The 247,178-nt window shown below is 46.3% G+C and overlaps 24 protein-coding genes and 2 long non-coding RNA genes across 41 annotated transcripts in view; 12 read left to right on the top strand and 14 right to left on the bottom strand.

Annotated features, from left to right (window-relative positions):
* Positions 1–4,589: 4,589 nt before the first annotated feature.
* On the bottom strand, positions 4,590–10,170 carry LOC148420702 (equilibrative nucleoside transporter 1-like). The gene is made up of 12 exons (XM_088419669.1): positions 10,103–10,170; positions 9,950–10,031; positions 9,729–9,886; positions 8,129–8,268; positions 7,931–8,065; positions 7,240–7,337; positions 7,083–7,170; positions 6,263–6,324; positions 6,080–6,191; positions 5,633–5,718; positions 5,353–5,552; positions 4,590–5,275 (listed from the first exon to the last, which is right to left on the bottom strand). Exons 1-12 carry the CDS (start codon positions 10,126–10,128, stop codon positions 5,164–5,166), a joined length of 1,299 nt encoding a protein of 432 aa, XP_088275795.1. The 5' UTR covers positions 10,129–10,170; the 3' UTR covers positions 4,590–5,163.
* Positions 10,171–13,114: 2,944 nt separating this feature from the next.
* On the top strand, positions 13,115–16,390 carry LOC148420701 (uncharacterized). The gene is made up of 3 exons (XR_015866109.1): positions 13,115–13,233; positions 14,821–14,968; positions 15,447–16,390. It is a non-coding gene; the product is annotated as an uncharacterized LOC148420701 (long non-coding RNA).
* A 6-nt stretch (positions 16,391–16,396) lies between these two features.
* Positions 16,397–26,197, bottom strand: pex6 (peroxisomal biogenesis factor 6). 2 transcript variants are annotated; one of them, XM_088419154.1, is made up of 18 exons: positions 24,561–26,193; positions 23,117–23,647; positions 22,873–23,018; positions 22,718–22,795; positions 22,535–22,649; positions 22,347–22,468; positions 22,169–22,274; positions 21,894–22,096; positions 21,642–21,828; positions 20,782–20,858; positions 20,588–20,705; positions 20,106–20,311; positions 19,444–19,505; positions 18,732–18,840; positions 18,555–18,671; positions 18,206–18,283; positions 17,997–18,136; positions 16,397–16,718 (listed from the first exon to the last, which is right to left on the bottom strand). In XM_088419154.1, exons 1-18 carry the CDS (start codon positions 25,089–25,091, stop codon positions 16,591–16,593), a joined length of 3,054 nt encoding a protein of 1,017 aa, XP_088275280.1. In that variant the 5' UTR covers positions 25,092–26,193; the 3' UTR covers positions 16,397–16,590. The 2 variants fall into 2 exon arrangements, with proteins under 2 accessions (XP_088275280.1, XP_088275281.1); XM_088419155.1 differs by lacking the exons at positions 16,397–16,718; positions 17,997–18,136; positions 18,206–18,283 and having other exon boundaries at positions 18,555–18,690; positions 24,561–26,197.
* A 2,574-nt stretch (positions 26,198–28,771) lies between these two features.
* On the top strand, positions 28,772–44,163 carry ttbk1a (tau tubulin kinase 1a). The gene is made up of 16 exons (XM_088419153.1): positions 28,772–28,792; positions 31,566–31,724; positions 33,274–33,421; positions 33,497–33,570; positions 33,634–33,774; positions 33,893–33,997; positions 35,599–35,664; positions 35,731–35,823; positions 36,152–36,277; positions 36,637–36,791; positions 36,867–37,050; positions 37,114–37,277; positions 37,752–38,095; positions 38,167–38,357; positions 42,183–43,516; positions 43,650–44,163. The coding sequence occupies exons 1-16, from the start codon at positions 28,790–28,792 to the stop codon at positions 44,005–44,007; spliced, it is 3,645 nt and encodes a 1,214-aa protein (XP_088275279.1). The 5' UTR covers positions 28,772–28,789; the 3' UTR covers positions 44,008–44,163.
* A 792-nt stretch (positions 44,164–44,955) lies between these two features.
* On the bottom strand, positions 44,956–53,859 carry tpcn3 (two pore segment channel 3). Its single transcript, XM_088419156.1, has 19 exons — positions 53,208–53,859; positions 52,733–52,815; positions 52,563–52,677; positions 52,330–52,458; positions 50,741–50,857; positions 50,559–50,677; positions 50,340–50,441; positions 50,142–50,268; positions 48,407–48,614; positions 48,186–48,330; positions 47,922–48,107; positions 47,015–47,079; positions 46,468–46,555; positions 46,023–46,092; positions 45,742–45,958; positions 45,575–45,665; positions 45,391–45,504; positions 45,197–45,315; positions 44,956–45,125 (listed from the first exon to the last, which is right to left on the bottom strand). The coding sequence occupies exons 1-19, from the start codon at positions 53,274–53,276 to the stop codon at positions 44,989–44,991; spliced, it is 2,301 nt and encodes a 766-aa protein (XP_088275282.1). The 5' UTR covers positions 53,277–53,859; the 3' UTR covers positions 44,956–44,988.
* Positions 53,860–54,201: 342 nt separating this feature from the next.
* On the top strand, positions 54,202–57,331 carry pgap4 (post-GPI attachment to proteins GalNAc transferase 4). Of its 2 annotated transcripts, none has more exons than XM_088419159.1 (3): positions 54,202–54,680; positions 55,267–55,713; positions 56,302–57,331. In XM_088419159.1, exons 2-3 carry the CDS (start codon positions 55,318–55,320, stop codon positions 57,055–57,057), a joined length of 1,152 nt encoding a protein of 383 aa, XP_088275285.1. In that variant the 5' UTR covers positions 54,202–54,680; positions 55,267–55,317; the 3' UTR covers positions 57,058–57,331. The 2 variants fall into 2 exon arrangements, with proteins under 2 accessions (XP_088275285.1, XP_088275284.1); XM_088419158.1 differs by having other exon boundaries at positions 54,204–54,680; positions 55,298–55,713.
* A 109-nt stretch (positions 57,332–57,440) lies between these two features.
* Positions 57,441–67,675, bottom strand: rbm34 (RNA binding motif protein 34). The gene is made up of 12 exons (XM_088419152.1): positions 67,614–67,675; positions 66,330–67,089; positions 66,055–66,181; positions 62,681–62,799; positions 62,378–62,567; positions 62,234–62,293; positions 62,107–62,150; positions 58,775–58,858; positions 58,611–58,680; positions 57,967–58,009; positions 57,778–57,896; positions 57,441–57,717 (listed from the first exon to the last, which is right to left on the bottom strand). The coding sequence occupies exons 2-12, from the start codon at positions 66,350–66,352 to the stop codon at positions 57,487–57,489; spliced, it is 1,110 nt and encodes a 369-aa protein (XP_088275278.1). The 5' UTR covers positions 66,353–67,089; positions 67,614–67,675; the 3' UTR covers positions 57,441–57,486.
* tbce (tubulin folding cofactor E) lies at positions 66,713–78,202 on the top strand. The gene is made up of 16 exons (XM_088419151.1): positions 66,713–66,971; positions 69,983–70,067; positions 70,132–70,299; positions 70,383–70,468; positions 70,555–70,654; positions 70,714–70,816; positions 70,875–70,951; positions 71,025–71,117; positions 76,496–76,560; positions 76,631–76,695; positions 76,781–76,933; positions 77,005–77,143; positions 77,500–77,568; positions 77,655–77,714; positions 77,787–77,878; positions 77,954–78,202. Exons 1-16 carry the CDS (start codon positions 66,857–66,859, stop codon positions 78,062–78,064), a joined length of 1,581 nt encoding a protein of 526 aa, XP_088275277.1. The 5' UTR covers positions 66,713–66,856; the 3' UTR covers positions 78,065–78,202.
* Positions 78,203–80,713: 2,511 nt separating this feature from the next.
* Positions 80,714–94,184, bottom strand: nid1b (nidogen 1b). The gene is made up of 20 exons (XM_088419111.1): positions 94,118–94,184; positions 91,608–91,901; positions 90,997–91,223; positions 90,052–90,911; positions 89,649–90,020; positions 89,357–89,497; positions 89,005–89,247; positions 88,570–88,770; positions 88,248–88,481; positions 87,764–87,840; positions 87,215–87,443; positions 86,981–87,109; positions 86,182–86,412; positions 85,758–85,933; positions 83,382–83,508; positions 83,124–83,295; positions 82,824–82,981; positions 82,565–82,688; positions 82,391–82,503; positions 80,714–81,177 (listed from the first exon to the last, which is right to left on the bottom strand). The coding sequence occupies exons 2-20, from the start codon at positions 91,836–91,838 to the stop codon at positions 81,020–81,022; spliced, it is 4,203 nt and encodes a 1,400-aa protein (XP_088275237.1). The 5' UTR covers positions 91,839–91,901; positions 94,118–94,184; the 3' UTR covers positions 80,714–81,019.
* A 2,302-nt stretch (positions 94,185–96,486) lies between these two features.
* ero1b (endoplasmic reticulum oxidoreductase 1 beta) lies at positions 96,487–108,712 on the bottom strand. Its single transcript, XM_088420344.1, has 16 exons — positions 107,519–108,712; positions 106,450–106,569; positions 106,306–106,389; positions 106,180–106,221; positions 104,410–104,483; positions 103,898–103,971; positions 103,545–103,665; positions 101,580–101,626; positions 100,819–100,827; positions 100,719–100,745; positions 100,285–100,377; positions 99,964–100,210; positions 99,820–99,889; positions 99,538–99,624; positions 99,333–99,466; positions 96,487–96,927 (listed from the first exon to the last, which is right to left on the bottom strand). Exons 1-16 carry the CDS (start codon positions 107,663–107,665, stop codon positions 96,861–96,863), a joined length of 1,443 nt encoding a protein of 480 aa, XP_088276470.1. The 5' UTR covers positions 107,666–108,712; the 3' UTR covers positions 96,487–96,860.
* Positions 107,408–115,014, top strand: LOC148420692 (GTP-binding protein 2-like). Of its 2 annotated transcripts, none has more exons than XR_015866236.1 (12): positions 107,408–108,535; positions 109,623–109,649; positions 109,717–109,901; positions 109,972–110,071; positions 111,250–111,447; positions 112,294–112,468; positions 112,720–112,939; positions 113,363–113,498; positions 113,572–113,630; positions 113,743–113,914; positions 114,018–114,407; positions 114,493–115,014. XR_015866236.1 is itself a non-coding variant. In XM_088420327.1 (12 exons), exons 1-12 carry the CDS (start codon positions 108,362–108,364, stop codon positions 114,392–114,394), a joined length of 1,767 nt encoding a protein of 588 aa, XP_088276453.1. In that variant the 5' UTR covers positions 107,414–108,361; the 3' UTR covers positions 114,395–115,014. The 2 variants fall into 2 exon arrangements, 1 of the variants encoding a protein (XP_088276453.1); XM_088420327.1 differs by having other exon boundaries at positions 107,414–108,535; positions 114,018–114,182; positions 114,239–115,014.
* On the bottom strand, positions 114,946–125,523 carry LOC148420691 (apoptosis-stimulating of p53 protein 2-like). Of its 2 annotated transcripts, XM_088420322.1 has the most exons (18): positions 125,357–125,523; positions 122,628–122,775; positions 122,367–122,468; positions 121,652–121,707; positions 121,483–121,584; positions 121,251–121,416; positions 120,559–120,743; positions 120,299–120,463; positions 120,045–120,234; positions 119,876–119,971; positions 119,408–119,526; positions 119,035–119,338; positions 118,260–118,867; positions 116,605–116,742; positions 116,402–116,535; positions 115,836–116,002; positions 115,532–115,731; positions 114,946–115,105 (listed from the first exon to the last, which is right to left on the bottom strand). In XM_088420322.1, exons 1-18 carry the CDS (start codon positions 125,363–125,365, stop codon positions 115,064–115,066), a joined length of 2,931 nt encoding a protein of 976 aa, XP_088276448.1. In that variant the 5' UTR covers positions 125,366–125,523; the 3' UTR covers positions 114,946–115,063. The 2 variants fall into 2 exon arrangements, with proteins under 2 accessions (XP_088276448.1, XP_088276447.1); XM_088420321.1 differs by having other exon boundaries at positions 114,946–115,731.
* Positions 125,524–125,677: 154 nt separating this feature from the next.
* rrp36 (ribosomal RNA processing 36) lies at positions 125,678–130,689 on the top strand. 4 transcript variants are annotated; one of them, XM_088420332.1, is made up of 8 exons: positions 125,678–125,803; positions 126,953–127,220; positions 128,098–128,230; positions 128,295–128,361; positions 128,912–129,016; positions 129,861–129,935; positions 130,000–130,117; positions 130,438–130,689. In XM_088420332.1, exons 1-8 carry the CDS (start codon positions 125,795–125,797, stop codon positions 130,593–130,595), a joined length of 933 nt encoding a protein of 310 aa, XP_088276458.1. In that variant the 5' UTR covers positions 125,678–125,794; the 3' UTR covers positions 130,596–130,689. The 4 variants fall into 4 exon arrangements, with proteins under 4 accessions (XP_088276458.1, XP_088276462.1, XP_088276459.1 ...); XM_088420336.1 differs by having other exon boundaries at positions 125,712–125,803; positions 126,948–127,220; XM_088420333.1 differs by having other exon boundaries at positions 125,736–125,898.
* Positions 130,690–131,945: 1,256 nt separating this feature from the next.
* On the bottom strand, positions 131,946–132,397 carry LOC148420689 (uncharacterized). The gene has a single exon (XM_088420343.1). It carries the CDS (start codon positions 132,253–132,255, stop codon positions 132,106–132,108), a length of 150 nt encoding a protein of 49 aa, XP_088276469.1. The 5' UTR covers positions 132,256–132,397; the 3' UTR covers positions 131,946–132,105.
* Positions 132,398–133,033: 636 nt separating this feature from the next.
* Positions 133,034–143,477, top strand: LOC148420686 (uncharacterized). Its single transcript, XR_015866237.1, has 4 exons — positions 133,034–133,252; positions 134,590–135,503; positions 140,475–140,589; positions 141,006–143,477. It is a non-coding gene; the product is annotated as an uncharacterized LOC148420686 (long non-coding RNA).
* LOC148420688 (myelin and lymphocyte protein-like) lies at positions 133,889–136,520 on the bottom strand. The gene is made up of 4 exons (XM_088420340.1): positions 136,096–136,520; positions 135,328–135,495; positions 134,612–134,737; positions 133,889–134,376 (listed from the first exon to the last, which is right to left on the bottom strand). Exons 1-4 carry the CDS (start codon positions 136,225–136,227, stop codon positions 134,302–134,304), a joined length of 501 nt encoding a protein of 166 aa, XP_088276466.1. The 5' UTR covers positions 136,228–136,520; the 3' UTR covers positions 133,889–134,301.
* snrpb2 (small nuclear ribonucleoprotein polypeptide B2) lies at positions 138,511–141,030 on the bottom strand. The gene is made up of 7 exons (XM_088420338.1): positions 140,833–141,030; positions 139,744–139,816; positions 139,353–139,525; positions 139,142–139,279; positions 139,023–139,058; positions 138,869–138,957; positions 138,511–138,795 (listed from the first exon to the last, which is right to left on the bottom strand). The coding sequence occupies exons 2-7, from the start codon at positions 139,805–139,807 to the stop codon at positions 138,636–138,638; spliced, it is 660 nt and encodes a 219-aa protein (XP_088276464.1). The 5' UTR covers positions 139,808–139,816; positions 140,833–141,030; the 3' UTR covers positions 138,511–138,635.
* Positions 143,478–145,198: 1,721 nt separating the features above from the next.
* Positions 145,199–164,732, top strand: kif16ba (kinesin family member 16Ba). Of its 4 annotated transcripts, XM_088420319.1 has the most exons (27): positions 145,199–145,460; positions 148,963–149,032; positions 149,096–149,209; positions 149,295–149,411; positions 150,874–150,971; positions 151,038–151,147; positions 155,444–155,586; positions 156,727–156,895; positions 156,961–157,083; positions 157,155–157,330; positions 157,390–157,437; positions 157,856–157,915; positions 157,986–158,105; positions 158,161–158,212; positions 158,306–158,443; positions 158,513–158,595; positions 158,673–158,746; positions 159,229–159,282; positions 159,353–159,603; positions 160,181–160,514; positions 160,644–160,745; positions 160,811–160,916; positions 161,240–161,287; positions 163,959–164,045; positions 164,106–164,195; positions 164,257–164,340; positions 164,406–164,732. In XM_088420319.1, exons 1-27 carry the CDS (start codon positions 145,414–145,416, stop codon positions 164,565–164,567), a joined length of 3,060 nt encoding a protein of 1,019 aa, XP_088276445.1. In that variant the 5' UTR covers positions 145,199–145,413; the 3' UTR covers positions 164,568–164,732. The 4 variants fall into 4 exon arrangements, 3 of the variants coding, with proteins under 3 accessions (XP_088276445.1, XP_088276444.1, XP_088276446.1); XM_088420318.1 differs by having other exon boundaries at positions 164,106–164,340; XR_015866235.1 differs by lacking the exons at positions 164,257–164,340; positions 164,406–164,732 and having other exon boundaries at positions 161,864–164,045; positions 164,106–164,176.
* Positions 163,835–170,845, bottom strand: LOC148420684 (dynein regulatory complex subunit 4-like). 2 transcript variants are annotated; one of them, XM_088420329.1, is made up of 13 exons: positions 170,671–170,839; positions 170,483–170,587; positions 169,017–169,214; positions 168,467–168,673; positions 166,875–166,929; positions 166,544–166,749; positions 165,744–165,911; positions 165,592–165,678; positions 165,353–165,526; positions 165,221–165,286; positions 164,412–164,920; positions 164,190–164,334; positions 163,835–164,096 (listed from the first exon to the last, which is right to left on the bottom strand). In XM_088420329.1, exons 1-11 carry the CDS (start codon positions 170,671–170,673, stop codon positions 164,816–164,818), a joined length of 1,374 nt encoding a protein of 457 aa, XP_088276455.1. In that variant the 5' UTR covers positions 170,674–170,839; the 3' UTR covers positions 163,835–164,096; positions 164,190–164,334; positions 164,412–164,815. The 2 variants fall into 2 exon arrangements, with proteins under 2 accessions (XP_088276455.1, XP_088276454.1); XM_088420328.1 differs by having other exon boundaries at positions 165,221–165,526; positions 170,671–170,845.
* A 48-nt stretch (positions 170,846–170,893) lies between these two features.
* Positions 170,894–178,681, bottom strand: ndufaf5 (NADH:ubiquinone oxidoreductase complex assembly factor 5). Its single transcript, XM_088420331.1, has 11 exons — positions 178,429–178,681; positions 177,669–177,709; positions 177,541–177,604; positions 174,990–175,037; positions 174,817–174,920; positions 174,701–174,740; positions 173,410–173,607; positions 172,711–172,771; positions 172,553–172,636; positions 171,304–171,386; positions 170,894–171,219 (listed from the first exon to the last, which is right to left on the bottom strand). The coding sequence occupies exons 1-11, from the start codon at positions 178,633–178,635 to the stop codon at positions 171,142–171,144; spliced, it is 1,008 nt and encodes a 335-aa protein (XP_088276457.1). The 5' UTR covers positions 178,636–178,681; the 3' UTR covers positions 170,894–171,141.
* Positions 178,682–183,052: 4,371 nt separating this feature from the next.
* LOC148420682 (galectin-related protein-like) lies at positions 183,053–187,284 on the top strand. Its single transcript, XM_088420339.1, has 5 exons — positions 183,053–183,106; positions 184,205–184,285; positions 184,871–184,959; positions 185,184–185,370; positions 186,404–187,284. The coding sequence occupies exons 1-5, from the start codon at positions 183,068–183,070 to the stop codon at positions 186,545–186,547; spliced, it is 540 nt and encodes a 179-aa protein (XP_088276465.1). The 5' UTR covers positions 183,053–183,067; the 3' UTR covers positions 186,548–187,284.
* A 678-nt stretch (positions 187,285–187,962) lies between these two features.
* aftpha (aftiphilin a) lies at positions 187,963–197,435 on the top strand. Of its 3 annotated transcripts, XM_088420325.1 has the most exons (11): positions 187,963–188,118; positions 190,038–190,632; positions 190,753–191,348; positions 191,615–191,745; positions 191,818–191,947; positions 193,447–193,503; positions 193,583–193,705; positions 193,776–193,836; positions 194,874–194,957; positions 195,086–195,209; positions 196,700–197,435. In XM_088420325.1, the coding sequence occupies exons 2-11, from the start codon at positions 190,062–190,064 to the stop codon at positions 196,839–196,841; spliced, it is 2,019 nt and encodes a 672-aa protein (XP_088276451.1). In that variant the 5' UTR covers positions 187,963–188,118; positions 190,038–190,061; the 3' UTR covers positions 196,842–197,435. The 3 variants fall into 3 exon arrangements, with proteins under 3 accessions (XP_088276451.1, XP_088276449.1, XP_088276450.1); XM_088420323.1 differs by having other exon boundaries at positions 190,038–191,348; XM_088420324.1 differs by lacking the exon at positions 194,874–194,957 and having other exon boundaries at positions 190,038–191,348.
* Positions 197,436–204,627: 7,192 nt separating this feature from the next.
* Positions 204,628–206,968, top strand: LOC148420680 (interferon regulatory factor 2-binding protein 2-B-like). The gene is made up of 2 exons (XM_088420337.1): positions 204,628–205,265; positions 205,702–206,968. Exons 1-2 carry the CDS (start codon positions 204,848–204,850, stop codon positions 206,196–206,198), a joined length of 915 nt encoding a protein of 304 aa, XP_088276463.1. The 5' UTR covers positions 204,628–204,847; the 3' UTR covers positions 206,199–206,968.
* A 1,021-nt stretch (positions 206,969–207,989) lies between these two features.
* tomm20b (translocase of outer mitochondrial membrane 20b) lies at positions 207,990–210,596 on the top strand. Its single transcript, XM_088420341.1, has 5 exons — positions 207,990–208,242; positions 209,161–209,207; positions 209,288–209,369; positions 209,431–209,573; positions 210,406–210,596. Exons 1-5 carry the CDS (start codon positions 208,119–208,121, stop codon positions 210,448–210,450), a joined length of 441 nt encoding a protein of 146 aa, XP_088276467.1. The 5' UTR covers positions 207,990–208,118; the 3' UTR covers positions 210,451–210,596.
* Positions 210,597–213,118: 2,522 nt separating this feature from the next.
* On the bottom strand, positions 213,119–217,209 carry LOC148420678 (uncharacterized). Its single transcript, XM_088420330.1, has 5 exons — positions 217,194–217,209; positions 216,948–217,097; positions 216,624–216,811; positions 216,500–216,546; positions 213,119–216,437 (listed from the first exon to the last, which is right to left on the bottom strand). The coding sequence occupies exon 5, from the start codon at positions 215,766–215,768 to the stop codon at positions 214,461–214,463; it is 1,308 nt and encodes a 435-aa protein (XP_088276456.1). The 5' UTR covers positions 215,769–216,437; positions 216,500–216,546; positions 216,624–216,811; positions 216,948–217,097; positions 217,194–217,209; the 3' UTR covers positions 213,119–214,460.
* A 26,045-nt stretch (positions 217,210–243,254) lies between these two features.
* Positions 243,255–247,178, bottom strand: part of aplf (aprataxin and PNKP like factor) — a 7,216-nt gene continuing 3,292 nt past the window's right edge. For 2 of the 3 annotated variants that reach the window (XM_088420603.1, XM_088420605.1), the window contains 4 exons: positions 245,628–245,710; positions 244,619–244,950; positions 244,495–244,541; positions 243,255–244,416 (listed from right to left, as the gene is read on the bottom strand). In XM_088420603.1, the coding sequence (XP_088276729.1) occupies positions 244,295–244,416; positions 244,495–244,541; positions 244,619–244,950; positions 245,628–245,710 (584 nt within the window). In that variant the 3' untranslated portion in view covers positions 243,255–244,294. The remainder of the gene's footprint in view (positions 244,417–244,494; positions 244,542–244,618; positions 244,951–245,627; positions 245,711–247,178) is intronic. The other variant, XM_088420604.1, reaches the window with a different exon arrangement.

Raw genomic sequence — 247,178 nt, 5'->3', positions numbered from 1 at the left:
TTTGATCTTGGTATGGCTATGAGTCACCGTGATTGGCCCCCAGAGACCAAGCTGTCAATCAATGTGTTTACTAGCATGTTTTTAACGTGTGTGTGTGCTGAGCTGAGCTGAGCGCACACAGGCGATTACAGGAGAGACACAGGATAGACGAAAGCAAGCTTTTGGATCCTCTTGCTTTTGTAATAAATAGGAATTTAAAGTGTAAACTCTACGTTTTAATCATTTCAGCAAGCTTCTTGTTACTCGCTCTAGTCGGACGTCCGAGGAAGTGCTCAACCTATAGGCACGTGACTAGACATGGAAGACATGGAAAAGAAAGGGCATACCAGTATATTTACTGGATAAGGTTTAGTCATTTAAGATTAAAGTGATTATGTATACTGCAGTAGTACTTCGACTTCCAAGGAGTGCTAGCGACAAGTGCATTTATAGATAACTTGCCTATCTGGCACGTCTCTCCGCAGTATAATTTTATTTCTCCCCCCAAAAATCTGCGATGCACTGAGGGTGCGATAGGAGAGACGTGAAGTAGCGAGGGATCACTGTATTGCCCTGAGAAACCCCATGCAGGCGCTAGGCGGGCTCAAATGTCCGCTGGGATGGGCAGCCTCTCATTTAATGGCGTTCATTTGAAACGTTTTTCGCTTTTGAGAGTGTATCGGTTCGTTTACTTTCCACGTCGATTGATTGCGTTCTCTGTGTCCTCGTAGCTCCTCAGTTTTGTCTTGAAGTCAGCAAATGCTATTCTGAATTGCAACGGGCTTAAACGATTCGGGGATCCCCTTCAAGACCATTGCTGCTAACAGCCCATCACTTGGTCTCTCCTGCGTTTCTTAACGCTGAGATGGCAGTCTCTGCGTGAATCACATGGTCAGTCACACTTTCACTACTTGATTTCTCCAGCAAGGTGAGCTCTGTATACAGGCTGTATCAATGGCTTCCTCTTCTGGCGGTAGTGAGTCATTGCATCTTTTTATCGTAAGAGTGGAGGCATGGTTTCGCGAACTCACGAGGGTTTTGCTGGTGTTGCTTAATGTAGTCAACGAATTCTAAAAAAAAAAGAAAAGATAATGTCTTAACGTAATTCAATGATATACCATTGACAAACAACCCTTACTGAAGTGAGTATAACATCCTATTTAATACTTTCAACACTCGATTATTTATTTATCCTCTACAGCACATGGAAAAACATCACCAACAGAGGACACCATCACACGTAAGTACAACTTCATACTTCATCATAGATTCTTTATTTTTAACCTTTCACAGGTCAACCAACACATGGCGAAAATGAACACCCACATCTTTGATGACTACCGACCCTAACCCAGGTAATTCATATTTAAAGGCATAAATCATGATAGGAGGGGGGTACACATTCCTTTTTGACACTAACCGAATTTTTTTATTCTTCTAGCATCTATAGAGGATGGATGGATGTATGGATTCTAGACCAGGCGTGGGCAACCTATGGCCAGGGGCCAGATGCAGCCTATTAATCTTTTTAATCAGGCCTGCCAAATTTAAGGTCATTGGAATCATCCATTTTCCATCCATTTTCTAGAGTCGTTTCTCCTCACACTGGTTACAGGCTTGCTGGTACCTATCCTAGCTGGCTTCAGGCAGTGGGCGAGGGCACACAGAAACAAACAAGCATTCACGTATCCAATCACACCTAAGGACAATTTAGTATGTCCAATATACCTGTCATGCATGTTTTTGGAGTGTGGGAGGAGAGAACCCACATGGGCTCGGGGAGAACATGCAAACCCCACAAAGGAAGGCTGGAGCATAGTTCATGTGCTATTCACTGGACCACCGAGTCACCCGTGGAACTATCAGTGCTTTAAAATTCTAACTGGCAGAACCCCTGCCCCCAAAAAAGTATTTTGTTCATTTAATTTTCAGTTGTTGTAAGAGTCCTTTCAAAGAATAGTTAAATACATGCACAGATTGTTTGTAAATAAGCATATGTTCAAAAGTAATGATCGTATTTTATTTTGATATTTGCGGCATTAATCGTAACTTCTGAGCTTTTTTTTTCTTTGCACTTCCGGTCTGGCGATGTGTAAATAAGGTACAGTGGACCCCCGGTTTACAACTTCCCTAGCTTGCGTTTTTTTTTCACCTTACGATGTCTACCGCACCATTTTTTTTTGCTTTACGACAAAAACTCCTCCCCAAACATGGCGGTCAGTGTGCGCGCATGACTCTTGGAGGCGCTCCGGGCTCATATGTGCTTACGTCACTAGAATAATGGTCTGCTATTGGCCAGTGTCACGGAAGCACTAAGATCCTGGTCTGCTATTGGTCGGTGTCACTGTTTCTAAAATGGCGGACCGTTAAAGCTTTGTTTGCCTGTGAGTGCTTACAAAAATGTATTTATGGTGCATTTTAGTGCTTAATTCAAACTTGAATTGGTCAGACATGGGTAGGACTGCTAGTGATGTTAAAGAGAGAAGTAAGAAGATGATTTATATTCAAACGAAGCTGGAGATAATCAAGAAATACAAAGAAGGCTAAGGTAGGCTAGGCTACAGTCATTATGGAATGTGGCCATGACAAGCTCTCATGGCACTCAAAAGTAAATAAATCCTTTCTATATTTTTTTATTTCTGATATTTAATTGTATAAATGTATATTATATATAAGTACCACTCACTATACTATTTTGATATCAATTTTTAATATGTATATACAATGTTTTTGTTTTTTACCTAGGGTTTTACACGCATTTGCTATTTAACATAGGTTTGGATTGCCTGCCAAACGGCAAATCTCGTAAACCGAGGGCCCACTCTAGCTTGATGAAGGATTTGGCACGGAGCTTTTGAGTTTGCGTATGGGTACAAGCAAGTCCCTCCCAAGAGGCAAAGGATGTGTTTGCTTTTTTACTGGATATTTCATTTCATGTAACTGTTGTTTTAAATCGTAATGATATTTTATTAAGTTAATATTTGGACACGTTTAAACATCACGTTTCAGCTCTTATGATGATCAAGGTGATGGCACTGATGTATGGACAAAGTTGCTTATTAATGAAAAGAATCATCAGTAAAAGCATCAACCATGGTGGCGGTAGTGGGGCAGCTGCACTGTTGCAATGCTTTTATTCATTTTTTATTGGAATAGCCCACATTTTTTTCCTATTATGAGGAAGATTATCAAAATACGACTTTTCGTCAAACTTTAGAACCTGTTTGTGGCCCTTGAGTCAAACAATTTGTCACAATGTTCTTTGGACGTATGAGGATTTAATGAACTACATATTGATTCTTTTTTTTTTTTTTTTTTTTGTCTCCAGGAGTGCTGCAGTTTAGTTGGTCTTGAGACCAAAATAAGTCAGTGTTGGGCTTGTGACCACCTTTTCAGGTTCTCCGAGGCACTTTTACTGGATTTCGGACAGAATTTTTGCTCAGTCAAGATTGGACTTCACCTCTACGTCTTGCTCTTTCGACTGGAGTAGCGATGGGGGAACAGAAGCCTCATAAAGCACTTTTCTTTTTATCTTTTGCTAATCTAGATCAGTGGTTCTCAAATGGGGGCATCCCTGTGATACTTGAAGGAACTGCAGGCTGAGATGTTAAATAAAACAAACAAACATGCAAAAATCTTTTAAAAATAATTATTGAATTAACTAACAGTTTCAGATAAATATAAGTTCATAAAACAAATTTTATCTTCAGTAGGTTATTCAATTTCATTATTGTAAAAAGCCAGATTCTTCCACATACTAGAATGGTTCGACCCAACTTGTTACCTGTCAAGTTAATGATTTATTGTTGTGAACACAACTCTACTATGATCCCAAACGAGAACCATTTAAGGTGAATATTTTTTCTTTGGAGAACAGGTCTGACACTTTATGTTGATTACTGTATTTGTGTGTGTGTGCGTGTGTGTGTGTGTGTGTGCGTGTGTTTGCGTGTGTATGTGACACAAACACAAACCAGCACAAACACAAACCAGCACGCTTTATGTTTAATAATTAAATGTTTGTTTCTAATTATTACTTTTTGAGAACAGGTCTGACACTTGTTATTTTTTATGGACAAATATCAATATTTAAGTGAATGATTTTTTTGTGAACATATCTCTACTGTAACCCCAAAACAGGATGCTTTGTTCATTATTTTTCTGTGGGCAAATATTTATTTATAATATTTTTTGGAGAACAGGTCTGACAATTTATATTGATTATTTTTTTGCATGAAAATAATTATTCATAATTATTTCTTTTGGATAACAGATTTCTTCCATGATCCAAAAGAGGTCACTTTATTTTTTGTAGAACAATACAAGTGAAGTTTGAAAGGGTCTAAAGTTTAATAAATCATTCACTGATGGCATGTTAAGTTTTTTTTGTTTTTACCCCCAAATTCTGGTTATCGGGTACTTGGCTGAAAAAATATTTCACAGAGGCTGCACCACTTAAAAAAGGTTAGAACCACTGTTTCTAGATGGTGCTCTTGGTTTACAGATGAATGCTGGAGCAGTGCAAATCTTGCTTCTTTCAACAGAGCGCCACCTCGAAGATGTCCAGTACCTGAGAAGTATGTTGATACCACGCACAATTTTGAGCTGTATTCACAGGTTTAAAAAAGAAAAAATATCATACTCGCAAATTTTAGACGCAAGAAAAACGTTGCTAGACCAGAAATGACAAGCTGTAACCACAGATATGAGCAGATGAAACACACACGTCTTGCTGACAGCCATTTTACACCGAAAGACACCGGTCAATATGGCGCTGGTTGAACGGACATGCCACATTGTGGCATGGTTAAAAGCTCTAAAATGTTGCACTCCCCCATTTTCCAAACAGGCTCTTGAAATTTTCTCACTGCTGCCTTGCTTTGTATTGTCCATGGGCTTCAAGATTATCATTTGTTGCCACACAATTCTTTAAGGCATGCATGCTTTAGGCCCAACTTTTTGATAGCAGTAAAAAAAAACTCTTCAAAAGCAAACATTTGAAATATCATTCTTGAAGAAAATCGAGAAAAAAACATGAGGTATTTGCAGGCAGCAAATAGGAATCATGGCGTGGTTCAACTGAGGTAGTATGATATCAAACAGCGCCCCCTCCAGTTGGGGAGGACAAGTCTTTCTCAGGTCCAGCGGCAGCGGCGGACGAAGCCGGCGAACTTTCGCACCAGCTCAAACGAGAGCTCGGAAGGCAAAGGACAGGGCTGCGCCTGAAGCCAGGCCCAGAGACAGGAAGAAGGCCATGATGGACCCTGCCGTCTCCGCCTCATGGGGAAGAACCTTCCTGGATCACAAAAGGAAAGAATGGCGCGGCGGGCGGGCGTGGACGTGGGGGGGAAGAAACACAACCCGGATACCCACTTGGGCCCCAAGCACATGGCGAGGCTGGCCAGGTAGCCGTTTGTGAAGGCCAACACTGCCATGAAGGCGGCGAAGAAGGCATCGTGCCAGAAGAGCACAGGCAGGTGGCGGCGCGGCTGCACGTTGCACAGCATCAAGGCGGGAACCAGCGCCGCGCGGGCCGCTACCAACGCAGGGAACAGGTGGCTGTCCTTTCCTGGCTGCTCGTGCAACAAAGGCCTTGCTGTTATCAAGGGGGGCTGGGGGGGCTCACATGGCCAACCCGGCAGAACTCACTCACCCAGGTGCAGAAGGCGGTCAGGCTCCGCCCAGCCCAGTCGCTCACATTAAAGAGCAAGAAGCAGGCCACCGGCACAAAGTACACGTCTGGCACCACAGGATAAAATCAGCAGTCATGGAATGGGGCGGAGCCAGCGCTGAAGCAGCAAAGCCGGATGGCGGGAAAGCGAAGGACGACAGCACCGAAACGGGCGGAGGGAAGCAAACGAGGAGGACACAAGGGCCAATCAAGAGGAAACGTGCGATGGGGAAGGCAGGAACTAGCGATATAAGGAAGAGGAAATGAAGCAAGTCTGGAGAAGCGCAAATGAGGATGTACGGAAGGAAAAAGACTAGTGAGCGATGAAGGAAGAAGGCAAGCAACGAAGGAAGAAGGCAGGCGAGCAAACGAAGGAATGAAGAAGGCAAGCGATGAAGGAAGAAAGGAAGGAGGCATGAAGGCACTGACCCCAGGCAGATCCTCCTTGCGCAAAGGTGGACTTGGTGTCGGCCGCCACGGCAGGGAAGGTTCCGATAGTGACAGCGAAGGTAGCACACACACAGGCAGCCAACACCCAAATCTCCATGGTAACGGCGAACAACAAGTGTCAGACATGAGCACTGCGCCGTGCCGCATTGCCCTCATACCCACTTTCTTGAAGACAGTCACCACGGAGATGCTGGCACGTCCCACCGAGTCTTCCTCCGCGCTCACTGCATCCCAGGTCCAAAAGCGGCGAGATGACATGGAAAACAAAAGGCAGGATGAGTGGGAAGAGAAAATTCCCAAGGCGACGAAGGAATGCGCAGGGAGGGCAGGAGGCAAGATCAAAAGGAAGACGTAGAAGATGGAAGGGCAAGATGATGAGAAAGGCAGTAACCGTACATGAGAAGGACAGAAGTAAAGACGACCAGGAAGGGCGGTAGGCTTCTGATGGCTGTGGGGAGGATCGACAGCAAGACAACGACAAAGTGGAAGGCAAAACAATCGTGAAGTTCGTGGAACTGGGTAGGGCAGCTAAGACGGAAGGTACAAAGACCAAAAGAATATATGATGGCTTTCCTTCCTTGTTGCCTTGGTCCTCTTTCTCGATTTGTTCTGTTATCCTTCCTTCCTCTCTACATCCTTCCTTGGACCTTTTTCATCTTCTTCTGACTCAGGCCTTCTCTGTCTCTGCTCCTTTTTCCTTCTCTGCCTCCTGATGAACTTGCAGTTCTCTCCTGTTCCACTCCTTTGTCGCGTTCTTCGTCATCTTCTCTTGCTGCTCGCTCCACTGTCTTTCCCTTCTTGTTTGCTGGTCCACCACCTAAGTGAAATGCTTTTCTTCCTTCTTTCTCTCTCCCTCGCTTCGCTAAACCCTCTTTCTTAAGCCTCTAATAACTCTGTCCTTCCTTGACCTCCCTCCCCAAGTGACAGGATAAGGAAGGTTACCAAGGAGGCGGACCACAAACCTTTTGGCCATGAGGACAACCCAGAGGACGGAGCTCACCCGGGTGTGCCAGCTTGACGTTCACATCATCGCACCCCTCCTTCCTCTGACGATAAAACTGAAAAAACTCCTACAGGTACATGCATGACGTCATGCTGCGAGCAGACGCGAGCGAACAAGTGCACATGCATGCACATACCAGTTTGGGCAGCGCGGCGTATGCCAGGATGGAGACGAGAATGACAACGCAAGCGCTGATGAAGTAACCAAACGACGATTCTTCAACACTGGAACCGCCTGCGAGTGAGCAAAGGTGGTGGAAACGCATTAACGAGGTAGAGAAGGAAAAAAGGAAGGAGAGAGAGAAATGAGAGGACATAAAATAAGAAAGCAAGGATGTAGCGAATGGAGGAAGAAGGTCCAAAAGGGAATATGAGGAATGAGGGAAGGAAAAATGTAGAGAAGGATGAACGGAAGGAAAGAAAGAAAGATGTAGAGAGGGAAAGAAGAAAGGCAGTGGAAGAGGCAGACGATAGGAAGTAAGTAAGCAGGTTGAGAAGGAAAAAAGAGGCAGCACAAAGAAGTAGAGAAAAAAAATGAAGGAAGGAGAGAGAGAAGAATTCGTGAAGGGAAATAAGGAAAAAGGATGGAGAGAGAGAGACAAATTCAGTAGGTACACAAGGAAAAGGGAAGGATGCAAAATAGAAGAGAGCAAGGATGAAGCGAACAAAGGAAGAACGCTGAAAAGGGAATATAAGGAAGGAGGAAAGGGGTAAAGATGTAGAGAAGGATGTAATTAAGGAAGGAGTGGAGGTAGTGTGGGAAGGAGGTTGAGAAGGAAAAAGGAGGCAGTATGAAGAAGTGGACTTGGACGGGCGAGAACGTCATACTGGCCATGGCGCAGATCATAGCCAAGGCGGCAAAGGTCCCGGCGAGTCCCTGGCCGCTCATAATTGGCGCTGTGTAAGCGGCGGGGAAGGCACCCGCAATGCCGAAGAGACTCCCCTGCAGCACGGCGCCAAACGCTGCGTGGCCAGAAAGGGGTCAGTCTTTGCTGATGGATGGACGGACGGGCTTCCGCCACTCACAGTTGACAAGCACCACACTGAGCGCCGTGACGGCAAAGAAGGCAGTGGGCTCCAGGGCGACTTTGACCAGGACGGCCGTCAGCAGGAACACGGCCAGGATGAGCGTCAGGCTGCCGGCCACGCGCATGCCTTCGCCGACCCTGGACGAGAGTGAATGAAAACCTGGGCTCACCTAGGATATTTGCATTTCCTTTTCCCTCATATTCTCTGTGCGTACTGTATACAGTTGGCCCTCATGTATGACATTAATCCGTTCCGCTTTGGGTGGCATAAGACTAATTCGCTGTATGACGGGCAATCCAAACCTATGTTAAATAGCCAATGCGTTTAGAACCCCAGGTAAAAACATAAAAATTGTACATACGTATTAATATTGGTACCAAAAGAATATAGTGCTACGTATATGTAATATACATGTGTACAATCTGAAAACATCAGAAATAAAAAAATATAGTGCGACTTTTTATGTCCATATTCCCTAATAGGGGTTATCTCCAGCGTTGTTTCCATATAAATCATCCTCTTACTTCGCTCTTTAAAATCACTAGCAATCTTGGGACCCATGGCTAACCCTTTAAACTTGGAATTAATCAGTAAAATGCACTATAAATACGGTTTTGTAACCACTCACAATCGAACAAAGCTTTACCGTTCCGCCATTTTGAAACAAGTGAGGCTGACCAATAGCAGACCACCATCTACGTGAGGAGATGCCGACAAATAGGAGACCAGAATCGTAGTGACGCATTGCAGGGATGGCAACTGAAACTAAGTCTATTTACCTAAAAATGCCTGCAGATGGAGACGAAACACAAATGCAGCCAAGCCCCTAGAGTCCTGACGGTTGTTTCGCTCTCATAATTGGGAAAATGTCATCAAGAGGGGATGAAAAAACTCTTCCATTCTTCCATTTTATTCCACGTCGCAACATGAAAATGTCGTAAATCAGGGAAGTTGTAACACAGGGCTCCACTGGACTTATTGCTCCTTGTGAAAACAAAGGTCAATGTCGCCCTCAAGTGGACACCGATTGGCCCTTTATGGACGACAGACGCAAGACGTGAAGACTATGCCCGAGGTTCCGGTGTCATCAGATGAATTTGAGGAAAAAAACACACCCTGACGATGATTTGCAAAAAAGAAGTGTGCTTAGCGTGGCAATGTAAAGCGCCCACAGCTCATCAAGCATAGCAACAAAGACGCTACTGTCTTTAAGATGAATGGTGACAAAAGCAAGCAGCACTCCTTCTTAGCAGAGATGGCAAAATCAGGTCCAGAATTTTTTGGGACTGCGCCCCATGTTAATAACCGAGGTTCAAGAGACAAGTTGCCTTTTCGCAGGGGAGAGACGTGAGACAAACGATGACCATTTTAGGGTGCCACCTGCTAATCCCAATTAACTTGACCGCATTGATTTCTCTGCGGCGTTTTGGGGCTATTTTCCATCCCTGCGGCCAAAGTGCCCTAGGCTTGGAGTGCCACAGGTGCATTTCATCAGTACTAAGTACTCTAAGGCGTGTGCAACCGCTACTCAAGGAGCGGCATCGCAATGTGTGGTCACCGACACAAAGGGCAAGCAACCCGTTGCTTGCCAGCTTACCGCGTGTAGAGGAAGGAGTTGAGGCAGGTGAAGAGCAGGAGCGGCAACATGGCGCACAAGGTCATCACGTTGTTGAATTTGGCCTCCAGGATGCTGCGCCGGGGCTCCTCCCCCTCCGCCGTTCCATTGGCAGACTCCTTCAGGCGGCCGGTGAAGTACTGAGCCCCAACAACATTTCTTAGTCTCTCGCCAAATTTGCTGGGCGCCAAGCCACGTCATACCGCGGTGGCCGTCATGAAGAAGTTCCATGGCAGCAAGGTGCCCAAACCCAGAATGAAGAAGATCAACCAGACCGCGTGGAACCTGCCACAGGCACGTGTTCAGTGCCAAATTCGCCCCCCCCCCCCCCCCCCCCGCCTGCTCGCACTACTCACTTGTCTCTTGGTGCGTCGGCAGCCATTTTGCGCAACTATCAGATGGGCTTACAGTCTGAGCGCGGGATTAATGGTCCGAGAAGGAAATTCCTGTACGTCAATCAAGCCACCGCAATGCAGGAAGAGGAATAAGCCCCGTGACATCAAACGCGAAGTGCAATCCCACCTTGGCTTAAGAGGCGCAGCGACGTTCCAAAGAGATTACAAAGAATGTCTTACTGACAATGTGGCCGATGCACGTCAGCGTCCTTGTTCCGTGTCAGTCTCAGCAAGTTGTGACCTCTGACCTTATACTGCCGACAGTGGGAGACTTTGAGCTTTTGGTGATAAGACCGCCAACGCGTGTGCATTTATTACATGTCGTGTGACCACTTATTACTTTGTAATTGCAACAGCCGCCTGTTAGTGCGTGGGCCCGAAGTAGCATGCCATTATGTTAGCCAGGGAGCGTGCGACGGCAACTCCGCCAGCGAGCAGGAATCTGGTGAAAAAGGAAGAAAGGAAACAAGCAGGTGAAGGAAACAGGGGAACAAAGCCAGGAAGGAAGGAAGAAAGAAGAGAAGGGAGACAAGGAAAACTGAAATGAAAAAAATGAAAGGAGAAGTAACAGAGGAGGAGCGAACGAAGGAGGTAACGAGGTAAGTGGGATGGACACAAGCAGAAAGCCGTGAAGGTCATGAAACATGGTGGCGAAGGAGGGAAGTAAGAAGTGAAGAGTGAATGACAAAAGACGGGACGGAGGTAGATGAGGAAATTAAAAACAATGAAAAGGTGGGAGACATATGATAGGTAAGGTGCAGGGAGTGAAGCACGCACAGAGGGAGGGAAGGGAGAGAGGAAGGAAGGAAGGAGAGAAAAGGAGTGAAAAAGGAGGGACGTGAAGAAGAAGAGGGTGAGGAAGGGAGAAAGGAAGAAAAGGAGAGTAATGAGGGAAGGAAGGGATGTGAAGGAGAGAAAATGAGAGAAAGTAGAAAAGGAGAAAAAGAAGGAAGGAGAGAAAATGAGGGGATCGAAGGAAAGAAGGAAGGAAGGAGAGAAAAAAAAGCAAGTGAGGGATGTGAAGGAAGGAGAGAAAATGAGAGGAAGCAAGGAGGCAGTGAAGGAAGGAGACAAAAGGAGTGAAAAAGGAGGAAGGGATGTGAAGGAAAAAAATGAGAAGGAAGTGTCAGGTTCATTTGTCAGACATTTGTAACAAACTGTACACAAAAAAGGAGACAAGGCAATCTTCCCAACTCATGCATGAGGGTAGCGAAGAGGAACTGGCCAAGGACAATTCTGCTGCGCTCTGCCAGTCTCTCCGACCCCTCTCACTTTTATTTGATACAGAGATCCCTAACTACATGAAGGTCCCGGCGCTCAAGGGGCAGGAAAAGATGCAAGTCTATGGACGGAACCTTGTGTACTTGTCCTTTTATGTGTGAGCATGTGGGTGAGAAACTAATGCATGTATGATAAAATATTATACGTAGCAAGTCATTCTGATAAAATATTTCGCGTAGTGAGACATTCTGATGAAATTTGAGTCGCGAGACATCGATAAGAGTCACAGCTGCGGGACCGCTCCAACTGGCAGGCTTGAGCGACCTTTCTTCTGCTTGAGACAAAACAATACCAAGGCAGTTTTTTTCTCCCACAAGCAGTGCACTCATTCTCACAGCATACCACCAACATACCACAGCAGTTTATATTTTATAGTGAATTCATAATCACTATAATAATTATAATCCTAACAACAATCATTCACACAGCAAAGCAATTCTTCCTTGCAAGCATTAATATTTTGTAGCTAATGTATAATCACTATATCTACAATGATTCTAACAGAAGGAGAAAAAGAAGGAATGGAGGGAGGGAGGAAGGAGAGAAGGAGAGGAAAAAGGATGGAAAGGATGTGAAGGAAAGCCAGAAAATGAGAGGGAGGAAGGAAGCAGTGAAGGAAGGAAGGAAGAGAAAAGAAGTGAAAAAGAAGAAGTGATATGGAGAGGGAGGGAGAAAGGAAGAAGAAAAGGAGAGAAATTACCAAAGGAAGGGATGTGAAGGAAAGAGAGAATATGAGGGGAAGGAAGGGGATGAAAAAGGAAGGGATGTGAAGGAAGGAGTAAAAATGAGAGGCAGAAAGGAGGCAGTGAAGGGACGTGAAGGAAGGAGAGAAAATGGTAGGAAGAAAGGAGGCAGTGAAGGAAGGAAGGAGAGAAAAGGATTGAAAAGGAAGGAAGGGATGTGAGGAAGAAAAATGAGAGCAAGGGAGGAAGGAAGGAGAAAAGGAGAGAAAAAAGAGAAGGAAGGGATCTTAAGGAGAGAAAATGAGGGGAAGGAAGAGAGGAAGGAAGCAATTAAGCAGTGAAAGAAGGAAGGAAGGAATGTGAAGGAAGGAGAGAAAATGAGAGGAAGAAAGGAAGGAGAGACAAAAGGAAGGAAGGAGAGAAAAGGAGTGAAAAAGAATGAAGGGATATGAAGCAGAAAAATAAGAGGAATGGAGAAAGGAAGGAAGGAGAAAAGGAGAGAAAAAGGAGAAGGAAGAGATCTGAAGGAAGGACAAAAATGAGTGGCAGGAAGGAAGGAAAGAAGGAAGGAAGGAAGGAAGAAAGGGATGTGAAGGAAGGAGAGAAGATGGGAGGAAGGAAGCAAGGAATCAGTGAAGGAAGGAAGGGATGTGAAGGAAGGAGACAAAATGAGAGGAAGAAAGGAAGGAAGGAGAGAAAAAAGGAAGGTAGGGATGTGAAGGAAGGAGAGAAAATGAGAGGAAGAAAGGAAGCAGTGAAGTAAGGAAGGAAGGAGAGAAAAAGGGAAGGAAGGGACGTGAAGAAAGGAAGAAGAGAAAAGGAAGGAAGGAAGAAGAGGGTCCGGTATGTGTGCTGTCAAGCAGGAAGAAGGCAGGAAGGAAGCCCCGTCGCCTCCCTCAGGGTGGCCCGTTGCCACGACGACGGGCACGTGCGCGGTTCAGCGATTGGCCGAGCCTTCCGTGTTTGCTGCGAGAAGTGCTGAGTGGGCCGCCCCCCCCTCCCGGCCCCACTCGCCCCCTATTATGATTGGCGGCCGGTGTTTGTGCGCTGAAGCTTCTAGCGTCCAGCGGGCCATTCCAGTGCAGCGCCGCGCCGGCCCACCACCTAACCCATGTGCGGGGTCAACTGGTAAGAAGGCCGAGCAAACTAACCCGCATCCATAGGCAAATCCTTTCTGGGCTGCCCTGCGAACTTGAGTTGTCGGTTTTTTGGACGGTTTGAGATGCTGCTGCGTGTCGCAATGCCGAGCCCGAATCTGCAAGCGGCGACGGCGCCGCTTCTCACGTTGGAAATTTGAAGGGCCGTGACAACCTCCAGGTTTTTCCGGCAGTCCGGGCAAAGGCGTTTTGATTAGCAAGGCGAGCGCGTGAGTGAGTGCCTTTGCAGAAGACCACCTTTGCCGTTTGCGTATCGCCTTTGTTTATTGGCCCTTCCGCACTGTTCGATGACGCAGCCTGGCGATATGGAATGCTGCAAGTTACAGCCCCGATTTTTTGGCTCTACCTTTGGCCAAATTTGATATAATTCAGAGCAATCTCAAATGTGGAAAAAGTGGAGTGCCGCCCCTAGCGTCAGATGGAATGGAGAATTGCACACGGGAGAAGCGTGCGACCGCCGCATGTAACGTTTTTGACTCTGTTGCAGAATTTTCAGCTTTTCCTCAAATAGGTTGTGCGGAAAAACACGGGGCCTGTTAGCTTTCTGTTGGGCACTGGGTACAGAACCAAATCTAGCAGGGCAGTCTAGTGCCCTGGAAGAGAGTGCGCGGAAACAACGTCAAGGGCAGATTCGGAAGCAGACCGCTTTCAGGAAGGGCGCAAAACTCAAACAAAGAGCGATGAACCCACTTTTCTGTCGCGGCAGTCCCGTTCTCGTTTTGTAAACGATCCTTAAATAAGGTCCTTTGTTCAAAAATGGCAAGAATATATATATATATATATATATATATATATATATATATATATATATATATATATATATATATATATATATATATATATATATATATATATATATATATATATATATATATATATCAAGCCGACGCTTGCGGAACGCGTTTTTTTTTTTCCCCTCGAAGGATCGGAAAGGGTTCAAACGGCGACCCCGGCCAAAGGCGCCGAGTGCTCACGCTTCCCCTAAAGCAGAGGTGTCAAACTCACTTTTAGTGTGGGCCATTCAGTAGTTATCGTTTCTGTCAGAGGCAGAATAAATTGAAAGTGTGTTTTTCACACACACTTTGCTAAAATTTTCAAGAAGGAACAAAACAATTGCTGCTTTTTTGAAGACAACTTGCAAGTTCTCTGTTTTAGCCAGAAGCCTGGAAGTCAATTCAGCATTTTGCGGGCCATAAAAAAATGATCTGGTCTTGAGTTTGACACCTGTGTTGTAGAATCTAAAGCAAGGGTGTCAAACTCATTTTTATCGTGGGCCGGAATAAATCTGAAGTGTGTTTAGGTTATCTTGGCTTATTTTGAAACTTTTTACGGATTTTAAAAACTGTTCAAAAGACAGATTGGGAAGTAAAAAAATCGTTTTATTTTTTTTGTTTTGACTAATTGCAATTTCGGTATTTTAGAAGTCAAATCAACACTTCTCGCGCCATCTAAAACGATGCAGCGGGCCAGGTCTGGCCCCCGGGCCTTGAGTTTGACACCCGCGCCCTAAAGCGACGCTTTAACATAGCACTTTGAGTTAGTTTGTGACCCCGCCCAGGTTTCCAAAAGGAACGCTGCTGAGGAGCTGGCTGACCAAATCCAGGCCCCGCCTCCTGCTGCTGATCGCCGGCCTCAAGCGACCTCAGGTGACCCTGATGAGGAGGAAGAGGATGAAGAGAACCAAAGTAGCCAAGGCCACGTAAGCGGTAAATATGGCGGCTGGCGGGAGAGGAGCCCGGGAAACGCGACCGAGGGGTATCCGGACGTAAGGCGGAGCCGCCCCCGCCGCGTAGCGCCGCTCGCAAACCAAATAACGTTCACCCTTCCGACGTTGTTGCTAGTACGGTATGTTCAAATGTACTTGCGGGCTAAATGCATGTCCTTGTTGGAGCAAGAATGGAGCAGACCTCACTCCTATCCTATCCTAAAAAAAAAAAAAACAAACAATAATTTCAACAGTGTAGAGTAATAACAGCAACTAATCCGCTAAACTCTTACTTTGCATCAGATAGTGCCCCCCCCCCCCCCCCCCCCCCTCAAACGCAGCCATCTCGACGTCGACAAAGTTTCGAGAACTAGAACGGAAACTAGTGACTTTTCCGTGTTCATCTCGCCATCTTCAAAAGTTACCTTTATCCTTTCCGTTTGGACTTGGTGGCCAATTTTTTTTTTTTTTTTTTGTAGAACGTGCAGCAGAATGCCGCACTTCACCTGAGGCCCACGCCAGGCGAAGGACGCGCCGGAGCTGGTCGAGCGTGCACAAAGACCCGTCCTGTTCCGTGTCGTCCCGCTAACCCTTCACACGTCTTGTTGTTGTTGCTGTACCCGACCCGAGACAAAGTCCAAATGTCGACTTTGAAAAGGGACACTTTTGTGAGCTAGCGCACAAACAAGCCAACCGGCGTTCTGCCGAAAAATGCTGGCTGTGTTTGGAATCATTCCCGACTCCACTACTCTCTTACCACTCTTTTGGAATTTTTCAAAGGTTAACTAAAAGCTGTAACGGTGAATGGAACACCAGTTTCTGTCAGAAGGCCGGTATGACTTTGAAGTCAAATTCAGTTTAAGTGTGTTTGCCACAATCGATTCAGAAGAGCGATCGGGCGCGAAAAATGCTTATTCCCCCCCTATTTTTTTTTAAGTTAAAGACAACTTGCAAATTTGGTATTTTAGCCAGAAACCTGAAGTAAAATCAGCACTTCACGGGCCACATAAAATGATGAGGCGGGCCGGATCTGGCCCCCGGGCCTAGAGTTTGACACCTGCGGACTAACGGCTCGGTGTCAAATTTGGTCCTGGCAACTAGCAGCTCTGCTCGCTACAAAAAGGCCGACTGAATTCTTGGGAGTGATTACAAGCACGACCTTTTCCCTTCATTTGCGCAATAAAGTCGCCGATAAGTCTGCGGCTAAGCTAAAAGCGGTGACATGCAGCAGTGCGCGTCAACATAAGGTGTCCACATGCTAGCTGATGCTAAGGAGGTTAGCCCCTTCCCCCCCAACCCAGCTTGGAGTGTAAAGTGTGACAATCCAAACATTTACGTGCCGGTAAACGATGGCATCGCCATAGCAACAACTCTTCGCTTGAAGCGTTTAGGCATCAAATGAATAAAACTCCCCAAATTGTCAGCAATGTCTCATTTTGTTCATGTAGTGTGTACACACCCATTATTTTTTATTTTCATTTTTACATGAATTTTACTTCAAGTCACACAGGATCAAAGATGTTCACACAATTTGAATCCGAAAACCCTGCTCGAAAATTGTTGGCCAAAGAAAGAAAAGGCGGCGCTTAGTCGTTGCGTGAGGGGACCGCTTACACGACTACGTCAGGTGGCACTTTGAAGCCGTTGGTATTGCATCGCTTCCTCCAGCGACAGCGAGGGCATGAATTCACGCAGCGCCGCGTCAAAGTCCTCCGTGGTGAGGCAGAGCTCTGAGTCCTCAGAGTCCAAACCTTGACAGAATTGAAAAGGGGCTCAGAAGAGTGGGACTCGCAGCTAGGCCAAGAATAACATGTCAGCAGTGCCATTCACAATAAACATGCCATAATTTGCGCAAGAACAGCTGAAGATGGACCGCATCCGTAGCTATAGTCGTCTTTCGCCGGCTAACACTTCATTCTTTCCATCTTGCAGATTTGGGTAATTTACATTTTTTTTCTGCTCCGACATTCGTCAAAGCCCCGCCCCCTGTCCGCCATCGTCGGTCTGTCATTTTTTCAAGCCAGGCCAAATCCTAATTGTCCGTCAGTCAATGGATTTTTGCCCACCTCTCCTTGACACGAAAACAAAGCCATGTTTGTTATCCCACAGCTGAGCGAATGCGGAGGACGAGAGTGCAATTATGTGCAATCATGTCCACTGGATGGCAGTACCATACTATTCGTGATGTTCAAAAATCGAATTCTCATCAACTCCCTGCCCTACAACTATAGAAGACACTTTTATTTACATTTGTCTAAATTTCATGTCACATACGCAACTAGTAAAAATGAATTATTTAGGAAATTTAACAAATTTCTATCCTGGCCAAGAGACAATCAGACAAAAATGCAAACTGAGGGCAGGTCATTGGTTGCTTGAAAGAGTTAGCGCCTGCAGTGTAAATGGATCCCAGAATGCTCTATTAGCAAGACATTTCTTCATGTAAAACATATTTAAAAGCAAAATCACACAATAAACTTTTAACACTTAATTCTAAATATTACTTACTACTAACTACTAATTTTTTGGTCGGCGAGATTGTGTACAGTATGAGTTTTAGTTTTTGAAACCAGAAGTAGAAAAAAAAAAAAGGGAGCAGCTACAAATACATCTCTGGTAAAATCAGCTGTGAATGACAAGCAGTGAATTGAAGCAACCCTGTGAATTCACTCCACTCAACATGTTTCTCTACTGCTTGGTGGTGCTGTAAAGTCACTATTGTCACATTGACTGCAGGCTGATTGCAATTTGTACTACTATACTGTATTACTGTAAAGATCCAGCAACATAGCAGATAATCATGCAAGCAAGTTGAATAATATTTAAATTAGCAAAAAGGCACGTGGCGGGCTGATGGACTGATGATCACGACGACGGATGAAAAATGCACTTCTGACATTTCTAATTTTCCCTCGACAAAATGGGCGTCCGTCGGTCACGGACTGATGGACACTTGTGCCCACCTCTGGACAGTGGAAGGGTACCCGGGTTTTGGCCCCGAGTCGCGATAGCGCCTCCCACCCACCTACCGTTTTCTACGGCAGTGATCTTCCTCTTGACGGCGGCTGTCATGGCGTCCGAGCAGAGCGCATAAAGGTCGGCGCCGCTCGTGTGGGCGGGGCACCGCTCCAGCACCCGCCGCAGGTCCACCGAGGAGTCCAGGTGGAAGCTGAGGGCGAACAGCGGCAAAGCGGTCAAACAAGCGCACAGCGTTGACGCGATGGAGCAGCACTCTTACTTCCGCAGGACGGCCCGGAGGACTTGCAGCCGGGAGCTCGGCTCCGTGTTGATCCCGACGTAGACCAGCTTGTCAAATCTGCACACATGTGCCGTTCACATAAAAGTCGTCTCATCTCCTTAGTAGGGCGCTGATGCAAGTCATTCTTCAAAAAATGTTGGGGAATATCATTTGTGTGGCTTGTCCTCATGTGCTGCCGCACCGTTTATGTCAAAGAAGCCATTGATGCAAGCGTTCCGAAAGTGCAGGTACTCTACAAATGCGAAGCTTTAGCATGTCAACGGGGCTTTCGGTTCAAAAGTTGTTTTATGTACACCAACGGCTTTAGCGGGCAAGCGTGAATTCTGACCTTCCGGGCCTGAGCAGAGATTGGTCAAGCAAGTCGGGTCGGTTGGTGGCGCCAATGACAAACACTCTGGCCGAGGCGTCGAGCGCATCCAACTCGGCTAGCAGCTGAGACACCACCCTGAGGGTTTCCAGGTTAACTTTAGGCGCGGCATTACAACAGCATTTAACACGCTCTCACCTGTCCATCACTCCGCCCGAGTCGCCGCTGCGCCCCCTGCTGGGTGCCAGAGAATCCAGTTCATCAAAGAAGACCACGCACGGCGCTGCCGAGCGCGCTCTCTGAAACACTGGAACGCAAAGTGATGTCGTCAGTGAGAAGTCAACCGCTAAAAAGCGACATCGTTGTAAACATAAACGTTGAACAACATTTTAACTCAAGGTCCATAGGCTCTTTGTCCTCACTAAAACGTCTAGTGCTTGATAAGTAGCGCAGATGCTTAAACAGAACAACAATAAGCATTAAGTCACCGAGCTGCAACCTTTTAAGAAGGGCATATCTGAACACAAAGGGGAAGGCGGCACATGCAGACGGACGACGGCAAAAATCCAGCGTTCATCTTCTGCGAGCCACAATCAACGTTGTGTTGCAAAACAATTCTTCTTGAATAATGACGCAACAGCCTAGTGGCCAAGATAGTAAGGAAACGGCTTACTTCGTTCACATTCCACTGCTGGTATTAATCTGTCTTTTACAAATGAAGTACAGCATTATAGTGCTCTTTGAGCCTCGTGGAGCACAAAACAGTTTGAAAAACTGTACTTTATTAATGCATTTGCACGGGGAGAAGCCCCTTTCTTGAGGACGATGAGCTTCATTTTGGCGGCGGCTATCGAGTTAATGTGCAAGCACGGGGCAAAAAGTCAGGCAAAAAAGAAAAGGCGGCGCTCACCCTCTCGGACGTTCTCCTCGCTCTGACCCACGTACATGTTGAGCAGCTCTGGACCTTTGACGCTGAAAACACACATGCATACTTACAGGATCACCCCGGTAACACGCAAGTCCTTTCCGTTAGCTTGTCCTCACTTGTGGTTAACATAGCTGGCCTTTTTTAGGTTTGTTTTGTTTTTCGGATATGGTCGCTGTCATGGGTATGCAAAGCCTCTGTGAGGAAACCCGAGATGCAATTTAATGTGAAGCTCTTTGGAACAAATATGGCTGCTCGGAAGGGCTCTTTCCAAACAATGTGTACATGATGCGTAATACGCAGAGGTGGGCAACTTAACATTTTTTTGCCGGTCCGACATTTGTCAGAGTCCTGCCCCCTTTGCGCCATTGTCGTCATTGCAAAAAAAAAAAAAAAATCCCAAAAAAGTGACAGATCTTAAATTGTTTTGCTTGGTTTGGGCATCACCAGAGCAGCAAGTGGGAGCCCGGCTGCCGCCGGCCACGATGTAGCTCCGCCCCTGCTGTTCCAGTAACCCCCCCCCCCCCAACAATTATACAATATTTGCCAAAGTCTCGCTGTTCTAATGCAGCTCGTAGAACGTTTGTATCTCAAATTTGAACTTGCAGTTAGAAAGCAAAGTAAAAGTATGCCTGCCTCCCGCTGACCTGAGGAAGGTCATGGAACATTCGGTGGCCACGCCCTTGGCCAGCAGCGTTTTGCCCGTGCCGGGCGGCCCGTAGAGCAGAATCCCGGTGCGGTTCAGGTTGAGGGCCAAGAGCTGCGGGCGCTGGAGAGGAAGCTGCACCGTGTCCAGGACGTCTTTCTTCACTCGCTCCATGCCGCCTACATCCTCCCAGCGCACGGCGGGAATCTGAAACATGCGGCCTTCGTTCAGCCCTTCCGAGCGCTTTGTGCCAGGAGCATATGTCCGCCTCTCGCTGTCAAGAGTCGAGCGCTTGTGCTGCTATGGGTCTGATGAAAACACTATAGGACATCCTGATAAAATGCATGACACACATCTGCAAAGGAAAACCCCAAAGGGATGAAGGACAAGAGAAATTCTAATTTTGGATGGGACAAAAAGTCAATCCTTTTGGACCAGTGAAAGCCAAAGGCAGATATGAGCAACACGCGTCACTCCGCTCACCTCGGGGGCGCCAGCGGCCTCCGACCGGACATTCTGGAAGGTCTGCAGAGCTGAGCGGAAGTCGCGCTGCTGGACGGTCACGCCGCTGGAGCACGCATCCCGCCCGCGCCCCCCTGGACTGGAAAGGGACACGGACGCCCGGCATGGAAACGCTGCTGCCGATGTTGGCTCGCGAGTTACCCGGCCGCTCTCACCAAGCCAGGAGCAGCCGTCTGCAGGCCGCGCGGCCGGCCTCCACCAGCAGGGCGCGCAAGTCTCCCAACACCATACCCTGATCCGGCACCGGGAACCAGAAGGGGAGAAAAATAAGTAACAAGCCCCAAAAAGTCTTATCGCCCTTCCATCATCTTTGTTATATGACATGATCTGGTAAAGGCACCATGAAAAGGGCTTCCGTGTGGTGGAAAGGACAGCGCTCTTTCAAACGAACGCCGCTTTTCCAAAGTAACATCAAGTCTGTCTTGCGGGCTTTAACAAAAAAATTATTGGTTTGATAAAACAGACCGGAGAAGGAAGAAGAGACATAAAAGTCTTTTCAAGAAACAAAATCTGCATCCAAAGGTGTTTTTTCATTAGCTGTGAATATTCAAATTTATTTGTGAGTGTAATATGGGTAATACGTAACATGGCATGGTTGACAGTCAGTCTTTCCGTCCATTGTTTCCCATTCAACAAGCTGGGTTTCATTTCTCATAGTATGGCGAATCAGAGTCGGCATAAGAATTTTCCAGAGTTAATTTGATGAATTTGACCATTCACTCTTGAAAAACGTGAGACTGACTACGATCCGCCAGAAGATGACCCAGAAAACGCAGCAGTGAGAAGGGAGACAATGGAAGCCAAGTCTGGGTCCTGACGTTTTCCCCTGCTGGCAAGTATGGCTACGCGCCTGCTGGGTAACCCATAGTTTGAAAAAAGGCCAGCTAACTTTGGCAATGCCCATCCATAATTAAAATAATCTTTAGTTGCAGCCGGGGTGCGCCTGGTCTAGACCGGTTCAGTAGACGTGCGAACATGTGAAGGACGACACGCAGCGTGACGCAAAGCGACCTACCGCCGTGTCTTTGGCGAGTCTCTCTAGGTCCACGTCGCGTCCCAGAGCAACGTCCTGACTCAGCTGCGTCAGGACCTCTCGTCGCTCAACCTCAGTGGGGACCTCTAGCGCCACTCGGTGGACAAATGCCGCGACAACGCTGGCGGGTAGCCGGCAAGCTTCGCGTACGGTGGCCACCACCAGCACCCTGGACAAAAAAACACAAAGTGAGTTCACCCAAATGATAGCTCGGGAGCGCAAAGCGCGCATCACCTGCCAGGGGCGCGCCGCAGCACGTGGCAGAGCGCCGCCTGGACACGGGCGTCGTCGTCGACATCCCCGCGAGGCCGCAGGAGAAGCTGCAGGTTCCTGAGCAGAAGGATGCAAGGCTGCAAGGCCGCAGCTCGTTCCATCAAGGAGGACAGGCGCACCTCGGCGGCAGCAGGCGTGTCGCCGCCCGCGCCCACGCAATCCACCTGTGTGCCGTGAAACAAGCCGCAGGCGGCATCAGTGGGCGACCAGCCGCGAGGCTAAGTGAGCGCCCGCACCTTGATCAGCTGGAGGTTCAGCCTGTAGCTGGATGCCTCCACCGCAGTGGCTTTGCCGCTTCCCGCCGGCCCGTGGACCAGCAACCGGCATGCCGGGAGGGAACCGCTGAAAACAAAGGATCGAGCCAGGTCACGAGACCTTGTCGCCCTGCACGTTCCGTTCATCGTTTCTCTGTACCTGCTTCGGTGCGGGCCGAGGATGCGCTCGATGGCGTCCACCGCGCACCCTAGACCTGGAGGTGACGGGCCGCTCCACGGCGCCGTGGCGCCGCCGGGCACCAAGCTGTTGACAGGCGGACCCTGAAGCCATCCCACAGGTCAGAGGTTGCAGTTGACGGGCTCATGGCTCAAAAGCTTAAAGATCACCATAAAGAGGGACATGTGGGTTCTGTCAGCCAGGTAAACGCCGGCCTCTTCAATTTCTTCTTTTGTGTGGTTCGGAGGATGCACCTTCTGCACTGCAAACAACAGTGCCCTGCATCTGAGTGGGGTTTAAGATCAAAGGGGTCAGGGTCCCTTCCGACCCGCCTGCTATGCACCGTGCCTCACCTCCAGCCAGAGTCGTCCTCCATCAGGTCCGGGTGATTGCGGACAGGAAGCAGCAAGATGTCCCCCGGCGTCACCAGCCTGTGGCCGGCGAGCAGACACATCACAAGTCAAGCGGCCATTTTCATTGGGCCGACTCGGGAAAGGGGCGGGCCTGCCTGGGGACGGAGAAGTGCGCTGCCAACAGGTTGTTGTAGGTGCCGGATTGCCCGTTGGCTGGCCGCACCAGCGGTCGCAGGTGGAGTTCGCCGGCCAGTGCTGGCAAGGCCGAGCCGCGGCCAGTGCTGTCATGAGGCTTCCACCTCTGAAGGGGATCAAGCGCACACAATCGGACGCGCGTGTGAATGCGTTGGATCGCTTGCATGTTTCTGTGCACGTTTCTGCTACTGTTTGTGCACGTACCTTGACCCTGAGCCGGCAGACGCCAGGCGCCGCCTGCCGCCCTCCTGTCAAGTTGAACCACATGGTCTCTGACATGACGCCGCCGTCCTGCGTCAGTTCCGAGGAGACGGCGGCCAGGGCGGCCGCCCGCCACCTGTCCCCTTGCCCTGCCAGCTGCAGTTTGACCCACTCGCCGTCAAACAGCCCAAGCCTCAGCAGAGTGCGTCCGCCGACGTAGACACGGGCGTCCGTGTCCTGGTGGTCGCGGCGGGGATCTGCCTCCAGCCACCGCCGCACATTCGTCACGCGCGCATCCAGAAGCCACGTCACTTCCTCGGGAAGAGGGCGGGATCCCTGAGGTCGGTCCAGGAGCGAGAGCCCACCTACAAGACGGGCGGCCTGGTGGGCGAAGTCCGAAGCGCACAAACGGAGCTCGCATGGGGGCGGGGCCGTCCGGGTCGTGTCTGGCCAGTCAGCCAGAAGCACGGCAGTGTTGGGTGTGATGCAGCCCTGCGTGACCGGGCTGCACGACAGCACCAGCACGTCAGGCACCTGCAACACAACAAAAAATGCAATGGTTCATCGCAGCAAAATTAACTTGACATATTTACTTGACATAAAAGATTTTTTGGCCTACATTCTACCAATAAAATTGGAAGTTAAGCAAGTTATGTAAGTATGTTAATAATGTTCCCTTGTTTTTGAGGTAAATGGCTGAGCGTGTTATTCATTTCTGATCGTGTCCTCTGATGTAGTCGGCAGACACGAGCCCCTCTCGCACGTTGACCAAAAGCCTGTAACCATCGTGAAGACGATCCAGCTGTTACCGCCATTGATTCACCAAAACGTCCCTTTATATGTAATGGCAATCAATGTAGAATGACAAGCAGCGGTTTAGTTTGAAGCAACAGTGCCTTTATTTGCAGCTGAACAAGACCAAATATTAACAGGCTGGTCGACTGCTTTGTTGAGCTTGGGAGTGTTATTGGAGTACGCTGCTGTAAAGCAGTGACGTAAAGTATTGTAAACGCTGCATCTTCGATATGATAGTAAGAGCTAGCTCATTTTGTGGCAGCGGCTTGCTTGTGGCATCATGTGACAACAACGGTGTGGCAACTGCCACAAGCATGCTGCTGCCAAAAAATGAGCCAGCTCTCCAGTATTATCAACACATGACGATCGATGCACACAATGTTGGAAAAACTGGGAAGCACTCAAGCCGCAAGGAATGGTTTCATTATTTTCTGCAGTTCATGATTTTCCCCATGGCTTCGCTTGCCAAAGTCACATGACTAAACTCCGAAAACAGCCGAGCCATCCCGACCTTTGACACCTTCCATTTAAGTCTTTTTTTATTTATTCGCGTCGACCGCGTTCCATCTACAGTTAAAGCTGTCATGATTTCACCAATTAATGAAGGTCTCGGACTCTACGTGAGCAAGGAAAGACACGCAGGTTGACTCACCTGTCCCGGTCGCTCCCCGACCAGCGGCTCCCCTTGACGGGCAAGCAGACAACGTCCACCCCGACAGAGCTCTAGCAACTTCGCGGTGAACTCGCTGGCGTTTCCGCGAACTCCCAGCACCACCTCATCCAGGCTGACAGGCAGCACCGGCCGCACCGTTCCGCGGCTCCCCACCGACGAGAGGCCGCAGAGCCGCAGCAGCAAGTCGCTGGCGTAGATTTTCACCGGGCCCTCCCGCAACTGCTGCGGCGCCGGCTGCTGGGTTCCCTCGGCCGCCGTCTCCTCTGGGTCGCTGAGCGTCCGGAGGCGAAGGAGGACGGCGGGCGCGCGGTGGCTCAGAGCTGGCCGCCTCGGGGTGAAGAAGACTGTCGGGGGCCCCGAGTGGTCGCAGAAAAGGCGACGCAGCTGCCATTTGCACACCAACGCGTCCAGGGGACTCGCGTGCGGCGGGAAGGGCTCCAGCCTTAACAACTCCACTTGCGTTGCCATTTTGCCGTCGTGTTGTCTCCGAGTTCCGCCAAGTGACGCCATCGCAACCCCGTCCAATGGAAGGCGAGCTCTTTGGTTGCGTCATATTGGGCGGGTCGTGGGCTTCCACATTCCGGCCCGCCACCCAATCGTTGATTGGAAAGAAATCATAACGTGGGTTTGACATTCTTCTATGTTCATACGGGAACGAAGCGCGCTTAAGCAAAAAAAAAAAAGTCATAACTCCGTTCACTGAGCACCAACTGTTTTAGACCCACCTTCAGCAGAAAAAAAAACACTCGAAAAAAATAAGTACCTGGGATTGAATAGTTCGAGCAGAGGTCTCCAAACTAGGGGGGGCATTTGTGGCCCATCATGTACTAAAATTACATTTTGACACGGCCTGCCAAGATGTCTATAAAAGTAATAACGCAAACATATTTTAAATAGTTGAAGAGCAGCCGCATCATGCGATATTTGCATTTTAGCGAGAAGCGCCCAAGAAGCTCGTTGGAACGATACTGATGCAAAAGCACTTTTCCCCACAACGGAACCAGGTGCTTTTGTTTTCATTTACAGCTGATGAGGCTTTTCTAATTAGGATTTTTAGTGCGAATCCGGATTTAAAAAAAAAAAAGTTCCGTCTTCTTGCTTTCATTAAATGGGGGTTGCAATCATCCTGCACCCAGAGATCCAAGTCGCCAGGGGGCGCCGTTCCTGGCACTGCGGCGGCGGCATTGGAGACGGCGACTCCTCGACTGACGAAGGCGCGGCCGGTGATCCGGATGGGCCGGATGATGCGCTTGCGCGGTGCTGATGCTGGAAGATGAAGATGGACCGCAGGAGGAGACGATGACGACGAAGACGAAGACAACGATGATGCTGTTCGCCGCTTCGGAAAAGTCCGGACGGGAATCCAAAAAGAGGTCAGACGAGAAACGAGTAGAGCGCGAAGCGCGCGCCCACGCTCGTGACCAGATGCGGGTTGATATTCTTGACTTATTAAAACTGAACTAGCCTGCACGCGCTTGCTGACGTCACTCAAGGAGAATAACCATTGTTCGGTGGTCGTTTGGAAACGGACTGAGCAGGCAGCATGAGACGTTCACGTGCCGTTCGCTTGGGTGGGACAGGTGAACTCCCCGATCGCGCCTGACTCACGCACGTACTCCACCTCTAGCAGGAAACACAAGCTTCCCCCAAAATAGCAGACGGATACAATGTCATGTCCTACTAAAATAAAAGCGTGACGCCTCGGCGTGCTTTTCTCGACAGCGTGTTGAGTTATCAAACTTTACGTGGAATGTCGTAAATCCAAATGGGCACGTCTTGAGCTAAATCGTTGACTGACAAAAATGCCGATTATTATCATAGTTTTGTGTGTGTGGGGGGGGGGGGGGTGGGGGGTGCAGTTCCTGTCCACCATTCAAAGGTGGACAGGAGCCGAACAGAGCCAAGATTCGTCTTCACCACACACCCAAACAAATGTTTGCTGCATCGAAACCCCCAAACATTGTATTCACAACCCTAAAACACAAAACATGAGAAAAACAGCAAACGAAAAAAAAATGGACGCAAATAAAGAAACCGACTTTTATTGCGAAAGGGCATAGAGGAAGCTCTTGCGGTGCCCACCAGGTGACTTGACGCTGATGTTTGCTGCGCTGCAGTGCGGACAAAACGCTGGTGCGGTTCTGCGGTTCTGGACTGGTGCACAGCCCGCGCGTCTCTCTAGCAGAACCACGGCCCCGCTCGCACATTGTGCTTCCGGTCCACTCGGACCTGGACCAGAACCAGGAGCGGAATTGCGCGCGCCGCCCTCTCACCGACGAGCCGGGTCCGCTGCGCTGTGCGAGCGGAACCGAGCCGGGGGAGGGTGGGGGGGTGGGGAGCGGGGGTGTGTTCTTTCTCGTGATTTCCCGATGAGGATTCCCAAGAGACGGAAGCGGAGGAACGCCAGGTAGGCTGAAGCGCAGTAGCAGCCGCGCCGCCGGCGGTGGGCTGTTGGTGGGACCGGGACGCACTGGACCGGGACGGGCGGTGCCGGTTAACGGCATGTTTCATTCATGACCCGGGTCACACCGGGTCACATTTATCGAGCGGCGGATGCGAAGGTGCGCGTGCGCAGTGAAGCCGCATGACTGGGCACTGTGCACTCGCGCTGAGTGGCGTGCACCTTGCAGTACGGAGTGGTCAAAAAAATATCAAGAGGACGAATGGAAATCTGCGGACAAAAATGCCACAGTGGGCTAAACTGCGCTCGTTCGTTTACAAAAAGAGTCCTACAAATAACTATACTATAACTAACTTAAATATGTAGTCCAACACGTCTGGAGCTGAAGCACCCGTCACTAATGTACACGCCAGCCTTCATGTTGGGATAATCACACAGAGTTCATCCAGAATGCTACCTGTGCCTTCTATAACTTCTTTTACCGCGTGCATTTATCTAACGGCTAATTGAGCCAACGAGGCTAATACTACAGAACTAACAGCGAATTGAACGAAAAGGTCTCGATGGTTGCACGTGAGCTCCCTCCAGTCAAGTCCGGAGCTCGGGTCAAACCGAATAACAAGGAAGACAAAGTACAAATATTTTTAAATGAATCCTTTTCCAAATATACGCAATGGAATGCGCAGGTAAAACAAGAGCGTTCCAACTTTGAAACTTTAACTTTCTTTGCAAATATTCCCTCCTTTTCATCTGGTTGCCTTCTAAAAAAAAAACAAACAAAAAAAACAAAAACAAAACCGTGCCACCGTGTTTACCACGGCGCTACCTCACTTTTGCATTTAACAACATTCAATGGGTTGTTGGAACGCGAGGACGATAATAATGATGGCATTTTTCACAAATTGTGCAGTCACAATTTAGTTTGAGTCAGATTGAGAAAAAAAGATCAAAGTTAGCCACGCCGTGGTCTACATCGCACATGCCTGCTGTTTTAACTTTGCACTTTGAAGGATGTGGATGTGGACCGAGGTTAGGCCACGGCACACTTCTTCACGTCTGTTGGACGAGCTCGGGCCCAAAGAGGTTGTCGTACGGCTCGGGCTTTGCGGGCTACATTTGTGACATATACAGACAAAATGACGGATTATTTGCAAAAGAAAAAAAAAAAAAACATGAATTCAGATCCTCTTTGTAGTATGTTCAATAGAATATACGGTAGCTTGAACTTGATTTCCAAATCGTCATTTGCATTCCGTTTTGATTTGACATTTTATGCAGTCCCAATATCATTTGTAAAATGTTGACTTTGCTAACTTATGTGATACTACTCACAGCTTCTTAACCCCTGGGAGATTTTTCACTAACCTGGCCCTATTTTCACCCAATTTGGGATGATTTTGAAAGGGTCATAACATTGTCAAATATAAATATATTTTGACTTCCAACTCCTCAAAATGTTCAATGGCATGAGACCTATCCATACATATTTATATAGGGGGGAACTATGCCCCCTTTATGTACAGAAATGGTAAAAATGTGATAATAGCAACAGATCCGCGGAGTCAATGATCAGGTTTCTTCATGATACCAGGGCTCTGAGGAGAGCTGCCGAAAGATAATGGCAGCCTCCTTGCCATGCTCTTTTCCGCATCCTCCCCCACGGTAGAAGGCTATGGCTGCCCCCATAACCACCCGTAACTGCCCCCCCCCCCCCCATTTGTTTTGGCATGCGGCGGGCCCCGGTTAACTGCCGTCTTTCTGGCTCATAGGCCGTCCCAGGAATTGTTGTGAGGCGGAGCTCCGAACGATGGTGAGCTCGGAATGCGAGCGGGAATGATGCCAAATGGCGAGCTGGCTTTCTGGCGCACCCGCCCCCCTACAAGCACCTGCCCCCATGCCCTAGTTGGTCAAAGGGGCAAATGTTAGGACCACAGAGTTTCTTGGCAGGATGGCGCGATTACAAACTGTTGGAGCGCGCTTTGCGTGCCGTTTCACGGGCAACTGGCTTTTTCCCCCATTTACTAATTATTGCGCTGCAGCACGGACGTTTGTGCAGATAGTCCTCTTATTACATTGGTTGGCGGCCATTTTCAGAAAAGAAGCCATGCTAGCGCTTTGACCACATTTTGATATCTACTTTTGAAGACCGACAAATGCCATTAGCTATGCACCGAACATGCCAAATGAAAAAACAGACTCTGTTTCATTAGCTGAAAGGTTTGCGTTGAGATTTTCCATCCACACGCAGTCGGCAGTAGAGCACGGCAACACGAACCGTAACCAAGACACGAAGACAACATGAAATTCAGACGTTACTACAAGAGAGTGACACGCAAAATCAGGCAGCATCCCAAATATCAAACCGTCTACCACGCGAAAGCTAAGCCAACTTGTTTTTAGCGTTGCCATCGACGTAAGATGAGTTTTTGCTTTTCCTTTTGAGGAAGGGAACTCTGTGGTCCATCCCCGTGCCGTGATTGGACATCCGGTTTGCACATATGCAGGGGAATCCCCACCCCTCCTCCCTCGTCGCTCTCTGATTTGATGCTCGGCCTGCATGTGACAGCGCCTGCACGGCCGCATGCTTGGCAGGGGTTAACCGCGTTGACGGACTTTCAATTCTTCCCGCGTGGAATTGAAAGCGAGGACGTTTAGATCCCCTGTCAGAGCCGCACGCACCACTCTTTCCTGTCAGACGGGATGGGATGGACATTGCTAGTTTGGGAGGCTCTTAATATACCTACAGTCAACCCGCGTTTGGTGCGACTGACGAGTCCAAGTAAGCGAGGGCAACTAAGCTCTCGGCACCCTTTGGCCCGATTAGCATATTGGCAAATGGAATGTTCATGGGCGTTTTTTCGGGCAAGTCGACGGGACTCGAGCCGAGACAAATCTCGGTGCCCTGGTAGAACGCGACAGGTACACCTGATAGGTTCAAGCAAACTAGAACATTCAATAAACATCAAAAAGGATGGAAGACAACTTTCTTCTTTTTCTCGCAAGGAGAGTGCACAGGAACCTGACATTCTCAGATCTTCTTCCAGTCTGGTTACAGATCCTTTCCGCTCCTCATCTTTTCATTTGGGTTAGCTCTGGGTACAAAATCAAATGCTACCCTGATGGTTTGGGGGAGACATGTGGCAACAATGTCAACAATCAGTTTAGGATGGGGAATGCAGTCCATGCTGCGATCTTCTTCCTCAGGAACATCAAGAGCGACCTCGTTCTGCTTTTGCCCTTTGGTTGGAGTCACGGCGCCTGTCTCTTTTTTACAGCTGCTTGAGACGTGTCAATTCCTCTTCTCCACAACCAGCAGTAACAGGACACATTCATCCACACTAATCTACCACTATACATATTGCAGAAAACAACTATACTAATCTACCAATATACATATTGCATGAAGCAAATATGGGATAACCTATATACAAATATTCTTACAACAACTGAGGTTGAGTCGTGAAGTCAGGTAAGCGATAAGAAAGAAAGTGTGAGCGCACCAGCAACGACGACCCACGCTCACAGACGTGACTCGGCGGGTAGTGCCGCATCCAAAGTCCCATAATGGGCGACGCCCGCTGGGGTTGACTGTACACTCTCAATTTGCTGCCCGTGCCCGAACGGCAGGCCCACGGCCCCTAGCTGTCACAACTGTGAGTGGGACAAACAAGACCCCGGTACACACTGAAGACAGCCCTGACGTGACAAAAAGGTTTTATTCGAACAAAAGGTGCACGTAACGTGTCAAGTAGCAACTCCAATACGTCAAAGTGCAACACGGGATCAAAAACAGACATGACATGACAAAAGTGCACGTAACTGACTGTGATTGAGGGCGGAACCAGCAGGAGGACCTTGACAAAAAAACCCACCAACTTAAATCACTATCGCAAAAGGCCTGCAAAGAGAAAGAAAAGTAACAACAAAAATACACTCGGAATGGGCATCGGAGCTGAACGCAAGCTGAAAACAATAATCCGCTACCGTCCTCCTGCTTCGGCCACACGTACTGTACATAGTCCCGTGATGAGGATAAGATGCAGGTCTGCCGCCAGTGGCTCCGCCCCTTAATCTGCGGACAAGACAGTAGGGTACAGGTGTCAAACTCAAGGCCCGGGGGTCAGATCCGGCCCACCACATGGTTTTATGTGGCCCGCGAAATACTTTGACTTCAACTTTGACTTCAGGTTTCTGGCTAAAATACCAAACTCACAAGTTGTCTTTAACTTTTTTTGGGGAAAAAAAAAAAAGAACAAAGCCATTTTGGTTCCCAATCTCTCTTTTTGAACAGTTTTTATCAGCCTCCGATTTCAAAACTAGCAAAAGTGTGCGCCCAGTTTGAAAATTGATTTGACTTTACAGTTTTTATCAGCCTCCGATTTCAAAACTAGCAAAAGTGTGCGCCCAGTTTGAAAATTGATTTGACTTTACAGTCATTCCGGCCCTCTGACAGAAACTAGAACTACAATGTGGCCCACCATAAAAAGGGAGTTTGACACCCCTGCATGAGGGACACGGGATGTGACACTAGGAAAGGGCGCGTGGGTGTTAGTGACTAACGCTGTTCCCCGCCGCCCCCGCAGATCAATGGCTCGTTCAAGCTGGGAGCTGCCCGCGTTCTCCATGGATGGCAGATGCAGTGCCTAGGCCCCGCCCACCAGGACAACGGCAATATGAACGGGACCGCCGAGCAGGCCGACATCCTGCCGCCCAACTGCATGGTCAAGGACCGATGGAAAGTGGTCAGTCTGAAGGCTTCTCAACTTTTTGTCTGTACCATACCTCCTATCCCTAACCCTAACCCGAAGCAGCAGCACACAATTTGGCTATGATCACGTCCCGTTCGTTGCTCCTGCCGATTTTACTGGGCAAACCCTGTAACACCCTCCTTGGTTTTTTTCTGCATTCTCTGCTCCGAGAATCTTCTGAAAAAAAGGACTTTTCCTGATGGGGCGTTCCATCGGGTGGCTACGGGCAGCTGGTGGCCGTCTTGCCAAGCTTTTTGTCTTCAATCAATCAATCAATCAATTTATTTCTAGTGCAAAATGACCATGGTGCATGGTCTCAATACACTTTATAGCATTAACGATTTAAAGAGTAAAGAAAAGAATCAAATGCAGCGAAAGAAAACACATGTAAGTGGCAATAAAACATACAAAAGATGATGATGAAACGGTTACTTGGCTTTTCTTGGTTGAAATACTGACTAAAAACATATGATTTAAGACAAGATTTAAAAATTGCAATGGCGGAAGCTTACCTAATATTCATTGGAAGCATGTATACATATATACTGGTTTGCGTGTGTGTGTGTGTGTGTGTGTGTGTGTGTTGAATGTTTTTTTTTTTTGTGATATAGGACTTAGATTATTGTGACCCTGCTAGTTTATGCTCTAGCTGCAGCTCTGTGCGTGCACGCTTGCCGTCGGCTTTCCTTGTTGCGTAAGCAAGTGCACACGTCCCCCTTTGCGCTCCACCGCTCAATTTGTTACCGGCTGCAATCAAATCGCGCTTGCGCCATTCTTCTTTGCTGTAGTGTCCTCGTCATTAATACTCGCAAGCATTTGAATTGCACTATTGTTCGGCAAATATTGTGTTGTTGACCGAAGATATGAGGGCTACCTCTGCTTTCCTCTTTTCCTGTTGCAGGGAACAGCAATAAAGTCCCTGAGTGACTTTGACCCGAAGCATTGTTGACTTGTTCAAACGTGTGAGAAATTGCGTGAAATCCATTAATGAATACTTTGTGTTTCATGCATACAGTAATGTTTCTGGGTCATCTGGGTCATCAATATGACCCTAAGCTGTGTTCAATTTTAAATGAGAAGTTGTTTTTTTGTATGTGTATTAGTGTGTTTGCCCATACTAACTAACAAATCTTGCGATTCCTTTTTCCCTCAGGACTAGCAATAATATTTTCGTTTAGCTTAGCTATTCGCGAAAACATCATCATAAAATGTGTACGCATGCCAATTCATCGAGTGTCAAGATTGTATATGTTATTAGCTGAAAACCCCCCGCCAAAACTCCCCCCAAAATAAGCAACAACCCGCCTCATTCAATCAGCGAGGATGCTCGCTGATCCCATTGGAGGTGCCAGGCCCTCCTCCCCCATTTTTGCTGCCTTTTCTTCTCCCGAGATGGAGTCATTGAGGCGGCGTAAAGTCCTTATTGCTCTACGGGGCCAACCGGGGCACACACACAAAAGTGCACATGCACAGCTCACACGCAAAGCGCGGCGTCCTCTGTTGTCGGGTTTGGGCATTTGAAGTGCGCCCCCCGGTGTCGCAGCTGAAGAAGATCGGCGGCGGCGGTTTCGGCGAAATCTACGAGGCGCTGGATCTGCTGACCCGGGAGAACGTGGCCCTCAAGGTGGAGTCGGCCCAGCAGCCCAAACAGGTCTTGAAGATGGAGGTGGCCGTGCTCAAGAAGCTGCAGGGTGAGCCCAAAAGAAAGCAAGAAATAGGGCGACTAGAAATCATGACGGAGCATCTGAGTATTGTGTCGCTTGCAGGTAAAAACCACGTGTGCAAGTTCATCGGCTGTGGCAGAAATGACAAATTCAACTACGTGGTGATGCAGCTTCAGGTGAGAGACTTTTATCGGACTTTTCTTCCCCAGCCTGTGACGCTTGTGACCCGGCGCCGGCAGGGTCGCAACCTGGCCGACCTGCGGCGCAGCCAGCCTCGAGGGACCTTCACCATGAGCACCACGCTCAGGCTGGGCAAGCAGATCCTGGAGTCCATCGAGGCCATCCACTCGGTCGGCTTCCTCCACCGGGACATCAAACCCGTAAAGCGCACGCACCCGCATCCCATGCCCTTTGGGTCTTTTGTGTACGTCATTGTGTGTGTGTGTGTGTGTGTGTGTGTGTGTGTGTGTGTGTGTGTGTGTGCTGCCATTGGCGCAGTCCAACTTTGCCATGGGTCGCCTGCCGTCCACGTACAGGAAGTGCTACATGCTGGACTTCGGCCTGGCCCGCCAATACACCAACACCACCGGCGAGGTCCGACCGGTAAGGCGCATCTCCGCCCCTTGCCGCATGAGTGTGCGTCGTGCCCACCGCTTCACCTGAGTTTTAATGCAGCCGCGGTCTGCTTGCCATCCCAATTCCGCTGCGGTTTGAGTCGGCCCCTTTTGGACGTTTCACTCATTGCTAGTCTGCACTCCACTTTTGACAACAAAATAGCATTGGGAGGCCAGCGCTGCAGTTTGCCGGGCCGGACAACGTCCTCTTCTTGCAAAGTCCAGACATGTCGGACAAGAGACCCCAACGGATTATGAACCGCACCTACAAAAATCAAACAGAAAATCTATTTTTCTAATGGATTGGCTACCAGACTCTCATACACAGGTTGTAACGGCAGATATTTTTGCAGAAAGATGCTACATGGGAAGTTAAAAACCTTTTTTCTTTTCCAAGCTCCCTGGTTAGAGCATCATCTTGCCTTCAACACAGATGGAACATGGGTGCACGGTTAGAAATAAGGGCAGCACCAACATATTTTGAGTAAGACTGACACACTGGAATTGTTAGAATACTGCACCAACGCAAAGGTAACACACCTGTTGTGTTTACGAGTGGAGGGTGCCCCCTGATGGCGAGGAATATAGCAATTCAAACTTAAAACCAATACCTGGATAGCCATCTTCTTCTGTCTCCCTTTTTTCCGGGAGATTGCCCTGAGGTGGCTAATTAAAAAATAAAAAAAAGAGATAGAAAACTGCACATACACCGCACTGGACTATAAGCCACAGGGTTCAAAACGGGAGAAAAAAGTAGCGGCTTACTGTCCAAAAATGACAGTCTTTATTTGGGCATGTTTACATGTTAGCATCGTAAATGTTTTGGTGTTGAAGAGCACGGTTTGGCAAAGAAAACCTGAATGCTTCTCTTTGTTATTCGTCTTATCATTATTTTCGTGATTATTATTTGTGTCTTTTTGTTGCATTTTTGTTGTGCGTGTTTTTGTTTTTCTTCCAGTTGCTTCCTTTGGACTTATGATTTTGACGTGCATGCCTTCATCATCACCGCGGTTACCAGGGATGGGAGTGGTTTCCATAGGCACTGAGGGAGGGGCCGCCACTGCATTACAGGTTAACATTTGGTCGCTGCGGAAACAGCATCTCTTTGCTTCCCTTTGGTCCCATGAAACTGCACCTTGCCTATCTGAGACATGATCGATTGATGCTTGTACAGCCAAAAAAAGACAACAAAAAAAACATGCGGGTATTCCAGAAAGGAGAAAAAAATTAAAGCGACACAGGCCGAAAATAGGTGAATTTGTGCATGACAAACAATTGACACTCATTATATTTGCCCCAAAATTACCCAGGTGTTGGGGCCAAAAAAAGGGCCATCGGTAAGCTATGGGGAGTGGAGCATACTGCGGATGACATAAGCAAGATAAACAAGACGGCAAGTGGTAGTTTGATTGAAAAGACCAGCCATCGGCGTGGCCCGATTCCAAAATCCAGTAATTGCTCAAGTGCAAATATTCACCAACTGTCATGGCAAACAAATAAAAATCATCTTGGCTGGGGTCTGGAGCACCCCCCGCTGGCCAGCACTGGTTTAGCGCAAGGAGCCCAATTGATGTTCCGTTTGTCTTCCAGCCCAGGACAGTGGCAGGTTTTCGCGGGACGGTCCGCTACGCTTCGGTCAATGCTCACAAAAACAAGGTGAGGCCCCGCGCCGGCGCCGGCTCCAGCTCCAGCTCCTGACAGTGAGCATGCCCGTGCCCGTAGGAGATGGGTCGCCACGATGACCTGTGGTCGCTCTTCTACATGCTGGTGGAGTTTGCCGTGGGCCAGCTGCCTTGGAGGAAGATCAAAGACAAGGTGAACTTGCGGTCTTGTTCCTCCCCTCTGGTTACCCGTTCCTCACCTCTTCCCCTCTGGCACTTCATTTTTGCTTTGGAACTGCTGTAGTGGTAGAGCGGTTGACCAAATCCACCTCTAGTCCGTTTGGGTTTACTTGGGCTTCACTTCCAGTCTGCCTCTAGTTAACCGCTATTCCCTTTTGACTTTGTTTCCGGTCCGCCGGTCCTCCATTGTCATTCCATCGGGTGAACTCGTGATCTCACGTGACTTTTGAGTTTGGTTTCGGTTTAGCCGGCTCTACCCACCTCATGCGCTTTTACTTTTGACGCTGGTCTCTGTTGCATAGGAGCAAGTGGGTCAGATCAAAGAGCGCTACGATCACCGCATGTTGCTCAAGCACATGCCGTCTGACTTCAACATCTTCCTAGACCACGTCCTGGCCCTGGACTACTATACCAAGCCCGACTACCAGGTACGCGCTCGCCGGCTTCAATTCCATCTGTTCATCTTTCGAGAAACAGACCGGGTGAAAATGAGCGGTTTGGCGTTGGTGGCCAAGCGCTTGCTTGTGGCGCTCGAGTCCAGTCCGTTCTTTGCAAGCTAAATAAACGACTAGTACATGCGTTGATAAGCGTTCGCAATCATTCAATGATTTTGAACTTGGAATCCTCTCACCAGTAAATAATTTCGGAGTCTTCTGTGGCCGTGTTTGGCCCAGCGCCCTCAGGTCGAAATCTGGCCTTTGGCCTCCAGCTCGACTGTTGTTTTCGGCAGCTTTTGCTGGGGAAGGGTAATGTTCCATTGGTGACCGTGCGGATTTGTTTTGGGCAGTTGCTGATGTCGGTCTTCGAGAATAGCATGAAGGAGCGAATCGTGACGGAGAACGAGCCTTTCGACTGGGAGAAGGCAGGAAGCGATGTCACCATGTCCGCCGGTGCCTCCGCCCAACCGCAGCACAACACTCGGCCCACCGCCGCCATGGTCGGGTAAGCGGAGCCGCCGCCCCTTTCGCCCAGGTGCGGCTGCCCCTCGTTTTTGACCCGGGTAGTGGCAACACGCAGGGCCATCGTGACCCCAGGGCCCGGAGACCCTCAGCGCGAGAACACAGATGACGTACTCCAGGACGAGCACTTGAGTGACCAGGAGAACGCGCCGCCCCCGCCGCCGCCGCCGGGCCGCGAGCCCGGCGAGGCCTGGGAGGACACCGACTTCAACCGCAACAGACTCAGGATCAGCTTGAACAAGGTCCGTGCAGACTGGATGCTAAGCCAGTCTGTCGTCAAGCGCTAATCGCCATTGTGTCGGCAGGAGGAGGAAGCGGGCCACGCCGCCTGCCCAGTGTCACCGGGTCGTGGCGGGGCTCCGGAATCCCCTCCGGGTCAGGGTCGGTCCTTGCGATACCGCCGGGTCAACAGTCCCGAGTCGGAACGCCTGTCTGCCGCCGAGGGACGCGCCGATGCCTACGGACAAAGGTGACGGGAAACCTTCGTCTTTTAGCTATATGATACGCTGCTCATGCCCACCGCCGGAAGGTAAGTTTCCTGGCAATGGCATCTGAAACAAGCACGCCGGAGTTAGCCTCAGGGAGATGACTTGGGTTGGCCACCAGCTTCCTTTGCTGCCAAAGCTAACTTGATCAGTGGTAGGCACTATCTTCCATAGCGGCACAAGCGAACTTCCATCGTGGCCGTGGCAAAAGTTTTTTTTCAGCTGAAGCTACCTTTCCTAGCGGCCTTGGCTAAGCAGCAAAACCCCAAATTTTGAAAGTGAGTTTCGCCGTTCAGCACGTTAACTTCATTATCAGCTGATGTGGTCTTCCTTCGCGACCAACGCTCACTCCCCAAGTGTTCAGAGCAGAAAAAAGCTAAATACACCATGGTTATGGGAAGGTAGCTTGCCCACTAAGTGGCAGTCAAGCTAATGTCCCACGGCGGTGTGTGTTTCAGGTCTCGTATGGACATGCTGGGCTCTCCTTCGCGCCACGTATACTCGTCGCAGCCAGCGCAGATGCTGTCGGTGGACCCGGGTTGCCGTGGCGACAGGCAGGCCAGCGGCAGACAGGAAGTGTCTGTGGCTTCGGCGGACCAGGAGGCACATAGCAATGCCTTCATCCGCTCCGTGCCGCTGGCTGAGGAAGAGGACTTTGACAGCAAGGAGTGGGTGATGATCGACAAGGAGGCGGAGCTTCGAGACTTTCACCCCACCACGTCAGGCACCACAGACGAAGAGCCCGAGGAGCTGCGCCCCCTGGAGGAGCAGGACGAGCGCAGGAAGATCAGGGCGGCGGCAGGTGAGCGGTGGCGAGCGGCGCTGTTTTCTGCTTTTCGCCGTGGCGTCACGTGTGTTGCGTGTTGCGCACAGGCACGGATCCGGTGGTCCGCCCCAAGACGCATGGCCGCGACCTCGGGCGTGCAATGCTGACGCTCACCGAGGAGGAGGCGTCGCGGAGGAGTTTCGGTGCCTGCGGAAGCCCCGCCCACTCGCCCTGTCACTCACTGCCGTCGGCGCGTCCTCGCCGCAGGGAGTCTGAACCGGATGGACCGCAGCGGCCGGTAAGAAGGCGTGCTTGCTTTGCCGGCGGGAGGCATGCGGTCCGTTTTGTCCAACGTGCCCGCTGCTCGCACAAATTTAGTCCGGTACCACTTGACCTGCAGTACAAATGTAGCCTGTTGAGCCTTCACCTCTGCTTTCCTTGGAGCCCGCTTCCAGTACAAATAGGGTCCAATCCCGCTTGGCTACAACTTGCCACTTCCTTGTCGCTCGCTCGCTTGCCAGGGTCATCAAAGATCTCCCCACCTTCTCAGCCGGTCTCGCCAGCAAACTCGACAGCCCCCCTTTCAAAATAAAAGTGTATCCTCTTCCCACCGCCTCATTAGAATGCCACTCAAAGACCTTTGCTTGAGGATCTTCATTACTCGCTCATCTCACACGGAATCGTTCGTAAGCGCGTGCAGACGACGTGGAAAGTAGCAAATAGCCGAGGGTCGCTCGTCGTTTGGCAGGCGTAAGGAGACACGGTCCTCCTCCTCATCCTTGTCGTCAACGTCGTCTCGGCAAACGGTAGAGACGGGCTCCACCCCCCTCGCAACCCTCAACCAATCAGCCGAAAGGCTCCCAATCAGCCGCGTCCCGCCTGATTGGCTCAGGGAGGGGAAGGGGAGGAGCCGAGGACGGAAAGCCGCGCCGGGGCGCCCATTGGATACGGACCAAAAGAAAAAGGCTTCCGTCGGCTAACCTCCTCCCCCTCTCTGTGATTGGTCTGTTTGCAGCCGGACGAGGACCGCTCCCAGCCCCGGCCCAATCAGCTCAGGCGCTTGGCCTCCTACGTCTTCTCCTCGTCCACCCTGGAGACAGAGCACTACCCCCATGGGGGGGGCGCCGCCTTCATCCACAGAAGCCGCTCGGCAGAGAGCAGCCCCGCCCACGCAACTGGCTGGAGGCGGCGGCATGCTGGCGCGCCAGCGCCCGCCCGCCCCGCTAGGCACTCGGTGCTCAACGTGTCGCGCTCGCAACTGCAGCACATGCTGGCCAAACTCATCAGCAAGAACAGCGGCTGAAAAGCGTGCCCTTTGGCCCTCCCTTCTTACGGGGAGGTGTTCCAGACGGAACCGCACCGACGCCGCTAGTCAAACCCCCCCAAAACCCTTCTAAAATTAGAAAGGCTTAACGATTCCAATCAGGCGTTTCCCTTCCAACATGGTGAAATCAACAGCTATTCTCTGTTCTTCCCACGTCCAACCTGTATCGGTTGCCAAGACAGCCCGCTACCAGTAGCGGCGGTCATACCATGGAAACGAGATAGCGATACTTGCTAGCGTCAGTCGCCCATCCCTACACAGGCTATAACATACAATCAAATGCGCACACTATCACACGCACGTCGACATAAATCCATGCAAACACTTAGCCATAGACGCATACGCCAAGCGCGCCAGCCGATGCTGACCATGCAATAAAGGACTTTGGTGTTGCACAAACTCTACGCTGGGACAGGAAATGGACTTTGTGGAGTCTTCCTGTGAGTGACTGTTTCTTCCATTTCACTGAGCACGGCAAAAGACGCCACTTGTGTACGGATGCAAACATCAAGAAAGACGGGAAGGACAAACGCACACTTTGCATTTGTGCACCTTTACTGTTTGTAGCAAAAACACTCAACGTTTTCATCCTTTGTTTTTTTTTTCAATCTTCCTGTCTGAGTCAGGAGCCACGTGTTCGTGTGCTTGCTAGCAAGTGTGCGCGAGTGTGTGCTTTGTCTCTTTGTCACTGCAGCACTTTATCGCCGTCGTCATCCGCACGGATGCAATAATGCTACACCGTTAGCTTAGCATGTCATGCGACTGTTTGAGCTCCTCACCAATCAGTGACTGGTTGGTGGAAAAGGGGACGGGCTTTTAGTATGTCACAAACTTTTTTTTCCCCACATCTTTAAGGGCTAAACTTGGTGAATATGCACCGCTTCCTGCTTGCGTTCACGCTGCTTCACCTCGCTTATGTAGAATGAATGTATAAGCTTAGCTAGGATAGCTGCTAACTTTATGTTGCGCGCGCGGGACCACGCTCAACATGGCGGAGGAGGCGGAGTCACGTGATGTCAGTATGCCGCTAGCTCGCTACTAGCAATGGGGCGTGCGGCACGCCATTCCGCTTTTTTATCCGTGCCCGTTTAGCAGTTGACTGTTAGCGTGGCGAAAGTTTGGCACATCGCGCATTTTAGACATAAATTGTTCTTGTCGAAAAACGGATAAAACTTAGCTCATGTAGAGTGACGAGTTAGCTGATCCTGGCGTCATTGCTGCCTGCGACATTGTTACCTCATAAATTCGATCATTTCCCTCGAGCTGATGATTAATAAAAATTATATTGCTTTGGGTTCATAATCTGGATTATTTTGGAATAACAGGGTGCTGAGGTACGAGTAATGTGCCAGAAGGAAGTTCACACAAACTAGCCCATTTCTTTGTGAATGAGAGAGGCTAACATTCTTTAGCTTTCATCCGCCAAGCACCGTTACCATCCGGATGTTATTGAGTCGACGCGGCGTTAGAAGCGTCGGCACATATGTAACTTTTTATACAGTCCTGATGTTGGTTTCGTTTAGAAATAACAAAATATTTGTCACTTTGAATTAGCTTATGCAGAAAGAAGTCTTGCCTCCTCTTTTTTCAAACTATGCTAGGCTAAAATAGGTGAATGTCAGTCATTTATTTTGCAATAAAATTGAAAACTACACAGAGGAATTCATTTTTTATGACCAAAGTGAAGCATGAACTTTTGTACACACGTATTTACGAGCATTGTCGAAGACAGTTAACCTCCTAGCATGCAAACTAGTGTATTGTGTACATAAGTGTGTATATAAACCCGTATGTACGGAAGATGTGTGGAAGGCAAACGTTGATGAAGAAGACTGCGATGCATTTTCGTGCCTTTTTTATTGCTGTGTGAAGTCATCAGACAATCCTGACCAGCCTGTGTACCAACAGAATCACATTAAAAAAAAAAAAAAAAAATGATTTGGGGAGCAAGCAGCAAAATGAAATGTCTTGTGTCTTACTTGAACAACCTTCATTCCGTCTATAGTTTAAAATCCGTTGTTGTTTTCTTCTTTATCAGACAGTAGTAAGACTTAAAAACGTTAAAATTCGAACCTAAAAAAACTTTAAAATCTTAACATTTCTAAGAGGATGTTTCGGCATTTTTTCTTTCACCTTCTTCAGTGTCACCCGAAATCTGTCAAAAATCTGACAGGTGAGTCACACCTCCATGAAAACATCAGCTGACAAAAAGACAAGACATGGGACCGTCAGGTGACACTCTGAAGATGGCGAAAGAAAAAACGCCCAAACATGTCAGGTTAAATTTTAAGATTTTAAAGTTTTTTACGTTTGAATTTTAAAGTTTTTAAGTCTTACTACTGTCTTGTGTCTTATTTTGGTTGGAAAGTTCGGCGTAGCGCCAACTTGACCTACAAGAGCCGTCGTTGTTTGGGACAATGACAAAGAGCCAAAAGAAGAAGGGAGTGTACGTTATACCTTGGCCCCACCCGCTTTACTGCCATCCATGCAGCTTTCAGTTTCGACTTTCTTTATATTGTCTTGTATTGTCCTTTCGTAAACTCTACACCCCGATAAGCTATATACGATATTTCAGAAATAGGGTTTTAGGGCTCGGTACCAGACCAAATTCCATTTTGTAAAGCAAGATACAGATGACTCACAAAAAGCCGTTCAAAACCCGAATACCGCTCGGTGTCATGGGGAGTCATAGTCGATTTTACTGTAGCCGACATGGGTCCGACTGCATTGGCACTATCCGCAACTAGGACGTCTGCAGTCTTGCACATGGTGGCTAACAGCTTTGCCTTTGCCTTTCAGGTGCCATCGAACCCCATGGCCACAAGCCCCCCAACGGGCGCCCCCTCGCCGCCCTCGCCCGACTACCGCACAAAAGCCGACGGCGACGAGAGAGAACGCTTCCACATCCTGCCCAAGCTGCAGGCCAAGCGCGGTGACTTCCTAACAGTGATGCTGATGGGAACTCTACCACAGCGCCGCACCTTCGCCGCAGACGCTCCGCCAGAACCCGGCGGCCCCAAAGACGACGACGTGACCAAGAGTGAGTCGGGGAGCGAGGCCAGTCCTAAGAGCTCGGAGCGCAGTCAGGATGCCGCCCCCTCTACACTCATGGCCGAAGATCAGAGGGGCGCCAGGGAGCACCCCTCTGAGGCTGACCCTGACCTGGAGGACGCCTCCAAAACCTTGGTCCTCTTCTCCCCTGGTGACACTCGCAAGTCGCCCACTGGAGACCAAGCGCCAGAGGGGGAGTTGTCCACACCTTCTGGAGCTCATCAAGAACGCGGGCCACCGGGCGAAACCATCTACGTGGAACCCTTGGAGACGGGTCGTCTCTCCCCCGCTCTCAGACTGGATGTGCGGCCGTCCACTCCCGTTGCGCCTGCATCACCCCCCTTTACTAAAGTGGAACGTACATTTGTCCACATAGCAGAGACATCTCACCTGAACGTCATGTCTTCGAACGGACACTCAACTCGGGAGACTGATCGGTACGTCCCGCTGAGCCCGGGAACTGAGGTGCTAGCGGAAGACGCTTTGGGCAAGAAGCATCCAGTTGAAAACAGCCCTTTGGAGCCGGTCGCCGAATCCGTTTTGCCGGAACTTAGGGAGTCACCGGAATGTAAAGATCCTGCGGCGCGGAAATCACGCGAGGAGGAACCATCTCAGATCTACAAGAAATCGGAAGCTTCGGGGGCAATCATAACCAGAAGCAGGAGCAGAATTCCTGTTCTGATCTCAGAAGAAGACTCTGAGCCGTCGTCCTCGCTGTCGGCTCGGGCTCGCCTTCAGAGGCGCACCGGGCAGCTGGAATCGGACCTGGCTCGGCTGCTGGTGCAGAGGCAACAGTGTCGCTGGATGCGGAGGCGGGTCTGGTCCGGGACATCATCTTCATTGTCTTCAGGGGACGGAGAGTGTCACAGAATTTCAGAAACCTTATCCGGCGCTGCATCAGAGGAGGACACGCACACCTCGGATGAGTTGAAAAAGAAATCTGCGATCGTGCGAGCAGACCAGCAGGACCGGGCCGGGTCCAAAAGTCGGATCCCCAGGCCTGTCACGCCCGTTAGAAAACCTCCTGGGAAAATGGCCGCCGTTCCGTCTCCTCACACGTCTTCAGCATCTTCCGCTTCCAGGTCAGTTCTTGCTTCTTCTTGCTCGTTAACATATAGCGGAGGTTCCCAAACATTTTTGAAACGCGTAATTAGCACATAGCGCCCCAAATGTTCATGGGTCCTTTGAAAAATTGGCCTGCTTTTGTGTCCACAGGAAGGTAAAGAGTCAACGAAGGTCGGTGGCTGTCCCGTCCAGGTCGTCATCTTCATGCCCCTGTCCGTCCGCTGTCCAGTCCGGTTGTCCTCGTGCACCCCAGCAATTCCCCTTGGGGACCCGCCGCAGCCTTAGCTCCGCCCAGCGCCGGACCGTCAGCCCGTCCCCCCAGAGGGCTCCCAATCCCAGGCCAACCCGAGCCCCGACCGCCCCTGTGCTGCTGCCCAGGAATCCGGTGGCCATGCGGCGCAGCGCTTCGCAAGAGGCCGCCTCCGCGTCGCCTCCCGGTCCCACGGCCCCCACCGGGTGGTCCCGCTCCAAGGCAAGTTCCAGGGAGAAGGCCGCCCCTGCTAGATAATACAAAGAGCTGCGTCTTCTTCTGTGTGGGCACTTCCTGCGTGGACTGCGGTGGTTGATCCCACCGCTGACTTTGCATGCTTCCGTCCTCATGAATGCTGTAAATAATCATTGTCATGCTCATCCCACCATGAATCAATAGATTTACCCTCTGCGACCTCGAGTCGAAGGCCATTTTTCCTCCCCGGCTCCTTGCGCATGCTTGAGACGTGCACAGGCAAAGAAAGTGTCAAGGCAAGCGCGCATATCCACAAAACGTGGCGTGCCCGCCCAGGGTGGCTCTCCATGTGGCCTGACAACAAATGGGAACCAGTTTCTTATTCTACTGTACAAGAGCAGGAATAACCCCGTTTGAAAGGCCACCCCAGAGAAAAATAATAATAAGGCATTTGGTGCATATAACGCTTTCTCTTCTGTTTTGACACACAATAAGCACTCCAATTTGAAACCTGACGGAAATCCTAACCTTAAACTGAAACCTTATTTCGGAGCCCTAATCCTAAATTCAAAGCCTGTTTAGAATACTCGACCCAGTATTGTATAACTCCAATTTGATACGCTAACTTTAATGGCTCAAACCTTGAAACCCTTAACCTTTGAAACCCCCACCTTGATCTGAAACCCTAATGCTATTTTGAATCCCAAGTTTGAAACCCCAACACTAATTTGAAGATCTGATCCTAATTTGAAATCCTAAACTATGCCTGATTTGAGACCCTAACCCTGATTGAGAACTCGCTAGTCCTTAATTGAAACGCTAACCCTAATTAGATACTTTAAATCTGTTTAAAGCCTAGCCCTAAAACCAAAACTAAAAACCTAACCCTAATTTGAAACGCAAAACCAATGAAGGTTTCAACCTTCATTGGAAACCCTAACCCTATTTCATAGCGACCAGTCCATTCTTTGCACACATCGCCGTTTGGCGCATTTGGGCAAGAGGCATCCATTTTTGCTGGCAAAAATCCAACTTTATTGCATCTCAAGCCGCGTGGAAGGACGGGTTGGCAAAGTTTCCATCGGCGTGGTGAGCGGTGTCGTCGTCGTCCTGGTGGTCGTCCTCTTGCTCCAGGTCAGCCTCGAACAGGCGCTGCAGCAAGGCGTCCACCGTCCGATACCCTGACGAGCGCAAGGCACTTTGTCACTTCCCTGTGGCACACATGGTGGCGGCGACGGCGGTGGCGGCCTACTTTTGGAAGCGATTTTGAACAGCAGCTTGGGCCCGCCGCTCACTGACACCTCGGCAGGCCCCTCAGCAGGCCGCTCGGCCGTCTCCATGGCATTCAGCAGGTTGTCATCCGCCTCCTCCCTGCCGTCAACAAGAGGCAGGAAGCCGCATGGTCAAGAGGCCGGGGCAGGCGGGCGTAAGCGGCGGTTCACTCACTGAGCCACACCCAGCTCCAGCTCCTCGATCTTCTTCTCCAGCTCTGTGTGCAGGTCGCTCTTGTCCAGCGAGTACTCCAGGAAGAAGGCCTCCAGCACGAACGCCACGAAGATGCTGGGTGTAAGGGTAAGCACCTTGCCAGAATAGGCCCGCCTTTAGGCAGGCGGGTGGGCGGGCGTCTTACTTGACGATGATGATGACCACGCTAATGTGGAAGAGAACAAAGTAGATCCTGGCCGACTTGTGCGTGACGACGGCGAAGCCGCTGCTCAGGAGTGAGCAGCCGTTAAGGAGGACAACGGCGGGCCGCGAGCTAGCCAGGCCGCGCGCGCGAGCACTGGTCCAGGATATCATGCCACTGGTTGACCACGCTGAGCTGGACTAGTAGCACGAAGGCATTGAGCACGTTGTTGAAGTTGTTCTTGCAATAGCCCAGCCTGGCAAAGGCGCTCCCACGCAGCAGCGGGTTCCCGCAGTCGGCTGCCCCCGGGTCACCCACATCTTCGTAGAAGCGCACCTTGCCCTGGAACAGCTCCATGCCCGCTACGGCGAAGATGTAGTACACCACCTGGACGGTGGGTAGGGAGGGGCCCTTGTCAGCGAGAGGGATCCGTCGGCCGACGTCTCCTTACCAGGATGAGCTGCCCGAAGGTGAGGATGGCCGGTCCGATGCGGATCAGGGTGTTCATGATGGTGCGGAACCTGACCGCAAAAGTCACATCTTGAGTCGCCGACTGCTCGTGGCGAGCCCATTTGCCATAACCCGCTGGTACTCAGCTAGCCAGATGCTAATCGTTAAAGTGGCTATGGCATTAGCTCTTATTTGTTAGCATTAAACTAGCACGGCCGACACTACAACTGGCAATGCTAATCACTAGCAAGAGCTCAGAGTTTGATAATCATCAGCCAGTCATTTCCCGATTTTAGAATGAAGCTAGCAGGGCCGATCCTGCAGCTGGCGCCAGCATCTCCCATAATGCTACAGCATTCCGAAAGCTGGGGCAAGACTAGTGCTGCCGCTTGTTTAGAGAGCGTGCTGTTTCCCACATGCAAGAAGGGCAACGGTGGAGGTCACACCTCTTGATGCTGTCCACCACACGGATGAGCCGCAACACTCGCAGGATGAAAACGATGTCCAGGATCTGGCGGCTCGTGTACCCGCCCGCTGACAACAAATGCAACAATTGTTAAGACTTTTGTCTTCCTAAGAACCTCCACATGACAACCTTCAGAACCACCTAAAGCAAGTCGTGTGCTTTTAGGACCTTCTAAGTACTCTTTTAGGGTTACGGTTAGCTTTTGTCATGACGCGCAACGGACATCTCGACCATAAAACTTTCTGCAAACTTACAGGACCTTCTTGGAACTTTGAGAAGGTTTCAAAAAGACTCTCGGACAGATGTGAAAAATGTTTAGAATCTTCTTTTAGAACCTTCCAAAAAGTTTGCAAGAATCACCAGGACTTACTGACATGCGCCAGGCACCTAAACATCTTGTAAGAACTTTGGGGACTTTCTCAGGACTCCGAAAACTTTCGTAACATAAGACCTCTCAGGTCCCATGTCCTGGTCAGACTTTTTTCAACAAACCTGTTTCGGCAGCAGAAATGAAGAGGTGAGCTCACTTGATTTGAGGGCAGCATTGGTGATGGTGGCAACAAGTGCACAGACCACAATGATGGTGTCAAACCTGCAGATAGGAAGTGAGGTGTGAATTTCTGGGACTTCCCAAGAATTATTTTTTCTTTGACATTTTAAGAGGCGAAATCATGGTCCGGACCGTCTCCCCCTACTTTCATGGTCTTTTTCAAATCAGCTTCCCGTTTTTAAGAACATATTCAAAATTCCAGGGCAGTCTGAAACCTTCCAAAAACTGTCAGAACCACCAAAAACCTTCCACGAACTTCTCAGACCGTCTAAAACTTTCAGGACTTCAATGGAACTTTCTATGAACTTCAAAGGAACGACAACAAACCTTTCAATGTGAGAGCTTTCAAGAGCTAACAAATATCTTTGAAATCCCCACCTGAGAATGTTTCACTTGAGAACTTCAGGCGCCTCCCAAAAACATTCAAAATGTTGTAAAAACTTCTAGTAAAGTCTTTTAGGAGGTTTCAGGATACGTATTCAAAAAATGTTGCAACAAATTTCAGTACCTTCTTCAAATTTTCAAACTGTTTTTAAAACTCTGGAGCATTGTGAGGGTTTTGTGAGGGTTTTCAAAGAAATTATGGGGCCTTCTAAAAACTTGTATGAAGGCCATATTATCTCTCAAGAACTTACTGTACTCAAGAACTTGCAGAAACAAACTTAACAGGGCCATCTGCAAACTTTCCAGAGCGTTTCAAAACTTTTAAAGACAACCCAAGGCCTCCGAACATTTGAAGAGCTTATTTGGACTTCTGGAGCCCCCTTCTCAAAAGGAGGAGCTGTAAGAACTTCCCATGAACTCCCCTCCCAATCTGAACCTGCAAAAGCTCGCAGCAGCGTGACAAGACATTTAGGCTTCCAAATTTGCGTGCGCGGACCTACCAGTTCCAGAAGCGGTGACCTGCAAAGAAGCTCCTGGGCTCCACCACGTACAACTTAAGGAGAATCTCCAGCAGGTAGAGGGCCAGGAATGCCCACTCAGAGTTGCCCACGCTGGGCTTGTCTTCGTCCAGCCCGATGAAGACGGCGTTGATAACAATGATCACGTCGTAGACCACAGCGAAGGCCCTGCGGGCCCCGCGCAAAGGTCAGTCCCGCCCCGCACCCTCGGGAGTGCGGTGGGTGGGAGCCCCGCCTCCCCCTCACCTGTGTTGGACCAGTCGGCGGAGGAGACGGCTGGGCGCTGAGCCATAAAGGGAGGGACACAGGCTGCCCAGGGGGTGCGGCCTGGACTTGAGCGTCATCACTTGGATGTTGAGCAGGTCGGCCAGCTGCACGAAGGCCTTCTTGTCTGACCCGCAACGGACGTCACGCCCCGTTACCCAGGCAGCTATGTGTGTGCGTGTGTGCGCGTGCATGTCACGCACCAACGGCGCCGCGGCTGCGGTCGTCCGAGACACTCCACAGCAGCTCAGTGTGGGCGTTGCTGATGTCAGGCTGGACCGAGCGGACCAGGCGGCTCCAAGTGTCGCGACTGACCAACGGCTCGTCGCCGTCCTCAGGGCGCTCCTGGAGCACAGCAAAGGCCCGCGCCATCTTGTGCCGCTTGGCTCGCACCAGCTGCCGGACCTCCTCCTGCGGACGAGCGGATGATGAGTCGCCGCCCTCAACCAACTTCCAAAAGATTTCGGTGCTTTGTAGGACTTTGCAAAAACTACAGGTACAGTGGATCCCCAGTTTACGACGTCCCTGCCTTATGTTTTTTTAACCTTACAAGATGGACGGCACCGTTTTTTTGTCCCTTCTTTACGCCATTTTTTCGCCTCACGACATCAAAAACAACAACTTCTCTTCTCAAACATGGCGGTCAGTGTGCATGCGCTCATACGTCACTACAATGCTGATTTGCTATTGGTCGGTGTCACGACTCCCTAAGATAAAGGTCTGCTATTGGTCAGCGTCAAGGTTTCAAAATGGTGGCATGTTAATGATTTGTTTTTGTGTGTTTACAATATCGTATTTATTGTGCATTTTAGTGCTTAATTCAAACTTGAATAGGTTAGCCATGGGTCCCAAGATAGCCATTGATGGAAAAGAGAGAAGTAAGAACATGATTCGTATGGAAACAAAGCCGGAGATAATCAAGAAATCCGAAAAAGGCAAGACTAGGCTACGCTAGCCTACCTTCACGAGGGAATATGGCCATAACAAGCTCGTCATGTCACTCAGAGGAAAATAAATCCTTTATATTTTTTTAATGATTATGTTATTTAATTGTATACATGTATATTGTATATGAGTAGCACTTACTATACTATTTTGCTACCAATTTTTAATATACCAACCAGACTACAAAGACATCAGCAAATCCATGCAGCACCAGAAGTCGCATTAATGGTGAGTATTATAACAACAATATTGAAAAGAATAACTTTTAAAATATATGGAAAAATGTTGTCTGATATTACCTGATATAATTTGGTCCTTCTGAAAGTATAATTTTTTCAAACTGTCTCTGAGATCTTCAAACATGTGTCTATGAATTTTCGAAACCTTCCAAAAAAATCTAGAGATTTCCTAGACTTTATCGGACCTTCAAAAAGGAAGGGGCAAAAAACAAAAAAAAAAAAGAGAGCAGAAATTCTTCGAACAGTTGAAGAACTTCCCCGGCCTTCCAAATCCTTCAGAACCCTCAGAAAACAATCTAGGAACCTTTAGGCCCTTCTAAAATGTTTCAAGCATTTTTCAGGACTTTGTAGTTATATTTCAAGACCTAAAAACATTCAAGGAAATCTTTAGGGCCCTCTAATAATTTCTTAGCCTCTCTAAGTAGAGTCTATGATTTTTTACAACTCTCGAATATTACAGGTCCTTCTAAACAGTTTTGACTTTTCAGGACCTTTCCAAAACTCTCATGAATAAAAAAAAAAAATCTCATGAATTTTCAGGACCTTCCTAAAAAGAAGAAAGACACTTTTCAGAAGTGTCAAGCAAAACAATTTCAAAACAGTTAAAGATCCTTCCGTCTTCTTTTTAAACGTTTGAGACTTTCTTGAAATTTCCAAGACCCCCGCAGCCACTAATGTTCCTATGAATATTGGGGATTCATTGAGGACTTTGTAAAAAGTTGAGGAATGAACGAATGTTAGCCAAGCGACTTACCTTCAAGTACTTCTTGTAGTTGTTGAAGACCACAGCGAGGAAGACGGACATGAAGATGAAGGTGTTGACCACGATGTAGACGATGAAGAAGAGGGCGAAGGCCGAGCTGGCGTTGTACGCCGGCATCCTGCGCTCAGGGGCCCGAGAGTAAGCGCGGACCTCGGGCCGGGCCTCGGGCCGGGTTTGGGTTCTGCTCACATGACGTCGGGGCTGTTGGCCGTGGTCACCAGCACGTACATGTCGAACACCACATCCACGTAGTTGGAGAAGTACGCCGCGCCGTCCACCGTCTTCAGGCCGCTGCACCCCATTCATCACACACCCACATATTCGTTGCCAAAACGTCCGGTGTCAATACTCGCCGTTTCCTCACCCCTAACCGGGCAAACGGGTAAAAGAAGTGTGACGTTGACCCACCGCTTGCTGAAGAGCTTGAGCGCCATTAGCGAAAAGATGAGGATGCTGAAGATGAAGAGTAGGAAGACGGACAAGATCTGCGGGAGGGCGTTGCGGATGCTTCGGAAGGCCCGCCGCAGCTTCACGCACGCATGCAAAGTTAGCGGGATGCCTCGGGAGCGCAAAGGAAGTGGATCGCCCACCTGCCTCCCCTCCGTCACGTTGACCAACAGGAGCGGTCGCAGCACTCGTGACCAGCGGAGGGCGTAACAGCCGGCGGCGTGCAGAGCGCCGTAGATGATCATGTCCGCCAGCGTCAGCTGACACACACACACGCACCTTTCAAATGATGGCACTATACAACACGGTAAGCAAATTTTTTCCCCCCTTCTGATTGCACACCATCTCACTTTTCTAATGCAATGCGATCAAAGCATTCAGCGACACAGGAAAAAAAAAATCTCAAACTTAGACTAAGAGGAAAAAAACGTCGAGCGGTCCAAGTACTGAACACGCAAGTCAGCCCCAGATTGGTTGCGGTTCATTCAGCGTTTAACCCAGAGGGAATATTTGTCTCTTGCGGTGTACGGGAACACAATCCTTTTTTTAAATTGGTTTTGAAAATTAGATTCAGAGAGATCTAGGCCATCAAAAGCCCAGGAAGATGAATCCTGCCTTCCGTTCAACCCCCATGGCAGCCATTGCGGATGGGGCAAAGGCCCGGTTGCTACACGTTCCCCAGCGAGCGTGTCGGCGTTTGAAAGCGTGAGCGGTTCCTCCCCACCGACTTCAGTGGCCTTTGGAGGCCGTGGCCGCTTTTTGCGAGCGGCGCGAGTCCTCGCCCTGCTGCTGAGTCAGCAGGAAGGTGGACAACGCCGCCTCAGCACTTTTACGCTCATACAGGAAGTCAACGCAAAGGAGCAGTGGCCGCACCTTCCCGCAACTTGTCCAGACTCACTAAAAGCGTTCAGCCCCTCCATGTCCAGACTCACTAAAAGCGTTCAGCCCCTCCAAAAGTCTTTCAGTAAAGCGCCTTGGCTTTCGTGAAAGGCGCTATATAAAAAGGCGTAATATAAATGTAAGCATTCTTTTTGTTGTTATTCAGAAGCTTCTCAGAATTTTAAAACTACCAAACCCTCTGAGAACTTCTGAGACCTTTCTCCATCCCCTAAAACATAGGTGTCGGACTCTAATCCTGGAGGGAGGGCCAGTATCTTGCATGGTTTCTGTGCCCAACACACCTGATTCAAATGATTAGCTTAGTGGCAGTTACTTACAAATGATCTTAGTCATTTGAATCAGGTGTGTTTCAAAGCGAAAGCGAAATCCTGCAGGATTGGAGTTCCACTACTTGTGCTCTAAAACTTTTCGAAGAACGTTTACGACCCTCGCAAACTTGTGAGGGATTTCAGTGCACCCTTGATGATTCCAAAACATGGTCTCTCAGAGACTTCTTTTAATTGTTTTGAAGAACTTTATGCAAATTCTAAAATGTTACAACCTACCCTTCAGGAATGTGAGGAATTTTAAGCCCCTACTTCTAACTTTCTAGCAACTGCCAGGACCTTCTGAAAATTGATGTCAGAACTCTTGACAGCAGCTTCTACAACTTTCCGAGAGCCTTTCATACCGATTCCCGGACGTAAGATTTTGACCTTCTGGGACTGTTGGGTGGACTTGCAGTACATCCATTGGAATTTCAAGAACCCTCTTGGGGCAACTCTAGGGACATTGGACAGGCTCGCCACGCCCCCCCCCCCCCGACCCCACGAGGTCCCCGTGTGCCTCCTACCGCCAAGATGGCAATCATGCATATGTTCTTGGGGTCCTTCCAAAACTTGTCTCGCGGGATGACCTTGGCGTAGTGCGCCAGGCGCAAGGCGAAGACATGCAGGCACAGCAGCTCTGTCAACATGGTGGCCTGCCGAGACGCGCTGCCCGTTAGTGGGCCCGTTGACGTCTCGGGCCCGGACGCCGGTGATGAAAGCCAGGACAATGAAAGCAGGGTGCGAACGGCAGGCTTACCCAAGGCGGCAGTGGCAGGACGGCAGGTTCCTCGCACACGGCCAAGCTCAGGTCCAGCAGGATGAAGAAGTAGAGCAGCGCCCTAGCTGGCCGACGGTTGTACAGCAGGTACAAACTACCGACGAAATTGTGTCAGCGCGGGTGGAGGACGGCGGGAGCGGGCGCCTCACCGGACAGCCTGCGGCGACGTGTCGAAGAAGATGTTCCTGTTGTACTGGGCGTCCGACACGTACGCTGACGCCAACTCCAAGTCCTCCCATGTGCACATACAAAGGGTATGCCTTCAAAATACAAGGCGAAAAAGAGAAGGCCAAAGGAGACGGCGGCCCCAAAGTCCAAAGACTTGCAAACTTTGAGGAATTGCCGCTACTTCTTTATTTGAAATCTTTCTTCCAAGTATCTTGCAGAGATGAAAAAATATGCGGAGTGTTCGGGATCTTTGGAGAAGTGGCCCCAAACTTTCAAGAACTTGTGACAAGCCACTTAGAAGAAAAGTCTTGTTTTGAACAAACTTTGGGAACGTTTTTAGTTAAAGAAACAATCGTTTTTCTGGGGAGTGCGTGATCGATCCGCGGCGTGCACGTGCAAACCCGCAGTCACGTGACGCGCGCGGTTTTACGGCCGTCATGTGAGAGGCGAGCTCACCTCTTTGCTTTTGGTGTCGTGTCGCGCACGCGCAGGCGCGAGCGGCTCAGGGTCGCTCGTGCTCGTCATGTCCAAAAGTTTTTCGTCGGCGCTTTGCTTCTCCTTAACTTCTTCTTTACTCCCGTTGCTCTTCTTCCTTCTTCTGCTTGGACCGGGTCAATCGGCGCGGCGCATGCACGTAACGTGTGGCGCGCACACGGGAGACTTGTTGTGCATCTCTTGTCTCGTCGTCTTTTCTTCTCGCGCAGGACCCGTCGCCGACGCTGCGTGGCGTTCGCGTCCCGCAGGAAACGCGAGCTTCCGAGTCGGCTTCCCCTGACGTCATCAGAATGGCCTCGAAGTCTCCACCCATTCCCACTCCAGAAGTGGGCCACAAGAAAGGAAAAACAATCCTGACTACTCGGAAAATGAAGAAAAACTTGATGACAAAAACAAACAAAAAAAATCAACTAAATCAACAGAACTCCATCCATTTTGTTTTGTCTTTACAAAGTACAAAAGGCCAATAAAGCTAAAAGAAAAAAAAAAATAAAATTAAAAACAATACTGAATATGTAGGCCTGGAGGCGTCAAGTCTAGTATAAGTGAAGTCGCATCCTGCATGTTTTCCAAGGGTTTCTTTGCAACGCACCTGATACAAATGATGACCTTCCTAACAATCCCGATCGTTTGAATCGGGCGTGGCGCAGATAGTAACTTGGAAAATATGCAGAAAGCAGTCCGTCGAGGATTGCACTTTGATACAAGGTGGAAAAAAAAGCAGTTAAGGAGACTTTGGATTTGATGAGAGTATTTGTGTTTTCGGCATTCCTGCGGCGTCCGTGAACGCAACGGTAAGGGCGGTCATGTTCTCGTTCAGGGAGTGTGGGATCTTTTTTTAATGTTTTTACAGCAATTAAAACGAGTATGTCATGTAGCGCTATCGCGTGGTCAGCCACGGGCATGACATCTAGCTGCGCGCGCATCCAGGAGTTCGGGACTTCCGGCTTCTCCAGCCCTCCAGAAGTTTATCACTGACTCTGGTGGCTCAAGCTAGAGGGCAGCCATGTTGCGTTGCCATATCGTTTCTCACGACTTCGCTCATTTGCCTGCTGGAACAAAAGTTATGACTGTTATGTTTTTCCAAAGTGTCATAACAATGAGTTGCGTATTTCACGCTGGGATCCCCGTCCGGAGTCAGGAGAGCCTCTCAAAGAACCGACGCCTGGCTTTGCATCGACCAATCCGAGCGCGTCACCGCATTCATAGCGACATATATAGACAACGACGCGCGTTCAATTTAGGCGGGTAGAGAGACCGCCCGAAAACAAGTTGGACCTGCGTATTCGTGAGCCAGACTGACCGGAGGGATGACGTCACGATGGCGGAAGTTAGCGACCACCAACAAGTCGGTGACAATCAAGAGCAGAAGCGCGCGAGGCGACGGGAGAAGGGGCGACCGAGTGCGGTGACGTCAGTGGGACGCTCGTGGGGGTGAGTGCAAGCGGGCCGTTCGGCCTCGCGCCTTGATTAGCACTATGCAGATTGCTTCGTTTGGTGACGGTAAAGCAATCGCAGCAAGTTCCCCCTTTCGCTGAGGATAAAAGTCACAAGTTCTCAGGCCATGAGTTGATCATCATTTTAATTGTTGGACTGTTCACCCGAACGGCTTTCAGAAATTGTCGATTTGATGACGACAGTGGCTGCTCTCAATGAAGCCGCAAAGTCCTTCCTCACTGTAAAATGTTATATCAATAGTGGCCAGAGGTGGCGCCAAAAAAAATATCTCGGGCCAAACAAAGCACAGCTCTATTAACGTGTGAAACCACAACCTAAGCCAGTTCCAAACCATCCTTATTTCGGGTGCGACCCGGTAACAGTTGATCCACGGACCGGTATCGGGCCGCGGACTGGCGGTTGGGGACCCTCATTCGTATATGAAAGTGATCAGAAACTATTGTAGACCTACAGCGTGCGTTCAGTTGCGAGAGAAGAAAATAAGGATTATGTAATTAATTTTTATAGGCCGATTTATGAAGTGACAAGTAAGCCAGCGCTTCTGAGAATTTAACTTGAGTAGTCTTGCTGCACCCCACCTTTTCCCCTTGCAGGTCAGCGCTCCCGTGAAAGCATGCCAGGGGCGGCCTCGTCTCCGGCCCGCCGCCGGACCAGTGCCGGCGGCGCCGCCAGGGTGCTGGCGGTGTTTGCGCTGACCTTCTGCGTGGCGCTTCCGGTCATTGGCCACCGCCTGCAGCACTCTTACTACTTCCTGCGCCGGGCCTACGGGGACGCCAGGAGCCGTGACGCCTTGCAGCAGAGTCTGCGGCGCGGTCAGGACGCTCTGCGCTTCTGGCAGGGCACCGCTGCCCCCCGGCCCACCCTCGCCCAGCCCCCCCGCCATCCCAAGCTGCTGGTAGCCGTGGTGACCACACGCCGGCGCCGGGCACTCCGCTACCACTACCTCCTGCAGGTCACCCACCGGCTGAGCGCTCTTCTGGATACCTGCGGGGAGGGGTCCTGCGCTCAGGTGCGTTGCCGTCTTTCCGCTCAAGTCTCGCTTGACTGCCGCTCCGCTCGGGGGTGATAAAGTGGACGCGTGGCCGAAGCCAAACCAGCGCATGTGGAGTTCGACATTCTCATATTCATTTTTCAGTTTTCTACAGTTTATTCCGGGCAGTTGTTTGTCCTCGGAAAATTGACAAAAAAAAATTATTTTTAACACCAAGATCGATCAACTAAGTGTATATTTTTTTAATATAGTAGCTATAGTAGCTTTTTTTGTTTTAACCTGCAAGCTGAACAACTTTTTACAAGGCTAACAATTATTTTTTTGCATTTTTACAAACGTCCCACCATATATGCAACATGGCATTTAAGACTAGGCAGCGGGCCATAGGTGGGACACCCTCGTTCTAAATTTTGCTTTTACCATCCGACCATCGCACCCACTTGCCGTAGGGGAAAAGTACACGGCTTGGAAATCCCTGCCGGTCGCCCGTCTCAGAGCGTCATCCGAGTGTACGGCTTCTCGCTCCGGTGGTTTAGCCTCGATTTGGAGACCCCGTGGACCTGGAGCCCCATGACTAAGCCGAAGGCCGGTGGCACCCCATGGCAGGTGGTGCTGTGCGACATGGAGAGCGGGCCCGAGGGGAACGAAGACGCCAAACTGCTGGAGCGGCACTTCCGCGTGCTGCGCCGACCGGCCGGGAAGCACCAGCCCATCAACGACTTTGAGCGGGAGAAGCGGGATTACGTGTTCTGCCTGCGGGAGGCTTACCGGCTGGCGGAGCCCCGCAACCTGCTGGTCCTGGAGGACGACGCCCTACCCCACGCCGACCTGTTCCGGGTGGCCCGCGAGCTACTGGGCCGGCGCTTTGCGGCGCGCTCGCTCTACGTCAAGCTCTACCACCCGGAGCACCTGCAGGGCTATTGGAACCCAGAGCCCTACCGCGTCCTGGAGTGGCTGGGCCTGGGCCTGCTGGGCGCTACCTTGCTGCTGCGGCTGCTGGCCGCCTGGAACCCCTGCGCGCTGCCCTTGCGCATGTGCGCCGGGCACCTGGCGCTGCTGGCCGCCTACGTGATGGTGGCGGCCGAGCTGCTGGGCCGCCACTACCTGCTGGAGGTGCGCCGCCTCTCGCCGCAGCTCTACGCTGTGGCACCCGCCACAGAGTGCTGCACGCCCGCCATGCTGTACCCGGGCAACAGCTCGTTGAGGGTGGCCGACTACCTGGAGCCTGTCTTCTGCTTCCGGGGCTACGCCAAGGACACGGCGCTCTACCGCCTGCTGCATGGCCTGCCGGCCGAGCGGGCGCACAGCGTGGAGCCCAACCTGGTCACGCACATTGGGGCCTTCTCCACACTCAGGCCCTGACTGCCCTGCTGAGTGTGTGTGTGTGTGTGTGTGAGAGAGAAAAATTGTTTGTTCATGGGTTGAATTGAGGTCAGTGAACTCCGACTAAATCTAAATTTGCTAAAGAAATACGCAAGTGGAGTTGCTCAGCTTCTCAACGTGTGAAATGGTGGCTTTGCTCTGTGCGCCAAGTGTAGAGCATTTTTTGGGGGGAAAAAAAACAAACAAACAAAAAAACAAAACAATTAAACAGGGTGCCATGTCTGATTTAATAAACTTTGGAAGTACATTTCTAGTAGCGTCTCCAGTTGTATTTTATCGAGTGACCCCAGAAGGATAAGTGTCCACAAGATGGACGAAAAGCCTCACCTAGATTAATAGCGACTCCCCCCCCCCCCCCCCCCCCCCGAAAAAAATAAAGTTGCTCTATTAGGCGAAGACCGAAGTGGCTCATATGTGGACCTGTTTTGTGGCCTTTTTGAGCTTCTTGCCTTTCTTTTTGCCTTTTTGTTTGGGCCGGGCCATCTCTCCTATGAAGTTTCTCCCGGGCTGCTGACATTTGGCCTTGGTGGCGGCGGGCCCGCTCCCGGCTTCCTTCTTGGTGGACCTTTTCACCCTGATTGGACGGCCGTCCAGCCGGCTGCCTTCCAGCTTCAACGCCAGCTGCACCGAGTCACAGCTCTGCCGGCAGAGGTCGAAAGTCAAGCCCCGCGGGCGAGCGCACGCGCATCCGACCTGTACCTTAAAGAGGACGTAGCCGAATCCTTTTCCCAGGCCTGTTTTGTGGTCGCGCACCAGCCGGACAGCCTCCACCGCGCCGCATGTCTCAAAGTGGCGTCGCAGCGCAGAGTCCTTGAGCTCTAGCGTCCGCAAGTGCACGGTTAGCTGACGTGCGTTAGCCGGCGTGCTTTAGCCAGTGCGGCGACTCACCAAAGTTGAGGTTCCCCACGAACACCGAACGCTTGTGGTCGTGCTGTGAAAGCAAATGTGCGGGTGCTATGTCAACACACCCAAGCAAAAAACAAGCCATGGGAAACCAAAGCCACTTGTGATATTTTTGGCTCCTCTAGAAGGCACTCTTGCTTTAAAGAAGCAGGGGAAACAGAAGACAAAAAAATACATATATAGTATATATTTCAAGCGCTTGATGAGGCTTGGTCTTACCATTACTAGGAAAAAATGCAGAGCCATCATTGGCGCCAAAAATTTCATTTTGACGGTCTCATAATCATGCGGTGGCCAATCATGAACAAATTTAGAGAAGGATTGATTTGCTTTTTCTGTTGATTTGAAGCTGGCAAGACTTTGTTGGAAACCTTGGGAGCTCCCTAAATTAAAAAAAAAAAAAAAAAGCTTTACAGTAAAGATAAATGTATGCTAAAAAGAGAGTCAACAATATGCAGATGTGAAAAGGTGCCAAATTGTGGAAGCCTTGTTTTTTTGTTACTTTTAACACTAATGATTTTCCTTGCTGGCTTGTTCAGCAAAAAAAAAAGAAGAAAGAATGTATGGCTTGCGCAAACATGCACAAATGCGTACATGACACGAGGCCATGCTCAAGCAGCCACACTCACGCTCTGCGTCTTCTTCGAGTTCACCCGGTCCACGCGAATGACGAAATCTTTCTGGATCTCCACGCCGTTCCTGCGGGTGACAAAGGGGACCAAGGAGGGGAGTCAGCGTGGGTGCAAGCCCCCCCCCCCCCCCCCCCCCCCGGCGGCGAGCGGGTGGCGGTCACCTCTGCAGCACTTTGGCAACGCTTTGCGGCTCCTTGAAGACCACGTATGCGTTGATGCTCTGTCTGGACGGGTGAGCTTGCCGCCTGACAACGAGACACAGATCATCCATTGACATTTGCCTTTCCATTTTCCTGACCCCAACATATTGCCTCATGCTAACCGATATATATACAGTGGGCCCCCAGTTTACAAGGTTAATCCGTTCCGCGGTTGGGATCGTAACGGCGGGCAATCCAAACCTATGTTAAATAAATACGTGAAAAACCCCAGTTAAAAACACAAACAATGTATATACATATTAAAAAATGGGATCAAAATAGTATAGTGAGTGTTACTTTTATATAATATACATGTATACAATTAAATAATATCAGAAATAAAAAAAATATAGAAAGGATTTAATTACCTTTGAGTGCCATGAGAGCTTGTTATGGCCACATTCCATAATGACTGTAGCCTAGCCTACCTTAGCCTTCTTCGTATTTCTTGATTATCTCCAGCTTTGTTTCCATATAAATCATCTTCTTACTTCTCTTTTTAACATCACTAGCAGTCCTACCCATGGCTAACCAATTCAAGTTTGAATTAAGCGGTAAAATGCACAATAAATATGCTTTTGTAAGCACATGCTTCCGTGACGCCGACCAATAGCAGACCAGTATTTTAGAAAGTCATGAGCCAACCAATAGCAGACCAGCATTCTAGTGACTTTACCAGTGATGCGTCTATAGACGTATGAGCGCGGAGCGACCCGCAGAGTCGCGCACGCACACTAACCGCCATGTTTGAGGAGGAGTTTTTGTTGTAAAAATGGAGGACAGAGGGGACAAAAAAACCGCAAGCCAGGGACGTCGTAAACCGGGGGACCAGTGTATGTATGTATCCGGAACGAATTAATCTCGTAACACGGGGGCCCACTGTGTGTGTGTGCGTGTGTAAGTATATATATATATATATATATATATATATATATATATATATATACACACACACACACACACACACACGCAGTGGGCCCCTGTGTTACAAGATTAATCCGTTCACACACACACACCATCAGAAAACATCATAAATAAACAAAAAAAGATTTATTTACCTTTAAGTGGCACATGTTATGCCCATAATCCCTAGTAAGGGTAGGGTAGTCTAGGCTAGCTTTATATTAGTTGATTATCTCCAGCTTCGTTTCCATATAAATCATCTTCTTACTTCTCTCTTTAACATCACTAGCAATCTTGGAACCCATGGCTAACCCTTTCAACTTTGAATTAAGCAGTAAAATGCACTATAAATACGGTTCTGTAACCACTCACAATAGAACAAAGCTTTACCGTTCCGCTATTATGAAACAAGTGAGGCCGACCAATTGCAGACCACCATCTCTGTGAGGAAACGCCGACAAATAGCCGACTAGCATTGAAGTCATGCGTCGCATGGAAGCAGTTAGACAGCAATAGTAAATAAGTGCAATTACCTAAAAATGGCTGCAGATGGAGGCAAAACAACACAAATACAGCCAAGCCCCTAGACTAGAGTCATGACAGTTGTTTTGTTCCCATAACATGGAAAATGTCATAAAGAGAGGATGAAATAACTCAGTATTCCACATCGCAACATGAAAAAACAAAACGTAAGCCAGGCACGCTGTAATACGCTGTATAGCCCTCCAAAAACACAAACAGCGTGCTCTTAATTTTTGTAATATGGTGGGGACCAACATCTGGGTTTTACTTCTTTGTGGGGACCTTGTGTACTTTTGGGGACCATTTTGGTGGATCCCACAAAGTCCAGGGCTCTTTTGGAGGGCCAAGACTTGCTGTTAGAGCAGGGGTGGCCCTCGAGGGTCCGTGACCTGCATGTTTTCCAATTTTCTCCCCCCGACACACTCAGTTCAAACAATAAACCCATCAGCAAGCTCTGCAGCAATTTGAAAATGATTCTAATCATTTGAAGCAGGTGTGTTGGAGAGAGAAAACTAGAAAACATGCAGGACAACGGCCCTTCAATTGCCCTACCCTGTTTTCGAGTAGTGTTAGAATAATTGTACATAGGTTACCCCATATTTGTTTTTGCAATATGTATATTTGTAGACAGGGATATTTTCAGTTGGAGTTGTTTGTGAAGAAAGTGTGAGGAGACGACACGTCTTTTGCAGCTCTGAGAACAAAGCAGGCACCACGACACGACCAAAAAGTGAAACGGCACGAGGTCGGTTGTTTTGTTTCCGGGAAAGAGGATAGCAGTGAGTGAGGGCTGCATGATTATGGCCAAAATAGTCACGATCATTTTGGTCAATATTGAAATCTCGATTATCACAATTATTCATCATGTCATTTATCAACATGTCTATTTATTGCCCTTTTTAATACAAGCAGTATATAAACAGGGCTTCAAGTCAATAATAAACTCAAATAAATAAATAATAATTAAAACAAATTCACAAGACATGGCAATAACTTGGCACACAGAGAAACACATCTAACTTAGTTGCCGAGTGCAAATCAATGAAAAAAATAGTCTAGAACCAAGCACATTATTTACTTTTCAACAAATTTAAATCAATTAGCAGTCAAAGTGTCATTTTCAGTAATTTCAAACCAAATTTATTCCAGTCCAATCCGATTTTTCAAAATGGGTCTCAATTGACAGCTAGCACTGTATATATAGGGAATCAAAAGATAAACAACGCTATTTCACACTGGTAAATAATATATTAGGGTGAGAAAATTAGATGCTTTTGTCATGCAAACATGTGGAAAAGAATGCCCCCCTGGTGGTAGGATGGCAAAGTGCTTGATTTTACCTGTCATCAAAAAAGTGCTTGACTTTTTAAATGTTAACGTTGCCGAGAATCAGCATAATTAATTGTGGCAGCCAATATCGTGATTGCGATTCAAATTCGATTAATTGTGCAGCCTGACAGTGATTGCATGGACCTACTGTGTAAGGACTCATACCTTCATCCCCCACTATCACAAGCTGATTGTTACATTACTGCAATGTCTCCGTTAACCCTTCAGGGTTTGTAACTAGGGCCAACACAAATGTATAGTTGAGGAGCAGACAGGGTGTGTATTTAGAACGGCAGGAGATCTGAGAAGGTCCAGATCTCTGGCCGCTCTTCTCGCAAGGAAAAAAAAAAAAAAAAATCCAAGCTCCTTGTCTTCCTTCTTGAGTGTTGTTTAATAAATGTTGTAGGTTGCCCGAACCTGGGAAGTATAAGTTTGAATTGGATTTTATTTGAGGTTAAGGGAAGGGTTGGTGTTAGGAGCTAGGCAGTGCATCATGTAGTGGGACGTCCTCACTACGTGTGTGCGGTGGCATCACTCACTTGATGGTGGCGAATTTGCGCGACATGGTCGGGTCCTCCCGCACCTGCGGCGAGCCAAACAGGTGGGCATCACGTGACGTCAAGCTAACCCCTACCACTTTTGCGTGTTGGGTGCATTTTGCCTTACCAGGGAGCGGAAGCGGATGGACTGGATGGCGCCGTCACCCTTGAACAAGCTAAGCAGCGTCTGCAGGGCCAACGCAGGCGCAAGCAGACAGATGGGCTTTAGCGGCAGAGGTCAAAAGTGAGGCGACGGGGGTGGAGCGCCTACCTTTTTGGTGCAGCCCACGGGTAGGTTGCCCACGAAGGCCGTCCTCTGCTTTTTGATTTGCTCGTCACGCAGCCGCTGGCGCTTCAGCACCCAGTGCTCCGGTCCCTTCTCCAGCCCCGCCTCCTCCGCGCCGCGCTTACTCCTGCCGATCCGCGCCTCGGTCTCGTCGGCGTTCTGCAGGCCTGACTCCCTGAAACAAAGAAAGAAAACAAAAAAACATTTGCACATCAAAGACTTGATTGATGGATGGACACCCCACGTACAAAAGTATGCTAGCACTTAGCATCGGCCCGCGCACTTTACCTGTTCTCCATCTTGCGCTCGGCTTCAGTCTTGACCTTGGGGGCATTCTTGCCCTTAGCCTTCCCGGCTTCTTCAGCTTTGAACTCTGGAGCTTGAGGCCGATCGCTGAGCTGTGGGAGCTGGCGCCACGAGCACGGAAGGTTCACCGGGAAAATGTTGAAAAAGAATGTCAGCGTTGCAAGAGAAACACAAGAGAACATTATCTTTGGACCAACTGCATTTGAGCCAGTGCAAAGTCCACTTTGCTCCTTATAATGTTATACTGCAGGCCCCCGTGTAACGACATTCATCCGTTCTTTGGTTGGGGTCATAAGGCGAATTTGTATTATAACGGCAATCCAAACCTATGTTAAATAGCGAATGCGTTTAGAAGCCCAGGTAAAAAATATCAAAATTGTACATACATATTAAAAATTGGTACCAAAATGGTATAGTAAGTGCTACGTATATATAATATACATGTGTACAATCAGAAAACATCATAAATAAAAAAAAATGGAAAGAATTTATTTACCTTTGAGTGCCACTTGTTATGCCCATCGTTTCCATATAAATCATCTTCTTACTTCTCTCTTTAACATCACTAGCAATCTTGGAACCCATGGCTAACCCTTTCAATTTTGAATTAAGCAGTAAAATGCACTATAAATACGGTTTTGCAACCACTCACAATAGAACAAAGCTTTACCGTTCCGCTATTATGAAACAAGTGAGGCCGACCAATAGCAGACCACCATCTCTGTGAGGAGACGCCGACAAATAGCCGACCAGCATTGAAGTCACGCGTCGCATGGAAGCAGTTAGACGGCAATACTAAATGAGTGCAATTACCTAAAAATGCCTGCAGATGGAGGCAAAACAACACAAATACAGCCAAGCCCCTAAAGTCATGACAGTTGTTTTGTTCCCTTAACATGGAAAATGTCATAAAGAGAGAATGAAATAACTCAGTATTCCATGTCCCAAAATGAAAATTTCAGGGAAATCAGGGAAGTTGTAACACAGGGGTCCACTGTACGTGAATTCCCCAAATATGACACACTTTTCCCCAAAAAACGAAGGCCGAAAGTATGTGTGTGTCTTATAATCCAGAGGTCCCTAAACACTGGTCCTCAGCCCGGTACCGGTCCATGGGTCAAAAGGTACTGGGCCGCACCCAAAGTTATGAGGTTCTGGAGCCGATTGTGTTTATTCTTTAACAGTTCATTAATTTGTGCTTTGTTTGGCTTGATCTTTAGTTTTAGCGCCACCTCTGGCTGCTGTTAACATAACATTTTGTAGTAACGAAGGGCGGTGTGGCTTCAGTGTCCATCGGTCCAAAATAATAATCTCAAGTGTTGGCTGGTCCATGGTGAGAAAGTTGGGAACACCGACTATAAACATTTACTTTTTTTTTTTTTCTACACTATTCGAGGAAGATTGATCCGACAGCCACAGAAGCGGAGTTTGGCGCATAGATTTTATTTTGGACGTATTTTTACAATTATTAGAGTAGTAGGCAGACGTCAATTGGCTGTTAGCAGCTTATGAGCTTATGACTGCATTATGTTTAAGAAGCCAGCAAACTGAACCACCGTTCAGTCCATACTTGTTTACACGCAGGAATATTACTAAAACGGAGAAGATCGTGTCAAAGTTAGGATGTCTCCAGTTGATTCAATTAAGATTGCACCGGTTAGAGTCCACAGAAAGGAATTCCATTTGACTCGTGTATTAAAAGTCTTTCAGTAACATGAATGAGGATTCTCATCTTTTACAATAGTAATAAAAACAAATAAATGATACAATTTGCGTCAATTTTTTTTTTTTTTTATGGAGAGCAGCGGACACCCTTGACTAGTGCTTATGTAATATTAAGGCAATTGAGCACTGTAGTGATAACTGTGACCATTGGAGAGCAGTGTTGTCATACATACTACACATACATTACACACGTAATTCTAAAGAATGGAAATCAATCTTTCATAAGATAGCACTTATGTTTAAATAGACATGGCACACATTTTGTCAACCTTGAAAGATGAGTGAAAATGCTAAATATACTTGCACTCGAGTCGCCTTTTCCGATAATGCTTGGCACTGAAAGAGTTAATTACATGTTTTGGCATAGAAACACAATCGTGGACTTGGTGAAATGCAGCTGCTGTGCAACTTCAGGTATTTATGGCAAAATTAACTTGAGGCATGTTGCGAGGAAAGGGATAAACAACTCCTTTAAGTGCATTCAACATTACACTGGGGACATGTTCACTGACAACACACAATGTGGGAGATGTGAAACACACTTAACTTTATATGCTCAACAAATTAATAACTTACATATATGAACACAAAAAAAAAAGAAGCATTTAGGAAGATGAGATTGATTCTGACTTGCTATTGTTAAGACATTGTTGCCAATGTGTTGGTGCATGACAGAAAATAGCAGATTTTTATGCCAAAATTAAGGTCGTGTCCCATACAGAAGCGTCTTTCATATTTGGGGGATTATGGCAGTTATTGCTTTCTCAAATCTTTGGACTCAAATCACTAAACAAAAAAAAAAATCTACTTTGCAATGTTTTTCTTCCGTTGTCTATGATGTTTGTTAGATTTTACATTAGGGCTGATCAGCAGGTTTGAAAATATACTAAAATAGCCCAAAAATAAGCAAGGGGTACTATGTCTATTTAAATACCCTAAATAATTGCACTTGTACCATTTCTAGAAAATCAAGACCGTACTGGTGTAATATTTCTCAAATAGATTTGTTTAAGCACGCCCAAGTGACAGCAATGTACGGGTCCAAACAATGACTTCACGATGGCATTGAAGAAAGTGAACATAAACAACTCTTTGCTTAAATAACTACGTTGTAATTCAATGGCAAAGGATGAAGATGCATTCAAAGAACTCCAAACAGTGACATGAGTGCAGGGGTGTCAATGGGTGTTATGACGAGACACATTTTAGTTCTAGTTTCTGTCAGAGGGCCAGTATGACTGTGAAGTCAGATCAATTTTAAATGTGTTCGTAACACATGTAGCTAGTTCTGAAATCAGAGGCAAGAAAAAAACTGTTCAAGAGAGGGGATGGGTATAATAAAGCCATTGCTTTTTTCCTTCAAAATTTAAAAGGTTGAAGAAAACTTGCAAATTTGGTATTTTAGCCCGAATCTCTAAGTCAAATCAGCATTTTTGTGGGCCACATAAAGTAATGTGGTGGGTCAAATCTGGCACCCATGCCTTGAGTTTGACACGTGCCCGAGTGCAAAAATGTTGCAGCTCAAAAAGCTCAGTCAACATATCCTTTGCGTAGCTTTTCAATGACGTCAAATTACAGCCCATCACCGCCAGAAGGCCAAATGGGTCACGCCGACCCGCAAGCTGTCTGACCTGCGGCGCGGCCTTGAACAGAACGCCCGTCGACGTTGAGGCGCTGCCGAACAGAGCCGAAAGAGGGCCGGAAGGCATGCACTTTTCCTGGAACAAACTTCCCGACACCTCGCCCACTTGGTACTCCCTGAACACAACAAGATCAAAGGACAAATCAAGGATGATGTAAAAGTCGCGACCAACAATGCGAGAGTCGCCTATCCTACTCGCAATTGTTGTTCGGATTCATTTGAACGCTTGTGACGACAGAGATGTGCTTACTGGCGTCAACAAACCTGCGAGCCGCTTTCTTCTTCATGGTGTTACTCGGGGAAGCGTCACTCCCGCCGCTTTCACAAAACGTCGGAGCTCAGCTTGGACTTGGAATTCACGAACAAACGGCGAGGCTGGCGACCATTCTATAGGGTCGAATTGCAAAAAGAAAGACGAGTTTGGGGCTATTGTTGCGCATGTGCATGCGATTGGCTGGTGGGCTGCGGTCCGGTTGCTAAAGGAATCCCCTGGGAAACAAAGGTTCCCCCTTCCAAGAGTTTGGTTTTCTTTTAGTGGCACATACGACCGGCATTTTCACCAATAAACGAGTCAAAGAATAACACCTTCATTAAAGAAACATTATCGCTTGTATTTGGAGCTCATATTCACAGTATAAACTGCAGAGGCGTGTGTGGAGTGTCTTCCGCGCTTGCCGGAAGTAAGCGCGGTGTTGCCGTTGTAGAGTCCGCGGCGTTCAAAACGTTCCCATCTTCACAGGGAGCGACTTTTGCCCACTTTTACTTGCACCCCGCCCGCTGAGCTGGCGCCGATGGCAACCGACCAGACAGAAGACGATGCTCCACAGGACCCCGTGGGCCGGCGGGTTTCTTGTGGCGAGCACCGGGCCACGGTCCGCTTCGCAGGCGAAGTGCCACCCACAGCAGGTATTCGCCGTCATATCCCGGGACCGCTCTTGCCGCGGGCCACGTAGAACCGAAGGCGCATCGTTTACCAGTCGGTACCGTGGTACCGGGACACGGATTGGGCTGGTCGAAGGGATTTCTATAAAAAAAAAAAGTCATACATCTTAAGCGAAATGCATGGCCACTTCAAAGTAGGCATCACCCAGATATTGGGATTGTTAGGGACATAAAGGTGCAGGTTACGATGCTTAATTGTGATTTTATTTTATTTTTTTTAGAGAGGAGGAACAATGCATATGAATGAACATTTTAAACAAAAGTAACTATGCCAGATTATAGCCATGGGGTTATTTCCATCTGCAAACCTGGTAGGTAGAAGTACATAAAAGACAAAGAAGCACAAGAAACATACAACATTCAGTACCGAGACACAGAGTACAGGAGACACAGAGAACAACAAATACTGGACCAGGAAAATAAGGAACATACAGTAAACATCAATTTCATGTCTTGCAAACTTACATCACAGTTTAAAGAAAACATAGGCCACGCCCCACTTACTCAACTATTATTGCACTTATCCATATTGCACCTATTCCCATAGCACTAATTTAAATTGCATCAGCCCTATTGCACCATCCATAATTAAACATTTACAAATACCATGTCTTGGAGCCCTGCACTGACAGAACATTGTGAGAGAACGATGTTCTCTTAAGTTGGAGTTCACAGTCGCCTCTGATTACAGCTCGTGTCACGCGGGTGGAGCCACTGAGGATTTAAATATAAAATTTGAGCGATTTAATAATTTATATTTATCAAGGATTAGACAGTGATGATAGGACCAAGGTTTCTTGTGAAGAATTTTAATGCCCTTGTGTAACATGATTCAGCAGTTTTAATGACAGAGGCCGCAGTAAATTACTAAATAATTATGCAGTACTCTATATGTGCGAGAACCATAGAATGTAAGAATGTAAATGCTGCTTTGTCTGTTTGCGAAGAGCTGTTTAAAATTGCATATGCTGTATTACAGTTTATGTTATTAACACTTTTCTTAATATGCTTTTGCAATGAACTCATCCACTTTTTGTATGGCCACATCTCCTAAATAAACATTCGCTGGGATTAAAGTGGTCATTGTTTTGTAATGAACATTGATACTGTTTTTTTTTGTTGTTGATGTTTTTTTTACATTGAGGCAGAGGCATGAATCTATGAGCCAAGTCTGTACGTCTTCTAAGACTGTAGGTAATTGATGAGCTGCGTCTTGTGCACTTTTTCCAGCTCTAAAAATAACAGTATCATCCGCCTACATTAAAGTTTCAACATTTTTTGCATATTTTTGGAAAATCATTTACATAAAGAGAAAAAAGTAAAGGGCCTAGGATCAAGCCCAGAGGGACACCTACTGTATAACTGGAGTATGGTGACTTACAGTCATATATTTGAACAGTCTGCTTTCTGTCAGAGAGGTAAGAGCAAACACATTTAATAGTGTGATCACTGAATTTAATATCAGTCAGTCTGGATACAAGTTTTGAATGATTGATTGTATCAAATGCACTTTTAAATTGATAAAAAAGCAAGACAGCCGTTTGTATCCAAGTATGACTTGACCTTCATAACAAAGACACTGATGGTTGTTTCAGTTAAATGTTGGGGCCTAAACCCATATTGCATAGGTTGGAGTCCAGGGCCAGTATTAAGGAGGTCAGTAACTGACAACGCCACCCATTTTTCACCAACCTTGGAGATAGCAGGTAGAATACTGATTGGACGATAATTAGCAGGGTCTGGTCTGTTTTCTCCCCAGACTTGTAAACAGGTGCAACCTTGGCCACCTTCCATTTAAGTGGAACAACCGCCTGTGTCAACCGTAGATGGAGTTTTTTTATTTTGGAAATTACATGTCCTACATCATTTCTTTGGCATTGTCGATTGCAGTCTTAAAGAAATCAGTTTTGCTCTTCTTAAAGTTTGCATGACCTTGTTTCTTAGTGAAACAAACTTTAGTCTATCAGTAGTTAAACCAGAGACCAAGATTTATTCAAGGACTTGATATCTTTGAATCATAAATTGTTTACAATCCCCATTAATCCAAAGCAGAGAATGTTTTCGCTTTTTGTGAGTTCCCATTTTTTCAAATGGTTTTTAGACCTCATTTATTGAGGAAGGCAAAAGGTCACAACATGTATCAACATCTGTGTAAATAATTCCTGACCAGTAAAAATGGTTTAGGTCTGGAGGCAAAAATCTCTCTCGGATTATTTGGAACAAATATTTGTTTGGGAGTATTGCTTATATAATTGAATCGCTTCTTGGTAAGTTTTCTTGAAAAACAATACGGCATTGTGGTCCGAGAGACCAAAAAATGGTGTGACTTAATAATCCTTAATAATACTTTCGGGTTTTTTCGAGAATACTAGATCTATTTGTGTTGGAGAGCTAGTGGTTATCCCAGTTCGGCCAATAACCACTTGGGTTGAATTGAAATAATCTGACATTTCATTGAGCTTTTGCCTGTTACCTTTATTTTCCCAGTTTACATTAAAGTCTCTCTTTGTTAAAGTTGCATTTGATAAGTAGTGATTTAAATGCTCATAAAAATCTACTTTTGCCGCAGGTGGTCGATATCGGCATATCAATGTGCTAGACATTTCTTCTGACAGAATAACATGAATTCCAACACATTAAGTGTAAAATCTTCAGGGCCTCTTTAAGGGCCTCTTTTACCTCTTTACGAGAGCACCATCACTCTTCCCACGCAGCCTGTCTTTTCAAAATACATTATAGTTGCATTGTTACAATTGCTTCTGGAGATGATGGGTTTAACCACGTTTCTAACAACAGCAGGCTTGGTTCCAAATCTTGCTGGATAGAAGCGCAGGAGCGGCGTATGGAATGGAGCGCTCCAGATTTGGAATTTCGCCCAGCGTTTATCAACTACCGATATAGTCAAGTGTGCTGAGGAAAATGATCCAATTTCACTTACTTCTTTTGGTAATTTTGTGTGTGCGTGTGGCGCTCAGGAGTGTGGCTGGGCGTGGAGTGGGACCAGCCCGCGCGAGGTAAACACGACGGGTCCCACCAAGGAGTGCGTTACTTCACGTGCAGGTATGGTCCTTGGGCGCCCGCCCCCTCGCGCACGTGACCTCTCGTGAATTTCGGTGCCTGCCAGGCACCCCACGGGAGGCTCCTTTGTTCGTCCGTCCAAGGCCAGCTTCGGCGTGGACTTCCTGACGGCGGTGCGGCGCATGTACAAGGCGGACGCGGCGGCAGAGGAGACTGGCGAGGCGATCAGCATCTCGGGCAAAAAGCTGGAGTGGGCTGAGGTTCGCCGGTGCAGGTGAGCCCCGGTGCAGGTGAGCTCCGGCTTGTCGGGCCGATGGCCGAGCGGCCCCGCGCGACATTTTTGTGACTGCGTTGCAGTCTGGAGAGCCTCTCCTGCGTCCTGCTCCCGAGGTGTCAGGTCAACGGGCCGGGAGAAGACGGGCAGATCCTGAGAACCACACCCAGTATCTTTTGATGGCAGCGGAATGGCCTCAGCGGCCATGCGCTCTTTGGCGTGCGGCCAAAATGTAATTCTTTGACATGCGCGCAGATGTGCGCTGGCTGGACCTGATCGGTTCGCTGCTGTGCTCCTGGGAGGACGTGGCCGCCATCGCTCAGCAGTTGCGGCATTTGGAGGGCCTGCAGCTGAGGTCGGGCGCTCGTCCGCTTCCTGTCTCTCTTGCACGTGAACTCTGCGCTCTCGCCGCAGCTTCAACAGACTCCGCTTGCCCTCGGAGCCAGCGGCCCTCCGCTGGGCCTTCGCCAACCTTAAAGTTGTGACCCTCATGGGCTGCGAGCTGACGTGGACACAGGTAGAAGTTTCCCTTGCACAGGGACCCGGCCGCAAACCTCTAAATCACTTGCTTTCAGATCCTGCACTGCGCCCCCATGTGGCCCAAGCTAGAAGAGCTCATCGTGGTGGACAACCACATCACGCAATTACAAAGGTGGCTTCGTGCACACGAAACGGCCGCCATGGGGAGGAAGGCACGACCTAACACGTGCATGCGTGTTTTGCAGGCCTGAGGGCGTCCTTCAGGAGCTCAAGTGTCTCAACCTGTCCAAAAACCCTCTGGATCAGGACAGCCTGCTCAACCTGGCCGCTCTGCCCAGGTCCTCCCGCCCGTGCTTCTTTTCTGCTACAACTCCAAACATTCTGTTCCATCCACCGCATCTAGAATGGTCAACAAAAGCAAAGGCGTCGTTTGGCCCAGTGGTCGGCATACTCACGCTCTTCTTGTAGCATTCCTGGACATCTCCAGCCTTCTGGTTAATGTTTAGAACTTTCACTTGTTTTCTAGAACATACTGGTCACCTTTTAGAATCCTTGAATCCACTTTGCAATCGGTTGGAGCAAATCCTAGAGCAAGGGTTTTTCTTTTCGATCCTGCAAGGGCGGTGTCCGGGACATTTTATATACAACACCCAATTCAAACGCTCAGGGCTCATTAGCCAGTTTCTGCAGATCTTGCCGATTGTCGGATCATTTGAATTGCAGCTGGGAGACATGGGAAGCATCCCGGGGGCATTGATAGAAGACCCTTGTTCTAGAGCATCCTGTTGCGCATGTAGATCCTTGACTCGAGTTTTGGAACTCTTCAGGGTCTGCGCAATTCGTAGGGAGCCTTTCGCTTGGCTTCTAGAACATTCAATGCCGAATTCTTGAACCTTTCACTTCACTACAGAAGTTGGACTAGGCTTTTGTTGACTTTTAGAACCATCTGTTCATCTTTTATAACTGTACTTGACTCATGACGGATATCTACTGGGCATATAAATCGCAACCGCCAGTTGTCTACTAAACTTCCTACTTGCTGTCCTGACCCTAATCTACTTCACCTTTAATTGTAGAACCTTCTGATCATCTTTTGGACCCTTGTCTGTCACGGGGGTGCACGGCGGGTGTGAACGCCGGCGTGGTTGCGGAGGACCCAAAAGCAGGGGAGCGTCGGGACAGGGGGTTGATGAAATCCATGTTTATTAATACAACGAACGGGAACAAAAAGCAGGAAAAACAGGACGGCAAAAACAAGGGCGCAGGCAAGCTGGAAAAACGGAAAACAAACACTACGGGCAGGCTGGCAGGAATACACGAAACTGATGGGCGAGACGAGACGGGACTACAAGACGACAATGACCTGACACGACAGAGACAATGATCCGACACGGGCTGTAACAGACACTAGGCTTAAATACATTCACAAACTAATCAAACTAACACATGGCAGCTGGGCAGGGACAACAGGCAAAGGGAGCAGATTGGAGGACACGAGGCGCAGGTAACAGACAGGTGGACTAAATCAAAACCAACGCAGGGAGACGCGACAGGGGCAGAAACCGGAACTATAAACGTAAACAGAAACAGAACCCCTCAAAATAAACCCACAACCCAACAAACCATGACAGAACCCCCCTCTCAAGGGACGGATCCCAGACGTCCCAAAACAAACCGACAAGCAACCAAAACCGAGGCAGGGCGGGCGGAAGGGGGACCGGAGGAGGGCACAGAAAAAAAAAAAAACAAACAAAAACAGTCCAAAAGCACCCCATGTGCCATACGGGGTACACCTGAGGCTGAAAGTCCGGAGGGCGACCCAGTCGCCAGTGCAGATGAGGCCAGCAGGGCGAGTCAGGCGGACGACCCGGTCTCCAGAGCAGATGAGCCCGGCAGGGCGAGTCAGGCGGACGGGCCGGTCGCCAAACAAGAGGTGCCCTGCGGGGCGAGTCAGGGGGGCGACCCGGTCGCCAGACGAGAGGTGCCCGGCGAGGCGAATCAGGCGGGCGGCCAGGACGCCAGAGCAGATGTGCCCGGCGGGCCGAGTCAGGCGGGCGACCTGGGCGCCCGATGGCGAACAGCAAGCCACCCCAGGTAGGCTTGTATCCCGGTTGCCCCTGGAGATCGGCAGGCGGGAGCGTCGGCAGGGCAGCGTCAGGCGAGAGCGGGGGCGTCGGCTGGACACCGTCAGGCGGGAGCAGAGGCGTCGGCCGGACGCCGTCAGGCGGGAGCGCAAGCGTCGGCCGGACGCCGTCAAGCGGGAGCGGGAGCGTCGGGTGGACGCTGTCAGGCCGGTGCGGAGGCGTCGACTGAACACCGTCAGGCAGGTGCGGAGGCGTCGTCGGGGTGCCATCAGGGAACAGCCACTGGGTGCAGGCCACAGACACGAGTGAGAGCACAAGACTGACCTGGGACAGGGGCGACCACAGGGAACAGTCTGGCATCTCTGTCGTCTGCGGCAATGGTGGCATGGCTGACAGCTCAGGCGACTGCGGCTGCCGCGCCGAGGCTGGCGGCTCAGGAGGCTGTGGCAGCGGCGCAGAGGCTGGCGGCTCAGGAGGCTGAGGCGCCGTGGCTGGTGGCTCAACAGGCTGAGGCTGCGGCGCCGTGGCTGGTGGCTCAGGAGGCTGAGGCAGCGGCGCAGAGGCTGGCGGCTCAGGAGGCTGAGGCGCCGTGGCTGGTGGCTCAACAGGCTGAGGCTGCGGCACCGTGGCTGGCAGCACTGGGAACGGCAGGCTGGACAGAGACAGCCACTGGGGGCCAATCAGAAACGGCGGGGATGCCAGGAGACTGACTTGGGATGACTGAGGCAGACGGGCGACTGGCTTTGGAGTCAGACGGGCGACTGGCTTGGGAGTCAGACGGGCGACTGGCTTGGGAGTCAGACGGGCGACTGGCTTGGGAGTCAGACGGGCGACTGGCTTGGGAGTCAGACGGGCGACTGGCTTGGGAGTCAGACGGGCGACTGGCTTGGGAGTCAGACGGGCGACTGGCTTGGGAGGCAGACGGGCGACTGGCTTGGGAGGCAGACGGGCGACTGGCTTGGGAGGCAGACGGGCAGGGTTCACAGAGCCTGGGGTCCGGCTCGCAGGGTGCACAGAGGCCGGGGTCCGGCTCGCAGGGTGCACAGAGGCCGGGGTCCGGCTCGCAGGGTGCACAGAGGCCGGGGTCCGGCTCGCAGGGTGCACAGAGGCCGGGGTCCGGCTCGCAGGGTGCACAGAGGCCGGGGTCCGGCTCGCAGGGTGCACAGAGGCCGGGGTCCGGCTCGCAGGGGTCACAGAGGCCGGGGTCCGGCTCGCAGGGGTCACAGAGGCCGGGGTCCGGCTCGCAGGGGTCACAGAGGCCGGGGTCCGGCTCGCAGGGGTCACAGAGGCCGGGGTCCGGCTCGCAGGGGTCACAGAGGCCGGGGTCCGGCTCGCAGGGGTCACAGAGGCCGGGGTCCGGCTCGCAGGGGTCACAGAGGCCGGGGACCGGCTCGCAGGGGTCACAGAGGCCGGGGACCGGCTCGCAGGGTTCACAGAGGCCGGGGGCCGGCTCGCAGGGGTCACAGAGGCCGGGCGCCGGCTCGCAGGGGTCACAGAGGCCGGGCGCCGGCTCGCAGGGGTCACAGAGGCCGGGCGCCGGCTCGCAGGGTTCACAGAGGCCGGGGACCGGCTCGCAGGGTTCGCAGAGACCGGGGACCGGCTCGCAGGGTTCGCAGAGACCGGGGACCGGCTCGCAGGGTTCGCAGAGACCGGGGACCGGCTCGCTGGGACAGGGGCGGTCTGCCGCCTTGGCGCTGGGACAGGGGCGGTCTGCCGCCTTGGCGCAGGGACAGGGGCGGGTAGCCGCCTTGGCGCAGGGACAGGTAGCCGCCTTGGCGCAGGGACAGGTAGCCGCCTTGGCGCAGGGACAGGTAGCCGCCTTGGCGCAGGGACAGGTAGCCGCCTTGGCGCAGGGACAGGTACGGGTAGCCGCCTTGGCGCTGGGACAGGGGCGGGTAGCCGCCTTGGCGCTGGGACAGGAGCGGGTGCCGCTTCAGCCCGCCGGCAGGAAGTTTGGGGAACAGAGACCGGTGGTACAGACGCGACAGGAGCTTGGGACAGGGTGCAAGAAGAGGGTGGTACAGGACAGGAGGAAGTAGGCAGGGCGCGGCAAGAGGGGGACATAGAGACAGGAGGGAACGGATCGGAAGGCTGAACAGATGGGTTCTGGTGGTCACTGGGGCGGTGGCCTTTTCGCGGGCCCCTCCACCGGCGGCCACGAAATGCCAACCGGGAGCCCACGAAAAGGTCACGGTCAAATAGGGGCTCTGAATCGGAGTCTTCGGACGAACTGTAAAAGGACTGGCCGGACTGATAGTCAAAATCTGAATCAAAATCATAATCAGAGGTGCACGGGCTCGAATACGGAATATGATAAAAAGTGTTGACGGAAGAGGGACGCGGGTAAACAAAATCAGGACCGGTACTGGAACGAAACGTGACGAAGGGAGGGCAATCCTCGATGTCGGAAAAATTAGACTCTAACGTGTAGTGAGGAGCGCGAGCAGGAGAGGAAGAGTGATCAGGTGGACGGACGGAAGGTGAACTATGCAAATCAGCGAAATCGGAACTACAAAAAACGTGCGGGGACAGAATCGTGTCGTAAGGGAGGTCGGAGGAACACGAGGGAAACGCGGAAGTGACGGACGCGGGGGACAGATCAGAAGCGGGGACAGGCGCGGACTCCGAGGGGAAAAACACGGAAGAAAAAACAAGAGGTCTTACACTGGGGGAACGGGGCTGGCCGGCGGGCTGAGAGCGGATGCGGACGGGGCGGCGGCGTCGTGTCCGCCGCCGCGGGCTTCCCGCTGGGTCCTGCGTTGGTCGGATCATTCTGTCACGGGGGTGCACGGCGGGTGTGAACGCCGGCGTGGTTGCGGAGGACCCAAAAGCAGGGGAGCGTCGGGACAGGGGGTTGATGAAATCCATGTTTATTAATACAACGAACGGGAACAAAAAGCAGGAAAAACAGGACGGCAAAAACAAGGGCGCAGGCAAGCTGGAAAAACGGAAAACAAACACTACGGGCAGGCTGGCAGGAATACACGAAACTGATGGGCGAGACGAGACGGGACTACAAGACGACAATGACCTGACACGACAGAGACAATGATCCGACACGGGCTGTAACAGACACTAGGCTTAAATACATTCACAAACTAATCAAACTAACACATGGCAGCTGGGCAGGGACAACAGGCAAAGGGAGCAGATTGGAGGACACGAGGCGCAGGTAACAGACAGGTGGACTAAATCAAAACCAACGCAGGGAGACGCGACAGGGGCAGAAACCGGAACTATAAACGTAAACAGAAACAGAACCCCTCAAAATAAACCCACAACCCAACAAACCATGACACTTGTCCATAAATCCTGGGATCTTATCCGTCCACTAACTTGTCTAGAACCGTTAGTTGACTTCATCCCCCGTTCTACTTGCTTTCCGTAATATACTATAGTCCGCCTTCAGATTTTTCCATGACTTTTCGAACTTTCTGACAATCTACTCAACTTCTAGACTCCCATGGTGGACTTCCTTTACTGGTCTTGTCGAAACTTTAGGTATCTGCACAACTGCTAGGACTTTCTGGAGCCTTTTTCACGACTTTTTTTTTTTTGTCGAAGCATTTGGTTGTCTAGATTGCAAGAATGGCAATATGCTGCGCAGTAAGTCGGCGCCGTTGCCGTTGCAGACTGGAGCAGTTGATCATGACGGACACCGGGTTCTCCAGCATTCACTTCCCTGACGCGGCGCCTGGTACGCTCACCCACCACAGGTCACGCGTGGCCGCCACGTGCGCCCTTGCTCACGTGCACTTTTGCGTCAGGGGCTGAGACGTCCATGTTTGCGACGCTAGAGAAGCTCAACCTGAACCGGAACAACATCTCAGAGGTGGGACACCGTGGCCGGGCGTGTCTCCCTCCCGCTCCCGGTGTGCCTTAACCGGCGGCCCCGCCCTCTTTTCTGACTCCTTCAGTGGGGCACCATCGACGAGCTGTCCAAGTTGGCATCCTTGCGTCACCTTTGGTGCCGGTGGAACCCGTTGGCCAGCAGTGATGGCAATCCCAGAACGGCCAATCAGATGCTCATCGCCAAGCTTCCACACCTCCTCGTCCTCAACGGCACCGAAGTACGCGGCCGCCCGCCAGCGTGTGTGCGTGCACGCGTGTGAGCGATGCCGAGCTATTGCCATGGTTACAGGTGCACGCCCAGGAGAGAAGGGGGGCTGAGTGCGACTACTTAAACATGTTTGGAAAGGAATGGCTGCAGACTAGGGGGCGGAGCCAGCCCAGCCAGGAGTTCGCCATTCGCCATCCTCGTTACCGCAGCCTCGTTGACAGTAAGTCCGGCCCACTCTGACAACCCATTGGCGGCTGCCCAGTCCTGATTAATGCTCACCATAAAGCAAAGCCGCAACCCTCTAGACCAGCGGTCCCCAACCACCGGTACCGGTCCGTGGATCAACTGGTACCGGGTCGCGCCGGCTGCACCCGAAACAATGTTTTGGAATTGATTTTGTTTACCAGCTCATACGTTTGTGCTTGATCTTATTTATTCCCCACACACACACACACACACACATTCGGTCCCGGACTGCTAAAGTGAAAAACCTCACGCTGGAATTTGATTCTCCTCTGCTCCACATTCCCAGCAAGACGTATGACAGCGTTTTGAAATTGGACTTGTTTGTTTCAGAGTACGGTGCCCCCGAAGAAGGCGAGCTGACCAAGGACCAACCGTTTGCGCTTAAGAATCAGCTGCTAAGTAAGCCCTGCACGCTTGCCGGCCCATTGCCGGGTGGAAATCTGAGGTTGTGTCGATTTATTTATTTATTTCCCTTCTGACTGCAGAGATCACATTTGTGTTTGTGGACGACGTGGCGAGGACGCCGGTAGAGAAGAAACTTCCAGGTTTGCTCCCGTATTGCTAGCGACTCCACGCCGCCAGCCCAAATCACTGCGCGTCCATATGTTTGCATGTAGACTCCATGGAGGTCCAGAAGGTCAAAGGCCTCCTGGCGCGACTTTTGAAGGTCCCTGCGGCCAACCTCAAGCTCAGCTACACCAGTGCCAAGGTAACACGCTGGTGTGGCGCCACGCGCAAATGTTTCTTTTGCTCATGTGCACGTTGCTGTTTCTGGTGTGCGCAGGCGCAGGGTCTGGAGTTCGACATGGATAGCGACCTGAAGACTTTGTCCTTTTATTCCGTAGAGGACGGAAACACGGTCCTCGTGCGACGTTCGGAAACGCGCTTGCACTAAAATACGACAAGCACACCACACAAACACGTGCTTGTCACGGGAGTGCGCACACAAGTACAACCCAAAAGCTATGAAACACACATCCTGAGTAATGAGATCATTGGCATGTCTACAATAAAGTCTACATGTGATCCGAAACGCTTTGTTTTGATTTATCTTTGGAAAAATGGAAAAACATTTGAGTGTAAAGAAGTTTGCTTGTGATCATCATTGGCAACATTGTGATTCCTGATACAGACTTGATCCGAGTTCTTGCTAGAAAAACACAAGAAAAGCGTTTTTTAACCCCTTAGGGAAATTTTGACCCAACTCCCGCTTTTAGATGTTTTTGATGTGTGATCTCAAAGAAAAAGCATACAAAAAACAAAACACAAGAAGGCTAAAATCTTGCGTAGATTGTCAAAACGTTACTTTCAATTTCCAGTCCCTTCTGATTTTTTTCAAACGGGAGGTAGAGAGGTACACCCTGCAGATGTCGAATTCCACCCATTTCAACGCATTTACAACCATTAAAAACTGGAAATATCGTCAACTTTGGACATACAAACGTTTACATTTGCACACTTATTACAAATTCAACAAAAATCTCGTCTTGTCTTGTGGACTCGATCGCATGAGACATCTGGGATCAAATGGGATTTATATCCCGATTTATACCTCCCAATACAGTATTTTATTAACTATTTTTTTCCACGCAACCCGCGAACAGGGTGCAACAGAATTTTTTTGTGATGACACCCCCAAACCACCGGGAGGTGGTAGCAGACAATTTATGACATTTTCAAGCCTTTCAGTTGAGCTCCAAGCCTGACTCCCATAATGCAAAGTTCTTGCGATGCATTGTGGGACTTAGTTGACAAAAGGCTTCGATCCAAGATTTAAATTTCGCAGAAAAGCTTTAATTTTTTAACATCTAACCTTATATATGCATATTACGAAATCTGCAGCATTGAATAGCTGTTAACGTTTTATTTTGTCACAAAATGAAAATTCCTCAAAACTAAACAGCCATGGAATATAGATTTGTGAAAATACACAAATGTGTAGATAGGGCTGATGCCATTGAACATTTTGAGGGGTTGTCAGTAAAAAAATATTTATATTTGACAATGTTTTGAGCCTTTCAAAGTCAGCCCAAGTTGGATGATAATAAAGCCAGAGTAGTGAAAATCTCCGGACACTCAGGGGTTAAACGATACAAGTGCACGAGACTTGAAACATTTTCCATCCTAGACATCATAAGGAAAATGCCACTCAGGTGATTTAATTTCGTAAACATGTACCAAATTAGATGGTTCAAACATCAGTTGACATCCTGCTTTGAGCTGGCCTATCAGATGCCCTACCATTTTTTATTAAACATCATGTTAGTGTATTGTACATTGCATAGACTTCAAATACATTGAACACATATATCAAAACAATACTGGACTTTTTTTTTGTCCGGAGAGAGACGTTGAACAAACTTTTTTCATGTTGTATCAACATAATTCATATTCAGCACCTTGAAATTCATTCTTACACGACATTTTATGTAGGTTCAACATGAATTCACAGTCCTGTGAATGTGGAGGACCAAAAGTGCCAAAATTTAATTAACAAATAAGTGTCAATAATTAATTAAATGCTTCATTAATGAATTAAAAGAGTCATTAATTACCGTATTTTTCGATCTATAAGCCTCTTTTTCCTTGTGATTTGAGCCCTGCGGCTCATAGTCCAGTGCTGTTTATCTGTTATTTTATTATTTTTTTTTTTACTCATCACCAGGAGACAATCCAACAGTCAACCAAATGTGTATATCTGTTCAAGGTGTCATTTATGGAAAAACCATGAAATTGAACCATGAAGTCGAAAAGAGCTTTAAAAATAAATCATTAAAAATATTAAAAAATATGTAAATTTGAAAAAGATTGTGTGTAAAAGTCTGTGATGTGTAAATTTGATAAGGTAGATAAGAATGTATTAAAATATTTATGATTGTATGAATGAATTATCTGCAATGTGTTTATATGGTCACTAAATTAAATCTAGCAGTTAAATATTGGGAGGCAGAAGACGATGCTATCGAAGAATTGATTCTGAGTTTGAACTGCTATTTAACTTTGCAGTATTCTGTTGGTGTTAATGTTGAAAATAATCCATCCCTTTTTGCATAAATATGTTGGTGCTTAATATGCAGGCATGTTGAGTATGTTAAAGAGAGGATGTTGCTGTTTGCAGGCATTTTTGTTTTTTTTCAATAATAAAAAAATTAAAAAACTTCCATATAACATCTTTTTGTGTAAGTATCTGATGTTATGACCTGCAACTTATAGTAAAGTGAGTATTGAGTAAAGTGAAGAACGTGAACTCCTGATTGGCTACCTTGCTCGTCAAGCTTTTAATGAATTAATGATTTAATTCATGACACTTTTTAAGTACAGTATTTTGTTTAATTACCAACACTTTGGTGTAATTGTTTAATGGTGCATTTATTTACTTAATTTTGGCACATTCGCTCCTCCACATTTGTTTCATGTACAGTAGTTTGAGTTTGGTTAAGGCCATCACCTTGTAAAGGCGCATGCCTTTGGTGTAAAGCTGAGATCGCACGCAAGAGCCTAACATTGTAAAAGTAAAGATGAAAGCGTGGCTAACTTTGGCGAAAGCTTCCAATCGCTGCGCAGAGCTTGTCGTTAGCGCCGTCAGCGGCGCGGGCGTCGTCGGGGCCGCGGCAGGTGAAGCCGCCGGCGCGCGGCAGGCACAGGTGCGAGCAGCCGCCGTTCTCGGCACAGGAGTTGTACGCTGGCGGCGGGTGGGGAGAAGTGCACGGGTTAAGGCTTCGCTAAAGAGCTCAACTTTAGCCCACTGCCAGCCTGTGCACGTGCCTTAGCAGTTAGATCACCAAAACATCCACAAATGGGAGAATGCATATTTCTACCACTCCAGAGGCTTTACAAGTCAAGTCAAAGTTCAAACAGGGTTAGTGGGGTGTTGTAGAGAGCTGGTAGAAAGATTGAAGAAGTCCTTCTGAAATACAAAAGGGATGTCCCGGAGGTCGAGTACAAAGGTCTTGAAGTCTACCGCAAGTTTCGAGAAGGCGTGTAGAAGATTCCAAAAGTCGGCCAGTCCTAGACTTGCAAGCAAAGAGTGCAGCAAAGACAACCAGAATTTCTCAAAGAGAAGCAAAACTATGGCAAATTGAGCGCAACGGTCGACAGATTGTACATACTCAAAAACTTTCAAGGAGAACCCTGAGTGTAAGCTCAACAAGTCTATCAAAGAGTCTAAAACATAGGTGTCGAACTCCAGTCCTGGGGGGACCAGCATCCTGGATCTTTTCCGGTTTTCTCTCCCCACCACACCTGATTCAAATCATTAGGTTATTGGCTCTGCAGAAGCTTGAAAACAATCTTAATCATTAGAATCAGGTGTGTCTGAAAGAGAAACATAAAAAACATGCAGGATACCGGCCCTCCAGGACTAAAGTTCCACACCTGTGCATCTATATAGGTGTCGAACTCAAGTCCTGGAGAGCCTGTTTTTTGGTTTTCTCTCCCTAACACACCTGGTTCAAATGTTTAGGGTATTAGCAAGCTCTGCATGAGCTTGAAAATTATCCTAATCATTTGAATCAGGTGTGTCTGCGAGAGAGGCATCGAAAACATGCAGGATAACCAGCCTTCCAGGACTGGAGTTCAACACTTATGTCAAACTCCAGTTCTGAAGGGCCGGTGTCCTTCATGGTTTCTCGTGTTCTCTCTCCTACACACCTGATTCAAATGATTAGCTTATTGGCAAGCTCTGCAGGCGCTTGAAAATGATCCTAATGTGAGTCAGGTGTGTTTGAGAGAAAGTGATCAAAAACATGCAGGATACTGGCTCTCGAGAACTGGAGTCCCACAGCTGGGGTCTCGAAGATACAACATGTCAAGTAAAGCTCTTGGAAGACAAGCAAAAGGATTCCCATGATTCTAGAAGACGAAGACATTATAAGGGAGAGGTAGCAGCTGAGGTAACACCAAAGATGAGTATGAATTCCAACGAGTCATGCATCAAAGTTCGAAAAGTACTTTACAGAAGTCAAGACACAGGGTTCCAACGAGTTGAGTAATGGTTCTAAAAGACAAATGGAAAGGGCCAGAAGCCAAGCAAAAGCCTCTATAAGTCAAGTGTAAATTTTCTCTGAATTGTGCAGACACAAAACTGAAGTTCCAGAAGGCAGGCAAAAGTTCTGCGTGCAAGCATCTACCGTACAGGTCCACTAGCAGGTTCGATAAGTGCATTAATGGTTCTACAAGACAACTAGAAGGTTAAGAGAATAGTGCATGCTACGCTGCATACCTGGACGGCATGGCGCTATGGTGGCGGTGACGCCGTAGAGTCGGGAGCGCTTGTGCGGCAGGAAGTGATCCGTCTCTTTCCCTGTTTGGAGTTCCACAGCCACCACGGCCTCCCTAAGTTCAGAACGCAACATCAACATCAAGTCCGCTTGCCGGCTTGTAAAGTTGCATTCACCTTCTCCAGTCCGTGTAGTACAAGTTGCTGCCCAGCGCAACGGCGGCGAAGGGGTAAACGACTGCAGCGGTGATCACGCGACGCTGGCGACTAGCCACCGCCAAACACTCCAACAAGCGACTCCCTGTCAGGACATAATATGCTCACCACAACACTTCCTGGCCTTTCCTCATCATCAAGCGCTTTCTAGTTTACAGGAACGTGGCACTTCCTGTGTGTGCGTGCATGGGGTGTAACGCTGCCCGTCGCGCGGTCTGACCTGCGTCGGCCCAGCAAAGCTGCTGTGCATGCGGCTCAAAGGTCAGGGCGTTGGGGAGTCGCAGGCAATCCCGCACCAGTACGCAACGCTCGGAACCGTCCATGTTGGACATCTCGATCTTTGGATCCTCTCGGTCCCAATCTGCCCAGAACAGCTGCCTGCGTTTGCGCAAACCACAGGAGGACGTCGCAAACCACTTTCATATGAAGTCAGAGATTCATTTTTACTGTAACCACTCCCACCTTCCTGCTAAAATCATGACCGCGATCACGCCGTGTGACCCTGCGCCCGGCCACTCACCCGTGGATGGGGTTGGTGACGATGGGGCGGGGATTGACCAGGCCGCTGTCAAAGAGAACGCGACGGTGGCGGCCATCCAGCGAGGCAACCTCCACTGTGTCCCGCACTGAGTCAGTCCAGAAAAGGAGGCGAGATGCCGGATCCACGGCCAGACCTTCAGGACTCTGCACGCCTGTCCGGAGAGAGAACAGCAGCGAGGTGTTCAACATCATCCCAGACATTTCTCTACAATCGACTGCGAGAAACACGTGACCTTACCTTTGGTGACCAAGGTGTGGATGCGCTCCCCGCTCAAGCTGACTCTCCGGATTGCAGGTTCTGTGATGTCACTGAAGTAGAGGTTCTGCTCCACGCAGTCAAAGGCCAAGGCCACCACCACACGATCCTGAGCACGAGACACGATACATTGGGATAACTCCGCAAGGACCAAAGAAAAGCTACGATTGGCGGATCGAAGGAGCATATGACAGGAAATGGACACCGGGACTGATCTGGCTTAGGGACATGATTTGGTCTCAGAGCTTGATTTGGTCACACATAGACTTCACTATTAGTTGACGGGACAGCTCTTGCAGGCATTGCACAAAGGCTTCCCATAGAGGGCTGAGCCAGACGCAGAGTGGGGCCGAGCCAGAAGCAGAGTGTGAGCGACTTTCACTGCGACAACTCAAACTCACGCCAAATTTCAGTGTCATATGTGTCATATGCCAGAATTTCAGCATTTATTTACAAGAAATTTCACTTGAATAGCTTTTTGTTTCATGCCGGCCGCTGTGTGGGATTTTATATTGATACACAACAGCATATGTTCTAACGCTGAATTTAAGTGGAAACAGGACGGCATCGTCAAGTTTTAGTGCGTACAAACAGGCAGGCATAGATAAAGCTAAATGTTTGTAGTTACTTTCTTCCTCCATACTCTATTGAACCATAGAGTACTTTGCTTTTCAAATCCTTTTATGGTGTACCTTTACCTTACTGAGAGAGGCTTCTTGCATAGCTATTTGACACTGTCCTGTCCAACTGACCCGACTTGACTTTGCATGCTTCATACTTAATAAAATACGCTATAGAAGCCGGATAACCCGATTCTCGAGCCTGAAGGCACTAGCCTCCTCCATCAATTAGCAAAGCGTCGGGTTCATCGTGACGGTTGCCAACCTGTACACGGTTGCTGGGCTAAGGCTCCTGGCCAACAGGCAAGGAGGATCACAGGGACACAGTTGATGTCCTAGAGATGTTCCAGAGGATGATCTCAGTGATGAACGTGTGCGGGCAGGGGCAGGACGTTCGATGGAATGACAATTACTGCTGCGTTGATTGCAAGGCATCGAGCCTGTGTGATGTTCGACACTCTGGTCGAGTTGGAAACGTGCCGGGCGGTCCTAAAGTGGCCATCTCTCCCCATGGCCCACATGGCATCCTTCCAGATGTCATTGTGAGACTCACTGATGTACAGGGAGGACAAGAAGGCATGCAGGGTGAGATTCTTCTCCCTTGCCATGTGCCAGAGGGATGGCAGGCACCAGCTGGAGTCCCTGGAGGCCTCAGACTCGACCTTGCAGGGGTACAGGTGCCAGGAGGGTCACAAACTGGCCACCACCATCGTGCCGCACATCAGCAGGTTCCTTTTCAACTGTTTTGGTGCTAACTTCTACAAGGACGTGACTTCAGAAGGGAGGAAGAACAAGGCCTTGGAGCAGCCAACCAGCAGGAAGAGAAGCAGGGTCAAGGGGGAAGGCAGGAGACAGCGGGGGACAGGAACTTGTACAAGTCCAGCTGACCGGGGCCCACAAGTCACAGGCCAACAGGTTCAAAAGTGATTGTTGATGGACAAGGGCCAGATTGCCGGCAAGACGTGCTATGGCAATAGCGACCTCAGAATTAAACCTAAATAAATTCGGATTTTGTATAGAAAGTTTGCTTTTGTTAGAAATTTAAGATGTTTATGAATGCTTTCCTTGGGTATAAAATTTCAGGTGTGAAAATTGAGTGATTTATTTGGTGTGAAAAACTTAGGTCAAAATTGCACAAAAAAAAAAAAAAGTAAATATTTTGGGCAAAAACTTATCAAATATGTAAATATTGCTATTGTTCCTGAAAATATAGATGATTATCTCTGCATTTGGTGATTTTTGTGCATCTACCGTAAAATCTGAGGATTATAGCCGTAACAAGTTTTGTTATTCTTATATAAAAAATAATTAATTGGGATTTTTTTTAAGGTACGACTGACTTTTTCTGATGCCGCTGCTCATGGTAAATACCTGAGCCTATACCCAATGCATGTTTTGGTTTTAGGTCGCTAGCTGATTTGGTTTTGAAAATATTTAAATTTAAGATTTTTGAAAATAGGCCCCTACGGATCAGCCCTGGGCCCCGTTTCGCACCGACTAATAGTGAAGTCTATGGGTCACGTGGTTTGGTGTCTGAATGGGAATTGTCCCAGGACAGGATCTCAAAGCATGATGTAGTGGTAAGACATGATTGCATCAAAGGATGGAATCCAGTTTCCTGACATGAATTGGTCTCTGGTGATTTGAAGATGTGATCTTGTCCCAGGACGTGATCTGGTCTCAGGACATGATCAGGTCTTAAGCCAGCCAGTCTCTGGACACAATCTAGTGTTCTCACGGGAATGTGCAGCAGAGTGCTGGCATCCTCCTTCTTCATGCGGTTTTGGTCCAGAGGAAGGACCTCCATTTTCCCATTTTGAGCAAATAGCAGTTTTGTTCCAGGGTGGTGGACCAGCTGGAAATCTGGTCTTGGCACGGGTGTGCCAGATGGCGGACTGACATTGGGATCTGGACCTGGAAAACAAAAGGAGACAACCTTGCTGGTGCAGGTCCGAACAGGTGGAACCTGCATTCCAAATACATGGTAATGGTGCACATCCTATGTGAAATCGACAGCAAGCCAACCGGATGATGCAGATAAAACGTTATCTGCATCTTCCAACTTGACACTCAAAACACAATAGGAATTACTACTTGATACCAGCAGCTATTAGCATGCTAACTCAGCATGCTTCGAAGAGAAAGTTGGACCGGATACTCACACAAGAGGGAGTCTGCTGCACTGCGCGTGTTGGGGATCTCCTGTCCTCCGGCGTCCACACACCAACACTGCACACCGCTGCTAAGGCACTGAACAGCCCGGAACCGGCCGTCCGGGTCACACTGTGGCATGTGCCTGTCGGCGACCGCGCTGCGACGTAGGAAAGCAAAGAAGCCAGACGAGGCTGCCGTGGCGGCATCACGCTCGCGTTCGCACGCGCTCTTCTCACGCTCTGACCACCAAAAGCACATGTGAAGAAATCGCATCAGCAATCCACTTCCGTAGCCGCGCCAAAACTTCATTAAAAAAAAAGGCTTAATCCAAGGGACGTCACAATGACAAAGCGGAGCCAGCCAAAATCAGATGAGCAAAAGGCTACACTGATCATTACTTCTTCTTAACAACATGCTAACAATCACTCCAATTCAGGACAAAAGGATTAAGAGCATGCCAATGTGCCAGTAACCTGCTAACATGCTAACTATATAGCATGTTACACATGTTGCTGACATGCTAACCTTTGTGATCCCAGCAACCATCTTATGATGTGATATGCGCCAACTACATGATGTTAACCACATACAGACCACAGTATCTTGTTAGCACACAATGTTAACAACATGTAACTGGTTTGCTCATGGTGTGACGTTAACGACATGACGAGAGAGGGCGAACAAGGTTCTCAAAAATGACAAAACACTAAAAGGATGAGGACAGCTGCTCAAAACACAACGGGAGATTCCAATTATCTGGAGGGAGACCAACAAAACATCGGTCAAATATGGCGGCTCGGAACCCACCTGAGGGGGCGGGGCGGCATCCGATGCCATCGCTGCGATAACCTTGCCGACAGCGACATATGAAAGATCCCGGTGTGTTGGAGCACACTGCGTCCCGATGGCACGGCAGAGCGGCACACTCATCCACATCTGAACACACATACACACACAAACATGCAGCCATGCGAGCAGCTCAGGGACCGGCCCCGCACAAAGTCCACAGTGGCCGTTTTGCCACTTGCCGTACCCACGCACGCTTTTGAATTGACACCGCTGGCAAATCCCACAGGGCACTCGCATTGAAAACTTCCTGGACGGTTGACGCAGACACCGTTGGGACCGCAGATACTCGTGGGCTCAGTGCACTCGTCCACATCTGCCGATGGAATCGGCCGTCCTCCATCAATGGGTCCATCGACGGTGCTGCCGTAGCGATGGCCTCACCTTGACACTGATGGCCGTCTCCGCGAAAACCCGCTGCACACTAACAGCTGAAGACCAGACGGGGACCGGCACGGCACGCCGCGTTCACGTCACAGCCATGTTGGCCTGTCAGACACGGGTTCTGCTCAACGACCATACCTGAAACGTGCACACACACACACACGCACGCACACACACACACACACACACACACACACACACACACACAGGTAGAGTGAGTCAGAAGTGAGTTTTTGGCATGATGTGTTCCGAGATGTTTGTCCATCTGACTTGTGTTTGCGTTTCCTGAATCCCAGTGACCCCAGCCTCCTGCAGAACTCGACTTTTCCTGAGACCGTCGTCTCCATCCCCACCCCTAACCCGCTCTCTGTTTGACTTCATGACACAACCTTGGAACCCCGCCAGTGCACAGCTGAGGAAACACTGGCAATGTTTATCTGCGACACAAAACGTGGTGGCTGTGGACCACAAAACATCATGGCTAGCGAGCCGATCAACTCGAGTCTGTGCCATCTGCTGACAACTGTTCAGACTTCCATGAGATGAGTTTAAAACGGATGGACCGACTGAATATCGACTACAGGCAATAAGACACATTCCAAATGTTCCTCTTCATGGCAAAGTCGTGTTAATGCTAAAGCCTAGCTCAAATAAGGTAGTCAGCAGAAGCAATGACGGAACGCCAGCTACGCAAACCTGTTTCAAGAGTGCGGTCTAGGTACACTAGTACATAGTACTTGGACCATACGATGGCTATTAAGGATATGGAATAAACTCTCAAATGACTTTCCGTGTAAGCTAGAGACTCCAGAAGGCAAAGCGAGCCGAGACCAAGTCAACTGACCATGCGGGGAGCTGACGCTGTTGCTGGTGGCGTAGCGTGTCAGATTGTGCCTGGCGTCAAACATCACGAAGACACTGTCCACGCTCAGCTGCCAGGTCGCTGGCGGGGTGTCGGTGGCCCACTTGCGGGCGCACCCATGGAAGGTGATGGTCTGATGCCAATGGTAGCTTCGGCTCTGTGCCAGTCCATCTGGAGGAGTCACGGTGTAGTCCAGCTTCGAAGACGAAGTAATGGCTGCAGGGACGGACGGCACCAACTTGTGTCATGCACGTTGTGGACACAAGTCAGTTATCGAGCGGCATGCGGGACAACGCTGACTCACAGCTGCCGCCGTGGCGGTAGATCTCCTTGTAGGCAGCGATTCGGACGGTGGAGCCCGGCGGGACGAACGGAATGCGGCCTTCCAGCCGGCTGCTGACCAGCAGGTGCCCGTGCAGGTCCACACCATTGAACTCCTGCCTGATGCTCAGGTGCTCATTCCCAGGATGGAACGTGAGTTGAGCCTGACGGGAGAACACGCCACCTGGTGGAAAGGATATTGATAGAAAAAACAGGAACAAAGAAAGGCTCTTCTGCTTGTGTGTCTGGTGAAATAGTCAGCTCATAAGGCGTTTAAGGTGAACAAGGTCCACCAGATCGAGTACCCGGAAGGATATATGTAGTGGAGGACATTTGAGTGAAGCTTGTAGACAACAAACTTGGTTCGAGACAATACCAGGAGAGACACATCGGTGTTTTCTGTCAGCAATGCTCTCACCAATGAGGCGGAATCCATTTTGGTACCCAGGCTGTTCAAGGGCAAAGGCCCACCCGAAAACTGCGCCCAGTGACAAGAGCGGCAGAAGGGATGGGCCCAGACCGTGCGGAATGTTGCTAACCGCCACGTAGGCCCGCCCGTCGTTGGCTACCACATACGCGTGCAGATTGCTGTTCAGTTCCACCTCCGAGCTCTCGACGGACACCCGTCCCAAAACCTTCCCATTCACCCGCTGAGGTTTGCCTGCCAGGCACAAGATATTGCCGAGAACTAAGTGCATGCGCACGTGTGTGTGCATGCGCGCGTGTGCGTTTGCATGTGTTTGTGTTGGAAAAATCACAACTTGACCCACCTTCCGCCACACAGTCCCACCCGCTGCCATAGAATCCGGGCCTGCAGTGGCAGCAGTACCCATCGTTATAGTCCCAACAGTAGGCAAAAACTGAACACTTGTGCCTGTTGTGTGCGCACAAGTCCAACTTGTACGCAAACACTGAAGAGAAGCAAAGATATGATTCCGTCAGAAAAACCAAACAAAACAAAAGGAGTCAAGAAGGAGAACAAAGATAGGGGACAAAGGTGATTCATCCATTTTGGTCTTCAGCTGAATCAGACTGCATTGTATTCCTCATTAAGTGGCTCACCGTTCACATCCAAATCTTCGTCGTCAACCTCCACAATGTGTGGCTGTTCCGGCCGGATTGACTCGGGTTTTGAGATCTGAATTTGGCCAGGATCACGGACCGAAGAATGGCCAGACTCAGACTCCAGTCCAATGTACTGCTGCCTCTTCTCAGGGGAAAGTGTATGACTGTGGTTACTTGGCTCAGGATCTTCTGGTTGCTGTGGATATTTGGACCCGGGATCCAATTGTTCTGACTCAGGTTGACCTTGATGTTCAGGGTATCGTGTCTGTGGTCGTTCCAGTTGTTCAAGGTAACTTGATTCAGGAGCCATTTGAGCTGGTCTTTGCTGATCGGGGTGTCGCGGTTCAGGCTGCTGGTGGAGTTCTGGGTCTCGTGGTTTAGGTTGGCCCGAATCCTCTTGGTATCTTTGTCTCAGATTGGTTCAAATGATCTGAATGTGTTGTCTCAAGCTGAACTGGAAATCCAAGGTATCTTGGGTCAGGTTTATCGGGATATTCTTGGTAAATTGGTTGGGGTCGGTCTGAGGTTTTGGGGTTTTTTGGTCGTGGTTGGTCCGCATGTTTTACACATTGAATTTCACTTTCATTTGGATGATCGTGATATTCCAAGTTAGGATCCATTTGTTTTGACTGTTGCTGATGTGGGTGTCCCGGGTCTCGCGGCTCAAGACGGAGATGTGGATGTTCGGTGTATCTTGCTTCAGCTTCTTCTCGCAGTTTGAAATTTTTGGACTCTGCTTGGTTTGCCTGTTCAGGGGCTCTTGACTTGGTAACCAGTTCATCTGTGGAGCCTGGTTTTAGTGGGTCAATTGTATCAGGGTACTTTGGCTCTGCTTGATCCGTTTTTGGGGGGTATGTTGCACCATGGTTGCTGTGTGTCGGTGTTACTACCTCTGTCACGGTTAATTCAGTTCCAACCTGTGGCAGTTCATATTCATGCTCAGTTATCTGCAGGTTGGCACTCGTGGGTGTAGTTTGCAATTCAGGGCGACTGGTATTGTTGCCCTTGGGACTGAAATTTGATAACACCTCCCATTCCTGCATCACTGTTCCAGTTAGTGTAGTTTTTGTGTTTGTGCGAGTTTCAATGGTTGACACGTCCACCTCCTTTCCTTCATCTGGTCGCAGCAGGGTAACGAGCGTACCACCAGGCGACATCTTTTCTGGAATACTCGTGGCGTTTCCTGAGATGATGTCAACAAAAGTGGGCGTGGAGCCAATCTTGTACACCCAAACTCCGGGCTGAGCTGCATTGGTCCTCCTGCCGGGAAGATAACAGGTTGAGCTTGTGCACAGCCCGGTGCCAAGAGGAGAGCAAGAACCTAAACGTGATGCCCCACACGTACTCTGCCAGCTCCAATACGGAGGTCTCGTTCAAAGTGGTGGTGCGGTAGTACACCCCCTGCTCATTCCAGAACCAGCCGTGCACTGAACCCTCGTTAAAGCCAGCCTCCAGGGCGTGGCTCCTGCCCTCTATTAGCGTGGACAGGAACTGAAGCCCATCGCTGGGATACAGGAAGATGGCGAAGCAGGAAGACGGCAGGAAAGCCAGCACCAGCTGGAAGGTGTTTCTCTGAAGAAGGAACACAGCAGACTGCTCTTCACTTTGTGGTCCATCTGAAAAAAACTCTCAAGAACTTTGCTTTGTTCGTGTTCCTCAAGACAGGAGGAAGAAGAAAGCATGCCAACAAGGGATGGGAAAGCCAGGTCTGGAAAGTAGAAATCCTGTCACAGTTTGCCTTTAGCCGCAGTTATGTCTCCTGAACCGGTGGGTATGAGTTTGAAGTCAAACTGTGGTGGGCGGGTTTGTTTACTTTACGGACCTGACTTTCTCTCCTCTGAAGGCAACAAACAAAGAAAATCCATCCAAGGAGGGCTCAGACAACGGTCCTACCTGAGGTGCCACCTCGGCGACGCCAGGTGGGACCGCACCCGGCGCCTCCAACTGGCATCTCACCTTGGCGTCCAGTTGGTCCCCTCTGCCGGCATCGGTCACATTCTCCCAGGTGACCACCAGGGTGCTGGTGGGCCGCACGTCGGGCTCATCAGGGAAGGCTGTCCCGACATGGTCGGCGGCTCGCTGCAGCACGGCGCTGTCGGCGTCCTCCCGAAAATGGACCCAGCCCCGGCCCTCGCTGGCTTCCAGGTCCCCGAGGAGCGCCGCGACCATCTTGAAGGACGCGGGCATCTTGCCCAGGTAGGACGTTTCCGGCGGAGGCAGCACCGTAGACACCAAACCGTTGGTGTTGATCTGAAAGTAAAACGTGCCGTCCTAGCGTTCGTACTTGTGGCCTCATGCTCTCAAAATGAATAAGGATGCAAAACTGGATATTCCCTCCAAAAGTGATGCAAATTCCCATCTGTGTCGACCTGTGCTGATCGCATATTAGCCGAGCGCAATTTTGATGCTAATACCAGGACACAAATTGGTTGAGCAGGTCCCGAAAGTACACTCATTCAATTTGCATCAATTTCCTTGAATCAATGAACTGATTATTTCACAAAACGTATGCAAAAGTGTTAAGTGTGTATTTTATTGAGGCACAGTATCATTACAGTAATAATTGAGAAAAATAGTTCATTTTCTTAATGTTTGCTTCTCGTGTTTTTTTAATGCATTAATAATGATAACATGGATAAAAATAGTGGCCAGTTGTAGTATGCAAAAACCTTGATGTAAAATTAAGGTTCTCAAAACATGAAATGTTGATGTTAAAACTACTTTAACAATCCTGTCGTTTTTGTTTCACTCTCTTAAATTGACCAATTGTTAATCAAATAAATTACTTTGAAATGGACTCTGTGATCACATAAATGACCCATGTGATGAATCCAAATCCCCTAACACACACTCGTTTGTACGACTGCACTTGTAAGGACATCAATAGACCTAACCCATAGGTGTTGAACTCCAGTCCTTGAGGGCTGGTATCATGCATGTTTTCGAACCCTCTCTCTCAAGGATCTTAGGACCATTTTCAAGCTCCTGCAGAGCTTGTTAATGAGGTAGGAAAACATGTAGGATGCGGTCTCTGGTGGAATGGATTTTGACACCTATGACCTCTGACCTAACCCTTAGCCCGGCCTAACCCAATTCAAAGCTAAACTACAGAAGTCAGTGAGGTTAAGTCAAGTTTATTTGTATAGCCCTGAATCACCGTAGTCTCAAAGGCTTCACCTGTGAAAAAGAAGTCCTACTGATCATCATAAATAGGCAAAAGCATCCCCTTAACCAAGGTCCCAGAAGGAGAAGGAAAAACTCAAAAGCCCCATCTCGGGAAAAAAAAGAAACCTTCAGACGGGAAGCAAGTCTTGACCCTCAAAAAATGGCCCTCACAAGCCTTCATGTCCTCACTGTGTCGGTAATAAACTCACAGCGGTCCTCACAAGCGTAGCCGTGCAGGAAGACAGACGCACACGCACACACCAAGGGAAGAGCTGGAGGGGGTCTTGCTGTTGCTTTTGGGGGAGGCAGGTCACGTGACCTCGGGAACGTGACTTTTTAGCATCTGTCGAAACACAGACCCGCGCACGAAAAAGGGGAAGCTGTACAGGTGCGTGCGATCTAATTGTGTAGAGAACAAAAAGTCGACATCAATCCCCTTGACCTGTGACTTTTTAGCATCTCTCGAAACACAGACCCACGCACGAAAAGGGGAAGCTGTACAGGTGCGTGCGATCTAATTGTGTATAGAAAAAGTCGACATTAAGCCCCTTGCAATCACGTGACAAAAAATATTTGATTCATCGTAATGAACGGCAAACAAGCAAATGCTGACAAACGCTGTGGTGCGGCTGCGTACGCGCTCACGTGAACTTCGCTCAAGCTGTCCCGGAAAAGTCGGAGGCGTCCGTGGAGCAGATGCACTTGTGCGCTCGAGTCGGTGCCGGAGTCCAGCTGGCGGTCCCCTCGCCGGCTTCCGAAGGGGAAGAGCTGGTCCAGGCTCAGGCACGCGCACGCGCGCCCCAAGCACAAGCACGAACACAGGCGCAACAGCAAGAGCCGCATCTTGGTCGTCAGCGTCGTCCTCGCGGACTGAGCCGCGACTTGCGGTTCGCTAGGGCAGGTCTGCGTCCTTCTCTACCGCCTGTGACGTCACCTCCACCATTTGACAAATGACGAATCGATACGTGTCATACGCCGACATTTGCGATAATGTTGGGGAAAAAGTCAGATCCACAAAGCAATTTTTTTTCCCATCTTCATCATTTCAATTGTTCCTTAACGCATTTGGTTTGTACATTGCATCTCTTAAACTGGAGAACAAATAAAAGATTTCCTGATATTTAAAATGTTCCCTCGCATATTGTAATTTCACTAGATGCTGAAAAAAGCCTTTGATAGGGTAAAGTGGGAGTACCTATTTGCAGTTTTGAAGACATTTTGTTTCGGTGATAAATTTATTTCTTGGATTCGCCTTCTTTACTTATTCCCTAAAGTTTAGTGTCCATACTAATGATACTTACTCTGATTATTTTGCCCTGGGTAGCGGATGTCGCCAAGGCTGTCCTTTGTCACCTTTGTTCTTTTCCGTCGCCATTGAGCCTTTATCTATTACAATAAGGCCATCCCCTTTATTTAGAGGAATTGTCCGAAATGGGATGGAGTACAAATTGACGTTATATGCTGATGATTTGTTATTGTTGTTCTTTTCCGTCGCCATTGAGCCTTTATCTATTACATTAAGGTCATCCCCTTTATTTAGAGGAATTGTCCGAAATGGGATGGAGTACAAATTGACGTTATATGCTGATGATTTGTTATTGCATGTAACTGATCCTGCAATTTCTCTCCCTGCCGCTTTAAATATTCTGGAGAACTTCAGTTCGTTTTCAGGTTACAGATTGAATTTGTAGAAAAGTGAATGTTTTCCCATTAACACTGCAGCATGTGGCCTCCAACAGACACTTAACTTTTCATTTCAGTTTGTCGGGGTTTAAGTACCTAGGTATAAATGTTACTCGTTCAATATCTAAATATATATCTCATTTTATCTCGAAGATTACATTGGATATTCAAAGGTGGGGTAACTTCCCCCTTTCATTAATTGGCCGGATTAATGTTGTCGAAATGAATATTTTACCTTTTTTTTTTTTTTTAAATTTTAGTCAATTCCTCTTTTTCTACCGAAACACTTTTTTGATTCTATGGATAAGATAATTTCTTCTTTTATTTGGGCTGCAAGCCACCTGGATTTTGTAAATCTCTATTTGGAGAGATGTAGACTTCGTGGTGGACTTGCATTACCCAGTTTTCGTTCTTATTATTGGGCTGCTCATGTTCATAAACTTTGCTTCTGGTTACTATCTCCTGGACCCTGCTGGTGTAAATTAGAATTATCGTCTTGTAGGGAATCTTCTATAGCTGCTTTACTTTATTCTTCTTTGACGACAAAACTCTTTTTATACAGTGATAACCAAGTGATTCTTAATACACTAAAGGTCTGGTATCAATTTAGACGACATTTTAAATTCGAAGCCGTATCCTCTTTGGGTCCTTTAAACAACAATCATTTCCTTCATCGCTGCAGAGCAACCCTGGGAAAGTTTGCTTTCAAGTTCTCCTCATCGGAGAGGGATGATTTCAAATATATATAACTTCATTTAGGCGTTAATCAGTCAGTCAAATGACAAAATTAAGAATGCATGGGAAAGGGAACCAGGAACTCAATTAACTGAAGAGGTCTGGGAACGTGCTGTAGGTCGGATACAATCTACCACTTCTTGTGCTCGTCTTGGACTCATTCAATTTAAACTTCTACACAGGGTCCATTTTTCTAAGGCAAGACTCTCTGAAATATATCCAGAAGTGGAAAACGCATTTGAATAAGTGCCATGGCTCTCCCTGTCACCTTAGCCATATGTTTTTTCTTTGCCCTGAGTTGAAGGGCTTTTGGACTGGCTATTTTGCTATTACAGTATGTCCACTGTTCTTGGGAGTAAATCTGCAGGCTCGCCGCCTGCTTGCCCTTTTTGGGATTCCTGATGCGTCACTTGCACTAAGTTCTATACAAAAGGATATTATTGCATATACATCCTTATAAGCAATACGGTCCTTATTGTTGCATTGGAAATCCTTCCATTTCCCGGTGGCTTAGAGACACCATGTATTTCTTAAAACGGGAGAAAATTAAGTATACATTGTGAGGATATTTTTTTTCACAAATGGCAACCCTTCATTTCTTATTTTACGAACTTAAGAGGTACTACCCTGTCTGTTGTTGCACTGTCTGTTGGGGCCACATGTTGACCTGCCCCAACCCTCTTGCACTCTAAAAAAATGTTCTCTCGCTACTTCATCTTTCGCACCCTGATTTGCATTATTATATTATGTAATTTTACCCGCGAAAAACGAGGGAACACTAAAAGTATCTTGTGTTACCGCTCTGCTTCGAGCCGCATCTTCCTCACCCATGTTGACTTACATCAAACTGATAATACATTTTCTTACGTTAATAAATTTCAATTCTCCTGTGAAAACACAGTATTTCAATCGGGTTGAGTCTTGTCAATTACACACCGGTATACAATTTGTTATGTGGATGATGTACTAATCAGTTATTCACACAAAAACCTGTCCGCGTGATTCTACTGGGTAGCGTCGAGATCGCATTCCTTATAAGCGGGGTTAAAAAAAATGACTAAATCGAAAATTAAATAGCACATAGCAAAAAAAACTTTAAAAAAAAAAAGTTCACCATGGGGGAAAAGGCATAGGTTTTTGGAAATGGCGCCGCATACTACTTTTTAGCACATTCAGTTGCAGGTGAGACACAGCGCCCCCGGTGGCAACGTAAGGACATGGACCACAGCAACGATTGAGCACGCACAAACGCTTTCATCTCCACCTTTCGTTTAATTAAAATTCAATATGATACAGTGCTATTTTCTGAACAAAGCCCTACATAAACAAACAAACAAAAAATGCACGAGACGCCCCTGCGTCCCAGCAATTTGTGGAAAAAATGTTTTCGAGCAGACAAACGAGTTCGGAAGGATTAAGCAAACAAAGGGCTATGGTGCGTGGGGCTCAAAATTTTCAGGTCCACGGTTTTCCCGTCGTTCCCCAACACGCACGCACAAAAGGTTCAAGTCCAAACGCAAGAGAAGCTAATTATCTTTTTCGATCCAGTGGGATGAAGGGAAGGTAACGCATGGCCGGCGCCGTAAGTTCCGGTCACGGCCGAGGGGGTGGGACCACAGAACTCCGTCACCTGCCGCCTTCCTTCTGCAGCAGCAGGCGGAAATGATGCAGATGGTGGATGCTGGACGACAGCCTGCGGCGACACGGCGCACCTTTTGATTTTTCTTTGCACGGCACACCTTAAAGGCGGCATGGCTCGGTGGTAGAGTGGTCATCTCTCAGCCAGAAGACCGTGGGTTCGACCCCCCGACCATCAAGACCGTGTCTAAGTGTCCTTGAGCAAGACACTGAACCCCCAGTTGCTTCTGATGCTGTGTCATCAGTAGGTAAATGACTAGTTAGTGTAAAGCGCTTTGAGTACCTAAGGTAGAAAAGCGCTATATAAGTGAAAGTACATTTACCATTTAAAGGTCAAGAGATGCAAATCATTTCCCACCAGTCCATTGCAGAATGATGACGCCATTGCTCACTATAAGCCTTGGGGAGTAATGCATTGCAAAAATAATGCAATGACTAATGCATTACTTTTTGCTGTGATGTGGGAGTGAAAGGTATTACACAGGCAAAAAATGTATTACTTTACTCAGTACAAATGAAAGTAATGTGCATTATAATGTATAGCCCCCAAAACACTCCTAAACCCTTTACAGCGCATTACAATGCAATATCATGTACAGCCCCAAAAAACGCTCCTAAACCCTTTACATATAATGTAATGACTGTAATGCATCACTTTTTGCTGTAACACGGTAGTGTAAGGTATTACACACAAAAAAAATGCATTATTTTACCCAGTACAGATGAAAGTAAAGCACATTACAATGCTTTGTAATATATAGCCCAAAAAGCACCCCTAAACCCTTTACTGTCATAATATTATTTGTAGCAGTTGATAATAAGAATGAAATTTGGTTGACTTGATATGGAGGTGGTGTATTGTTATGCAGAGAACTTTAAGGTCGTTTTATTCATTTTCATTTTTATTTCCAGTGATCTAGGCATCTTTTACCACTCCACAGGGGCAATAATATTTATTTTGGGATAACTTTGAGCATGAAAGTTATTTTACTTTGGTTTAAGGTCATCCGAAGTATCCTCTGTGTTATGCTAACGTGCTAACGACGCTAACGTCAGACGCGACAGCACCCTTGTCAACGAGAGATTCAAGAGGAAGTGTTCAGCGGTTTGTTTACAGCAACCCAAAGCTTGCAAACACATATATCACCCGGGAATCCCTTTTAGGCCTCATAGCGGCGAATTCAGAAACTAAACCCACCTGTAATGGCTTCTCTAGGTTCCGAAACGCTCACGATGCTACATTATCACCTCGTCTTAGATTAAAATCTCTATCACAAGTTCCTTGTTAATGTTTATTAACAATGAACTTGTGTGTATGTTTTTTTTTCTTTTTTGTAACAGGCTTGAAAAGTGTTGCACCCTGACTTTTAACAACCTTTGTCAAATGGGGGGGCTATGAGTAGTAACGCTGGACGGAGAGCGAGACACGAGGTGCCAGGTGGGCCCACAAAGCCTGCCACAGATTGTCTCCAGCCACAAGGTGCTTGTCATCACGCAAGTGGCAGGTCTAGCAGGCCAAAGCCCAGTTGAGCAGAAGCACCCGCGACTCGAGCAAAAGTGTGCCAGCCTTTGCTCTTTGTAGACATCTGTTGCCCATCTACGGCGCCGAGTCCAAAAGTTCTATATCCTATGCCACAGTGACATTTAGAAAAATTGGATTGTACTCTACACCCTTCTTTGATGGCATGGAACAATTTGTGTGCTAAACACACATATGACTGCACACAAAAAAAATCATTTATCTCTTCTTAAAATGGGTAACATTTTGCAGTGTGATGAGTAGAAACGGGGAAACTTTTCCAGACCCCAAATTAAGGCTAGAACAGAAAGCGTTCCAGTTACCAGTGCGTGAGGAGGGTTACGCTCACTGTGCTGGAGATAGTGAGCTGCACCAATGCCCATGGATTGACTGAAGGCCAAGTTGCACCTTCACCTCGCAGCACTAGTTAGCTTTTCATCACATCAGGCAAAGTAGATTTGCCTGTTCCATTAAAAAAAAATAAATAAAAGTGGACTACTTGTTTTATAATGGGATCTCCACGTTTGGGCCATGTGCTGTTGCGATTCCCTGATAGGCGAGTCAAGTTGGCTTCACAGGTCCACCGCACTTCCTGGAACACCTCCAAAATACCGGGTTGGCCAAGTGTGCTCCATTATGTAGCATGCTATCTAACCATTCATCCCACCAGGCAAAGTAAAAGTTTTTGCGCCATAAAAAAGGAAACTGGACTATTTTTGTTATGGGGTCTCCACGATTGGGCCATGTGTTTTTGTGATTACCCAATTGGTGGCGAGCCAAGTGAGCTCCAAAGACCATCTCCACAAACACGGGCTGGCCAAGCGCTGCACAAACCCCATGAGGACCATCTCCAAGGAGGTTGAGCGAACCCAAAGGTGCCAACCAGGTGGTGTCGGGTCTAGACTACAGCCCCCCTAAACGTGACCTGGCGGTCGGCCTACCTGGCAAAGCCGTTGATCAAGGCCACTACTTCTTGACGAGTGAGCTGGAAGCCTTTGGAGGCGGAGCGTTCCTGAAGGTTCTTGATCTGCTTCTCCGAGAAGAGGATCTTCAGGGCTGCGCCCAGGCCCTGGGTCTGATGATCAAGCCGCACGTCGCCACAAAGACAAGGGAGATGGTCCGAGTCGAGCGCGCCGGCGCTCCCACCTGCAGTTTGCCCCACAGTCGACATTTGCTGCAGCCCACGCAGTCCATGATCCTGGAAATGTTCTTGAAGTGAAGACGAAAGTCCTCCTAGGCAGGAGAAAATAAGATACTGGCGATTAGAAATTCATCAATTAATTTAGAAAACGTTTTTTTTTTTTTTTTTTACTTTAGCTCCGTTAAAAAAATATATGTATGTAAAGTGAGCTAGGCAGCAAAGGGGAAGCATATCCTTTCACTTTTTGCAATAAACAGTCCAAACATTGGACTTCTTGTTTTTCCTACCTTGAGGCTTTTGGCTTCCTTTTCGTGCCCGGCAAACATAGACTTCTCGTCAAAGTGCATGGGGAACATCCTAGTGGGCGCATACAGGAGGTGAGGCGGGGGGGTGCTGTCGGGTTGGGGGTGGAAGTGGGGGGCGTGGCCTACTTGATCTCATTGAAGACCTGCAGCAGCAGCTCCTTGGTGTCGGCGTCCTCGTGCCCGTTGCCTGTGTATAGGTCCACCACGGCGCGCTCAAAGTAAGCCGCCACCTTGGAGAGTGCCCGCAGTTCCATCAGGTAGAGGAAGTAGAGGTTCTTCAGGCGCCGCGTTCCCTCACCCTTAGTCTGGGCCCGATCAAAACGCCGACGGAACTCCTGGACGTTGGGGCCCCATGTTGGCCTGCCCCAAGCCTCTTGATGCCCAGGAAAAAAAAGTGTTAGCCGGATGCCACGCGGCCGGCATTATGGTGCGCTGCCTTAGAGTTACCGTCCAGCAGGTACTGCGCGCACAGGTGGATGTTAATGCTGCTGTGGAGGCCCGAGATCAGTCGATAGAAAACACGTTTCTCCAAACACAAACCTGCGCAGGAGCACAAATTGAGAAAAAGCACAAAATACCAGAGCAGGGTGAAACGACTGCAAACAGAAAGAAGTCACAAAAAGAGATCACTACGTATGGCGGCAAAAATAGAAGAAAGGACAAGAAAAGTCAAAGAAAAAAAAAAGAAACAAAGATGAAAAAGTAGGAAAACAGCAAAACAAGATGAAAAAATAAAAAATCTTTTCAATTTCTCCTTTTCATTTTGAAAAATGAAAAGGAAAGAAACAAAGTGTGGTAAAAAACAAAAAAGATAATAATGGAGAAAGAGAAAAACTAGAGAAAAATGAATGAAAGGACGAGAAAGCGGATGCTGCCGTCACCTTCCAACCAGTCGTAGAAGCTCTGGCCTGCAACGCACATCGTGGTAGACATCAGGGATGGGACTGGACTGGACGAGCCAGCGACGGCGGCTGTACTCACCATCGTCTCCTGGCAGGAAAAAACAAACAAACAATGGCACGTCAGCCCACAGCGACCCACAACCGCGGCCGCCGTTTCAATGGCCCGCCTTTCCACAGCTGACCATTGGACAGCGGAAGGTCATTTGCTTTTCTTCAGCCTTTAATGTGAAGTAATGTTCATCTTATGTAATATGAGGGAAATTAAGAACGGTTCCTTTGCGGAATTTGAATCAAGCAGCAAAATTCAGCTCCCGAATCTTAGGGGGCAGCTGTTTTGCTATATGTCGTGCACAGAAAGTACAAAAGTGACAATGCCGTGTGTGGGCGCATAGAACAAGAAAAGTGCTCCCCACTACAATGCACAGCTACACTTATTTAATGACTTTTTGAAACGGCAATAGCAGCTATGCCTGGTACGGATGAGTGGTGGCGGGAGGCTTGTCGCTAATGGCAACCTTGCGCATGTTTTCATGGGAGGTCAGCTGGAACAGTAGTTATCAAGACTTTCTAATTTCACTTTTTTAAGTGTCATAAATGCTGTTAAATGCACCTAGGCAACATTCAGTTCATGCATGCAGCTCTATTATTGCAAATATTTGGAGGGCGCTCCGGTATGTAACACGGACTCATTCTAAACTTTTTGAGTTTGTTTTGGATGAGGCTGTAATGGATGAGTTCTATTTCCAAAGGTTTCAAAGGTTAAAATGTCAAGTATGGGCCAGTTGCCAATGCTGCGCCGACAGCAGCCGCAAAATTGCGCCCAGGCGCAAGTTGACTCACCTCTGCTGGGGGCCAAAGGGTTCAGGGGGCGGTACACCGACCTGGGCCTGCACACGCAACACAACACACATGCGTCATTAATGCGGCGCAACATGCCAAAGTCGGACTAGTCTAACAATTGATGCCAATGCTTTGGTCCATCATGTACATGTGGTGCAAACCTTCCGCGGTACGGTCATGACGTCGACACCATTTTTTGTTTCTTTGAAATCTCAGTCCAGTACATGTTTAGCACACCTCAGTTGGATTTGATTGGTTAAGCACAAGAATGTTGTTTTTTTACCCAAACATTTAGTCGGATACGATTTGAATTGGAATCGTGGTTTGTTTGGGTTTTTTCCCCATATTAAAACACAATGCAAATGTTCAAAGTGTGCATAATGTTAATGCCGCTTCCACTTGGGGGGTATGTGGGATTTTCCGGGCATAAGCAAATCTCATTTCATGCTCTTTAATGCAACTTGAAACAAATTTCATGCTGATGTCCTACTTACTCCATTTAGTGCATGTGAGATGGTGGTGATGTATTTTTTTTTCAAATTAGATGGAACATCAAGCAGCACATTAAGTTTATTCTAAATTACAGCTCATCACCAGTCGCCATAAATATATTTGCTGCATTATTATTGCAAAATTGTATTCTAGTGCTATGCACAAAGTTGTAAAACAGTGGTACCTCTTCTTATGGAACGCCTCTAGTTACAAGAATTTCAGGTTACGAAACGCCTCAGCAGAAGAATTACCGGATCACAGGAAATGTCAAATAAAAACGTACAAATTAAACAGCCTAAAAGGTCTCTCTTGGTTTGGACTCATCACCAACACACTAGCACCATCTGAAGGCAAACAAGTAAACTGCATTCATATTGCTGCTGCAAATAATACCGGTATGATTAATTTTTTTTTTTTTTTTAATTATTCTTTACATGATATTTTGATTATTATGCACTAATCTAATTTTAATACTGTATGTATTTGTTACTGTTTTTGCATTTTTACAATTGATTAATAGTATTCATTTAAAGGGTTTAGGAGAGAATAGGCTATTTACACATTAATATCATATTTATATTCATCATATTTATCATATTTACATCATACTTATATTTACCGGTAAGTTTTATACGGCTGCACAATAGTGACAACATTTGTCTGCAGATGCACCAGAAATCAAACAGAGGGTGTTACATGATCTATTTCCTGCAGTTGCAGAATAAGAGATTGCACTAGAAATGTCTTTCCCAAGTTAAATTTAGTGCGGGCACGACACTCTATTTGTACAACACTGAAAAATTGCCCTGTGCTGCTCTAAAAGTGTGTTTTTTTTGGTCATACTGGCGGTACAGTGTCAGAGAAATCTCAGAAAAGAAGACTAGGACAAGCCTAGCTGCTTAAACAGCAAAAAGAGTAACTCAGACCAGCCAAGATTGACTTTTCTACGCCGGCGCAGGGAAAAAAGCTTGAGCAAATGTAACTCGTGGGTCTTCCAACGCCAGTTTTCCACTTGCCCAGCCGTTCCCCCCGGCTTTTATTGAATAGAAGCATAGCAGATTACAAGACACAACAAAAGAGCCAGCCGGGCGCCACCGGCAGCTGGGCCAAGGTCCCGGCTCACACTTTCGTGCGTCAACAGTTCTATCTAAGGACAGGGTCAAGATGAACTAGGATTGCATAAATGGGTAACAATGAACTAAGAACATAATGATAACAACCTAATATATGATTCCCTTCACATACAGGGAGCGCCAAAGTAAGTGTTGTGCATGGTCCAACGCCGAGGCGAGGGAGCACACCACAGCCTCACAAAGGCGGGGAGCCCCAGAATTGGATTTGACATTTTTTTAATATTTCTAATTATTGGATAAAGTTTTAAAACATGAGGGAGCGTCTGTTGTCCCAACAATGGAACCTATGCTAGCTTCATGCTAAAATGATTGGAAAAGGTTAAGGTTAGCGTCTACTGACTTGAAGCAGTTCTCCTCGTAAATGCTGTTCCAGACCCTCCAGGCCGACGGGCCTTTGTATCCCGTGTAGCGTTCCGGGTTGAGCAGCAAGTCCACATACTCGGCGTCCGGGGACGACTCATCTGAAACACGCGCGCACGCAAAGGTCAGCAATGCACGGTAGCGCTAGAGCTGGGGTGTCAAACCCGTAACTACCATTACTATTAATCATAAAACATTTCAAGTTATTCATTTATTGAAAAAAATTCAGCTAATTTTTATACTTTACAAAATCATGTTGCGAGCCGGCTTCAACGCATTTGCGGGCCATATGGTTTGACACCCCGTGTGCTAGACGAAGTTAAGTGCGCTCACCGTCCAGCTCACAAAAATGGTCCTGGGCGTCGTCGTGTCGGGCCCAGTCAGCAAACGCCTCTTTACTCTGATTGCTGCGTGTTGCACATACAACCAAAAATAAAGTCATAATACACAAAATCAGACACATCTATGGAATTAAACAAGTGCGCATAACATAAACAGACCCACTAATATTGCTTAACACTCACTCACTAACTCACTCAATGTAACATTGAGGACAGAGGTTCTCAAACCAGGCGATGTGAAATATGAACAATTTTTGTCAGCAATCAGCAAATATCTTTTAATGCTTTATAACCTGCATGATATTTTCTTTTCAAATAAAGAGCAAATGAACTGGAATATGACGTGGAGGCATTTCTGGGGGCTAAAAAACAAATTGACCTGAGATACCTGGCTGAAAAAAGTTTAAGAACCACTAAAACATTGTGCAAAAGAAGTAGTGTTGCTTGTCCACAGTGTGTGTGTGTGTGTGTGTGTGTGTGTGTGTGTGTGTGTGTGTGTGAGACCTGAGTGTGCTGTTGATGGCCCCCAGCTCCTGCGCCTGCTGACACTCGCTGACGCCGGCGGCAGCCTGCGAATACTGAACATGAACACGAACATGACAGAGAAGCAAAAGACCTCAAGAACACCTTATGCCGATGCGACCTGTAATGCAACACGCCAACGCGGCGGCCATTTTGGGAGGAGCCACATTCCCATAAACATCATTGAATATAATAAGTGTTGCTCATTTCCCAACCCAATTTCAGGAGATGGACTTTTATTTTTGCGTAGGCAAACAATGACTCTGTGTCAAATCAAAATTGAACATTTGCTTTCACTGTGAAAAACAATGGTCAACATTTTTGCATTATCTAACAAGTTATGGGGCAAGCCAGAAACTAAATGATTAAAAAAAAAATTCTGCAGTGTGAATAAAAAGAATACGTCCTGTTTCTTAAAGTGGATGGAAATGAAAACACAAATGCATGTTTTTGGAGAGTGGGAGGAAGCCAGAGTCCCCAGAGAGAACCCACGCAGGCTGGGGGGGAACATGCAAACTCCATACAGGAAGGCCGGAGCCAGCTGGAGCCAAACTCGGGTCCCTGAACTACAGTATGAGGCGGACAGGCTAACCACTGCTACACTGAGCCGTCCTAAAACATTGTACAGTGGCCCCCTGTTTACGACGTCCGTGCCTATGTTTTATCACCTTACAACGTGGACCGAGACATTTTTTTGCTCCCCCTGTATGCCATTTTTTTCGCCTTACGACATAAAAAAAACAAAAACAAAAAAACAACCACTTCTCACACATGGCGGTCAGTGTGTGAGACTGAGACGCATGCCAGGCATATGCCACTACATCACTGCAATGCTGGTCTGCTATTGATCGGCGTCACGGTTTAAAATGGCGGCTTTTTAAATCTTTGTTCTCGTGTGAGTGCTTGAAAATTGTATTTATTGTGCATTTCAGTGCTTAATTTCAAACTTTAATTGGTTAGCCATGGGTCCCAAGAAGTAAGAAGATGATTAGTATGGAAACGAAGCTAGCGATAATCAAGAAATACAAAGAACGCTATGCTAGGCTAGGATAGCCAGCGCTCAATGGGGAATATGGCCAAAACAAGCTCGTCACGTCACTCAAATGGTAAATAAATCCTTTATATAATTGTTATTTATGATGTTAGTTAATCATATACATGTATATTATATATAATATAACTTACCATATTATTTTGTTACCAATTTTTAATATGTATATGCAATGTGTTTCCACACACATTAGCTAATTTACATGTTTGGGTTGCCTGCCATACAACGAATTCGCGTTACGATCCCAATCATGGAACGAATAATCTCGTAAACCGGGGGCCCACTGTATTTGGCTTGGAAAAACAATCGATGTCTAGAAACTTCAAACTTGGTGCTTGAAACCCACCAAGATGCCCCAACGCTTGAATCCATAATTCAAATCATTGTTAGCTGCGGGCCTAGTGTTAACGCACAGTCGGGTGTGTGCATTTATTAGTGTGTATGCACATTGATGGAGTCCCCACCGCGCAGCAAAACCATAGGCATCAATGTGCATACACACCACGGCTTCCCATTTTGATGGAGCCCATAAGATCAGACCCTTTTCAGTTTTAGAGGTGTTTGGATCTTACGTTGAGGCAATCTCTTGTGATGATTAGGGGATTGGAAATGCATTATGTCAGTGGGATGTCCCCACAAGAGCTGAAAAAGCTCCTTGTGTGTGTGAATGTGTGTATGCGTGCGCGCACAGCTAAGCTCACCTTGTTGTAATTCCCAGACTTGATGCCCGCAGGAATCTGACTCTGGAAGGGCCAAAGACAAAAAAAAAGTTGAACGCAAGCTGCTGAACTGAACATGCGGGATGGCTGCCTACAACGACCTCTGACCTCCGGACAGGGCTCCACATGGCAGTCTTTGATGGCGCAGTGGCCGTCGTCAGGCCAGAACGGGCACGCACGCTTCAGGTTGACCTGCCCAAGGCACACCACCAATCAGCTTGCCTCCAAAGGCCAGCAGGAAGGCGGCCTTACCTTATAGTAGCGAAAGTAGTCACGCTCCATCAACTTCTTGATGCGAGGGTAAAGTTTGAAGTTGTTGAAGACGTCGATGCTCTCCACATCGCAGAAGCAGTCGTCCAGAACGCCCGTCAGCTGTGGCACACGTATGACGTCATGCGCCACGTCTCGTGACATCGCAACACTCCATACAACGCTTCCTTCACTTAAGTCCCCCCTCAGCCACAAATACGCTAACTAAGCACAAGTACACATCCCGCAAACCCTTTAGCGCACACACCAGCCTATGGACGAGCTGTGTTTTCAAAAGAAGTTAACAGCTGTCAAGACGTCCACATCAATCTGAATTTCGCAAATGTAAAATACATTGATTAGACAAGTCTGACCTGCGGGTCCATGAGAGCGGTGAGCGTGACAAAAAGCAGGAAGACAAGAACACATCGCAACATCCTCAACTTTTCCTCTGGGCATTCAGCGTGTGAGCTTGTCACCGAAACGCCACTTTTTCAAGCCCCGCCTCCTTGTCAGAATTAGCTCCGCCCTCACCCCGGCGCCCAGCCAGTGCTGGTGAGAAGAGAACGCTGGGGAGGCGGGGCTTTTTCAGCCGCGGCCAATTACGTTACACCACGCTGGTCTACGCGAGTCCAAAACTTGACCTCACGTATGAAAACAAATACTGTAGGTTTCTACGAGTTGACTTGCTTGATGACGTGACCATAACATTCGCGCCACACACAAACAGGGAATACACAAACTTTTATATGGGGGGGGGGGATACACAAACTTGGAGGCCAACGGAAACGACACATGATGTCAATCGGCTTGAACGGCTCGAATTTCACAATACGTCATTTTCAATTTCATGTTACGCGAGTATCGAATACTAAACCCGGTTTGCAAAACACAGGTCGGCTCGCTGCTAATTAGCATCACAAGAACGGTGACGTCAAAACGGAGGAGGCGAACATTCGAGAAGGTCGAGTCTTGGCGCCGTGTGTGCCCTTAAATGTGCACCAACGAGACAAAGGATGATTTGTTTTCTTCTTTTCTCGCAATCAAATAAAGCCTGGAGTGAGTAACTTACATGGCAAAAGCAGCTCTGCTCCTGCTGGTCGGCGCTGACCTCCGTCCGAGTCTGGGGCTTGCTGAGCTGAAACCAAGCTAAAGCGAGATTGCCCAACAGGAAGGCCAGCAGAAGAACAGCGAACGCCTCCGCAGTCGCTCTCCACATGCCGAAAGAGCCTCGCAAAAGTGCCGGCGACGTCTTGCGCTCTCGGCTGGCCTGCCGCCCGGCGCGATGTTAGCTTCCGCAGGCTAGCAGGCTAACGCAAACGCGCGCGAGACGTTCCGTCTAGGCGAGAAGTCAACGCACCCCTCACGCGGATACTTGTGCCGACGAGACCCTCGTGGGATGAGGACTTGTCGCGAAGACAACGTCAGAACTTCGGAGGGGTTCTGACAGCGGCTTCCAAGTCAGAGCAGAGTTAAAAAAAAAAAACTTCCGACTTGGAAGTTTCACAATAAAACGAATGGCTTGTTCTTTGTGCGCGGAGTTTGGCCCTTTCCCAAGCGGGATTGGTTTGAAAGCACAGACGAAGCCTAAAAACGACAAAATTATGTGGTGTGTCTTGCTTTCCGCGTCTCACACCAACAAGCGTTGAAGCTCCCGCGGTGGCCAAGTGCTACTTTTGCTTGAAAGGAAATGGCGGAAGTAGTCGGGGTTGGCCAACGTTAGCTTGCAGTGCATCGCTGGTGCTGAGGAGAGGGAACAAGCGGAAAGAGGAGCGGGAGGACAGCGAGCATCTCCGGCCGACGCTCGCCTCCTCCCGGCCAGCCCCACCGCCGCCGGGCCAGACGTCCGATGTCTTGTTAGCCTCCCCTGGCCGGATCTCGCCCGTTCCCCGGTGACGGTCTCTACCTCGTCGAGATGGTGGACTTGAGGCCCGGCGGCGGTGGCGACGACGGGGAGAAGACGTCGAAAAAGTCTCGAACGAGGCGAAGCAAACGTGGCCGCCGACGTCGCAATAAAAAGAACAACAACAACCACAAATGCAACAGCATCAATCAGAATCAAACACCGCCACCATTTCTCCCACCAGAGGTAGCAACTTCGCTACTAGCCGCTCGCTTGCTAGCATAGCCGACAAGCTAGCAGCATCGACTTCTTTCTTTTTTTGCTCACAAATTATTTACGTAATGCAAAAACAGGCAATTACATACTGTACGGTCTTGTTTCGTAACGTCACCGCTTTCCCCGAAGTATACGTTGGATGTGTTTTGACGCATGACGTCATTTCCATTTCCTGAATCTAAAAATATGAACAGGTTAACATTGATAGTGTTGATTGTGGCATTATACGTTATTACACTCTCTGAAAGTTCGGGGAAATTGACCACGACAGTAAATAATGCCCGTAACGTTTTACATTGTAACGTCGGGTGTTTTAAAAACGTGTTTTGTTCAATTCGCGATGGATAAAAATGGAATCTTGTATTGTATATGAACCTTCACTTTATGTTGCTATAAGTTACATTAGCAATTAGTTATTGCCTCGTATTTAAGAGCACTAGACGTTACATTTGCAATCAGTTATTGTCGTGTATTCTAAAACACTATTATACATTTAGCAATAACGTTTTGGACAAATTTTAATATTCGAAAAATAACTTTAAAAGTTACTTAAGTAATTTAAATTTCCTAAGTTTTCATCTTGAGGCAATCACTTGCATGCATTATATTATATGTGACTAGTGTTTTCAGATTGTATACTAATTCACTTTCAGGATTCTAATGTAGACATTTGTGATTAGCTGTTTCATACAAAGGCATTTTTATGGACCACAAAAGAAGATTTCTGATGGTGATATTTATGAAAATTGTCTTTACAAGAGATTTATATCAGTACATCGAATAGTACATATTTTTGACCTCATAAAAAGAAGGAACACTGAAGTGATTTAAAAAAAAAAAAAACAAGGTACTTTTAAATCACAAGAAATCAAAGTCAAAGTGTTACTTGAACAAGTTTGACAAGAAGGACAACTGCGATGAAAAATCAGTTCGGCCCAAATTCATATCTGAACAAGGAAAAAAAAAGTGTGATCCTGAAGATGATATGCGACTTGCTAAAAGGGCTTTCAAGCAGAACCTGGGTGATCTTAGTAAAGGCAACACCATGTGCTTGCAGGCCGAAGAAGGTAACATCGAATATAAGGTAAGACGTCTTTGGTCCTTCTCCGGAGCCCGGCGATGACGTGACGTGAGGTGACATGCACACCCAGCTGAAGCTGGTCAACCCCAGCCGGAACCGCTTCGAGCACCTGGCCACGCAACTCAAGTGGCGCCTGCAGGAGGGCCGCGGCGAGGCCGTCTACCAGATCGGTGTGGAGGACAACGGGCTGCTGGTGGGCCTGAGCCAAGCTGACATGGCCGCCTCCATCAGTACCTTGCGCAAGATGGCCGACAAGTAGGTCCGCGTCTGCCTGCCCGCGCAGTGCCGTGGTCGGCTAATGGCGGCTCCCCTCTTCCTCACTCAGGGTGGGCGCCGACATCACGCTGCTCCGGGAGCGGCAGGTGGACTCGGGCGCGCGTAGGATCGCCGAGGTCCTGGTGCGGAAGGTTCCAGATGACCAGCAAGTGAGTGTGGCCGCCGCTCACCTTCTGGCCTTCTTGTCCAGCTTTTTGGCCTTCCTTCCCACTGTGTTTTTTCCCCAGGCATACCCAAATAATTACTCAGCACTCGAATAGTCACCGGTACTAAATACCATTACCACTAGAAGTTTTGATACACAGGATTTTCCCCCCAAACAGTAACAGATCATTTTAAAGAAAGACCTATGTGTCCCAAAGCAGTACATCGTTTATTGCTGGAGTTACACTATATTTTTTGGTCATTTTTCAATTGTTTTTTTGTTCATGTCTTTTAATTAGTTAATTCTTTTTTTTTGTCTAATATGCTGAACGTCTTTTTTAATCCATCATGATTTTTTGTTTACTTCCTCACATTCTTTTTTAATTTATCTAGTGATGATTGATACATTTTTTAGACCGATACCAGTAAAATTACTCGATTCCTGAGTAGCCACAGATACTGATACCAAGTACTAATATATATAATAATAGTAGTAATATATATATATATATATATATATATATATATATATATATATGTATATATATATATATATATATATATATATATATATATATATATATATATATATATATATATATATATATATACTAGTAATACTAGTAGTTTTGATACACAATGTGACACAAACTGTGACTGATCATTTAAAAAAAAGAATCCTAGTTTGATTGTTTTTTTTTATGTTCTGTTGTTTGTTGTTGTTCATTTGTTTTTCTTGATTTTTTCATTCATTCTTTGATTTCTCCCACTTTTTTTCTGTTTAAACTTGTGATGTTTGATACTTCTCTTGTGCCAATACCATTACGAGTACTCGACTCTTGAATTGCCACAGATACCAAGTACCAACACCACTAGTACTTTTGCTCCATACATTTCCAAAAAACAAATGACAGCTCTTTTTGAAGAAGTTTTTTTTTTTCCCACTGTAGCTTAGTAGTTTAGCTCCCCACCATAGAATGGCTACAACGCCAGTATCGGTCGCTGGTATTGGCTGCCACCGTGAGTACTGCTACCTTGAAGTCAGGCCACAATTGGCGCCCATTCCGTGTAGTTGCCCATTCCGTGTTCAAAATTTCATCAAAGGAAGGCAAAACAAAGAGCTGAAAACAAAACCCAATGCCGATATCCTGGCAATTTCACAAGCGTCTTGTACGATGCGCAGTTCTTGGACCTGCGCGTAGCGGTGCTGGGCAACGTGGACTCGGGGAAGTCCACCCTGCTGGGCGTGCTAACGCAGGGTGAGCTGGACAATGGGCGGGGCCGAGCGCGCCTCAATCTCTTCAGGCATCTCCACGAGATCCAGACAGGACGCACATCCAGCATCAGCTTTGAGATCTTGGGCTTCGACAGCAGAGGACAAGTGAGTGGTGTCTTTCAAATGTCCTCCTCACCTTTGCGCCATCTCATCCCATTTTCGCTGTCAAGTTTGAAACCTCTGTAAGGCCGAGTATTTGAGTCTCTATTCAAGCCCAAGAAAATAGTCTCGTTTTAGTCCACAAAAAGTGACGACCTTTTTGTCTAGTTTTGGTCAGGACAATGATTGTCTCCTTTCATGTCATATTGGACATCTCTTGAATTGGGCGTGGCCTCTGCTAGTATCTCCTTGAAGCAGTGCTTCTCAAATGGGGGGCAGGCAATGAAGCCCGTGTGAAGTGTAATTGCACATCCACTGCACCAGGTGAAGTAGTGGTGCTTGCGAGAGTTAGAATCTTTTTCAGTCATTATCGGCAACATTTTTTCTCATGATTAAGGTGATTAAAAGGAAAAAAAAAACTCGGCACAATGTTTATACTTTTTTCTTATGGTTACCATTCATTATTGATTTCATATTTTCTGGGCCTTAAACGGTTCCGTTGGTCAAAAATGTTTCTAGTTCAAATAAGGATTGACGTTTTTTACAGGCACTTTGATGCACTTGAAGTTTTTTTTGTAGTTTTTTTTGTGTTTTTTTTAGTTTCAGAGATATTTGAAACCTGTATAAATCTGGCGAAACGCTACGTTGACATTTGTTGAAAGTTGCGTTTTTCTTTTGTTGATGATAAAGAATACAATTTTCGGTACATGCTTACCGTTTTTGTCGCTCATGATCTTACAGTTACTGCGACAAGTGGTGGGGGGCTTAGCAAAAACTCATGGAGAAGCACTGCTTTAAATTGTTGGAGGAGCTTTGAGGTTTGCGATGGTGCCTGCTGGTTTTCACTGACAGGTGGTCAACTACAGCGACTCGCGCAGTGCCGAGGAGATCTGTGAGAGCTCTTCCAAGATGATCACCTTCATGGACCTGGCGGGACATCACAAGTACCTGAAGACCACCGTCTTTGGACTCACCAGCTACTGCCCGGACTTTGCCATGCTGGTGGTCAGCGCCAACACCGGCATCGGTCAGAGCACCTCCCAAAATACACCGGCCTTAGTAGGGCCCAAAGAGATGATGTCAACGTGCCCTCGGGCTCGTGAGGCTGCTCTTACCTTTGCGACGGGAGCCCGTGGACACTGTGACAGCAGAAATTGGCGATTGTTTTTCACGCTGCCAAAAAAAATAAAACATCCATTTTCCAACAGAAGATTTTTCCTTCGAGCGTTCTGAATGTGCCTTTTCTGTTGTTGTTGTGCCCTTCCCCCTGGCACGCAGTGGGTACCACCAGAGAGCACCTGGGCCTGGCCATGGCACTGAAAGTTCCAATTTTCATCGGCGTCAGCAAAGTGGACGTGTGCTCACGGGGCGGCGTGGAGCGAACACTCAGGCAGTTGGAGCGCCTCCTCAAGCAGCCTGGGTGCAATAAGGTCCCCATGGTGGTCCACACGGCCGACGACGCTGTTGCCGCCGCCCAGCAGTTTGCCCCCACCGCCTGGTACCTAGCGCACGACCCCGCACTCATCCAAATTCATTCGAGAGTTCCGCTCGTGTCAGAATATTTCTTCCCTTAGCTTTTGGATTTAAAAAAAAACAAAACAAAAACACTTTGGGACGCTAGCTGTACAGTAGTGGCATCTCTCGTATTTGGTTTAGCTGCTCCAGAAGATAGATTTCAGGCTCCAAAATGACATCACTGTCAACAATCTGTACAAAATGTCATAAAATACACCATTTTGCAAAGCACTAAGTTGTTTCATGTTCCAATTGATTTGCTCTTCATTTGAAAAGAATTGTACTCAATTCCTAGCCACAGGATAGAAACCAAATAGAATCCAATACCAAGCGTCAGCTTCAGATGTGCCGGCACGGCACCAGATGCGCTGCTTACGTGGGCCCTTGTATGTTTGTGTGTGTATAGTGTGACGCCCATCTTCACCCTGTCCAGCGTGTCAGGAAAAGGTCTGGAGCTGCTCAAGGTCTTCTTGAACATTCTTCCTCCGCTCAGCAACAGCAAACAACAAGAAGAACTCATGCAGCAGCTCACTGAGTTCCAAGTACACACAGACATTCACACTTGCGCACACACACACCCGCACAAAATGCTCACGTCTGTGCACATGCACGCAGGTGGACGAGATCTACTCTGTTCCTGATGTGGGGACGGTGGTTGGCGGGACTTTGTACAGGTGACTTTTGCCTTCCGGCCCACGCTCGAATGAATGCGGCCCCATTGCATTTTTGTGCGCCGGCCGAGGTTTTGCCCGTTTTGCTGAGGTGCGAATGTGTCGTGTGCGCCAGCGGCGTGTGCCGCGAGGGCGAGCGTCTGGCGGTGGGCCCAACTGAGCAGGGCGGCTTCTTGCGTGTCAAGGTCCTGTCTATCCAGCGGAACCGCTCCACCTGCAGGCTCCTGAGGGCGGGCCAGGCGGCCACGCTGGCGCTGGGCAGCCTGGACAGGACGTTGCTGCGCAAGGTGCGTATGGGACCGGGCGCATCCGTCGAGTGGCTCACCCATCCCTAGAAATAAAAATGCCCAAAGAAAGTCCGGTTGGGTTTGACCGGGATGCGGCGCGCAGGGCATGGTGATGGTGAGTCCTAAGATGAAGCCCACCGTGTGCCGCCACTTTGAGGCGGCCATCGTTCTCCTCTTCCATGCCGGCACCTTCCGGCGCGGCTCGCAAGTGACGGCGCACGTGGGCAACGTTCGGCAGACGGCCGTAGTGCAAAGGGTGCACGGCAAGGTACGCGCCGCGCCCGGCACCCCCTCCCGTGCGCCTGAGCTGGCATCTCCTGGCAGGATGAGCTGAGGACAGGCGAGCGCGCCGTGGTGGCCTTCGGCTTCCTCAAGCATCCAGAGTATCTCCGCGCTGGCGCCAAGCTGCTCTTCAGGGAGGGAGTCACCAAAGGCATAGGACACGTCACGCGTCTGCTGAGCGCAGAACACGACTGCTAGAATGACGCTGCAGGTATTTCAAGCGCTAGGTCAGCAGAATGTCCAAAACCGCTAAACGGCACATTTCTAACCATCACCCCTACGGCCAACAAAACTAGTGCAACCACAACCGCGACCGGAATCACAGGACGAATCCCTGAAGCATCGCAAGCACTCCTTCCAATCGGCAAAAGCGCCTCTGAAAGGGCAACGCGATCCGCATGAGTCCTTCATCCGGATTATTGGATTAATGCCCGCCCAATAAGATTCTCGCTCAAATTGGCGGGCCATGCCGTCGTCAGTTGGCAGCCGCCTCGGCTGACTGCACGCCGTCCAAAAAAAAGTGGCGAGACCTTGTGCAATTTAAAAGGACAACTTTGAATGTGTTCCATGTGAAATTTGAAGTGTGTGGGTTTTTTTTTTTTTTAAATCAACGCTTATTTCACAGCTCAGCTGCCTACCCTAGCATGTGACTAGCTTTCTAGAAAAGCTAACTTGTAGCTCTTCAAATGAGTCCGTTCGATCCAGAAAGGAAGATGCCGGCATGAAAAGGAAAAGAAAAGGTGCAAGGACAGTGTGAAAGTATGACTTTTATTATGTGGGATACATCCAAAAAAAGAATTAAAAAGAGTGGACAGCCAGTTGTCAGTCATTCAGGAGCTTCTCAGGGTCGCGCAGGAGTTCACAGGGCTACGCCAGGCTTCTATGCTGGGGTCGGACCCTGGGATAGAGCTGACAAAGAGAGGTGGGGCACGCCGCTTTGTCATTTACCGCTCAACAAGCTGGCTCGTTCGCGCTGCGCTCATTTTTCTGAATTCCTTTCAGGCTTTTCAAAATACCCGAAAAGTCAAGTGTGTAGAATACCAGTCCCCACGGCCCATGCGCACTATTGAAGCAAGTAGAACACACAGTGGTCACTGTGGTAAACGTGCCCCAAGAGAGCAAGGATATCTTGAGATCAGGCCAGCCATGGGCACCGTTCCAATACTAGTATCGCTATTCGCCGATCCCCGAATTCACCTTATTTCTTTCACCACATTTCATTGACAGAGAAGCCCTACCACCAATTGTTTTTGGAGCACAACAATAATGTGAAAACAGCAAAAATACGTAGGTGGGCAAAGAACCTGCGCTTGCGCAGCATCGAGACATACTGACCCCCAGCAGGTTTCTGGGTACAAATCCCCGGCGATCGCCGCAGCATGCCAGCCACCAGTCGCCGTCGGCCTCCTCGTCCCGCCTTAACACCGTCAGGCAGTCCCCCGTCCGGAATGACAGCTCATCTCGGCTTTGCGCCTCGTAGTCCCAAAGGCTGTAGACCGCGCCTCGGTTCATCACCCCCATCTTCTCCTGAACGCCTGCACATTTATTCATTTGCGTCTTCACATCAGATAACTGGCGGGAACGTCCTCCAATCCTCTCCTCGCTCGTTCGTCATTCATTGGGCGTCGCCGTTGCTGACCGTAAAGGAAGTGGGAGCACTGAGCGTATCCGTCGTCCGTCTCCTCGCATTTGTCGGCGGCCGTCTGCCCGTCGCTGAGTGTGGCGGCCAACACGGCAGCGCCACTCTCCACCAGGAACTTGCACAGCTCCACGTTGTTGCAAGAGGCGGCGCAGTGCAGCGGTGTCCTGGCCAATTGCCAAACAGGCACCAGGACAGGCAAAATTAAACACACACACATGAAGTAGGCACAATCTCAAAAAAAAAACAATAATAGGCGTCATTCGTCATTCCTGATATCCGAATCACTCCAAAAGGATTCCAAGAAATGTCACGGTCAGAGGTGTCCAAACCTCTTCTGCAGTAGTTTTTTTTTTTTTTTTTTACAAAAATTAAAATGTGTCTACCCTCAAATAACTTTATTAAAAAACATTGGGCCACGTCAAATGTATTACTATGTGCCACAGGCTGCAAAAATGTAGATGGCGGGCCACAAATGGCCTTCATAGTTTGGACACCTCTGATACAACGTGTTGTAAGTAAGTGGATGATGAGTCTCGTCAAGCAAAAGCTCAGAGTCCGCTAACCATCCGTCGCTGTCGGCAGCGTTGACGTCGACGCCGAAGTGCACCAGGAAGCGCACAATGTCGCTGTGCCCGGCGCAGACGGCATTGTGCAGGGCCGTGATGCCTTCGTCATTGGACCCGCTGGGATCATCCACCTGGAGACAAACAAATATGGAGGACATTGACGCTTCTCGTCACGACGCCAAAGACATCGGAGGGCTCACTTGGTAGATGACCCTCTGGACCAGCTCGTACTCGCCCTCCAATGACGCGTCCAGCAGGATGGCTGCTGGGTTGAACTTGACCCGAACGGCCCTGTCCACCGGAACAGACGCCGACGTTCGGAGAATGGACTTCTTTCCCTAGAGTGAGAAGATCAGATAAGAAAGAGAAAGGTGGCACCCGACACATTGGCGAGCAGCAGCTCAAAGCCATTCCTTCGTTCATCCGTCCCTCCTTCCGTCATTTTCGAGTCCCTTCATTCATCAAACCACTTCATCTATTCTCTTCCCCATGGATCCGGAGGCATTTCTAGACCCGCTGAGAGTCGTAGCCTCTCTTGCATGGCGTGGGTTGTCCCCGGGACTTTTTCTCCACTGGGACAAGCTCCCCCTGACGGAGCGACAGAGTCCTTATGGGTGCAGACGCTGGGCCAGTCGGCCACCCTTCTCCCGCTCGATTCATCCCTCAGCCATGAACGAGACCCTGATTTCTCACACTTTGGGGCCAGCAGAAGCAGAGTTGCACGATTATGGCTGAAATAGTCACGATTATTTTGGTCAATATTGAAATCACGATTATCCGTCATGTTTGGTCAAGCATGTCTATTTAGTGCCGTTTTTTTTTTTTAATATATTTTCTAAACGAGCAGTATATAAACAAGGCTTCAAGGCTTGATACTTATAAATAATAATAATAATAATAAACTAAAATAAATATATAAAGTAAATAATAAACAATTTAATAAAACAATTTCACCCCCCCAAGACATGGCAAAAACTTGGCACACGGGGCAACACAGCTAAATTACTTGCTGAGTGCAAACCAATGAGCCTACTTAGAACCAAGCACATTATTTACTTTTAAGCACATTTCAGTTAGCAGTCAAAATGTAATTTTCGGTCATTTCAAACCAAATTTATTCAAATTTTTTGAAATGGGTCTCAACACTAGCACTTTATACATTAGGAGTCAGGCGAAAAACTGTATGCCATTTCACACAGGTAAATAATTAATTAGGGTGTGAGAAAAGCTTTTGTCGTGCAAACGTGGGAAACATTGCCCCCTGGTGGTAAGGTGACAACATACAGTACTTCATTTGACTTGAAATTAAAGAAAAGTGCTTTGACTTTTTAAATGTTAATATCTCAGAGGATCAGCTTAAGTAATCGTGGCAACCAATATTGTCATTGCGATTAAAATTTGATGAATTGTGCAGCCCTACACAGAAGCCATCTTTACCCTTTTCCAAGTGAGGACCACGCTCTCAGTTTTGGAGATGCTGATTCTCATCCCGCTCGCTTCACACTGGGTATCAGTGAGAATGGAAAATGGCGACTGGACCCACAGGGTCCAAACTATACTCTCAAATCTCGAACCCCACAAAATACAATAACTTCTTTGAGTCCACAAAACACATGTAACCTGGGACAGATGAAATCGCATCACCCTTGAGGACCCTGTTGAAGGCGCAGGTAAAATAAAAAGTGTACTGCTACGACTAAATCAAAGATTTGAAGCTTTTCAGATCCATTCATTCATTCTTTTAAACGAGAACCTTCTTAGTCCATTTGTTCACGGCAAATATCAGATCCATTCCACCCAAACATACTCAGAGTAGTTCAGAAGAAGCAGCGGCCATGAGACATCAGTGACTCACCAGCACCTGTCCCGTGACCTCAGGGTTGCCGAGGTTGAGTGCGGCGTCCCCTTCTACAGGGTAAGACGGAGGCGCGGTTTCATCTTCGGCATTCTGATTGCTCATGGGAATACGGCAGGAGCCGGCGCCCGGGATAGGAGAGCGCAGAGGGTCAGGGGGCGGAGTCCCATTGTCCCCTGGGCTCTCGAGCGTTCTGCCACTCGCACTCCCAACGTGCTCTGAGATGGGGTCTTGGGTCTCCATGGGGATGGTCTCCATGGCGGCCAGGGTGGTCTTCTGGTAAAGGAGCTTCTGGATGTTGGGCCCAGCTGGGCCTTCTGGCTCTGTGACAGAGCTGCGTTTCTTCAGGGGTCGGGGGGCGTGGTGGCGACGCCGCAAAGCCTCGAGATCCACATCGCCGTGATTCCTGTGGATGTTGGTCATGAAGGGCAGGAGCTTGGAGGGGCTGAGGGGCCGAGGGGTGGCAGAGTCTGCGGGAGGCTCCACCCCGCAAATGTCACCTCCGGGCTGGAAGCCGTCGTCTACATCTGCCCTCTTCCAAGAAGAAGACCCAGAGGTGCTGGCACAGCTGTTGGACCGCTGCCCTCCGCAGACTGGTTTACCGTACGCTGTGGAACGAGAAGAGGGATTAGCGCGGATGCAGGTCGAGGAGAATGACAGCCCTGTAGCGTTGGGAGATATCGACCCACGATCAGTAGCCATAGTTTTCTTTTTTAGCTTTCGCTTCAGAGGTGGCTCCAACAAGTGCGGGCCCTGCCCTTGAACTCGGGCTCACCTCGCGTATGACAGCGTGGAAGCGTGCCGGACTGGTAGGTCTGTCCAAGCGTGCTCTGCTGCGTGTACATCGAATAGATGGATGACGCCGCCACTCTCTGAGGCTTCTGCAGCGCTGGGGGGTCCCGGGGCTCCGGGGTGTAGGGTCGCACGGTGGCAGCAGGGGGGTTCTCCTGCTTGGAGGGGAGCGGAAGGGTGCGACTGTGAAGCGCTACCCCCGATGCTCTCTTCCTTCCGGGGAAAGTTCCGGTGCCGTAGGAGAGCGGGGGGCCCCGCAAAGCTTTGGGACTGCTTGTGCCTTGATCCTAACACAGAAATGACACAAGTAGACCTAAGAAAGGTCCGCCATCAACCGAGGCATGACCTTTCTCTACCTTCTGGTCGCTGGGCAGCTTCTCGGTCGTGTGATCGGGCCAATTACACTTAAAATCTTCCCTTAATGAGTGCAAAGGAACAGGGGGTGGGAGGGTGGAAGTTTGGCAGGCGTCACTCTCTGCAGACAGAACAGCAGCAAAGCTTGAGTTCATGGGGCTTTGGTCTGGTACACATGCAAAGGTTTTTCATATCTTAAAATATGCTACAGACCCTACAAATGAAGATAAGATTTTTGGTGGTAAATATTGAACACATTTAAGATTGAGATTATCTATCGAATATCAGGACAAATCCTCTGTTAAAACACCTCAGACAAACGGATCATCTGATAGGACAATCTTAGATGACATAAGAGAGTTGAACATTTGGCGTTCTTGGTCGGGAAGGACCAAAACAGTCCCGATTGTCTTTAGGTGTGATGTGACTGTATGTTCTTTTTGCATTTTTTTTTTTTTTTTTTTTTTTACCTGAGGTGTAGCGGTGCACGTCGGACATGCGGGGCAGTGTAGAGGCATGGCTAGGGCTTCCGTTGAAGCGGCTCCAATCCGAGACTTTGTTGACAGCTACTCGAAACACAAAAACGCATGTGATCGCACGGCGGGTAGCTCACGCGGCGCCTTTGACACATCGGCGTACCCGAGGCCGGCAACTTCAGGGAGGACGACTCGTGCGCCGGTAAAGTGGTGGTGGCATTGGAGCAGTTGGGCTTGGGCACAATCTCTTGGTGGGACGGCAAAGGCGGACCCTGACAAGACCACTGGATGTAGGGCCCCACCGCCGCAACTTTGGACACCGCGTGCTGAGGGATGGCGCTGTCCGAGGGCATCTGCAGGGGCCAACAGTCACCGGGGCGTGTCGTCACATTAGCCTATGGCGATATGGGCACTCACTGGGGTGTTGTCCTTGTGCTGCAGCCCCGCCTTCTTCTTGCAAAGCCACTGGCGGAGCTGGGCCACACGTCGCTCCGCGTTTGCAACCTCCTGGTTCTTCCTGCTCAGTGCGTCCCTCTGCTGCCGCAAGCGCCACTTCTGCTCCAGGTTCAGTCGGTTCCTCAGCTAAGGGACGGGACACGCGCGGGCACCGGCGCAATAGCTTAGTATGAGTGCCGTGGCTAGACGAGCCTTTTTGTTAGCGTCATGCCCGGGCTCACCCGCAGCTCCCCGCAAAGCCGCTCCAGTTCGGCGGCGGCGGAGGAGGAGGAAGGGCCCGCGCCCTCTGCCCCGCGGCTCCTGAGTGCCACCAGCTGCTGGGTCAGCTGCTCCACACGGGCCACGCCCAGCAGGAGCTCCTTCTGCTTCTGCTGGAAAAGGCCGCTCATGTGCTCCACCTCTGAAGCTGAGGAGCAGAGGTGGCCTTAGCACCAAGATTTGCAAAAGATGCTGGAGCCTTTCTACTAACCGTGTGCCTAACTTTCTAGGGTGCTAAGCTCAGCATCTATAAAAGATTTAGAGCCTTCGACTTCTGAGGAATTTTAAGCAACGTCCAAAATACAGCCTGGTGACCCTTTGCGGACCACCTTCTCCACTTCCGCGGCCCACACCATATATTACTTGAGTACGGGCCAATAGAATGCCACCACTTTTCTTTTGTTTCTAGCGTGCTACGCTCAACATATATAAAAATCAATTTAGAACCTTCTACTTCTGTGGAACTTTTCGTGATGTCCAAAGTACAGCCTGGGGGCCATTGGCGGCCTATTGGCCTATACCCATAGTAATAGTTTGATGGGCAGCCTAAATTTGCTTCCGTCTGACATCTCGATCATTCTAGTGTCTGACTACAGCCTTTTATCATCTTGGACCTTTTGTCAAGCCGGAACTTGCCCATCACGCGCTCACTCACCCAGCGTGCTGTTTGTGACGCGCTTGCGCTCCACTTGGCCCCTGAGGGCCCGCACGTGCCGCAATTTGGCCTCCTGCTTGACAGCGTTTTCTCGAAGCCGTCGCACGCGCTCCTCCTCCGAGGCCTCCCGCTGGTCCTCGCGCCTCGTACGCCACAAACACCGCTCCTGGGGGGAAGGGTGACCATGGCGCGGGTGAGACGGCACTTTGATAACACGGCAAAGTCAACAGACCTTGGAGGCGAGCGTCCGCCGCTTGCTATGGATGTCCCTCTGCTGTTGGGCAACCAGATCCTTTAGCTCGTTCAGGGCCACGTCCGGATGAGGCGGTGATTCCTGCGCGTGTACGCAAAGGTTGGGCACACTAACAAAGCGGGCGCTAAGCTCGGCGAACGGGAGTCACCTCGCTATCCTCGGCTGTCAGGTGACCTCTGCCCATCATGTGTTCCTCTCGTACGCCTGGACACAAATGAGGATCGTTAGCCACATCATCATATTCTACCTATCTTCTACTCAATTTTCAAAACCTTCAACCCAACTTGTAGAATGTTCCACCGGATGTCTCTAACCTTCTAGTGAACTCCCAGGCCCTACAACCTCTTGCTCAGTTTTGAGAACCTTTGGCTCAACGTTTTGTCAACTTTCCTCTTGAACTTCTAGAAACATCTACCTGGGCTCTGTAACATTGCACTCAACCTCCCAAAGCTTCATCCGGGTAGAACCTTTCATTGCTTCCATCCTTTTGTTAAGACTTTGAGAAGCTCTCAGTGTCCACTAGAAGAATGAATGATTATGAAAATGAGCAACAAATGAAAAACTTGAAATGTTTTATGATCAATAGTAATGTTAATATTTTATGGTTAATAGTGATGTTGTACATGTTTTATTTTGCACACTATTAAAAAATATCATATATTTGATGTTGTGCTTTTAAAGTGAGAGAAATATGTAGCATGATTTTATTGGTCCGGCCCACTTGGGAATAGATTTTCTTCCACGCAAGCTCTTGACAGCCCTGCTCAAGAAAATTCCACTTAGCCTCTTAGAAAGTCAAGCTCAAGTTGAGGACGTCAGCATGTTTGTGCTTGATTTGTTCACATATTTAGCGTATGCTGCACCTGTTTGCGGCAGGCGTCTGAGCAGGTAGGACACCTCCCCTCTGCGCTGACCCCAACGCTGCAATACCTCCATCATCTTCTCGTCCCCGCCGACGACACGTTCTGATTGGTCCAAAGGCATTTTCATATCAATAAATACAATTCAAACCCATTTTGTTCAAGTGATTTCATAGCTTTGAAGGCCCACTACATCAACATGGCTTCATCCCTTAGTGATTGGGAAAGCTTAGCGTGTGTTTATCGCGCCCGCCGCGGACTGACCGTTTTCCCTCCAGGTCTCGGTGATGCAGCAATGGTCCTCCCCCGGTTCCTTACACAAGCGGAGAATGTCCTCGCAAAGTGTCTCCGGTGTAATGGGAACCTCGCAGTAGTTCTGCGGCCCGCCGCCCAGGAACACGCTCACAAACATCTACAGAAGGACAAACAAGACATGCTTAGCGACAGGCTAATGCTAAAGAACCCCCCCCCCGCTTGTGATGGAGATGGTCACGTGATGTGATGCTGTGTAGAGGACAAAGACAAAATGAGAAAACTCCCACGATAGTTCAGGCTACTGGCAAACGTGGCCACAGGCCACCTTAGACCACGGGTGTCAAACTCAAGGCCGGGGGGCCAGATCCGGCCCGCACATATCAATTGATGTAGCCCACAAGTTTTTGGCTAATATGCAAAATTTTCAAGTGTCTTCAACTTTTAAAATTTTTACAACAGAAGGCATGAATAGACATTGTGAAGGTTTGACTAAAAGCCTTGATGTTGACTTGGGCTCTTACGAGGTGACAATAGGTGGAATTTATGCAGAGCCTTCCAAAAGTCAGGCGGAAGCTTTTCTATCAAGTAGAAAATTTTCAGGGTTCCTCAAGGCACACAGACACTGGAAAGATTGTAAGAATTGTTGAGCGGAAGGTTGTTGATGTTGACTAGCAGCTTGCATTGCTCAGACCAAAGCCTGGAGGGGGCCATGGGGGCAGTGTGGTGCATGGGGGTGCAGACATGGGTGGGGTTCACGTGACGGCCGGAGCCAGTCTCATCTGGGATTAGGGAGCTTCCACACTGCAACATCTAGCATTTTTCTTCTACACTTGGGAGGATCAATGTCTTACCTAAGTTTACTAGCTTACTTTCACACAGTCCTTCTCAAATTGTGGGGCGGGTCCCTGTTGGGGGCGCTAACCACCCCTAGGAAAAGGCTTTTGTTTTTGTTGTGTGAAGTTTAATTGCAATAAAATAAGGCTTGGTTTTTTTTTCAAGCACTTTGATGCACTTGGTTATTTTTTTTAACTTTTGGACTAATAGGAAACCTGTAAAAACATTGGTAAAAAAGAAGTTAACAATTGTTGGAAATTGATTGATATTGCTTCTTTATTTTGGTAATGTGAAAAAGGATAGTTGTTCTAAACACTTTTTATAGTTATCTTTTTTATAGTTGAGGCGAAGAGTAGGCGGAGCTCAAAACGTTTACTCTTTCCTAGGAGAGGCTTTGCAAAATATAATTGAAAAGCGCTGGTTTAGGACAGTCAAAATCCTAAAATCCTGTCAAGCTGTTGCCATGGTAACAGAGCAGCTGCTCACCACAGGTCACTTCCTCAATTGCCCACGCCGGCAGCCATATGGTAGACGGGTCATATGACCGCCGGGATTAACACTCACAACGCACGCATGCCGTCAAGGATTACAGGATTTTTCTTCATTCAAGAAAAAAAAAAAAAGTGTTGGCGCCAACTTGGATGACGACCCGGAAGCTTGTTCTCCATCAAAGGTGACAGGCGCTTTTCATGTTTGACCGGTTTGACTTCCGCCTTCAACTACCCAGTCTCCAAGAGCAGCCTCTCGTCCAAGGAAGCATCATTGAAGGAGATTTGTCAGTATAACTTTTAAATCAGATAACAGAGACAAAGGCATTCCTTGGGTCTGCCTTGGAGGCTGTGGGTTGCTGGACCCCTGATCATCTGGCCTCTTGACCAATGAACATTTGCCAGAACATGTAATTTGAGGGGTAAAGCAGGAGATAGAAGGGTTTAAGAAGTAAGAACAGAGAGCCATGTGGGCACTCGCCATCTTGACTGCAGCTAGCAGCTTAACATCAGGAGTATGAAACTATAGAATAAATCTTTTTCCAACCAAGATGCCGGAGTCCAAGAGGTCTTCATTTTCATCACTAACCAGCATTGCCTGGCAGCAGATTCCAGAAACACAGCTAGGCCAGAACTACTACAAGCTTTAAAGAAATTCACCACAAAGCAAATTTGACATATAAGCGGCAAACTTCTGCTGACTTGCACAATCATTCTCTTGTCTATCGACAGCAATCAACTTGACGTCTTTTAAAAAGCTTTTTAGCCAAGTTCTAGCACCTTCTACTTGATCTGGTGGACCTACTGCTCAACTTGTAGGGACTTTCCAATGCCCACGTGCCACCTAGAACACATTACTTGGATTTGAGAAGCTTCTACTTCTGGAACAATTTCAGATGCTTCGACTTGACAAGTCGTTCGTGAACTCTGCGCAATTCTTCAAATTTTCACTGTAAAGTCCTAGAACCTGCTGAGGACAAATTGATTTCAACAAGTGTCCAGAGGAATCCTGGGTGCTTCCCCTAAACTTCAGGAAAGCTCCTTCTCAGGTCGTGAAGCTTCGCCAGCGTCCGTGAGCCTTCAGGCACCTTCCTCTTGACGTCTGCAAATTTGTACTGGACTTGCAGAACGTCTCGAGGTTTCTAGAGGCCGGCAGAAGCTTCTGCATCAACTGCGCTACTTGAAGCTTCCGCTTGCCCGAGAACTTCCGACGGGTAGAACCTTCCACTTGGTTCCTAATTCTGGATGATAGAAAAATTAAGAAAAGGATACGTGGATGTGGATGATTGGATCGAGAGATAAGAGTGGAGAAGAAAAGAAGGAACTTGAGCAGATGAACGGCCGAAGCGGCGACGCAATCCATCAATCCATTCGATAATAAACGCGAGGCAACAGGTGCAGAGATGGTCAGCTCACCGGCAACATCTTGTCCGCGTGCTGCCAGCCACATGACCCGTCGAACGCCACCACGTGAACGGCTGGATTTCGCTTCCAATCGTGTCCCAGCCGAGGATGCAGTTCACCCGCCGAGCGGAGCTTGAATGACAAGTGACGTTCGCCTAAGACTCATTTTGCAATTGGAGGTCAGTGTGTCACCAAAGCAGAATCCGGTTTAGATTTTCAAAAGAAAAAAACAAGTTCGCAGTTGAAATGGCATGCTCATTCAAAGACTCACCCCCTTCCTTTATTCGCATGTCAAGCGTCGAATATACGTAGTCAATAAATCAAAGTCCTTTCAAATAAAAGGTTTCCCGCTTTCTTTTTCAATATTTTTATAACATAGGGGTGAATGCGGAAGTACTACGTGGAAATGACGTCAAGTAAGGTGTGGAAGCTGACTAGGCTACAGAGGCTATGCTAACCGTGAGGATAAAGCAGAGCTGTTTTGTTGGCGACTTGTTGACGATTTCATACCCTTTTTTCCTCGTTTCTTTCAGTTCATCTTGGCGTCTTCTCGGGTAATACACGTTGATGATGAAACACTTGAAATCAATCCTGAACGCTTAGCGATGTGTTGAGCCTCGATTCTTATTATTTACAAGATTGATGCTTATTATTTACCTCTCGTTAGTTGATTAAGGCAATCAACTCAAAATCCAAGGATAACGAATCGTCTTTTGAAAGTTTTAGCGATTATTAAAGTATTCCTTAGAAAATATTCGGAAAGCCTCCTTGAAGTCAAGTGTTATAATGTGCACATGCAAAACGTTTGGAAGGGTAGAATAAAACCAGTATTGACATTGACCTTGCGTTCATGTAATGATTACCATAATATATAAAGGGAAAAAAATCGAGAATGAGCACGGTTGGGAACATACGAGATGATTTTGTGACGGACAGAAATAAGCTGAATTTTTTAATAAATGAAAATTTTGAATTTTTTTGTGATTCATTGTAACGTTAATGTTTTCTAATTAATAGTGATGTTTGTTTTATTATAGACAGTATAAAAAAAGAATAACCCATTTGAAGTTATATTAACTAATACCGTGATTGTAATGTTTCAGCCCATTTGGGAATAAATTTTCCTCCATGCGGCCCGCAATCTTAAATGAGTTTAAGCCTTCTAGTCAACCTCTGAAACCCTTCCCAATGTCTATTGACGTCTTCTGTTGACAAAACTGCACGTTAAAGACAATCTGAAAATTTTGCATTTTAGCCTGAAACGTAGTCATTATTAGCACTTCACAGGCCACGATAAATGATGTGACAGGCTGGATCTGGCCCCTGGGGCTTTAAATTTGACTTTTGCGAGTTAGGATATATTTGATTGTCTCCCGGCGTTAACATAATCGTGGAAGCCGTTTGAAAATCGGAAGCAAAGCTGTTTTGTCATTGCGAGTAGTTTTCGGAAGGGCCAATGTGAATCTGATATTTGGCAGGGTAAAAATTCCAACAGCCAACTTCTGAGAATTAATTTTAATTAGAATTTTTTTTTTGTAGTTAAGGGGGTAATATTTGAATGTATGTTGTACTGTGGGCAAAGTAAATATAGTGTTCTGGTTAGGGTAGGAGGCGGACGCCATGGCCAGCAGCAGTAGCAGCGACGAAGAAGACAGCAACTTGATGGCGCGGCCACGGGAAGGGGAGGAAGAACCTGATTGTGGACAAGATCAGGTAGGATTTGCTCAAACTGATGAAGATGAGGAGGAAGATGGGGCCGGACGTGAGGAGGAAAATGAGGAAGAATCTGATGATGATGCTGAGGACCAAGGGCGTGGTGAAGTTGGCGAGGCAAAGGTCCAATCAGCGCTCAGAGGCAGAGGGGACATCAAAAAAGGTCAAGATGATTATTTGCCTTTTGCATCGCAAATTTTTAGCTGATCATCACAATGTTTTTTTTTTTTTATAGATCAACTGCCACATAACCACAACATTAAGTAACCGATAAATCATATCCAAATATTCAGAGGTGGACTCTTTGTAAGCACTGATGGACACCTGTTTTGCAGACGGACTGACCAATGACGGGAATGCTAAAAAAAAAAAAAAAAAAAAAGTGCTGAATTAAAAATGTCTGAAGTGCAAATTTCATCAGTTTAACTGTATAACCATAGACATGGTCTTAACTTGGAAGTGTAAGTACTAAAACAGAAAAATGAATTGGTTTGAGTTCAGACAGGAGTTGTCAATCACCTGACAAATAACACCAGAAAAAAAAAAGTCAAATGTCGTCTTCTAGTGGTGGCGGAAGTTTGGGCAAAAATAAACCAACAGACTGACGGACAGAAGAATAGAATTTCATCTGGCTTGAAAAAAAAAAAATGACGGACCGAAGATAACGGAAAGGGGGCAGGGCAAAAAAAATCAAAGTTGCCGAGTTCTGAGCTTTTTGACATCCATCTTAGTCCATAAATAACCACCGCATTGGAAGCCATCAGACCAAATCCAGCCACAGTTGCCGCAAGGTGGCAACAATGCACAAAAACCGTGACACCAAAAGGACATAATTTTGCAAATGTTCTCAATGGATCTGTTTACTTTTTTGTTTTCATGCTATCTAAATATATATTTTTGTATACATGTGTTTGAAAAATAATTGATAATACTTATTTATTCATATGTTGTAATATTTCCCTCACGTATGTAACCGATTCATCAAAATGTGTTTGTTGACAAATTACTGATTGTGGGCTCTTTTGTGGCCGCGTGTCCAGATTTGTCGGCCATGTCGTTCGAGGAGATCCTGGAACTGCAGCGCAATGTGGGCACCAAAGCGTTCAACCGGGCGACATACAGCGCTGCCTGCCGGCTGCCCGCCAACAGAAGCAAGCGCCTCAACAAAAACAGGTTAGATGGCGTATGTTGGGGTGGCGGCGCTCCGCGGGCCAGACTTGACACCTTTGGCCCCCAGGCCCTCCGAGGTCTCCGCCAAGAAACAGGCTCCCTTCCTTCGCCGGGTGGTCGCCGTCAAGAAGACGGTGAGTCCACCCGTCTGGCCTGTTTTTTTTGTTTTTTTCTTTTCACCTTACTGTCAGGGTGAGGCAACAACAAACCAGAGGAATGACAAGTAGCTTTTACTCACGAGGAGAGCGGACAAGGATGTGACAGGTCTCCTTTTGGTCTATGTGCAGATCATGTCCGCTCCTCATTTATTCATTGGGGTTGACCCTAGTTAGATTGTTGCCCTTAAAAGTTTGGGGGGACATGTGACAACAATGCAAACAATCAGTTTGTGATTGTGGGGGATGTAGGTGTCTCAGGAACACAAAGACACACCCCACTGTTCCGTCCTTGGGTTGCGATGCCAGCTTTTGTTATTACAACTGTAGGAGACATGTCATCTCCTCACACCTTCTTCACAAACAACTCCCAACAGAAAATATCCATGTCTACCAATATACATGTTCCAAATGCGAATATGGGATAACCTACTGTATATACAGGTATTCTAACACTAATGTAAGGTTAAAGGGGTTGAACGCTGGTCGAGACGATTACGGTCGTGTTTTGTTTGCTTGTCTTTTGAAGACGCATAGAGACCCTCGCTTCGACGACTTGTCAGGGGAGTACAAGGCTGAAATCTTTGACAGGACCTACAACTTCATCAACGACATCAGACGGCGAGAGACGCAGGTACGTGCGCTCTCTTCTCAGCCGTGCTTGTGAAAGGGCCCGCCGCCCAAATATGACCGGCGCGCTTGTCCGATGGCTTAAAAAACAAAGTGGACTGGCGTTTCATGTTTGGCAGCACAATGTGTTAGTTTTCCTGACAGCATTGAGCTCATTTACATTAAGTATTTCGCAGGATTTTAGTTGTTTCTTTAGCTCCTGTTAGGTGAGAATTTGCTTAGTATCAGGTTCAGGCAACCTAGAACTTATAATAAACACGAAGGAAGACAAGGAGCTTGGATTCTTTTTACTCGTCACGATGAGTGGCCAGAGATCTGCACCTTCTCAGCTCTCCTACTGTTCTAAATACACATCCTATCCACTCCTCATTTTTGCATTTGAGGGTGGCCCTTGTTACAAAAGAATTGCTGCAGCATGGTAGTGTGATAGTGGCGGATGTAGGTGCGAGTCCTTACACTCACGGTCCATGCAACCACGAGTATCTTCTTTTCCGGGAACGTAACGACCGACCCTGTGCCGTTTCGAACTTTGGTTGGGTAGCGGTGCCCGCTTTCTTCTTACAGCTGCAAGAGACGTGTTGTCTCCTCACGCTTTCTTCACCAACAACTCTAACAAAAAATATCCTTCTCCCAATATACATGTTGCAAAAAACAAATTGGGATAACCTGTATACAATTATTGTACCACTTAATTAACAGCACATTTTGTATTCATCAAATGTATTTTTTTCATCGACGAATGAATGTCATAGAGTTTTCTTCTGCCGAATCTCGGCCCCGCCGTCAGGCTGAAGAAATCCTCCCGGTACAGCAAAAAGTTTTGCTCACTCACAGTCTTCCTCCTTTAGGTGCTCCAAAAGCAGCTGAAGAAGTCCAAAAGCAGCGAAAAGAAGGACAAGCTCAGCTCGCTGCTTCGGAAGATGGTGAGTGTCTTCGCCGCCCGCGCTTGAACCAGCCTGACCTTTGTTTCTCCGGCGTTGGGCACAGGCTGATCAGGAGCGAGCGCGGCAGAGCCGGGAGAGCCAGCGGGCCGAGCGACTGCAACGCAACAAAGAGCAGCGAGAGCGCGCCCTGCGGGGAGCCCGCCCCGTCTTCCTCAGCAAAAGTATGTGATGGACAAATTTGGGTGCTTAACCACTCGCGTTTTCTCAGTCAAATTCAGCTCAATTGATGCAAAAAGACTTTGGTTTTGTGCATTTTCAAGATTTATTGGTGAAAAAGTGCTGAAAGTAAGCTTGTGTTAGACTTTTAAGTTAATGCGAATAATAGGTTTTTGTTTTTGTCCAGAAAGCGCAGCAAAAAGAATTTGCAAAGTTTGTAATCTTAACTAGCCAAATGTTAGAGAAGACCATTTTTTTTTCCAGGATAAAAAAATTCTATTGTGAGAGAAGGCAAATGTCAGTTTTGGCCTTGTCCCATTTCTAGGCCAGCAGAAGAAGCTGCAGCTGGCCGCCAGTTTCTCGGTACTGAAGACCAGCGGCAAGCTGGATGCCTTCCTGAGCAAGAAGAGGAAGCGCAACGCCGCCAAGGACCGCAAGAAGCTACCGTGGCCGACACAGCGGCGGTGCCAGGACGCCCCCTGACGCCGGTGCACGTTTCCACCTCACACCAATTCTCGCCGCTTTTTTTTCTTCTCTATTTGGACTTTGTCATGAATAAAGACGTTGGCAAGTTTCATCGTCAGAGGGCGTGAATGGCTTTTGGCGATCTGGCGTGGATCCCTTTGGCCAAGGTGATTCGGGATCCGCGCCGGACCATTGGGTGAGCTCTGCCTTGTTTGGAGCCTCTGACCCTGCAGAAAGGATGGATGGCGGTTTGCTGCATCTTGGTGCTGCCTCGCACTTGATAAGCTTTTTCAAAAAATGGCAAAAGGCCCAAGATTGAACCCCCCAAGTCTACTTGTCAGACCCCAAGCCCTCATCTGAAGGCCTACTTTTAAATTGAGGCCTTCATTTAAAATTTCAAACTAGAATCCTAATCTTCATTTGAAGTGTCGGCTGTAGTTTGGATCTGAAAGCCTAACAGTACTTTGAAGCCCTCAAGTCGGATCAGTTAAGTTCAGGCAACCTAGAACATTTAATAAACAACAAACAAGAAGGAAGACAACTAGGTTTCTTTTTCTTGCGAGGTGAGCGGATAGGGACCTAACCGCCTCAGATCTTCTTCCGGTCCTGTCACACAGTCTTTCTGCTCCATATTTATTCATTTTGGGTTGGCCTTAGGCACAATAGCCATTTGCTGCCTTATAGGGTTGGGGGAGACATCTGGCAACAATGTCAACAATCGGTTTGTGATAGTGGGGAATGCAATTTACGAGTCCATGCTGCTACAAATATGGGATAACCCACCTACAATTATTCTAACATTATCCAGAATGATTTAAGTTTGTCCCGCAAAAAAATTCAACTTTGTGGGCGCTCACCTTACGTACCTGGCAGTCATTGTCTTTTGAATTCCAGAAAAACAAATTTAGGTTCATATTTTATACAGGATGGCGAATAGAATGAGTGTTTTGACTTTTTTTTTTTTTAATGACAAAATATGTACAGTACTTTTTTTCTGTTTTTAACTTAGGGGTTGAACTGCTTGGAAATGTTGAGATGTATCAAATCCTCTCACTCTCTTTGAAGAACATCCTTGCTGCATTGTGTCCAATTGGTGGAAAAGTTCACGTGTGAGTGAGTTAGAGCAATATTTGCTGTGGAATTTCATATGGTTCGAGGGACACCTCTTGCTTTACCTGCTTGTGTTAGCACTACTGCTAAGCATGGTGCTTCTGGTTCACATTTTTTTAGGGAGGGAGATTTTGAAACACCCCTGCATCTTGGATGAACAAATATTGCATTCATCTGAGTTTATCTGGATGGGGGGAGGGCATGATACAAAATCCAATTTCATGGCTGTATTTTGATATTTTAAACAAACTGCAATCATTGAACAAGGAAAAATGCCTCGTTTATTACACGTAAAGTCAATGTTTGGGCTGGCACAGTGACATCATTTGTCCATTTCTACTGACTGACTGATAACGTCGTTGCACATCCATGTCATCGTCGCTCAGTCAGCGAAAAAGGTCTTGGCGTGCATTGCCGGTCAGTCACGCGTGCGCGTCTCTCGTCCCGGCGAACGCACGGACTTCTTGACGGTGCGCTGCATGAGCCAAATGGCCGCGTGCACACTTAGCAAGGCGCCGACCGCCACCCACGGCCACCTGCGCCGCAGCCAACCGCCGCCGTTCGACATCGCTGCCGCCGCGCTACTCGCTCTTGTGGCCGGCGGCAGGCTGGCGCGCCGCGCTCTTGTACAGGTGGGGGCGGGACTTGAGCTGGTACCATCCGGCGTGGATCAGAGCCAGGCTGCTGCCCATCACGATCAGAACCTTGTAGTTGCTCCACAAGCCCATCGCGCCCGATCCCGAACTGCATGCCAACAGGTCAGTCAACCGCCACCCAAAACACAAACAAGCGCTTTTTGGAGACTAAAAGTAGTCCTTTGGCGCAGTGCTCAAGTCATCTGGTGTAGGGCAGGGGTGGGCAATTCCGGGCCTCGAGGGCCGGTGTCCTGCATGTTTTCCAGTTGTCTCTTTCAAACACAACTGATTAAAACGATTAGGATTATTTTCAAGACCCAGCAGAGCTTGTTGATGAGCAGCTAATGGTTAAAATCTGGTGTATTGGCGTGAGAAAACTGTAAAACATGCAGGACACCGAATTGCTCATCCCCGTTCACGGCCACAAATGTGTCAAAACATGCTGCATTTGAACAAGCTTGGAACTCGGACTTTTACTATTTCCAACTAGCTTGAACCGGGACCTCCGAGTTGCGAAATTGGATTTTTTTTTTTTTTTGGGCGACTTCACCAACCGGAATCAAGCCGTGGAGACCGGTGAAAAAATTTTGAAGGGGCGCTCAGGTGCGTATTTAGTGGTCGGAAAAGTCCCGAGTTGCAACCTTCCTCCAATGCAAGCAAGTGTCAACGCGTGCCTTCAAAATAAAAGCCCAATCGCACGCCAATCGCCTTCGTGTTTGTTTCTCAAGTTCATGGCCTAAGCGTTCTTACTCTGGCGCGCTTTTACTGCTTGGATCCGACTGACCACTAAGAAGGTGGCCTGCTGCTAAGACGTTTTTGTGAATGTCTTGTCTTCGAAATATTGCTATACTCGCTACTTTGAACACCCTTCTTTCCGGAACACGGTCCGTGCCCAGCCGCAGTCATCCGGTCATTTGGACCGATTTCGGGGTGAGTCGCATTCAACTTTGTTGGTCGCTTGCAAGACGAGAACCTACAGATTGCCATGGGGAAATGACAAAAGAGGGAAAAGAAGTAACGAAACAAGTAAATCACCTTCACAGGCGAGCTGTCGCTTCACCGGCGGCTGCCATCTTGTCCACGGAGGTCTCGCCTACCGGAACTTACGTGGGGAGACATTCATAGGTTTGCGTGAAAAACGTTTTGCGCAATAAAATATATTTGCATGTGTTTTATTTTTTTGCCTTTTTATTTAACGTCAATCGATGATTTGATCAACTAATACCATCTTGAAATCACAGTATGTGATGTTTTTTACACACGAGTCTTGTTGGAAGCCTCATCAAATCCTAATGATAGCGACGGAATAAATGATTTAGCGTCACCTACCGACAATGCGGTGTCACGCGAGGCTCCACGAGACGTGGGGGTCCCCTCTGACATCTGACACCTGCTCGCCTTGGCAACGCGGCAACCGATTCTTGTTATGGAGGCAGTTGGATTTAGTGCAAACGTCCTTTATTAGCAAAACTATTTTGCAAACGAATCCTTTCAGGTATAAACATAGGTCCATTCATTTTCTTCAGCTGGGGTGGTACCATATAAAAATATTTCACAAAAGTGTATGTCATCAATAAATGCTTCCAAAATGAACAATGTGCTGTCACACAGCAATAAGAGCCAGCATAAACTTGTGATGAATTAAAGATGTCATCGACAAATAAACAGGGCCGAATACTTACTCTGTCATATATTCATTCGACAACATGAATCATCACCAATATCGGTCAAGTGTGTTATGTGTAATGACATAAATTGTGAAATTGTGAAATTAGAGATCACGAAGCAACAAGCTAGCAACGTAAATTTTCCAAAAATGCCCCTTTTGCCCAAAAAAAACAAACAGACAAAAACCAAAAAAAAAAAAAAACGTCTCTCAACTCAGTATTGTCACCATGTCGAGAAATCAAAAATAGGTCAACAAGGTCATGTATAAATAGGTCAAAACAATCCCAGTGGTATGCGCGCTTGAAAAGCTTCTAGAAGGTCTTCCAGCGCATGGCCGACAAGATGCTGTGCACAAAGTAGAGCAGTGTGGCCACGTACGAGAACACCTGAAAGACACATGCACGCGCATTTGATTATTTCCACGTAACACATCACATATACACATATACTGTAGATATCTACAGTATAGATAGATAAATATCTATCTATCCATCGATAGATATAGATAGAGATATAGATATGTGTGTATGTATGTATGTATGTACGTGAATACACACGGGCATGCTGGTTTAAGTTCAAATGTGTGTGTTGTACTGTAGGTGCACGCGCGAGGTGTCAGACCACAGCGGAGATGTCCAATTGGTAGCTCTGGAACTTTCCCACGTTCTTGATGTCCAACGTGACCTTGGCCAAGGACACAGAGGCGCTGAGGTAGAAGACAGCGGCCGTCAAGTGGTAGGCAAAGTCCTGAAAGACAAGGCGCGCGCCTTTCAGTGGACTCCACGGTACTGCTGAATGTGAATGCACGCTTCTTTGGGGAAGGGCCAAATGACAAAAACTGGACAAAGTGAGTTAGGGGTTTGGATATTTTATAACATAAATATAAATGTGAAACTGAATTGGTTTTGGTCAACGTAGCCATTTGCAGTATGAAATGAGATACGGCTCATTTGGACATCAACAACATGAAAGCAGATATTGCGCAGCTGAAAATTTGTGAAACGTCATCCAGTTCGTCCAGTTTCAAAATCTGCCTAAATCCGTGTAAAATTAAAATGGACACAGGTTGACATTCAATATCAATTTTACAAATCCACAAATAGCCTGGGCAAAGGACTAGCAGAGTTCTAGTAGTGTGCAGTACTACGTTGTGCCACAACGTGCTAGGGCAGTGCTGAGCTACACTTCTTTTGGGGAAGAGGCAGAGAAGGGCCCCTAACGTTTGCTGATGCATGTTTGACACGACAGTCACAACTAAGTCCTTTTCCCCTCCGTTTCACCACCAAGCCGTCAGCCTTTTTGTTTGGGGTGGGGTGATGAGGTGGGGGTTTACTCACCGCTGCCGCCCAGCTGCTCTTGTTGCAGTGACATCCACACAGGAACAGGAGGCTCCACAAAAAGGTGAGCAGGAAGCAGAAGACGCTGACCGCCATTACCCAGCCCAAAGGGTTCTGCGGGACCACCAGCGTGCACGCCACCAGGATCCACACCAGACCGCCAAACACCTGCACCGGTAACAAGTGTGCACCTTCAATTATAGCCACTTGGTGTGTGTGTGCGTGTGTGTGTGTGTGTGTGGATGCACACACACACACACACACACACACACACACATATATATCATATATATATATATATATATATATATATATATATATATATATATATATATATATATATATATATATATATACATACACACACACACACACACATTCTGCGAAGTTGTAACAAAACGAATGTATTATTGTAAAAAAATATATATTTATTAAAGGAATGATAAATAGTTGATTCCTTTAGGTAAATTAGTAAACTAATTGATTACTTTAAGTTAGCCATCATTTTTAAGAGGCTTAACATTGAATCCCAGGTACTTAGTGTTGGATAAAGGAGACTCTAAAACAGCTGGTACTACACAAATTAAGTACTAACGTAATCACTCACTTTCAGTAATGAAGTGCTAGTTACTTTAGTCCTTCTTTCAGACTAACCCTTAGAAAATGAAGTACCTGGGGTTGAATGTCTGGAAAAAAAAAGGAAAAACCAATAGCAAAAAGCCGAGCTAGTAAGTGGCGATGTGAAAATCGAGCACAAAGTCTTGTTACAAGTTCGGGAAGGTAGAGCAGGTCCGGTAGAGTGGTGCAGACGGCGGCTCCGGAGGGAAGCTCCCACATGGTCACGGTCGTCACCGGTATGGGTTCCGGCGCTGGTGCCGGGTTGGCGATGTTGGACGCCATCCTCCCGATAACCAGAAGTGGACCACAGAGTGGCAAGTGCACTCCGTCGGCCTAGTCGCGCTCGCCAGGGGCGCGCCAGCCAATCGGCTCCGGTTGCGCCGGCGCCGTGGAAACGGGACACACGCCGGAAGTCAACAACGACTCAGGTCCAGGCCACGTCACATGTCGCGCAAGCCGTACAATGACCTCTTGTAGACGGACTGAAAATTGAGCACTTTCAGCAGTATCGTTCGTTGCGAGCCATCAAACATGAGAATCGACGTTAACTTTCACCTTTTTTACACTTCCACTTGGACCACACGTCGCCATGGTTACCCCTGGGCGACCGTGCAACAGCAACAATGACAAAGCGTGCGCTCACATCAATAGTTGATCAGGATCAAGTTTTCCCGACTGCACACGCGCTCTGTCATCCGATCCTACTCACAAGGGGAAAAACAAATGTCGCTAGTTTCAAAACAATTCCATGCCTCAAATGAGGATCAGAAATCGCTTGAGCGTGTCTTTTTCAGCTGATGACACTTTTATCATTATTTATATTAAAGGCTACAAATTTACATAGACATTGGCAAAAGCCGAAACATTTATGGGGGACATTTGGATGGATTGGGCAAGATCCATCTATCCCTAATAACAGTGGTGGTCCGTGCATTTCACACTTAGGCCTTCGGTGATTGGACCCATCATGCGCACGTCGTACGCATTACTGGGCTACTTGGGCAATTTTTCAGAGCATTAAACGTCAATAAACCTGCATCACTAATTAAAACTTATCATTATACATGCCACAACTTAGAAAAAGTAATCATTTCAAATTATTTGTCCACGAAGTTTTATGAAGTCCATGAAGAGCAGGCAAGCTTTAACAAGATTGTGCGCTAAATTACAAATGGCAATTTAAAGGAATAGTGTGTAAGATTTTGACAGTTTTTATTTACTGTCAGCAGTAGGTGCTGCAGGTGCTGCATTTACCATTGTCCGTAGCTATAACAAACATATAGTAGCTGCCTTCAGATAAGTGCCACCCCCCATGTAATATAATTTAATGATAACTAGACCTATGATTATATTTAAAACTCAAAAAGGTAAGTTTTAACATGGAAATGAGGCAGAACCGAACCGGGAACAAAACTGGACAAAGTATCACCACACCGCTGGACCAAATCAAACTAACGAGAACACAGAAAATAAAGGCAGAGGCGATTGGAACCTAGGGCCTACAGAGTCTCAACAACAAACCCTACCAAACATGACAACTGAATATGAATGACATGACAAAAACATATTAACTCACCCAAAATGGCTGTCCCCAAGCTATTCAAGTAGAAAATCCATTTGACTTTTTTTCTTCACAAAGACTTTCATGACTTGTTTTTAGAGTTTGTCTTGCGTTTTATTTCCAATAATAAATCCTTTTGTTTTGACATGAATGCCAATGCTGAAAGTCGCGTCGGTCCAATTTCTGTTTTGCTCTTCTTCAGCCATTGTGTGTTTAAAAAAAAAAAAAAGCATTCGAGGGTCTGGCTTCGATGTACACTATGCCCATGAACGAATATTAGCTGGTTGAGCAACATGTTTTTCTTTTTTTTTTTTTTTAAAGAACCTTAACTTCTTCCACCATTAAACATGGTGGATCTATATAGCACCGGCTTCCTGCAGTGAGCGTCCAGTTAAGTCAAGTTCTACGTGAGGTTTCTTGAAGGCGTTTTTATGGGTCGATTGGCTATTGTAGCTGTCTGACAAAAATATGGGCCCGTACACAATGTCATTGAACACTGCACAGAAGTCTTCAACTATTCAAGTGAATGACAGAGCGCTTCCAGGCTCAGACCGACATGAAGTCCGTCTGGAAGTCTGCCTGGCATCACGCATTAACTGAATTCTAATTGGCTAAAACCTCAATTAAAAACGGCAGCACTTGTAGGATAACCATATGGATATGACACAAAAAGAACAGAATATGCGGGATAACTTTATCTATAAAATATATAAATTGAGTAAAAATGAATTAAAAATGAAATGGACGAAATTATTATGGATGAAATTATAGTTATAATTTTTATAGTTTATGATAATGTCAGGTTATCTTAAGCCAGCAGAGGAGGCCTTGCTGGCCCTAATCTTTCACCACTGCCTAATACATTGCTCAGGTAGCGAATCAGGACTGTATTGGCAGATCCTCAAAACTGGGCGACTCAGGCTCAAGTGTCAAAAGATGTATTCCGTATCGGCCGAGAATGGGCAGCACGATGCCAAAGCGCCAAGGACTGAGCACTTTCAGCATTTGTGTAAAATAGAAAGCCAGCCTTTATTTTGTGTTCATTTACAAAAGTAGCAAGTTTCCAAGCGCAAAGAAAACAGACAAAAAGAATAATAATAAAAAAAAAAAATCAAATCACGCATGGCGTCTATTTCTTGGCGAAGGTAACCTTCATGGCGCAGGTGGCGGTGATGCGGAAGCCCTGCAGGGCGTCCTTGGCCACGCCCGCTTGCATCTCACCCTCAAACTCCACAAAGGCGATGTCGTGCTTGCCAGGGACCAGCCGCACCTCCTTGAAGCCCGGGAACCTCGGGTCGCACATGCACAAAATGGCTTAGGCAAGCTGCACGTTTCACACACACCATCCCCCTTGCCACCTACTGGTTGAAGAGCATGGACAGCATCATCTCGTTGGTTTCTTCTGGCAGGTTGCTCAGGAACAAGATGCAGTTGGGCGGGTTGTCGGGAACCTGCAGAGCAAAGGCGCGCAACGTTACCCCCCAGCCAAGCAGCGCGGGCGGTACGCGGGCCCTACCTGCACCGCCGGAATGTGGACGGGAACCATTGGCACCTGAGAGCCAAAGAGCAGAAGTTAGTTCAACGGGAGTCGGCCCAAGTTTCATCGGGCTGACGGGACGCCGGCCCCTCACTCACCACGGCGGTTTTCTTGGCCACAGCAGCGGCGGCCACCTCTGGTGCCTTCTTCTTCTTGTCCTTCTTCTTGTCGCGGTCGCCGTGCGCTCCTTTCACCTTGGCGATGACCTCCGAGTCCGTCTTGGCATACTGGATCCTCTGGCGGGCGAGGGAAAGGAGCAAAGTGGGTGAGCCAAGGCGGCCGTGCGCCCCACCTTCCATAGCAACATACCATGGGCTTGTTATAAAAGGGGAAGCCCTGCAGCTGGCGCAGGGCGTTGGTGGCGGCGGCCAACTCCTTGAAGACAACGAAAGCCTGGCCCCTCATCTTCATGGTCTTCATGGCCACGATCTCCACGATCTGGCCGAATTGCGATAGTAGCGCATACAGGGAGCGCTTCAACTCTGCGTTGAGGCAAAGCAAACTGCCGTCATTTGACAAGCCAAAAGAAGATCAGAGCAACTTAGCAGCTTTCCCATCAAGACTAATGCCTTTGCAGCCCTCTGGCTGAACACGTTTGTGTGCCGCCCCGTGGCTGATTACCACCAGTTCAGCCTAGGAAGGAAAAAACCCACGCAGGTAAAAGGGAACAAGCGCCACTACGGGACGGACGAGCACCGACCTTCCTTCTTGACTCTGTCGTTGATGTTGTTGATGTAGATGGTGTGGTTGGGCCGGATGTCCATGCTGGAGTCCTGCAATTGAAGGAAGTATGCTGACTAATACAGTTATGTCACAAAAGTCACAATCAGTCCTGTGGCATTTTGACATTCAAGCCATTCTCAGCAGCTGAGAACAAAACAGACAAATGGCAACGGGCGCACTTTTTAACCACTGCAGCAATGTTTAACCCCCGGGGGAAATTTGGATCCAACTCCGGCTTTTAGATGTTTTTGATGCGTGATATCAAAGAAAAAGTATACAAAAAAAAAAACCAGGAGGTTAAATTATTGCATAGATTATCAAAACATGGACTTTCAATATGCGCCATCCTGCCTTCCTTTCTCCTAGCCCAGGGGTGTCCAAATATATATACACACACACACACACACATACATACATTTATACACACACAAACATATTATATATATATATATATATATATATATATATATATATATATATATATATATATATATATATATATATCCAAGTTGGGTGATAATGAAGCCAAGTTAGTAAAAAGGAAAAACAGTGGAGGAAAAATGGACACCCAGTCATGTCATGCAATTTCATCGGGAAATATTAATACTGTACAATTGACAGGTGGCGCTGTTTGCGTCATACTATTATATTCTATATTGTGGTGGTTCAAACAGTAGTCTTTGTTTTATGTTTTGGATCTCTTGATAGATAAAGCCTCTTCCGTGAAAAGGTACGTTTGCGAACGCCACCCGCGAAGTTGCTGCAAAACACCGGAGGGAGCCACGAGCGAGACTTTTCATAACCAACACGTGTGAGTTTGCAGGTAAGCCTGCATCGGGTCGCATGTACATTTGCATTAGACCGCCAAACCACGTTGCTTGTGATAAATCTGGAGTCGAAGCAGAAAAAAAACATGTCAACAATCGACAGTTAATCTGCGAGTGAGTAGAGCTGTAACACCGGCACAAAATCCATTGACGCCTTCAACAGCATCGCATCGCGCCTCCATTCGAATCGCTAGCCTAGCCCATTAGCATTCCAATGTGGACGGCGCGTCGAAACTTACCGCTGTCGCGCCACTGCTCCAAACTTAAACTCTCATCGGCACCGACTTGCGGCGAGACGTGCGCGACAAAGAAAGAGACCGGCAAGGAACTTAAGGCGGCGGTTCGCTTTGTCGTTTTCCTATTCCTTTTCCTCCTCCTTTCTTCTTCTTTTGTCGTCCACGCTGCCAAACAGGAAACCCTCTGCTATCCGCCGGTTCCGGCCGCCTGCCGCTTATGAAGAGCCTGCCATCAGCAGGATAGGAGGCCATAGTACAAGCTCCAAAGGCGCTTGCGGACGACCGTTCATTCATTCCGACCTGAGGAGTCCCAGTTCTACGGAGTACAGTTCAAGCAATTCAGAAGGTACAATTAGGATGACATTAGTACGATGGCTAAAACGCGCAAAAAAGGTTTCACGAAACAAATGGACGTTTCAGAAAACAAACAAAGAAAATATGAAAAAAGAGTTTTCATGAAACAAATAGACGTTTCAGAAAACAAAGAAAAGACGAAACAAAAACAGAGCAGAAGTTATGGCGTGTTTCTCAGTTCCTCGTGATTGCAGACTTTCTATGGAGTTCGCCGTCACCTTGAGAAACTCACATTGCAAAGGATCCACACATATTTGCGCTACTCATCCGTGTTCAAGAATAGGCTAGTTGTAATGGAGGTGTCGGAATAGCGCCCAAACTTGTGACCTCCTTGAAAGGACTGTACTTGACTGATTCAGAGGATCCTCAATCTTATCAGGTTGTCCGGCCAGAACATAAAGACGATGCACACTCTCATGCCACTCTTATTTGTATATAATGTTCTATTTATTTATCTGGGTTGGTGTTCTGTGTGTGTGTATTATGTGTGTGTGTGTGTTCGTGTGTGTGTGTGTGTGTGTGTTCTGTGTTTGTGTGTGAATGTGTGTGTGGTCTATTCTCATGGACGCACGAATAATAATGAAAGGAATGAGATAATCCACAGAATGATTGAAAGCAGAAAAAATGACTGTCCGTTACAACGATACCTGCCGACTGACCGGTGAAAGAGCAAAACAAACTATGATAGTGTAAACAGAGTCCTGATTGGTGGTGGAGGAATGAAACACAACTTGTGATTGGTTGCTAGGCGTTTGCTAGGAATTATCACATGACCACAGGAGAAACATGTCCAGGCGTAAATAGTAATAACAGAACAATACAAACACGAAATCGTTAAGTATAATCAGAAACTTCTTAACACTAGTGGATATGATGAAGCAAATTCCTAAAGGTTACATTAATCCGTCATAACATAGGGCTGGTTGAATATAGTGATCTTATTGAAGATGGAGGATTTCTTCCACATTTGGAATTTTACAAAGTCTTCCATTCGTTTTTAGCTGTGCTCCAGTGGTTTGGTTTTGATACTAACTTTAGGAGCATGGTTGGATGTTGATGTCAAAATATTCGTCTTTTATTACACGTTACAGAAATTGAGAAAAGCAGTGGCCCGAGACAGCTCCCTTGGGGAAGCCCACACTGCACTCCAGCATTTGAAGAGTTAAGCACACTCTGTGTTCTCAATGAAAAATACCACTTTAGATTACACTGGTTAAAACTGTTTAATTAAGTTTTTTTTCCGACTAATAACGTATTAAAACATTCATTTAAAACATCAAAGGCCGCGCTAAAATGCAGCAACAGCGCACCAACCATCACAGAATTATTTAGAGCTTTAAGCCAATCATCTGTCATTTGGATAATGGCAGTCAATGTGGAATGACTAGTTGCTGTAGATATGCGTGCTGACTGTTGGTGGAAAGCTTGTTTGTTAAATAAAACTGCATTAGGTTTTTCAATATTGTGCTTAGTCTAGGTAGTATATAGGCCAAGAGTCGATGTGATTAAACACAGACTTGGCATCTTTGGGTAAAGGAAGAACGTTTTCTGACGTTTCTAGATACTTGGCCAAAGCCCAGTAGTCAAACATCTATTAAACCCATGCCAGCTTTGCAAACCTTACCAACATAACAAAAATTAATACGATTTTCAATAGCAAATACAATACAATGTTTGCTTCAATACAGGGTAAGCTTAAATTTGACATCCGACCCATTATTTCGTTCAACATGTTCCTCCGTCGTTTTCCATCATGCCTGGTATCATTTAACCTTTGTTTTTAGTGGACCTATTTTTTCATTTGATTTTGTTTGGTGACCTTATTTCTTAACCGACAATGATTTTGCTTGTCATCCATTGTTCCAGATTCCACAAAGGCTTTTTTAATTTTTTAATTTTTGTCCAAGTCTCTGCCATGCATCAGTGCCCTGATGTTCTGTTCAAACCCGTGATGGTAAATGAAATGCTGGTCGCTGAAGCCATCTGAACTGGAGATGCCTCCGGAGCATTTCATCCAAGTATCAGTGCAGATATGATCTCCACACGCGCTTGACATGATGCCCTCCCTACCTTTGGTTAATCTTCAACGACCTATGATAGGTTCCATGTGTTGCAGATTTAAAAATATACATGCTTTTTTTATCTTAGTTATATTTTTTAATTTAATCTCAGCAAGTCATCTTATTTTCAGTTATGTTTGGTTATTTCTGGTGCATTTTATTTCCGCGATGCTTATTGGACTTCTGCGATTGACTGACATCCACTCAGTTGCAGTGTTGCTCTCTGGAGCAGGAAGATGTATTGTGTATGTGTGTGTGTGTGTGTGTGTGGGGGGGGGGGGGGGTATTTATGGTATTTATGTCGGGTAAATGTTGCAGGATAGTTTCCTTTTGGGCGCCAATTCTCCTTTTCTTTTGTTGCATACCCGGCAATGTAAAGTGTGTTATTCGCATTATGAATATGCATGTTTTGTGCATCTAGAAGGCCGATGTACAGTTTTTGAAGACAAACTGTCTGTCATATGTTTTATATGTTTATTGTCTATGTTCTATAGGTTCTCTAGTTTTTGTTGTTGTTAATATTCCTTTTTCACTTAGTACACTGTTGTGTCCTGGCCAATGGGTGACATTGTTTTCCTTTTGCGTGTGTGTGTGTGTGTGTGTGTGGGGGGGGGGGGGGGGGGTGTCAATTGGAATAAAGATTTTTTTTTTATTGTTTGGCTGAGTATATATTGTATATATAGGTATATATGTTTATTTCTTTATCAACGACGATGCTGTTTGGTTGTTACAGACTGTGTTTTCTTTTGGAGTTGCAGTGTTGCTCTCTGAGGGAAGCCAATGTACAGTTCTTGAAGACAAACTGCCAGCTATTGTCTTCCTCAATTGCAGTCTTGCCAAGGAGGATCAATCAATAAAAATAGGCTGGCAAACAGCTTCTACCCACAGGCCATCCGGATTCTGAACAAATCCTTCATGCACTAATCTCCCTAATGACCAAACACTTTACCACATGCACACATGCACCTTACAGACCCTGCACAGTGCAGGAAAGCACTGCTTGATATTTTTCACTATCATCCTCATATGTATACAGTTTCTTCCACTCCATCTACTCTATAATAACCTCAGAATGTAAGTCTATTTATTTATTAGTGGTTCATTATTATTGCCCTTATTGCTTTATTACAGTTTTTTTTTATTATTATTTTGTTTTATTGCCTACTTTATCATTCGCTCGGTTATGGATTGTAGTCTGTTCGGGGAAGTGAACAGAATAAGAAATTATTGTGTGGTATTACTATGTATATGACAATAAAACTCGTGAATCCAGAATCAATCCCAAATCGGTTACACATGGATTTATAATATTGTAGAGCAGGCATGGCAAACTCATGTTGGTTCTGGGGTAGACCTTCTGTTCTCAGGTGGGCTGGATCGGTATAATAAATGTCAACTCCATATATTTAGCTTTGTTTTCCAGTACTATGTTTGATCATTCAGCCTACATTTGTAGCCTAGCCTACATATTGTAATCAAGGATGACAAGGGATCTGTTCTAAGGAAAACACATTTATTCACAAACAATGGCCTTAGGAAAAAAAAATATATATATATATATATATATATATATATATATATATATATATATATATATATATATATATATATATATATATATATATATATCACAGTTCTCGTCTGATACTTCATCGATCACGTCACGCAAACAATCTGTCAAGTAATACTGTTGTATCAGCATTCGGACTATAAGACAACAGACTATTAATGGTTTGATGAATGGCACACAGCAATTTTTTCATTAGAAGGTAAATTATTGGTTATTTAGATGGTGGCTACATCACCACCAAACCGTTCATTACGTATAAACGACGTGCTTGCAGCCCCTTACATCGCCTCACGAGGAGCAAGAGCGCCACGAGGCTTCCTGTGGTGCATTATTCTCAAACGGCGGATGCGAGGAAGAGCAACTTTTTCCTGTTTATGTCACACGGGCTTCGAGCCTGTTAGCCAATCACACGCAACTAGCTAATTTATTTGGGGAACTGCTGTAACCCGCGTCACGACAATAACCCCCTCCCGTCACTCAAATTTGCTGCATTTGATACCCGGTACTCCTTCCGCTAGCGGCTAGTTAGCTCCCCCCGCGCTTTGCTTTGCTAGTTTGTCGTCAAGGTGCCAAGCGGAGCGGACAAGGGCGGCATGAGCCATGGCGTCGGTTCGGGTGGCTGTCCGAGTCCGACCCATGAACAGACGGTGAGTTTGATCCAACAACTACCCAAAACTTTTGTGACTGCGGCAGCATCAGTGACCGACTGCAGTTTATAAACAGTGATTTGACACTTTGCTCAAAAACCTCAACGTATGGGCAATTTACTCATTCGATCCTAGTGACACATACCATACAGTATTTACATGTGTGTTTAGAATTTGTCCTATGTTTTTAAGTGTTTGGTTACAAATTCCAAAAATGGTTAGTACTAACTCAATGAATGAGGTACTAAAGTAATCAGTAATTTTCGTCCTTTAAGTTATTAGGAAAGTAAAATAATTGATTTACTTCAGCGCTCTAGTAGCTAAAGTATTCACTAAAATATTAAAAAAAATAATTTATGCGTTTGTACATAAAGCAGTGCTTCTCAATTTTATTTTGCAAAGCCCCCCCAGGACAGAGAAAACATTTCATGTTCCCACCTTGCCGCAATGACTACAAATAAAATCTAATAAAATTGTATTATTACACCTGAAATTGCAGCAATTTTAACATTGAAGAAAGAAATAAGTAAAATACTGTAAATCAAAGGTTACTCTGAAATAACTTGCCTAAATAAAATCAGAAGGCCATCCTTATTTTAAACTAGCAACATTTTCGTCCCAGCCATTTTAAGAACGTCTTTAAAAAAACAATTGAAAGCAAACGCGATTGAATGTCAGGATTGTTATGTAAAAATATGTATTTGTTATTTTCAGTTCAATTCAAATCTTTATTCCAGACACAGGCCCATACAAGCAAAATAAACACATCACAATCATAAAAGGAAACATAAGATACTACAGTCGATAGAAGATACTAAGCTGTACAGAAGAGAATATGTCAAATTTATACAAATTATTGCAGAAATGCGATCTAATCTTAGAGGTCAATCTGTAAGAGCTTTTCATTAGGCTGACAAGGCTTTTATCATGTGATCGTTTGTTTTGTTTAGTCGATTTAACAGAGCTAAAAAATGAGCTGTCATAGCGCATCAAATGCTGGCACTCTTTTGGACACAAACAACTGAAGGGTACCGTGCCATGTGGAACTCGTAGAAGGAGCCTGAGTGCATCATAATAGGTGACCGTAGGCCTTCCTGAACTCTGGACGGCTCGTCAAAGGAGCCTGAGTGCATCATTGTAGGCAAACTTAAGCCTTCCGAAACTCTGGACGGCTCGTCAAAGGAGCCTGACTGTATCATTGTAGGCAACCTTAAGCCTTCCTAAACTCTGGACTTGTCATAGTTGCTCCGCACTTGAGTATGCAGTGAGTACGGCAAATTGAATAAGTGTGGCTTTAAATTGTTTCGAGTTTGAGTTGAATTCTTGTGAGTACCACTCGAACAACTCTCGTTTGCACCACTTTGCATAGATTTGAATTAAATATGCAAATTGAGATGACGTCAAGCCAAGCTACCGGGCAAATTGAGTTCTATTATGGAATAAAGATGAACTACAAATTGAGATTTTTATATTATTTATTGGTGTAGTTATGTGGCAGTTAATCGCTTAAAAACATTGCGACGAGCCAATTTATACAGTAACTGATATGAATGTTTTTCAAACACTATATGGATTTGGATCACAGCTTGCAAGCTACAGTCATAAGCCGTCGGTCCAATTGCATCAAATCATTTTCGAATAAATTGGCCTTTTACATTGCTAAGGCTCAGCTAGTGATGTGTGGCGTAATGACATACTAACGGTGACTAACGGTGGCGCGGATGACTCGCAGATTGATTTACTTTGCCTGGTCGCTTTCAGTGATGTCATATTCATTTGCATATCCAGAGCCATGAATGCTCAGGATCAGAGGAGGAGAGATTGATGCGAAGATGCAAAGCGGTGTCTGACGTGGTCATAGTTGAGCAAAGGAGAATCGTATTGAAAATCATTGCACTCGCAAGTTTTAAATTGGTAAACTCAAGACAATTTTGAGTTGTACTCACAAGAAAAATATTCAAAGTTAACACAATTTAGAGTTGGACACATGCTCATTGTGAAACACGCATACGTCTTTGTGACAGCCATCTTACTCCATTTCCATACGTGTGCAGTACGCCTGTGTGATGTAAGTTCTGAACAGCGAGCGTTTAGCAGAATCAGAGCACAAAGAAAAGTTCCTAATCAACAAATTAGCTTGGGAATATATTTTCTGGCGCTGTCGTGCCAAATCTTTAATATGATGTGGCCCAGATATGTAGTTATCAATAATACGAGTTGTGCTTATTTGTCCTCTCTTCTCAGAAGTGAATATTTAACAGCATCAAGACTGGTTAGAGAAATGGCCTGAACTTTGGCACTTTGGCCCCAAGCCAGGCTTGCCAGTTCTTTTCAATTCATTTCCAATTTGCTCCCCAAGCGGGCCGAACTAGCGACTAATAAAGTTGAGTGGACTAATAAAGTTACAAATAATGTTTTCCGTTGGTTTGCCACATCTGGAAAAGGTTCGCAGCTTTCAATTGTTATATAGCTGCAAACCTTCTTTCCAATCATAATGATAATACGTAGTGATGAAGAAAGCAAAGCTTTGTGTTGCAATGGGTCGGTGTTTTGAAGCATTTGAAACCAATCTGCGCTGAGTCGATGCGCCGCTTTCGGAAACGCTCAATCAACTTCAAAAAATCAATCTAGTCAATTACTGTTGTATTTAATTACCTTGTTTAATTGAGTACAGTAGCGCTTTAATACCGAACGTAATTGTTTTTTTTTTGTGTGTGTTTTTTTAGCACTTTTAGTATCCAAATTCCTTAATTCGTTAATTACTTGATTCCTCATTTTAGGGGCAATTTCTGGTATTTTCTGTTACAGTGTATAGGACGCACTACGAGTTTGGCGTCATTGTCAAAACTATACCACAACAGAATGAGTCTCATCTTTGTAAATTCTATATATTTTCTCGTGTTCATATCTAGAAGTCACTGTATATAATTTGTTACGCATTAAGCATGTTTCAGACTTTCCCACTTAATGAGCGGTCAAGTGAACGCCTCGCCAGTGTAACGTTAAATGCGCGGGAAGCAGTTTTTCCTTTTCCTCGCGACCTGGTTGGAATTGTATAAATTTGAAGTATGATCGTCACATATTTACCTACTTTTGAGATCGGAGGCCCTTAAAAATGTTTCAAATGCGGGATTGCTAACAAAAACAATGTTGTTTCCCCAAAAACTATTTAAGTTGAAGACAACTTGCAAATGTAGTATTTTATCCACAACCTTGAAGTCATAATTAGCTATTTGCGGGCCACCTGAAATGATTTGGCCCCCAGGCCTTGAGTTTGACACCTGTGGTTTAGAGGCTTGTCTTTGCTCGTATGTTTTTGTACCCTTTACAACTGGCCCAATATTCATCCCCGCACGTGCTATATTGACTTATTTACACATTTGGAAATCAGAGGCTGCTGTTCGATAGGGGATTTGATATTGTTTATCCCCTTTTCGCCATTAATGGCCAAAGTTGGGCACTATCCGTGTTCCACTGAGTTTATGATTTGTTGCTCTTCTAGGGAGAAGGACATGTCGGCCAAGTGCATCATCAAGATGGATGGCGCTAAAACCTCCATCTCCAAACCCAAGGTGCGCTTTCTCTCATCACGTGTGGGAGCCTGCAAAGCTCATCTGATTATTTTTTTCTCCAAGCTGGCGGAAGGCACTGCAGGGGACCCCGCCAGGGAACCTGCCAAGACCTTCACGTATGACTTCTCCTACGATTCCGCCGACTCAGAGAGCTCCAGCTTCGTCACTCAGGAGAAGGTTGGCTCAGCCGGCGTCCTTGTCTTTGTGCTGCGACTGCTACGTTTCCGCTCGTGCCTGACCCCCATTGTGGCTGTGTGGCCAGGTCTTCAGAGACTTGGGCTGCGACGTTCTCAAGGCGGCCTTTGAGGGCTACAACGCCTGCATCTTCGCCTACGGTCAGACGGGATCCGGCAAGTCCTACACCATGATGGGGAATCCGGTAAGGTTGCGCTTCTTGTCACTGCTATTATGGCCTACCTGAGGCCCGGGCCCCCACGGAGCTTTCACCATTTTGTTGGGGAAAGTGGAAAAATATATATCATAGCTGATTTACTGACGATTAATTTGAACCAAAAAAAGTCATGAATGGAAAAACTAAAACTATATTTGGTCCCTTCATGCTTACTAAAGCAGGGTAGTCAAACTCATTTTTCTCATGGGCTACAGTGTAGTTTGTATGATCGTCACACATTTACCTAGCCTTGAGATCGGAGGCCCGTAAAAAGAGGGATTGGTAACAAAAACAAAGTTTCCCCAAAAACTATTTAAAGTTGAAGACAACTTGCAAATTTGATATTTTATCCACAACCTTGAAGTCCATCCATCCATCCATTTTCCAGAGCCGCTTATCCCCACAGGGGTCGCAGGCTTGCTGCCGCCTATCTCAACTGGCTTCGGGCAGTAGCCGGGAGACACCCTGAACTGGTTGCCAGTCAATCACAGGGCACACAGAGACAAACGACCATTCATGCACCCAATCACACCTAAGGACAATTTAGTGTGTCCAATTCACCTGCCAAGCATGTTTTTGGAGAGTGGGAGGAAGCCGGAGTGGCCGGAGAGAACCCACGCGGGCTCAGGAAGAACATTTAAACTCCACACAGGAAGGCCGGAGCCAGGTAGAATTGAACCGGGACCTTTGAACTGTGAGGCCAACATGCTATTCACTGCGCCACGAGCCGCCCCAACCTTGAAGTCATATTTGCGGGCCACATAAAATGATTTGGCCCCCAGGCCTCGAGTTTGACACCTGTGGTTTAGGGGCATGTCTTAGCTCGTATGTTTTTGCACCCTGTACAACTGGCCCAATGTTCATCCCCGCACATGCTATATTGACTTATTTACACATTTGGAAATCAGAGGCTGCTAAAAACTGTTCGATAGGGGATTTGATAACAAAAAAATGTTGAAGACAACTTGAACATTTCTTATTTTAGCCAGAAAATTGAAGTCATGATTAGCATTTGATGGGCCACATAAAAGTATGTGGCGGGCCCTATCTGGCCCCTGGGCTTTGAGTTTGACATCTGTGTTTGAACATTTACCAGACTTTGCTAGGGCGGCCACTAACATTTATTAGAAAAATAGATTTCGGTTGATAACTGATTTAGTGATCAATAATGAAAAACCCGAACCCCGAAGTTTAAAATTCAGCGATGAATATTATCCAAAAGATTATTGATTCATTCAAGATTATTGGTGAATTGATAGATGAATTGTTACAGTTCTAGACTTTACCATTTGTTTCGCTAAATCCAATGCTTTGGGGGAAAAGCAAAACAAAAAGATCATGAGTAGTTAATAAATGAATAAAATAGTTAGTGCCCGGGTAATCAATATCTGCTGGATGGATCGAGTGGCCAGCGCTCCTACCGAAAAGTTCGTTTTGTGATGTGCGGCAGGGCGACGTGGGTTTGATCCCGCGGATCTGCGAGGGCTTGTTCAGCCGCATCGCAGACGCTGCCCGTCAAGACGAAGCTTCTTTCCGCACGGAAGTCAGGTGACCCTCGGCCCGACCTCCGGAGCGCTCCACTCGTTCACTTATCCGACTCCGCGTTCCCGCTAGCTACCTGGAGATCTACAACGAGAGTGTGAGGGACCTCCTGAGGAGGAAGCTCTCTCAGACGTACAACCTGAAAGTGAGGGAGCACCCCAAGGACGGACCCTACGTGGAAGGTCAGACTTGCTTGGCCTGCTACACACACAAGCACTTTTCCCGGCAGAAATATACAGATTTTTGTTGTTACCTAGCTTCCAATGTAGCATTGGTGTTGCGAACCACGACTGGGGACGTAACATGATATTTATGTGTAATATGTTTGTATATCTTATGTATTTGGCACATTGGCGGTTTAATTTCTGATTAAATATATGTTTTATGGACCGATCTTTCTAACCGGGAAGTAAAACGACTCATTTCCTCCTACCGTGTAGCTGCCGCACCATGTTGCAGCTCAAACCACACAACATGCATCCATCTATCGTCACTAGGCTCGCAGCCGATTAAGACTACTCCAACATCATCAACAAAATGGCGCCAAAAACAGGCATTTTACTGACATTAAAATGCAAAGTGCTCTCACTAACACATGTTCCTTCAAGGGTTGGGCGATAGTATATGTATACAGTGATATCTCGCCCTCTCTCCCTCAGTGCGTCACTTTTTTTTTTTTTTGCAATATAGGTACATCAATAAATCAAACAATAACTGTTTTTGTACATGTACTTACAATTAACACCATGTCTGTGATTCTTCAGTTACACTACAATTGAAACACAACACAGTAATCTTAAGTGTAACATGAAAACAAAGCCATGTTTATTATCCCTCATCTTTGTCTGTTTATAATTAAAAAGCAAAATAGCACCAAAAAAATCTCTCAACACTTAAATCTACATATTACCGGTAGTTTTAACTTTTGTTCTTTGTTCTCTTGTACAGTAAGAGTTTTGGTTTTGAAACCAGGACTAAAAAAGGGAGCAACTAGAAATACATTTTTGGTCAAGTCAGCTGTGTATGATAAGTAGTGAATTGAACCAACCCCATTTATTCACTCAACTGAACATGTTTCTCCGTTGCTTGGTGCTGCTGTGAAGTGAATATTGTCACATTGACTGTAGGCTGATTGCGCTTTGTACTATAAAGATGCAGCAACTTAGTGGATAATCATGCAAGTCAATTGAATTATAATTAAGTAAGCAAAAAGGGGCGTGGCGGACTAACAGCCGTAAGGAAACTGCACCTTTGAAATATTTAATTTTCAATTAGTCCTCTGTCAGTCCGTCGGCAGGGCAAAAAAGGCGTCAGTCAGTGTTGACAAAGTGCCCACCTTTGATTAAATGTTACAATATATAACCTTTGGTGTGACGCCATATTCCAACTCAAAGGTGGCGGCAGAGGAGTAGGGCAAACAGCAGAAAAAGAAAACATTATGATAGGAAGATAACATTTGTAGTCCTATCTCAGGCTTCCTTCTCCTGTTCAGGATGTCTGTTCCTGAGAAGCGCAATAATATCCAACGCCATTTTAACGAGCAGTAGAATCTCATGTTGCGTGTAATTCAAATAGGAATTTTGGATTTTAATTTCGGTTTTGTTTCATTTTGTTTCTTTTATTTGCTGAGTAATTTTTGTAATATGAAGAAAAAAGTGACCGTATCTCGAGGTTTCACTATTTGATAAATAACAGTAGATTTATCCTTGGTCATATTTTTTTCCACTAATGCAAGTGACGTCACAGATCTGTTTCATTTAAGGTTGAAGACCACTGTCATTAGTATCCTATGCTGGCACGTGTAGAATTTGTGCCACATCAGAGCCATCTTGAAGAGTATACTCAACCGCCGGGGACATATAAACACAGTCAAGAGCATGCTTTAAAAAAAATAAAATAAAAAAAATAATGCTTAAAATGTGATCATAGATGTCAATGATATGTGCGTCTGAAAAGGAATAAGTAGAATTTGTCTTTTCAAATAATTTCCTTCTGTTATTTTCAGTCATTAATATATATGCCAGATACGTAATTATTATTGTTATTTTTTTTTTTTTTTACATGCATTGCCCAACATATCGCAATACGTCTTTGCTGTATCCCAATATACATACCTTCCTTCTATCCGATCAGTCCCGTGGAAACGCAGTGTTCATAAGAATAGTTCTGCCGGCGGATGACTTATTTACAACTGACGCCAATGTCTGGCGGTGTCCTCCCAAAACACACATTTTGGCCACTTCAGCATTTCTACAGGGAGTGCAGAATTATTAGGCAAATGAGTATTTTGACCACATCATCCTCTTTATGCATGTTGTCTTACTCCAAGCTGTCGACGAGGCTGGAAAGCCCACTACCAATTAAGCCTATCAGGTGATGTGCATCTCTGTAATGAGAAGGGGTGTGGTCTAATGACATAAACATCCAATGTCAGATGTGCACAATGATGAGGCAACTTCCTTTCTCTTGGCAAAATGGGTCAGAAGAGGGACTTGACAGGCTCCGAAAAGTCTAAAATAGGGAGATATCTTGCAGAGGGATGCAGCACTCTTTAAAAATTGCCAAACTTTTGAAGTGTGATCATCCAACAATCAAGCGTTTCATTCAAAATAGTCAACAGGGTCGCAAGTGGCATGTGGAAAAAGCAAGGCACAAAATAACTGCCCATGAACTAAGAAAAGGTAAGCGTCCAGCTGCCAAGATGCCACTTGCCACCAGTTTTGCCATGTTTCAGAGCTGCAACATCCCTGGAGTACCCAAAAGCACAAGGTGTGCGATACTCAGAGACATGGCCAAGGTAAGAAAGGCTGAAAAACCACCACCACTGAACAAGACACACAAGCTGAAATGTCAAGACTGGGCCAGGAATGATTTTTTTTAAGGTTTTATGGACTGATAAAATGAGAGTGGGTCTTTATGGGCCAGACGGATAGGCCCACGGCTGGATCAGTAAAGGGCAGAGAGCTCCAGTTCGACTCTGACGCCCGCAAGGTGGAGGTGGGGTACTGGTATAGAATGGTATCATCAAACGTGCTTGTGGGGCCTTTTCGGCTTGAGGACGGAGTCAAGCTCAACTCCCAGTCCTACTGCCAGTTTCTGGAGGACTCTTTCTTCAAGCAGTGGTTCAGGAAGAAGTCTGCATCCTTCAAGAAAAACACCCTTTTCATGCAGGACAATGCTCCTTCACACGCATCCAAGTACTCCACAGCCAGATAGGGTCTAAAATCAGACAAACTAATGACTCGGCGTCCTTGTTCACCTGATCTGAACCCCATAGACAACCTGTGGTCCCTCATCAAAATCAGATTTACAAGCAGGGAAAACAGTACGCCTCTCTGAACAGTGTCTGGGAGGCTGTGGTTGCTGCTGCATACAATGTTGACCGTGAACAGATCAAAACACTGACAGAATCCGTGGATGATAGGCTTTTGAGTGTCCTTGCAACGAAAGGTTGCTATATTAGTCACTGATCTTTTTTGTTTTGTTTTTGAATGTCAGAAATGTATATTTGTGAATATTGAGCTTTTATATTTGTTTCTCTGGTGAAAATAAATCATTGAGATGGGTATGTACTGTATTTGTTTTTTGTTAAGTTGCCTAATAATTACGCTCACTGATTGTCACCTGCACACTCAGATATCCTTCTCAAATAGCTAAAACCAAAAAAGCCTCACTCAAACTTCCAAATATATTTAGCTTTGATATCAATGGGTTCATTAATAACATTGCACTTATATAACAAAATAAATCCTCAAAAATACAACTTGCCTCATAATTTCTGCACTCCCTGTACAGAAAAATGTTGCAGCTAACAAATGAAACCTTGCTGTTTACTTGGCAGAAAAATCTCTCTTCCCCAACCCCAGAATGAAACCCAAAGTAAAACACCTGAACGTCTCCTCGGAAAAGGTTGGGGGTGTATTTACTTTTGTACCGGCGGTGGAGGCGAGGACTTGCCAATTGCTCCTGTCGTCTTAAGAGAACTTAAACCAGGGGTGTCCAAAGTCGGTCCTCGAGGGCCGCTGTCCTACATGTTTTCCAGGTTTCTTTTCCTGACACACCTGATTCAAATGATCAGCTCATCAGCAAGAAAAGAAACCTGGAAAACATGCAGGACAGCGGCCCTCGAGGACCGACTTTGGACACCCCTGACTTAAAGCCTTTTTTATTTGCACAGGCGGGGCCGGCGTGAGGGCGCAGAATAAGCAAAGAATGCTTAGAAATGCATAGATGAAGGAAATGAATGTCGGGAGTGTTTTGGGTGAGAAATCAACATGCTTAAAAGCTCCAAAAAGTTGACTTTTCATGTTGCGGCCTCTTTCAGCCGTTATGCAATGAATTGAAAACAAAGGGCGCAGCATCAAAACGGAAACACGTCTGACTTTTCATTTCACTAATCCTCTATTGCGGAGAAGGACTCCTTTCAGCGGCGTGTCGAGGAAATTAGGCGTTTTTACGTTTCCTCTGCGTGCCTCCAGATCTGTCCAAGCACCTGGTGCAGAACTACATCGAGGTGGAGGAGCTGATGGAGGCGGGAAACATCAACCGCACCACTGCCAGCACCGACATGAACGATGTCAGCAGCCGCTCGCACGCCATCTTCACAATCAACTTCACACAGGTACAGCCCGAATGGCGTCGTCTCCATGCCGCGTTCCTGGCTCGTGCCAAACTCCCTCCGGCGAGTCGACGGAAAATATTTTGTGTCAAGCCAGTCGTGGGAAGCCTACTGGGACATTTACAGATGAGCCAATCGTCTCACCGCAGCCCTACTGCTTGCCCTGATGACCCTAATGGCAATTTTTCCATTTATCTCATATGTAGTACTACACTGCAAAAAGGGCTGAACCAAAAAACAAGAAAAAAAAAACCGAAAGATTTATCGAATTTGCTTGTTTGTCAATGGGATAAGAATTATTTTCTTGCCTAAAAAACAAAAAGTTTTCAGACTTTTGTTTTTTAAAAACAGAAAGTGCAAAAACAAGCCAGAAAGTCTTCATTCAAGCGATTTGCAAATCAAATTCAAGCGAATAGTTCTCAGTAAAAATACAATCGTTAAACTTATACAAATAAAAGTCCAATTTAGGAAAACTGCAGCCAGTAAAAATCATCTCAATATATTTTTCAAAATGTAGCATTTTAACCCCGATTGAAGCCAATAGTGCTCACATACTGTCAAATATAATCAAAATGTTTTCATTAGTATATAAATTCAGGCCAGTTTTTGCTAAATTCAAGATTTCCATTTTAATTTTTTTGAATGAGTCATAAGTTTGAAAACCTTTCTTGAAATGATACACCTGCAAAGCTGTAATCAACAAGACCACCCCTAAAATTCGTCTCATGACTTTATTCACGAAAACAATGCCTACAGTATAATACAATACAAAAATAATATTTAAGTAAAGATTTATTCTAATACGACATTTAACTTCGCGTAGGAAAACATCGGTGTCTTGCTGGAAATGCTTATGTGTAAGTCCATTTACATAACAAGCTAAAAGAAAAATAAGTTAAAAGAAATAGAAATGTTTTGAGCAAAATTGGTCATAAAATGCTAGCTTGTGTGTGCTGCCATGGCCAGAACTGCTCCTTTGAAATGAGGCCAGTCAGATATCGGCCCCGTTCCCTTACTTGCTGGCAGGACTGGCCCAGCCCCCCCATTCCCAATTTGAAACAAACAAAATCACTGACCTAAAAAACAACAACAGTAAAACAGCGACAATGACAAGCACTGTCTTGTTGCTTTGTTTGCATGCAGGCCAAGTTTGACGCGGAGATGCCCAGCGAGACGCTGAGCAAGATCCACCTGGTGGATCTGGCCGGCAGCGAGCGCGCCCACGCCACCGGCGCCACCGGCGTGCGCCTCAGGGAAGGCGCCAACATCAACAAGTCGCTGGTCACGCTAGGCAACGTCATCTCTGCCCTGGGTCAGAAGGCGGCGCCGACGAGCCGCGCCACCAATCCGCCGGCTCAACTTTGTTTGGGCCCGCAGCTGACCTGTGCGGGGACGTCGGCGCCAAGAAGAAGTCTGTCTTCGTGCCCTACCGGGACTCGATGTTGACGTGGCTTCTGAAGGACAGTCTGGGCGGCAACTCCAAGACCATCATGATCGCAAGTCCGTTTGCTCTTTGCCAGCCCCGAGTTGCTGAGGCGGGGCCGCTCACTCCGCCCTTTGTCTACCCTCAGCCGTGTCCCCCGCCGACGTCAACTACGGCGAGACGCTCAGCACGCTGCGCTACGCTAACAGAGCCAAGAACATCGTCAACCGGCCCACGGTCAATGAGGACTCCAACGTCAGGCTCATCCGAGAGCTGCGGGCCAAGATCGCACACCTCAAAGCTCTGCTGCTTCAGGGTGACCTGGTGAGCCTGCCGGCCTGCGCCGGCCGCGCCTGCGCGCGTCTCACGCACTTTTCTTTCAGGCCACCACGCTCAGCATGGAAGAGAAGCTGCACTGGAACGAAGCCAGGGTCAGTACACAAAAAGAAGAGTCATTGGACAAGTTTATTGTACTTTATTACACAGTATTTGGTGCCCTTCATTTTTTAAAATAAATCTTGCACTCAACATGCACTCTGTATGTTCACTCATTCATTGCCAGGGACGTATTTTCACGTTTTTTTTTTTAGGGTTAGGGGAGTCCGAACATTCAATCCCAGATCCGTAAGTATTAAATCAATACTTAAGTATCTGATTGAATGTCCAAAAAGTGAAAATCCATCCCTGGCATTGAATGAGTTACAGAAAAATAAAACTGAACTTCAAATGTTTTTCAAAAATTGAAAAGTACAGAAAACGTGCACAGGAACCCAACAAAAAGTTAGTCGGTTTAGAAAAAAAAAAAAAAAAGAAAAAAGTCTAAAGCAAACTCTTCTGGCGCGCGGCCAGGTGCTGGAGCTGACCAAAGAGTGGACCAACAAGTGGAATGAGACGCAGAGCATCCTCAAGGTAACACTCCTGCCGCACGCGGGGGCGTGTACGGCGCCGGGTGTGACGGGTGGGTGCGGCCTCTGCTCAGGAGGAGACCCTGGCGCTGCGCAAGGAGGGCATCGGCGTGGTTCTAGACTCGGAGCTGCCGCACCTCATCGGCATTGACGATGACCTCCTCAGCACCGGCATCATCCTCTACCACCTCAAGGTCTGGCGCCGTCGATGCCGATCCTGGCAACCCCTCTAACGCCGTTTATCGTCAGGAGGGTGCGACGCACGTGGGCCGGGAGGACGCCCCCGCCCAGCAGGACATTGGTCAGTGACGCTTTACGCTAGTCATCTTTATATGGTTTGCGTCCTCTGCAAGATTCTTTAGTTTTCATCTGTTTATGTTGCTAAACGCCTCAGTGGTTCATGGCGCCGAAGTGGAGAGCGAGCACTGCGTGTTTGAGAACCGCAGCGGCACGGTCACGCTGGCGCCGCTGGGCGCCGCGCTATGCTCCGTCAACGGGACCCGCGTGGCCCAGCCCACGCAGCTCAATCAAGGTAAGCGAGCGCCGCTGCCATCCGAACCGCCATGAACGCTTGAGGCGCTGTGTTGTGGTGCCGCCGCAGGCGCCGTCATCCTGCTGGGCCGGACCAACATGTTCCGTTTCAACCACCCCAAAGAGGCGGCCAAGCTACGTGAGAAGCGCAAGGTAAGCACCCGCCCCCCCTCCCAAAAAAAGCACAACCCACCACCCACAATGAAGGCACCAATTGACCTCTCCGGCAGAGCGGCCTCTTGTCAACCTTCAGCCTGTCCAAGTCTTGCGACAACCTCTCCGCCGCCATGCTTTGCAACCCGGGGTGAGTCTTGCCCACTGATAAATGCGCCCCGACGTTCACGCTTACATGTTAGCGCAGGGGTGCCCGAGCGCGGCCCTCGATAACCCCTTTTCCAGCCTGTTTTCCGTGTAACGCACATCAGTTTCCTCAAACACACCAGATTCAAATGTTCAGCTAATAAGCAAGCTTTGCCAAAGTCTGATAACAACCATGGTAACTTGAATGAGTTGTACCGGATGTGGGTTCCAGTACATGGAAGACAGGCTGGATAGAAGCTCTCGAGGAGCGGACTTGGGCACCCCTGTGTTAGCATGTGTCTTTCGGGGCCTGCACGCGTGACTGCCACATGCGAGGGGCCGACAATGTGAACGTGACCCAGGCTAGCGCCTCTTTTGCTCTGTCAGAATCCCTTCAAGGTCCCCAACTGTGCATGGCGACATTGAGCAAAGCCTGACGCGCATGTGCGACTGCTACCTTACGTTTGCTCTTGTTGATGTCATCAGGATGGAGCTGGAGCGGCAGCAGCGCGAGGAACTCGACAAGTTGGCGCTGGCCAGGTAAGCCAGGCAGAAGGAGGGAAGGGAGGCAGCGGCTGGCAGCAACACGGCCTGGCGTGTGCGAGGGCAGGGAGGAGATGGAAGCCTCGCGGCAGAGCCAGGCGGCCGAGCTGCAGCGCCTCCGCCAGGAGGTGGAGAGCCGGCGCAAGGAGTCGGAGGAGGCGTGCCGCAGGATCCTGCAGCAGGAGGAAAGCCTGCGCCGCCGCCATCGGGACTTCCTGGACGAGAAGCGACGCTTCCGAGAGGAAGCCCGATCCTACCTCCGAATCCGGGGCCGGGACGACGGTGACGGGCCGGATGAGCCCATGGAGACTTGTGGAGGTACCTTTGCATCCCGTGTAGCGTTATACGGTGTTCCCTCGTCATTTTGCGCTATGTTTTGTGTGTGGGGGAGGGCCCTGGGGTGTCAGTGAGCGCATCAGGAAATGGCAACACAAACTGAGCCTGGCCCTTTCGGAAAACATACCTTTTATATGTAATCGCGAGATGCCGCTAGGTTGCCATGTGGGGTCATTTTGCCCAATCAAAGCAGTGATGTCTAAAGTCGGTGCTCGAAGGTGGGCTATCCTGCATGCGTTTGATATTTCCGTCCTCCTGATTCAAATGAAAGCTAAATCAGGTGTGTGTTGAAGGATGGAAGCACCAAAGACATGCAGGACAGTGGCCCCCGAGCACTGCCTTTGGTTACCTCTGATTTAGACCATGTGAGCCCTGTCTGAAGTATACCGCTTTAGTTTTTGTCTGCAACAACAACGTCATCATTTTACAGGTACAAATGACTACAGGTACAGATCCAACGTTTTCTATTAAAGTATATCTTTTTGGGCTGCGCATTTTAGATATATGACCATTGTATAAGTACAAGCACATTGTACAAGAAGCAAATTGCCCACCACAGATCCAGAGTTGGCAGAGCTGGAGGCAGAGAGGTGTGGTCCGGAAACCACGCCCACAAACGAAAAAGGGCTCGCGCAAGACCACGCAAATCCCCTTGGTGAGCCGGAGGACGAGGAGGAGAAGCTGAAGGAACGCGGGGCCGGCCGAGAGATCCGAACCGTCCTGCAGGAGGAGATACGGGAAGCCCGATCTGAGAAGTGGCCGGGGGAGGCCTCTGAGCGGGCGCCGGACCCAAGATGCCGCGACACCTTCCGACCCGACTGGCCCGGGCAGTGCCCGAGGACGAGTGTAGAATGGGAGCCGCTGGCATGGGAATGCACCGAGACGCAATCCAGGTGCCTGCATGTTTTTCCCCAGAAAGCCCCCGCTCCGGTCCTGTCCACACGCGTCAGAAATCTACCGGGCTGCCGGGCGCCACCCACCCGTCGCCCTACATGCTTGTAATTCCTCTTGGCTTTCGGCAGTGTGCCGCCAGAGATGCGCAAGCCGGGGGAGGAGAACACGGAGAGCGACTCAGAGGACAAGCGTCAGAATCTGGACCCGCCGGTCCCCCTCTCGGACAGCAGGTAGCATTTTTGACAAGACGGGCCCAGCGGACCTGACTCTGCCCCTCACGCCCTCCCCTAAACAGCATCAACACGTACATCGAGGAGGAGGTTCAGCGTAGGCTACGTCGGATAAACCTAGACGGGGCCGGAAGCGGGACGGACCTGTCGCTGTCTTGCCAGCAGCCACAGGTGGGCCATAGAGTCTTTTCCCATGCGCTCCTGTCTCCCCACAGGAGGAGAACCCCGACCGGAGAAGGTCAACAGAGGAGGTGAAGGTCATGCGCCGTTTCTGGCTTTTGCCATATGAGCAATGGGCAGGAATAAAAAGTGTGGCCTTTTTAAGGCTTTTAAATCGCTAATGTCATAACGGCGCCGAAAGCGTCCAATCGGACAGCTGCAGGCAGCTGCGTATGTGCTTGAGGGGCTTGGCCCATTCATCTTAGCATTTCTTGGATCTTTGAGTGCAAATAAGCAGTTTGTTTCTCTCTTCTTTTTTTTTCTTTGGCTCCCAGGAGCAGCAGCCGCCAAATCAAAAGGAGCCTGAAAAGTCCAAACAGCTGGTGAGTAATTAATCCATTGAAAAGCTCCAAGGAGTTGCCGCTTTTGCATGCACAGTACCTGAAAAAGTGGTGACGGAAAAATGAAGCTTCATGAAGTACTTTATATTTTTCCATATTGCTCCAAATGGCGCTCTTGAGTTAAAAATGCTGATGCATTAGGTCTCACCCTGAAGCTAAGAGCGCCATTTAGCTCATAAATGCATGATGGCTTCATTTTCCTGTCAGTACAAAACAGGAAGTCCTAACACGTTTTTCCACCAATCAATCAATCCATTCATCCAAAGGAGTCCAGTCTTCCGTAGTAATTTTTAATTGCTCAAATCACGTGATGAAGGAATGCGACCAACAGGAAATCCAGAAGCGCCTCAAAATCATCATTCCGGCACTTGTCCGGTCAGTCAATCGAGCGATCGATCCTTCCTTCTGGTGCCGCTTGCTTATAATCAAAAATGGATGGCTGTCTTTTTGAATCACACGCATGAACCCTCTGCTCGCCAAATCCCCGCCAAGGTGTCCCCGTTGCTCCGAAATATCGAATGATCAAAGGGTGACATCATCCGTCCTCTTTGCACGCAGAAGTCTACCGAAGGCCCGGCGCCATCCGCTTTCCATTCGTGGCTCAATAAATCAACGCAATGGTGGGTGAGAGCGCCGAGACCCGGCACGGCGTGCGCGACCGCCGCCGGAGCCGACTCGGTTGAAAACCAAACCGCAGATGACACGTCGCCGTCTTGGGACGTGCCGCCGAGCCAAAGAAGCGCAACGTCTTCTCCCGGGCGGAAAGAGCAGCCCGCAGCCGCCGGCGGCTCGGGCCTCCTGGCGGGAACCTTGTCGGCGGCCTACCGGAGCGTGCCTGACATCAAAGACTTGATGGTGCGCTACCTTGGTCGAACGCCCGAAGAACTTTTGGCCCCACTCTCGCTAGCCGCCAAACAAACACAGCAGGAGGAACCGTTGGATCGATCTTCCATGCAAGCGGCAAAAAGAGCGCCATCACAAAAAGGACCCATACAATCAGTGACGGGACCGGCAGAAGAAGCGCGACGGCAAGGATTCGATGAAACGTCCGAGGAGCAACAAGACGAAGTATCCCCACAAACAACGGAACCAAAGGATGGAACGAAAGAAGCGCTCGAATCAGTGAAGGAACAAAGGTGTGTAGAACCGGCAGGAAAAGAGCAGCTACGACAGCTGTCCAAAGAACAGTCAACAGAACCACAAAAACCACTATCCACATCCAAAGTACCACGAGAAGAATCAATGAAAAAACGCTCATTAGAAACGTGGCGGAAAGCGCTAAAACCGGCATCCAAAGGGGCAGACTTCCAAGACGACGTGCCGTCCCACGCTAAGGTGATCTTGTGGAAAGGGACAGACGGCGACGACGGGCTTCCGTCTCCTGTGAGGCGCTGCCCGTCGGACGCTTCTGCAACTGCCTCGACGAACCCGCACCCTCACGTCTTCCGGCAGCGTCTGGTCCCCATGCCACCGGCCTTGGAGCACCTCCACTCTGTAACCCGGCGCCGAATGCTGGAGACCTTTGAGTCTGCGGCGCCACCCTCGGTGGCCGGCTCTCCGTTGGCTGCCTTCTGGCTGCAGGTGGCCACGCCAGATGATCCGCGCCCGCACGCGGCCTGCCTGCTGCTGTCAGCGAAGCGACTGACCGTGATCGTCGCGGGCGCTCCTGCCCGTCGCGAGGACCCCGCTTTCGTGGAGGAGCATGTTTCTGAAGAGGAGCCGGTGTCCGAAGTGGGTCTCGCCTCCGCCGAATCCTCACTAGCTTCCGCAGACACTTTAGTGGTGTCCCAGAGTCTGGACCTGCAGCGCATCACCAAGGTGCAAGTGGGCCTGGCGGGCCAACACATCCGCCTGCAGGATGGGACCCAAGGAGCCCTCCTGGCAGTCTTCACACTCAGCAAAGATCTGAGTCAAGATTTGTGCAGGAGTCTCGTCAAAGCCATCTCGCCGCAGTCTTTGGAGCGCCTCGGAGATCAGCCTCTGCTTCACGGCGACCTGATGCTTTTGTCACTAGACTGGAGCGCTAAAGTCCCTGATGTCCTTTTGGACAACCTGACCCTAACGTCCTCCTTCAAGCGGGCTCTGGCGAACCTCCTCTATCTGGTCCACGGCAACATGTCCACTCGGAACATGCCGTTCCTTGGCGCCGTCCAGCCTCTGCTGTACACCAGTGTCTCCCGCTCCGGCGCCATCCTGCGGCTCCTTCTCACGGACAGCCACGTGGTTCTCCTCCGCGAGGAACCGCTGCCCGGGTCCCTGCAGCCGGAGCTCCGCGTGGTGGAGCCGCGGCGGCGTCGAGACGTCGGTTGCGTGCTGCTGAGACGAAGCGGTGCCGGTGCGCTGGTCCTCGTGGTCTTCAGGTGCGGTCGGAAGGCGCAAGACCTCGGGGGACAGGAGGGCTCCACTCATCATCAACGCACCTGGAAGCTGCGTTCGGGCTGCGTGTTGGAGGCCGTCGCCTTAGTTGGCCAACTGCGTGCATGATTACGTAGTTATGAATAAAAAGGGAAAAGAACAAGTCGATCACGATCACTTTTTAATTATTTATTTATTTTTGGTATCGTATGGTATTTGGTCTTTTGATTTTTGGAGCGGTTACTCCAGCCGTTGGCATCCGCAGTCCCTTCCTTTTCCTGTGTGTGGTCCATGGCAGGAGCCCCAGGAGAGGATCCGCGTCAACATCCCTCGCTACGTTCTCAGAGGTCAGGGCAAGGACGAGCACTTTGAGTTCGAGGTCAAGGTGAGTCGTCGGCGGCTGCGCCAGTCAGTGGAGAAAGTTGAACTTGTGCGCCTGCGACAGATGAGCGTGAAGGACGAGACATGGACGGTGTTCCGCCGCTACAGCCGCTTTCGAGAGATGCACAAAAGTCTCAAATCCAAGTACCCGCAGGTGACTGGCCGCCGTCTACTCCCGCAACGAACACGTCGTCAAGATATGCGTGCCGTTGCAGCTGGCTGCTCTGGAGTTCCCTCCCAAGAAGATATTTGGCAACAAAGACGAAAGAGTGGTCGCCGAACGCAGGAATCAGCTGGAGGTGCGTGCATCCCGCTTTGAAGACTGACTGTTGCGCCCGCGCGCTGACAGGTGCGTGTGTTGCAGCAATACCTGAGGGGCGTGTTTGCGCTGATGTCCACGTCGGCAGGCTCGCCGCTGGAAGCCTCCGGGGAGTGCGCGTATCCCACATCCAAACGCTCCGTGTGCGAGTTGTCTCCATTCTTCAAGAAAGGCGTCTTTGAGAGCGGGCGCCACGGAACCGGCTGACTGCCTCGGGAAAGCGCATGCGCCTGTTGGTTAGCATCTTTTGATGTTGCGTGCTCATGCGCAAGAACTCTTTGCCCTCTTTTCACTTTTATTTATTTATTTTTTTGTTAAAGCAAGGTGGAAAAACTTGACAAGTGTTTTTGAAAAATAAAGTTCTCCAAGATACGTGACCAAAACTTTTCAAATGAAACACGCCTTCAGCAACTAAAGGAACAAGGAGGTGGAAGAGCAAGCATGATTGGCGCTAATTAGCGACCAAGGAGCAGCTCCGGGTCCGCCAACGGGAATTCGTAGGATGGGACGCCAAGCTCGTCCAGACGCTGGCGACACGTGCCCGCCAGAGCCGCGTACTCCTGAAGGAAGCGTGCACACACAAGACAGGAGCATGCGTCAACTCAAATGCGCTAAGTAGCCGCTTGGCATCTTTGCATTACTCGTCATGCTTTGCAGGCAACATCTTCGTAACTGCTGCTGCACCCAAGCCTACTGTCAAATACTAACCCTAATTTCATAAATCCCTCGTTTGAAACCCTGCTTTGGAACCCCCTTCACCTATGAACCCAAACTCTAATTGCTAGTTTGAAGGCCTTTCTTCTGCGCTGAAATGCATACGTAAGCCCGGAGCTTGGCCAAAAGGCGGGAGGGGTGCCGACCTGCCACTCCCGGTCCAGGTCTTCCTCCAGTGTCTTGACCGTGTCTCTCTTGGACTGTAAGCCTTCCTGCCGACGAGAAGGAAAAGTCCGTATGAGCGTGATGTGACGGCGCCGCTCAAGCCGGGGGCGTACCCGCAGCGCGTGGGCGTCCTGCGCAGCCAGGAGCGCTGCCTCGGTCCTGTCCACCGAGTCGCTCAGCAGCGCCATCTTGCGCTCCAGGAGCGCTTCTTTCAGTCCACTCCTCTGCTGGACCTCCAGCAGCAGCTCCGTCTGCTTCCGCAGCAGCTCGTCGCGCTCCTTCTCCACCTGCGGCCGCCCCGGCCCCACAATCTCAGTGCTCCGGCCGAGGAGCATCTCCGGCGCCGTCTCACCTGCGCAAAGGCGGCGAGCAGCAGGTCCCGATCCAGGGCCGCGTCCTCCAGCTGCTCCTCCAGCCGCTTGATGCGGGCGGCGCTGGCCTGGAGGACCGAGAGCCTCGTTAAGAGTGGGAAAAGACACTGCGCTTCCCTGGCAACGCCCATACCGCCTGCTGGGAGCGTGCGCGCCCGTGGCCCTCCAGCTGCCGGTCGAGGTCCGGAAGGCTCCGCCGGGCCTCCCGCAGGCTGTGGCTTAGGCCCGCCTGCCGCCGCTCGGCTTCCTCAAGGCGCAGGTCCACACGGGCGTGCTGCGTCCTCGCCGCCGACGCCTCCTCCTGCACACAACAGCGGGAAATCTTGACATCAGGTTAAAAAGTTGACAATACTGGCGCTCCTGTGTTCATTTTCCAGATCAATTTACATTGATGATTTATTTTTCAGCATTAAATGCTTCAGTTGGTCATAAATGACCTGAATTAAAACGAGAATTGATATATTTTTCATTTCAGCAACTTTGATGCTCTTCAAGTTTTTTTCAGTTTCAGAATAACCTGTAATCTGTATAAGCCCTGTAAAAACATTTCTTGATAGTACTATATTTCTTTTGTTTTGTAAACCCTTTAAAAAGTTTTATCAATAAAAACCTTTAGTTTTTTTCTAAATGTAGTCACAGCAAGGGGGGTTTGCCCTTTCCTGGGAGACGGCTTTGCAAAAATGAGTTGAGAAGCACAGATCTAGTTGAGGTGGGATGGCGGTTGCAGCAGTTGATCATCTTTACCAAAGAAGAGCAAATTGATTGGAACATGAAGCAACTTCTAGCTCAATTCTTAGTTTTTTCAAGTGTTTTGAATTGCTGTGGGTGATGCCAATTTTTTTCCATTCAAACATGGTTTGGATTTGTCGGATTGCAAAACGCTTGAGGAGCGCACAAGCGGGGAGCACCGAGTTAAGGCGGCGGTCCACTGACCTTGAGCGTTTTGCCATCACGCGCCAGTTTGCTTTGGGCGGTGCCGAAGAATTCCTGGGCCCCTGCAAACTTTTGCTGCCACTCGTCGGTCAGCGAGTCGAGCCGTCCGCTCATCTTCTCCTCCAAGGCCAAGATGGCCGCCCACGTCTTCTGGCTCTCCGCCTGCCACGTCCGCTCCATCTTCTTGGCATACTTGGCCTCCACCTCTGCGCACACGCACACCCATACGGATACGTACACAGTACATCGGGAGGTACGTGTTTTTTTTGGGGTGGTGGCAACAAGATTGTGGTGCACGACGTCAGGAGCTTTGTGGGTTTGGGACACTGACCTGCCAGCCTCTTGTCGTACTTGTTGCCCAGCTCCATCAGCTCCACCTGATGCTTCTGCGCGCAGAGGAACGTCGGTGGGCAAACGTTACTTCAGCGCCTAAATTGCACTTCACGCCACTAGCGTCTTTAAGCCCTTGGTCCTGAAACCACGAGGCCGTACGATTGGCAAACGGTGGCGCCGCCCAGCGTCTCAGCCAATCACATTGCAGCGGGACAGGAGGTTTAATTTGGAATTTGTAGATTGGTAGATACATTGTGGATTGGAAATAACAGATCACACATCAGGCCATTGGGAATTACAGAAAATCCGCAAACAGCGAGTCTACTCACAAGCAATATTGCCCACACTCAAACACGAAGAACCCCATGATGAAAATTGACATTTTGATATTTCCGACGCAGTGGTGTCAAATAGGCGTAGCCTGCTTTGGATGCTTCCGGTAGCCCAAGTGCTGGATAGAGAAACGAGAGCAGCCATGCCTCCCGCTTCCTTCCAAATGCATTATCGACCCCTGGGGGAATTTTGGATTCCACTCCGCCTAAAAACTCTTGGAGGCTAAAATATTGCAAAGATTGTTAAAACATGGCATCTTTCGATATGCCACGCTGCCGTCCTTTCTAAATGCTTGCAAACGGGAGGTGGAGTGTTACACCCTATAGGTGTCAAATTTAGCCCATGTTGAGCTCATTTACTGCCATTCACAGTTGGAAATATTGTCCATTTTGCACATATTGAAAACCCAATGTTTTATTATCTATTTCCCACGATTTTTGCATGAATCCTTTCAACGACAACTCGTAAATGAGGCGCAATAGAAATTTTTCTATTGCACTACCGGCCAACTTATGATATTTGGGAGCCTTTCAATGACTTTGTTGAGTGGCTTAGCCTGGACTTCCACAATGCAAAGTTCTTGCTATACATTGTGGGACTTGTGGTTGACAAAAGGATTTGATCCAAAAACTAAATGATGCAAGAAAGCTTTTATTTTGCTGCAGGGAAGCATTTTTATTCATGCAACGCATAACATATCTGCATATTTTTGTCTGCGATATCTGTTTGCAGTGAACAGATGTTAATTTTTTTTCTCCCCCCACAAAATGAAAACTTGAAACCAAACAGCCTTGTTATATATGTAAATATGCATATGCATGGATAGGGCTTATGCCGCTGTACATTTCGAGGTGTCCTGCTCTGAGATTTCCTACCATGCACTGTGTTGGTTTTGTTATTTGAACAAGGTGATATTAATGCACAATTTATTTCATGCACCAGTAAAAAAAAAAAAAAAAAATCATATTTTATTTTTTTCTAATGAAGGGTTCGGTGAATGAGCATATAAAAGTGGTGGGCTTCAGTGCCTCCAACAAGGTTAAGAAGCACTGCTATAAAGTATTTGACGATGTTATGAGCCTTTCAAAATCAGCCCAAGCCGGTTGATAATAAGGTCAGGTTAGAGAAAAAGCCTGGGACACCCAGGGGTTAAATATGACGCGTGCAAATAACAATGAAAACATGAATTTGGACATACCCTCCACTTACATTTCAGAAGGCTCAAAAGCCCCTCCCATACCCGCGGAAGGCACATACCAGCTCCAGCTCCTGGACGCACTGGCGCCCGGCGATCCGGCGGCACCGAGCGTCGGCCTGTGCTTCTCGGCCGTGGCCACGCAGACGCAGCTCGTTTTCGGTGTGTCGTTCGCAGGCCAGCCGGGCCGCCTCGCCGTTCTCCGCCTTCTTGTCGGCCGTCGCCGCCGCCTGCTCCGTCAGCACGTGCTTCAGCTTCTTTTTGTACACCTGCCGGGCGTGGCACAAAGTCAAAGGTGTCAAATAAATATGCGAGATAAATGCCGTCCACTGCAAATGCCAATATTAACAGTATAACATACAGTATATACAATATAGTACTGTTATGACACATGACGCCCCCTTCACATTTCTGACTGCCCCCTCATATATGCCTGCATAGAACCGGCACTGGTTGCAGCGCGTCGGCCACTGTAGAACCGACTGAAGAAGGAAAGGAAAGGGTTCAGAGAGGGAAACAAACGAATCAAAAGGGATGGCGGAGGTTCAAGTGCAGGAAGCAGAGGCAGAGGGAAAAAGAAAGAAGAAAAAAAAAAAAGAGGCGGCGGCTCACGTTGATCTCAACGCTGTGGCGCCTCTCGGCGTCGTCTTTCTCGCGGTTCCGGTTGGCGAGTTGCGCCTGCGTCTCCTCTAGGTGGCGCTTGCTCACCTCCCACAAGCTTCGGATCTTGTCCCGCTCCAGCTGGAAGAAACTCTTCTCCTCCCGCTCGCGCTCCAGCTCCTCTCGCAGCCGGATCACGTGTTCCTCCAGCTGCACCAACCAACACACGTACTCATCACGTAACCCTTAACCTTGGTTTATTCAACCTTTCTTTCTTTCTTTCTTTCTTTTTCTTTCTTTTGTCCAGCAAAAGGCACTCGGGCTCGCACACCGTGAATAATATTAGCGCTTTATTTGTTCATGTTCTCAGCGCTGTTACCGGAAGTGCTACACTGAAAAAAAGAAAAGAATACACAAGCTTAACTTAGAAATGGAAATAGGATGAAATTAGTTGCACCCGCCGGCCCATCCTTTCCCTGGCCACTATGTCCAGCTCCTCCAGGAGGATCCCGGGCCAACCGAGAGACATACAGTGGTTCCTGGGTGGTTCCCAGGATCTCCTCCCTGTGGGACATGCCCCAAACACCTCACCAGGGAACATCCTAACCAGATACCCCAACCACCTTAACTGCCTCCTCTCAACACGGAGGAGCAGCGGCTCGACGCTGAGCCCCTCCCGGATGACCGAGCTTCGCACCCTATCTCTAAGGGAGAGCCCGGAAACCTTGCGGAGGAAACTCATTTCAGCCTTTTGTTCTTTCTGTCACACCCTACAGCTGGGACGTGCTTTGAGCACACAGGTGGCTGAGAGATCGTGAAAGACCGTGAACTAAAGCTTTGGAAACATCTTGCCTTTTGTAATAAATTGGAATTGAAAGTGTAAATTCTGCTTTTGTCTTTTAAATCATATTTGGTAAGCTCCTTGTTACTTGCTCTTGTCTGGACATCTTTGATCTCGACTATGTACACCCAAAACGCGGAAAGAGAAAGCATACAGTACATTTACTGAATAAGGTTTAATAATTCAAGACGTCAACAAATATGTGTACTGCAGTAGTAGTTCCACTTCCAAGGGGTACAGGTGAAAAGTGCATTTATAGATAAGGGGCCTATCTGGTATGCAGGAAACATTCACAATACTGTATACATTTGTTTTGTTTTGTTTTTCCCCCCCAAAAAAAATCCGCGATGCACTGAGGGCGCGATAGGTGAGGCGGGAAGTAGCGCGGGTTCACTGTATTCCGCTCACCGGTTCACAACGCCCAGAGTTGAGGTCAGCAGCGCCCCCCTAGCTCCACTCTTATCCATCAAAATAAAAGTACAGTACTTGCTTCCAAGTCGCAAACATAAAACCACATATTCATCCTCCTATGTGTAAATAGATCGAGGCGTGATCATTGGTTGCGACAGGTTACTTCAATATATTTAAGGTCGGCGCCCTCCGTGCGGAGGCTAGCCACGGCTAGCGGGCACGATACCTGCTCTTTGGACATGTCCTCCGTGGAAAGAACGTCCGCCAGTCCCCCGGACGCTTTGCCCTTGTTGGCCTTTTTCTTCTTCGATCCGTTTTGACTTTTGGGCGGCTGGAGGAACACAAACAAACATGTGAACAAAACCAAAGCTAGCTGGTTAGCTAAGCTAGTTGAGCGGCTTGCTTCGGTCTCACCATGGCGGAATGTCCAACAAGACGTTTCGAGTCAAAGTTTCATTTTTCAAACAAGACTTGTCCAAACACTCTCTGTGTTTGGCCACCGCCAAACGAGGCCGACTCTCGTATCAATTCAACTTTTCGCCGCACGCGCGTCAACAGCCGACGGCTGTCATGGCAACGAGCCACGTGACACACATTCGAATCAATTTTTATTGACGCTAGAAAAAACGGGAAGAAATTGAGTCTTGAACACTCGTATTGTTTATTTTTTTAGGAGAAAAACACAGTGGGAACGTATAACGTCACGGTTTATGTGCAAATAAATTCCATAAATATGTCGAATGAATGTGCCATAGTTAACAAAGTAAATATGTCTGTGTTGAACAATACTACATGTTTCCTATGTGTATGAAGACACCTGTTTACTCGTCGTTTATGTTTGCGAGGAATACAAATGTAGAAGGACTAAGCAGTTGGCTGGCTTCACTAGCTGCCGTCCTTTTGGTTTATTTTGGACAAATCTCCAAAGGACACCGTAGCCGAGCCTCGTTTGGCGGCTTTGGCCTGAAGACACAAAACACAAAATTGGCACGTGCACATTCCATCGCATTCAAGCGCTTCGACTTCCGGTCCGGGCCTGCGTCTGACCTGAGAGTGATGAGGCTTCCAGCCTATCATGTAGACAATGTCAAAGGTGGCCGGAACCGAGCCGTCCTCGTTACCATACATTTCTGTTGACAACAATCAAATGTTACAATTACAGTATATATGTATCTATTCACCACTCGCCGTGGTGACTTATAAATAAGATCAATATTTCCAGAAATTGTATGAGTATACAGTACCTCAAATTGTTTTTTTTTTTTTTTAACAACTTTAACAATCTTTTTAACAAACAAAAGAAAAAGAGGCTATTTGAATCAACTTTCAACAAACATCAACTCGACTTTTTAAAGCTTTATACAAGTTACAGATTAGTTTGCAACTGAAAAACATAGCGTCTAGTCAGGAGTGTCAAACTCAATTTAGTTCAGGGGCACATTGAGGAAAATCTATTCCCAACTTTCCCAAGCGGGCCAGGCCAGTAAAATCATGGTGTATATTTATATTACTTCAAAACAACAACTTCAAATGTATCTTTTTTTTAAATATTGTCCAAAATATTAAAAGCACAACATTACTATTATTCATAAAACATTAACATTACTATTCATCACAATAGGTTTTTTTTATTGATTGTACAAGTTCAGTTTATTTTTATACTTTACATTGCAAAATCAAGCGGCTCAGTAGAACAGTGGTTAGTTCGTCCACCTCATTGTTCAGGAACCCAAGTTCAATTCCACCCCTATCCAGCTTTCCTGTGTGGAGTTTACATTTTGTCCCTGAGCGTGCGTGGGATCTCTCCACGCAATCCGACTTCCTCCCTCACTCCAAAAACAGGCATTGGACATACTAAATTGTCCTTTAGTGTGATTGGATACGAAAATGAGTGTTCATCTCTGTGTGCCCTGAGATTGGCTGGCAACCAGTTGAGGGTGTCCCCCGCCTACTGCCCAAAGTCAGCTGGGATAGGCAAACAAAGCCTTCGACCCGCATGAGGATAAACGGCTATAGAAAATGGACGGGTGGACAGCACATGTTTGACACCCCTGTTCTAGTTTATCAAAGTACCTGGAAAAAAAAGTTGCAGTCCTTATTTTAACTCAAAACGTTTATGACCAACTGAAGTGTTTGATGCTGAAAAAAAAATGACATCAATAATAATAAATGTAAATTGATCTGGAACGCTAACTCGGGCGAACCAATATCGAAAAAATGTTGGACCTGAAGAAAAAGTTAGCAAACATTGAGCTGAATCACATGAATCATCGTGTTCTATTTTTGTGCATTGTACCTTTGTAAATGGCGGCGGCGGCCAAAACGCTGTCTCGCTGCAAGATGGCGCGGCGGTTCCAAGCGCAGTTACTCTCGCCCATGCCTGAACATGCATACATGCATGCAGTCAGCCGCAACGACGGTGAAGGCACCCAATCCTGTTCCATCTGGCCTTACCTTGCAGGTCCAGCATCAGCTCCATCATGCTCGGGTAACACACCTGCACCTCATCAACGTCCTGAAACGCACAAAAGTGACGCACGTGCACACACACAAATCACGTACGGATGAGGTGCAAGCATTAACTGTTTCAGTGCCAAGCGTTCTCCGAAAAGGCAACCCCTATCGCGCCAGCCGATTTCGAGTATTTTGACGATTTCGAGCATCTTTCAAGGCTGACAGAATATTTTATTGTATGACTACATTGAAAAAGAAAGTAAGATTCTACTTCATTCCATTCTTTAGTAATCACTTTTTGAAAATAGAGACATCAAGCTATTTTGGACAAAAGGAGAAATTGCGCTTTTTGTGAAAAGTTGTGTTTTCTGCACAGTAGTGATTTAGACACAAATATTGTTTTTAGTGGCGCCTGAAGGATCTCAGCAGTCCTTGCCTTCGATAAAATCTGAACAAAAACAGTGAAAATGTGTTTTTGATGGCAAAATAACAGTTTGCGTATGTATATAACTACAACAGTGATACATATATATATATATATATATATATATATATATATATATATATATATATATATATATATATATATATATATATTTTTTTTTTATTTATTTATTTTTGTATTTCAGAATCTTGAGTACAATTGCGATCTTGAATGAATTTCCCAGGAAGCACAAACGAGCAAACGAATGAGCTTACCACGGTGAGCATGTTGAAGCCGGCCCGGCCCAACAGGTTGCCCAGGTCAGCGGCGGCGGCGAAGGGCGAGATGCGCGGCGAGAAGCCTCCCTCCCGCTCTGTCTCGGCCAGCTGCAGCGAGCAGCGCAGCTGGTAAAGGGTGTCACCGCCGGCCATGGCACCCACCAGCACGCCGTCGGGCTTCAACACGTCGTGGATCTGAAAATAAATAAAAAGATAGATTTGGCGGGGCTGCGGCTCAGGCCTTCGTTTCGTACGTGTTCTGTGTGTGCCAAGAGAACGCAGGATGAGGCCGTGACCTGGAACCATTTCGTGAATCAACTGGTACTGGGCTGCATGTGTAGCACCTGAAATAATGAACTATTTTCCTTTTATGTATTGTCTGACTCTGAAAGCTATTTTATTTTGAAAGACATTTTATTTTGAAAACTGGCCGGATTTTCTTGGCTTTGTTTCGGTCACTTGAGCTGCAAATTTTCACTCACAGGTAAGTAAAATGAATAAGACAGGGACATCTCTGGGTAGGGGGAAAGGCCCAGGCAGGAGACTGTGACGAGCCTACGACTCGAAAGAAAAAGAAACCAGGAGTCCTACTTGAAATAATGACTTTGAGCACTACTTTGTCCAAAAAGGACCAACGAAAAAACAAGGAATTGATTCTCTTCAGTTTTGTTTGCAAACCAAGATGAGCTTGCAAATGGCAGCAGCCTTAAAAATATTTTCTAGACACCCATCGCATCTGTGCGAAAAAAAATACAAGCTGAGGGCTCCCATTACTTTGTTGTTAATGTTGAGTTCATATTTTATGTGCACTTTATATCTACCATTCGCTCTATGTCGACAATAAAATTGTCAAGCATTGATCTGTCCGCCCACCACCCTCCCCTCGCAAAGGTCGCAGCCTCAAAAGGATGTTCGAGATGCCCGGCAGCACATCTGAAACTAGGTGCGGGCTGCCATTAGTCTGCCATTTATGTTTTCGTTTGGAATTCATATTTCACATGCAATTCCTATTTGCAACCCCCCCATGACAAAATTGTGAAGTTTTGATTATTCACCCCCCCCCCCCCCCCCACACACACACACACACACACACACACACAAATTGCCACAGCCTCAAAATATGTTTGAGACTCCCGACACTAAATCTGAAACAAGTTGGAAGGCTCCCATTACTTAACCATTCATATTGTAGTTTGGAGTTCATATTTTATGTATACTTCGTATTTGCAAGCCCCTCTCCATTCATACTAGTCCTTTTTCATTTCGTGAGAGTGATGTCATCACTGACCTGCCTGAGCGCGGCGGGCAGGTCGTTGACCCAGTGCAGACTGTGAGGCCGACACACAAGAAGGAGAGGTCAGCGCCGGTCCTCCTCGGCAGGGCCGGGCCGGGCCGGCCGCTCACCTCATGCTGCTGAGCACCAGATGGAAGGAGTTCTCCCGGAAGGGAAGGAACTCCTCGTCGGCTGCCAGCGCATGGCTCCTGGAGGCGCCGCCTGCGTTCCGCTTCTGGAGACGAGCGCAGGCTGGGAGTGTTGCTCCCGAGCCACGCTTGGGCCACGGCGGATCGGAACATACCAGGGCGCTCTGTGAGATGTCCGTCAGGAACAAACGCTCCACCGTGTCCTGAAGCAAAAGGGCGCACTCAAAGGCGGGCCGGGGACGTACGGCAACGCCATGGTCCAACCGGTCCGTAAACAACATATGGCCTTGCTTTGTTGTTGGGACGTGTCCCATTGACATTATCTTATGTTGTATTTTGGCCGATGCCCCCTTACAATCAGAAACTTGATATTTGCTTAAAGATTGCTGTTCATCCATTTTCTAGAGCCGCTTATCCTCACACATGGCGTAGGCTTGCTGGTGACTATCCCAGTTGGCTTGGGGTAGTAGGCGGGGGACATCCCGCATTGGTAGCCAGCCAATCGCAGGGTACACAGAGACCAACAGGCATTCACGCACCCAATCACACCGAAGGACAATCTAGTATGTCCAATGCATGTTTTTGGAGTGTGGGAAGAAGCTGGAGTGCCCAGAGAGAACACACACTGGCTTGGGGAGAACATGAAAAATCCACACAGGAGCGTCAGAACGAGGTCGATTCGAACTCTAGTCCCTGAAACTACCCGTGTTTGCCCTTCATTTTTATGCAATTTTAAGAAAACTTTGCGGCTTTGGGATACATAGAGCTTCCTTGAAAATTGTCACGTTACATTTGATGCATCAAAAGTACTACTGGGTAGCCACTGATTTTTTATATCAGTGACTGATCATGTGTTGAGGGCTTTAACTGGTTTCAGTTTGAAAAACAAAGTACAGTGGGCCCCCGGGTTACGAACTTAATCCGTTCAGCGGCTACGCTCGTATCTCGAAATGCTCGTATAGCGGGCAATCCAAACCCATGTTAATTCGTGAATGCGTGCAATGCGCGCCTTAGGTAAAAACAATATATTAATATTGAGTGACATAATCTACTGAACAGTTGCATTAAATAACAAATACAAAGGAAAAATGATTTTTACCTTTGGTAAGACGTGACTTTAGCTAAGATAAGCAGAGGGGAGCAGAGACGAAAGCTTAAAGTCAACACGGTAAAGCAGATATGCTATTGGTCTTACAGTGTCACAGTAACTTTTTCAGTCAGGATTTTCTCTTCTTCCTTCCATCCCAACCAGCTGTGCCATCAAGCTAGATAAAGGCGTTCGGCCAATAGCATATCGGCATTTCTGTGATTGACGTGTAACGCCGGCCAATAGCATCTCCGTGAGTGAGACCGGGTGACCTTAATCGACCAATAGCATATTGGCGTCTCCTTGACTGACTGATAATTATTCGCACTTTTTTTTTAAACGGTTGGAATGTATTGACAATTAATTTAAAAAAAAACACACATTTAAACCAATGACAATTCTTTGTCCTGCAATCGGCACATTTAATTTCATGTCAGCTGTTTTTCCCTTTAGCTGTACAAACACTACACTTAAATGGTAATATATTTAGACACCGTGAGTGAGACAGTCAGTGTGACATTTTAAGAGCAATAGCGTTTACGTTACCGCCACAAGTATGTACTAATGATTTAAAATGACGCAACTGCTGAAATTTGTTGACGCAGTTAAGCGAGAACTTTCTACACACTCAATGGCTAGAATGTCGGAATGCTCGTAAGGCGAGAGGTTTGTTCGTAAGCGGAGGACAAAAATCTCCCTGATCCACGCTCGTAAGGCGAATTGTTCGTAAATCAGGGTGCTCGTAAGCCGGGGGCCGACTGTACTATTAAACATCCCTAGTTAATGTGAATAATATTGGCCAATGAAAGGGGCCAGCCGATTAATGGGACCGAAGAAGCAACTTACTAAAATCAAGCTTAAACAATTATAGAGGAACAATTTGTATGGAAATTTGATGTATCAAAAGGTGGTGTCTGTACTTAGCATCGGTGAATATTCCCACTTGTTTTAATGTGTTTTAAAAAAAAGGGAAAAATTGGGAGCAAACTGCAGATTTGATATCAGCTAATAAAATCAGGTAGACAACTCTTTCAGTGCGAAGTGTTAATAATTTAATAATCTATCATATGAAAGATTGATTTCCATTCCTTACTTACAATTACAAGTCTGTCACGCATGTATGGAAATACTGCGATCCAATGGTCACAGTTATCTCTACAGTGCTGAATTGCCTTAATATTAGATGAGCACTAGTCAAAGAAAAAACGTCATTTGCCAAGAATTTTATTATTTTGATTACTGTTTTAACCCTTTATTGCGCACAGCAGTCACTTTCAGATGATAGTCTAAACGGGCAAAACGGTCGAAAGCGTCCGTAACAGCCATTTCTTAAATTCTAATGTAGCCCTTAATTTCTCTAAAATTATGAAAATTCTTGCCTAGAACTTGAAAGTGGAAAGATGTGTGCCGAATCAAAGCTGTTTTTGCCTTTTTAGACTACTGGCCGAAAGCAGCCGCTGTGCCCAGTAAAGAGTTAAAAGACGAGAATTCTCATTCATGGCTCTGAAAAAGTTATTGGGGCCTTACTAAATCAAGCATATGTGATAGCATACGTTCATATGACGTACACAAACGAACGATGACCCAGTGCGCTCGGCCAGCGCAATCAAGCGGCCTACCTTGCTTAAATGTTGCGCAATATGACCTCGTCCAGTGCCGATCTCCAACGCCAGGGGGAAGGTCCTGCAAGGATAACAGAGCGCCAAGCCCACACGTGACGCACAAGCACCGGCGCGTCCCAAGTCACCTTGCCACATCGTACACCCGGTCCGCCACTCGGCTGCCAACCTGCATGCACAAAAAATTATTTCCATTGGCAATGGTCTGTGTTGAAATTGATTGCAAAAGTTAGTTTTTATTGTTTCCATCTGAGTGGAAGACCAGATTTCTTTGCACGTTCAATTTCATATATTAATGACTTGAAGCAGAGGTGTAATTCGGCCCATTTTATAAGGGCTTAACCTCCCCTTACAAAGAGACAGGATCCTTTGACACATTTAGCCATTGCAGCTTACTCCAAGGTCAAATTTGAAATTAGTGACAACACATTGATCACTTTGTGCCCGTGTGCATGTTTTCTTTTTATTATATGGTGGTGGCAATTTATGTTACAAACGTATTAACTGGGTGCACCGTCGTACTGTATATGTGACAGGCATTTAATGAGTTGCTGACTTCAAACTTTTACGCAGTCTTTATTTACGTTATGGCATCCCCTGGCGTCTAAGCCCTCACTCTCCATAAAATCTAGTGAAGCCCCTGTCTTGAACGCCTTTCAAGTTAGAACTACAGTATTTCGCCAGTGTACATTCAGAATGTATCACGTGTGCGCTTTCACGCAGTTGACATTCAGCAACATTTTCCTGTCATTACTGTTTAAGATATTATTCTTATCACTGCACTAATAGTACAAATATGAGACATTATTTCCTATTGTGTACAACATCTGTCTTGCCGCTTTTTCCAAATTAAATTTCCCCTGTGGAAGGAGGACGTTAGACGATCACCTCTTCCCTCAGGTAGTCGTACTTCCGGCAGTCGGGGACTGAGCCCGCCCACTCCTTTTGCCTCTTCTTCATGTTGCGGTCGAACACGTTGGCGGTTCCGCCGCCTTCGGAGCGCGACGACCTCCGGCGCCCTTCGACCAGGCAGCAGCGGGGAAAGCGGGAGGCCGAGGCCCGCAGGAGTCCTGCGCACGCTCCGCCGACGACCATCGCTACCTTAGCAGCTACACTGCTTCCGGGTCGAGATGACTTCCAGCCGAGTAGACATGACGACATACACGTCAGCGTACTAGCACACTAGCCAATTGCTGTGCATAGTGGCGTCCATATTGGAAGGGGCGACGTTACCGTCAAATGCAATTCGTAGCCCTATAATAGAAGCGCAACCTCCTTATGTCTCACGTTACTTTTTTTTGTCTTCACTGAAAAGTGCGCTATCGGAAGAGTACGCATAGCGTATGCTTCGAATGGGCGGACATCCCTGTTCTTTTGGGTTTTCCGTTTTGTTTTTATTTTTTTTATTTTGCTCTGTTTTAAAAAGTAACAATATAATACACAACATGGCTACAGTCTAACAGTCCTTATTACAATACACCTTAACTGCCAAAGGAACAGTATACATAGGTCTTCTAATTATATTTATGTACATTTTCAAGTAAACAGATGAAACAGCGAACAAACAAATAAGACAACAAACAAAAGGAAAGTGTGGTGAATTTCTTCAAAGCTTGTCCTGGTTCTGGCCCGGCTGCGTTTCCGTAATCTGACCCCAGGCAATGCTGGTTGGTTTTGAAAATGGTTGAAAAAAAGTTTTATTCTATAATTTCATACTGCTGATGCTACTGCTAGTTCTGTCAAGATGGTGAGCACCCACATGGCTCTTTTGTTCTTCCTTTAAACTAGTTTATCTCCTCCTTTACCTCTCAAATTACATGCCTCATTGGTCAAGAGGTCAGATGGTCAGGGGTCCAGCAACCCCCAGTCCCCAAGGCAGACCCAAGGAATGCCTTTGTCACTATTATCTGATTTAAAAGTTGTACTGACAAATCTACTGCAATGAGGCTTTAGCAAAATACTGAAGAAATTAATAAAAGTGAATGAACATCGCAAAATATACTTCAAAAGATAAAAAGATATTCTGTGTTATATACTTCAAGATGTTGTAAACTACCTACACTCGGTCTTTCAATCTACTAATATTCAATCTAATACTGTATAACTACTAAATCGTTTCATGAAATTCTTAAAGACAGGGTTACATTTGTAAAACTTTCCTGTGGATAAAATTTTTTGACATACATAAGAAGATACATAAGAAGATATTCATAGAAATTTTCATTTTCTTCATTTTCACCAAATAAGTGAACTAATGAAAAAGGGGATGGAAGAGATTCAAACATAGGAGAGATCCAAAGAGAGGTCCTATCAAAACAACATATGATATGTGGTTTCAGTATCATTTTTACAGAACGAGCACATGTTCGGTTTTCTTGACGCTCGGATGACTTTGCCCCTCCTAGCTTATCACCCATTTGCGTCTCTGAGTTCTTTTTCTTTTTTTTTTTTCTTTTTTTTTTTTGCTTTATATAAATCTTGATCAGTCTTTAATTGATGTAGAAATTATGAATATAAATGTTGTCTACAACTCAAAGAAATTCACAACACACAGCAGGGAACAAAGGATACAAAAAATAAACAAAATTGAGTAAATAAGACCAAATATATGAAACAAAAAAGGCTGATAAAAAGTCAGATAAAAAAAAAGAATTTACAGGCTTTTTTTTGTGGTCACATAAATGGATAATCGTAACTTTAAATACACAAGAACTTGATGAAAATTGGTTTCCCTTGTCTGAATTCCCAGATGGTAAAATGTAGACAAATAGATGTTGAAACATGGTTTGGCTGAACAATGAATCTAAATTGAGACCCAACGTACAAATTATATAGAAAGCACAGGCCCAATAAACTCCTGAAACAACGTTTGCTTTTCAACTTTAAATCAAAAGGGAAGTGTAAACCTTCATGCAAAATTAAGCATTCATCATTCAAACGTTTTACTGTAAGCAAAATATATCGTCGATTCAATGGCATCTTTTATACACAAATTCAATGTTGACCAGTCATGTTGAATCAATGTTGATTTACCAGAAATGTTCAGCCAAACACAAAATACATGCTTCTTAGCCCAATTTCAACAATGATTTACTTATCTTTTGCTATTTGGGTGAGTATTTATGATCATAGATAATCATGTTTATCCAAAAAATGTGTGCGAGCAGTTTTGGGAGACTTCAGATTGACTGAAACTGATTCGAAACACGCCGTTGATATACAGTATGTATTCAATTGCACTCAGTGAGCTTTGTGACCTTGTGTCCTGCAACTAATCTGGTGTGAAAACATCAAGATTTAAAACGTGTTAAGATCTGTATTTTGTTTGACACGGCGTACAGCTTTTAAGAGCATTCCAAAAATGCAACACTAAACGTGTCACACTTTTAAATGCATTAACTGTACACCAAATGAACAGTTATCAGTAAAAATTAGAGAATATTAGTAGAGTATGCACAGTGGTTTTAAATGTAGCTAACTTTTTTTGTAGCAACAAATTTGAAAGGAACAAGCCAGGCTGTACTCCAATTCATATTTTTAACAGTTTGTTATATCCTTTTTGTTGACACAATCTCTTTACATTTCACATGAACAAATTATTTTTCAATATATCAGAACAAAGAAGAATAACACAAATATATACCAACAGATATTTCAGATCATTTTAACACTCATATTCTGATTGTATAAAAGTTACAGATTTCACAGAAAAAAATTTGGAATAAATGTCCAGAATCATTTTATCTTTACTATTATTTACAAACTTTAAAAAAAAATCTATATCAGTTTTGAACACTTTCAAATATGGAGTGAAATTTTAAAAAATGGCTTTGTGAATGTGAAATTTCAAAACAAAACAAAAAGACAAACACTATTACAAATTTTCATCTCTTTATATATGAAATATGTAATAATACTTTTATCTTGAATTTGTACTGTGATTATTTTTTTTAATTAAATCTGCAATATTTTCCCTTGACTTTGCACTGAATGGACATTCACATATTAAACAGCTCTAAATGTACATTTTTCAACCATTTGAACAAATGTAAAAATATATACATTTATTGGATATGTGTTATGTAATTGTCAGGTTCATTTGTCAGACATTTGTAAGAAACTGTACCCAAAAAGGAGAAAAGGCAATCTTTTCCAGCTCATGCATGAGAGGAGCGAAGAGGAACTGGCGAAGTTCAACTCTACCGCGCTCTGCCAGCCTCTCCAACCCGTCTCTCTTTATTTGATACAGAGGTCCCTAACTACATGAAGGTTCCGGCCCTCAAAGGGGCAAAAAAATGCATCAGGGGAAAAGACTATATGGCCGGAACCTATTGTACTTATCCTTCTATGTGTGAGCATGTTGGTGAAAAACTAATACATGCATGATAAACTATTATGTGTAGCAAGACATTCTGCAAAAGATTTTGTCTGTAAGATATTTTGAAAATCTCAGCTGCAGGAGCGCCCCAGCAGACAGGCTTTAGAGGCCTTCCTCCTATTTGAGACAAAATAATAAAACCGTTTTCTCTACACGCAGTGCACTCATTCTCACAGCACAGCATTTCTTCTTTGCAAGCAGTTATATTTTGTAGTAGATTTGTAGTAACTATAATCATTCTCACAGTTTATATCAACAATTATTCCAACAATGATATTTTTAATTCGATCCCTCTGCTTTATTAATTGTAAAATAACGTAAAAAGGAACAGGCAGGTTTTGTGAAAACTCTTGAGTTTATTTACCCTGAGATAATGGAAATTCTGAGTTTTCCGTTCCAGAAAGAGAGGTAACCGAACCTGCTCGCTGAGCTGAGATGGTGTGTCCGTTTATCCAAAATTCAGTAATACGGTTTTATTTTGTAGGGGGTCCTAATGTGATCGGGTGTGTTGATGAACACACATTGAACTGGACACAGCTACGACGCGTTGAAATGACCACTGAATGATATGCGACGTTGATTAATATGTTAAATATATTTACAGCCGAAGAGAGTTACAATCAAGGGAGTCTTTTCAGCGAAACAGACGGTTTAAATATTTCGATATATTGTGAGCATGCGATACTATTTGGTGAGCATGCGATACTATCTGGTGTTTTTTTTTTTCCCATGTCCCTTTAGGGGCTATGTAATTACCTATACAGCTTTTCATGAATTTTAATATACCATATGCTCTTCACAGCAAAATTAAATTCCTGTGACTTAATGGGGAATTTCTTCTTTTTCAAAAAGGTTTCATAAGTTTGTGGAAAGTACAGTACATCCTTAATTTAAAAAAACAAAACAAAAAAAACACCATTGTCCACTCGATGTTGTAAATATAAAGAAATGTTCATTTTGATAATATTAGCGCCGTTTCATATTATAGATCTGTATGGAGAAAATTTGTATGAGTAGAATAATTTCCAAGATAAAAGAAAGTTTTTTGTCGGTGCCCACTGTCATTGATTATAATGACGTCAGCTATATAAGAGCGTGTGAAGCGCTCTCGTATCCGGGAAGTTAAATGTGAGCTGGGCGCTTTTCAACATGGCTACGGAGCAGCGAGTGGCAACGCGCGAGAGGAAGGTAAAAGTTGAGAAACCTTCCCATTGACTTTGTTTAAGCGAATGACGTCGGCACAAAACGACTACGTCGGCAACTACGTAATCACGTGTGACTCGTGTCCGTCCGTTGACAACTTTTTTTTTCCTTTTTTTTTGTTTTGTTTTTGGGGTCCTTAGGCAGCGCCAAATTGACGCTGCCTGACGACAAAAGCAGCGGAACTTCCGGCATGGACGGCTTCCCCAAATAAAATTGCATGTTACGTGCTGGCGCTCATTCGCATTTGAATCGTATCGTCAGCGTTTATTTCGTCAACTATCGAAGTCAATGCCATTGCTGAGCATAAGTGAGATTTTGGTCACGTGACCACCCCAGTAAATCACGTGCATGCGCCTGAAGAAAAACGTTTGGCGGACAAAAAACCTTGTCCCAAAACTAAATTATTGTTCGTCACTGGTTGTGTATTTATCGCAAAATAATAGTCGCTTGAACACAGGGATTTTCACGATTTTACAGTTACATTAGTTAAAAAAAAAAAACACCATAATTTTAGTAAAATATTATTTAGTAGAAACACTTGTGGCAACTGTTACTGTTCATTTAGTTCCACTTCTTAGGGAATTAACTGGATTATCAAACCAATTATTGTATGTTAAAATAAATGAATTGGAATTGAAATGTGAACATTTTAATGAGAGTTTCCCAAAGCCAAAGGCTCAGCTTTAGTTTCTCGGACCCAACCCACTTGGATGGTTTTGATGCTTATGCTGATATTTGATGGGATAAAATTCTGACAACAGATGAATTGTCTGTATTTTTAAAAAAAGTATGTACTGAATTAATTCATTCTATTTTTCATTATGTAATATTTACAGCAATTGATATTTGAATTATAAGCAAGACATTTGACCGCTTTACAAGTACTGTACACTGCAGAATGTTCCTTCCTAATGTTTTTGAAATATGGTGTAAACATTTGTCTGGCTCATAATGAGAGGGGGGGGGGGGGGGGCTGCTGTACACTCACAGCAAACAGACACATGACATCCAAATGAAAAATATAGTGTGGCAAGACTTTATTTTTTATTTAAGAATTTATTTTATGATGAAATTTGTTCCAAGAAATGGAATCTTGACGGTAATGAAGCTGGAGTTGCCGGCAGCAGCGGTGGCAGCGGTCAGGAGCAAGCCGACACCAGTCTGGTACGAGCGACAAGCATGCAAACTTCCAACAAACTCACGCATTCCTGCTGACAAATGTTGTGTGTGGGTGTATCTTGGTGTTGCTGCATGTTTGTGTGTGTGTTGGGTTTTACTACATGGTGTGGGGAGCAAATTCTGGGTTTTACTGTCTGTTTGGGGACCTCATACACTTGTGAGGACCATTTTGCAGGATCCCACAAGTTCAGAGCTCTTCTTGAGGCTCAAAACTCGCTTTTATAGTATAGAAATTGATTTTACTTGAGATTAGACTAAGGCTTGGGGTGAGGCCAGAGGGTGTCAACAAAAAAAATAATGTTTTATAATTGTTGTTAATGTTTTGTGATTAACAGTGATATTGTGCTTGTACTATTTTGGACAGTTTTCAAGAATACATCCTAAGTTGTTGTCTTAAAGTTATATAAATGTATACTGTGGTTTTATTGGTCTGGATTAGCTACATAACCAATCCGTTGTCATGGTTAGGGGCTGGCTGGAAAATTAATTGTCAATGAGCTGTCTCCAGCACGATGGAAAAACACCCTTGTGTGTGTTTGTGTCTGTGTGTGTGTGCGCCCGGGCGCGCAGGCAGTACCTTTCCGAGGTGAAGTCCAAGGCGGGATGCATCCGGGGAGGAAAGTGGTCATTGTGGGCATCGTGGACTCACACCCTGACAAGTAAAGCCTTCTTTTCTGTCCTCCTAAATTCCAACCGAATGTTGCAACGTTAATCCCGCCTTTCAGCTCCATTTGTGCCATTTTTCCCAAGACCATTTTAAAAGGCTAACCCTTGAGACCTCAATTTGAAAGACCAATCTTTACATGAAACCCTAACTTTATGTGGAAAGCTCAATTAGATGGTTTGCCCCACTGGTAACGCGGCGTTGCTGTCTTTGCGGCAGGTTCTACGTGGCACTGACGTGTGGGCGGGGCATACGGGGACAGCCGCCGCTTGACGTGGCCCTCGAGATCTGTGTGCGTTTCAGGGGCCGACGCCAAGTGCTTCGTCGGGCCCGCATGGCCGGCGCGTGGAGCTGCGTCGACAGCGCTGTACCCTTCTTTCCGTTCATCCCGGGACAGCCCTTCAAGGTAGGCTGGGATTATTTGTGGTCAACAAGGTGGCGCCAAAGTAATTGATAGAAAAGTAGTAAGTGGTGTCAAGGAGGGTTGTGGCACTTGTGGTCTACGCAAGATGAAACTTTTGAAAAAAGATGAAGGTTGTCAGGTTCAGGCCACCTAGAACATTTAATCAAGAACTAACCAGAAGGAAGACAACACACTTTTACTCGTGAGAAGAGCTGACAAAGATGTGCAGCTTCACAGATCTTCTACCGTTCTGGTTACACTTTCTGTCCGTCCCTCTTTTATTCAATAGGGTTGACCCCTGTAATAAAACCACTTGCTTCCCTGCAAGGTTAGGGGAGGTGTTATGGCAGCAAGGTAACAATCAGTTTCTGATAGTGGGGGATGTTGGTGGTTCTTTCCCAGGAACATGGTGACATGACATGGCGACACCGTACTGTTCCATCCTGTGATTAGGTCATCATGCCTCTGATTCATTACAGCTCTAGGAGACATGACAACTCCAACAGAACATATCCATGTCTACCTATATACATGTTGTAGAAATAAAAATGAGATAACTTATGTACAATGATCCTAACAAAGGTTACCCAATCGTTTTCATTTTAAGTCATAATTAGGGTTCAATGTGGGGTTTCCACCCTGTCTTTGTGTTTTAAAGTAGGGTTTTGAATACAGATTAAGGTATCTACAGTGTAATTTCAAGATAGGGTTTGAGGTCTATGTCAAATGTTTTATGTCACACGTGTTGGGGTTTCAAGCCCAGGTTCTGTTTTCAAGCAATTTAAGGTTGTGAACAAAATTTCAGCCATCAAATTGAGTTTTCAATCATTGATGAAACTTTCATGCTTCTCATCCATAGTCCTAAATGAATTTGTACTCTTATTAGTGTTCAGGCAGGTAAATGTCTGTGGAGCTTTGGCACCGTCTTGTGGCATTTGGGGTAGCAATGAAAGGAAGCATGTAGACAATTAAAGACTTTCCTTTGCGACACACGTTGCACTCTGGGACGTGGTGAGCATGTGATGTGTTTGTCCAGATGCAAGTCGAGTGCGAGTCTGGCGGCTTTCGAGTCTTCGTGGACGCGCAGAAGCTTTTTGACTTCCAACACCAGGTGGCGCCGCTCCACCTGGTAGACACCCTCTGGATCAAAGGCAGTGTTGCAATCACCAAACTAGGCTGACGGCACCCCGACCGGGCGTGGACATCGCCATGGTAAAAGTTCTGGACACACCTTTGGCCGTGACCTTTTGTCGCTCATGCTAAGTGGCTACGTGTTAGCATCGAAGCTATATGAATCTAACTCTACGGTGCCTTGACAGTTTCCCCGTTCAAATGAATGATAATTCCATGAATCCATTCCAGCACAACTCAGATAAAGAGCCAACACATTTTGCAAAGTGTTTTCCGATGAGTGTTTTTACAGTGTTTTGCAAAGATTTTATGCCAAGTGCTACCTCAAAAACAAAACAAAACTGTATGTAGCCCCCCAAAAGCTACTATAATGATTGAAGTCTACCTGATACGTATTTTTTTAGGTCAAGTTTTGATATATGGCAGGATAAAACTGGTTAACAAGTAATTAATTGGAAGATATCTTTTAAAAACAATGAAATAGGTTTTTAGGCTTCATGAAGCTAACAACAACAAAGTTACAACAGATTGTTATACAGTACATTATTTTTTTTGTTAACAGGGTGAATGTCGGGGGTGGGCAATGTTTGATCAATAAAAATGTGCGAATGTCAGCCTTTTAAATCGGCCGGCCGATTAGATGGGCCCTATAGTTTTCTACAGTAGAACCTCTGAACATGTCATTCCAATTGTGGCAGCAACGATGTGTGTTGTTGATCCGTGTATGGTTACCTGGTGTTAATGCTGTAATGAAGAGTGATCATGGAATAAAGATAGGATGAATTGGGTTGTCACAGCCCGTAATTGTTTTTGCAACTACCTTGCCGTTTTGTCACATTTTGACGTCAGAATTCGTTTAAAAGTTCAAGCAAGCTGAACGCTTGACGAGTGATATTGCCTCCAAACAAATGGAACATATTGTTCCACGATTCGATTAACTTACAAAATGCCAAATTGATTTGAGATTCTTGGTCATTCATGACGTTATAAGACGTGCACGAGCAGTTTGGTGAATGAATGCAAAAGAATATACGCAAAATGTATGTATGCTCTCTGGAAAAAAAAATTATATATATAATATAAAAATATAAATATATATAAAATATATATATATATATATATATATATATATATATATATATATATATATATATATATATATATATGACACTGATAAGTTGTCAGTACGTTTTCCTCGAAAAACACAAAATACCGGATATACAAAACAATATATAAAACTAATTGTAAACACGTCAGTAAAAATGGCAACGTAAAATGGCCGCCTTCAGTCGCGAGAGTAAATATTTAATGTCCCTTCATTTCTTATCCATGTATTTGTAATACGTTTATCCATTTTGTTTAAAATTTGCTTTACTTTAACGCGACTGTTATATTTGCTGCTATTGTATATGCAATTTGTTGAAAAAGCATAGAAACAAATAGCCGTCGTTTCGTCTGTCCGCCCGCCTTCCGTCGTTGCGTCGTCATAGGCGACCTCGTCAGCCCTCTTCCGTCCTCCCCCACAGGCAAGCTTCAACGACCGGCTCGCGCGAGCTTGACTTCGGGTTCGGCTGACTTGCTGCCGGAGGAGTCATGGAAGCGCTTGACGAGCACATCAAGGTGCGTCAAAATACTCGCTTGTTTGTCGTTTTTGACAGAAGAAGAAACGGGCGAAGAAGAAGACACCTGCTGTCATGGCTAGCCCGCCTCTGCTAGCTCAACTTGTGGCTCTGCTCCGCTCGGACTAGCAGCGCAGCTAGCCGCGCCCGATGCTAACGAAGCGGCTACCTAGCCCGCTCTCTACCATTTGACGGCACTCGCGCGTCCCGTTTTTGTCTACGATCGCACTTGCACCCTTGCAAGAGAGCGGATTGCTCCTTGCGGCCGGCGACAAACGCGGAAATGGCGACGAGCTAGTGTGCTAATGTTTGCCGCAGAACCTTCCGGCCCGTTCGAAACGACTTGTCAAACAGTCCTGTCGCGACGACGTGTGCGCGTACGTCTGCCCGCGTCCGCTTTAAGTCTGTCGGGACCCGTGAGGCCACGCTGGCCCGTTCCGACCTCAGTCCCTCCCCGCACAAGCGAACGTGTGGCAAAACAATTGAGCAAACTTTGGTGCACTTGGGCCTTAAGTGGCTCCTCAAGCTGCCACTTGGTTTGACACCAGCATGGGTTGTAGGCTCGGTTGAAGCTAAGCGAAAGTGAGGGCACAAAACGGAATTGTTCTTGGAGAAAACAAACAATCTACGGGTGCCGAACCGCGATTATCCGAGGGCGAGTGTAATATTTGTGCTTGCTCATGTGAGAAATGGACGCGTGTCTCCCCGCATCTGAGCCGGTGTATGCTAGAGCTTGACCGTTCACAAGTCTGCCCCCAAACTTTGACACATAGCGTAATGACTTTTAAATAAACGTCGCCCCCCCCTTAAACTCAACTCATATATATGTTTCTTTGTCGCAAATTTAAAAGGTCAACGTACTGTAAAGCAGCCGGATGTTTTGCTCCAAATTCAATTCCTAATTATTCTAAAAGTCATTATATTGTATTTTTTCTGTTGTATTAATTTATTGAAAACAAACCATGTCGCTAATGTACATGAACTTATATCCAGCCCCCAAAAATGTATCCTCAATGAAAAAAAATGTTTTAGTTGGTACTTTAATATTTAAGCCACATTAGCAGTTCAAATGTAACGTTTTATCTGTAATTGATAACAAATGATATTCAATGAACAACAAATACCTTTTTAGAGGGGTTTTGCCAATTGCTGTCGACTGAAAATGACATAGGCTCAGTCCTCGGCTGATGATTAATCACGCCTTGCCTGTTGGTCATGTGATAGCAGTTGGCGAATGCCTTTTAAAAAAAAAAAACAACTGTTGTGCATGGAAAAATGTATTTCCTCAAATGACTAACAGGCAAAACGCAAACTTTTCACTACTGAAAACAGCTAAAAAAAAAAAAAAAAAAAAGGCGTCCGGATGCTGACAGCAGGTACAACTTTTAACATTACTTGTCCTTTAGTATTCGACAGCTCCTGTCAAATGGTATAGCCCGTGTCTGTGATATGGGAGAACATGTTTTCATTTTTCTTCATTCATTTGTCTTGCAGTTTTTTAAAGTGCACTTAATACCACGTAATACTTTTTTTTTTTTTTTAAGATAGAAAGTAGCACTTAAATTAAAAGCACAAAAGCTGTTCAAAGCGATCAGTGGTCTAGAGCAGGGGTGGCCAAGTATTGTCCTCAAGAGCCTGTTTTCATTGTGTCCTTCGATTAACACACCTGATTCAAATGATTAACTCATCAGCATGCTTATCAGAATCCCGATAACGGCGCTGATTTGAGTCAGGTGTGTTGGTTGAAGAGATACATTGAAAACAGGCTGGATTGTAGCTCTTGAGGACCAAACTTAGCCACCCCTGGTCTAGAGTGTCAATGGACACGGGCAAGCTAAAGGTAAAACGGAAGAGGGCTGAATGTGTGCTTGACTGAGTGTTGCCACGTTCACGCTGACACCTTTCCGGTCTGCGCGGCAGGTGTAGCAGGACGGACGAGTCGCCATGGAGCCCGACGTCATCCGGCTGTACTCGTCGTCCCCGCCGCCCATGGAGGACGCAGAGGAGGACGACGAGGACGAGTTTGGCGACTTTGGCGCTTTTTCTACTGTGACGTCCAGCATCAGCTTCGGCGAGCCAGATGCATTGGGACATGCCCCCTTCTCCCCGGACGCCACCTCACCGCCGGAGCTCTCCAATGGTTTGGGGGCTGCGCCGGGAACGCGCCGTGAGCCTAAGGCCAACGGCGTGGCGCCCGGAAGCCGCCTGCTGCTTGTCCGAAGCCGGGACTGCTCGGATGCCAAGAGACCGAACTGTCATGTCGCGGGTGGCGACAGCGAGGTCATCACGAATGGATTATCCACGTCTGTTGGCCGTCAGGAGTGTGCAGGAAGCACGGATGGCCAGGAGGCGGAGTTTGCTGATTTTGCCGCTTACCCGGACACGGCATGCCGGATCGGCAGTCCGGGGCACGGAGACGGCGTCCACCGGGGATGCGCCACAGACGCAACAGGACCTGACGATGAATCTGCGGCTCTTCCTGCGTCGTGCGACGGACAAGCAGACGCCGAGCCAAGTAAGGCCGACTTTGCGCAGGACATGGCCACCGCTTGCGCAAACCAAGCTCTACGTGCCACCGGTGACCAGGTGCAAGATGGCGTCCTTTGCGATGGTAATGAAGGTGTCTGTCTTCAAGGGACCAATGGCAACTGTGTCCACGTGTACGGTGCCCTTGAAAATGGCACGGTTGTCGACGGCCCTCATGTTGAGGAAGGTGTTGACACGTTGCGTTCGGACTGGAGGACCTCAGAGACAGAGACTGAAACAGAGACGTCATTAGGCCGTCCGCTGTCCACGGACGCCCTTGACGAGTACGGTGACGCCAGCACAACGGGTTCGCCGCCGCCACTCGTGGAAGGGAGCGCCACCCCGGCCGACCACAGCCAACTGGATGAGGATGAGGAATTTGGGGACTTTGGAGATGCGGGCCCGTTCTGCGAACGGGCTTTTGCCAGCTCGGATCTCGAAGAAGCGTGCGTGGTGCAGACGTGCGCTGACTTGGATGTGCCCAAACCTGACCCTGCGGAGGAGGAGGGAGACTCCTTTGCCCATTTTGCAGCCGCCGATGCCCCATGGGAGGCCTTCGGTGAGACATCGGAGGCTGAGTCTGCGGCAGGGGAGTCGTGGGCAGCATTCGGCTCAGAGGACCCTGCCCCTCCTGCAGGAGCGGCCCCGGAGGCCTGGCACCAGGCGGAAACCTGTGGCGGGGATCGGGACAGTGGCAGACATTCGGTAAGTGGGCGCTCCTCCGAGGCCTCAAAGCGGCTCCAGCTTCTTCTTGCCTACTGATTGATACCGATACCAAGTACAGTTAAACGTACTCATGCCAAAGGCTAAAAACATGGCATAATGCCTGAATGCCCCAGGCTATTGGCTTGTGCATGTGCGATTAGGGGGTGGGGGACGCTTAAATTATTATTATTTCTTTAATTTATTTTGATTTAATAGTTAGCCTTTGATCATGGTTGTACATGTTTTCAAGTACCTTTTTTTTGCAGGAGGCGCTGTGGAGTCGAGTGGAAAAGCTGTTGGAGGCCAGCTTCCCCCGGTCGGGCAGCCCCTCCGCTGCCGGCGAGGAGCAAGTGACATCGCTCAAGACGCTGGTGGAGGCGCGGCAAGATGAGAGCAGGTGAGGAGCGGATGCGGCCTGGCTGCAAGGATGGCGCCTCACCACACCCTTGTGTCCTTGCGCTTTGTGCAGCATGCTGGGTGGCGGCGTGTGGGCGCAGCTGCGAGACGTCCACGAGGCGCTGGGCCTCAGACACCAGTGGGGGGGCTCCTACTGCAACAAAACGCTGCTGGCCTGCCTCGGGATCGACACGCGCAATATTGTGAGACCCTAATCCAGTTCAGTCGAAGCATTTACGTGATCTGACATTGATAGTTGAATCAGGCAAATTATCAGGTATCAGGCGGTTTCTGGGATTTACAGCAATAAATACATACAAAAAAAGAGACAGTGGTCGATGAATATGTGTAGTATGCATGTTCCTGCCTTGTGAAAGAAGCTTGAATGCAGCATGTTGTTATGCAGCAAGCATGTTGACGCATGCGTTGTTTTTCCTCCCGGAATTGTTTGAAGGAAACCAGCTGCCAGAAAGAGAATGAATTGCAGACTCTGCTAAGCTTGAGCTTATGCTAAAGTTAATGTGAAATCCCCTTGACGAACTATGGCGGATTTAACATCGCCAGGTGGCAGCCATATTCCTTGAGAGAATCAATATGGCCGTCGCAAGGGCAATGATTACCAGCGCATTGTAGCTTATTATTTCGAAGACCTCGCTAACACTTTTTGACACTCAAAGGAGTTTTGAGCCCATTCAACAAACCCAGAATGAGTCAAAGTCATTGCAAGGGGCTGTCTCCGTGGATATCATCCGTATGGTATTTGTATCACTTTGGATTTTTTGGATCGGGAGCTAATTGTGTTGGAGTAATAGACTTGCCTCATTTTGCGTTTTCCATCAAATGCTCTCACTATGTACAGCAGGTGTGTCAAACACAATTGAATCGTGGGCCATATTGTACTTCTAGTTTCTGTCGGAGGGCCGTTACGGCTGTGAAAATAAATTTTAAGTGTGATCATCACACATTTATCCAATTTTAAAATGAGAGGCCAGTAAAACTCTTCAAAAAACGGATTTGTAACGAAGAAATGATTGGTGTTTCATAAAAAAACAAACGTTTTAATGTTAAGGCAACTTGCAAAGTTGGTATTTTAGTCAAACTTGGTAAGTCATAATTAGCATTATTGGGGGGGGGGGGGGGGGGTAAAACAAAAAAAAACTTACAGGAGAATTTTGGGCACGGTGGATGAGTGGTTAGCACATCTGCCTCACAATCGGATGTCATAGATTTGATTCCAGTTCCAACCTTCCTGTGTGGAGTTGGCAAGCTTTCCCCATGCCTGCATAGGTTTTCCGCGTATTCCGGTTTCCCCTCATTGTCACAAATACATGCAAGCGAGGTGTATTGGATGCTCCAAATTACCTCTAGATGTGTTTGTGAGTGTGGCTATTCGTTTGTCTGTGCGTGCCCTGCCATTGGCTGTCAACCTGTTGAGCGTGTACCACCCCCTCTACCCGGAGGCAGCAACCTCATGACCGCACTTAAGAAAAGGGATGGCTGGTTTTTGCAAGTTTGTTTGGCTTTGCAGATTTAGGAAAGGCTCCCTTAACCAGTGACGGCTCATCACTGGATGTAGCTCCGGTTTTGTGCATATGGGGCTCCTCTGTGTGTTTGTCTGTTTGGGGGATAAAGACCCACCCCCTTTTGCATTCAAAGTCTTGCATTGACCTGATCGTGAATTATGGTGTTTTGGTTCTTTCAGTTGTTCACGGGACAGAAGAAGCAGCCGCTCATCGTGCCCGTGTACGCCGCCAGCCTCGTGAGTCGCCTTCCGGCGTCACAGGCAAAAACATGTATGTATCTACTGTACATGTCTTTGTCACTTGTCGCGTTCGCAGGGCATGCTGGAGCCCACCAAAGAGCCCGCCAAGCCCGTCTCGGCGGCCGAGATGATTGCTTCCATTGCACAAGTCCCGACAGCGGCCGCGGACGCCAACCCCTGCCCCTCGGACGTCGCCCAGGTGGGAACCCGGAGGTGTTTTCGGCTCGCTGCTGGGTCGGTCCACTCTGATATGTGGATTTTGCGTGCAGGAAGCGCTCCCGCCCGTCCAGTTTGATTGGAGCAGCAGTGGCCTTACCAACCCTTTGGACGGTAGGCTCACTCTAGCATCCGACCGCACTGACTTCCCCACCTCAGCAAAACCGCCGACTTCCTTTTCTCTCTTTGGCGGAGGTGGTCCCTATACGCACGAGGCTGGGCGATGCGGCTGCAAAATGGATGGCCTTTACATTTATTCGTTCCTTTGTTTTCTGGGGACGTCTGTGCACCCCTGGTCTAAATGCTCTTGGAGCACATGCATTTCGTTCTTAACTCTTTCAGTGCCAAGCGTTATCTGAAAAGGCAATCCCGAGAGCGCCGGCCGATTTGGAGCATTTTGATGCATTTTTCAGGGCCGGCAGAATATTGTATGACTGTAGATATTGGTGGTAGCATATGAAAGATTGGATTCCGTTCTTTACCTGGAAAAAGGAAGTAAGATACTACTTAATTCCGTTCTTTAATAATCACTGTTTCAAAATGGGTCATTTGAGTGACACCAAGCGATGGGAAGATGTGTTTTCTGCACAGTTTTTTTTTAGTAGCATCTGAAAAATCTCAACAACCCTTCCCTTCAAAAACACATGCAAAAAAACTGAATGTGTTTTTAAAGGCAAAGTAACCGTTTGTGTATGTAAATAACTACATTACGACAGTGTTCCCTTGCCATGATATCAAGAGGAGCGCTGGCCACGGGTGTCATATATCCATTAATTAAAAAAATGTAGTGGATAAGAATTCTTGTCACTAGCAAAATACCTAAGTATTTTTCATGATGAAAATTCTTGTCCATGGCACTGAAACCGTTAATGGCCAACCTGGCACCACTGCCACCGTGTGTTGCGGCTGTGCAATTCCACTCGACCGCGCTAACGAACGCTTTAGCAGGCAGAGTATTGATCATTTGCTCAGCCAATTGGGATGCCAGCCAATGGAGGAAGCAATGCATTTGCCAACTTTCTCTTGTGGTTTTTGGCCTCCTGCATACCACACTGAAGTGCCCCGACTAGGTTTAATCGCCCAGCCCTAACAAGGCCTGCCTCTTTCCTTCTTCTTTCTCCTTCTTGCCGTCTGGCTTGTCGCGCCCGCAGCCAGCGGCGGCTCCTTCCTGCTAAACCTGGACTTCTTCGGTCCCGTGGATGACTGGGGCTCGTCCTGTCCGCCCGCCATCCCAGGTCAGCCGCTGCCAGGGCCGCCTGCCTCTTTTTTTCTTTTTTTTTTTCCCTCCTCTTCGCCAGCTTTGTCCCGCCCCCCGCTGCACCGGATTGCGGCCCCGTCTCTCAACTCTTTTGCTGTCCCGCAGGCGTGGACCCCGAGCTGGTGGAGCTGACCACCGCCAAGATGGACTCTAGCAGCGCCGGCGGCCGCGTGGTGGATGCCTTCGCTCGTCTCATGTCCACTGTGGACAAGACCAGCACCTCCACCAGGTAGGACTCAGCCCGACGCACGTCGCCTCCCCTCTTTTTTTCTACCCCCTTTTTTTTTTCTTTCTTTTTATTTTTTTTTTGCCGTGCAATGGAAGATCAAATGTTTGCATGTGTGAATTGATTGCAATGGGAACCAAGTTTGAGAAATGATCTAAATCACCTGGCCGGAGATAGGAATGCGGAAGGGCTTGGCTCTTAGCCAAGACTATTGAAAATGGGGACACTTTCCTCCTTGCTAGGCATTAAGGAAAGGTGTCATTGGATCACCAATTCATTTCTGGAAATGCAGATAAAACATTTTACCACACTTAAGTGGGTGTGTGTGATAATCTGTGATACCTTAAATCAGAATTTAGATGTTTCACAAACAAAATAAATTCGATTTTTTTTTTTTGGTGGGAGCTCAACCATGTTTGCTACTTGGAGAGGAAGTTTCCAGGGATTGTGACCGGATACTTTTCTTTCTCAATTTCCATCCTGCTCCTTTTCAGTGGATGCTATTGTTGTCATGCCAACTGACTGAGTGTTTGTTTGCTAACATCATTCCGACCATGTCTGTCTATCCACTAGCCTCCCAAAATAATTGTCTTGTAACTCTTCCAACAATAAAGATATAAATCACAAGTGCAGGTGTGGACAATTTAATGCCTTGTTCTATAGTATTTTTAATAATATAATTAATATATCATGGGAGGGGGGCTTTTCAGTTTCAAAATTATGTTGGAAAGTGCTCATGTTAAAAAAAAAAAAAAGTTGGCCATTTTTTCCATCTGTCCTTTTGCATGATTTGTTCATATTCATTTTCATGTCATTTTCAGAAAAATCATGAGTATTTCTCTTAACAGGTTCTCAGGGGCCCTTTTTAGGAAAGCAAATGTTTGCGGAAACTAAACAAAAAAAAAAAAATCATGAAAGCCAAATATATTTTACCAATGTATTCAAATTGACAGCAATCATTTTGTTACTTTTAAGCCAAACTGAAGTTCACAAAATAAAATTAGCAAATTGCATGCCTCCTCATAAGAAGCTGGGTCAATTTCCCCCAAACAGGTTGCTGCCAATCATTGTCAAAAACGGAATAATCCAATACACCATTTTAGAGTTATTAACATTGACACAAACTTAATGTGGATTACATGGGTCTGTTTGACAAATTTCCAAATTATTTCATTTTTAAAAATATATTAAACTGTTGAATTTGATTTCTTTATTGAGTCATGGATACATAGTTTTTAATATTAATTTATTAAAAATATTTAATTTACTTTAAAATAAAATATATTTATGTAAAATCAATTGAAAATAAAATGAAATTACCAAGCATATATTTATTAATAAATCGAATTATTTCACAGCCCCCTTGCAGTTAGGCCCACTTTAAGAATCCCTCATTATAATACAAAATGATATTTGATGTCTTACTGTACTGACATAAATTGTAGCCTGCAAGTGCTTTGGAATGAATTTGCCATGGCTTCCCCCCCTTACAGGAGGCCCCGAAAGGATGAGAAGTTGAGCTCGGAGGCGTCCGAAGTGATCTGCGGCCTTCCCGACTTGTCCTTCATGACGGCCAAGGTTCTGATGTTCCCCGCTACGCTGGTGCCGCCTACCTCGCAGGCCACGCCTGACTGAGGAGCGTCCGTCCGTCCGCCCGCCCGCCCGCACGTTCCTGTTGGTGTCAGTTCTTTTTTCCTCCTCCTTTCACTCCATCTTTCTTTTTGTCCTTTTTTTGAGTGAAAGCATTTATCTCGGTCGGGGGGGGAGTTGGCTTTTTCCACGCCATCTTAGCTTGCGAGGTGGTGTGTATATAATCAGGGAAGGAACGCTAAATGGTGATGATCCATATCCAACCAATCAATCTGTCATGGATCTATTTGTGGACTTGCTGCTGGCGTGACTTTGAATGTTTGTTTTTGCGCGGCGAACGTTGGTCCCCAACACTGAGGCTGCGCTCGTCTTCATCAAGGGACCAATTAGTGTGCTGCGTTTCCTCTGCGTGTGTTGGGTGCGTGCGTGAAAGAGGGTGAGTCAGGAAAGCACTTTGCACACAGTCCAGATGAAATGGATGTTAAAAAAAAGTTCCTATGGAAGATAAACAAGATGGAATCACTGGAAGTCGTGCTCGCCTTTGTGCGGGTGCTGTGTGTGTGCGTGGGTGTGCTTGCGCACGCGCCTTTGTCCACTTGACTTTTAGTCTACACAAATTAAACTAATTTAAGAGAAGAAGCAAGGCTGTCGGCTGACACGTTCTTTCCCAATAGAACAGTTGGGCACAAACGATTGTCAATTTTGAACAGAAAATGTGCACCGGAACTCCCCAATTATAAAACACCTCCAAAGGTATGAGTGCGTCCTATAAACATTAACATAAAAAAATGGATTTTTTTTTTTCCTAATTATTTTACACCATTCGAGGAGGATTGAGCAGCAAGCCTTATAAGCCAAGATTTAACGCACAGATACGCATATTTATATCTTTGTTAGTTTTACTTTCAATAATTACTATTGACGGGACGAGCTAAAAGGCGAACTTTGATTGGCCGTTAGCAGCCAGTTTCTGTTGCAACGAACAGCAGCTCGTGTTAGCTGAGCTTGTTACGGCAGGATTTCAATAAAAGAAGCGAGCATGCTGAACCACCGTAGGAGTCCATCCTTGTTCACACACAGGAATATTATGAAAGCCGATCAGAAGAAGTTATGTCCCCGGCTGATCAATTAAGAGTGCACTGATTAGAGAATACTGAAAGGTAATCCATTTGACTCGATTATTAAATTGCAGTTTGGTGAAACACAGATGCTGCTTAAGGAATTTGGGGTAAAAATGAACTTGAACCGCGTTGTGAGGAAAAGGAAAAACAACTGCTTGAAGCGCATTAAGTGGCATTGACTGCTCACAATGTAGGAAATCTGAAACACGCAACAGATAACAAAATAGGCCTGCCAGGTTCTCTTTGGGGGCTACCCTCGGTCACCATCTATGGCAGGGGTGGGTAATTCCAGGCCTCGGGGGCCGGTGTCCTGCATGTTTTCCTGTTTTCTCTATCAAACACGCCTGATTCAAATGATTAGGATTATTCTCCAGCTCCAGCAGAGCTTGTTGATGAGCTAATGGTTTAAATCAGGTGTGTTAGGGAGAGAAAACTGGAAAACATGCAGGACACCGGCCCTCGAGGGCTGGAGTTGCCCACCCCTGATCTATGGGGAATTAGCGGGACCTAGCTGACAACATGGGGTGGAGCTAAATGTTCGACTCCGCCCACACTGGGTCGAGTCATCTTTTTTTTTTTTGTTCAACTTGAATGATGCAGCGCTTACGACGTCATGCATTATTTTAATTGAAACCTCGTAAATGACAAACTCTACCCTGTCCGTCGGGGAGGAGCCAATTGTAGTATTTGCCGGGAGTGGTCACAAAGTCCCATTTTGACATCCATCGCGGATAATGAGAGGGATTTGGAGCTACAGAAGCAGGATGGACCCTGAAAACGACGAGTCCGCGTGGGTAGGCCATTGGCTTCAAAAAGTTTGAAATGACTGGCGTGGGCGTAGTACTGCATGTACCTGGCAGATAGCAGACTTGAGGGCAGTCTTGTCATTCGATAAAAGTATGGGAGGGGTGTGACGTCACCAGACAGCAGATCATTAAAGCCGCCAAGGAAGCGCTAAAATGAGTTTGGTGGGGAGTTCTGGCAAGAAGGCGGAGGGAGCAGGCGTGCGATAAGGATTTACGTGTAGTGTTCCCAAAAAAAATTGATGGCTTGAAAAAAAGACAAGCAACAAAAATCGGTGGTCTCCAACCTTTTTATCTCCATGTACCGGTCAACGCTTAAGACATTGTCAATCATGAAACTGAATTTTAAAAGCTATAAACACACACACACACGAAAAAGTGAAGGAGCTAAATGCATACAGGGTAGCACTATATAACATGATGCTGATGATAACTAATATAAGAGCATGTTATCCACAGTCACAGGTTGTTGGATCAACAAACTAATTTTAGGCATATCAACATTCTTACAAGGAAAGTACAACTTAGACAGTCGTGGGCCAGATTTCACAGACACAAGACAACGTTTGCGTCTCCGACTGACTGCTCTGAAAACCAAAGCATCCTTCTCATTACAAAATGTAATATCAGCGGCCAGAGGCGGCGCCAAAAACCATCAAGCTAAAGCACAAATTCATGAACTGTTAAACTAAATCAGTTCCAAAACATTATTTCGGGTGCAGGTATCGGGCCGCGGACCGGTGGTTGGGGACCGCTGATGGAAAATGACTCCGACGACTTACAAATCTCGCTCTGTTCGAAAACCGCATTTCTTCCCACAATTTCGCCATTCCATCATGACGATGAACTACGAAGAGTATTTTTAGCACATGACTACTTTGGCACAGAAAGTATGGAAACTGACGCAAAAGGTCAGAAGAACAACTTGTCATCGCCCTCAAAAGTCTTAACACTGAAGAAGCCGAAAGAGGGGAAAAAAAAAACATCGAGGACAGACTGTCATTAATGTTTTTTTTTTTTTTTTCCTGGACAGTACCACCATCTTGCTAAAACTTGACATGCAAACACTGATGATGGAAAACCTTGGTAAGGACTTGAGTCAAAACACAAAAACCACTGCCACCATATTCTTATATTCAGAATTCAAAGCTGAAAGGTATAAGAGAAGATGGAATCTAATGATTGAATGGATTGAAAGATTGGATTGAGAGTGGACGAAGAAGAAGACACTTGGGCCGCCGCGACGGACATCGTCACCAAAATAAAGCCACAATGGAAGGAAAATATACATATCATAATGGACTCAATACATCGGGTTGGATCCATCAACAGCTTTGGTCCACGACAAATCATAATGCAGTTCACCGGAAGACGTCACGGATGAGAAGAACCAAGAACCACTTCAACATTCGCTTTGTGGAAGACCTCACCGAGGAAGATTGGGAGGCATGGAAAGCTGTGTGGCCAAAAATGGAGAAGGCAAAAAAAGCAGGTCATGGTGTTTAGAGGTCCGTATGCCTTCTTCAATGAACAGAAAGGCATGGCGTAGTCACTCCTAGGTCACATTAAATGTTTTAGGGATTCACTACATTATAAGTGGTTAAGTTATCAGATGATATTCTGATATTTCACATTCTTCTGCACGTTTTTTGATTTATTTTTAATTGTATGAGTTAAATGTTTCACTAGTATCTGTCAACGTAAGGGGTTTAAGAGACATCACTGAGAGGAAAAGTTTTTTGTTTTTTTTTAAGGTCAACAGAGCCATATGAGGACCACTCACATTTTGGTCTACAGTGGGAAGACAAAATTTACTGTAGCCATGTGGAACATCGAGATCAGCAGGGGTCGCTATCTTACTGAATAATTTCTCTGGCGAGGTTGGGTCTTGAATAATTGATCAACTCAAATTCATCCTAGTTAATGTATATGGATACAGTAATATGAGAACAACAGAACATTATTGGAAGAAATTTCTCTACCCTTAAAGAGTTTGGATTTTCACATCCAACATATCAATTGGGGTCGACCTAAATTTAACGCATAATTATTTTTTTCGATAGATTCCCTTATACACTTTTCACCACACATCCCAATCCTGTCTTGACCGATTTCTGTAAAGAACAAGGGTTACTTGACATTTGGCGACATTTCAATCCTACAACACTTAAATGCTCATGGTTCAGCCTAAAATATCTTTTCAAATCTAGAATTGACCACTGGCTTACTGCCAATCAATTGTGTTGTGATTTCAATATTGATATTTATTCTGCGCCATTAACTGACCATTGTGCTATTTACCTGTGCATTAAGCCAAAAACACAAAGGTTTCATACGAACAAGTATTGGAAATGTAACTCTCTTAAAAACAAAACTGGTGAACATATTGAAGTGATGATTTTAAAGGTTAGTAAAAGGGATGACATAACACCAGTTAGAAAATGGGAGCATCTTAAGTATGAACTTGAACTCGATATGTTTTCACATAAGGCACAGGAGACATTCATTAGATCAAGAGCTAAATGGATAGAAGAAGATGACAAAAATGATTTTTTGTGCCCTTGAAAGAAGGAGACAGGTATGGAAAAATGGATGGACAAATCTCTACTGATTGATAATATTGAAGCCACAGATGAGAAGCAAATTTCATCCAAATTTTGCAGTGAATAATATACTTCAAGATTTTCCAAAGAACACTGTGATGCATTTCTCAAAGATCTAGCTGCACATATTCCTATTATAAAGAATGACGACCAAAAAACATGTGACAGTCAAATGACAATGGCTGAACTTGATCAAGCAGCTGGTCGCCTGTCACTCAGCGAGCTCCTGGTTCAGATGGACTCACGGGGCGTCTTTTATAAACACTCCTGGCAAGAAATACCAATATTATTGCATCAAGCTTTTGGATAGATATTCACCATTTATACTCTACCTCCCACAATGGCACAAGGTGTTATCTCAATCCCAAAACCTGATAAGGATCCAAGATCAATTGAACACAGAAGACCTACCACTTTGAGAAAGTCAGACTACAAATTGTTAACATATATTTTTGCAACTGCTTATGTTCGGGAATAGATGATGATATTCACCAAACGCAAGAGGGCTATATCAAAATATCAATAGCTGCCTGTCCTTACTACATGGTACCATGCCTTGCTTCAGAATAAATGTAGGAATCCCACAGGGATGCCCTATATCATTGTATCTGTTTATACTTGTCACTGAGATGCTTGCAATATATGTTGAAAATTGCCAGGTCATATTGGTATCTGAAATCATAATCAGCCAATTATCCAGCTGTCAGTAAAAGTTGGCGATATAAAGCTGCTCGTGCTGTCCGCAGCGCACTGCGTCACACTGCAGCTCAATTTTCCTCCTTTTGTTGATTGTCGCCATTTCAGAAAATTAGTGGCTCATTTTTTTTTTATTAATCAATATAACAGTGTATAATTGAGTATAATACAAAAACAGAAACAGGAACAACAAAAACAATAACGCCGGGGGAAAACAACCAAAAACTCAAAGAGAAACTATGCAATACACTATTACACAAATATATTAAAAAGAGTACACACATGCCAGATTTTAATTGCTTTTAAATTGTTAGATAGTTTCAAAGTTTTAATATATTGTTTGACTTCACTGATTAGGACAGAGAGTTTCGGTTTTTGAGAGGCATATTTGCATTTGTGGATATGCCATTTAGTAAAAAGTATAATGAAATTTATAACGTAACATTATTATTATTTTTGGTCGAGTGATTGATGAAGCCAAACAATACATTCTCAAAACAGAGGGAAAAGTCAGGGCTAACATGTGCAGAAACAAGTACACAGATATCCTTCCACAGTCTATTGGAAAAGGGGCAAGACCAGAACAAGTGAAACACATCTTCGGGGCAGTCTTCACAGACAGAACAGTTTACATCAATATTCTTTTTAAATCTTTGCAAAAAGACTTTAGTGGGGTAAACTCTATGAATTATTTTAAAAGTTACTTCCTTTACTTGATTAGTTAGCATATATCTAGCAGGTAGATTCCAAATTTTCTTCCAATCAAGGTTAGCTACCAAGCAGTTCCAATAAGCTACCACATATGGAATGGATACAACATCTTTTTGAAATAATGAACGTATATTACGGTTAGTGTTACGAGTTGATGCGAAGCAAATTTGTCCTATTTCAAGTCTGGTTGGATCGATTGGCAAAGTGGGTAACACCATAGGTAGGTATCCTGCAGCACTTCTAAGTAACATAGATACTCCATTGGGAATTGAACTTACAATAACATTAAAATCACTAATAGGAATCGTAATATTATAATTTAAGGTAAATTCTCGATATGACATCATTGATCCATCTGGGTTAAACAATTGCCAAACCAACAGTATGTCATGACTAAACCAAGCAGGGTAAAATAAGGACTTGTTTTTATATGTGAAATTAGGGGCTCATACAGTCAATTACTCATAGACTAATTTGCTGTTTCTACTTGAGCCTATAGATGGCAGCATTTAGCACACGCAGGTAACAGCGCTGCTGCCCAACAGTGATCCCTCCTACTTCGCGGTTAATGGGGACTGTCAACCCCCCCCCCCCCCCCCCCCCCCCCCCCCCCCCCCCCCCCGTGGAGTCTGAAACCCGCGAAGTAGGGTATCAGTTCCTAGATTTCTATGTACGCCCCAATATAGACGCAGTAACCATAAACAATCCTTTTTTTGTTGTTGTATTTTTTGCCTATTTTATTTCCTTTCTCCTATTATTTAACATTATTCTTATTAACATTATTGTATATTAATTAAATAACTAATATTACTTAAGTTTGTTGAGAATTTGTTCTCAGGACTGGTTATCTGCACCAAGACTCCGGTGAAAGAGTACGCAAGTCATCACGTTGAACTTGTCATTTATTTTGGCTAATGTATGGTGTATCCTGTAGTATCTGTTGAATAATAAATCAACAACAATCTTAAAGTCAGTCAACTAACATATAAACACTTAATCTATGAATTTACTGTATTTTTAGCCGACATTAGCAGGTTAACAACAACTATCAACAACTACTAACTATAAAGTGCAACCTCTACACAAACGAACACATAAACAGAATAAACACTCATCGCTTACTAAACATAGGCAGTAGCGCGCGTTATCAACATAAATGATAATAAACTATTAGCTTATGTTGAGCTTACGTTGACATTCACTACGTTTCCGTAACGAGCCGAATGACGCAGAGAATGTAAATCAGGAAACGGAAATGCAACGCGACCTGACAAATTAAAAGCATACATGTCAAAATAAGATAAAAAAAACATCACGAACTCTAACGCTTGAAGAATTCTTAACATAGTTATTAATTAATATTACTTCGTTATTTGATTAATACAGTACTGTATAATGTACTTTTTTGCTTTTTTCCATTTTTTAAATGATTTTTTATTTTGAAATATTTTTTATTTTTCCCTGAAAAAAACGCGAAGTACTGAGACCGCGAAGTAGGAGGGATCACTGTATATTAATTCTCCATGCAGGGCAGACGTTATTGATTTCATGACTGAGTCTGCAGACCGGATGGAAATTGACCATGGGCCGCATCTGGCCCCCGGGCCGTACTATGGACATAGCTGCTTATATATGATTTACAAATTATATATATATATATATATATATATATATATATATATATATATATATATATATATATATATATATATATATATATATATATATATATATATAATTTGTAAATCAATGTATACTGTTACCTTAGCAAAATAATAATGACTGTTATGAACAAAAGCAAAAAAAAAAGCTAAGCTAAAAGAGAAAAAAAAAAGGTTTGGCTCCACCCCACGCTAGGCGGGAAGAAAGAAGAGCGTTTTGCGTGTCTGTAACGTCACCGTCTTTATCGCGAACGCGCTCGCTCCAGAGAGGGAGGCGCGCGCGCACACAAGGCCTCATGATGGCGGACGGCTTCTTTCTGACGCCATAACGCCGACGTAGACAGTCTGCGTACGTTCACGTCGACAGCCCGGCCGCGGCCCGCCCGGCTCCTCGTCGCCGCCGCAGCCGCGTTTCCGCCGGGGTCTGGGTCTGCAACCGCCGCCGCCAAGCGCAGCATGAGCGCGGCAGCCAGGCGCCAGTCGTGCTTCCTGTGCGACTTGCCCCGCATGCCGTGGGCCGTCGTGTGGGATCTCAGCGAGGCCGTGTGCCGAGGCTGCGTCAACTACGAGGGAGCCGACCGCGTCGAGTCGGTCATCGACGCCGCCCGCCAGCTCAAGCGGGCCCACGGACTCCACGAGTCCCGGCCGGCCAAGGAGCTCCAGCGGCCCGGTGGGGAGCCGGCCTTCGCCCGCTACCCGCCCAGGACCGACGAGCCGCCAGAGCCGAACCGTCACATCTGCCGCCCGCGCCCGACTGACAATGTGGCAGCTGACAAGGGCAGGGGCGAGCGCGAGCCCGTGGCCGTGCACGCGCTCGCGCTCGCGCACGACGCCAGGCTCAACAAGGAACACGGGGCCGCCCCTGCCAGGACAGGTACAGTGACGTTACCATAACGGCAACACATCTGCTGTCTTGTCCGGTATGCGCAAAGTGTTTTCAAGCTAAACGCGTACTCGCTCTGCATGTTTTTGCCACTAGGTGGGGTTAGTGTTGGGACTTAGGTGACAGTGCGTTTCCGTTTAAAACAGCAAATTGATTGGAACACGAAGCAAGTCCTATCATTTTTGCTCAATTGTTTCGTATCGATTCCTAGAGTCCCCCCGAGTGACAGTGACTGCTTACAGATGCTGTTTTTTTTTCATTGCTTTTGAATGTCATTTAAGATAGGTTTGCTGACTGTAAATGAGATAATGACCCGTTCTATCCCCGGACTCCCGTTTATTTTGAAAGGGATGAATTGCTCGTCTGTTTTGTTTTTTTGGTGCTAAACGCATGAAAGTGTGCTGACTGGTATCACGTTGCTCCGCAGACAGGGGGAAGCACCCCCGCAGCATCAAGAGGAAGGCATCCCCCGAGCCAAACGGCCAAGGCTCTGCCCCCAAGTACAAGTCGGATGGCGGCGAGGGTCCGCCGCTTTTGCTGTCGCCCAAGGAGGCGTTGGAGCCGGCCGCCGGCTTCTCGGGCGCCCCCTCTCCACCACCCGCACTCATCCTGGCCACGGACATCGCGGGCGTGCCCGAAAGCGGCACCCCTGGGGCGGGCGGCGTCCCGCTCCGCTGCACGCTGTGTCGCGAGCGGCTAGAGGACACGCATTTCGTCCAGTGCCCATCAGTGGCGGTGCACAAGTTTTGCTTCCCGTGCTCCCGCGCCAGCATCAAGACGCAGGGCGCCGCCGGTGAGGTTTACTGCCCCAGCGGGGGGCGCTGCCCCCTTGCCGGCTCGGACCTGCCCTGGGCCTTCATGCGGGGCGAGATCGCAACCATCCTGGCCGCTGACGTCCAGGTCAAGATGGAGCGGGACTCTTAGGGGCTGCTACCCGTTGGACTTCCAACCGTGTCTCCGTCTTTTACAATTGTCGCGTTTTGTTTGTACCTTTTTCCATATGACCAATGGCAGCAAGTGCTAGGCCAATTAAAAACAAGCCTCCAAAGTGCGTGTGTGCCTTTGGTTTTTGCTACATGATGGGGAAAAAATTCAGGTTTTTAGGCCTTTGAGGGCTACTGTGTTTTGGTGGATCCAACAAGTTCCAAGTTCTTTGTGAGGGTTAAGACTTGTATTTTGTGTGTACTGTAGGTTTGAACTGGATTTTGGTTAGGGTTAAGCAATCCGTTGAGATCGATCGACGCTAGGATTTTCAATATGTTAGTGGGATGTTCTCACAACGATGGATAAACCCGCTTGTGTGTCCGTGTTTTGTGCACAAGTGCCCTTTGTGGTGTCTCAGGTCTTGTAAACACGCTGTTATCTGACTTGGTGCGCTGCGGCCGTGGCAGATAAGGACAGCTAAAATTAGCACACGGCCACTTCCTTTTTGTGGTTGTCATGGCGACGGGCAGTGCCATGGCAGACAAACAGATTGGCTGTGTTGGTCGTGCCTTGTCGCGCACCATTTTGGCATTTTTATCAACTGGACCAAGATTGTTCAAGCACCTGACTGATAAGGTTGTTTTTTTTTCTTTCTAATCTGTCTTTTCTGATTTGTGATCACAAAAGTGCAGAAAGTGAGTGACTGATGCTAGTATCCATAACTGAGGAAACATCAAAATAAAAGTGTTCCAAGGTCGTTTCATACGGTACTTGATATCCCACATTTTACTTTGAAACAGTGTCTGACTTTCTCACAACATTTGACAAAAATACAGTGGCTTGAAAGGCTCCATTCATACAGTACTTGATATCCCACATTTTATTATGAAGCAGTTTCTGCTTTCTCAACAGTTGCCGAAAATACAGGCAGCGTATTTTTTATGAGTCTCGTACTTGTTGGCCAAAAAAAGCTTGGACACACCTGGTTTAGTTGGATTTCGCTTTTGAATGTGACATAGTGGCGTGTAATCTTTCATAAGTGTATTTTCAACTTCTAATTGGGTCCACTTTTTACATACTTTTAACCCTTTTGTTTAATTCATCTTTACATCAAATGGCATTTCGCATCAAAGGGAACGTATTAAAAGAAATCATGAGGGAGCTGAAATTCCACCCAAATGGTGAAAACGTGAAAGTTCAACTACCAGGCTACGTTTGCCAGAATGATGTGGATAAAAAGACCCTGAAAGGGTCAAAATACTGCACAAGGGTTAAACACTTTTGTTTTATTTCAGCTCCCATCACTTTAGTGCCGTTATTCCTCCAATACTGCTATGTACAGAGTTATTGCTCCAACAGTGCAAAATGTTACATTGAATAAAACGTTATTCAAAAAAGCCTGTAGAGCAGAGGTCACAAACGTAGCCCCCAAAGATCATGTGAGTAGTGTACACTGCTGTTCTGCAAATACAGTAGCTTACAAATGGAAGAACATTGGTGATTTCCTAAGAATTTTACAAATATGCATGTATTACGTTTACATTACATTGTACACTTGAGTGACATATTTACTACAGCTGTTCATTATTGTGAAGAATCGTTAATATGACTGGTGTCTTCACATAAACTGGTAGCCCTTCGTATTACTCAGAACCGAAGGGGCTCTCACTTTCAAAAAGGTTGTCGACCCTTGCTGTAGAGTTGTTGGTAAGAAGTCTGAAAGGCATTGGATCAAACGTTTTGCCAGTTTTGGGTGGATTTCTGTCAGGCGCCCAGCGGACAACTAAAAATCTGCTGGGATTAGTTGGGTCCTCCCTGCGTTGCTTGCTTCCTTCCTGCGTTGCCTATCTACCTGAGCCTGCGGTACCGCGTTGTCCGGAGTCCGAAACGAGCGAGAAAAGATCGCCTTTGCTGGGGGTCATGATGGTCGGGAAGACGAGCGCCATCGCGGCGGGAGTGTGCGGGGCCCTCTTCGTCGGTTATTGCATCTATTTCGACCGAAAGAGACGCAGTGACCCTAACTTCAAGAATAGGCTGCGAGAACGTGAGAGCTGTTTTTGACGACCTCGCCGCGTCCCTTTTCTTCTTCCTCGATGTTCGCCCCGTTTCTCAACGGTTTAATTTTACCGTCCAGCGGGTGTGCTCAGCTGGGCTAAGCTAATGCTCGGCTAGCAAAGCCGATGAGACTCGAATGTGTTTTCTGACTGCAGATTGGTCACAAGCCACATTGATATTGTTGAACTGCTTAAATGTTGTATTTATCATTTAACACGTTAAATAAAGCGGCTCTTCGTCTGCACGATATTCTAAACATAGTAAACAACCAAAAAGAATAAAAGGAAATGTCACGGAGAAATATAGACGAGGGCAATGTCACCGCCAACGCTACCTTCAATGATAACAATCGTTTATATATATATATATATATATATATATATATATATATATATATATATATATATATATATATATATATATATATATATATATATATAATGTATATATATATAATGTATATATATATGTATATATAATGCATATATATGTGTATATATATATATGTGTATATATATGTATATAATGTATATATATGTATATAATGTATATATGTGTATATATATATATATATATATATATATATATATACATATGTATGTATGTGTGTGTGTGTGTGTGTGTGTGCAGGAACTGTCAGTATGTATGGATGAGTATACTGCTTGTGCATTTACTACATTACGCACATATTGCAGTGGTTGATGAATAAAAATTTGCTCTAAGAGTTTTTTAAGAGTTCTAACAAAAAGTGTACATTTCAGCAGCACTGTTGCACTCCCATTGAATACATAATAGTACACACCTGGGCTTACTCTGCACCAAATGTTGCTTACCAGTTGTTGTGGAGTAGGAGAGGCCCAGCCCGGCAGGATGCTGCCGCACCACCTCACGGCTGTTTGCGTTTCAGGGAGGAGGAAACAGAAGGTGGCCAAAGAACGTGCCGGGATGGCCAAGGTGACTCGTCCTTTTCTTTACGCGACCAAGTGCAAATGCGGCTAACGGGTGCGCCTGTACTCTGTCTGAACCGCCGGCAGCTTCCCGACCTGAAGGACTCTGAGGCTGTCCAGAAGTTTTTCCTGGAGGAGATCCAGCTGGGGGAGGAGCTTCTGGCCCAAGGTAAGCGGGAGCGGTCGACCGGGGCGCCGTCGATGGCCATGACCTTCTTTCGCTGTCGCAGGCGACTACGAGAGGGGTGTGGAGCACCTGACCAACGCCATCGCTGTCTGCGGCCAGCCTCAGCAGCTCCTGCAGGTCCTCCAGCAAACACTGCCACCGCCCGTCTTCCAGATGCTTCTCACCAAACTGCCCAGCATCAGCCAGGTGGGCCGCCGGCATGTGTAACGTGCCTGACGGGGGCAAGGTGGCGTCGGTCCAGCCGCTTGGCCTCCCTTTAGTAGAACTAAAGCCATGTTTCCGATGATGGGATTTATGCTGCTGCCCTGGGCTCAGCAGCAATGGAGACCGCGCAAGGGTTATTGAACGCGATGCTTGCTTTATGGCTCTTTTAGAATCTTGCATCAACCTAAAGAGTCGATTGACTTCAGGTTTATCAAAGGAAGCTTGTGAACGCCAAACATTTTTCATGCTTTTCCATCTCTCTGTCATCATTGGTGGTTGTTTGCATTGCTTGCACAAGCGCACTGTCAAATCATTCTTCGACCAATCAATGGCCTCCAAAGTATTTGCATCACATGTTAGAACCGGGTACTTTTTATTGGACCCACAATGCAACGAGTGCCAGAAAAAGTCAGTAGGGCAGAGTAGAGCTGGGTAGCTTTCTCAGTGGAAACTGTGATTTCGTCTGTAGAGGTGGGGCTTAAACCACATCTGCCATCTAATGCTCAATGGTGATATTACAACTTGAACTAAACAATGGCCAAGTATTGTTATTTTTTAATGCTGCCTTCCACTGCCGACGTGTAATTTTTTTCTCTGCGCCGTGGGAGCATTACGGCAAATGCAGCAATTCACACTCCTCCTCTGGCTGTCCGTAGCTATAACAGAAATGGCAACCTCTGGAGGAATGCCACCCCCCATGTCATATAATTTAATGATAACTAGACTCATGAAATTTATATTTTTAATGAATAATGGTCTAAATCTTCCATATTGTCCCTTTTATTGACTTGACTGGCGTGTGTGTTTTTGTCAGCGTATCGTGAGCGCACAAAGCCTGAGCGAGGACGACATAGAGTGAAGATGGGCGTCCTGTTCCTGCCCTATTGGGTGGGCTAGCAGATGGAATGCTCCATGTGGAAGCTGGTGTGATCCTTTTTTTTTTTTTTTTTACATCTACTCGTCTTGACTGTTGTGATGTTGTGCAAACATAAAAGTGAGCACAGATCTTGTCTTTTGTGACTCCCGTCATTTAGAGGTGGCTGCCTGCCTACTAAAAACACCAAAACCTTTTGATTTCCAGTTAAAAACGGTTTACCTGAACCAGAAGGCTTCAGTGCACTTATTAAAAAAAAAAAAATATATATATATATATATATATATATATATATATATATATTTTTTTTAAACACTAGTCCTAATTTTGCAAGAAAAAGACTTGGTATTTACTATCCACGATGTTAAAAAAAAAAAAAACCTACATTACAAGATTGTTTGAAAAACACAGACGCTGTGCATATTTAAAACAAAAAAAAAAACGCTTTATTTGAAACCCTCATTTGAACCCATAAGTGTAACCCTCAATTGAATCGTCATGTTGAAAATAACCCTCTTGAATTGAAACCGTAACCCTAAACTTGTTAAAATGACTAGCTCGAAATTGAAATTCCATATTTGCAACAAAGGGTCGCTGTGATGGACTGGATCCAACTTTTTGGAGAGTTTTAGGCTTGGTTTATGCTTAACACGTGAACGCTCCGTGTGGAAAGAAGACGCGCGGCACGCGTTTCGCAGCACTTAATACTCAATGCAGCTTTCTCCCGTAGTCAGCCAATATTCTCCCATACTATAGGTTGCAGTAAATGGGAGTGTACAGTTTACAAACAACACTATTAAGTAACAAGTAGAGAATCCTAGTAAATTTAGGCCTTTTCTACATGTAACCATTTTATTTAAATCCGCATAGTCTGCCGCTCGTTGTTTATTTAAAGACATTGCGTAGACAGTGAGGTTTCGTTCACTTACAAGCATGTCAAGTCACCAAATTCTGTCCAATCAGAAGGAGAGTAGCACGATAACTCAAATCTCCAGTTTAAGGTGGCTACGCGCAACCAAATCTCCACTTCGGCCAGAGGTTTTGAAAGATCAGATTTTTGGAGGGGAGGGGCGACCACAAATACCACAAAGCAAACCGGAGACGTTCAGTGCCAGTTTGCAAGAACCCCAGCTATGTGTAGACAAGCTTTCAGATGACTTGAAATTCTTTTTTTTTTTTAACAGACTCCTCATCTCTCCGCCGTGTGCGTGCTCGCCAGGAGTTGTTTATGGTATTTAAGTCACGGTAGTCCTTTTCAGCCATATCATGAAGGCGTTTGTACCGGCGAACTTCCTTAAGTAAGCATTCATCCACCATGTTTGTCAAGAAATTGTAGAAGGTACACGTTACGAAAAATCTGGCCCGTGCGGAGAGGCGTGGTTCCCGAAATGACGTCATTTTGTCGTGTGGAGCCGGGCAAAGCTTGCGGAGCGTCAAGCATAAACCATCATGTTCCAGTGTTCGTTTCTTACCCTTAAAATAGGTGGTGTTTTACTTCATTGATGCATTTCAGCTCAAACAAATGTAAAAAAAAAAAAGGCTCGTAGGACCTCTACAGCGCCCCAAAGTGGCCGTGCAAGAGTAAATGCCACGGCCGCCTAATGCGAGACTTCTACGTCTTTTAATTTGGTTTTTGTTCCAGGGTTGTAGATACACAGACTGTAGCAGACCCCCCGATCAAGGTTGACGCTTTACTGGTGATTTTGATCTTTTATTGATGAGCGACATTGTCCATCATTGCCATCATTGTCACTTTCACTTTCACCGTAATTGCATGCACCTGGATCACCGTCACCTTCATCACCGTAAGAGCTGAAATCAATGTTCAAACATGTACAAACATAAACTCAAAACATTGTTCCGATTGTAATCAAACGCACATGAAGTGAAATTTAAACAGGTAATGAGAACACACCTTTTGCCTCTTCGGAGGGACTTGGCTGGCTGGCTACCGTTCAAACAAAACTACCGTTCAAAGCTCCGTGCCAACAATCAAGCTACCTTTTATATATACAAAACCGGAAGTGCGGAGGAAAAATAAAAGTGTACAATACAAACCGGAAGATGCCTTTCATGCATCAAGTTCTAAGAGGAAACCATGGCCGTAATGGTTGTTTACACGGACGCTTTATGCGAGGAGACTTTCACGTCTTTTAGTTTGAGTTTCTTTCCGGGGTTGGGGAAGGACATATTTTATACAGAGTTGACCAAGTAACCAGCAATGTTTCATTTATGACTTTGACAGTAACAAAATGGTGAATATGTGTGCTACGGAGCCCACGGTCGTACAATTGACATTTGTATTAAATAACTCACTCACGAGCGGAATTGTCGCGGTTTCCTGAGGGGACGCGTTCGATAGGGGGAACGGGCGTTGGTATGCGCACTCTCTTGACAGGTCTTTTACTCTGCAGGCAGCTCTGCTTCATTTGGATGTCAGTCAAAGGCCTCTCCTTTCATTCCGCCTCTGATCACATTATTGATGGCTACCATGTTAGCTTTGTTGTTATTTTGTGGAGTTCGGCTTTAGAATGACGTCAACATGCAGTTTCACTTCCAGCCTCCATAAATCTCAAAGTTCAAAGTTCAAAGTTTGCTTTATTGTCAATTCTACCACATGTGCATGGACAGGCAGAGAATTGAAATTTCGTGACTCTCTAACCTTAGTGGCAAGTAAAAATGAGCTAAAGAAAAGTAAATATATATAAAAATAGACAACTGTAAAATCTGACAATATCTATGAACAAAACACAAAATAAAAACAGGTGTGCATGGTTGTGCAAAAAGGGATGGTTATATAAAATGACTAGATGACTATTTATAAATGACTGTTATAAGTGACTATAAAGTACCTGTTATAAAGTGCCTATTGTAAAGTGACTGTGAGTAAAGTGACTGTTGCTTATGAAATGGAGTGGGACTGGGAAGTCAGAGTCCAGGTGGAGTGGATGTGAGGAGCGAGGGGGGGCAGAGCAGGGAGAGAGTTGAGCATCCTGACAGCCTGGTGGATGAAGCTGTCCCTTAGTCTGCTTGTTCTGGCTCGCAGACTCCGCAGTCTCCTGCCTGATGGCAGCAGGCTGAAGAGGCTGTGTGACGGATGGGTGGAGTCTCTCGCGATGCAGAGGGCTTTGCGGGTGAGGTGAGAGGTGTACAGCTCTCCGAGAGAAGGGAGAGAGGTACCAATGGTCTTTTCAGCGGCTCTCACCATGCGTTGGAGGACTTTCTTACAGGAGCTGGAGCAGGTTCCGTACCACACGGTGATGCCGCTTGTCAGGATGCTCTCAATGGTGCCTCTGTAGAAGGTCCGCATGATGTGGGCCGGGGTCCTGGCTCTCCTCAATTTGCGGAGGAAGTAGAGGCGCTGGTTGGCTTTCTTTGCCAGTGATGCGGTGTTGGTGGTCCAGGAGAGGTCCTCAGTGACATGCACCCCCAGAAACTTGGTGCTGCTCACCCTCTCGACCACAGCACCGTTGATGGTCAGGGGCGCATGCTGAGGGCGTGCTCTCCTGAAGTCCACAACAATCTCTTTCGTCTTCTCTACGTTTAGAGAGAGATTGTTGCGGTCACACCACAGGGCCAGGCGGCTCACCTCGCTCCGATAGATGGTCTCGTCGTCGTTGCTGATGAGGCCCGCCACAGTTGTGTCATCAGCGAACTTGACGAGGAGATTGGAGCTGTGCAGTGCTGTGCAGTCGTGGGTCAGCAGAGTGAAGAGGAGGGGGCTTAACACACATCCTTGGGGTGCCCCAGTGTTCAATATGGTCGTACTGGATGTGTTTTTGCCGACCCGGACTGCCTGAGGTCTCCCAGTCAGGAAGTCCAGCAGCCAGTTGCAGAGTGATGTGTTGATCCCCAGCTGGTCCAGTTTAATGATGAGCTGTTGGGGGATGATTGTGTTGAAGGCTGAACTGAAGTCGATGAACAGCATTCTGACGTAAGAATTCTTATTGTCCAGATGGGTGAGGGCTGAGTGGAGGGTGGTGATGATGGCGTCGTCAGTCGAGCGATTCGACCGATACGCGAACTTGGAAGGGGTCCATGGAGGGTGGGAGGACAGATTTGATGTGTTTCAGCACTAGCCGTTCAAAGCACTTCATGAGGATGGGAGTGAGTGCTACCGGACGGTAGTCGTTGAAACGTGAGGGTGATGACTTCTTTGGGACCGGGATGATAGTGGTGGTCTTGAAGCAGGTGGGAACAACAGCTTGGCTCAGGGAGATGTTAAAAATGTCTGTGAAAACATCTGTGAGCTCTCCAGCACAGCCCTTCAGAACACGTCCCGGGATGTTATCAGGACCAGAGGCTTTGCGGGCGTTGACTCTGCTAAATGTCCTTCTCACGGCGTCAGGGGACAGTGTTAACACCTGTTCGCCAGGAGGTGATGTTTTCTGTGCCGACGTGTTGTTTAGTGCCTCAAAGCGAGCGAAGAAGTCATTTAGAAGATTTAGCAGAGAAGTGGAGCTGTCACAACTCTGTGATGGGGGCTTATAGTCCGTGATCATCTGTATCCCCCGCCACAGGCTCCGTGCATCCCTGCTTTCGCTGAAGTGATGAGCTATCCTCCTGGAGTACTGTTTCTTGGCCTCTCTGATTCCACGTGACAGGTTAGCCCTAGCTCTCCTCAGGCCTTCCTCGTCCCCTCCCCTGAAGGCAGCATTACGAGCCTTCAGCAGCCTGTGGACCTCTCCTGTCAGCCATGGTTTCTGGTTGGCCCGAACAGAGATGGTCTTTGTCACTGTCACATCGTCAATACATTTTGTGATGTAAGCAGTGACAACGTCAGTGTACTCCTGGAGGTCCGTGGTGTTGTTGTAAGTGGCCCCCTGTTTAAACACATCCCAGTCTGTGGTGTTAAAACAGTCCTGGAGCGCCTCCACTGCCCCCTCTGGCCAAACACGCACCTCTTTCCGGACTGGTTTGGTGACTTTAACCAGTGGTCTGTATGCTGGAATTAGCATCACGGTTATGTGGTCAGAGGCTCCGAGGTGGGGGAGGGGGAGGGCCTTGTAAGCTCCTTTCTGGGTGGTGTAAACCTGGTCCAAGATGTTATTGCCACGAGTTGGAAAGTCTATGTTTTTGTGTATTTTCGGAAATACACTCTTGGGGTTCACGTGGTTGAAATCCCCGGCCAGGATGAGGAAGGCATCTGGGTGTGCTGTCTGCTGCTCACTGATGTGCTGGTACAGTTCATTCAATGCCTCGCTCCTGATGTTCTCGCTCGAGCTGGGAGGGATATAAACAGCCACAAGCAGTATGGCTGTTATCTCTCTTGGCAGGTAAAAGGGCCGGCATTTAATGATCATAAACTCCACAGACAGTGAGCAGTGTTTGCAGACCACAGCAGCGTCACGACACCAGTTCTTATTGATGTAAACACAGAGACCGCCGCCACGCGTCTTCCCCTCCGCAGCGAGGGCTCTGTCTGCTCGATAGCATGCTAGCCCCTCGAGCTGAATGGCGTGGTCCGCTACGTCGCTGTTTAGCCAGGTCTCGGTAAACACGAACGTGCAGCACTCACCAGCGGTCTTACGTGTAGTCCGGAGAAATGGAATTTCCAACGTGTCAAAAATAAGACTTCACCTGTTCTATGCATATATTTACCTGTGGAAAGTTTCAAATCTGGGCCCCTTCATTGAAAGCTAGCGGTGGGTCAGTTACCAAGGGCAGGCGCAATTGACCAAATGTCTCTGACTTGTTCTCCCCGTGAGCTCACATGCTCCCTGAGTCAGCGTAAAACCAGCTTTGGACATATTCAGAGTAAACGCAGCGCTTGGGTCCCAGTAAAGATTTGTGATGACTCAAAGTAAAAGCTTATTCTGATCTGCCCAAAGTCTTTCAACGCAGGAAGATTCAGTCAGAGTCGGGGGGAGGGACGTAGTCCGAATCGCCGTCGTTGTCCGAGAAAGTGCCGCCGGAGTCCAAATCTGGGCGGGACGCCGAGCCGTACTTGAGGGGGGCCCGCCGTCTCCGCGCTGATGGGAAGTACAAGTCGATTTGCTAGCGCGGTGACGTGTAGTTTGTTGTGTGTGCGTACCTGCTGCGGGAAGGTGCGTGTATTGTTTGAGGTGAAGGGGATTCTTCCTACGCACAAAAGCAACACGCCAAAATGGATCATTGCAGCCAGTTTTCATCAGTCAAGTCAAGCGCATGCCTGCCACCTGTAGCATTCAGCACCATACGGGCACTCCTCGGGCCCGTCCTCTTCTTCCTCCTCCTCCTCGTAGTCCCAGTCTCCAGTAGTGCAGTAGATGTTGTATGGCAAGAGCTCCCTCTACTGTCGTTAGTGTCACGTTACATCTTTAGTTGAGTGGGATGGTCGTTTTTTTTTTTTTTTGTAGTGAATGATCTATGAAAGGAATAAAATAAGAATGAAAGGATTAAAATAAGAATCAAGTAATGAAGTTTAAAGTTGTACTTACGTGTGCTGTAGAAGGGAATGAAAGAATCAAATGTTGAGATAATAAAAAGGAGCTTGTACTTACAATGGTAGATGTTGCATGGCAAGAGCTCCCTCTCCTGATGTTAGTGTCACTTTACATCTTTGCTTGAGTTGGATGGTCTTTTTTTTTGGCGCCAAAGACAGAGTTTATGGTCTAACAACAGATGTTTCTTTTTTCCCAAAGGCGCCAAATCTTAAGAAAGAGATATGGTTACAAATGTTTAGACTGAGTTTGTTTACCCCGAAAGCGCCACAAAAGTTGAGATAATAAAAAGGAGCTTGTACTTACAGCGGTAGATGTTGTAGAGCCGCTGAAAAGACCATTGGTACCTCTCTCCCTTCTCTCGGAGACCTGTACACCTCTCACCTCACCCGCAAAGCCCTCTGCATCGCGAGAGACTCCACCCATCCGTCACACAGCCTCTTCAGCCTGCTGCCATCAGGCAGGAGACTGCGGAGTCTGCGAGCCAGAACAAGCAGACTAAGGGACAGCTTCATCCACCAGGCTGTCAGGATGCTCAACTCTCTCCCTGCTCTGCCCCCCCTCGCTCCTCACATCCACTCCACCTGGACTCTGACTTCCCAGTCCCACTCCATTTCATAAGCAACAGTCACTTTACTCACAGTCACTTTACAATAGGCACTTTATAACAGGTACTTTATAGTCACTTATAACAGTCATTTATAAATAGTCATCTAGTCATTTTATATAACCATCCCTTTTTGCACAACCATGCACACCTGTTTTTATTTTGTGTTTTGTTCATAGATATTGTCAGATTTTATAGTTGTCTATTTTTATATATATTTACTTTTCTTTAGCTCATTTTTACTTGCCACTAAGGTTAGAGAGTCACGAAATTTCAATTCTCTGCCTGTCCTTGCACATGTGGTAGAATCGACAATAAAGCAAACTTTGAACTTTGAACTTTGATGGCAAGACCCCCCTCCTCTCCTGATGTTAGTGTCACGTTACGTCTTGAGTTGAGTTGAATGGTCTTTTTTATGATGCCAAAGGCGCCAAATCTTAAGAATGAGATATGGCTACAAATGTTTAGACTGAGTTTGTTTACCCCAAAAGCGCCATTGCAAATGTGTTTAGATTGAGCTTCACACGCTATCTGTTTACAGCAAAAGCATCAATGGTGGTCATCATCATAAAGTGGTGGACTCGGAGGTCATGACCATAAAGTGATGGTCTCGGAGGTGAAAAACAGACGACCGCGGAGATGGAAAACAGAGACGTGTCAAGCAATAAATTGCACCCCCAACATAGAAAAGCACTTACCCACGTGTTAATGAGCCATGTCCGAAGAGCTCTGTGCTGATGTTACCTTTTCGGCGTATTGTTCCAAATGAGGGTCTCCTAGGGGGTGGTGCCGAATGAGAGGGCGTGTACATTCCACCGTTTCAATACGCCTCTTTTTCTATCTCGGCCACTCACACATCAGCGTTTCGCGCATGCGTAGTTGAACCCCCCCCCCTCTCTCTCTCTCTCTGGAGACCGCCCCATTCTCTCACAAGAATTTAAGGCGTGAAATCACACGGTTCATGGTAAACTTCTCTGAAGGAGAAAGAAAAAAAAAAAACAGCTCATCAGCAAAGAGAAGCTTGAAACGCTGCAAAGACATCGTCATGGCAAGCAGAGGCTATCGGTCAGACGACTCAGGTATTATAAATACCAATTCTGATTCTGAATCATCAGACAACGAGGGGGAAGAACGGTTCATCGGCTCTCCCTCAGAATTCTTCAGTCCGCCGGGGCCATTCAGCACCCCCGAACGTCCTGTTATGCCTAAACCCGTGACATCCGGAGGATCACAATCAGTGTCACCAACCAGCGAGACTCTCGTAAGGCCTGACGCGGACGCTCAGCCATCAACATCAAGCGCACCGGAGGCATTCATTCATGGCGATGATGAGGATGTGACATCAACAGCACCATCAACAACAGCGGAAGCGATGTCTGTTATCCGTGAAGAAGGGACATCTCAACGCAGAGAAGGGGGAGAGGATGGGAAACACATGTCATGGAACAATCCCCCTGATGAGTGGATATCAACGGAAACATTTAATTGCATTCAGCAAACGATCGCGTATATGTTAAAGGTCGCTTTGCGAAAATTCGCAGAGGGTAATTGTCACGGGTGTGCTATAAACCATCCGGATCAGGCGCACCATACATGTGTAGACACATATAAGTATGATTGTTACTACGGAAAACGTATAGCATTTATCATACCGGCGCTTTGTAACGACGACTTCCTCCCTACAATACATCTGATGTTGAAGTCGTTAAATCTCAAAACCGATGCAGCTAAAGTCAAAACCATAGCCGAGATCATACTGACTGATTTTGCTTGTACAAACAACATTTTCGACCGCCTGGAGGAGGTGACGCGTCGTGGCGGTCACGGGGCATTGCCATTTTACATGGTGGGCCAGTTGATAAAACGCTAAAAGGGGAAGATTTTGTACAACTGTTGTACAACTGATCAAAGTTACCTCAGTCGATAATAATGATTGTCATGAAAAAGTTAGACTATAGTTGTGTTTTTAGAAATTCTTCACTCGTTTGATTTTTCATGAGTTTGATTTTTCATTGATTGTAATGTAACAAATATATATCATTAGTTTGATTTTTCATTGGTTGTAATGTAACAAATATATATCTGTAGTTTGATTTTTCATTGGTTGTAATGTAACAACAAATATATATCATTAGTTTGATTTTTCATTGGTTGTAATGTAACAGCAAATATATATCATTAGTTTGATTGTGATGGAAAAAATGTATGTTTTGTATTCGTTTTATACATTTCAATAAAAAAAAAAAAGACTTCATCTCGGGGTGTTCAATATTATTTAAATAAGATGGTATGCATTCGTTATTCGTCATAAGTTAACGATGGCGATACGGAGATGTATGAAGAAGCTTTATTATGATGCTAAACATCCATCTAATTATGGGGGTTTAGAACGACTACAAAGAGGCGTACAAGATGTCTTAGGTGTAAAAGTGGGCCTTGAAAAAGTGCAGGCATACCTTTCAGGCCAAGACGCATACACCTTACATAAACCCGTGAGGCTTCATTTTCCTCGTAATCGTGTTTTTGTGAAAGGTCCATTACGTCAATTTCAAGCCGACCTTTGTGATATGCAAGCCCCCAGCCGCTACAACGACGGCAACAAATATCTACTTACAGTGATTGATGTATTTAGCAAGCGCGCTTACGCGCGTGTTTTAAAAGACAAGACGGCTCAAACTGTAGTAAAAGCCTTTGAATCCGTTTTCAACGAAAGCGGTATCCCTTTGAAATTACAGACGGATAACGGGAAGGAGTTCTTCAACAAATCTTTCGATAACGTCATGAAAAAACATAACATTCTACATTTTTCCACAACGAGTGATTTGAAGGCGCAGACTGTGGAGCGTTTTAACAGAACCCTGAAGAGTAGAATGTGGCGATATTTCACAGCGAAAAACACACGTCGCTACACGGATGTCATTCAAGATTTTATGAAAAGTTATAACAATAGTTATCATCGGAGTATTAGAATGACGCCCCTGCAAGTCAACGAGGAGAATTCCAAGCAGGTTTGTAATCGTCTATACGGTGACATGATGATCGGGAAAGATAAGAAACACGTCGCACATTTTAAAAAAGGCGATGTGGTTAGAGTGTCAAAATTGAGAGGGTCGTTTGATAAGAAATATGAGCAAGGCTACACCGACGAGTTGTTTACCGTAAAGGAATGTTTAGAACGATCACCCCCCCGTATACAAACTCCAGGATTATGACGGGGAGGCTATAGAAGGTTCTTTCTATGAAAAGGAATTACAAAAAGTAAAGATCTGCAAAAACAAATTGTTCCAAGTGGAAAAATTTTTAAAACGACGCAAAGTGAACGGTGTGACGGAATGTCTCATCAGATGGACAGGTTGGCCGTCTAAATTTGACAGTTGGGTACCGGCCTCAGATGTGTCATTGATTTAAATGTCGTGACGTCACAGTAACGTCACGAGACATGTGATTTAAAAAGACATTGTAATTTCAGAGTTTATCAGAAAGCATCATGGACCCGTCGAGTAAAAAAGGATTTTATGTCACACTGATATCCAACGCATGTAAAGGCGTTTACAGCGACAATACAGCATCCAAGTTTATTGTCGAGATGGCTCAACACATAGATTTAGATGGTGATTGGGAGGTGGGTATGGCGGATATATCATACCCCTCCACGATGTATAATTTACCCTCAACACCTTTTACAACTTTTTTTCTGGATGAGAGCTACTAGAGCGGAAATAGACGAGTCTAAAGCTATAGGCCTATACGCATAAAAGGCGGAGTCTACGAAAACCTCGAGGCTTTAGGAATGGAAATAGAATCTGTTTTACAAAACGAGGTACATAAGAGAATACAATTCCGTTATGACAAAAACCTTCATCATCGGGTTATCGAGTTTTATTTACACCGGCTTTAGCTCATGTTGTGGGGATGACGCCTAACGAGTGGCAGAATCTGAAGGCTTCGAAAGTGTACGCCCCATTTCCCGCTGATTTAAGGGGTGGTCAGGAACGTTTGTCCGTATATACTGATGTGATTCGTCATCAGACAGTCGGTGATTCGTACGCTCAGTTACTAAGGATTGTACCCATCAAAGGCAAATACGGTGATATCGTACATAATTCCTTCAATCCTACGTGTTACATGCCCGTCAATAAGAGGCACAAAGAGCAAATAGCTATTCACATCAAGAGTGATCAGAACACGTACATCAATTTTAAATACGGTAAAGTAGTCATCACCCTACATTTCAGACCGAGATCAAATATGGTGATGATACAAACGCATCCGGATCTGCATCGTTTCGTCAATTACTATGAATCACAAGTAGGGGGAGCTTTCCCGGGCTTTCACGGATCCCCCGTTCAATATGGGCGTGGTTTGGGGTCTATTTTCGCCAAATTATTCCGTTTCGTGGTACCTTTGGTGAAAAGAGGTTTCAGTATAGCCAAACCCCATTTACAAACAGCTGCTAAAAGCATAGCGACTGACGTGGCTGGTTTATGGCAAGCCTTTTGAGCATTTATTCGATATCATGGATATCAGCCATTTGCATTTTTCACTAGCTCGGTCTTTGCCAGCACTAGTTGGACATTCAGCCACACTAGATGTGCACTTTGTCACACAAGTTGCACAGAAACTCTACCTTGTCACTCATTTTCAGCCATGTTAACAAGTCAACTGTGGCTTATTCTAACATGTTAACTAGTGACCTATGATTTGCATCACAAGCTCACTAGTGAGAGCTGGAACACTCACTAGTGACACTAGTGACAGACAATTGACTGACAAGTTAACTAGTGTGCTCCCCTACATCCCGTGATATCGAACTAGTGAGTGTCAAATGTCTTATTAGTTAACTAGTGACGTGCCAAATATCCACTTGTTATACTAGTGTGACAGTTTGATCTCACTAGTTATACTAGTGAGACCCAAAATGCTCACTAGTACAACTAGTGGATGCCAATCTGCTCACTAGTTAACTAGTTACACAAAAATAATGAGGAGGTGGGGCAGACATGTTGCATCCTGAAATTCCATTGGCTACACAATTACAATCCCCCTGTCAGGATTTAGATTTTGTTGTTAGCCCACCCACTTTATTTGCATGTTGGACACTAGCTTACAAGCTGTTCTGAAGAATTGCAGCTAGCTAACTAGGCTGCCATTTACGGGTTACATGTTAACTTGTGAATGCTGAAACACAGATTGCTTGACTACTTGCAACCTCTTTTGGCCTTACATGCTAACTAGTGAGGCTCAAAATGTGAACTGGTTCACTAGTAAATTAAATACATCCACTAGTTGGACTAGTTGGTCTCATTTTGACCTTACTTGTTTTCTAGTGAAACACATTTTCTTACTAGTAACACTACTTATTGCCAGAGTTACTCACTAGTTTACTAGTGACACAGATTGTCATCTCACTAGCGAACTAGTGGAAGGTATTTTGTCTCACTTGTCAGGCTCATTACTGAACTTGTACGGACTTTGATTGAGCATGTTTGACGCTATTTGGCACTAGGTGGCATGCGCACGCAAGTTGTTTACTAGTTTAAAAAATCAAATTTGACCAATGCACATGTTTGCATCTTACAACACATTACAAGTTCACTAGTGGTGCACATGCTCCAACTTGTAAGAAATTTTGTTAAACTTGCACTGTGTAAATGACAGCTAGTTTGCCCAATACATTAACAAGTACAACTAAAATGTCTACATGTTAAACATTTGTTGTACTAGTTGTGCATTATTGCTCAGTAGTACTGCATAAGGGTCAACTAGTGAAAAGAAAAGCCCTACATGTAGGGAAAATGTCAAAAATGTTTGATCAAATCTTGCACAAGTTCATATCTGGGTGTGACTAGTGAGACAAAATGCCTTCCACTAGTTAACTAGTGAGATGAAAATCCGTGTCACTAGTAAACTAGTGAGTAACCCTGGTCTCAACTAGTGTTACTGGTAAGAAAACATGTGTTTCACTAGTAAACAAGTAAGGTCAAAATGAGGCCAACTAGTACAACTAGTGAATATCCTCAGGTTTACCAGTGAACTAGTTAACGTTTTGAGCCTCACTAGTCAGCTAGTAAGGTTGTGAAAATCCCAACTAGTGTTACTAGTCGACATTATATGCCTTACTAGTTTACTAGTGATCGATTTTTAAAACACAACTTAAATACTAAGGTCAAATAAAAACTTGACTAGTGCAACTAGTGGGCGTTTGTCCCTTAAGAGTGAACATTTACACCGTAACATGTGGCCGTTGATTCCACTAGTGTGACACGAATGCCACACGTATCACCAGTGGGCTGCATGCAAATGAAGTAGGCGGGACAAGAATGCTCATTGGTCACTATTCAGTTGACATGCCTCGAGGCTTTAACCCTTAAGCACCCGAACCATTTGAAATGAAAGTAGTGATGATAGAACCGTTTAAACGCATATATTTATAAAGAAAATATCAAAATGCCTAACAGCACCCTATTTGGCTGTACATGAGCAAATTATGGCCGAACTTGTGACATGATTTTGGTTATTATCAATAAAACCTTTGTATAATGTCTCAATAAATGCATTCATCTGTTAGGAGCTGTTTTTGCTTCTTCTTTTATGTACTAACTATGCAATTATAATGAACATAAAATTGAAGAAAGTGGTGGTCTTTTTTTCCCTATGCCTGTTTACCATACCGCACAGTGTAGACCACCTGTGTCAACAGATTCAACTACGCAAAAATAATATTTGGCGCGGCCACTTATTCAACGCAGAGATGAACGTCGCATCAGAGAATGAACCAAATTTTTCCGATGTCATAAATCGTGTTTGGAATGCACTGGATGTTGCCAGAATGTAGAGACATGACCGTTATACTCTTTCTCAGATTCAGTGAATGTTAACCTGGGTTGGGGTTCGGTGAGTTGGCAAACAATGAGGAACGCTTCAACGAATTTACACAAGACATTTGAGGGGTTCGATCAAAGTTAAGAACCAATGCTATTATGCCAAGTAGCGTTTTGACCAGATTTTCATATACAAGGTATACCCCACAAATAAATATTTTCCTCTAAAAAAAAAAAAAAAAAAAAAAATGCTTACTTCTTCCAAAACGCTTCATCCAATTTTCAAGATGCGTTCTACTCAGTATAAAATATTCTTTTGACATATATTAATCCAGTCATGTCATATGTCCTGCCTTTGATTTTTTTACTCTGAAACTGGTTATACTGAAAGTAATGCAAATAGTGATGTGAAGGGAAACCTGTGACTTGTTAGGCCAAATGTTGTTGGCAATGTTGAGACTAAAATAGCCCGATTTGCCAAAAGTACTACTGATAGTTGTGTATGTCAGAGAAATCTCAGAAAAGAAGACTAGGACAAGCCTAGCTGCTTAAACAGCAAAAAGAGTAACTCAGACCAGCCAAGATTGACTTTTCTACGCCGGCATAGGGAAAAAAGAGCTTGGGCAAATGTAACTCGTGGGTCTTCCAACGCCAGTTTTTCCACTTGCCCAGCCGTTCCCCCTGGCTTTTATTGAATAGAAGCATAGCAGATTACAAGACACAACAAAAGAGCCAGCCGGGCGCCACCGGCAGCTGGGCCAAGGTCCCGGCTCACACTTTCGTGCGTCAACAGTTCTATCTAAGGACAGGGTCAAGATGAACTAGGATTGCATAAATGGGTAACAATGAACTAAGAACATAATGATAACAACCTAATATATGATTCCCTTCACATATCCCCCCTGATTATCATTATGAAAACACATCAAAGGATGTCAAAAGCTATTGCTTGAGTGGGAAGAAAACTACCCAAAAACCCAGTGGGAAAAAGGTAGAAACCCTTCCCAAGCAAGAGCTTGTTACAAGGAAAAAAGAAAAAGCAAAAGCTAAAGCTCCTTTTGGTCCAATACATGTATATACACATCACAAACCATATCAACATCCTATGTCTAAAATCTTTTCCGTGGGTGCATCTTGAATGGTTCTGACAGTTGTTGAATCGTCGTCAGAGTCGGGGTCAGAGTCAACAGGTTGATAGTCAGTCATGGTCACGGTCACTTGCGCTGCTAACCCCAACAGCATCCATGATTTTGGTGGCACAGATCTTACACAGGGCACACCGCAGGTTATGCAGAAACATGACAGCAAGAGAATGCAGATGATGACAGAAGCAATGGCTACAGCCACGCCCTTCCAATTGCCAAAGAAGTCCTGCAACCAATGCAGGAAGGGGTTGAGCTTCAACTCCCTCTATACTGTACTTAGAGTCCTCAGTCTGCACTCCCTGAGCAGTGTCAGTGTCTCAGACAACGAGCCATTAGACAAAGTGTGTAAAGGAATAAATGCGCAACATTCACCTGATGGCAAAAGCTTGCACACGCCACCCTTTTCTGCCAGTCATGTCGAGTGCCTGTCTGTTTTGAATAGTCATAAGTGAAGTAGCATGTAGTTGTGAAGCTGTGTGTGTAGAAGGTGCGTCCGCGGTATCAGTCGACGAGTATACTTTATGATTGACATCATTGAAAAAAATCAGTGTGTTTGTACACAGTCACTGGAAATAGAGCACCAAATATGGCAAATGCGAACCCGCTGCATTTGCTTTGTCAATCAATTTGTCTTTGTAAGGAATGCTCCAAGGCATGCCAATCGCATCAAAAATAGACAGAAGTTTGTCTGGTGATTGGGACTGGTGGTTTGTCAGTGTTGCATTTGGACCAATGGGTGGAGTTCTCAACACTGAAACAAACGTAGCGTTTATCGCTGTTCCTGTGATGTCCGTCTGGAGCTGGAGGTTGCCCATGACGCTGGTGGGCAAACGCTGTCTGTCTGAGGTAGGCATGGTTGGTCGTCCGGACACAAGGGCGCCGCCCAGCATCAAGCCGCATGCTGCTCGGAAGGGTGCTGGCGGACAGGCCATTCTCCTGAGAGGGGTGTGTTTACCACAAAAACCCTTTCTTCCACTGTGGTCTTTCGTTGGTGCACCGTCCGTGCACTTGGGGGTGCTGATCCTCACTTCGAGGGACTGGCGTCGCTAGGCCCATCAACAGGGGGTCGAAGGATCTTGCACTGCGACTGGTGGATCCACCCGTCGCGTCCTTCAACTTTCACTGCAGTTGGTGTCGCTGCAATCATCTGGAACGGGCCATCCCAGCGTTCACTGTCCCAACGAGGTCGTCAGCACCTTGAGGAACACCTGGTCTCCGATCTGGACCCGGGTTTTCTGTGGGATAGAACACACTGGCCAGTCATTGTGCTTATGCATCTCCCTTGTGCCAAACAGTCTTTTCATGTGAACTGGAAAAGAACATCCACTAGGTGGCTGGTTATGGGTTAAGTCTGCTAGTCCGTATGGTCCTCCATATACTATTTCAAATGGTGATAAAGTTTTTCCTTCAGCGGAACAAATCTCATTTCTGTGGCCACAATAAGAATGCAATCTGGTCGCTGTCTCTTTATCACTTGCATTGTTTTTATGCGTATGGCCTTGACTGTCCCATTTGTTCTTTCAACAAGCCCTTCTGATATTCAACAGTTCTCCAACTTTAGTAACAGCTTTTTTCACAAAATGCAATCAATTGTCACTTCTAATTACTCTCAGACTGCCAAATGTCAGTATGATTCGATCACACAATGCTTTGACAACTGTTTTTGCATCACAATGCGCTGTTGGGAAGAAATCAACCCACTTTAAGAATGCATCTAATATGACGAAACAATATTGCTTTCCTAATGCCTTATTTGATTCAATGTCATCCATATATATCATATGAAATCTGGAAATTTGCCTCTATGTGGTCACAAATAAACTTGCGCATTATTGCAAAAACAGATATCACAACATTTACAAAAAACACAAACATTTTGAGTATAAAAAGTGAACCCATATGCAACTGATCATGCATATTCCCCCCTGTTGACACATGGCAAAGCTCATGTGTCAACTTTGCTGCTCATTCAAATCAGAATTTTAGTAACCATGGTTTTCTAACCGCCAATCTACTTTTTTCTTCAACATCTTGTTATGCTCCTTTATTTAGCCATTTTTGCTGCTACAGTTTAGGAGCTGATGTTTTCCTTGATATCAAGCGGTTGTCTTGTGCTTTGGCAACTGTGGGCACACCTATGACTGTTTCTTTGGCTGCTTCGTTTGCCTAATCGGTTTCCTGCTGTAATTTGGTCATTTCTTTTCTTGTTGTGGTTTGGAAGCCGCGATTAGCCCAAAGTTGATAAAACACATGCCATACTCGCTGTCTGTCCATATTGTAACATCTTTGCTTTCAAAAATTTCACACGCTTTGATTAGCGCGGCCAATTCATCTGCTTGCAATGAACATGTCGATTTTAATGTTCCTTAAAACAAAATTTACTACATATCCCACCCTTTTGCGGCCGTCTTCCCCTTTGCTAGCTGAACCGTCAAAAAAAAACAACTTCTCCAGTCGGGAGAGGGGTGTCATTCAGGTCAGGTCTTGGTTCGGTGGGAATTTGGGCGTGGCTTCCGCAGTCGTGTGGGGTGCCGTCTACAGGCGTGGGCAAAGGTGTCGCTGGGTTTGATGCTCCACATCTAACAATTATAATGTGTCCCTGTGATACAAGAACCGCGGTGCAATATAAATGTCATGCAGGCGATAAGAGTGTCATTTTTTGGGGTGGGGGGTTTCCAGCAACAAAACAAATACATAGGGAACCCTCAACGTGAGGGAGTGAAACAACACAACCTCCACTGAAGCCTCCCCAGCCAATGCTGCGGCCAGCACCACCTGAACGCCTTCAGGGGTCGGCCCAGCAACTGCATCCAATTCCTCAGAGTAAAATTTGACTGGCCTCAGTTTCCCGTCATGCTTCTGCAACAAAACTGAAGTCATGAATCCCTGTTTAGCGGTCACTCTTTGCTCAAATGGTTTGCTGTAATCCGGTAGTGTCAATACGGATGAATTAAACCAATTCCAATTTCATACTGTCAAATGTCTCGTCAGCTTTTTTCATAACTGATATCAAGCAGTGGCCTAGTCAATTCAAAACAAATTTTGGAATCCATATGCTACAATAATTCATCAGCCTCAAAAATGACATCATTTGTCTTTTAGTCTGAGTTTTTGGGCTTTCGCAATGGCCTCCTTTTGTCTGTCAGTAACAATTCTGCCATCCTTATCTCATTAGTTCTGCCAACCTTCTTCCATTTGTTTCCACTTGCCCAAAATCTTTCTTGCCACAACGCCAACATTTTTATGCATTCAATTTTGTCTTTCAACTCTCTCTTACGTCCTTCTTTTCCGCTACCACAATTCCTGTTTCCAACACAACGCACTTCCTCTTCTCCATCACACCAGAATGTCTGTTTTCTCCCCTACATTCTTCTACTTTTCTTCTTCTACTCCACTCTCAGCTGAATAGTCGATTTATCTAATCTCTGAGTGTTGGAGGTCACTCACATCTACATTTTTGTTTGTCGTATAGTTCCATTTAGCCTTGCATTTTCTCAGCTGCTGTCAATATGTTCAGCCTGTTTATCCATTATCTACCATAATGCGATTTGTTTTTAGAAAACTCTTGCAAACTATACTATATCAAACAATTAACATATCGACTGGTTCATCCTCCTTTTGCACAGTTGAATCTATTTTACTGTAAGACCTGATCCTATCATGCTAATCTCTTCAAACAATTATTACATATAAGGCATCAATCTTCTACCTTTTAAATTCATATTTTGTAAGGTGCCAGGCTTTCTTCCGCTTTTGCGTACTTGTATTTTGCAGGGCCAGTATACAAAAATAATTCTGTCCTTTTTGCCTCCTTTTGTCTTAACATGCAGGGTTTGCTACTTGGATCATGAAATACAACTCCCTATCACGCGTCTATGCAATTTTTTATACAGGTGTGGTTGGTAGAGAAGGGTCACATTCCTGTTTTCAGAAAGTGGAGGATAAATTACGAAAAAAAGGTCGCAGTCACGGTCAAAAAGGGGAGGCAGAGGCCTCTGATTGCCACCCCTGCTCTCCGCGCCTCTGTTTGTCCTGTTATCTGCAATTCTCGCAAGCAGCTTTGTTTGGTGTCTACTTGGCTGTTTTATTTTTTCTACAGGTCATTTAGTGGCTGCTGCTATTTCCAGATTCAACTTTTTCTCTTTTATCGATTTTGCTATTTGAAATTTTTCTTCAGCTTTGTTCTAACAAATTCAGTGGTCTCTATCAATTTGCCAATTACAAATATTTTCCACTTTGAAGAACAACAACAGCAACAACAACAAAATCAACTTTAGCAAAAACGACAATTCTCACAACTATGACAACAACAATAACAGCAACACATGCAGCAAACTGTGTGAAAATTTCAACAGAGCAAGCTTCACAAACTTAAACTCACAATCACTTCTCATTTTCATACCACAGTCTCCCAAACTGGCTATCATACGACAACATGCCTACATGTTATTAAGCTATGAAAACACAACATTTATAATTCAACGTCATCTGGCTATCCACCCCTGGCATAGCCTCACATATAACACAACAACTTTGTGTATTTTATTTGTGTTTCAACCACTAATTATTCATTGCCAGTTAATCTAGCATTTGGAAACATCCTAATTCTTAATTTAGTCTCAACTGATCCCATAATATATTTTTCCATTTTTTCTCATTTCACCTGTGTGCTGAGAATTAACCCTGTGAATGGACCAGTTTCTGCCCACAAACCTCAGGTTTGAAACCATCTCAAATTTGTCATTTTGACTTTTAACCATGCAGACTAGATCAAGCCCGATCTAACAATGTATTTTAGCCAAATTTCAACAAATATCATTGTTTATTTCTAACAATCTAACATACAAACATGTAACACACCAATAGTTACACACCAGCAAACTGAAAGATACACACGCAGATCCACATCACACAACATGCAGTTTACAACGTATATGCGGACTTTGTTAAGCACGTACAAGACACACTTTTTGCACACACCATTTTAAATGGCTTCACTCCTTTGGCTTCATGTCAACCCTCAGTACTCAGATGTGGAGCTGAGACCCAGTCCCGAAAAGGGTCTTACTGCCGTGGCCACGGTCTTGCCTGGTTGTCAACTCCGCCTCTGAAAACCTCAGGTGTCTGGGTTTAAGAATATGGTGGTAAACTCAGGTACGAATTGTTGGTGTCTGTTTTCCACCGTTAATTTGGGTTTACTGTCTGGCTGTGTTAGTTGCCGACAGGTTAGTGGCTTCGGTCAAATCATCATCTGCTTTCCTTTTTTTCTCAGCCACCTTCCATGGTCGTTTCGGTTTGGCTCTATCAACTAAAGCCTTGCATTTAAACCACTGTTAACCATCACTGTTTTCAATCCTTTCCCTGTCCTTCAATGACAACTTCCGCAACACTTTCTCCAATCCACCACAATCATCCACGTCTCCTGAAAAACCGTATTGGATTTTCCATTTTTCCACATACTTAGTACTTTCTCTGCTATCTATCTCTGCCCGACGTACTTTTTCCTTCGATTCATCCACAAAACAACAACATTCCTTTTCCCATTTTGCCTCCTTGGGCCGAGTTGCGGCCTCGGAGGACTTATTTCTTTTTTTTTTTTTCATGATTAACTATGTTTCCTTCGTCACGGGAGAAATGCTACGTGCCTGGTGTCGTGTCGGATACCGAGCTTCTACCTCGAAAGGCGGATATCCCCAGGTGTTTATACTCACGACCGTTTCACCAGTTTTAGATTTCCCGTCACTCAGGACAACCACTCCACATTCATTCCACACTCATACATCACAAAAATGATCAGCAACTGTGCACCGGATGTTAAACTTTCTCTTTTTTAAGTCAGGCCGTTTGTTTAAAGTCCAATTGACTATACGTTTAAGGTCCAATGGACCAGCCAGTCTCGTCAGACTGAACCCGTCAAGACGTTCGTTTAAGGTCCGATGGACCGCACGTTTAAGGTCCGATGGACCGCTCGTTTAAGGTCCGATGGACCGCACGTTTAAGGTCCGATGGACCGCTCGTTTAAGGTCCGATGGACCGCACGTTTAAGGTCCGATGGACCGCTCGTTTAAGGTCCGATGGACCGCACTTTTAAGGTCCGATGGACCGCACGTTTAAGGTCCGATGGACCGCCCGTTTAAGGTCCGATGGACCGCCCGTTTAAGGTCCAATGGACCGCACTTTTAAGGTCCGATGGACCGCACGTTTAAGGTCCGATGGACCGCCCGTTTAAGGTCCGATGGACCGCCCGTTTAACATCCGGTGGACAATTCAGACTCGTCAGACTGACCTTTTGTTCTTGCAATCTCTCCGCTGGTCGAGTCACTCTGGTTCGTTGGATGGTGTTTGCGTTCCTCCGGTGAGCGGTGTCCGACGTCTGGCCTCGTGGAAAGGAGGGCTTCCAGAATCTAACGGATTCCGACGGTATACCGATTGGTTCAGCTGTCGTCGATCGTCCACCGAAGAGAAGGCTTCTTAACCATCCGGCTCGAACGGACCAAGTTAGAATGTCAGAGAAATCTCAGAAAAGAAGACTAGGACAAGCCTAGCTGCTTAAACAGCAAAAAGAGTAACTCAGACCAGCCAAGATTGACTTTTCTACGCCGGCATAGGGAAAAAAGAGCTTGGGCAAATGTAACTCGTGGGTCTTCCAACGCCAGTTTTTCCACTTGCCCAGCCGTTCCCCCTGGCTTTTATTGAATAGAAGCATAGCAGATTACAAGACACAACAAAAGAGCCAGCCGGGCGCCACCGGCAGCTGGGCCAAGGTCCCGGCTCACACTTTCGTGCGTCAACAGTTCTATCTAAGGACAGGGTCAAGATGAACTAGGATTGCATAAATGGGTAACAATGAACTAAGAACATAATGATAACAACCTAATATATGATTCCCTTCACAGTGTATCAATACGATATTTTGTTTCTTTACAGACACACAATCAACACCTGCAAATGGAGTCTGGCGAGTAAGGCTCTTCCTTTTGCCATCCTCTGATGCTTCTTTCCTTCCATCTTATACAGAATGCTGCAAACTAAGCAAAATTGGTTTGGGTAAGGTATATATATGCTAAACAAATAACCTAATCAAATAGATTGTAAGTTACTTTAAACTAGTACGGATATCATATTTTTGAGGGTTGTTTTTTGTTTTGTTTTTTTGTTTTTTACTTCAGGGGTCCCAGGATTTGAACTTCAAGGAGGAAACTCACCCAGCTGTTATGTTCAGTTGTCTTGGACTCTCCAAGAGTTAAATAATTACATCTGCCAAAGCTACCAGTCAGTAAGCCTCAATGTGATTGGATTTCACCTGGCAAGAGCTAATAAATGTAGGCTTCTGAGTCAAATTCAGGCAAATACAGTATCTGACATCCGAAGAGCTGTTGGCCGAAGCAGATTATGTATTATTCCTGCAAGCAACATTACACTGCCGTTAGAGGTTAGTCTTTGAATTGGTTAAACATTCTTTTTGGATCATTAAGCAGAGTGACTGACTAATAAGATCTCATGTGTTGTCAACGCAGATCACTGAATCTGAACGTATTCATGCTGGACCAGAGACATCCCAGCCAACTGGAGGTGAGAGTGTGTCCCAGTCTTTTTCTCGTCCTTCAGCATCCGCAACATTGATTGCTTCGTCCACTGCTACCTCAACAGCCTCCAGACCTGAGAGCTCACCCAATACTCTATTTCAATCCCCATCAGCATCATCAACCATTGGATCTCCTGCCTCCTCTGGAGTTTCTCAGGCCATGGAGCCTGCAGCACCAGTGCCCTTGTCTTTTATCACAGCCAATTCTGAGGCGAGTTCTCAGTCTTTGCCTAATGCCATGGCTTCCTCTTCATCTATGGACAATGAAAGAAGCTCATCAAGCACAGGCTTGAACCCTCTACTCGTAAGTATTTGTACACAATACTGTATTTTATATGTTATTGAAAATTCAGACTGAAAAAATTGTGAATGGTAATATTTGGAGTTTGAAAGTTGCCCTTTCAGTGGAAAAAAAAAGACCATTTGGATTTAAGGTCATCTAACTCTTGCCAGCAGGAGTCAAGTTTGGATTCTGAACAGTGGCTGAATGCTGGGACCCCAGAGGTAATTTATGTAGTGATAATTATTAAATTTGTCATACTCGGTAGGGATGTCCTGTTCTCAATTTGTGAGTATTGTGAGTATATATATATATATATATATATATATATATATATATATATATATATATATATATATATATATATATATATATATATAGATAGATAGATAGATAGATAGATAGATATATATATATATATATATATATATATATATATATATATATATATATATATATATAGATATAGATATATAGATATAGATATAGATAGATAGATAGATAGATAGATAGATAGATAGATAGATAGATAGATAGATAGATAGATAGATAGATAGATAGATACAGTATTTCCCAAAAAATCTTTTCCCAAACAAATCTTTTCTCAAATTACAAACATTTTAGTGTGGGACGGGGGCCCGTTGCTATAATTTAATACGCAACTGGAATAACTGATGTGTCCCCAACCAAACCCAACAAAAGCGTTTAAATGTCTTACTTGTTTTTGTCCACTGGTCCAAAAGCCATGTAAAGGGTGGGTGCAAAAATTGTGATGAGGACATTCCTAATAATGAGTATGTTTCGAAAATAGTCATATGTATTTATATTTTTATGACCTCATCACATGTAACACTTTGTACTTTTCAAGGTGTTTTACAGAAGAACACGTTTGGAACCAATTAACAGGTATTGTATTGGTCCCAAAAGATGATGTGGTACTGAATTCTGCTTAACGACTGTCCTGAACACTTGTGCTGTACCGTGCACATTGACAGATAGCTAAACCTTCTTCACTTATAACACTCCAGAGTTTCTGTCCTTAATGAACATTTGGTGGGTATGAGAAAGTCTTCTATATGAAAAACACAGAAAGCAAATACGTACATGAGTAGTCAGTATTGATCTGTGTACATGATCATGTCATTAAACTAGAAATGAAAGAGATACGCTTTAATGAATGGAATCACAATAAATAAAAAAAAAATCACAATGCCGTACCTGTGCTATGCAAATGGTTTGGGATTTCAGTATTCCGGTGTAATTACGTTTTTTAAATACAGTTAACCTGCAACGTGACTACCTCTCAGTTTGTAGCAGTTTCACTTTTTGTTACAAGTTCACTTTTGTTCATAACTGATTATATACCGTCACAATTTACTTGTGTAATGTAATGTTCAATTTTTAGGTGTCCTGTCAATGACTTTTTTATTGATGATACAGAAGATGAGGAAGATGATGACCTCCTTCCTTTTGAAAATAACAGTCCTCCATCAGTAAGTTATATCATCTTTTTACAGAACATAGAATGCTTTTTCAAGCGATTCAAGATTTATTGCCCTATGTATAGTAATACCACACAATGAAATTCTTATTCTATTCCCTTCCTCGAGCAGCAGACTACATTCCATAATCTAGCAATAAATAAATACCGTAGTAATAAATAGCAATACATATCAATTAACAACAGACAGAGACAATAGTGCTAATAATGTAGTGCAGAATATGTAGTGCAAAACCTTTAGTGCAATACATTGTTTTATGCCTGCAGTAGGAGGCAGATTAGTTCACGAGAGATTTTTTGAGAATCCGGATGGCTTGTGGGTAGAAGCTGTTTGCCAGTCTGTAGCGTCTGCCTGATGGCAGCATTTCAAACAGATCGTTTTGTGGGTGTGTCTTGCAGGTGTTTTTATGAATGGAAGGAACGATTTAGTCACTTTCTGACATTCTCCCATTCATTTATGATGTACTGTTCTTTTAATATATATTAGGAAGAAGTCGATCTTGCCACTATTTTGAGGAATTTTCAAGAGGACCACATTTCTGGCAACTCTATTGCCACTATTTGTGTCAGAAGGAGCAAGCTTCTGGAGAGTTCCATTAAAGCACTCTCCAGAGTGACCTTTTGTTGGACCCATTTGCCACACATTGAGTTTGTCGGAGAAGATGCAGATGATATGGGGGGACCACAACGAGAGTTTTTCAGGTCTGAACACCAGCAGTAATTATGAATATTTTACTTGTACGCTGTACATATATTCTGGTAAACTGTGCTCAAGCACATATAAGGATAAATGCTTCAGAAGAAGAATGATTCTTGTTGATTTTTATTTTTTTTTCCTTAGGCTCCTGATGATAGAAGTACAGACCTCTCTTGGAGTTTTTGAGGGAAAGGCTGGCCAGCTTTTCTTTAGTCATGATCAAGCAGCTCTTGATCAGAAAAAAATATTTCAGATGTGGCAACCTTATTGCTTGGTCAGTTGCACATAGGGGCTCATGCATCAAGGCCCTGGATCCTTGCCTCTTCCAGTTGATGTGCGGCCGGGAGCCACCACTGGAGCAATTTGACTGGCATGTGCTGCCTTGACCCAGAGGTGCAAAGCAAAGTCAAGAGGGTACATGATGATGATAATGTAAACATGTTTTATGATGTGTGAAGAATTGAAATGCTACCAGTTGTTGCAATGAATTATTTAAAAAAAATGTCAATTTGAGTCTTAGCTGCCTTGTTCCCACTAATGTTTCTCTTTAGATTCAACAATGCAAGACAACTGAAGACCTGACAACACTAGTTAATGACTTGGGAGATTGGATTTCTGAGTGTGGCTTCCCAGGAATATTTACTTCAAAAGTTGAAGACATACCAAAAATCTATGCATATGTGGTAAAGCATTACATCTTTCTCAGGTAAAAACATCTGCACCCGCCCATCATCGTCCATCAGCTTACATTACGCTGTCACTACATAGAAGTAATGTTAATATGTAAACGTTAGTAACTTCTCTTTTTACATGTAAAAAAGATTTAGAATATTACAGCTTCAAACATTCTGTATCTATGACAAATTTGTATGTATTTGTTTTCTTGGACAGAGGTTGGCAGAAGGTTCGGCATGATCAAAAATTCTCCAATTGTCACAAATTGTCAGCAGGGGAATAATAATCTTGATGTTACAAGAGATGCTCCAACCTGAGCATCAGTTGTAACATAGCTTATATTTTGATGTAATTGTAAACAGTACTAACTCGCCATGTAGAGGTCTTTCTTCAGAACTGCAATCTGTTTGGGAAATTCAATGTATCAAAAGTGCGACAGGTTTTGCTGACTACTCAAGAGATGAGTACACACACTGGTACGAATTTTAAGAAATTGTCTTTGAACGTCCCTGAATGGGAGTATAGTTCTGTCCAGATCTGGCAACAAAAACCTACAAGCTATTGTTAACATGCAGGGTGTTCCAAAATGGTTGACCCCATTCTAAATGCCCATACCTCGGAAAGAAAGGTACAAATATTTGTTGGTTCTATGACAGATTTTCATAAATGTTCAATATAAGCACCGCCTGTGACTGCACACGTATAGTCGGTACTCGAGCGGGGCCAAACGCGCCGTAGCATGTCTTCGGTAACAGTTTCCAGTGCAGCTGTAATTCTCTGTTTCAGTTCTTCATTGTTAGCTGGAAGAGGAGGTATGAAGACTAGTCCTTTCACAAAAACCCAGGGAAATAAATCCGATGGAAAATGCCTTTTCTTTTGAAGTGAACGGCATATCTTAAACTGAAAAGACAGACCTGCCAAACATTACACTCGAAAACATGAAACATTTCTACACAAGCTGTAAAAATTGGAGGTCATTCCAACAAAAATGTTCAAAATGATTGGCCTACGAAATGGGGGAACATGGCGGAACCCCTGTACTTCTGACATTTGTGTGACCACATATATTTATATGAATTTTGTGTCACTTATTCTTTCCTATTTGAAATACTCAAATTAGTGATTCACAACTTTTACGCACTAAAATGGTCTGCTTGTGTTCTCTCTGTTGTGTTATAGAACAGCCAAGATGATACACCAATTCACAGAGGGCATTAATGCATTTGGGGATTTGTGGGACCTTGTGAAGCAAAACTGGATTGCCTTCTTGCCTTTATTCACAAACATGCAGGAACCTCTGTCAAAAGAAGCCTTTAAAGCCATTCTAACTTACAATTACAGTCCCAGAGGAACAAACCATCGGCAGGCAGAAGAGGACACCATCTACAGCTGGGAAATGGTTCTCAATATGATTGAAGGGATTGGAATTTAGTCTTTGTTGCACCCAAAAAAACGTCACACTTAATATCTAAACCACTTTGGTAGTCCGTAATGTTATTGTCGGCTATTTTTAGTGAAAGAAAAATGTCGCTTGAAGACGTTTAATAAATGAGTTGTATTTTTTGCACTTATGGCACTTACTGTTTTACAGTGTTATGTTTGGAGGACCCAAAGTGCCAAAATTCAAGAAATCAATGTACCATTCTATAATTAAATGAAAGTGTCGATAAAAATGAGTTTATTAAATTTGTCAAAGTAAAAGTTTTGTTGATTGAATGTGTCAATAATTGAAGAAACCATTTTTAATGAACAGATACAATTGAATAAAACAAAATAATTAATATTAATTAAATATTACTGACAATACATTTATGAAACATTTTATTACACTTAACAATTATTGAATGTTACATTTAATTATTACATTTTGACAGTTTCAGTCCTCCATATGGAAGCACAACAACTACCTTTCTTCTCCCCACTTTAAAATAACAGTGCCTTGAAGAAAGCCCCGCCCCCTCCCAAAAAAATGAAGCAAATGAATTAAAGTTTAAACTGAATTTTTTCCACCACTAGATATTTTTGCCATTTCAGGACAAAGCAAAAACTTGGGCCATTCAGAATTGTTGTTCATCAAATGTAACTTTTTATTTTAAACTTATGATCACACACCTGATATCAGGCCAGGTAGGAATACACACATGCTGTCCCGATCTTACATCGGAAATGCAAATGACACATTGATTTACTTTTTCACGGCAGATAAATTGACAGAAACAAGATTTGAAGACCTTCTGGTTTTTATCACCGGAGCAGATGAAGTTCCTGCTCTGGGCTTTCAAAGAAAACTCTCCATCGACTTTTATGACCAGGTGGAGGGCATGCGTCGTTTGCCCTATTCATCAACTTGCCTTATGTGCCTGTACCTGCATCAGATGCTTTCCCAGGCAATTGGAGACTCTTTGGGATTTGGAAAGGTGTAGTCATTGTCTGTTGAGTTACATTTGTGCCACAAGCGCGAGTGCACAAAAATAAGATTTTTGAGCACAGAAAAAAATTGAGCGCGCTAAAAGATTTTAAGCGCTGAAAAAAGTATTTAGAGGAGTTTGAGCGAGCACCGATGGGTTTTGAGCACAGGCAAAGAAGTTGCTCGCTCAAAATTCCATTTTGCTCGCTCGCCATAGCCGTCCCTCCCTCGCCAACATCTTGCTCTTGCTTGCAACAGCCCTCCATCACTCGTGTAACATCATGCTGCTGCGCTTGCTCAACATCGAGCGTGCGGAGAAGACAACTCGAGTGAGCAAGAGCTCAATGGTGAGCGAGCGTGATGTTGAGCGAGGGAGAGACGGCTGTCGCAAGCGAGCAAAAACAAATGTCGATTGAGCGACTTTTTTGCCTGTGCTCAAAAGCCATTGGCGCTCGCTCGTACTCCTGTCATTGCATGCTCATCGTTTTTCTGTGCTCTAAATCGATTTTTGTAACTTAATTGTCAGGCATTACATTATGTTCTGTTTAAAATGTTTCCAATCTCTCTCGCACACACCACATACTTTTCCTTCAGGTCTAATATTCCATTTATTGAATTGTGAACATCCTGTTGTTGTTCAGGACTCAGGTTGTTGAGTGGCTGTGACACAATCACTGATCGCTCAAGGTCTTCACTGTTTTGTCGTATTTGATTGAGCTGTATGCCATGTCTCGCCAAGCCAGTTTCCAAATTTTCATTACTGTAAGGGTCATCGCCAAAGACGTTGTTGACAGCTGTTGATTCATGATCACTGTTGGCTAACATGCCCTCCATCCAAATTTGTGTTGGAGTACGGTTGTTTGCTGTTCTTATTTTATGGTTGTTCCAAGCGCATCGGAATTTATCTAGTTTGTTTTGAATTTCTGACTTGAACACTACTTGTAAGGCCATTTTGTGAATGTGATTGTCAGGGTTCAATATTTGTTCATCTTCAAATGAACAGAAAAGTAAGTAAAAGTAGTTCACAACCTGGTGGAAAACATCCCTCCAAAGGCGTTCTATACGTTGGTTATGTACAGACTTGCCTGTAATGTGCCTTGTATGTCCTTCCCCCTGCAAAAGGTTCATTAAAAGAGCAACCAAAGTGTTTTCCCCACCGTGGTCTGATCTTACTCTGGAGGGTAACCCATACAAGCAAGTGGCTTGGACAAAATATTTCAACACTGTCAAAGCTGTGTTGTCTGTGCTGCAGTTGAGGTATGTTATTAGCCTGGAATTACCATCAATACCAGCATGTGTCACAAAGCCCCACCTGTAAAACATAAATGTACAGTAAAGGGAAAACTGGATGAACTACAAGAAAATAATGACATATTACATTAGTATTAAAGTGTTATTTTGTATAAAATGATTCATTTAAAAAGCACTCATAGAGCGAAGACTTCCACCAACGATACCACCTGTGATAAATAATCCTGCAATAGCACAACCTTCCTTCCAGTAAGGCGTGAATACCACTACTGGTATACATACTTTAGTCTTAGTCTTTAGGGAGGCCCAACTCAGTATAGTTCTAGAACATCAGGAGGAGAAGCACAGCATTTGTCATCATCATATCCGATATGATTTGAGAGATTTGTCTCTAATATTTTTAATATCCACTGTTGTTACATTTGTTGTATATAGTTCTTGTGTATTGAAATATTTTTACATAAGTATTTTAAATTGGTATAGACATGAAAAGTCTGAAAAGAATTGGTGAAACAACAATTAAAATTTCTTCCAACATCTAACAGAGATCACACATGCTGTCAAAAAAAAAAATCAGATTTCAATAAAGACCGTAGAAACCTGTAGGCACGTTAATTGGTTCTGTTCAAAAGTAAGGAGCCAGGGCTCCGTTTTTGTATTTGACTGTATTTATTTTGTTGGTTTTCATGGTAAAGATAATGAAAGACAAGGTGCGGATGTCAACAAGTACACCGCTGACACCGTTGCTCTGCGAAACATTCTCCAGTTCTCCCAGACCTGCATTTACAACACAGTTTACAGCAGAAGCCTGATAATAGCCCATTTATTTTAGTTTTGTGAGACAGGAGAGAAAAGACATTCAGGTGAGTGGGTCTCAAGAAGAACCCTGTGTGACTAAAATGTTGGTCTTCCACTAATGGATGGCTTATATACAGTAGAACAGTAAATAATAAGTCTCTGAAACTCATAAAAGTATTTGCTCCGGCAGAGATCTGCGTAGTTATTGTTCATACTACTGTAATACCCGTTATGTGGGGGTCAGTGCCTCGGCCATCTCCCGTCTGCAGATGGTCCAGAACGCCGAAGCACGTCTTTTAACAGGCACATGCAAACATGAGCACATTTCCTCCTGTACATTTTAGGATTCGTTTTAAAATCCTTTTATTTACTTTTAAATTCCCTGAACGGTCTTGCCCCTCCCTACCTCTCTGAGGTCCTGCACACATTTTGTCTTATCAGTTTTAACTTTTATGTCTTTGAGCTGTTATGTCTGTTTTTACGATGTTTTTATCTTTCTGTATAGCACTTTGTTCAGCTGTGGTTGTTTTAAAGTGCTTAACAAATGAAGTTGGATAGTCTTGAGTTTCAGAATTTAAAATCAACAACAAAAAAATAAACCAGTAAAGTGACACATGATCTAATATATTGTATTGATATTTAGCCCAGGACAGTAAACAACTGTGGAATCGCAGCTTCGGGCTTTACAGGGTTAACTCTTTGCTGGGTGGAGCACTTATCTAAGAGCCAATAGGAGTTGTCATCATTTTTGTCTTTCCCGCCCCCTGATTAGCATTTGGTGTAACTAGTGCAACTAGTGAGCAAAATGTGTCCAGTTGTTCTACTAGTGACCATTTGGGCATCACTTGTTAGCTAGTTGAACTAAAAATACCCTTTGACTAGTTGACAAACGAGTGTATTGGCATCCACTAGTTGTACTAGTGAGCATTTTGGGTCTCACTAGTATAACTAGTGAGGTCAAACTGTCCCACTTGTATAACAAGTGGATATTTGGCACGTCAGTAGTTAACTAGTAAAACATTTGACACTCACTAGTTTGATATCAAGGGATGTAGGGGAGCACACTAGTTAACTTGTCAGTAATTTGTCTGTCACTAGTGTCACTAGTGGGTGTTCCGGCTGTCACTAGTAAACTAGCGGAGGAAATCAGAGGTCACTAGTTAACATGTAGGAACAAACTGTGTTTGACTAGTTAACATGTTGACGCTTTTATGTCTTACTAGTTAACTAGTAAGACTTTGAACATGACTAGTTCAATCTAGTGTGCCACATGTGCATCAAAAAGCGAACTAGCTGGGCAATTGGCACTACAAGTATGTTTCTTGATTTCACTAGTTGGGCAACCAATCAACACTTGTTGGACAAAAGTGCCACTGCTTGTTGAAAATTAGCCACTAGTCGGCGTTTTTGTACAACTAGTAAGACAAAGCTAATAACTAGTTTGGATGTACGTCCAACTAGTGCCGGCAAAGACCAAACTAGTGAAAAATGCAAATGGCTGATATCCTTGATATCGAATAAATGGTCAAAAGTTTACAAACAACACTATTAAGTAACAAGTAGAGAATCCTAGTAAATTTAGGCCTTTTCTACATGTAGCCATTTTATTTAAATCCGCATAGTCTGCCGCTCGTTGTTTATTTAAAGACATTGCGTAGACAGTGAGGTTTCGTTCACTTACTAGCATGCCAAGTCACCAAATTCTGTCCAATCAGAAAGAGAGTAGCACGATAACTCAAATCTCCAGTTTAAGGTGGCTACGCGCAACCAAATCTCCGCTTCGGCCAGAGGTTTTGAAAGATCAGATTTTTGGAGGGGAGGGGCGACCACAAATACCACAAAGCAAACCGGAGACGTTCAGTGCCAGTTTGCAAGAACCCCAGCTATGTGTAGACAAGCTTTCAGATGATTTGAAATTCTTTTTTTTTTTAACAGACTCCTCATCTCTCCGCCGTGTGCGTGCTCGCCAGGAGTTGTTTATGGTATTTAAGTCACGGTAGTCCTTTTCAGCCATATCATGAAGGCGTTTGTACCGGCGAACTTCCTTAAGTAAGCATTCATCCACCATGTTTGTCAAGAAATTGTAGAAGGTACACGTTACGAAAAATCTGGCCCGTGCGGAGAGGCGTGGTTCCCGAAATGACGTCATTTTGTCGTGTGGAGCCGGGCAGAGCTTGCGGAGCGTCAAGCATAAACCATCATGTTCCAGTGTTCGTTTCTTACCCTTAAAATAGGTGGTGTTTTACTTCATTGATGCATTTCAGCTCAAACAAATGTAAAAAAAAAAAGGCTCGTAGGACCTCTACAGCGCCCCATAGTGGCCGTGCAAGTGTAAATGCCACGGCCGCCTAATGCGAGGAGACTTCTACGTCTTTTAATTTGGTTTTTGTTCCAGGGTTGTAGATACACCGACTGTAGCAGACTCCCCGATCAAGGTTGACGCTTTACTGGTGATTTTGATCTTTTATTGATGAGCGACATTGTCCATCATTGCCATCATTGTCACTTTCACCGTAATTGCATGCACCTGGATCACCGTCACCTTCATCACCGTAAGAGCTGAAATCAATGTTCAAACATGTACAAACATAAACTCAAAACATTGTTCCGATTGTAATCAAACGCACATGAAGTGAAATTTAAACAGGTAATGAGAACACACCTTTTGCCTCTTCGGAGGGACTTGGCTGGCTGGCTACCGTTCAAACAAAACTACCGTTCAAAGCTCCGTGCCAACAATCAAGCTACCTTTTATATATACAAAACCGGAAGTGCGGAGGAAAAATAAAAGTGTACAATACAAACCGGAAGATGCCTTTCATGCATCAAGTTCTAAGAGGAAACCATGGCCGTAATGGTTGTTTACACGGACGCTTTATGCGAGGAGACTTTCACGTCTTTTAGTTTGAGTTTCTTTCCGGGGTTGGGGAAGGACATATTTTATACAGAGTTGACCAAGTAACCAGCAATGTTTCATTTATGACTTTGACAGTAACAAAATGGTGAATATGTGTGCTACGGAGCCCACGGTCGTACAATTGACATTTGTATTAAATAACTCACTCACGAGCGGAATTGTCGCGGTTTCCTGAGGGGACGCGTTCGATAGGGGGAACGGGCGTTGGTATGCGCACTCTCTTGACAGGTCTTTTACTCTGCAGGCAGCTCTGCTTCATTTGGATGTCAGTCAAAGGCCTCTCATTTCATTCCGCCTCTGATCACATTATTGATGGCTACCATGTTAGCTTTGTTGTTATTTTGTGGAGTTCGGCTTTAGAATGACGTCAACATGCAGTTTCACTTCCAGCCTCCATAAATCGCATATTTCCGAAGAAATGGAATTTCCAACGTGTCAAAAATAAGACTTCACCTGTTCTATGCATATATTTACCTGTGGAAAGTTTCAAATCTGGGCCCCTTCATTGAAAGCTAGCGGCGGGTCAGTTACCAAGGGCAGGCGCAATTGACCAAAAGTCTCTGACTTGTTCTCCCCGTGAGCTCACATGCTCCCTGAGTCAGCGTAAAACCAGCTTTGGACATATTCAGAGTAAACGCAGCGCTTGGGTCCCAGTAAAGATTTGTGATGACTCAAAGTAAAAGCTTATTCTGATCTGCCCAAAGTCTTTCAACGCAGGAAGCTTCAGTCAGAGTCGGGGGGAGGGACGTAGTCCGAATCGCCGTCGTTGTCCGAGAAAGTGCCGCCGGAGTCCGAATCTGGGCGGGACGCCGAGCCGTACTTGAGGGGGGCCCGCCGTCTCCGCGCTGACGGGAAGTACAAGTCGATTTGCTAGCGCGGTGACGGCCGAGCGTCTTTTCGTGTAGTTTGTTGTGTGTGCGTACCTGCTGCGGGAGGGTGCGTGTATTGTTTGAGGTGAAGGGGATTCTTCCTACGCACAAAAGCAACACGCCAAAATGGATCATTGCAGCCAGTTTTCATCAGTCAAGTCAAGCGCATGCCTGCCACCTGTAGCATTCAGCACCATATGGGCACTCCTCGGGCCCGTCCTCTTCTTCCTCCTCCTCCTCGTAGTCCCAGTCTCCAGGATGGCTGTGCTCGGCAAAGTGCAGCGGGTTCTTCCTGAGAGGACGCAGAGAAGTGGGACGTTTGGGCCGAGGCACTAGAGCGCCCGCCCATTCCAACCTGTAGCAATCTTTTCCATAAGGACACGCCCGTCGTGGTCTGGACGAAGACCGGTCTAGTTCTTGGCCCGGTGAGCCCGCGTTGGGTAGGGCGGTGACGTCGCATGCCCCCGGCTGAGTTCGCTCCTCATCTGCCTTTGCTTTGGCCTGCTCCCTCTAGTGGTAAGCAAAAGAATCATGGCCTAAGCTTGTTGCGAAAGACTGTTTCGGCTCCTCTTTGGAAATTATTTAAAATGTTTTACTATAGTTAACTAAATTATTAAGTTGTTTTTTTAATTCCCTGTGTTCTTATGAAGAGAGTTCCTGTTCAAAAATGCCTGATGCTATACAGTAGGCGTACGATCCTAAAAACATGTTAATGTATTTCTTTACTGGTCATTGGGGTGCTACTTTGACAACAGCTCTTTCCTGATATCACGCATGATTTTTTTCTTGAGAAGGGTTGTAGATTCTTTCAAATCCTTACATGACCATCTACAGCACAGGTATCTGCTTGAGGGCAGATTGGACTGACATGATTTTATGTGGTACGCAAAGGTGAATCGTCTGTCGTAGGTTACTCCCTAAAATATTAGAAATGCAAACAATCTTCACGTTTAACAACTTGGATTGATACCAAACTGTGTCTGAATGACTGAATGAATTGTGTCTGAATGGCTGGATTGGCTTCTGATTTGCAAACTGGTTGTGGATCCCTATGTGCTTTATGGTTTTTCAAACAGTCGGGAAAAATAAAAAGTTGATGGGCAAAATAAAAAGTTCTTCACAACCCACAGCTACAAGAGGCTCATGGAAGTCAAAATGTCACTGTTTGCGATTGTTGCGCACTTAACTGCTTGTCCTAGTTTGCGTCTCCTCTTGACATTGGTCTTGTCCTTGTCCTCGCTGAGCTGGTGCCCTTGGCTCCCCTTGGTGCCTTTGATGTCACAAAGGAAGACATGTTGCCATTGCACATGAGCAAATGAAGCTTTTCAACACTTTCTGCTATACTAATATATATATATATATATATTATATATATACATATATACATACATACACAGTGGACCTCGTGTTACAATGACTCACGTTATTTTTATGTTGTGACGTGGAAGACTGAGTTTTTTTCATCCCCTCTTTATGACATTTTCAGTGCAACTGTCATGACCCTAGGGGCTTGGCTGTATTTGTGTTGTTCCGCCTCCATCTGCAGGCGTTTTTAGGTAATTACACTTATTTTCTGTCCCTGCACGCGTCACTACAACTCTGCTATTGGTTGGCAGAACGGTAAAGCTGATGTAACCCTGGTCAAATATATATATAGAACAAAAGGAGAAAAGAAAAACAAACTAATGTTAGCCTCAACAACTAACACAACAGTCTACCTATCTATATACGTACATATTTTTATAAATATATACCATATATGTATATAAATGCGAACATATACATCCCTTAGGTGAACATTTCACATTTTAAAGACTACCTGTTCACATCAGCATGGTTTGGTGTGCCCCTCTCCCACGGAGGAAGTGGCAACCACCATAGCCTGATTGAATAGGGGCACACCTGTTCCCTGATTGGAGTCAGTAAGAATTCACCGGGCTGTCAACAGCTCTGAGTGCTAACGCTGTCGAAGCAGCAAGTAAAAACACATCAAGATTAAGACTCTACACAGACAAGTTTCTGGCAAGCCTCCAAATCCTTGCCAACGACATGCCAGTTTGCCTCAACCTCGGCTGTGGTAGGGATTTTTGCCTTGCCTCTTCCGAGAATACTTGAACTTCACATATCTGAACTATTAGGAGAAAAATATTTTGTTTGTAACCCATGTTGAATTGTTTGAATTGTTGAATCTTGTGTTGATTTTGGTGGTTGTCATTATTGGTACATGAACATTAAAGAGGCGCTATACTCAAATTTCAAATTATAGTAGCCACAAAAGAGATAAAATAGGACTAAAATACACACACACACACACACATACATATATATATATATATATATATACACACATATATACACATATATATATATATACATATATATATATATATACATACATATATATATATATATATATATATATATACACACACACATATACACACACACATCGCGCCTCGCCTATTGCGCCCTTAGTGCATCACGGATCTTTTTTTTTTATTAAAAAATATTTCAAAAAAGCTATATTGCCGATAGTGAAGCGCACTATGAAGGTTTCTTGCATGCTTGACAGATGCATAATAAGATGCTGTCCTAGTATTCATTTAGAGTTTGAAACGCTTTATTCCTCGCCACCTGGGAGTACTCTCCACTAGTGAATGCAAGAGAGGTTGCATTTAAATGCAAACAAAAATGGAAAAACTTCCATGTAGCATTCTTCTGCACATATATCTGATGTT

The sequence above is a fragment of the Hippichthys cyanospilos genome, chromosome 7 (genome assembly GCF_059441005.1).
Source record: "Hippichthys cyanospilos isolate Australia breed blue-spotted pipefish chromosome 7, RoL_Hcya_1.0, whole genome shotgun sequence".
NCBI lineage: Eukaryota > Metazoa > Chordata > Actinopteri > Syngnathiformes > Syngnathidae > Hippichthys > Hippichthys cyanospilos.
The sequence above is the reverse complement of the archived record's forward strand: the minus strand, read 5'-3'. Positions and strand labels throughout refer to the sequence as shown.

Coding starts and splice junctions, on each gene's coding strand:
- pgap4 (XM_088419159.1), top strand. CDS start 55,318: ATGCCAGGGGCGGCCTCGTCTCCGGCCCGCCGCCGGACCAGTGCCGGC. Junction 55,714..56,301: donor GGGAGGGGTCCTGCGCTCAG/GTGCGTTGCCGT, acceptor ACCCCATGGCAG/GTGGTGCTGTGCGACATGGA.
- rbm34 (XM_088419152.1), bottom strand. CDS start 66,352: ATGAAGAAGAAAGCGGCTCGCAG. Junction 62,568..62,680: donor GAGCGCAAGATGGAGAACAG/GTAAAGTGCGCG, acceptor TCTTTGTTTCAG/GGAGTCAGGCCTGCAGAACG. Junction 58,681..58,774: donor GTTGCCAAAGTGCTGCAGAG/GTGACCGCCACC, acceptor TGTCACCCGCAG/GAACGGCGTGGAGATCCAGA.
- ndufaf5 (XM_088420331.1), bottom strand. CDS start 178,635: ATGGTCGTCGGCGGAGCGTGCGCAGGACTCCTGCGGGCCTCGGCCTCC. Junction 173,608..174,700: donor TGCCCGCCGCGCTCAGGCAG/GTCAGTGATGAC, acceptor ATTTATTTTCAG/ATCCACGACGTGTTGAAGCC. Junction 171,220..171,303: donor GGAAGCCTCATCACTCTCAG/GTCAGACGCAGG, acceptor TTGTGTCTTCAG/GCCAAAGCCGCCAAACGAGG.
- aftpha (XM_088420323.1), top strand. CDS start 190,062: ATGGAGCCCGACGTCATCCGGCTGTACTCGTCGTCCCCGCCGCCCATG. Junction 191,746..191,817: donor GCGCGGCAAGATGAGAGCAG/GTGAGGAGCGGA, acceptor CGCTTTGTGCAG/CATGCTGGGTGGCGGCGTGT. Junction 194,958..195,085: donor CTGTCCGCCCGCCATCCCAG/GTCAGCCGCTGC, acceptor GCTGTCCCGCAG/GCGTGGACCCCGAGCTGGTG.
- LOC148420692 (XM_088420327.1), top strand. CDS start 108,362: ATGGTGGACTTGAGGCCCGGCGGCGGTGGCGACGACGGGGAGAAGACG. Junction 111,448..112,293: donor GCTTCGACAGCAGAGGACAA/GTGAGTGGTGTC, acceptor TTTCACTGACAG/GTGGTCAACTACAGCGACTC. Junction 113,915..114,017: donor ACAGGACGTTGCTGCGCAAG/GTGCGTATGGGA, acceptor TGCGGCGCGCAG/GGCATGGTGATGGTGAGTCC.
- LOC148420702 (XM_088419669.1), bottom strand. CDS start 10,128: ATGGCTGCCGACGCACCAAGAGACAA. Junction 5,719..6,079: donor GCAAGGAGGATCTGCCTGGG/GTCAGTGCCTTC, acceptor CTGTGGTGCCAG/ACGTGTACTTTGTGCCGGTG. Junction 5,276..5,352: donor GCCATGTGCTTGGGGCCCAA/GTGGGTATCCGG, acceptor TTTGTGATCCAG/GAAGGTTCTTCCCCATGAGG.
- LOC148420682 (XM_088420339.1), top strand. CDS start 183,068: ATGGCTACGGAGCAGCGAGTGGCAACGCGCGAGAGGAAG. Junction 184,286..184,870: donor AGCAAGCCGACACCAGTCTG/GTACGAGCGACA, acceptor CCGGGCGCGCAG/GCAGTACCTTTCCGAGGTGA. Junction 185,371..186,403: donor TCCCGGGACAGCCCTTCAAG/GTAGGCTGGGAT, acceptor GTGTTTGTCCAG/ATGCAAGTCGAGTGCGAGTC.
- snrpb2 (XM_088420338.1), bottom strand. CDS start 139,807: ATGGACATCCGGCCCAACCACACCATCTACATCAACAACATCAACGAC. Junction 139,526..139,743: donor CGACAGAGTCAAGAAGGAAG/GTCGGTGCTCGT, acceptor GCCTCAACGCAG/AGTTGAAGCGCTCCCTGTAT. Junction 139,280..139,352: donor CCTTTTATAACAAGCCCATG/GTATGTTGCTAT, acceptor CTCGCCCGCCAG/AGGATCCAGTATGCCAAGAC.
- LOC148420688 (XM_088420340.1), bottom strand. CDS start 136,227: ATGGCGTCCAACATCGCCAACCCGGCACCAGCGCCGGAACCCATACCG. Junction 135,496..136,095: donor TGCTCTACCTTCCCGAACTT/GTAACAAGACTT, acceptor TTACCGGTGCAG/GTGTTTGGCGGTCTGGTGTG. Junction 134,738..135,327: donor AGAGCAGCTGGGCGGCAGCG/GTGAGTAAACCC, acceptor CTTGTCTTTCAG/GACTTTGCCTACCACTTGAC.
- tpcn3 (XM_088419156.1), bottom strand. CDS start 53,276: ATGACGAGCACGAGCGACCCTGAGCCGCTCGCGCCTGCGCGTGCGCGA. Junction 52,459..52,562: donor TCCTGCCACTGCCGCCTTGG/GTAAGCCTGCCG, acceptor GCGTCTCGGCAG/GCCACCATGTTGACAGAGCT. Junction 46,093..46,467: donor GTGGTGGACAGCATCAAGAG/GTGTGACCTCCA, acceptor TTTTGCGGTCAG/GTTCCGCACCATCATGAACA.
- nid1b (XM_088419111.1), bottom strand. CDS start 91,838: ATGCCCGCGTCCTTCAAGATGGTCGCGGCGCTCCTCGGGGACCTGGAA. Junction 82,982..83,123: donor GTCACCAACCCCATCCACGG/GTGAGTGGCCGG, acceptor GCGCAAACGCAG/GCAGCTGTTCTGGGCAGATT. Junction 82,504..82,564: donor TACTACACGGACTGGAGAAG/GTGAATGCAACT, acceptor TTCTGAACTTAG/GGAGGCCGTGGTGGCTGTGG.
- ero1b (XM_088420344.1), bottom strand. CDS start 107,665: ATGTGGAGAGCGACTGCGGAGGCGTTCGCTGTTCTTCTGCTGGCCTTC. Junction 99,467..99,537: donor GACTGTGGGGCAAACTGCAG/GTGGGAGCGCCG, acceptor CTTGATCATCAG/ACCCAGGGCCTGGGCGCAGC. Junction 96,928..99,332: donor TTGATCAACGGCTTTGCCAG/GTAGGCCGACCG, acceptor GTGTCGCCGCAG/GCTGTCGTCCAGCATCCACC.
- LOC148420680 (XM_088420337.1), top strand. CDS start 204,848: ATGAGCGCGGCAGCCAGGCGCCAGTCGTGCTTCCTGTGCGACTTGCCC. Junction 205,266..205,701: donor GGCCGCCCCTGCCAGGACAG/GTACAGTGACGT, acceptor GTTGCTCCGCAG/ACAGGGGGAAGCACCCCCGC.
- LOC148420691 (XM_088420321.1), bottom strand. Junction 121,417..121,482: donor GGCGGACGCTCGCCTCCAAG/GTCTGTTGACTT, acceptor CCTTCCCCCCAG/GAGCGGTGTTTGTGGCGTAC. Junction 118,868..119,034: donor TCCACGCTGTCATACGCGAG/GTGAGCCCGAGT, acceptor CTCGTTCCACAG/CGTACGGTAAACCAGTCTGC.
- kif16ba (XM_088420318.1), top strand. CDS start 145,414: ATGGCGTCGGTTCGGGTGGCTGTCCGAGTCCGACCCATGAACAGACG. Junction 150,972..151,037: donor TCTTTCCGCACGGAAGTCAG/GTGACCCTCGGC, acceptor CGTTCCCGCTAG/CTACCTGGAGATCTACAACG. Junction 158,596..158,672: donor AGCTACGTGAGAAGCGCAAG/GTAAGCACCCGC, acceptor CCTCTCCGGCAG/AGCGGCCTCTTGTCAACCTT.
- LOC148420689 (XM_088420343.1), bottom strand. CDS start 132,255: ATGTCGAACGGCGGCGGTTGGCTGCGGCGCAGGTGGCCGTGGGTGGCG.
- tbce (XM_088419151.1), top strand. CDS start 66,857: ATGGCAACCGACCAGACAGAAGACGATGCTCCACAGGACCCCGTGGGC. Junction 70,300..70,382: donor GCTGAGGTTCGCCGGTGCAG/GTGAGCCCCGGT, acceptor ACTGCGTTGCAG/TCTGGAGAGCCTCTCCTGCG. Junction 77,715..77,786: donor GGTAGAGAAGAAACTTCCAG/GTTTGCTCCCGT, acceptor GTTTGCATGTAG/ACTCCATGGAGGTCCAGAAG.
- ttbk1a (XM_088419153.1), top strand. Junction 37,051..37,113: donor TCAGGATCAGCTTGAACAAG/GTCCGTGCAGAC, acceptor TTGTGTCGGCAG/GAGGAGGAAGCGGGCCACGC. Junction 37,278..37,751: donor GCCGATGCCTACGGACAAAG/GTGACGGGAAAC, acceptor TGTGTGTTTCAG/GTCTCGTATGGACATGCTGG.
- tomm20b (XM_088420341.1), top strand. CDS start 208,119: ATGATGGTCGGGAAGACGAGCGCCATCGCGGCGGGAGTGTGCGGGGCC. Junction 209,370..209,430: donor GGAGGAGCTTCTGGCCCAAG/GTAAGCGGGAGC, acceptor TCGCTGTCGCAG/GCGACTACGAGAGGGGTGTG. Junction 209,574..210,405: donor AACTGCCCAGCATCAGCCAG/GTGGGCCGCCGG, acceptor TGTTTTTGTCAG/CGTATCGTGAGCGCACAAAG.
- rrp36 (XM_088420332.1), top strand. Junction 127,221..128,097: donor CAGAGGGGACATCAAAAAAG/GTCAAGATGATT, acceptor CCGCGTGTCCAG/ATTTGTCGGCCATGTCGTTC. Junction 128,231..128,294: donor AAGCGCCTCAACAAAAACAG/GTTAGATGGCGT, acceptor TTTGGCCCCCAG/GCCCTCCGAGGTCTCCGCCA.
- pex6 (XM_088419154.1), bottom strand. CDS start 25,091: ATGGCGTCACTTGGCGGAACTCGGAGACAACACGACGGCAAAATGGCA. Junction 18,284..18,554: donor TCTCTGCTCAGGCCCGGAAG/GTCAGAATTCAC, acceptor ACATGTGTGCAG/ATTTGACAAGCTGGTCTACG. Junction 16,719..17,996: donor GATCACTGCCGTAGAAAACG/GTAGGTGGGTGG, acceptor AATTCTGTCAAG/GTTTGGACTCTGAGGACTCA.
- LOC148420684 (XM_088420328.1), bottom strand. Junction 166,930..168,466: donor GCGTCCAGGAGCTGGAGCTG/GTATGTGCCTTC, acceptor CTCTGCGCGCAG/AAGCATCAGGTGGAGCTGAT. Junction 166,750..166,874: donor GTACGACAAGAGGCTGGCAG/GTCAGTGTCCCA, acceptor GCGTGTGCGCAG/AGGTGGAGGCCAAGTATGCC.
- LOC148420678 (XM_088420330.1), bottom strand. CDS start 215,768: ATGATCATTAAATGCCGGCCCTTTTACCTGCCAAGAGAGATAACAGCC.